Source organism: Varanus komodoensis, unplaced genomic scaffold (genome assembly GCF_004798865.1).
Source record: "Varanus komodoensis strain SLA01 unplaced genomic scaffold, ASM479886v1 scaffold3, whole genome shotgun sequence".
NCBI lineage: Eukaryota > Metazoa > Chordata > Lepidosauria > Squamata > Varanidae > Varanus > Varanus komodoensis.
The window spans coordinates 37,082,400-37,368,969 of NW_025335761.1; the positions used below are offsets into that span (position 1 = coordinate 37,082,400).

Here is a 286,570-nt window from a genome sequence, read left to right on the forward strand (position 1 = left end):
GCAACAGCAGCACAACACCCCATACTACTCATTTCTCACAATTGCACCAGTGATGTCCTTTCCACTGAAGCTGAAATGGCACTTCGGCAGGACTGTCACTTTGTTCCTGGCTTTACATAAATAAATAAATCTCAAGAATGCACAATTAGGTTTGTATTCCTTTTTTGGGGGGGCAGCTGGGGGGGGACCTCTTTTGCAGGTGCACTGGTGCAGCTGTCTGAGCTAGTCTTGCCTACTCAATTTTCTTGTCTGTTTCAGCTGTCAAGGGGAAGAGATAACAGGAACAGGTAATGTGCAAACTGAACAGGTAACATGCAAAGTAAGTTGCAGGACAAGGCTATTCATCTGCTAATTGACACTCAGTTGTGAAGGACCTTGGAGAGATAATAGTAAGAGAAAGGAAGAACCCAACAGAGGAATTCAGAAACACTGAAAAGGGGTAGGGCAGAGGGGAGCCAAAGAAATAAAAGGAGAATGCATAAAAGGAGAGGGCAATATCCCCCTCTTGGCAATCCTGCTTTTAAGTATTGAGTAGCACTTTTCTGCCTTCTACCTTTTCAACACTTCCCCAGTCCTGCAGCTACCCCAGAAGAGGAGGAACTCCCCCCACACTCTTTTTCACAGCTCCTTTTCACAGCTCCTTATTGCTGTGGTTCTCTGACAGTTTAAACAAAAATTAGGAGGAGGCTGCATGAGACACAGGACCTCATGGGGTGGGGAGTTGATGTAAATAGCACTGGTTTTGGCATCCCATTTGTTCCATCCCATTCTGACAGCCCGTAAGGATGTTTTGGGGTTTTTTAACTGTCAGAAATATTTGCACATATTTTGGACTGTGAAATATTGGCAACTTCAATGGCTGGGAAGTACATTTGCACAAATTAAAGCACTGGGAAGTAAACGACGGAGAAATTTTCACACTTGCAGTAATGGAGCAGCAGCTTAGTGTGATGCATTCAGCCCTTCTACAGCATCAGATTTTGGCTTCCTCTGAAGTCAGACCATTTTCAGTCCTGAGAACAGAGGCAATCGATTGTTGTTTATTCTTTCTAAAGCAGGACTGGACAACATCTAACCCACTGACCCAAGAGTGGTCTCTTGTCACTGATACTGAAATTCATGGCAGTAGTGGCAAAAACCCAAGAGTGAATATGGCCCACTGGAATTGCCACCCCAATTGAATCCAGTTGGCAGTAAAGCCAATTCCTTCACAGAATGGTGAAGTCTCCCTTGCAGAAACTAGAGAGCATCTATCAGGGACGCTGTCGTAGCTCTGGGCTTCCTTGTTTGGAAAGCACCGTGTACGAGCCTCCTCCAACAATATGATTCTGCAACCCACGTCCAACGACGAGAGAGTACCCTGAACATTCTTAACAGAATGTACCTTGGAAGAGACTGGAGGGCGGGCAGCGTTGTAACTAACCATTTCTGTGCCTGGGGCTGGCTGCAGTTCCCCCACTTGATGAATTAGCATGGAGACATGGCAGCAGGAGTCGTAGGTACTTAGGGGTGCTGCTGCTAGAAATCCAAGGTCTCCCTGCTCTGACAGACTGACCTTGCTTGAAGCTGCACAAACCATCTGGACAACTGCTTCTCTTCCACCAGCATTATTTATTGGCTTGGTGTGTTTTACTGTGTTAGGTTGCAGACACAGAGCCAATGAGAAGCTACAAAGCTAAAAGCAAGCAGCTATCTGGCTCTTCTCTTCCACCTTGAAAATGGGATGAATTTATTTCATAGTTTGGCTTGAAGGTTGGGGGATAGAAGTTTATTTTAAAATCTGCCAATGTATCACCTGATCTCTGATGACCATTCTGTGTCCTTGTTCTGGTAGTGTTCAGGAGAAGATAGTGCATAGTCCTACTCAGGTTGGGGAGATCATTCTTTTGTACCATTTCAAGCAGCATCCAACCCTTATGTCCTACAGTGGGCCCTACACAAGCTAGGAGGTGCAGTACAGGCTCGCCATTTTCCTAGACAGAAAATTCACCTCCAGAAGTCCAGGGGCAGAGAAAACTTGGGAAAGAGGAGGAATGCCAACATTTTCAGCCTCAAAATAAAACTGATTTCATAATGCCCTTACCTTGTAGCCCCTGGCCAGTAACAAATATATATAAGCACCTGAGCCACCCAGATCAGATTACTTTAGTCTGTAATTACAAATTACTGGAGCATTAAATTAAAATTCCTCATGCAGAACAGCAGCTTTTCAAATCTAATCAAGCTTATTTTTTAAACTTATCAAGGGTTTCATCTTCTTTCTCTCTTTCTGTTTTTTATTCATTTCTTTTATTGCTATTGCCAAATGCAATATTAAGGCAGCTTAGCTTGCAGATATAAAACCTGCATGTATATGTGTCATGTGAGCAAGTATGTGTGCAGACACACGCACCTTTCACTTGAACTACATATCTTGGACCAGTCACTGATGGTTGCTCCACCAGGGCAGCTGCAGGAATGAAGATTCTGGCCTGTTTTCTCATCCTGACAAAGAACATGTCTGCCCACTCCTACTTTAGAAGCTGCACCTTACCTTCTGCAGGTGCCAAACAAAGTGTTCCAGCCAAGTGAAAGGGCTTCAGGCAGGCAGGTGCCTCCTCTAGGTGGAAGGTGTGGGTAAGAACCGCAATCTAGCAGGGCAGAGACCAGATGCAACTGCCAAGGTCACCAACTGGCCCTGATCCCTTTGGGGCTTAGGTCCTATGAAAATTAGTTGTAATTGGAAGATGGATGGATGGATACCAGTCAGCTTTGCTTGAAGTATATATTTTCAACCTTTGCAACTGAGTCACTGAGACTGTCTGCCATTCATCCAGATTTTGCAATTGGCTGCTTTGTGTATATAGTCAGGCTTGTTCCTGAAACTATAGTAAAGTTAGAAAGCTGATTCCCACCTCCTGCTCCCTACTCATCATCTGACTTGCATGCTGCACTCATCTGGCTTGAATTTTTTAAAACAAAATTAGTATCATATCTCATGTTTCTCCCTCCACACAACAAATTACTTTGAAAAAGCCATATGACCACTTTGAACAATTCTGATCTGTTATAGTCACTTCATTATGAAAGAACTTGATAAAGCCAAATAAATACTTCTTCCTGCTTCCAGCTAAAGTTAGTCACATTTCAGTCCCACTGAAATCACTGCAGCTTAAGTTGTCACCATTCACTCACTTGTTCCACCGATTTCAAAAGAGTGACAGCACCACTAACTTTAACTGGTCAGAGCCAAACATTAAAAAAATATAAGCACCAATACCTTTTGTTTTTCAAAGCCTTTGCCAAGCAGTCATGGCACCCTCCTAAACATACTGTCAACTTGTGAACCCACTTCAGCCTGCAGGTTGATCCACTATTTAACCTGGAAATCAGGAGTTATAAACCAGGACAAAATCTGGGGCCTCCAGCTTGTCTCTTTTTCATTCTCAAATATCATGTAAACAATGAGCCTGTAAATAACAGCGAGGTTGTCTGTGCTGAAGAGAAACACAGAAACCAAGGGAAATCAGGAAGGGAGCGAGGGGAAACAGTGGGATTCTTTGTGCTGCCTACATCAGTACTTAAGGTCCTGTTTGGTTTGGTTTGGTTTGGTTTGGTTTGGTTTGGTTTGGTTTGGTTTGGTTTGGTTTGGTTTGGTTTCCTCCCTACCTGTATAGTGCTTAATTTAGGAATGCATCCAGGACTCAGGGGAGTGTTGAAGGCCCAAGACAGTCAGTCAGACACACCTCATGATTCCATAAATTTAAATCAGAGAACTAGGTTGTGTAAGTGTAATCCTGACAGGTACAAACATGTACAGGTACAAGTCCCATAAGAAGAGGTCTTGGAGTGGCTAGTACCGAGAACTAGAGGGAGAATGATGTGGAGCACCTCTTGGTGGCTCACAGAGGTGTTCCTTCAGGAAGCACCAATCCAATGAGGCTTAAAATTGCCTCTACCATGGAGCTTCTGGAGGAAGTGCTGTAGGAGCCCCACTCCAGCTGCCGTTCTGAACTACATCCTACATCCCTTGGGCTGAATTAGATGGTTACAATGCCCTGTAAGATCTGAAAAGTGGCCAAGATATACTTGAATGTACGTACACGCATACACGCATGAAAAGCCCTCACGTCTGATCCTATGTGCATTGAGAAAGAGGGGAGGGAATATTCCACCAAGGTGCAAAACGGTTCTAAACTAGGACAAATGCATGAGGCAGAATTAGGTACTACAAGAAATACAGAGATGCCACAAGCCCTTTCCATTTGCTCTTCTCCTCAGTAGGGTGTGACATGACACAGAACGTTTCCCTACCCTGACAACCAGAGGCACAGAAATGCACAATTCAGCTATCTTAATCACACAGTGTGAAACTGCATGTCGCCAAGTTCCATGTCTTTTAATGTCCACTTCCATCCCTGATGACATACTGTAAGCTAGGGCCCTGAAACAGGTGGCATTGATGGGGATCCTCAGTGGTGACCAAAAAGTTCTACATTCTCCGTGCCCTTCAAAAACATTTCAATTTTTTAAAACTTGGAAAATGTTAAATAGACATTTAGTGTCTGTCTGCCTAGCATCTAGCTTCTTCCCTTGACCTTAGTTCCCCCTCCCACCCAGCCTCTAGCCTCACCATGTTGCTCCCCACAACCTCTTTTGCTCACTAGCCAGACCTCATGGCAAGCATCATGTGAGCAGCCATATACATTTTATCCTGGTCCAACAAACACACCCATGAATCACCACAGTGGTTACTAGCCTTGCTGGCTAGGTGCTGCTTCCGTCCTCAAAGGCTGCATGCCCACATGCAGTAGCGGAGGAGTTTGGGCAGTAGAAGTCTTGCCCCTATCCTGCTTGAGGGATCCTGTGAGCAGCTGGTTTGCCACCATGTGAAGAGAAAGCTGGAGTGGGTATCCTTTGGTCTGATCCAGCATGGTTCTTGTTATGTTCTTATGGTCTTGCCCCCACCCAAAAGGGATTCTGAGCACAATTGTCATGCTTTATCTTTGGAGAGTGGAGCCTAGACTCCAGAGTTGTCACTTAAAAGCACCTTGCAGTAGGCATGAGGATCATTTCCATTTCATATTCAGGGAGGGAGGGAGGGAGAGAAATACCATTTTTGTTTATAAACAAGACTGCCAAACTCCAGTTAAAAAAAAAGCCAGAGACAAACTGTCACAGCAGGAGGGTCAAGGCTGAGAGCCGATTAGATCTTCAGGGCAACGAGTAGCATAACCGAGGAAATGACAGATGAGAGTGTTGCCAAGTGCGAGAGCTCCGGAGGAGGTTGACAGCCCCTGCATCGCTCTCTCCTGCATATAGAGCAGCCTGGCTCACTGCTGAGGCTGGTGTCAGAGGGGTTCCTGCGGCTGCCACGCTACTGACAGGATGGGGATGACCTCAAGGGGACTGTCATAAGCAAAACAAACCTTTCTCTTGTCCCACTTCTCCAGCAAGCAATATGATTTGGACCAAAGTATTACAAAAACAGTCTGCAAGCACCTCAAAGAAAATGCAGTGATTAATAAAAGGCGACGTGGACAAATAAAAGGCAAAAATAAATATTGTCAGACTAATCTCATTTTTGACCTGGTAACCTCCCAAATGGGCAGAACACTGTGGACATAATTTACCTCAAGTTGAGCAAAGCTTTCAACATGGTGCCCCACGATACCTTGATAAACAAATTAGCAAAAACTATTTTGGATAGGAAAACTATTCGGCGGATCCAAAATTGGTTGCTAAATTGACACAAAGAGTGCTCATCAACAGCACCTTCTCATAGCAGAGGGAGTTAACTAGTGGGGTACCGCAAGGTTCAGTCCTAGGCCAAGTCCTCTTCAACATCTTTAGTAATGATTTAGATGAGGAAGTACAAGAAACAATAATCAAATTTGCAGATGACACAAAACTGGGGGGAATAGTGAACACCCTAGAAGAGAGAATGAAGATCCAGGGCGATTTGATAGACTTGAATGTTGGGCTGTAAGCAACAGAATGGGATTCAATAGGGGCAAATGCCACATCCTCCACTTAGGAAAAAGAAATCAAATGCATTAATACAAGATGGGGAATATGTCTGACTGAAAAGACCTTGGCGTTATTGTGGATAACAGGCTAAATATTAGACAGAAATGTGATGCAATTGCAAAAAGGGGCAAAAGTTATTTCAGGATGCATTAATAGAAGTATTACTTCCAAGTCACAAGAAGTAGTAGCTCCCTTATACCCCTAGTCAGACCAAATCTGGAATACTGTGTCCAGTTCTGGGCACCAAGAGTTGGGAAAAATGCAGAAAAATTAGAGAAGGGCAACAAAAAATGATCCAAGGTTTGGAAACACTGCCCTATGAGGAAAGACTGAGATAACTGGGGATGTTCAGCCTTGAGAAGAGAAGGCTGAGGGGGCAACACAATTTCACTCTATAAGTACCTCAAAGGCTGTCACAAAGAGGAAGGTCAAGATCTCTTCTTGCTGATACCAGAGTGCAGGACATGGAATAATCAGTTCAAGTTGCAACAACCCAGATTCAGATTAGATATCAGGAAAAGTTTCCTCACTGTCAGAGCAATATGACAGTGGAACCGGTTGCCCAGAGAGGTGGTGGGCTCTCCCAGGTTAGAGACAGTCAAAAAGAAACTGTAAAGTCACCTGAGTGGGATGATGTAAACTGGTGACCTGCAACAGCAGGGGATTCCGCCCAATGGCCTTCATGGCCCCTTCTGACTCTGTTATTCTATGATTCAAAGGCTTTGTGAAAGGGGTAAGAAGAATATATAGCACACTGCAAAACCTTCCACTGCCTTAGGACCTACATGATCACCCCAGATTGGTTGCTTCATGCATATAAGCCATAGCAGCATCGCATTCCCATCAGCCCCAGCCAGCATGACCGAATCAGGAATGCTGGGAGTTAGTGTCCAAACCATCTAGCAGGCTGGGGAAGACTGAGCTAAGTTGTGGCTTTCTGCTTCACAGCCTCACTCCTTCTCCAAAGCTCTGGTTCCTCCTGACCTCACTGTACCATGACAATTTCTGGTTTTCATCTTGTCATTGCACTTTGAGTAATTAAAACAAATCCTCTCCAGACTATTTTCCATTTCAAAAAAACCAACTGCTGAATGCCTTTATGAATAATGCAGTTTTAAGTGCGCTCCCCTAGGCTTTTGCTTACCTCCAAGCTCATTTCACAGGTTGGGTTCATCCCCTCTCTGCAGCCCTACATTGCCAAGTAACTGTCTCTGGGGGAGGACCAGGCACCATGACAGCCCTGCCACACACACACACACACACACACACACACACACACACACCTGCTTGCCCTCCACATCGCAGTTCCAGGCTGAAAAAGCAGATCAGGAAACCTCTTTCCTGCACATCCCCTGAAGGCCATGATCATAGCAAAGCTGCTTTCAACTACAGTTATATAATGAGCAGCAGAAAAGCTTGCGCAGGTTAACCATCTTGTCCATAAGCAATCAGGGTAACAGCTGGACCATTTTCCTCTTGCTGTTGGGAGAAAGGGGGAAGCAGTGGAGCAGTGAGAATGATCTTGAAGGGCTTGAGCCATGCAGGAAAGATTTTGCAATCAAGCATGAAAACATACTAGATTTTCCTTTGTGGTTAAGCAATCAAAGGCTGAACCCTGATGTCTCATAATACACTGACAACTGGGGACTCCTGCAGAAATGGACGGACACAGACAGACAGGCAGACAGACAGGGCAACAGTGCATGGCCACAACTCAGCCAAAGAAGCCAAGAACCACCCAATGCAGTACTCTGGCTTTTCTGCCAGACATCAGTTGAACAGCATTGTGTGTTTAAACTGTTCCTTTACTTGCACCCTGGCTCAGTTTTTGTAAAGCATCTTATTCATCAACTGTAAGAATATTTTGTCCAAAAGAACATCAATAGCAAAGGTCCCATGATATACACTTGTGGCATTTCAAAGAACATGCCTCCAACTTGCACTCTTTTTGGGTTGCCTGTGCTTCTAGACCCCACTGGTGACATGGCATCTTCTCAAACCCTACTGCAGAGTTGTTGTTTGTTTGTTGCAAACATGGAACCCCTCAATCACCTGAGTGAAAAACTCATCTTCATCAAAGGATAAAACTGTTTTTAAAAGTTGGCATTCTGCTCAATGGTCAAGCAAAACCTCTTTCTCAGCTTTCTACCAGGCTTAACTATGCTTACTACTAAAAGAAGCTGCCTTACCTCCAAAATGTCTTTTGCTGGCAGCTTCCACTACTGGCAATACTTCAAAGTTGCTTTTCAGATAATCCACCTCTAAAAGAAATGCTCATTCAGTCCTAGTATTACACAAGCAATTACAGGGTATCTTATACCGATTTTACATGCACAGTATTGGGCAACTCTGGCCATTGTTGTGCACACTGAAGTTCCCCTGATTTCCATGAGGGGATGAAGCATACTAATCTCTACCCTTTCAGGGAGGAGAAATTAAACTGTCTTTTAAAGACAGTATTAGGAGGCACAAGAAATGGAGAGGGTACTCCTTGCCCCTGAGTGTCAGGTTAGTATAGATTCTTTTGACTTAAAAGCTCAACTCTGTCTGTCTTTGGTCAAGAATTATCAGGATGCCTTTGTTAATGATCCCTGAAGTCCCTCTCAACTTGGACTCGGCCGTTATGGTTTCATTTCATCAGTTTTGGCTAGCTATTTTATCCAGGAAAGCAAGGAATATATAGGCTATGCCACTAATTTCTGGCATACCTTAGAGTTGGAAATTATCTCAAAAGTCACACAATGCAATCCTTTACTGAGGTAGGAAATTCATTACTACAGCAGCTCCGATATGCGACCATCCAAGAAAGCTTGTAGAAGTGATGAACTGTGATCTGGATTTGATAAAGGGCTGGATGAGTACCAGTAATCTGACAATGAATGCTGATCAGAAGGTGCTATGAAATGGTCTCATGTTTGTGAAGATGGTGCTCAATCTATTCCATGTGGGGGTAACTCTCCCCGAGAGTGAAGCTCACACTTTGTGGTACTTCTAGATCAAGCACCATAGATAGATTCTAAGTCTTAAATGACTTCGGCTTCAACCCAACTATTTGAAGAATCACACGCTCCCATATCAACCTGCCCAGTTCACCAGCTGAGCCTCTTCTTCATGGAAATCTTTCCAAGGTATAAGGATCATCTACAAGGGAGCAGGTTTTCTTGATAGTGGCATCTTACAGAACATTCTCCCCAAAGGGGTTTGTCCAGTACCAACATTTAACACCCAAGCAAAAACATTTTATTTACCCAGGCATTTTGACAAATCTTACTGAGCTGAAATGAGAAAGTCTTCATTTGTTTTGGATTTTTATCTACCACTTTCATGTATACCCTGCTCTGAAATCTAGTATGATGACAGGAAATATAAAAATGTTGAAGTAAAGCAAGCTCTGAGATTGATGGTACAACTTACCTTCTATTAGCTATCACTAGACATTTCTGTGCCTTCGGCTTCCTCTACCTCATCCCTGAAGCTTAATGAGCTTCTTTTTATTTTCTTCACCATCTCAGTTCAGTTCTTTTCACCAACTCAAGAAGCAACAGGCAGAAGCAAGAGAATAAGCATTCAGCACCTTGCTAAATGATGCTCTTGGCATCTTTGTGGGAAATGTCAAACAAAGGGGCTGATTGCTGCCAATCTCCAGTGATGCTTATTCAGAATCTGGATGAGAATTAATTTATTTCATGCACACCATTAAAAAGTCTTTCAGCTTTAGAACGCAACTTCTTGTCATACTAGCCACCTAGCACATTTGCACCATTTCTGATCTGTTAGCCAACCCCATTCCATAATCAGCATATATTCAATGCCACTGGAAGCAGATTTTTCTCTGCAATCTTGCCCATGGCATTACCATTAAGAAACTAAAAGGGCAGGCAAGTGTGGGAGGAACAAAGAATCACTACCACTGAGTTTGTTAATATACGATGTGTTTACAAAAATTGATCATATTGGTTACCCTCTGCAGTGACTATTTAAATAATCTGCAATGAAGTCTTCTCAGTATAAGCACTCTTTAGCACTCTCACATATGGAACATTCATGCCACCAGCTCTTCCAAGCTCTCAGCTTGGTCCCTCGGCTGGATACACAGAAAAGTGCACACACGGACACGCACACAGCTGATTTAATTACATCAGCTATTCTTATTTTGAACATGCTGTTCTACAAAAAGACTTCTGATTTGTATGTAACTGCATCTTATAATATGGGCAATATCCTTTTCCATTTGATTCTGTACTATGGACCTGATAGGAACAAAGCCAGATCAATAAGCACATTTATTGTCCTTTCAGAAGAATCGGCTATAAAGTTACAGCTCTCAATGGCAACTTGGGAGTTTAGTGCTAACTGGGGATAATGAGCACCCCATTATAGATCAAAAGCTGCTGTTACCTTCAGTATTAAATGCTGAGTAGTGAAAACAAGTATAGAGCCTAGCAGGGGTTCAAGAGGGTCCTATGATATACAGATAAGCCATTGCCACAGCTTGTGTACACACACACACACCCCTCCCTATTTTCCTCAACACTACTCCCAACCACCCCTTAGAGTAAATACTGCTGGTGGCATTCTGCAAAAGCAAGGGTCGCCATAAGACCATCATCACGATCCCCAGCACTAATCAAGCCATTATTTTGGTGGTGGTACTACAGAGGAAGAAGGAAACATTCAGAAATCAACAAGACATTTGAAAGAAAGAAAGCTTATTTATTACAAAAAAGCAAATATTTGCACATTTTACCTCATTTTCAATTAGTTCCTTAACAAAAAGCAGCGCCAATCCAAAGGCAATTTGTTTTCATTTAGTAACATGTACACAGCAGGGCAATGAAATATGCTCACATAAATACAAGGCGGTGGTCATGTACAAAAAGCAAATGCACAGTTGCTTCAGTATTAACAACTTTAGTAAACACACAAGGCAGAAAGTTGTCTAGGGTCAGTAGACAACTGCCATACTATCTGTAAAACACACTATGATTGCGTAAGGAAGAGCCTAAATCACTCCCTTGAAGCAATCAAGTTAGAGTTGAACTACGCTACAGATTCAGAAATAATGTACGGTACAGCCCACCCTTTGGAGCAGGGAGAGAGTGCATGAATGCTCCTCAACGTCACAAACTGAAATTCCCGGCCTGTGGAAAATTACCCTGTGAGAGAGAAGGGCGCTAGCCAAGCCTTCCTGATGTGCCAGTTGCCTAAGTGCAAGTTTGCTGTTGCTAGTTTTAATGTGAAGAAACAGTTGCACCTGCGATCCTCCACATGCACCTGAAGTGAGGCGGGGAGAGACATAGTTCAAGAAGGGCTGTGCCAAGTGCTGTTTCTGAATGAGTAGTTCAGTTCTGCCGATCTGCCAGTCAGGACACGATGTAAATAAAAGCACAAAGGTTTCTGACAATCATCTGCCTTGCTCTGGACATGAAATTCTTGACTATAACATACAGAATGAGAAGCCTATTTAGAATAAAGCACTATCAAGGGAAAAAGCTGACACAGTGCCGTCACACAGGGGTTTTTTTATTGCTAATTTCTCCTTCCTATCTCCTAGAAGGAGTTTTGTAGAATCGTATTTGTTAGTCCCACACTAATACTTAAAGGAAAACCTGTGTGATTCTCTAAAGTCCTCAAGACAAAGGTTTTATTCTGGCAGACATTCCAGCATGAATGGATTCTCTACGCTCCAACAAGACTGGCTGTGGGGTGTGGGGGGGGGGGGAGGAAGGCATTTTTAGAATAGTCTGAAGCATTCTTTTACCATTCTGGTTCTATGTTCCAGTTCATCTCCTCAGCTGCAAAGCAGTCCTAACAGACCAACTTGAAAAGGAAGCAAGTGCTCTAAACAGCAGCACATTTTAGCTAGCCAGAGCCCTGGTGGTGTGCAAGGCTGGGCAAGTGAGACCTCTGAAAATGCAGGGCAAGGTTGTGCTGAACAGTCATCCATTGGACTACTGCAGAATCCAAGGGAGAAACAGACAGTTGGCCTTGCTGATTTTTGTAATATTAAAATTTTATCTTGGTCAATCTTTCCTTCCTAAAGGAGGAAAGAAATGGGTTTCCTCCTTCAAGGGGCAACCATGGCTCCAACAGTACATGTATTCAACTGGTAAAATTACAAATACAAAGAAAGATATAGAATTGAGGAATAAAGATAAAATTGAATAGTTCACTGGTTACCTGATCAGACCCTGCTTCAGCAAAATTTAGTCAAGAAGAGTAACATTTGAATACTTATTGGAAATACAAGGTGGCCAAAACCTCTTAGTAATTCAACCTTATTCTTCCAATGATGATCAACTGCATTGCTACTGCTTATGATCTATTATATTTGCAGACTGATGTCTCTACCAGCAGCAGAGATGAAGTATAATGGGGAGAATTTCTGACTTCCCTTCTTTTCTGTACATGATATCTGAAGTCCCAGGGCAGCCACAGGAAAATGTTTCCTGCCATAGGAAATTCTACGTCTATTTTTACATTGATTCCCATTAAGCATCAACAAAGGAAGTAAAAATTGAAGGCTGAAACTCTTTATCATTTCTGCTAATATACTATGTAAAGAATGAAAATTCAAACTACTGCCACTGACTAAAAGGTTAGTCTTACTGTTCCTACTCTAGTCCAGCCAGACTAACTACAGTTTTGCATTTCTTCTTTTAATGGATCAGGCAGCACTAGCCTCAAATAGTCACACACATTACAACCACCCAGCCTCTCCTGAGGATATTGGCATTTAGTCACCATGCCAACAGAGACAGACCTTTGATGGTGGATGGTAGAGGGGGAGAGGAAGTGGCAGGCTTCTAGCTTTAATACAGATGCTAAAACAAATTGTTAGAGAGCCCCAATTTGGCCATAACACACATGCAAAGGAGGCTTCAAGTTAGCCACGTAAAAGGAACTGAAGTCAAATTTGCTCAGGAAAATTCTGGTGTACAACAGCTAGAACCAAATTAACATTTTGCAGGATGATGCCTCATTCTGACTTTTTCAGGGCTTTTCTCTCACATACTTTCAGAAACGGATTACAAAAAGCATTCTCCACTCACCAGCTGAAGAATTTAGTTTCCCCCCCAAAAAAACTATAATTGGTTTTTTCTACATGGTTTATAATAGCAAAGAGGTTAATTCTTCCACAAAAGTAATATAGCATTTCAATCCACTGATGTTAGCAGCATATTCTGCACACTCTACATTCATCAAAGAGGTACCAGCTTCCCACTGTAAGAAGTGTAAGCAGGCAGTGAGATTAATAGGATGGGTGACAGCTCTCAGCAGCAGCTCTAACCTATTATGTAACTTTTGCATCCTCCTCAAAGGCACCACTCCTCACTGTCAGAGGAATTTAGGGCAGGAAAATGAAAACTCTCTCTTCTCTCTTTGGAGCTTTTTGAAAAAAAAAGTCCAGTTTGATGACTGGAATGCTGCAGTTGCATCCCCACACGAGTCCTTTCAGGCAGCTGTGAGGTTCTTTCAATATCTTTTCTCAGAGAACAAAAACATTATGCAAAGATATGCCTTTTTGTGGGAGGGGGCAAGCAAGGCACAGAATCTCGGAAGGCTTCAAGCTACTGTGACGTTTAAGTCCAAGCTCCTGAAGCTCAGAGCAGCAGTCACATGATTCTCCCAGAAACACACACATGGGCAGGCACACACACACCTACCTTTAAAAACATCACAATGAAGAGTTACTGGATGTGAACTCTCCGGATTGCTGTTGCTTTAATAATACACTTGATCATTCTTGTGCTCTGTTTAACCACACATGAGCAGAGACAGGCAGACGTTAAGTGACACCACTGCAAAACGCATGCATCCTCAAGCTCATACAAAATGACGCTGCCATGGAGGCAGCTCACCGTTGTTTGAATGTTAACATATTGCTTGGATGGGTCAAACTTTAAAGAATCAAGTAACTGGGTCAAGTCACTGGGACCCTGGGCCCCATGGCAGAGGTTCTCCCTCATAGTTGCCTCTTGCTTTTCTCAGAGTTCAAGGTGAACAATTCACTGCATCAGCTTGAAAGTGATGCTTGGGAACAGATTCTTTACACCTCTCGTGGAGTGAGCAGAAAGGTTTCACCACTTCTGTTCTTCTGTTTTATTCCTTTCTTTTTCCAGGCTGGATTTAGAACTCCCATGTTTCCAGCCACTTGAGTCCTGCCATTGGGCTGCTGGGATCAGAAGCCAGAGGTCCTATCATCCCATAAGAGAGAGGATGGAAGAGGTAGAAGCTGTGGAAAAGATCTAAACATGAATACAGTACCCAGAGACCAAGCGCCACAACGGCAGAGCACATCACAGCATCATCTCCTACAGTGACCTACAGGCACTGTTTAGCAGTGCTGGGGACTCACATTGAACAACTCACTCCCAAGTCCAACTCAAGTTGTGTCAGCAACGCAACTCAGATGTGACTCAGAAGCAATGAACAAGTTCTGTATTAGGGCCAATGTTTTTCAACCTATTCATAAATGATCTGGAATTGAGAGTAAGCAGTGAAGTTGCTGAGTTTTCTGATGACACCAAACTATTTAGGATGAATAAAACCTAAAGGGATTGTAAGTAGCTTCAAAATGATCTCCCCATACTGGAAGAATGGGCATCTAAATGGCAAATGCAGTTATATGTAAGCAAGTCTGAAGTTGTTGGGGCAAAAATATCCTAACTTCAAGTATAGGTAGATGGGATCTGCACTGGCAGTGGGTGAGCAAAAAGGGGATCTCAGGGTAGTGACAGACAGCTTGATGAAAATGTTGGCCCACTGCTCAGCTGCCATGAAGAAGGCAAACTGTGCTAGGCATAATTAGGAATGAAACAGAAAAGAGAACTACTAAGATTTTACTCCCCTTACACAAAAGTACAACCACACTTAGAATACTGTGTTCAGTTCTGGTATTCTTACCTGGAAAAGGATGTTATTGAATTGGAAAATGTCCAGTGAACGGCAACAAAAATGATCGGGGGGGCTGAAGCAGCTCCCCTATGAAGAGTGGCTTCACAAATAGCACTGTTTAGCTTAGAAAAAGGCAAGTAAGGGGAGATAATAAAATAATGCATGATGTGGAGAGAATGGAGACCTTTTCCTCCCTCTCCCATAACACTGGAATCCAGGGTCATCCCATGAAACGGACTGGTGGAAGATTTAGGACAGACAAAAGAAAAGACTGTCACACAGTGTATAGTTAACTTATGGAATTCACTGCCATGGGAAGTGGTGATGGCCACCAATTTGGATGGCTTTGAACAGATTCATAGAGGAGGAGGCTATCAATGGCTACTAGCCTTGCTGGCTAGGTGCTGATTCCTTTACCAGAGGTGACATGCCTGCATACACCGCCTGCTGAGAAGCATGGGCAGGTATAGGTCTTACACTCCTCCTGTTTGAATAACCCTGTGGGAAGCTGGTTTGACACCATGTGTTTGGAGTACTGGACAAGATAAACCTTTGGTCTGACCAGCATGGCTTTTCTTCAAATAAAGAAAATGAACATTCAAATGTTCCAAAATAGTCTTCAGGTGTAAGTTAACAGTTCTGGAGCCAACTCTCACCTGTATATACTGAGCAGGATCAACATTGCTATCCCATAGTTATGAACATATCTAGTCTGGATGCTTGTTGACAGAGGCCCAGCACAAAACTTGAGCAATACATCCCATGTAATCCCTGGAAGATAAAGAGGAAGAAGAAGGTCATTAGGCGCACTGGAAGTTGGAAAAGATCCAGTAATCATATCAATACAGGCAGCCACATGGCATCCATACACGCATTCACACTGATGTGGGTACTTATCAGAAGGACCAGCACAAATTCCCAGGATAAATGGCAAAGTCAATTTTATTTCACAGTCTGAAGGAGTTTTCCATGGGAGGTTCTATAATAAGCAATCTAAGGGCATGAAGCTTAAATTCTGTACTTTAGCAGAAATGAATGTTAGTGCTAGCAGCAAAAGGCATTCAATATTAAAAATCACAGCTCTTGAATTCTCATTATTAATATTGCTACTACTGTTCTCTCCTGAAATTATCTCTCATTCAAAAAGGAATCTGCAAGCTAATATCAGAGACATATTTCATTATTCTGAAGAGTGGTTAGCAAGATGCAAAAATTGCAATATAAAAAACCCCATGCAACTGTACCTTTGGCATAGGGGCTATTCTAAAGATATTTCTGCCTTTAAGAACGAGCCAACAATATCCTTAACATAAGCAAAGAAATATATCCTTAAATGCAGACTATCAATGGACATTTCTATAGCAATTTTTAAGGTTTAGAATTTTTTAATCACACGCATCCTCATAAGCCTGAATAAGTTCATTACAATATCCATTTTACAGGTAGGGGAAATTATGAGGGTGGGGCAGTATGTTGCCCAGGGCAAGCCGCTGATTGGGCTCACAGGCCACAGTGGTCCTTTAACCATGATGGGCTGTTGTGTCATGTCATCCTATACCAATCCCCACAGGGCAGCTTTTGTGTGGGAAACAAGCCATTCTGACAATATATGGGTTGCTCTAGGGATTGCTGAACCCAGGATGGACTGCCATGTCATTCAAGCCCAAAACCAACCTGAACATAGGTACCAGGGATGGGCTGTGGACCAGCCTGGCAAAAATTCTTGTTGCTCTTGCATAGCAGTTCCAGCCACCCCAAAAGTGATCAAGCAGCACTTGTAGGCAGCTGGCACTGGCTTCCCCTCAATCCCTGACATAATCCTGAGCTATTTTAGGCTTGCTATAACATTGTTCTCTTTACATGTTTCTCAAGATTGCAGAGGCTGTTTATCAAGCCAGCTTTCATGATCACTGTTTGACCAGCTATGAAATGTCCCTTCAAAGTGCCCCAGTGGCTCCTTGGAAGGGTTGCCCATAGTTGCTAAACGTTTTCTATTTTTTTATAACCCCAATTTTCACAAACATTTGCAAAAACCATGATATTTTTTAATTGCACACATGTGTGCAGCTGTGGACAGTCGCAGTTGCACTGGTTTACGAATGGGGAGCTTCAGGTGGGCAATGTGCAGACAGGTGCCTGCTGGCAGGTGTTGACCCTCAGCACTGCACTACAAAGCCGGCAGGTGCATTTATTTTCTTTTACTACCTCTGACAGTTGTCAAAAGGCAAGCTATCAAATGTAAATAATGGTGTACGTAAATAAACTTAGGTCATGGAAAGGGCCATCAGGTTCATTTCAAAGCAGGCTTTTGGGCTCAAGAGTGCCCTCATTTTTGTGCTTGTTTCCAGAAGGCTGTCACTTAGAGAACATGCAACATGTGAGCCAACTTATTTACCCAAATAGTTACCTTTGACAGCTCTTAGAGCTACATTTTCAAGTGGAATTTAGGGAACATTAAGCACATTTTGGGGGGTAGACACTATCCAGTTATATAGGTACTATAGAGGTATTTGCAGCCTCTATGGGGCATCATCCAGAGTGGGTACCTGCTGCACCTTGTCAGGAGACACACTCATTGCTCACCTGAGATTCCACATTCCATGTCCAGAGTTGTACCAGTGAGGACTATTTTAAAAAAATGTGTATGTTTGCTAAAATTAGTGGGGACAAAAAAGTTTGGCAATTGCATGCAGCATCTACAAGGTATTGCTGAGGCTCTTTCAAGAGACTGTCTATAGCTGTCAAAATGAGGATTGCCAAAGCCAATTTGTCAGCCTACTTTCACAGTCTCAAGAAAAAAGTCTATACACAAAAAGGCCACAACAAGCCTGAAACAGTTCACTGTCCCAACAGGGGGAAGAAAGACAATTCCTGCCGCCCACAGCATGCCCATGGGAGGGTGGAAGAAGGGGAGGGAGGGGGCAAACAAATGAAAGAAAGCCCAAGTGTCTGTCAGATGCACCGTGGCTTGTTTTGCCATCAACCAACCATGTTGTCATGGTGGGTTGGTGCAACATGCAACCGTACCAAGTATATGCCCTTATTCTAAACCCAGTTCTTCTAGATCCAAGTCTAAACCAAGCTGGTCTTGCTGATGGCAAAGATATTGTTTATTGACTTTTTTCCCAAAGCATTAGCCCTGTGGTCCCATTACATCCATTTTACAATCAACTATGATTCCATAAAAATGCAACCACTCCTTACACTCATACCTTTCCAAAGATCTCTGTAATCTAATCTACCATCCATTGTAGTTCCCACTGTGTGATGATTAATGAACCATACCTGTCAACATGGTGGAGAAAAGCATGGCAGGAAAGTAATGATGGAAATAGAGCACCCGGCCCATCATGAAAAAAGGAAGATAATGGAGAAGCCATCCCAGCATGATCCTTCCTCCGCCATGCAACAGAACTTGAGAAAGCTCTGGAACACAACACACATGGACATGCCTGAGATTTTGTTCATTGAGCAGATTTCTTGATTTTTTTTCTCATCACAGGAGAGAGCAAACTTCTGTTTATGTCAAACTTCCTGCAGTTATCTAGTTTCATGGAGTGTACATATCAGTGAAATATTTTATTGTTACCACTTTGCCACTTAAAGGCTTGGGGGACAAGGTTATTGCTGATACAAGTCAAGAATACTGTGTTCACAAAAGGCCAAACTACACTGTAGATAACTGGATCTGCTTACAGTACAGATGCTAACAGTTCCAAGTCAGCATTAAGGAAACCACTGGCACCCCACAGACCATCATGAAAAACTACGTAAGAGAGCTATTTCTTCAGCTGATGATACAATTCTATGCAGGAACAACATGAGCCCTATCAAACATTATCTGAGTATAAACTTTATTGCAAAACTCTACAAATGAGGAGACTAATTGGACATGAGAGTGTTAGCTCTTCCCCTGCCTGCCCCCTGCCTTGTCCAAATCGGAGATCCTTCCCTACTAATGCAGATTCTCTCAGAAACCTGGAACCCTGATTTTTACGGGGTTTAAAATCTTTATGACAACTTCCATGGACAGAGGAGGATGTCCCCTGTACACTCTCCATATCTGGGCAATGATGGAGAGGGCAGAACAAACACGGCATGCTCATCTCCATTCCTCCTACTCATGTGTAGAACGTACATATAATTACAATGTCTGAAAGCAGCTACGGTCTTATAGGTGTGTGAACTAGCTCCCAACAGTGTTTAAAAGGAACCTTTCATTAATTCCCTGTGACAACTAGACAATGCAACGTTAGTGCTACCATTGTGTGCAACTGTAAAGAAACTAAAGTGCATGATAAATGGAATACACAGCAGTTATGGTCCAATAGAAGATAATTCTTCAGGTGGTGATTAGAAAGGAAGCAATGCCCCAAAGGAGTGGCCCAATCAGGAATTCTCAAACACCACAGTTAAACATTCTGAAAAAAAACTGTCCCCTTGGGCTATTTTTCTTGTCACAGGAATGCTTGAGCAGTAGTAGCAGTAGAAGTAAGAGAAGTAGAAGTATAATAAAGGCAAATAACCTTTCTTAAATTCTTAGGCTGAAATCCAAGGCACCTAGGGAATACACATAAGCAAATATTTCCACTTATGAATCCAGGTTCCCTTACCTGCTCTTGTTTCCTCATGCTGCAAGGAAGACTATTTCAGAGGGTTCCTGAACAAGCCCAGAGAATGCAGGAAAATTCCATTTGTGATCCTAAGACTCCATTCATCATTATCACGATTCTTTCAATACTTCGTTCAAAGTTATGCTTCCCTTGCCCAACCCTACATATGGTGACTGCTCCTGCAGCAGGAAGCCTAGACACAGCAGGTGGAAATTTTTACCTTACCTTTGTGCTCAGCTGTCAGCTGAACTCCCCTCTTCATGGCCACAGATAGACATATTGCCATTATGAGATACAATCCAATAGTGATTAGGTTCATCCACCAGATCACCTGTGAGGGAAAGCCTTGCAAGTAGGCAAAGATGCACAAAAGGCACCATAAAGCCATAGGAAAACTACTGGGAAGGGTGAGAAGAAATATCTGAGAGAAGGTTGGAAGGGAAAAAGAAACCTGAATCCCCACCACCCACCTTGACAAGGAGAAGTAAAACCACATTGTGCTTACCGGGTTTCCCAGCAAATATACCCTATAATCTGTTTCATTGACTCCAGAAAAACGTAGCCCCTGTGAAGAAAATGATGGTCTTGTCAGAAGTGTTCTTCGGTCTGACTTTTTACCTTAAGCCAAAAGTTTCTATAAGGATCCCCTGCTATAAGAAAAAGCAGTACTCCCTATACCTCAGAAAAGTTCAGCATCTCTAAGTGAGTATTTTCAGGGAAACATGTTTATATGAACCTATATTTATTATGGGAGCCATTTCAGCTACTTGCAGTTTTTGCTGTTTGACAGCAATGCATCAGCTGCCCAATAATCCTGGGGTACCCATTCACATAGTGGCCAAGGAATGCTTAACATGATGTTACCAAGTAACAAGAGCTACAAAAGGAAAAACATGATACAAGGCTGGGCTTTGTGCAGAAATCACTTAAACATGCATCTGGTGACTATTCAGACACAAGTGAGGAACAGTTTATCATACTGTTCTCTTAAAAACGGAGATACGAAATCAAAAAAGTTGGACACACACTTGCGCGCCCCCCCCACCTTGCCCTTTTCCCTGCCCTGACTCAGTTTTGCCTACATACCTGATAATTGATGGGCCAGTGCCAAGGTTTGGATGTGAGTTCATTCTCTTTTGGTTTGAGGCCACTGTTTCCCTACCAGAAAAATAAACATTATAATTATGTTGCAAGATTCAGCTTTCCAAATCAGACCAAAAGCCAAGCACAGCATGCTGCCTCACTCAGTGGCCAGATGCCTCTGGGAAGCCCAGACACAGGACAAGAATAGCCCTTTGCCACTGTTTTATGTAGCGCCTGATACCCAGCCAAGTACAAACTGCCTCTTACACAGAAAACAGCATACAGCCATCACAGACTGTCCTACCTACATGTGTTTGTCTGCAACCTACAGGCCTCTCTTACTGCAAATGCTATCTCACTTCTAGACTACATTAATGGCAATTAATTTCCTAAGGACAGTTTGAAATATCATTGTTTAAATCCCAGACTTTCCCAGGCAACAATAAAAAAAACTATATTCAGGTACTATATTAAGACTGCCATCTCTCTCAGAGACCTAACTTCTTAGGAAAATGCACATGTGTCAACAGCAGAAGACCCATTCAGAATTCTGAAAGGACAACACTGTTTAAATCTAAGACTTTTCAAGCAAAATCAGAGAAACTCAAACATTTAGTTCTATGTTCCCATGGCAGAAAAGGGGCTGGACAACTCCAGAACAACCAAAGCTTTATATTTCACAAGACACCAAACTTGACTTCATTCACTGTGAAGAAACAGCTCTGACATAGAAACAGGATATATACCATTTATGTAATCATGGTTCATAACACTGACCTTATACATTCTATTCATAATCACATGATAGGAACATCAGACAGTGTGCGTAACCTTAAGAACTAAGGCCTTTCAAACTGGCTAAAACCATTAGTAGAGTTGGACACTGCAGCACAGAGCCCCAGACAAAAATGGAGTTCATAAGAAGAACACTACTTTTCCCAAAATATTTTCTTCAAATGCATGTTCCCTTTAGGAAGAAAGCAATGGTTATTTCCATTGTAACCTTGCTTGTGAACTACCCAGAGGTATCCATCAGACCAGCACTCTAGAAAAAATGTAGCAGCTGATATATGCTTTGATCCAGGAAAGTAGCTCTATGACATAATCCAACCAACCTTTGCACAAAAGCTAGTATGGACACACACATACAATCATTTCCTGTGTCTTGCCAATATAACTAGATTGCCCTCCAGTGGAGGAAGGCTTTAACAAACAAACAAAATAGTGGATATCTAATGGATATGCTTTGGAAGCTTTCCCAAAGTGAAAATGTACAGTCCTTTCCCCAACAGTTTGTTATTGTCAATTGTATATGTTAAGATTTCTCACCAAATACAGATTCATCAGGGTTGCTTTCCCTCTAGAAAGGAAATACCTTTCATTTAAAGAAATCCAAAATCACATGTGAGGGTTCACATGTAACATTAAACCATGGTTTACAACAATGTGCACACACAAAAATTAACTGAAGTGAAGCCTCAGGGTGGTGCCTTCACTCCTCCTCTCCTTCTACATGATTGGAAGGGGAGATAAATCAAAATTTAGTTTGTCCTTAGCAGATTCCTGTCTTGTCATTCCATACAAACCAAGAGTTGTATTTTAAAATAAACCACAGTCAACTGAACAGCTGTTTGATCCTTGTATAACCCATAATGCCCAGATTTCCAAGCAGGCTCAATAACATGTTTTGGGAACTCACTGGGAACTGAGTACCAGCCTCCTGAATGCCACAACACTTCTCTTATTTGAAAGATAACCCAAACTGGTATAATCACCACAGACTTTTTTTAAGTGTTTCATTTTAGCCACAGAGGAATAAAGTTAAAATATAAACAAATATGGAACCCAAGCCACTCTACCTACTCGAATCATAACCATGTGTGACTCCACCAGAATCTCTGGAAAGGAAGGCTTCAGAACATCCAAACTGATATTGGGCACTACAGAAAAAAATACAGTTGAAAATGAAATCTCAGAGGTTAAACAGAACCATTCCCTTCGCATTAAGTTAGAGTCAATGTGAGAGATGTTGTAAGGAAGGCACAGACACAAAAACCCATGCAACATGGTATCTTGACTAGTCATGTCTCCACCACTTGCCATTATGCACTGCAATATCAGACGTGGAGGATCACAGATAGTTTCCCGGTAGATATGACCACACTAAGCAACATTACTGCAAGCACCAACACTAAGTCCAATTCAGCTTTTGTACAAATTATCCAGGAATTCCAAATCTGACTCTTTCCCCCTAACCTACTCCACAGATACTGTCATGACAAAGAAGTAAATACAATCACATACGTCTGGGATTGATGTGATCTTCAACATTCCAGAGGGTGTTAGGCGTTTCCTTCTGATATGGAGTGCAAGTGACTTCTACCTGCTCCCAGCCCCTGTGAAAGATGAACACTGTCAACCATCAACAAAATTTCTGGTCTGCTTCTTCCCAACTGTCCATATGCATATGCTCTATAACACACACCTCTATCTGGCCCTTCAAGATTCAGATAAAGCGAGCTTCAGTGTAAAGAAACAAGAGATACACGTGTGAAGTATGTAAGCACACATTTGACTCTGTTCTAATAATTTAAAAACAGCTACATCCATCTAACGACGACTTGGAGGCATCTAGTTGTGTTGTACTCCCATAATCTTCAGACAACATGACCTATGACCTATTGACTGAGAATGAGGGAAGTTATAGCCCATGCGTCCTCAAACTACGGTCCACAGGCCACATCTGGCCCACCATGCTGATTTATACAGCCTGCCTCAAAGCTTTTGGACTTGCTTGGAGAAAACGATCTCCAAGCGAGTCCAAAACCTCTGAGCCAGCACAGGCGTACTCAGTGGAAAGGCGGGCACAATCGCAGGTGCGCTCGTACAGGGAAGACGGGTGCAATCGCAGTCATGCTTGGGGGAGAGATGGCCACGATCGTGGTCATGCTCGGGGGGGGGGGGAGATGGCCGTGATCCCACCCACCTTCCCTGTACGAGCGCACCCGCCTTCCCTGCATGAGTGCACCCACGCCCGCCAGCCCACCCCCACCACCGCCACCTTTCAACTGGCCCCCTGTTGAAAACATTTGAGGGCCCCTCTTATAGCCCAACACATCTGAATGGCACCACCGTGGGGAAGATACATGATGGTAATTGTCAATATATATGTGGCTCAAATGAACCCCAAAAAGGCCACAAAATAGAAATTGGTATGTTACATATTTGGAAAGGAACCAACCTTTGTGTATTTAAAAAGGAGAATTTTAAAATCCAATGCTACGATACAGCATTTACCAACACAAATGAATTTAAAGGACTATTGCTGCTATTTTAGCATTGCTTTTATATCAATGTATTATTTATCTTTTACTTTAATGTATATATTTTATTTGTGCATTTTAATTATGTAAACACCTAGACAGTCATCTTGACTAACGGGTGGTATAGAAATTAAACAAAAGAAGGCCCACCCACTCATTCAAAGACACAGGTATAATTTCACATCTGTACACCGTGACAAGGAGCACTCTAAGATATGTGATCCATTTAATAGAGCAATTTTCCCTAAGTGGAAAATGGCTAATCCAACATCCAGTCACCATCACAAATGAACGGCTCTTTATGCAGTATGTCCTGGAAACATATCAGTCCTACCACTACCACCTTTTTATATCTTTAAGGCAATAGATCAACTCATCTTTAGGTTTATACATCTGTCAAAGTATTCTAAGATACATTAATTTCTAAGTGCAATGTTCTTGTATTAGCTTTGGCTCCTGCAGTGAAATGAAATGAAGTGAGAATTCGTTTTCTAATAAATTGTATTACAATGGTTTTAGCTTAACTGGCTTTCTGGCTGAAAGATATTCAGGATCATATTATGAATTCAGCCTTCGAAAGCAGATCGTTTTACAAAAGGACCGGGACACACTCCATTGTGCAGGCAGAGGGGAGCTAATGTGCTTGGAAGAGCCTTTTGTTTCACACACCTGCTCTTCACTAGCAACTTGCATTCCCAACTTGCATTTCATTATAAGATCCCTTTTCATTAGAAAAAGAAAACCTACAGATATTCATGGTTCAAAACTTTATGAGAACCAATAAAAATATAGCCAGCATTTTCAGAGAAGAACTGTATGCTGCTACAAGGCTTATAATATGGAGAATTATGCAGACATTTTTCTAAAGGTAAGGGACACTATATATAGCAAGAAGTGTTCTTGCTATAAACCCAACTGCAGAGAGTCTTTCTTGCACAGAGTCAAAAACAATGTCTTGGGTGCTTAGGTCAAATTAAGAAAGCTCCTAGAAGGAAAGTTTTTATCTTCTCCACCTCTTTGCAACTCCCACACCTTGTCACCCATTACATAAGGTATCGTCACCACAACACTCTAGAAAAGTTTTAAAAGAATAGTGAACATAAAACTTTACTGCTGTGAAGTTTCTTAATTTAAATCATAGGTCTGAAGCCTATACCAAGGAGGTTTATAATAAATCAACACTGCACAAGCTCTCAGTACTATGGATCTAAAAATCAATGTCTATAAATTGGAATTAGCTAGTTTCAGTTGGAAACTGGAAGATAAGATGAAACAACTAAGAGTACTACGATAATCTCCTAGAACAGCTTATGACAGAGTTCTTTACTAGATTTGAAAAAGGGGTGGCCATATTTATGAAGGATATATCTTTTATTTTTGGGATAACTGGTTCAGTAGAATCAAAAGTTTCTTCCACCTCCTGATGTTGTTTTTTCTCTTCCACTTCCTATGGTGCATCAGAATGTGATACAATCAGAGAAAGAACATTGGATATCATGGGAGTGTATTAACATTAAATGTAGTGTGGGTGGACTTCCTGGGTGATTTCTGCTCATGCTCAGAAACTCACAGATAGCAACATTTGACACTAGGAAAGAACTCATCAACAGTAACATTGGACTAAGAGTGAGCCAATGGAACATGTGTCTTTCTCCCTTTCCCTGCAGTTCACTCAATTCTATGCAACACTGTTGTCATGAGCCAGTAATTCTTCATAGGCCATTCAAAAATAATAGGCGTGCCAAGAGGTGAATACAAGATATATTCAAGAGATGCAAATAAACAGAATATTTGAAGCAAAAGAAGCAATGCAGGATAAAGCATACATTCCTTCTGCCAAAGGAAATCCTGTATCTTACCTGCTCAACAAGGGGACACGAGGTGGCATTGCAGGTTAAACCTCTGAGCTGCTGAATTTGCCATTCAGAAAGCCAGCAGCTCGAATCCACCTGGTGGGGTGAGTTCCCATTGCCTTGTCCCAGCTCCTACCTACTCAGCAGCTCGAAAGTGTGTTAAAGTGCGAGTACATAAATGGTTCCCACCTTGGTGGGGAGCTAGTGACCTGTGTGGAAGTGTGAAGACCAGCTCTGCATTGGACATGAAGTGCCAAACCTGCAACGCCAAACCTGGAGCAGCAGTGGCAGCGCCGGCGGTGGAGGGAGGCCACCAGCACTCTTGCAGACTAGCACTAGCTGCTTTATGTGCAAAGCTGGCTCGTCCTCTGTGGTGCACCAGAGATAGTGTGTGAGCATGAACAAAAGAGCTAGCAATCTTAGGCAGCCAAACTACTCTGCAAATATTAGCACTGTAGACTTCCTGGCTAATTGTACCAACGCCATATGAAATAAACATTCAAATCTGTTCAGTTCAGTGGCAAACAGGACCCCAAAAGTGGCTTTGATGTACAATTCTACCTAGATTAGTTGGTGCCAAGCCTCTATCTTGAGAGGGGCTTAAGAAAGCATATATGATCCACTTGATCCCTCCTATGCTGGACATAGTCCAATGACTTCAAAAGTGTTTCATACATTCCTACAAACTAGAAAAGCACTAGCTCAAACAGCTGGCAGCTGCAGGTCCAAATCAGCTAACTTTCATCCCAGCTGTTCTGAAAAAAAATGCCTTTAGAACTTTTTCAGAGGCTGCCACTATGACTTTTGAGCTGTACTGCATCAATAGACATAAACTTGGGAATTTGATCAGCTACCCAGTTTTATAAACAGGCCCAAACAGAACTATATAGATAGGCAAAGGAATTTGATGTACTGCTAACTTTTTGATATAACAGTGGTCTTTTGTATTTCTACTATATCGTCCCAATACAATGAGAATTGTAAGGGCCTTTCAGCAGTGCATCTGCCCTCTGCTCTGACACAATGTGGCCCAAAATGCATAGAATCACACATGACTATGTGTACATATGTGTGACCAGGAATAAAGAGGGATATGGGTCCTTCCTGGGGTTGGAGGTTGGTTTTTATGGCTTTTCAGTTCCAATAAGCTCTAGAATTCCATGAAAAGATATATCTAAGACTTACCATTTGGGTAGAGTCTTTCCAGTTGAACCCAAGATGCAGCCTGTAGCCAAGTGAATCAGTCGGATTTGACTACGTAGGACTTTAATACGTTTCCCAGCCTTTCTTCCCACAACCTCAATTCGCCAAAAGTCATTGGAGTCTCCAGTTCCATTCTAGGAAACAAAAATACCACTGGTGGGGAGGGGAGAGAGAACCACCAAAAGCCACTATTATGAAGTGAAGAGATACCGGCTGTTGAAGATTCATGGAGCTAGTAGGACAGCTGAAGAATTAATAAGGCACCTCAGCATTACCCCAACTAAAAAGAAGTGGTGTCCAGACAACACCAATATGCATCACTCCTTGAAGGGGGACACATTTCTACAATTGAGGACACAATCCTATCCATAATTAGATAGAAAAACAGCTTGCAACTCCCATCATTCCCCTGCCAGCTATGCAAGTTGAAGATTGGTCTCTAAGAAGTTTATGTTACACAGAGTATCACCCATAATGACACTGGGCTTCCGCCCCAACCCCACTGAAAAGCACTTTCAGTAGCAACTAGGAATGCCAATGGAAAAGAACCACATGCATGAGGAGGCAGCAGGAAAGAGGACTACAGCCATGAAAAGAACAGGGATTGTTATGAGCCTCCACCCTTAACACTGAAAAACATCATCACGGTGCCCTCAACACACATGAGTTTAATGCAGATGTGCATCTGCTCTCCAGCAAAAGTTACTATTAGAGTAACATTTCACTGAAGGCATACATATTACACATATAATATATTCCTTTAAAGCCAGGTAGGAAACCTCAGGACCGATAGTCAAATCTGGCTCAAAATGCAATACCCTCTTTTTCTGCAATGGTCTGGTGATTTCAGGACTTCTGTGCAGTTTTCCCCATTCTAAAAAAAGTTAAATGCCTTTCTTAAATGTTAGTTACTGGCAGTAAGAGTTTTAGGGGAAACAATGCTAGTATTATTTTACTGGTGTATTAGCTAGCTGGCAATTCAGACCTTGTCCAGATTTTCTTATTTATCTGGGAATACTCATCCCTGGAGACAGATCTCAAATGTTTAAGCTAAATTTGAATTGGCTGCTAAAGAGATCTTACTAGAAATTGCTAGAGGGGTATCTTTAAAGTTGAGGTTATGGGGTAGAGGGAACACATAATGAATATATTTCAGATTATGTTTTGAATGGGATTCCTATATTTACACCTGGCAAGTATTTCCAAAAGAAAACTATAACATTTATTTTGTTATGGTTCTTTTTTACTTTATGAAAACTCTAAAAGATTGTAATACTTCTTCTAAAGTTTAGGTACCAGCATTATATACAGTGGTACCTTGGCTCACAAACTTAATCCATTCCAGGACTCTGGTTGTGACCCAAACTGGTTGTGACCCAAGTCAAATTTCCCTATAAGGTTCAAAGTAAATAAGGTTAGTCCATTCTACAACTATTTTTTTACTCACAAAAATTTGAAGCAAAGTGACATAGAACAACAAAGATCACAGTCATCTCCCCCGCACAGCATGACCACGATCGCGCCGTGCAGGGAAGGCAGGCGCGCTCACGATCATCACCTGATGCAGAGTTCACGACCTGCGGCAAAATGTTTATGAAATTTCTGTTCGTGACCAGATTTGGTCATGAACTGAGTAATGAAAATCAGTAAGAGAGCAATCCTATGACCTCCTGAAAGCATTATCCCTAACCAACACCACTAGGTATAAGCCAATTGTTTTTTGATGACCTGAGTTTTGGCACTGTGATTTATTAGATGTGTTGCTCTAAGTATTTTCTTTTAATCTTAAGATTTTGTTGTTGTTGTTTTCATTATGACCTACCAAAGCCTCTGTTCTCCTGAATGAAATATTACAGATTTTGAACAGCTTAAGAGAAAGAAAATTAAAAGAGAAGAAACAGCCCTTCACTTTAGATCCAGAATGGTGTAGCAGGAGAACCAGTGTGGTATAGTGGTTAGAGGTTGAGCTAGAACTTGGGAGACCCTGGTTCTAGTCATAAGAACTTAAGAAAACATAGAACATAAGAAAAGCCATGTTTGCTCAGACCAAAGGTCCACCTAGTCCAGCACTCCATATACCAGCTGCCCACAGGATTTGGCGTAAGACTTCTCCCTTGTCCTGCCTAGCCACAAAGCTCATTGGATGATTTTGGGCCAGTGACCCACAGCCTAATCCAACTTACTGGGTTGTTGTAAGGATAAAATGGAGAGGAAGAAAAGGTTCATGTAAGTCATCTTGGATTGCTTGTAGGAAGAAAGGCAGGATATAAATATAATACATAAACAAAATATATTTCCAGTGGGAAACAAAATTAAGAAGTCTCTCTGTTCACTTACTATTCCATACCCAGTGACTTGAAGATGCTTTCTTGTCAAGGGGGCTTCATGCTGATGACTGTGCAAGTTTCTAGAAGTCCTAAAGTTAAAATAAAACTAAACTGGTTGATTTTATATTTGGAAGTATTTTAAGGAGTGAAACTGACATAGCTGAATATGCTGGCCTTTTACCAATTACTAGTTAAGCGTGCCTCCACTGACATGCAAATATGAAGATTGTTATTTAGAATGAGGTGCACATTCTCTCCCATTGCTTCCAGATGAGTGGCTATTTTAGTCTGTCCCAGCAAAGACAATGAGACTTGCAGCGTTTAATGAGACTTAAAAGCTAACAGGAAATCCAATCATAGATCCCCATAGTCTCACCTACTTTGGCCTCTTGAGTTCAAATATGTGGATATATAAATAGGAAGCATGTGAAACTCAGAGAAGAAAATAATAACAGAGGCTTGTTTCAAGCCCTGTTCCAACCATGGTATAGTCATTAGCAGATTAGGACTCCTACTACCTTACTCAGTTAGAATTACTAGTTCAGGTCAAATGCAGAGTCTTTAAGATTTCTTCCATTTCCTACTTACTCTTTGTGTTCCAGACGGATAACATCTCCATGTCTCACAAACTCCACAGGGAAGGAAGGGTCTGAAAGATCTATTGAAATAAAAGAGGTCACAGCATGAAATCTGAGAATAGAAAAGACATAAGAATACTGATGTAAAATAAACTAGGAAAGCATAAATAAACATGTTTGCCCTAGACCTATGCTTTACTTCAACCACTGAATGCTAAACTGTTCTGATGACTTTGTGATATCATTATAAAAATGGCTGAACAAAATGGCCAGCTAGAAAAGTGCTAAACCATGCAAGTATTAAGAGAAATACTCATACATCTGTTTCAAAAGTTTTTGGCAACTCATTCTACATTTATGCTAAATGTAATCTATTTTTTCATTTATTTATTTAAGGGTTTAAATACCTCAATTGTCTGGTAAACTGGTAAAGCTGCAGTTGGCAAAGATTAATCTGGACATATTCTAAGGGAGTATAAAGCTGTGATTGCATCACAGGAATAGAGATCATGTTTTGTTTCACGATATAGACCAGGATGGCCTTGAAATTGTCTGAAGATACCACCCACATGCTTATCCAACTCTCATGCATTGTCACCACCTGCACAACAAAAAGGGGCAAACACTCCCAAACCTGCCTCTCACCACTAACAAACCCTTCAAAAACCCTCCCTGAGCCTCTGCTGTGAAAGTAGACAGAACTGAGGGTGGGCAAGCATTCAGGAGCTGTGCCTTGGCCCCAGACAAAGAAGTGGGTTTACTGTCGTAACATTCAAACACATCCTGGAGGTAATTGAGCTGAACCCTCCAGTTCAGTGCAGGATCTGCAATGCAGGATGCACCTATAATCATCACTGACATGGCTGTCTAACTTTCACCATTTCCTGAGGCAGTGCATTCCCCATCACACAGATCTTCCTGTTTGGAGATTTCTCCTAATGTTTAACTCAAATCTGCTTCCCTGCAATTTCTACCCACTGGTTCTAGTCTTGCCCTAAGGAGCAATAGAGAACAAGTCCACTCCAGCCTTTCAGAAATTTGAAGATCACTTTCACATCTTTCTCCAATCTTCTCTTCTCCAGGTGAAATATACTCAGCTCCTTCAGCTGTTGCTCATCAAACTTGATTTCCATACTCCTTATGTTCCAGTTCAATATTCTTAAAATGTACCCCCAAAACCAGATGCCCTTGCAGAGGTGCAGATATACCCCACTTTATTAAATGAGGAAAGAAAAGCCATCCATGCCACAAACTCTGGGAAAAGAGACATTTTTTTCTTGAAGATGGAACAAATGAGTTACATCATACACTTGGCTTATTCTTAGTTTACCTGTGATCAAGTTGTGTTTCTTAATAATCCACAGGTTATTCAAATCCTTATGTAAGTATGCGGTGACCTAGAAACACACAAGAGTCATGGCATTTCACCCCTTTACACTTGTATAGTAATCAACAATAAACCACACTTCGTTTATCCACTACAGTCAAATATCATATTCTATACTTCTGAAAGACCCAGGCTTGTAGCTCATATTTATATAAAAATACCAGTTAATTTTGTCACTATCATAGCTCTTTTTTGAGTTATTGCATTTTAAACTAAGTTTTTCTTATGTGTCAAGAACTATTTTCCAAAGAAGTAAAAAATAATCCATTTCCCAATACATGTTTTTATTAACATGCATCACTGGCCTTGAGGATTTTATTTTCAGCCCACAACTGACAATTCAGTAATATTTTTTACAAGGTAGAAGTGTTCTATGATTAATATTGTTGTTTTCTGCCTTGGAAGGTTTTCCCTTAAGAGGTGGATGATAAATCTTCTAAATACACAAACAATCACAGGTAAACACACAGTTTTAACTATTCTTGAACATTTGTCTTTTTTTTTTTAAAGACACCCACAAAAGTGGACATAATTGGACCCAGCATCACACCTCCTTTTCTCCCTCTTTGATTTGTCTTATAAGGCCAGAACTGTGGCCTGGGATGGGGAAAATCCATGTTACTCCCTAATCAATATTTTTCTTATAAGCACAGAGGTGGCAGTCTGCATTTTCCTAAGTGGCTTATTACAGGGTCACAGGATCGCCCTAACACAGCATAGTAGCAGTTCACCGACCTGCTGCTGCCGGGCTCCCACTCCCTCAGGATACAGATGCCAATGCGAATGAAGGTATCCACCAGCCATACGAAGGTTCTTCATTGTTATCACTGAACCAAATGCTAAATCTAAGAAAGAGAACAAGGGCTTGAAGCAGCTCACTTTACAATGTTGTGCTATAGCTATAGTTTCACTACAGTGTAACCTCAAGGGAAATTTTCATATTGGAACCTGTATTATACAAGCACTTCATATAAAGCCAGCTCCACATGACTAAGATTCCAGCATGATACGAAATTGCTGTACCAAGGGATCAACATGCGGTTGCCAGTGCAGTTGGGTGCAGCAATCCTACCCTACTCCACACTGCCTTGAATTAAATAATTCAATAGTAATGTCAGTTACAATTATTCACAAAATGCACTGGGAAATTGAGAAAACCAATAGGACCAATGCTGATTCTACTTCTAAGCCAGGGGTACAGAACTGTTTTAGGTGGACTGCCCCCTACCCTGTGGGTTGGATGACATTAGGTGGTGTGGCCCCACCAGTCACCTTTTTTTTCTTTGTTGGCACTGGTATTTGGGACTTGTAATAAGTGGTTGCTTTTCCCTCCATGTGGGCGAGTCCCAAACCGCCCCACCTTTCATGCCCACTGCTATGCCAAAGATCAGGGATACCTCCACCACTTGGCATCCTCACTGCTATCTGTGTTTTGAAATCAGAGGTAACATCATGTGTTCCACTGCTACTGCACATCAGCAGAAAGGGTGCCCAGGTTAGGCTGGAAGGGCAGAAGTTCTGCACTTTTGTTCTAAGCTACTAAATCCAAACTTTAAAAATTAGGTGGAGATTCAAAGAGGTGAAGAACTCAAGAACCACTGACTGAGTTTATAATAATAAAAGAGGATGTATGAGTGTCATCTCATCAACAGTGTGAAATCTGGACACCAAATATTTGACATACATACTAAAGGGATCCAAGGAATGTGCATCTGGGGGTTATATGGTTTTTAAAACATGGATTTTTAGGTTGCAGGCTTTACTAGTCCATGCATAGCTCTTCAGCTGATACAATTTTAGGCAGGAATAAATTAGTCCAAGGGATAAAGTTATACTGCTGCCCTCTCCTCACTGCTATGGGACAGTCTGCCTAACCCAGAGGCATGGAGTGGACAGCCCACTCCCTCAGGGGATTATGGGGTGCACCACACTATGGGCCATGCTGAAAGGTGCCAGCGGGCATGGCTTCACGCAGAAAGAGACAGTACACCATGTTCAACTCTGACAGCTATGTAAGTTTACTTGAAAGCTTCACTGTGTCAAACTAAGGGTATTCCAACCTGTGCAAAGCTGGGTTCATCTACCCAGTCCTTTAGGGTTCAAGTAGTAACAGCATTTTAAAATGTATGCCTCTCCATTCATTAGAAACAATGCTATGTGTTTTAAGAGTTACAGCCAAAAACCCACACATTGCCCCTACCCCCGATTGTTCCTATTGGTTTCTGCAGATTTCAAAGCACATGTTCCCCATTCATTTAGGATGCTTTGCTTTTTCTTCCTGCTGTAAGAAAGAATGAAATGGCTACAGAAGAAACATTCTGACTGTGCATCCTCATTTCATAGATTAAAGTGGAAGAGGTGAAGCGCTTATGCATCACTACTTCTCTGCACTCCCATCTCCACCACCTGGATACAGAAGGCATCCCCATTCTGGTAGCACTGTGCTAACTGTGCTGCAAGATGAGAACTCCAAGTTGCACCAAGTTAAACAGCCACGTATCTTTCCTGTGACCAGATCTTGAAAAGAAGGTTCAGAAAGCATAATACTGTTAGTAACAACCTCCTGAAAAGAGACCCTCAATCAGTCTCTCTTCCTACAATTTATGTTGTAAGCCGCCCCGAGGGGCATAGAAATTGTTTAAATAAATAAATAAATAAATAAATAAATAAATAAATACTGCATAGCAGCACAAGTTGGGAGGCTACTAGTTTGATACTAGTGAATCATGGTCACACATGGTTTCAAACCAAGCCTGCTGGTATAGTAGTTTTACTTCAGGATGGTCCTTAGGATGGAACCAATTTTCAAGCAATATTAGAAATGTATAATTAAAATGTATTATTTTAATGTAAAATGATACATTTTAAACCCTCAGAATCCTTCTCCCATTCCCACTCACTTTTCTATTTGGTATCAGATCATATCTACAACTATTATATATGCCTCCATTACACTTATGCTCAGTTCTGCACTCCTCAGCAACAATCCAACAGTAACAAAGATCAACATTAAAAAATAATTTTAAACATGTTGAAGGGCCAGAAGATGTATGGTGAAACTTTTAGTTTTCATTCTCTGAGATATTCTTTAATATTGTTTTGGTTGCTTGGATGCAAGGTTCTAGTGCTTACCAAAGCACCTGTTCTCCCAAACATCTAGATACTCACACTCTGGAACAGATACATTATGAAGGTTGTTCCCAATCAGCCGGGACTGAAATCCAGAGCTGAAAAAGCCATCACCAGGCCCACTGAGAAAGAACAAAATGCATGCAAATTATGTCTGTATTAAGACAAATAGAGAGGTTTATTTCCAAATAGGAAGGAAAACACATAGAAGGCAACACACAGGAACACAGTGGTAGAATGTTCTCAATTAACTTATATGCCTAGAAGGAGCTGGATTGTTTGGCTGTCACCTGGGCAACCTTCAGCAGCCTTTGAATTTACATCAACCAACTGGTCAATTGTGCCCATCTACAATACAAGCAAATAGTCCTGGCAAAAGCCATTTTCAGTAAGATGTACTCAAACCTTTGCTCGATTTTTTCCTACAAAATACCTCAAGCTTGTATTCTGACATTTGAAAAATTAGAATCTTACGATAAAATTAAGGAAGTCGCTTTATTTCATTAACAAGCAGAAGGCGCAATCCTATTACAAAGATCGTAAGAACCTGAACATGAGCCCATATGCTCATCATGTGCAGGGCAGAAGGAGTGATGGAGGGAAACTGTACCTCCCCATACCTTCATCCTGTTTTTTGCTAGACAAACTTTGTTGTCCATCTAGCAAGAGTGTTTCAAAGTGGGAAAGGAGGAGGCTGGAAAGACCTTTCCAGTCTTCTCCCCACCTCACCCACCAAGACACCCCTTTTTACCCCTCTCCAAGTTTGCATTCCCCACCTTATAAAGGCAGCTGGTACAGTCCTTTCCATGCCAGCTGCAAGGCAGAAGGGGAGGGAGACTGGAGGTCCAGTTCCAAAGCTAGGCTAGGAATGCTGAGTCACTTCAGAGCAGGGAATCTGAACTAGCCAAAGACCCCTCACATGCCGTCTAGGGGACTGTAGGAGTGCTCCCTTAAGGGGCTACTTTTGGCATGATGAGCAGGTCTAGGCAATAAACGAGAATGCTGTATAATTCCGGCAGTTCTTAACATGTTTGGATATCAGCCATATGTAACAGAAAACTGACCAATAAATTTCTAGAGCCTTGACCAATAACACTACTTGAAACTTATTTTTAAAGTGTGGTACCTAATTTTATAAGCTAACCAAATTTTATTCTTGTTTGAATTATTTATTAGGAAAGGGCAATTTACCTCAGCAGGTGGGCAATTGTTCAAAACAAAGTCATGACAGAATCCTGTCTGACATTTAAGGTAAATGTCAAGGCTAATCAAATGCCTTTAATTGATGAAAAATTTCATGTCTGAAGGTAAGAAATTAATGGGGACTGTCACTAACTCATTTACTGGAACCTAACTATACTGAGCTGGGAACAACATCTTGAAATAGATGTCCCTAAACCAGCTGCAACAATGCTTTGCCTTTAAAACGGTAACTATTGGAACTATGGTGCCATTCAGACATAGCAAACCTTAGCATGGTTTAGAGCTGCTGTCTGTTTTCATCTTGCAGAGCTGTACTGTACCCAGCCATAATTAGCAGTAAGCACAAGTTGCATCTACTTCAAATACTCGCTGGCTATCTATCTATCTATCTATCTATCTATCTATCTATCTATCTATTAGAAGCTATCCCACCCCTTAGTTGGAATGGCTGTCTGGGCAGAATATAATAATATAGTAATAACAACATAAATAAGAAAACATCAATGTATTACAAGAATAAATTCTGGTTCCCTGGCCAATTGCCAATCAAGTTACTCATTTCAAACATTACACTTTAAAGTTTCCTGAATCACAGTTTGGTATGATGTTTGAATTAAGACAGTGTTGTAAGCGTTGGCCTTATTGGATTGTTTAACTGTGCTGCGGTTTATAACCTGATATGGTGATGGTGAACTTGCTGTTTATTGGTTGTTTCAGTGATGTCATTGACTTGCTTTTGTTGTAGTGTGTTTGTCTTATGTTCTTGGATCTTGCTAACTACCCAGAGAGTCTTTGGGCTACTGGACAGAATAAAAGTGTAATAAATAAATAATCTTAACAAATAAGATGCAAGAGTTTCCCAAATCAAATATCCTTTCTGAGCAGAATAAGGGAAGAAATACCTTTTATTTAACACTGCAAAATGAACAGCAAACATGGCTGTGTAGAGGGCAAGTGGCAGCAGAATGAGGCAGAGTACACGAGCCAGGAAGTGCTTCCCTATGGTAACCTGCAGCAAACAATTCAGAACAGGTGCAGCAACTTTTAAGGAAGAGTGTTATCAAGGCAAATTCTGCACGAGCACATACAACACAGAAATGCAATAATTTCTATAATGTATTTTTTAATGTAATCAATGAAGGTTGGTAATTAGTTAGTTATTCCAACAATTTCTCTTCGGGAGTTAGTGTATTTCCTTGCATATTATAAAAGTCAAGAAGCTTTGCTGGCAATAGTACAACTGAAATTACTTTGCAGCCATCTGCAGACAGGAGATTTAAGGAAGATGGATTTATTCTAGTTCGAATGCAATTAACTGACTTTGACATTAGAAGCAGCTCTTTTCGGAAGCTGTGACTCCACATCTTTGCACTACATTTACTTTAATCAGGAAAAACAAATCTCACGACAGAGTGAAGAAAGCCATGTTTATCAAATATAAAAGGAACAGAAATAATATGTGGAATAAATTGGATTTTGAAACTTCAAACAGTCTGAAAAGTCAACCACAGAAGAGTGATAGCACCTCTAAGACAGGCTTGAATAAACAGCATTGTGGCAGACTACAAAGCCCTTTTCCTTGTGTTAATGAGGTACAGATTTAATAACATTTATTGACAAGGTCAGTATGCATCATATTTGATGTCTCCTGAATACTGGCTAAAATAATTTTAGCCCCTTCTTAAATCCACAGCTACCTCAACAAGTTACTTGATATTTGAAGCAGAGAGGGGAATCTTCTTTGTGAAACAAACAAATTGTGATATTCCTCATCTTCAGAAAAGTAGCTCAGCCTGCAGATGCTGCAAAACCCATCAGACACAGTTCTAAAACAGTACCCACAATGAAGCATTGTATGACAAAATCCAATTTGTAGCCTATGAACTGTATCACTGTACTGAAGGTCAAAACCACTGCAACTGCAGGTTTGAATATATCATATCAAAGGCCACTTAGCAGAGGTATTTGCTCATACAAAATTCATTTTCAGAACTCTACAGTATATGCTTAATTTCTAGGTGCTCAATTTTCTGGCTGCTCAGTATATGCTTAATTTCTAGATGCATTATATAAAGGTACAGAGTCTAAAGCAAAATGAAAATGATGCGGCCCATTTTTCTGCAGGAGGGACAGAAAAAATGGTACAGAGGAAGTCTTCATTTATGTTTTCAGTGATAAGTGCATCTGATGATTTAGGTACTTTTCTGAAGATAAAAAAAGCAATTCATTTTTTTCACAAAGATTTGTGGGGGAAAAATTAAAAAGGAAAAAATTAAAAACAAGTTAAGGAAAAAAAACAAGGTTTTTCCCTTATATATCTGGGGAGGAAACTACCAGAAAAAAAAAATGGAGGGAACATTTTTCTTCCTAATTTTCTGGGGGGGGGGGGGGGGTTGTGCCTTTCTCATCACTACTCATGGGGCAACCACCACCTTGCATTAGCTTTAGCACCACTTTACAACGGAAAGCAGATGAAAGCTTATCACTTTAGAGACAGCTTTTAAGTACTTGTCAAGACTATATGGCCATAATCACCGTTTAAAAACCATTAATAGATAGAAGATAGAATACTTTCATTGTTTTTCTTCCAACAAACACAAATAGCTTATCAAAGTTATAGAAACTCACCAGTGAGAGACTGAGATCTCCCAGCAGTTCCCAAAGATCACAGAGAGTGTTCACTCCAACTAGGAGGACCACAAAAAGACCAACAAATTTGACCCCAATTGCGCCAGCAAGGTTTATCCCTGTCAGACACAGCCAAAACCACCAGGGGGCAGAAAAGGACCTGCAACACATTGAAACCATAAACTTTTGAAAGGGACTCTAATAGATTCAACCTAAAGCAGAATGCATTATACCTGGAGATTCCCATGTGGTGCCTGAGGGCAAGCATGTGCTCTTGGTGCCCCCTCTAATTTGTATTTTGTTTTTTAAAATTCTTAAAATTAATCCCTTTTAATTGAGAGGCTACCATGTTGCAAAACAAAGCTGTGCCTTCATGTACCACCTTTATTTGGGTTCAAAAGAGTGGTTTGTGCTTCAGAGCTCAGCCTCATCTGTGCCTTGTACTTAGGCACCTGGACAAGTTACTTCATTTTCTAGTTTGACTTCTAAGTAATGAATGTCCCACATGGCAGCCAGCTTATGAATGGGCAAGTCCCACCCAATCATAATGATTTAAAGAGAGCACCAACAACATTATCAAAACTCCAAAAGTGCCCACCAACTCAAAACAGTTGCTCCTGCTACACACCTAATGTATCTCTGACAAAAAAAAATACCCTGGGTAATGGGTCATGTATTAGTGATCCTTCAGGAAATATGGAGGAACAACTGCTATCACTTTAAAACAAACGATGGCAAGAACAACTTTCTGGAACCCAGAATCCCTACAAATCTTTCAGTTTCCATTTCCATCATTCCCAGCCAGCAAGGCCTATTGTCAGGGATGATAAGATGGTAGTTGTACTCCAAAAAAACTAAAAGAAACCGTTTCAAGGAGAGCTAATCTAGACAGTGGACTTCTTCTTTGAGGAAGATGTGCCCTCTTAAGGATTTCAAAAGCAAATTGATTTGGTAAAAATATCTGAGCCTTATCACACTATGTTGAGACTTGAGTAACCCCTAAGAAAGTAGCAAAGAATATGCTGGCCAAGGAAGCAGAAATTTCTCTCCAAATGTAAGGAAGCCAAATGAATCTAAAATACTTTCAGGCTTATTCATCTACTGTCAAGTTGCTAATCTCTGCACTTTAGAATGGAAAGATGCTGTTGCACTTATGTTCTGCTTACGGGCTTCCAATGGTCACTGTGAGAACAGAAATGTGGTTAGATAAGTGTAAGGTCTTATACAGCATGAGTTTTCTTCTAATCAAGTACTGTGCCATTCAACAGTTCTTCTTAGGAATCCTTATGTATTCTATCATTTGACATGTTTGCCTTTTAACTGTTGGTTTACATGTGAGATATTATGCACTTTGGGTTTTTCAGTTTTAATGATGGATTTTATTTCTATGCACAATAGTACTGTAAACTGTCCTGAAGGCTCCGTAAAGCTATGTTGGCTATTTTTTTTAAATACCAGTTTAACCTTCCAGCACAGGAATGAAGAGACACATGTTCCAATCATGATACAATCAACTACTGCCATCTTACCTGCTCGCACAGGAATTATACTTGACCATACTGAGTACAGCTCCCATGAGAAAAAACATCAGAATAGGGTCCAGTAGAATGTACTGAGAGAGAGTAATGCAGCCAGTGTCTGAAAAATAAGAGGCCATATCAGAATGCATTCCAAAATAAACCCAGTCAAGCAGTTGTTTCAACATTTAGTCAAGCATCATCATATTAAATCCAGGAAATAAGAGGACATCAGAATGAGTCAACCTACAAGGATAAAAACATTAATGACCTTCTTAAAGACTGGTCTTAATGGCTAAATTCTTTGAGCACATGGAAAGGCAAGGGAGACCACTCCAGATGTTTTGACTTACAGTTCTCATCAGCTCTAGCCAACAGAGTCAGTGGAGAGAGATGGTGGGAGGTGTAAGCCAAAGCAACTGGAGGGCAACAAGTTGCCCAGCCCTGGTTTAGAAGTCTCCTGTGACTCTAAAGCAAAAAGCTTGAATCACCACATTAACTGAAATGACTTGGACAAATCACACTTCAAACTTGACTCCCACACAGAAGCTTCAATTGTGCCCAGAATCAGTACCCATCAATGACTTATTGGGGGTGATGATTACATATATTGTTATATAATGCGCTGCAATTGCTGCTTGCATGCCAGTACTAACTGAACTCACTTGCACACACACCTAATGCAATTTCAAACTGCCTTTCAAATATACTGCATTTCTACAAAGGTATGTATTTCCTCATGGATTCCCTCTCGAAATTTAAAGCTAAGTTTAAACATAGGATGCAACAAGTATGGTAACCATACTATTTCTCTTGCATACTTTTCTGGCTTAACACCCAGATATGCAATCTTGCATCATTTGCTCCTCTCCTCAAATATAGGTCCTTGCCATTTCTTATGGCTACTTTAATTTATCCACGTTCTGCCCCTTCCTTTGTACATCTAAAACTTCATTTCTGAGAGATGCTCCTTGTTCATTTTTTTCCTGCCATCTCTTCTTTCCAGACAATTCAGGACACCTCAGACAATTCAATCTAAAAGATAAAGACTGTTTTCTTAAAAGATGCTTTGTTTCTTTGCAAATAAGACACTGACAGTGCAGGACAATATTGTGTGTGTGTGTGTGTGTGTGTGTAGAGAGAGAGAGAGAGACTCTTACCAAAAATCAGAATGGCAGCTGTGAGCATTGCTGCAGGCAGTGATTTGGACAGTTCCAGCACTGTGAGGTAAGAGAAGGGGACCAGACACGAACCAAGGAATGCACAGAACTAAATAGAGAGGGGAGAAACACTCTTTACAAGTTGATGGCAATCCATATGTCCTTTGCAATTTTCTTGCATTCTCTGTTACACACTCATACAAAGCAGAAAAAAGTAACTATGTAATGCACAAGCCAGTCTACAAAATATTCTTAAGCGAAGGGTGAAAAAGTGAAAGCACCTTCATAAGTTATATAACTGGGATGGCCAGACTTGCTCTGTGAAAGTCATAAAGAGTCAATGTCAGCTGTTTGAGAGCTGCAAGCGGGCAGCAGCAGCAAGTAGCAAGCAGGTGTCTGTAGGCGGCAACATCAGGCAGTGGCAAGTGAGTGGCAAGACGAAAGTGGCACCCCAACTATAGAACTAGTTCCCCAGAGAGGCTCACCTGGTGCCATCTTTGCATTCTTTTTGGCCAGGTAAAACTTTTATTCTGCCAGTATTCTAATTGTTAAGCTGGCTTTTAATGTTATTTTAACAGAAGAGGATATGCCTTTTATGCAATTTGGAGTTTTGGTGGGTGCATTTTTATTGTTGTTTTACTGTCATTTTAATGTTTGAGGTGTTTTTATTGCACTGTTTTATACTGTCTGGTATGGTTTTACAATGAGAGGTTTTGAGGCCCCATCGGTGCGGGTGTTCAAAGATAGGCTGGACATGCACATGGTCGGCATGTCGTGCGCGGAGCCAGCTAGAGCCGGGGGCCAGACGAGACGGCCCGAGAGACCCCTTCTGACTCGCTCTGTTTCTATGTTTCTATGTACGGTTGCAACCTACCCAGGGAGCAATGTGGCTAGTGGGGTGGGTTGGAAATTTAATTAATTAATGGGTGCCCACAGGCAGTGAGTGGCAAGCAGGCACCTGTAGGCGACAAGCAGTGGACTGTGAAATAAAACGCAAAGAGTCACATGTGCCTCCTGAGCCTCAGTTTGACCACTCCTGTCAAATAAATTCCTTTCCAATCTGATATTATGCTGACTACAACTTCCAGCATGCACCAACCAGCCAGGCTGACTTGGGATGCTAGGAGTTATACTTCCACACATCTGAAAGGCTGCTATTTAGCCATATCCAAAACTGATGCACAAATCTGATTTATCCTCCCCACAGCCATCTTCACTCCTACTCTCTCTGCTAACCTAATGAAGAGATGATATAGCCCCACAGCCCAATTCACATCATCCTATACACTAGAAACAATTAGATTCCCACCTGTATCCTTTCCTCTTATTCTCAACACCCTCACCAAGGGCAATTTGATTTCAAACTCCACACAACCCAGCTTTCATCATACTTCATCACATACTACTTCTTAATCCTTTTTCTCCTTTGTTTACCTCACGCATGCCCACCACTTCACCAGCCATAGCAATGCTCACACACAAAAGTCTCCCCCAACTGTCCAACTGCTTACAGGTCAGAACAGCTGGTGGCGAGACCACTGAAAGCACAGAGCAGAAATCACAGTGTACAGCTAAGCACTGAAAAAGCAGGTGTGATACAGGAAGCTTTGTCAAAAGGGGACCGATTCCCTCAGCAATGCAAGGTTAACTAAACTATTGCATTCATTAGACAGCTGCATTCCAAATGGTCTTTTCATGCCCCTCCCCACTCATTCATACCAATTTTATGTATTTTAAATTTTGGCTAAAATTTTAACTCCTCCCCCATTTTGCCAGCAAGATCAGAAGCCTTCCACCTATGGAAGGATCTGTATATTCTCAAGTTATGGATGCAACCCAGTATGTATTAGAAGCAAAGAGGAGAGGAAAGCCCTACATCTTCTTTAAAAAGGGGCTTTCATTGTTTAGGAAGGTCCATATATTCTTACCCCTCTCATTCCTATGTAGTTATGTTGCTCATATTTGTCCCCCGGCTTCTGGAAAGGAAACGTACCATTGTAGCCACTCAGGTATCCAGCAAGACCTATTAACATCTAGGAAAGGAAGAAGAAGAAGAATCTTAAGCAAGCAGAAACAAATGCATAAGTTTTTCAGATCAAATCAGCCTCAAGAAAAAGACATCATTTATCTTCAGACTTGACAATTTGTCATTTGAACAGGTGCATGCATGTGTGTGCACACACCAATCATCTGGGCATTTTAAAAAGTTGAACATATTTGTAAGATTGTTGCTTTCAGCTCTATGTGACCCAGGAAAGCATCCCCCACCCACACACACACATGAAAATACTTGTGAGGACAAATCGCAAGCCTAATTTGAGTTCAGACAAGCTCAAAGGGAGGCTGCACTCACCTCAAATGGGAGCTGCTACTATTCAAGCAAAGCTGCTTATATCTTTTAGTACCTGCACTTTGAATAAATGCTTCATGACTAACAGTACACAAATACAAATTCCATCATTCAAACAAACAATCCAGTAGAACTAAGTAAATAAAAAGGTTTCCACTTGGTGCTAAAAAGAAAATAGTCTTGGCACCAGCCCAGTCTCTCTGGAGACAAAGATCCAAAGATAAAAAGGTTCCCTGATGCTAGGGGGGAGCCAGAGAAGGGTCTTTGTGGAATGTTAATGTAGGTTCATCCAGAAAAAGCTCATTCTTTAGATCCAAGTAATAAAGCTTTAAAGCACTTTGAATCATGCATAGAACTGGAAAAGGAGTCAGTATAGCTGATGATTCCTTCCTCCAGTACTAGGCAGGGATGGCATATTTGGAACCAAATGCAATATCTAAGACTTCAAAGGCAGCCTCAAGTATAATGCACTGCAGTATTGGGATGGATTATGAGACACAAATAACTGCAGACAGATGATCTTTGTCAAGAGGCACTGCAACAAGGACATACATAGAAGCCATTCATTTACTGCTTACACTAGTAAGTTTTTCCTGCCTAAAGAATAATCTTTAGTTTATGTATTAATTCAAAAATGAACTTTAGTAACTATAGTAATATATCACTTTATAACAACATCTGTCATATTATTGGAGTTCAAATCAAACAGTTGCTATTGGCCATGACTGCCAAAAATGAAACCTCCATGTTTAGAAGCAATACAGCCTTCATTATCAGATGCTAGGAATAAGTAATAGGGACACCTCTCATGATGATGCTCTCCTTGTAGTTTCTCAAGGATATCTGGCTAGACACAGTGCAAAAAATACTTGGTTTGATGGATCTTTGGTTCTTAGGCTCAAGATAAGACAGGCACAAAAGCAAATGTATTGAATTATTCCACATACCATATCAAACACAAATACTATAAACACAAATTAGAAACAAAAATTATATACATACAGAAAACTAGCATAAAATTTTAAAATACATATTAAACTTTATAAATCCTACAAAACTTCACAGAATTTGCAACGATCATGTAGCTCATTTAATCAAATAATTTCCCTTCTTTTCCTTATAAACAGAATGCTTTGTGTGCAAGGAGCACAACCCTCTAAGGCACTAGAAAAAAAACCAGCTTAGCCTTAGGCACCCAATTTCTCATGCACCCAAGAAATGGAAAAATTATGTTTCCTGCAACTAGAATATACCTGACATTCCAATACAGTGTTTGCCAGGTCTTCAACTACAAGTGCGCCACACGTGCACAACATATCTTGCACTGGAGCCTGGCTCTTCCCTGTTGCACCATTCAGTTCACTTGCTCGTATGAGAAATGAGTAAAGGCCATATTATTACCTCTTTTCACTACAAAGAAAAAATATTTTTCTTCTAATAACTTTTGTCCTAGCTAACCATTTCACAGACCATTTATCCACCTTGGAAGATAGGTCCATTTGTGCCATAATAGCTAGAATGCTCTGCTCAAATATTTCTTATATTAAAACTAAGATCACTTAAAGCCTCTATCGTAAAATCACAATTTAATGGCAATCTTTTTGAAAAATTAGATCACCAATATTTTTCCATATGTACACATTTCTTAGCTTAAGATGCATTAATGTAAGCTAACTTGTAGCAATAGTTACAAAACCTAAAATGAATTTGCTCACGATAAGGCTGCAATAGGACTGACTTAGATGGTCTGAATTTGCATTCAAAAAGATAATTAACTATCGACAGCAGCTACAAAGCTGTGACCATGGGAGTGTTAATACTGCTTACAAAAGATGGAATTGTACAAGGATGAAAGTGTTTTGCAGCCAAGCAATTTTATTGAATTCCAAATGTATAAGTATTGATAATTTTTTACCTTTCCCAGAGGTGGATGGACATCAAAGAAAAAGGTTCGGTTAATGTAATAGCTTCCCATCTTTCCAAAATGTGTTTCATCCCAACTATGAAATAGGAAAAAAGAGACAAATAACTATCCTTTAGGTTAGGTCTCAGCCCCTTCCAGTTGCTCAGTGTGATAAACCCTAAGCAGATGTACAAATAATTCAAGAATGTAATACAGAAGGCTTCTTTTTTGATTGAGGTCTCTCTTCATAAATATAACACCCATGCCTACTGGATTGAGAGTGGTTAAAAACTTCTCATTTCCCCTGCTTGCTGGGAAATGCAGGGAATCATAAGACATTTTTATGTCTAAATATATTATAGGATTACACCCTTAGACAACAATAAAGCAGTATATCTGTAAAGTTCTCTAATGTCCAAATCCTCAGTTTTAAACAGATTTGCATACTCATAACCCATAGATTTCAGATATATTTCCTTGAAAATGGACTGCAAACATAAGCTTATTTAAACTATATAAACTCATCTTGGATATATTTATGAAGTTGACACCACTGTTAGGAGGAAGAGGAGTGGTGCCTGAAATGTAGCTTACTTCACAGCTTAATGAACTTCTTGAGACTATAAAACTATCCATCATTTCTAAATTCAAATACAAAAAATATTCTGTATAGACCCATAAGAGGCTGCTAAAGAATAACATTTATAGGTATGGGGCAGGTTTGTCCCATACAAAGTCATGGTGAAATCTTACTGGTGTGGATTTGTTGTGTCATCCAGACCCAGTTCTGGAGTTCCTGTCTGGTGGGTTTCTGAAGCAACAAAGAGTATCAGTGGCCTGTTCTAAGGTTTCTACACTTCACTGTGGCTTTTCCAGTTCAGTGGACCTGGGATCACCATTTTACCATTGTTTGTATGGAAACACCATAGAAACACAGAAACAGAGTAAGTCAGAAGGGCCCTCCCAAGCCATTTAGTCTGACCCCTGGCTCCAGCCGGCTCCACTCATGACATGTCTACCATGTGCATGTCCAGCCTATTCTTGAACACGCTCACTGATGGAGCTTCAACCTTCTTCTGTGGAAGCCCATTCCATACCCTAGGGGTCCTAACTGTCAGGAAGTACTTCCTGGCATCCAAATTGAACCTTGCTTCCTTGGTTCCCTGAGCTTTGCACAGAGTCTACTGGCAACAGCAGCTGCAAATATAGCCACTTCTGGCCTTTCTACTGCCTTCACCTATGTAGCAACAGACATGTCATTGCGCACCTTATTCTTACTGGCCAAGCAATGTGTTTGTCTACCTGTTTACTTTGGGAAACAAGGTGACTGTGCAAAAATACATAGAGGGAGAAGAGGAGAATCATGGTGAAGCTGTTTATTTTCATTTAATAAACATCTCTGCAGGGATGGAGAGGCTGGCAAGTGCCACAGATATGCAGATACATTCAGGAAAATCACAGCGGACCAACTGGGAGAAGGCTGCTGCAGTCCATGTGCAAAATAGGGAAAGGGCAGGGATTTCGCTCACAGGGGCTGCCAGGATGCATGACAAGGTTGACAGGACAGAGTGAGAAGCAAAAAAACTGTGCTGCATAGGTAGTCATGTGATCATCTGAATGGTAAGTTTGGGTAAAAATCAAAGCACCATGAAATTAGCAGGGGGTGGTCTGCTGTGTTGTATGAACCTAGCCATGGTTTGCAGTCTATTCTTATCAAGGTACACACAAGCATGAGAGGATGAAAACTGATTAGCACTGCATCTATTACAAGAGATTCATCTCCACTTTGCCCAATCTCAGATAAAGCTAAGAACACCTATGCCCATGCTTAGACAAGCATATCTCTACATAAAAAAATGTTTCTTACAGTGAAACATTTCTGAGCAAACATGGTTTGGATCAGGCTAGAAGTGATAAGTGATGAAATAGGTTGCAGAAAGTGGCCACATCAGTTAACATGCTATGATGGCAAGAAAAGGGTCTCAACCTGCCTCAGAGGACGTGTTTACTTAAAATACAAAACTACCTTCCACTCGTAGTTTCCTAAGTTGAACTTGTACATGCATACCCCACAACATACTGTATAGCTATATCTCCTCAAAAAACACACCCAATTATCAAACTTCACTTCACTTTCTGGCAGCTCACAACCCATCCAATCACTGGGAAGCAGAATAGAGAACAAGATGGTAACACATGGATATGGATTAGACACATCCATGCAGATCGGATGCCTAAGTAAACAGATGTTCATTTCGTCTATCTTTTACATTTTTGTGTGATCTCCTAAAAATTCTAATGAAATAGGCTTGACTGGGAAAATGAGGAAGTTTTCCAACATACCAAATAATCCCAACAATTTGAGACTTGCATTCAAGTTACAATTGTTGTTATGCTATACTGGCTCCAATTCATCCTATCTATCTATTTATAATGATGTTGCCAGTTTAACCAGGAGCACATGAGCAAAGTTAGGCAGATAGTGTTCTCTTGTTATCTGGCTATATTATTGGCTAGATGAGAAAAAATGGGGAAAGGATCTTGCAGAATATCCTTGTAGCAGAAATATTACTATGAATTCACAAACTGAACGTTGCTCAGAAAGAACAGATTCATGGAGTTCAGGCCCTTTAACTACATTGTGTATTTAGGTACTACAGACCTATGCACATGTGTATTTGCACGGATAGGTATACATATACTCTACCAACGTGTGCATTAAGTAATATATTAATACTAGGGAGACATAAGTTCAAAACTGTCCTCAGTCATAAAATTCACTGGATGATTTTGGGGCAGTCACTCTCAGCTTAACTTACCTCACAGTGCTGTTGTGATGATAAAAGACTAATGTATGTGAAGGAAAGGTGGGATAAAAATGGAATATTCCCTTCTACACGTCTAAAGGGCAAAACGAAAACCCTCCCGAGACAGCTTTAAAAATTAGCATATACCTGAGAAGTCTTAATGCATCAGGTGACACGGGCTCTAAGTCCATACCGACATTGACCGACATGCCCCGCCCCCAAGCTAAGTCCCGCCCCCTCCACCACAGCCCCCCTACCAGATGTGCGGCGGCTCTCGCAGGCGATAGAAGCGGGTTGCAAAGCTTAGGAAAGAAACGAGGCCGAGTGGGCTCCAGAACCAGCCAGGACTGTGGTGAGCGGAGCGGGGCAACACGGGACCGCTCGCCAGCCTGAGAGTTCTTCGCTGCCGCAGGCCCAGCACGGCCTGGCCGTTCTTGTTCGCCGCCAGTGGCATTCGCGCCCTGACGGTAGGCGCCTCCTGCCGGCAACCCTAGCCTGTGCGCAATGCACCGCGGGAAGCCGAGTCCGTGCTCTCAAGGCTCGATGGGCAAGGGAGTTCGGTGTTCCATAATACGTCAGAGGGTGCCTGCGTGTTGGGGAGGGGGAAACGAGGAGGCATCCTCGGCATAGTGGGAAATGTAGTCTTTCAGATCAGTTATGCGCGCCTGAAAGGAGCGATGCAATACAATTTCCCAGGAATGTTTATTAGCTCGAAATAAGTCCCAGGCTTGTTCCTTCTTAACTGTGCTTAGGGTTTCATTCTTGGGAACAACCCAGTGCATGTCTAGACCGAAAAAAAAAATCATACAGTTCCCAACATGCTCTGGGCAGCATACATGGCTGGGGGGTGCTGGGAATCTTAGTGTTTTCCTTCTAAACACGCATATGTGCGTGCAGAGTGCTTTTGTTTCTGTCATGGCACATTCACAAAAGCCCATCACCTCCAAAATTCCCTGTGTTCATTTACTTACCCAAAGCACAAATGGTGCAAGCACCTTTTCCCTTGCTGCTTCAGTACAGGTTCTCTGCATCTGTAAGCGCTTTGAGATCAAAAAGTGGGCCAGCAACATTTTTGTATGTTTTTTTGAGAGAGGTTAAAAGCACAGGATTGGGACTCAGGAAATAGGTTTCTAGTCCTCACTCAGCCATGAAGCTGGGTGACTTTGAGCCAGTCATTGACTCTCAGCCCAACCTACTTCAAAGGGTTGTTGTGGGGATAAGATTGAGAGCATGAAGAAAAAATGATGTAAGCCACTTTGCGTTCGTTATAAGATAAAAATAGGATATACATCTAATAATAAATAATAAAATATTCCATAAGTTATATGGAAGATGTCAATAGCCCTGCTAAGATCTTGTGTACTAGCATATGGGTAATAGCCATTGGGCTACTGGGCATTATAAAAATGCAATAAATACAACAATGAATAAAATAAGGACTCATTTGGGTTAAATATATTTAATAGGAAACCACTCCATTATCCATCACCTAAAACTCCCTCAAGATACCCAGAATGCACAAAGCACAATAGTTGTCATTATATGGAAATTTCTTACCCAGAAATGTTCTCTCTCTCTCTCAACATTGTACCTTAGTAAAAATTCTTTCAAACCACTTACTAGAGCATATACAAAGGCTGCATAAATGATTCCCTTTTCTTTTGGTGTAGTCTTTTGAATCTTCTGTTTGCTTTCCTATTCTCCATGGGTGGCTTTTGTGTTGTTGCTGATCCAGATAGAAAAGCCTTCTCAGTACCAACTGGTTTCTGACAGACAGACAGACAGACAGACATTGTTGAAACATTGTATCCTTGAGCTACCCCTTCAAGAACAGTTAGAATTGACTAAAGGATCACCCCTGCATCTTTCAGACTTTCTAACATTTATACATAAATATTTCAGAAGAATATCACTCTATGCTTTATAGGCTACAGCAAGGCCTTTGATTCTGTGGATCACAAGAAGCTATGAATGGTTCTGAAAGAAACAGGAATGGCTCAGCACTTGATTGTCTGATGCATATCCTGTATCATAGACAAGAAGCTACACTTCGGACAGAATGTGGAGAAACAGGAAAGTTTCCTATAGGCAAAGGCATTGGGGCAAGGAGTATATGATCTCCCCATCTGTTCAATCTGTATGTAGAACATATCATAAAGAAAGCTGGATTAGGATCAGAGGATGGAGTAAACATTGGCAGGAGACACGTCAATAATTTAGGATTTGCAGATGATGCCATATTACTAGTAGAAAGCAGCAATGAAGTGCAATGATTCTTGGTTAAAGTGAAAGAAGACAGGGCGAAAGTAGGACTACAGCTGAACAGTAAGAAACCAAAAATCACAGCTACAGAAGAATTGCAAGACTGTACTGTCACCAATGGAGAAACTGAAATTGTGAAAGATTTTACATACTTTGACTCAGTCATCTATTCAAAGAGATAAAGGAGCCAAGAGATTCAAAGAAAACTGAGTCTTGGAAGGGCAGCAATGAAGGAACTAGAAAAGATCATCAAGTGTAAGGATGTTTCATTCAAGACTAAGGCCATGATCATCCATACTACTGTATTTCTGATCACAATATATGGATATGAAAGCTGGACAGTGAAGAAAGCTGACAGGAAGAAAATACATGAGTTCAAAACATGGTGCTGGAGGAGCACTGTGCGAATATCCTGGACCAACAAAAAGACGAACAAGTGGGTTCTAGATCGAACTTTCCTTAGAAACAGAAATGACAAGACTGAGACTGTCGTACTTTGGGCACATCATGAGAAGGCAATAGTTTATGAAGAAGCCAGGCATGCTAGGTAAAGTCAAGGGCAAAAAAGAAGAGGAAGACTAAATACTGTATGTGACGGATTGACTACATTAAGGAAACTTCAGCCTTGACATTACAAGAGAGGAGCAGGGCTGTGAAGGTCAGCACATTTGAGAGGGCTCCCATTCATATAGTTGTCATAAGTTAAAGATTATCTGACAGCAAATAACAACAGTTGACAATACCTAAAACTAGAGTTAGCAACCCTGTCTGAAGAAATATAATTTGGGTCACAATCCTATGGACTGTGCCTTCATTTATTCAAATTTATTCAAATTCCTCTCATTCACAGAGCTCCTGCTCTCAGTCTTTCACAGCAAAACACTTTTGGAGCCTGACCTGGCTGAGAAGCATTACAGAAAGATAAGAAATCAGAAATAAATGAATAAAGTCAGGTAGTTACAACTCTTCTTGACATATGGATGGCTTCCTCTTTCCCTACCTGCCTCCTGGAATAGTTAAATGTGATGTGACTTTTTTACTGAACAAACTCTTGCAATATAAACTAACCAGTTACAACCTAGACAAGCTAGAATGTTGGACTGAAGGCAACAGAATGAAATTCAACAGGGAAAAATACCAAGTTCTCCATCTAGGGGGGAAAACCATATGCATCGATACAAAGATGGGAAATACTTGGCTCAGCAACACTGGAAAAGAAAAACACCTTGGATTTGTTGTAGACAAAAAGCTAAGTATGAGTCAACAATGTGATGCAGCTGCAAAAAAGGGCAAACACTATTTTGGGAAGCCTAAATAGAAGCATCACTTCCAGAACAAGAGAGGTACTAGTTCCCTTTATCTCAGCACTTGTCAGACCTCATTGAAATACTGTGTTCAGTTCTGGGAACCCAGGTTTTTAAAAGATGCAAGAAAACTAGAAAGGGTTCCCAGAAAGGGTTCAGAGGTGGGTAATGAAGCTGATCCAGGGTCTGGAAACTAAGCCCTGTGATGAGAGGCCAAGAGAGCTGGGTATGTTTAGCCCCAAGAAGAGAAGACTACCAGGGGTATGATAGCACTCTGCAAAGGCAGTCACAAAGAAGAAAAGGCCTCTTCTCATTCAGCCCTGGGGATAGGACATGGAACCACAAACTTAAGTTGCAGCATAACAGATTCAGGCTAGACCCGAGGAAAAACTTCCCGTCAGAGCAATATGATAGTGGAACCAGTTGCCAAGAGAGGTCGTGGGCTCTGCCACACTAGAGACATTCAAGGTAAAACTGGACAGTCATCTGAATGGGATGGTGTGACTTGGCATCCTGCACCAGCAGAGGTTGGACCCAATGGCCTTCTTGGCCCCTTCTGGCTCTACTATTCTATGAATCTATGCAAAAAGATCTGAATTACTTAGCAAAGCTGGACACAGCTACCACTGCCAAATTTGCATTGCAGTTATAGATCTGCTTTGAGCAAGTTTTCCATTTTAATTCTTGCTTGTCACCTTGATCCTAAGGAATGGAATAGATTAAGTGATAGATTCATGAAAATGATACTGTCACCTACTTGATATTTCCCATGACAACTTATAAGCAAAGGTTTAAGGATGAAATAAAGGGCTGAAACTACAGTTCCCAGAACCCCCAAAATGCACGGAAAAGAGTTCCCTCTCAAGCGAAGTCTTGTGACTAGTCAGATCCGATCTAGACGAAGTGTTAAAATATGGCCCATGTTTACCAGTAAAAGGAGTGCAGTTCTGCACTTCAGAGAGGGAGACGCGTAACAAAGAGGAAGCGTGCAAGATGTGTGCCTCATTAGCGAAGGTATTTGCTATGATAACAATGCAAAGAAGAAAAAGCTTTCTCTGTAGCTCTACGTACAAAAGAACACGCCATTTCTTTTGCTTTTTCGTATTGTTTTTGTGAGTACTTCCCTTCCCCTTGCCCTTTACGTCCCGGCTCCGGTTTGCGGCTTAAGTGGTAGCTACAGCCGCTGTTCAGACGGGAGGTAAGTTTAATGCCTATTTTTAAGTCCTTTCGGTCATGACAACTTTCCCCTGCAACCGAGTAACTGGAGATTAGAGGTAAAGGCTGCAATCTCGCCATCTGGACAATCAGTGAAGCACTGGAAGAAACAAACCTTCCGAATTCAGCTTTATTAAACCGAGTGCACGCAGCGTACCCTCCCCACACCCCAACCTTACTCAACTCCCCAGTATCCTCAGCTGCCTGGAGGTGGGGAAGATTGGCCTAGCTATGGCCGTGCAGGGTTAGGGAGCAGGGTTTTGAGAACATGTTACATTTTTCCAGTAGCATTGTGCCCCTGCTCCACCATCTCTTTTTAGAAGGAGGTTTCACACCCCTGATCTAAAGCCTCCTCGTTCTCTTTGGGAGGAAAGCAAATATTTCACGCAGCACTGCATGGTTAAGCGATGGAATCAGCTACCTTGAGGTGGACTGACAAGGTTATCAATGCCTAATTGTGTCAGTTGCATTCAGCCTTCAGGGTCAGAAGCTGTCTCTGAACACTGTCTGCAGGTGAACTACTGCAGGAGAGGGCTTCTGCCCCATGTCCTGCTTTTGGACTTCCTGTAAATGTATGTTTGCATGATCCCTGCTGGAAACAGGATTCAGGACTAGCTAGACCTTTGGTATGATGCAACTGGTTTCATATTTATTTATTTATTTATTTATTTAAAACATTTGTATGCTGCCCACCAATCCAGGTGGATTCTTTAGGTGGCTTACAGCAAAATGCTAAAAACAACAATAAAAGCAATAAAAATCACAATAAAAATTTTAAAAAGAAATATTACAGTTATACCAAGTAAGCAGAACAACAGCTGTCAAAAATAAATAACAATTTAAGACTGTCCTGGGAAGTATTCAGAGAAAATATTCAGGTACCTGTTTAGGACAGAGACCACCTCACCTGGAACCTCCTGAAACATAGAAACAGAGCGAGTCAGAAGGGGCCTCCCGGGCCATCTAGTCTGACTCCTGGCTCCAGCTGGCTGTGCTCACGACATGCCTAGCATGTGCATGTCTAGCCTATACTTGAACATCCTCACCAATGGGGCCTCAACCACCTCCTGTGGAAGCCCATTCCATACCCTCAGGGTCCTAACTGTCAGTAAGTACTTCCTGGCATCCAAATTGAACTTGGTGACCTCTTCCAGCAGTTTCATGTAAATGTTGAACAGCATGGGAGATAGAATAGAGCCCCGCGGAACGGTCATGGAGCAACTATCCCCCAGTACCACCTTCTGGACATGCTCAGCCAGGTAGGATTGAAACCACTGCAAAGCAGTGCCCCTGGCTCCCATCCCAGCCAACCTGTCCAGAAAGACACCATGGTCGATGGTGTTGAAAGCCACTGAGAGGTCCAGGAGAATCAACAGGTTTGCACTCCCCCTGTATCTCTTGGCACAGGTCATCATACAGGGCAACCAAGGCAGTCTCCATCCCAAGCCCTGGTCTGAAACCTGATTTGAATGGATATAGAAAATCTGCTCCATCCAAGCATGTTTGGAACTGCCCAGCCACCACGCACTCCAACACCTTTCCCAGTTCACTACTGGATGGTAGTTGCTGACCAACCCTGGGTCCAGGTTTGGCTTTTTTAGGAGTGGTCTAATCACAACTGCTTTCATCCTATTTATTTTCCAGCCCTTGCCAAAATATTCTGAACCCTGGATCAAGTTGAATGTAGTAAAGTTCTGAATATCAATACTGAATTACATCCAGATTAAGCCACATGCAACTAGGCTAGTGGAGGCAGACTTCCCTGCCCTGCCTCTACACAGCAGCCTTCCAGCCCCCTGGAAATGCTACACAGGGGAGAGGGTTCACCCTGAACATCTGGTAGTGGCACCTTCCATGATTGGAGCCTTCCGACAGAAGACAACTCCAACTCACTGTTTTCATAACTGGCATTTCTTTTATGGAGAATTCTTTTGTGGAATGATTCTAGTTTCTTCTCCCTTTTGGAGATTCAGAATGCTAAGGAATAAGAACTTGTCTGTTCTCTTGCTCTGCTCTGCCATCTGACGACAAAAGGGTGGGATTATGGCATTTCATTGATTGGCTGCAAGGGAAGTTCGTCCCCCATCAGTGCAGTATGAGCTGGCGTTCATTCCGAGGATAGATTGTGCACGCACAGCATGGAGACTACCAAAAAGGTGAGAGAAACACAGATTTTCAATGGTTGAGGCGTTGCCTTGGTAGTAATGCATTACTGGCTGGCTGTTCTGTATGCATTCCATGCTGCACTCCTTTGCTGTACTAGCTGCAGTTCTTGGAACAGGCCTTTGCATGAGTCTTTCTTTCTGACTGTTGCTGAAACTTTCAAAAGTGAACTTCCCACTGATATCTGTGCAGGATTTGATCCAAACAGTAGCAATGGTGGAAAATGCTAGTGTTTCAAAGCAACCTATAGGCTTGTCTGAAATCATGCCTCAAATGTGCCTTTGTAAAGCCCATCAATTCCATTTTAAATTAAATTCCATTTCAATTCCATGAAATGCTGTAATGCCATCTTAACCTAAAACAAAAAAGTATGTTGGCTTCATTGTATATAGTATTTCTGCTTCAATGTTATAAGTCTGCTCCAGTTAAAAACTTTGATTTTTTTTCCATATGTGTTTTTTCCCTCTCCCTACAGCCAGTTCTCTATACTTATTTCAGAAGTTCCTGCTCCTGGAGAGTTCGAATTGGTAAGGAAAGTTACTGAATCCTCTTCCATAGAATGCTTCTGTTTCAAAATCTTTCAGTGCAGACGAGGTTGAAAGGGCAATATCCTTGGCACATGCTTTCACCCAAACCCAGTTAATCAGTGATCAATTAAGTGACAAAGTAGAAAAATGTGTAACTAAAAAGATCCACCATTTCTGGGGATTGGCAATCCTATGCAGAGGTAAATCCTGATAAATTCAGTGGGACTTATTCCCAGGTAACTGTGTACACATCATTGCAGCCTCAGATGGCTCTTCTTTACCTTAGGGAATAAAAAATAAATATCACAGGTTGGGATGGGAGGAAGAAAGCTGCTGGGTTTACAGAAGACAGCAAGGAGCAATTCATGCATTAAAAATGGAAATGATGTGCAACCTGTGTGCAGATTGTAATGTGCAAATATAACCATTTTACTGACAGTACAAGCAGTAAAAGGCTGCAGTTGGTGACAGCCTGTACGTACATCTTGTGTAACCATCTCACCTGATAATTTACACACAAAGTGCAAGTTAATTACTTTGCAGATGTTCCATGTAGTTTCTTATTTTTATTTTTACTGTGTGACATGACCCTCTAGAGTGGCAGAAAATGTATGCAATACAGACCACATTTACTCTTGTTATGTAATAGAAGTTCCAAATCTTTTGATGGTCTTAACCATTTTTTGCGTGCATGTTTCTCTGTTTGCCTAGTCCTCTTTTTGTGCCAAGTCTGAGAGTAATTCTAGGCATGTTGTCTACATTAAAAGTTAGTGGAATCCAGATGTTTGTAGTTGCTGCATTTTTTTACATTTGCACTGAAATGGAAAGGATCTTAATGGAAAGGATCTTGGGAAGCTTTGGTTTTAACAGTTGTGTCAGAAGAAGTGGTAACCTCATAAAATCTAGTACAGAGTGGCCCTTGCACTGGGGAAAAGCGGGACCTCATTATCAGGAAGAGGCCATAACTTAGCCATTGAGTACATATTTGTAATCAGGGTTTCCAAGGACAGGCACTGGCATCACCAGCTAGAGCTGGAACCCCAGAGAGGCACTGCCAGTCATCATATTCAATATGGGCAACACTGATCATTGCTTGATTTAGTATGAGACAGTCTCCTATGTTCCTCCTTCTGGGATTTATTCTGTGTGCAACCATCCCCATGCAGAACAGCCTTGTCGTGTTCCACTCCAGCCCTCTCGCAGCATATGTGCTTTCAGTTCATATTTCCTTGTCCTACGACTCTAGCCATTTTGCTTTTCTCCATGGATAATATTCATTTGGTTGCTATATTTATCTTACTCCCTTTTCCTGTAAGGAACCCAAGGAAGCTTCCATAATTTTCTTCTTCCTTCCCACTTCATCCTTACAGCAACCCTGTGAGGAAACAGTCTGAGAATCTGTGACTGGCCCAAAGTCACCCAGTTGCATGGCTGGGTGGAGACTAGAAGTGAAATATGTACATTCAGCATTTTCTTTGGGTTTTTAAAAAGGAAAGCAAATGGCTCAGATACTGAAAAAGGAATGTAAAAAAATGTGGTTTGTCCAGATGTGCTATGAGTGGAGATGGAGAACATGTGGCCCTCCAAATGGGTTACAGTTGCTATCCTCTCTCACCCCTGACTATGCCAGCAAGGGCTGTGAGGGTCCAGCAACATGTGGAGGTTCTGTTTCTTTAATTAGGTCCAAGCTTTTCCTTGCTGAGCAGGAATAAAGGAAGACAGTAGCAGATTCTGCTAGAGAAATTCCCATATGGCTGCATCTGGCTTCTGCACAGAAATTATTGCTCAAATACTGTACCCACATGGATCAACTGCAAGCTGAGATGCACTGTGCAGCAGCCATGTTGCCTAACCCTTCAGAGTTAGAGAGAGAACAGAGAGGAGAGAAATTATACGCTTTTGGGAAATGCTGAAACTGAGTGCACAGTTCTGTGTGTGTTAAGATGGGAAAAAGCCCTGCAACTTCCAGTGTTCTCTAGTTGCTTCAATCAGCTCTTCTGTGCACTGTACCCTATACTGCTGTTGCTTTAAATATCAGTGAGCTCATTTTCCCCCAAATAAAGTCTTGCTTTTCATTACCGTTTGCTCTTTATGCATTTATTTTTGCACTTGTATGCTGCCAGCTATCCCAACAAAGAAGTTTTGAAAATTCTTAAAGCCAAACAGTCTTGTGAAATTATTCTATGAATTTTTATCATCTTGCTGTGCTGTTCTAACTTATTATATAGAAAAGGCTTAAAAGTAGAAATGATAAAAGTTGCTGGAGGTAAGTGTTTCACCTTCTTCTTGGCAGCGCTGGCTCTGAAAGGCATTGTGTATGATCAAGTACCAGTGAATCTTATAAAAGATGGAGGGCAGCAGGTAAGGAGACAACAGCATTCCATTTTGTACAGCAGGAAGATGGGACCCATGTAAAGTCTGGGTTGCTAGGATCAAAAGCCATTGCACAGAATTTTGCTTCACTTCCCTCAGATGACTTTACAGGGAAAGGGACTCTTCTTATCTGTAAAGCTGAAGGCATTTGAAACAGATTTCCCCCACTTTGGAAGCAATCCTGTGGCCCTAGTGGTAGTAAATGGGTCATTTTGCTGGGCAAGGAGTGGAGGAGAATCGAAAGGTCAGGATACGAGCTATCCTGCATCCTCTTCAGTGTCCTTCCCTCCTTCTCTGAAACACCCCAGCCAGACAAGCAAAAAAGGCTGTCTAGCAAAGAATACAGAACGGGAGATGAGATTGTTACCTCCATTCCTACTGCCCTGCACAGGACGACTGTAAACCTCAAAATTCAATGGTTTACAATAGTCATAATAGGTCTGCATCTTTAAGGGGTGTAACTATTGGTTGGCAGATTCTTAAAAGAATAAGAACAATTTGGAAGCATTTCAAAGTGTGCCTCTGAATTCCAGTTGCTGAGATTCCACTGCCAGGGTGGCCAGGTAGCCCTCATATCCTGTTTGTGGGCTTCTTCTCGTGGGCGTCTGGTTGGCAACAGTGGGAAACCAGATGCTGGAATGGAGGGATGGATGGGCCTAGTAGAACTCTCCCCTATGTGCTTAATGAATGCCAAACAAGTGTCCCAAGGAAGGTCTGCTTTACAGGTCGAGGAAGAACAAGTACAGGTCCCCCTTGATATTTTTCACTGTGTGTTTTCATTGGGTCAGGTGGTAATGCTGTTCCTACTCTTCATGGATTGTCAATGCTGGATATGAGAGGGCCTTCTCTAGCTAGTACCTTGACACATTGTGAAGATCCATGCAGGGCAAGGCTGCATCTTTTCTTTTACTCAATCTATATCCCTTTATCCCCAGAAGGCCAACTGCTAATGCTAAAGGCTCAATTCTATATGTGCTAAGACAGAAAAAAGTCCTACAACTCCTGGCTGGGGAATTCTGCAAATAGTGGGGCATTTTTTCTGGCTAAATAGGCACAGCATTTGCACTCTTAACGTCAAATAATCTGTGCAAGAACCCAAATAGAAGCTGGAGGTGGGGTTTGAGCTGCAAATGCCAAATCAAATGGTAGTCCAACAGTCCAGAAAAGCTGGAGAGCCTGGTGCGTGTGCATGCATGCATGTGCCTGAGAGATGATTGTGTAAGTGTGATTTTACTGAGCCAAAGGAATCAAGTTACTATACATTGTTCAGAAAGTGAAAGCATGTGGTGCTTGTTAGTGTGCAGTGCACTGGAAGAGGAACTGTTTTAGGTTTCTCAGTTTTGGGCTACATGGGGAAGACAGCAGAACATTCTTGTCAGTGAAATCCAAAGTGAAGGTTGTGGTGCTCTTTGTGATGTAGGGGAGACATCCCACTATCTGAATGGGGTAGCAAGAGTTTGTTGTGCTGTCAAGTTGTCTCTGACTTATGGCAACCCATAAGTCCCCTTTCTACTTTCCCACTATTTTAATGTTTAATAGGTTTTAAATGTGGGTTTTATTATACTGAAGTGTTGGATGCTGTGCTCCATTTTATTTGTGTTGCTTTTATGGTAAAACCATCCCGAGATGCTAGTAGTTGGACAGAATGTAAAAGCCTTAAATAAACCAACAAACCCCATGAATGAAAGCCCTGCAGAATGTCCTGTCCATGACAGCTCCATTCTGCTCTTCCAAGTTCAAAGCTGTGCCTTCCTTTGTGGATTCAGTCCATCTCCTTTTTTGGTCTCGTCTTTCCTCTTCTGTCTTTGACAAAAGTATCAGCCAACATTATCTTGAGTCAAAGACTTGGAAGGCCTTTTCTTCATGGGGAAAGTTTTGCCATTTTGCATTTCAAGTGCCTTAGGCGTTATCTCATCTTCACAGCTGTCTTCTGAGTTCCAAACGGTGAATCCAATGCAGCAAGTCCCAGCTCTCAAAATTGATGGCATCACCCTCTCGCAGTCGGTGAGTAAGCAGTTTGTATTAACGATTTATCCAGTTCTGCTGTCCAGACTTTGCACTCTAAATTGGGAGCCAATTCTCAAGATCAGGCTTGGGATCTGCTGGCATGAAAGCCGTGGCCAGTTTGTTAGGAACAAATAACCCCACTCCATAAGGTACTTTTTCTTCATGCAGTGAACTTTATTCTTGAGGTGGGATTCACTGCATCTCTGCTGAAGTAAAAGGAGTGGCTTGCTAAAATCCTACCAAGGGATTCCCACGCATAGGACTGCTTGCACGGTATACACTACCACCTCTGGAAACATCTGCTCAGTTACTTTAAGCTAAGCATATCTGGCTTTATTTACATGCATCAGGGAACTGCCTTCCTTTTTGGTCAGCTTCCCAAGATTATTTCAGCTTAAATGTAATGTATCTCTGCTTCTTGCAGCTGGCTATAATAGAATATCTGGAAGAGACACGGCCAAACCCTAGGATCTTGCCTCAGGATCCAAAGAAGAGAGCCCAAGTCCGGATGATCTCTGATCACATTACTTCTGGAATTCAGCCCTTACAAGTAAATAACCTTCTGCCCTCTGGGCTGTATGCCCATCCTTAACAAGTATCCTATACTGCTGCTGCATTTCTGCTAGCTCTTTTGCACCAAGTGAATGGACTGCTTGAACACCAGTCCCCAAAATGGATGGGAACATTCATTTCTAGAACAGGACAGGGATGGAGCTCCCTTCCATGAGCTGCTCCATTCCAGAAATATGCATTTTCACTTGCTCCCAGTTATTTCAGGACCTGCCAGTGGTCCATATCACTAGTGTGGAAGCAGTATAAGATACTGCCCACTAAATCCAGGAAGATGGAATCAGTTCTTTAACAGAACACATGGTGCTGCTGACAATCCCTGCTCTCCATGCTGCTATTACTTGGTATCCTTGGTTCCAGAGGTTCAGAGCCTTGAGAAACAAGGTGGTCAGGACCTTGGGGAACCTGTGAAAGTAAGGACTTCATTTCCAGAAAGGTTTTGCTGACTCGCCCTAGACAACACCATCCTGTTCTCCTGCAGTCCAGGTGTTGCGGATTTGTCTGGTTGCCGAATGACAATTATTTGCCACAGGTGATCCAGCATACTTCCAGACAAGAGGGCTCCTTGTATTGACATTATGCAATTACTCCTTATTGTCCTTATTTTTTCTGTGATAAGATTAATTAAAGTTGTGCTATGTACAAAATGGCATGTTTGTAACAAAACTGTTGAAGAATAGGTTAGAGTTAAAGAGCTCTCTGCTGTACATCTTGCTGCTGCTTCAGCCCACATTCATTCCCACATTTGGCTTCCATTTGAAAAAAGCAGTTGCCAACAAGGGACTTAGTGGGACAAAAGAAATTGGTGCATCCACCTCAGTATATTAGGTTGAATTCCATGTTAGCCATACTTAAAATAGACCCATCAAAATGAATGGGACTTAAGTCTGTTGTTTGCAAGGATGAAGCAAAGGGTAAGGAAATGCTCCCCCAGTATTTCCCTCTCTCCCAGCTTTAGGGCATGACAAATTAAGGCCTTTATTGCAGAAGGAAATCTGTGACCCTCCAGATGCTCATGGATCACAAGTCCCATAATCTCTGACCATTGGCCATGATGGTCCAGCAACATCTGAAGGACCACAGCTCCCTCACCCATGCAGTATAGCATGGACAAAATATCCTTTACTAATAGCCTTTGTGCTCCTTTCCCCAGCATTTTCCCTAGTGGCCTCTCTTACGTACGCATAGTCATGGTTAAGTTCTGCAGGGAGAGAGAATCTAACCAGCTACAACTATGCTATTTCTCAGAATCTAACAGTCCTGAACAAAATGGGAGAAAAGAAGCTGGACTGGGCACAGCACTTTATTTCTCGTGGCTTCAAAGGTAAGTCCCAGGGTGAAATTTTCAGCCAAAAGTCATTTGCTAATAGGGTGGGATGTTTAAGGAAAGACAAGGCTCCTAACCCCTCTTCTATTGCATTGGGAGTTTTTGGAGGAAGAATTAAGCAGCATGAAATCCTTCAAGAATGTTTGGAGAAGAAAAATATGGGGATTCCCCTTCCCTGAGGCAAACAGCCACTAGAAATGAATCTTCAAGATGTCTTACTATATTAAGGCCTGATCGACATAGGAAAGCAGACTGGCTTGGTAAAATAGGAAGGTGGAACAGTTAATTGTACTATTTTACATTGTAAACAGAGTTGCATCAATTTGGAATACCCCCTGCGAACAACTCCTGTTAGTTTAAAAAAAGAAAAGGCTGTTTTGTTTTTACATGGCAAAACGGTAAGAGTACTTAACCCTTTGCCCTGCTGCTGCTTTTCCCCTACAAGCACTTCTTCCTGCTAAAATTTTATGCTTGACTGAAAGACAATACAGCAAGTAGAGAAAGGCTTATGCGTGTTTTTTTCACCCAGTTTACACTCTACAGGCAAAGATGGAAATAGAAGTTATACTGACCACTAAGCATCAGGAACTGCCTTGTTCCTTCCTCTTAAAATACTAGAACAGGGGTCCTCAAACCTTTTCAGTAGGGGGCCAGTTGAAAAGTGGCGGTGACTGGCACGGGCCGGTGAGGCAGGGGTGCCTGGGCGTCGGGCACGCTTGAGGCGGCGTCATGCATGCACAAGGTGGTGTCAGGCGCATGTGGCCGGCTCGCTCGCTTGCTCGAAGTTCTCCCAGTGAGTCCAAAACCATCTGCACGTGGCAAGGTGGCGGTGAGCATGCCTGCGGGCAGCAGCACAGCCGGATAAATGGGCATGGGGGGCCGGATCCATCCGGCAGGCCGTAGTTTGAGGGCCCATGTACTAGATCCTGGGGTCATCCCATTAAGCTGATGGGCAAAAGTATTTCAGTGGGTCTACTCTAAGGAGGACTAACACTGAATATAACTCCTTGTCTTTATACCATGTCTCTGGAAAACTTGTCTGTAAGGATAATTTCCAGGAGGAATAGGCACTTCCACAAATTTTCTCGTCTCCCAGTATGAAAGACAGCTGCCCTATCTATCCATAAAAACCCTATGATGAAAAAAAATCCCAATTGCCAGTAATGTTACCTTTTTGTTTTCCTGCAGCTCTGGAGCAGATCCTGCAGGAAACAGCTGGCCGTTACTGCGTAGGGAATGAGGTAAGACAAGCTCAAGCATCTGATCACCAAGAGAACCAGATGCCCAGAATGAATAAGGTTCGAGTGCACGCAGAGAGATTCACAGGGTCCATGAAAATCTGAGAAGGAAAGCAGTTTCTTTCTGTGCACTGGAATCCACATGAAGTCCCAATATGCTATGATCCTTATTTCCAACCAAATATACTCAGATGGTACATTGATAGTAGACTTATTTACTCCAACTGATCTTGGTGGTTCCTGTTGATACACTAACTGAAAGATGTACAGATGTACCTCTTTAGATGTACCTAAAGCACATGTATTTGATAAGCTTTAAGTTGTATGATTCAGTCACCCTCTTGTAAAATTAATACAATGAGTAATAATACTTAAATACACCCCTTCTTTGCCTCCCTCTACCCCAACAAACCACCAAGCTTTGGCTATGGAGTGGTATAGAAATGAAATAACTTCTCAGCCATTTTTGGAACTACCAACAGGGTTTACAATTAATTTATACTGCACTAGCACCACCTGCTGGCAGAGGTGGTTTGATGGCCACTTCTGGAAGCTGCTGAGTGATGTATTTGATCTTGTAATGGCTCTGGAGAAGGGTGCAAGGCCTTGTTAAAAGGGCCTTACAAGCTGCTGACAATGTGAAGAACAGCCTTCACAGAAAACATAGAACATTTCCATGCACAAATGCATAAAATGATCAAGTTTCTCCCAAAACATACTGTAATATGCAAGGATCAGGTTGCCACTGATAAGCTAGACTCCATCTTAAAATTGGATATACACAGCACAATCCTGTGAACTATTCAGGAGTTCCAATAAATTCAGTGGGATTTTTGCCTGCCCAGGTAACTGTATTTACATTTAGCAAGCCTAAAAGACCCTCTTCTCCCATATTATCCTACCAGTTCATGGCAGTCACCTGATGCAGATGAAGGCAGCCCCCAGGTCTTGATGAGTGTCTGGGTAGATCGTGTTCGGTCAGATGGGGCAAGAGTTAAAATGACTCGTCAATTGCTCGGCAGAAATTTCATCCATATCAAAGCTCATCACTACCAATTGCCTCCATTGTATGATTCTTACAGGGCTGAAATATCTTAAATCTTCAACAGAAGGGTTCTTGCATTGCTTTGAGACCATGCTTTGCTTCTCTGCAGGTGACCATGGCTGATCTGTGCTTGGTTCCCCAGGTGTATAATGCTGAGAGGTAAGCTGGTTTGTGGTATAATCACAACAGGCAGTTTGGCAGTCAGACATGTTCCTCTGTGTGTGCAAGCTGCAACTGACTGAAGGAGCAGATAATCTGGAGACTGTAGCAACTCTTAAATTGGGTTTTGACTTCCAGAACCTTGGTTTTGGGAGGTCTTCTAAACTTGGAGACGAGCACTGAATTATCTTAACCTCAAACCCATACTATAATCCATCTGGCCTGTAAAGCTGAATGGTGAAAGTTTCAGATTGAAGGGAATATGATCAACTTGTAATAGTACCCTCTAGTCCTGGAAGCAGTATGCATCTTTCCACTAGTGACTAGTGCTTTATTTGTTGTTACCCAGATGTAAAAGAAAAGTTTTATAAACTATCTCTTCATTCTTCTCTTACTGTGGCCTCATGTTCCTCCTCAGACCACAATCTCTTCTTTTTCTATTCTCTCCCCACCGACTGTCAAATTTGTCCCAACACAGTGCCCACAAGCATCAGGGCATCTGCAGGGTACTCAAACAGCATCCATTGAATTCTCCACTCCTGCCCCCTTCAAAGATTTTTTATAAAAACCTTGGAAAATATTGTCACGTTTTCTTCTCTCTCTTTTAAGCCTCTAGCCTTACTAGTTCTCTCCCCTCTACTCCTTTACTTTCTAACTCCTCCCTCATACCCTCTAGTGTCCTACAAATGCACACACCCCATACCACTTTAGCTCACTTTTACATAGCTGGGAACCATTTTGGGCTAGTGAGCCCCTAGCCTATCATCTGTGTTCAATGTACTCTTTCTGTTGAGTGTCTCTGAATCAAGATCAAGCTTGGTCTTAAAGGAATGCATATGCAGCTTGAAAAATGGTGCAATATTTTAAGGAATGCATTAGTACTATGGCTATTAGTAATGATGGCTGTATTCTACCTCCTGGATCAGAACCAGTGTGCCCCTGACCACCAGGTGCTGGGTAAAGCAGTGAGAAAGGGCTGTTGTCCTGCTCTTGGCCTCCTAGGCATCTGGGAAAACATGATGCTGGACTAGATACACCTCTGGTTTGAAGGAGCCAGTTCTTCGGTCTTTGGCCAGCAGCTGAGTACAGTAGATCCAAGCAGGCCTTGTGGATGGAGCATTTATTCACAAAAACACAGAAGCTGATGAAGCTGCCTTACACCGAGTTAGGCCATTGGTCCATCTAACACTTACCAGCAGCAGCTGTCCAGCATGTTGGGCAGAGTTCCTTCCTAGCCCTATCTGGAGATGTTGGCAATTGAACCTGGACACTTCTGCATACAAGGCATGGGTTCTGCCACAGAGCTGCAGCCCCACCCATGCTGCCACTTTAGCTACTAGTGACTCCAAGTCTAACTGTTAACTTCTCTTAACAGGTTTAAAGTGGATCTTACACCATACCCCACAATAAGCAAAATCAACAAAGCTCTTTTAGAATTAGAAGCATTCCAAACAAGTCACCCATCTCGGCAGTCAGATACACCTTCAGACCTAAGAGCCTAAAGCTGCCGTTTCTTCTACTGAGTAAAGTTTGCCCAGAAAAGGACTCTACCCTGCAGAACATGCTAGGAAGGAACCAAGCCTCACCACCTTCTGAAGAGAAAAGACAAGAGGAAGACATGTTGCAGTAGCGTAACATCCAGCTACAGGATCAGGAGCTTGCTGCCTTGATCATGTTTGACAAATGTAAATGCTATCATGAAGCAGATTAAAAGGAAGAAAGCTTGTTGAGGATTCTGTGTGAGAATGTGATATCATCTGGCTTCCCATACAGTAGAGGGCAAAGAGATCAGCCTATAGCCAGGCTGTTTTGAAAGGGTGGCTGTGGATGAATAATGCTTCAGACATTGTGCAACTGTTCTGTCTTTCCCTCTTTAATGGATTTTCTGTGGTAAGAAGAAATAGTAGGAAGGCATGGGAAAGTTACAAATGGAAGTCAACCGAGTCTGGACTTTCCTCCAACCCCTTAATAAAAGCCTAATCTAGAAGTGCTAAATGAAAAGTGCCATCATAAATGTGTATGGAATCAGGTATGGATTTTGACAGGTAATTCTTGGGGCCAATTTCACCCCCCACCAAAGCCACACATATACCACTGAATTTTAGCAGCCATGAACAAAGCAATCAGCTTTGTTTCAAACTAAAATTGGTTGTTTTCAACCAAACAATTTAGGAGAAATTGGTTATTTTACTATTGCACCAACAAAATGGGATGTGGTAGGGGCTGTGCTTAGGGCCAGGATAGCTGGTCCCATAAATAATACTGTGCTGGCTTCACAGTTATCATTCTCTGGGACCAATACAAGAGCAGCTGTTCCCAGTCTTATTGCTATACAGGGTCCATCCTCAAATCAACCAACACACCAGTAGCACAGAACTATTGATGCTAAGGGGCCTTATATTTCCTACAATAGGTCAGGCTGCAAAAGGGTTGTGTTTGTTTTTTCCAAGGGCCAAACAAGATGTTATTTGTGCAAACACCTAATCCCAGCCTCCCATTTGTCAAGGTAACAGAGAATGAAAGTGGATAGTTGCACATGAGAAAAAGTGTAGGAGGTTGTGATATTATTATATCATTATATTAATATCCTGTCTTTATTTTATGTATATCCTACCCTTTTGCCCTTCAAGGTGGCTTCCATAATTCTCTTACTCCTCTCAGTCTTATCCTCACAACAACAGCCCTGTAAGTTAGGTTGGGCTGAGAGCTCCATGGCTGAGGACCAGAACCAAGTCCTGCACTCCTAAGCACTACACCATACTAGCCCTTCAGTGCCAGATCTCTGGCAAACTTTAACCCCTCATCCCCCCTACAGCTGAACTTTTTTCAGACCATGCTCAAAGGAAGGAAGGAAATTACAAACCATGGGAGACTACACTTTTGGAAAAGAATTGGTAGACAAGGGAGGGCATTCAAAACCCTCCCATCTTTGCTCAATAAATACTTCTACATTACATTTATGCTCTCCCTTTCTTCCTCTCGCAAGGAAACCAAGGCAGCTTATTAGGATCTCCTCCATTTTATCCTCCCAACAACAATCCTGTGAGGTAGGTTAGGTTGAGAGTCCATGACTGGCCCAAGTCATCCAGTAAGCTTCTTGACTAACCTCATGGAACATGGATTTCCCTAGTCCCAGTTCAATACTCAAAACCACTTTGCCACACTGGCTCCCTAATTTGGCATCTATTTTGGTGCTTAAAAAAAGCCGTCATCTGGATGCTCAAATCCTCCCATTTGTCTCTGTCTCACGATGTCTGTGAAGAACTGCAACTCTTTGCACTGCAGTAAAAGAATCAGTCATTTGTGTGGAAGCAAGTTGCTGAAGAAATCTATGGCATCAAAACTGCTAGATGAGGAACTAAAGTAGTCCCTCCTAGCCAGATGCACCCCTCAGCCTTGAGCTGCCTATACCTTACATATTCTCTTGCTACATGAAGTGGTAACAGCAGAGGGAGTTGATGCAATAAGTCACCAGGAAATAGAAAGCTTTTGAACCCCATGGGGGTTGCCACTTTTTCTGTAAGAGGAAAGTACACACATTTCTCTGAAGTGTTAATTAGAGCTGAATATGTTCAGTCCATAACAATCATTCTGCAGCAGAAAAAGGATGACTCTTCTGACCTGTATAAGGCATACAAATATACGTAGTTTCTCTGGTCTGGGGACACAATTGTTTATCATCATGCAAGATTCATATATTCAGTGAACAAATCGGGAATGACTAAGCCAAACTCTGGTAGTCAGGATTTCTGTGCATGCTTCATTAGAGAATTTAGGTGCAGGTTGCTCAAAACATGGACAGCATTAGCCAGACCAGTAGGATGGGGAGTTCAGAAGAGCAATGCAATATATTGGAGAAAAAACAAACTGGAGTAAAAAGATACAGATTCTAGGGGAATGTAAATCTGACCTAAGTATTTCACAGCTATAGCAAGTATCTGTAGCCCCACCTTGAAAACTTCTAGAATTTGCAAACTTTCTGTAGTATTTATTCATTCACTTGTAGGGAGCATCCAGTGTGTCCCCTCCACTAATAATACAAGCTATAAATGGAACACAGAGATCCTCAGGACTGGATATTGGGGCATGTCACAGTAGCAGCCCTATGGCTTCTTAATCCCAGAATTAGGGTATGTCACAGATTGAAGAACAGTAGGGGATTTAAGGGCAGCAATAATCAAGAACGCTGCCCAAAAAAACATGAAAGTGAAAGCCAACTGCAATCTGTGCTCTACCTCTTGGTAACCAAGGGATGTAAATAATAAGGCCTTCATAAAAAAAAAGAAAAAGTACTACCTTGACATCCCATCCTCATTAACACAGTTGTAAACCATAATTTTTCTCCAAGTCCACAGTTTTTCTGCTGCTCCTTATCTATGGCCATAGCACAAAACTTCCAGTGGCTCAGACTGGATCCTGAGAAGCTGCTGTCACCACCTCAAGGTCCAGCTGGAGTTTGCTTGTGGTGCTGTAGAATTTACCAGCACGGTCTGTGCCGCCGAAGACCAGCACTGTACACAGGTTGTGCTTGCCCTGGCTTTTCTTATCCACATCAGTCAGGTGAGCGTAAGTCAAGTTCAACAGTGTGTGGCCGGCCCGGGGCACAGAACAAAGGTCCCTGTGCTTGACTGTGCTCCAAGTCGCAGTATCTGCAATGCAAAGATAAAAATAGTAGGTACAAGATGCTAGCCGTCCTCGTCCATAACTTGAAAGAGCTTTGCTGGAGACAGGACTGCACAGACCTACCCAGATGGAATGTGAATGCATCCTGAAAGGCTCCTTTGGCATTGCACCCTCCACTTATCAGCAGTTTCTGATCTGAGACTGGGACAGCAGCATGGAAACTAGAAACAGAAGAGAGCACCTTAAGAGTCAACTCAAGACTGACAAGACAGCAGGTGGACCTCACTGATCAGTGTACAGGTTTGCATGATTAGCAGGCAGTTAACAAGCCACAGGGGGCTGTGGGGATTTGCAGTCACCTGTCATGGCATAGCTCATTATGCTGTGTTGAATACAACCAGGGTGGCTTGCTGCTCTGGGTAACAAGCCACCCAGAAACCCGTGGGCTATTGCAGGGCTTAACTGCCTACCGTGGTGACTCCTGAACTGCCCCTTCACCAGGCAAACTGCACAGACTCATTCATGCACCAGCCCCACCTTCTGTCCTCCCCTGTGGGATCATCACCTCTTCTGTTCAGCAGTAAAGCCCCAGTCTCACCAGCCCCTTTGTGTTCTTAAAAGGAATACTGAGTGCCTTTCAACAAGTTCTGCAGACTTGTCAGGGATCCATCACATTTCATCACTGTAAGAAAATGCTTTGACCAGGATTTGAGCCATTGTGAAGCGGCACAGAAAAACATGGAGGCAATGGCAGTGGACAGTGAAGAGGAGTTGGCTCAGTGGGCCTTGTGTAGTTCATAAACTATGTGCAAGAGCACACTTTAAAGTACAGGGGCACAAATCAAGTCAGGAAGCCAAATCCAGCTCACATGGGGTCCCAGTGAAGCCCTTGAGAGGATTCTAATATTGCTATAAGCCCTTCTCTGGTCTTAACCCCCTTCCCCAATTTCCAGTGTCCTGGCTTTTGAGAATTGCCCCCTGCCCCATTCTAAAGGATGAAATGCCTCTTGTTAGGCTTAGTTACTAACAGTAGGAGCTGTAAAGTAAAATATGCTGGCATTTTGGCCCCCAGCATTTGCCTCTGGGTCTTTTGCATTTTCAGCCCCAGCCCCCCTTCCAAAATCAGTCCTGAGTTGAAGGTGGTTCTGCCCCTGTTATTTAGGAAAGGCCCACCTCTCCCATTCCCACTTTACTCAGATTTGCATCTCATTTTATCATCTCCATAGGATCTTAGGCAGGTCAATCAACATCTACAAGCTTTCTCCAATTACAGGGGTACTGCCACCTCAGGCTGTGGTAACAGAGAAATCTGACCTCTGGGGTTCCCCACACAGGCACATCCACTTATGGGGGGGGGGATTGTTCAAGTCTGTGCAGTTTCAACAGTCACCACCTCTTTCCCCACAACTATTATTGTTGTCATTCCTTGCGAGGAACCCAATGCAACTTATGTAAGTCTTCTTCCTCTCCATCTTTGTGCCGCAACCTCCCTGTGAAGTAGGTGAGGCTGAGGAGCAGTGAGTAGCCCAATATCACGCAGTGAGCTTTATAGCCAAGTGGAGACTAAACCCAGATCTCCTGAGTCACGGTCCAGCACTGTAGCCACTACATGACACTACCAATTGTTTGACAGGTTCCCAGTTTGTATACAGTTTCTTCCCCGCTGTAAAATGCCTTTCCTAAGACTTAGCAGCAGTAAGGGCTCTGAACTATGCTGCTGCATTTAGCATTCCCTTTTGCCTTGGCTTGCCACCGAAATGTGACATGAGAGAGCTTCTCCAAAATGGAATTTGCCTTTGGGCTGAAAGATGTTCCACACCTCTGCCCTAGCAGTCACTTGCACTAGTCAAGCAGGAGAGCACATGTAACCTCACAACCTACTTTACCAATCTTACCTGCGAGCAGAAGGTTGTCCAGAGAGAAAACGAACTGATTTGTACTCCATGAAACCTTAAGGTTGAGAAAACAATAAGACATTTCAGATGCCAGAAACTTAACATAAACAAAAGTTTTATACCACCTTAGAGATGAAAGTATTTTATGCCATAAGCATCCAAAGACAAGAGTCTACCACATCAGATGCGTGAAATGTTGTCCTTAGTCAAGTCAGCAGATATATCTGCACGTGTGTAAAAGAAAAAATGTACAGTGGGGTCAAATGGCAATGAAATGAGCAGGGAACATGCATCCCCCCCACCCCAAGAGGATACATCTCACAAAGATTATAGTTCACAAAAATGTATGCCAGAATAAACATTTTAAACAATGCTACAGCAGGATCCCTATATATGCAGGGATATGTTCCAAGTCTCCCAGCAGATGCCTGAAATGGTGGATAATAGCAAACATCATATACTATACATACACATTTCTTTTTTCACAATTTCTCACATAGAAGATTAGTTCTTACTATCCTAGCAACCTCACCATATGATTTTTCCCTTCCCTATTAAATTGAGAATTTTCACTTAAAAGAAGTACTTCACCACTTCTCTTTCAGACTGAGGTCAACTGTGCTTAAGTGAAAACACAGCAGAAATGGGGGATACTGCTACACTTATAGTTTACCCTCCAGCTTCTTTATTTCAACTTAGACAGAATACAATAAAATACTGTGCATCTAGCAATACATATTGCAATACCCCTGTAATTGTACAAGGGCCACTGTTAGAGTATTTTGATTCCCTTCTCCAAAATGTTTTGAAACACAGTTGTCGCCCACTTCCTTCATTCAGAGTTTTCTACCAATATGCAATTTCCTATCTTCAGGCAACTCCCACCAATCTTCAGTGCCCACCAAACGCATCAGCATACAGGTTCCTAAAAGCTATAGTCCATTTAAAGAGACAGGCAATGCCTCAATTCTTACCTAAATCCAGGATGTGCATGTCATTCAAATATGTAGAGGTCCTCTGGCCCCCAAATATGACCAACTTGTTCCTCAACAGAGTAGCTGAATGGCTGCGGAACAGGAAGAACAGCAAACAAGCAACATACCACTAAATGACATATTAGCTCTAATCTCAATAACTAAAATCTTGCTCACATCATGCATTCTGTTAGAATCCAAGTGACGTCACATCAAGCTAGCATGACATGCCCAATACTTGGTCAACTTTAACTATGCTTTAAAAATGTTGCGGTTCCTCTGAAGGCTTTATGGAAATGAGAATAATAATTTTGAAAACCCAAAATGCTAATATAAGGGGATTTCATCTTCAGGATGCAGACAATAAACCACATAACGTAATCGCTTTTACCAGGAGAAATACATCAAGTAACTGAAAGTATTATACCATTGCCTGAGTAGATTTTCCAATATTAGGTGAAAGGCAAAGGACAGAACTCATCTAAACTCAATAACATTAATGATGTGTCATTTAAACAACATATTCAGAAGCCTGTAATTTGGTCCAATGAGCTATAGATGCACCTTCTAGCTCCAAATGCAACATCCAGTAATTTAAACATAGAAGCAGCCATATCTTTTCGTCCATTCTCTAAAGCAGCATTTTGTTACCAGAACAGAAAGGAATTTAAAAAAGCTTCAGCCAGAACCTTCTTACCTTTTCTTACAAAGGTAAGAAAAACCTTCACTAGCCTTATCAATATTAGCTTGGATTCTTAAACCTATAAGTGACATGTGATCCTTGATCCTACCACAGCTGCAGCATCCCTTCATGCCAAAGCTACCCTGAAAGTTGGGGGATGTGCACAGGGGACTACAGATGCAGGAGGAAGTTGAGGAAATTAACTCCCAACATGTGTAGAAGTGCTTGTATTAGATATCACTGGCTCTAAAGCACAGTATGTATACCCATCTTCTACTGAATAGAGAAGGGACACTGCTGTATTCCATAGCTATAACAAGCTCTGAATGGGGAGCGGGGCAGAAAAACAGAGATACTTCTAATAATAAGGGAAGGGAGAAGAAATGTGAAGGCTCAGAAAAATCTGGGGAAGTTCAGGTGAAAACGCTTTCCTCTCAAATTTTCCAAGAATGAGGAAGAGAGGTTCCTTTTCTTCTCATTTTTGTGCCCTCGTCCCATGACTGTAGAAAGGAGCGCGTCATGAGTAAGATTAAATAGCAGGAGCTTTTTGAAAAGCAGCTCTGCTTAAGGGCCTGAGTATACACAGAGCTGTCTCCAGAGGGTCCCACAGCATCAATGAAGGAAGATGCACAAGGGTTCCTAAAGGGATCACTCATTATTTACTTCCAACAGCTTAAAATTATGCTAACAGACATTATGCTGTCAGCCTTTATACAAATCATGTGTGTGCGTGCATGCGTGCATTTAAAAGGAAAGAGGAGACCAGTATGACATTTGACTTCCAGTTGAGGAAAGAACCAACAGAATAGCTTCCAAACCAACATTCCCTTCTCCATAGCCCTCTGAGATCTGAAAGCAAAGGTGCCTCACCCAAGCCTAGGCAGAGGCTTCTCCCCCTCAATAATGGGTTGGTACCAGATCTCATATTCTGGGTTGAAAATGAAAAGAACATTGCTGCAGGCTCCTGTCTCCAAGGAAGACATTTTAGGGAAAGCTCCTCCAAAGACAAATAGCTCCTTGCGGTAGACGATTGCACTGTGGTAGGCCAGCATGGGCACTTTCCCCTTAGCCTGAGGAAGAGATCTCCAGTCACAACAGTGTCTTGGCACATTAGACTGAGTTAACAGCAGCCCTCAAGGCCCTCCCGCTGATGACATCTCAGTGGGATTCCTCCAATTTCTGATACAATTCAGAACTCAGCTGCTCCCCACTTCGTCTATGATGTGGATGAGGTGTTATGCCACATCTCTGCATTACATGTAACCATTCTCACAAGAGGAAATGGGCAGAATGCAGGGAAAGAAAGAAATGGATGCACATACGCACACATATTTTCTTTGGTACTCAGTGGTTTGTTTCTCTTGAAACTCACAGACACATGAAGCCACTTCCAAGAGGCCGTGTCCAGAATATAGATGCTGCCACACTGCTTCCCCTCCTTTACACCCCCAAAGATGTAGATGCGCTTGGTGTCTGGGTCATAGGTAGCACTATGACCCCAGGAACACTGTGGCATAGAAACATTTGTTGGGAAATCCATGGGGAACCAGAAGTCATTGTCTGTGAAATCAGTAGCAAAAGACACAAGATTAGCAAGAGAAAAAAACCTAAAAATGGTCATTAATATGGTACAAGCCTAAATTGGTGTGCAGAACATTAGATACAAAGTCCAAACTTTAATTAGTGAGGTCCCCAAAAATTATTCCCTTAATTCCTGTTAATTTGATGGCTTCCTGGGTTTTGTGCATGTTTTCCTCTTTCTAAAAAGAATGAAATGCCTCTCCAAAATCTTATTTCTTGTTAGTAAGAAGTTTCAAGCTACAATAAGCTGAAATTTGTTTCTGTCCTTTTGCCTATGACTCTACTCACTACTGGAATATGACTCCTGAAGGCTTCTCCAAAATACTATTTGGCCATGAGGCTGAAACAGGTTCTGCACTCTTAGCGTAAAAGCTAGTCACCTTACGCATTGCCAGGATTCAAATATTGCACAGCTAAAATAACCACCACTCATTTTCAGATTCAAATTGAGGGACATGACAGATTCTTCCTTAAAAAGTACCTCTCTGGCTATACTTACTGATTTTCACTAAGCTTCCCTCCCATCACTTCCAGAAAAAGATGCAACAGCCACCATGAGCACTGAAGCAAACTCACCTATTTCCAGTTTCCAGAGAGCATCCTTGGAAAATTGTTGATTAGCTCCTTCACCACCAATCAGAACTGCAGTTTCAGGGTCACTCAGGCACATGGCATGACACCACCGAGGGCTTGGACATGCTATAGAGGGCAAACAGCAGACAGTCACAACCAGAGTACACAATCCATGCTATTGTGAGGGTAAGAATTCAGGAGACCTTTACCTTCATACCTAGAATGCTAAGGATCCCTGTGATTCCCCCGCTAGATGCTTAATTACTAGTTTGTTCTCTCACTTTTTAGGGCACCTAAAGAGTGTAATCATTAAATCTTCCTTGCCTTGGGTTTATCCAGTATTTCTACTACCTTTCCTCATAACTGCAACATTTTAAAAAATCTGAATTTTTATTTTTAAGTGGTGTAATCTGTGTAAAGGTAGATTTGTCTAGCACAGGGATGGGTACAAGGTAGATCATGATCTACTTGTAGTAGTTCTGGGTGATTTGAAGTAGGTCAGAGATGACCCTCAAATTATACTGTTAAACAGAAGAGAATCTGGACTAACAAGAAGTTGACTTTTGTGTCAAAGAATTATAAGCTCCATTCATTTCTGTTACTGAAAACAAACACAAGAGCTTAGTATTCTTTCAGTCTTACCGTGTGTGTGTGTTGTTGTTGTTGTTGTTTTGCACTGGGCCAGGCTTTAGCTGGTGGACCTCAGGGTTTTAACAAAATCCAAAGTAAATTCCACAAACCTGAAGCCTTCCCGCCCCATCTTAGAGCTTAGTTTCCATGTTTGCTAGAGGTACAGTTTAGATATCTGTAATGATGTATCAGGCAAATTAAACTTTCACACCTTCACTGGTACTATTCCAGACAGGACCATTCTATAAACCCCTTTTGAAAATCAATCTTTTATTTAAGACTAATGCTGTTTCAGCTACATTTTTAAGAATACAATATTGATACAAGTGTGTTTCAATGAAAAAGTATCACAGCCTGAACTTTTTTTTAATCCCATCTCTTCCATGCCCACCTTTTCAGCATCACCATAAAACATTTGCATTCAAAATCGGTAATGCTGCAATTCTATATAACTGCTCAAATGTACTTGGAAAGATACAGGCATCTAACTGAACATGGGAGGAACACTGAAGCAAAAATATTTAGACTGCTGCTGTCTAAATATTTCTCTCTCTTTGCAAAGAGGAAGCGCTGAGGCACTGCCTGGATTTGGCTGAAGCTGAGGGTACCTCACCCCTCCCTGTCCTCCCAGAACATACTCCAAGCACTTTTCCCAAAGATGGCTCTTCTTTCATCTGGACCTCAACCAACATAGAAAGAACTGCATCAGATGAGAGAAAGTGGGGCCTTCAAAAGCAGAGTTTCTGCTGCAACTCGAGAAGGCTTTTCTGAAGTTGCAATGGGAAGGCCACCTTTTCCTATAGCTGGCCAGAAAGTGACCCTATGCCATAGGATTATGCCCTAAGTGTGCTGTACCTTCCCTACCCACAAGTTTATGTCACACCTGCTAGATGAACAGAACAGAATTTCATGTTCATATACATGCACAATCAGTGTCCCTTCCTGCTATTCCCAAAGCATGGGGAATCAATTGCAGTCCCATAGGTAACTTACAGTGGAAGAGCAGTGACTGGGTGGAATTAGGAGCTGCCAGTCTGGAAGCAGACTGTAAAACTCAACAAAGAGTCCAAGTAACACTTATTTACCTTGCAGTTCTTTAATCTCTAAGTCTGCAGAAAAAAAACAGATAGAAATGTAATGAATAATAATTTCTAAACCACCTGTAGCTGATGCTTTCTGGGCAATGCAGAACATTAGGTCACCCATCCAGATTTCAACCAGGCCCAACCCTGCTTAACTTCCAAGTTTAGGCAGGATCAGGCACTTTAGGGCTATACACTAGTACAGATGCATATTTATGCTAATATTCAGTGGTGGGCCATGCATTTATACCAGAAAAATATTTTTTATAAATAAATGCATTATTCCAGATTAGACCCATTTATTTTAGAATGCCCAGTCAAAGGTAAATTAATGCAAACAGGCTAGATATGTATACACAATTCTGAGTGACATTACATTAAAAACATAGCTTAGCATCACAGCATTTTTCTTCAGCTGTTGGGAGGCACAATCAGGATTGCAGCATGCAAGGCAGGGGAAGCTAATCCTTTTGTTCCACACTGTACTTCCTGAAATAATCCAAACCACCCAATAATCCCACCACCCAAAACTGGGACTAGGCACTGGGGGGAAGCAGATGTTAGCACAAGTTTTTTTGACTGCATAAAATGAGAACCAGGAAGCTAAAAGTTAAAACATCAGATTTACTTTTGTCTTCATAAAGTGCATGTACAAATCTTGATTTAGCAAGCCTATAATTTCCTGCTAGGTATTTCCCCCAATTCCTATGTAGTGGAGTGAACCATAACTTAGCATTCAACTAGAGCACAAACACACCACCCTATGTCCTATGGGCTGAATCCATGAAGGAAACCACAACCTTGAACTTAGAAGGGCTGAGCAGGACTGTGAAGGACAGGACATCCTGGAGGGTTTTCACTCATGGGGTCAGCATAGGACAGAAATGACTTAATGGCACGTAACAACAGGTGACAACCTCTAACCGTATGGACTCATTTACCTTCAGATTCCTGCTGCCTATCAACTGCTGAAAGGTCAAAGAGAACCCTCCTGGTTTTATTTAGTTGAACAGGGTTAAGTAGACACATTTTCTTCCTGGCCTCCTCACATTTTCCTTGTGTACCACCTAGTTCTGGAGCAGGAAACATCAGCAGTGTTTCCATTGATGGAGAGAACTTTTTTTCAGGCACAACCTCTTTAACAGGCGTTGCTGAAGTCTGAAAAAAATAGAATTCAGGAGGGAAACAAAGCAGAATTGCATTGGGAATGATTTAACACAAACAGGCCCAGTTCTCTAAAGGCATACATTACGGACCATTCCAGCTTTGCCTGCACTTCCTTGAAGCTTTGCTCCTTATGGCCAGTCTGGGACGCAGGACACCAGACTGGATTGCCCTCTGTTCTGATACAGTAGCACTCTTCATATATAGAAAATGCATCTAGGGCTGGTGTGATACTGTGACCTGCACACATCTACTTGAAACAACTCCAAGACATAAAGCCTACCTCAAAGAATTCATCCAATCCCTGGACTGCATCTCCTACACTAACAGGTGACTGAATGCATTACAAAGCCTGAAACAGGTGAGTGGGATGTTGAGTAGCTAAGAAGATGCAAAGATGGGTCATGTTGAAACTGGTGTTCTCAAGAGGTCATGTACAAAGCAGGAGGCTGCTGTCAGGGTCAACATCAAGGGTAGGAATGGCTGGGCATCTGCTGAGAACCCAAATCCCAAGCATCATCAACTAAATACAGGCTCCCTGTTACCATAAAATCACTAAATAAGGAAAACTGTGTCACAACTAAAACAGACCAGAAACCAAAGGGGGAGATTTTGCTTTTTTAGCAGGAACTCCCTTTCCAGAGTACCAGTCTGGAATGGCTGTATTTGGTGTTGCAAGCTCAAGACAAGTTAGCAATTTTGTTGTGCTCTGCCCACCTTGCTGCCCAACAATCTCCCTGTTTGGGCTGATAAAGGTGTACTCAGTGAGAACTCCAAGGCTCATCTCAACATCCACACTGGGCTATTGCATCACAGCAGAGGCTCAGGATCTTCTGCTTGGTGCTCCTGCCAAAGTCCCAATTACTTTATGGAATGCTGAGATGACCTTGGCAGCTGACACCATCGCTTTGTGGTATCCTCTCCTGCTGAATGTAACTCACATGGATCCTTCATACATGACTGAGCTGAGGGCAATGAAACAGGTTAGTTGCCCAGTTCTGGGCACTAAACTTCAAGAAAGATGCAAATCCAATTGGAAAAAGTTAAGAGGAGGGCAACAAAGATGATCAGGGGACTGGAAACAATGTCTTGTGAGGAGAGACTGGATGGCCTTGAGAAGAGAAGACTGAGAGGAAATATGATAGCATTTTTCAAATACCTGAAAGGTGTCACACAGAGGAGGGCCAGGATCTCTTTTCAATCACCACAGAGTGCAGGACAAGGAATAATGGCTTAAGTTACAGGAAGCCAGATTCTGGCAGGACATCAGGAAAACCTTCTGTTACAGCAGTATGGCAATGGAACCAATTACCTAGGGAGGTGGTGGGTTCCCCACACTGGAGGCATTAAAGAGGCAATTGGACAGCCATCTACTAGGAATGCATTAACTTGGAGCCCTGCACTGAGCAGGGAGTTAGACAGTGGCCCTGTAGGCCACTTCCAATGCTACTATTCTATGACATCTAGAACACAAGTGGAGGAAAACTCAGAACAAGTCCAAATGAACACAAGCAAAAGCTCATTATTGAGCCGTGGTGGTGGTGGTGGTTGTGGTGGTGGTGGTGGTGGTGGTGAAGAATTATTCATTTCTCCACCATCACTGCACCCTCCCAATCTTATTTGCAGCTGTTCTGAGCTCTTGGGGGTCTCTTGCAAGCTACCTCAGTGGAAGAGAATAGAACCCTAGACATAATGTTTTCACCTGCTATCAAGGGTTCTATTATATCTGACAGATATAACAGAGCTGACTAAAGATATAATATATAGATCAAGCAATTCAAGCATGTTGATGGCCAGCCTCATTATCTAGATGTCACCAGTAATGCAGATCAATCAGTAGGTAACTTGGATGTTGTTGGATGACATTGTTGGATGACATTGAGTTTTTTTAGGGCATCAGATTATGAACAAAATATCTGGCAAATCTACCCAAAGACTTATGTGCTCTCCTCTTTTCCCTCTAGCTTTATTACATGTAGCAGGGAGGAAATAATTGGCTGGGTCCAGGAGGTGATTGAGAAATGAGGTTGCCCTGGCCTCTTTAACAGAGGCAGTAATATGACATCACCTGAAGAAACATTTCCTTGACCCTGGACTTGAACAACCATAGGCCAGTGACCAGTACCCTTTTCTCAGACAAAATGCTCGAACAAGTAGTTGCCAGCCTCCAGGCATCCTTGAATTAAACTGATTTTCTAGGTCCATTTCAACTGGAGTTTAGGCACAGAAACAGCCTTAGTTGCCATGCCAAATGACTTTTGCTAAGAGAGGAAATCACAGAGAACAAACAGGCCCGAATCTCCCCTTCCATCTCCGAATTGTTTTCAACACCACTGACATAGTGTCTTCTTTATCTGGAGACAATATCTGGAGCAGGCATGGGTGACAGCACTCTTCAGTGGTTTTACTGATATCCTGATACTGAGAAAGAGACACCCTCTTTCTCCAGAAAGTAGTGTCAGGACATTTCTGTTTTACTCTATGACATTTACACTTTGACAACCCCAACAGAAACCACAATACTTGCCAAGAACCATCAAAGCCAGTTCCAGAAAAGACACAGGCTTTGTTGTTTTTGTTAGTTGCAAAGTCGTGTCCAACCCATCGTGACCCCATGGACAACACTCCTCCAGGCCTTCCTGTCCTACACCATCCCCTGGAGTCCACTTAAGCTCACGCCGACTGCCTCAGTGACTCCATCCAGCCACCTCATCCTCTGCCATCCCTTTCTTCTTTTGCCGTCAAATGTTCCCAGCATCAGGCTCTTCTCCAGTGAGTCCTTCCTTCTCATTAGGTGGCCAAAGTATAGTGCATCCAAAATAACCAAAACAGCACCAGACCAAGATTTTTGATAGAGAATTGTCGGTGAATTGTTTCCACCACTAATGAAAATGAGACTGCAGGGATGGATGTTGCTATGAGAGCATTTATTTTCAAATCTGAATATGCACATGGTGCAACCTTAAAATAAATTAGACACAACATGCTGTTGGAGAGCTGAAAAATGATAGGTAAGGATCAGAAGTTTCCTTACCTGTTCCTTGACAGTTAAGAGAAGCTTAATGGGATTACCACTCTCTGTCTGCTTAAAGGAAGCCAGCAGAAGATCCACCCTCCAGTCACCTTCCCACACCAAGCACCTGATCAAGTAAGCACAGACACAACTCACTATTTCTTGCCCCCAGGACCTAAGAAAAGTCTCAAGACAGTAGCACAGGAGGTGGAGAACCTCTTTCAGTCAACAACTGAATTCAATTTCAGATAAGCTCTGGGGATTTACGTTCCAATGATGAGTGGGGCCAGAGACAATGGGCAAGGTCAAAGTACCAGCATATTGTATTTTAAACTCTCCATGCCAGTAATTAAACCTTAACACATGTATTTCAACTGTTCAAAAAGGGGGAAAACTGCACAGTTGCTAGAAAATGACCAATTAACTGCTGTTTGGGGGAGTGGGCATGGCCAGGGAAGGTGGAATCATCATCATCTGGGAAAGTCCAGAGGGATTGATTGGAACTCAGATTTGGCCTCTAAGCCTGAGTCCTCATGCTTGCAGTAACAAATAACAAGTTGAACCCTGAAGACTCAAGTTTAGTTTTAACTCTGTTATTAACAAAGTGGCTTTATTATTTATTACATTTCGATACCATCCATAGAAGTAGTACTGTGGATGGTTCACATGAATCACACAGTTGGAAAGACCATAGGGCCCAATCCTCTGCTCAAAGCCGGATTCAGGTCTCCCAAATTCTAACCAGGCCTGATCCTGCTTAGCTTCCAAGATTAGGCAAGGGTCTAATCAGACACTTCAGACTATATGGAAGCCCTGCTTGATTTGCACAAAACAACAACCCATCGTCTGTAACCAGCCATGGTGGGTTGCCATGTCATCTATTTTCTGCAGAGAGGCTTGGTTTTCATAAACAACTCTTATTAATATATGGCTTATTTTAGGAATTGTTCTTGCCCACAATGAATTATATCATCCAATCCCATCATGGTGATTTCATTGTAACTTGTGGAGAACAGCTATGAAGCACTCAGCATGGCAAACCTCTTGCCATTCAATTTTACCATCATGCCAATAACTGTCTTTCCACCAATACTATAGAAGCACTTTGGAAGGACTGACACCCATTCCTCAGATTTTTTGTGTGTGTGTGTGTGGGGGGGGTGGTTATCTCAAAAATACAGCTGGGGTCTTTGGGGTTGGTTCCCAAAATTACTCAATCAAATATATATAAAAATCTTTCCAATATGGTTTGCTGTACCTGACCAATTTCCTTGTCTGATTCAGCCAACAAAGTGGGTGAAGGAATAGGCAATGCAAGACTAAATATAGGCTAATTTGCACACAGCTGCCAGAGTGGCTGCCCAGTTATAGATGAAGCACCTATAACAGGCAAATGAATGGGAAAAGGAGGAAAGGGAGGAACAATACCTACTCCTTGGCAATGTGATCCTGTCACAAGTATAATCCAGTTACACAGCTTGATATCCCTCAGTGTCCCATTAAATGCTCCAAAAAGTTGTGGGGAGGGACACAGGAAGCGTTAATATCTTCCCTTTCAGGAGTAGCTGGAGAGTGAGGGATGTGTTAAGAAGGTGATGACACCAAGAGCTGTCATTTCAGGACTTAAAACAGAGAGGAAGACATTGCTAAGTGGGAGATGTGTGTATTATCCCCCCTCTGCCATTTGGTGGGTCCACGTTCAGCATTTTTTCCCCTTTACCAGTGTTTTTTAATGGAGATCTGGGCAACACGGTGCAAATTATCCTTTATGCCAGTCTTGCCTTGCCTACAGCACTTGGCTGCTCTCTTGCAACAGACAACCCTTGGCTGCTCCCTTCCTTGCAACAGACAAGGAAATTGACCAAGGAAGACTAGTCAGATAAGTGCACACTTATGAAGGACCATCAATACTTTTTCTGATATGCAATTTTCAGACAATTAAAAAACCTGACCCCAACTACACTTTTATTTTTTTTCAGAGACTTTAAAGGACACTGGGATACATGCCAGAGCCAGTGGAATGCCAAGATTGGGCCCACTTCTACAATACAGCTTTTAAAGGTTGTTGCCTCAGATTCTGAATTAAAATTTCAAGAAGAGAAGGAATCTGAATGCTTAGCTGAAATACCAAGGCCAACCCAGTGATAAAACAAGCATCCATGAAGAACAAAGCAGTTTCTAAGGGAAACTTGCTTAAGCATACAGAGGTGGGTGAGGGCAGACGAAATATTATCAGTCCAATTGTACAGTATCAGTTAAAAAGGGCAAACCAACTGAGAAGCTGGTGGCACAACTCAGATGTTCTCAGTGATTGGCCCATTAACAGCAATAACCTGCCTGAAGATGGAAAGTTCTTTTGGTTTGGAAGAGAGGAGAGTTATTCAGTTTGAAATCAAGGTCATTATCATTAAACTGTATTTCCCCAATAGCCAATATTCTAACTTTGCTAGGGGCTTTGGTTATTGATCTCTGCAATACTCTTATTCTGTATCATAAACCTTACTTAGCTGGCCAGCTTTAAGATAAAAACTATAAACAGAAAGTTTTTTGCTCTAATTTACTTGGAAAGAGGGGCCGGAGAAGACAAGCACACAACCGCCCCGAGGTTGTAAGCCGCCCCGAGGCTTCGGCGAATGGGGCGGCATAAAAATGTTTTAATAAATAAATAAAAACAACACAGGAGGACTGAGGGGGAAAGCAAGGGAGAACAATCTACAGTAAACCCAATCATCTGTTGGGTACACTGCGGATTGTTCAGTTACCAACCCACCCACTGTAGCTTTATTTACAGGGTAGCTTAGTGTGACATGAGAACCCATCCATTGGCTAGCCCTGATAACATTCCTTGTCTTTAAAATGGAATTCCTAAAAACCCTCACAACATGATTGAGAAGCACTTATTATACAAAGAGCACCCTAATACTAGTAGCAAACGACATGAAATCTCCAGATTATAGACTTAACCTTGCTTCAGGCCCCAGTATGCCAATTTGTTGCGGCTTAACACCTGGATTCACTTGTATCTCTACAGCGATGGTTATCTTCTGAGAATAAGACCTCCAGTCACCCAAACCGAAGATCACAAACTGTTTTGGCAGAGGAAGTGGCAAGCGAGTCTGGAAACATTTCCGACCACATTTGCTTAAAGAGAACAAAAAATACAGCCATCTCAATCAGTGCAGTGGGGTAGTAAAAGGGGCACAGTGCAGAAAAATACTTATATGTGTGATTTATTGATTGTTTATTTTCTATGTTGGAAGCTGTCCCGAGGCTTATGCAACTGGGACGGCATATAAAAACCCCAAATAAATAAAATAAAATAAAAAAATAAATAGAAAGACTGAGTTTCTTCTTCCAAAGCCCCCACCAAGAAAGTAGACAAAAGGAACGGACAATGGTCTTTCTGAAAAGCCAGAAATAAAACAGAACAAGCATAATTGCTGTTGATTCCATTCTTGTCTAAGGGTCACTACAGAAGTTGTTCCCCACTACTCAATCCATATATTCTGTATAAGTTTGCTACTGTAATTTGCAAGAAACAGTTGGCTTGATAAAGGGGGTGACCCAACTACATGGGAGACAGATTTTCTTTTAGCACAGTTTTCCCTTTCCCAATCTGCTTTGTAAGTCTGGCATCAGAAATATTACATATATTAAAAATTATTAATTTCTGCAGTACATACATAAACTAATACCTATTCATCAGGAACAGTATATGTTCTCAAATATGCTTCCATTTTGCATTTAAGATGATTTTATGGATGCTACTTACTTATGCATTGATTTATTTATTTTGAGTAGGCACATTTGTACTAAAATGTACTATCTTTCCTTCCATCCTTACATCCATAAATGTCTAGCTTGGTAATAAACTTTGTTGAGCATGCTTAAACTGTGGCTGTCTTGTGAAAAGGGCAATCAGATCCACAGTGAAATTAGGTTTTCTGTTGAACATTTAGAAGTTAAAACAACCCAAAAGCATGATATAAGTTTTTAATTATCCCTTCTCCGTCTGGTTTTTTAACACATGAATTCATAACATAGTACAAAATACATTTTTCCAGAATACAACATGTGAAGATAAGCATTCAAATTTGTAGGATGTGGGGAAGGAATGCCATAGGTTTTTCATTAGCAGGAATCTGGGGTAGGCAAGTGCATCCATCCTTTAAAACAAAACAACAAAACATTGAAACAAAACATTGAAAACTAGACATTTTTAAAGGCTAACTTAAAGGGTTTTTTACCTTTTCTAAACACCAAGAGAGGGAGCTGGCAATTATAACTCTTGAGGGAGGGCATTCATAGTTTAAAGGGACACAAATCAAAGAGTCTGTATGGCAGGATTGTGTCTATACAAATCAAATAAGTATGGACACAATCCTGCACATGCTTAGACAGAAAAAAAAAAGTCCTACAACTCTCAGCATTCCTCAGCCAGGGTGGATGGTTGAGACATACTAGGACACGAAGGACTTTTTTCTGTCTAAACATACATACGATTGCGCTCTAAGTAGATACCGTAACCCTTTGCAAACGTCAAGCGGCTGCTGAAGGCGCAGCTTCAAGCACCAAACAACGCGGAGGAACTCTCTGCCTTACGTGGAAACGGAGCAGTGGCGCTGCTTTGCAAGCACGCTCGATCATGTTTCCCGCCCAAGTTCAACCCGCTTTTCTGCTGTTCACCTTCCCTTCACATTCCCACGCCGATAATGAAGCCCCTGTCTGAGCGAAGCCGGCGCAGAGGCAGAGGACAGAAAGGCCTCACCTGCTAACCAGCTGCCGGGGCGGCTCGTTGAGAGACCAAACAACGTAGAAGCCGAGCTTGTCCGCCTGCGGGGTGCAAAGAGCGCCTTGGGCCTGCTGGGCCGCGACATCCTCCTCTTGCCACAGGCCTCCGGGAGTCCAGCTCCACCGACGGCGGGGAATTCTCAGTCCCGCTGCAGTCGGGAAAGTGGAAGGTGCTGAGAGCATGGCCAGAAAATCAAGGCCTTAAGGCCCAGAATCGCTCTGGGTTTGTAGATACAGTGGTCGGCCTCAGTAGCTAAGGAAGAAAATCTAGGCACTCCCCGGAGGCACTCTCAATAATCTCGCATATTCCAGAGCTGAGCTCCAGCAGCAAAAAAGCTTCCACTCCCCTTCTGAGGATGCCCTTTATCAATGTCAGCTGTGCCGATATTGGCTCCTGGCTCATTTACTTCAGGGTAGAGCTGCCTGGTTTAACAACAATTCAGAGTGCCTAAACTCTGCCCTAGGTAGCAAAGGGGGGGGGGAGGCTTTGCCCGCACTTTTTCACAGTTGGCTTGCAGAGCAAGGCATGTGAAAGCTCTCCACACAGGCATCGGCGTCAGGGGGGTCATGTTATAAGAAGATTTATATTTTACTTCTCAAATATGTTGCTATAAATAAATGCATCTGAGTTTAAATTGTACACCCTTCTGAGGTTCCAATACTCCATCCACTTACCTGTGGGTAAGCCTCATTGAATTCCATGGGACTTCTGACTTTTAGTTGGATAAAGTTCCGCTGCTGTGAAGCTCACAGCTAAAAGTGGTTTATACATTGACCAACAGTGTAATTTTTTACTTAACTGAGAAGCAAGCTCCATTCAGTGGGCCTTTGTCTCAACAGAACAAGGTGCCTTCTGGCACATTAAGGATTACTACAAATCTTTTTAAAGTTTTTCTGGACACTGTCCACTTCTTCAGATGCAGATAAGTGTATATAAGATTGCACCATAAGTAAAGAGCACTCCTGTATTCAAGAAACATTTAAGCAGTTATCTGATTGGGATGGTGTAACTGGCAACCTGCAGTAGCAGGTGTTGGACTTGATGGCCTTCGTGGCCCCTTCTGAAACAGCTGTTCTGTGAATCTACTTCTCTGGCCAGAGTATGAGCAAGGTTAGGACAATCACTGGGGAAAAAGAATACAGAGGTTCTTTTCTCCACTCCTCGCATGGAGATCATGCACTGCATGAGTTCCCCAATTATCCTTGCAGAGTGTAACTTCACATATCACCCAAACCCAGCAAGGTCCATGGTGGAGGATGTCTTTAAAAACACCCTAGAGCCTTACAGCAAGCCCTGAACTAGGTTCCACTGTAAAGCCATCCTCCAGCCAGCTTTGTGTAGTCTTTTTGATACATTTTCTTTTTGGGAAATTCAATATGGTTCTTGCAAGAAAGTGAAATGTTTACATTTCAGGATATAGACACACCACCAAGATTCAAACTTAACAATATGCTTTGAACTGAACCATCTTTTCCAAGATAATGGGCTATGTTGTAGGGATACCACTAATATTTACCTACATAGAAACTAGTTTTTAGACTTCAGTGATCTGGAAGAACAACATAAGGTTGCTTACGTGTAACCAATCTTCTTTGGGGTACCCTTCCCCAACACAGTGCCCTCTACATGAGTTCTATTGCTTCCTTGGAGATTCTGGGTGCTGTGTTCAATCACATCTGAAGGGCACCAGGTTAGGGAAGGCTGAGGTCAGGAATCAGAAGAAACTAATCCTATTTCACTTACAGATTTATAATAGACTGAAGCTGAAACTACAAGGGGAGTGTTTTTGGCTCTACTTTTGAGGCTGCAATTTTAGTATATACTGTTTCATGGGAGTAAACACCTTTGGATCATAGGGGCTTACTTCTGAGTAGAGATAAGATTGCATTGTTGATGTGGGAGAGGATGGATAAGTCACAACAGTTACTAGCCAGTCGCTATTTAATAATGGCCCATTTGATGTTTAAACTTTTCTTTAATAAGATCAAACAGATGGACAGCTTTTTTTAAAGTGGGAGTCTTATTGTCAGTTATCATAATACATGAAGAGCCCTGCTGAATCAGACCAAGGTCCATCTAGTCTAGCATTCTGTTCACAGTTGCCAACAGCTGCTCATGAGAAACCAGGAAACGGGGAAGTGTAACAGAACCCTCCTACTCATGTTCCCCAGCAACTAGTGTGTATAGGCATACTGTCCCTGATACTGGAGATAACATATAGGCATCAAGTCTAGTAGGCAATGACAGAAAGCCTTCTCCACCATGAATTTGTCCAATTCATTTTTAAAGCTATCCACATGGATAACCTTCAGTACATCTTTTGGTAGTGAATTCTATGATCTTACCTATGCTCTTTGTGAAGAAATATCTCTTTTTATCCAGAATATCTCACTAAGCAGTTTAATGGGATGACCCTGCTGGGTTCTAGTATAATGAGAGAGTAAGAAAAATATCTCTTTACATTTTTCTATGCTAAATGTTCCAGATGTTGTAACTTTTCCTTGTAGGGGATCTGTCCCAGCTTCTTGATCATTTTTCTACATTTCTATATCTCTATAATATCAATTTTTGGTGATAACAATTATGCACAATATTCCAAGTGTCATACTATAGCTTTGTATACTGGCAGTATGATATGGACAGTTTTATTTTCAATTCTTTTTCTAACTATACCTGACATGGAATTTGACTTTTTTCACAGCACTAAGTCAACAGTTTCATCAAGCTGTCCACCACAGCCCCAGGATCTCTTTCTGTCATCCACTGCAAGCTCAAATCCCGTGTGTGTGTGTGTGTGTGTGTGTGTGTGTGAAGTTGGATTTTTTTTGTCCCAACATGCATCCCTGTATATTTGGTTACATTCAACTGCAATTGTATACTGTTGAGAGTGACATCTTCTCAGCATCAGCTCAGCAGGACTGGCGGGGGATAAAACTAATTCATATAATTTAGACATTTCTGAATAAGTCCTATTGTATAACCTACTTTTCAGAAATCATATTTTTAAAGATTTTAAAGAAGAGATTGTTGGGTTTTTAAAATCTTAGGTGTAGGACTCCTGAATCTGATTTCACTATACATCTAACAATTTAGCAGAGACAACAGGGATCAGTTTGGACCATTTATAATCTACTCAGTGGACTTCTTCCAATAATATGGCTGAACTGTGAAGAGAACTGTGGAGTAATTTCTGTATAGTAAGAAGGATGATAAAAATGCACTAAAACAGATGCTAAGTGAATCTCAGTCAACCTGGTCAATGATATATCCTTAAGTTTTAAAAAGATTGTCATTTCAGAAGTCCGCTACAAAATCACCAAGGAAGGATGACATTACTTCTCAGCTTCAAGTCCAGAAAAATACTTCTTTTATTTTCAGTAATTACTTTAAATGCAAGCTGAAGGAAGAATTAGACTTCCCAAGAATTTGCATACTAATTTTTTTCAACTGGGCCTTTGTGTTGTCCCCTTATTTTTCTTCTTCTATTGCTATAGCCCTTTATCAGTGAGTATATGATAGTAAATTTATATGACAGTAAATTTTAGCACAGCTTTGTAGAGCTGATAATTCCCATTCCATTGTTCCATCACTATCTAAAAAATGAAATTTATGTTTGTTTTAGAATTAACATCCATGTGCTAGCAGTGACTGCTGTCAGGAAAATGGAAACCTTCATGGTTCCATTCAATTTTTATAGTCTTGTTTTGTTTATAATGTTATTATGGATGTTATGTAATTATATTGATTTTTGTTTTTTGTATTTTATGGATTCTAATCTGCTATTATATGTATATCCATATATTTGTTTTATATGATTTCTAAGGGTCACAACATGATAGAAAAGTAGCATAGAAATGCTGTAAAAATAATGCTAGAGCAAAATCCACAAAGCCAAGAGTTACATTATCCATTTAGACCACCTTCATTGGACTAAGTGGGACTTAATATCTGAGGCCTAAATCAGATAGTTCAACCATAAAACAGGAGTGGGGGAATGACTATTATTATGGTATCAAATATATTCTCTGTCTTGCTTCCTCTTGCAAAGAACCCCAGGCAGATCACAAGGTTCTCTTCCTTTCCATTTTCACAACAACAACTCTGTGCATGAGTGGTCCAAAGTCACCCAGTGAGTTTCATGACTGACAGGGAACAGGATCTCCTGAGTTCCAGTCCAGCACTCTAAACACCACACTACATTGGCAGTCCCTCTGCACTACTTTCATAACCCAATCACCTCAATCTATTGGATTACAATCCCCATCATCCCCAGCCAGTGACATTCCCCCATGGGGTGATGGATTATAGTTGGACATATCTGGCAGGGGAGCAGGTTAGGGCAGGCTACCTTATACTAAAAAGAATTTGCAGAAGAGGTGAATGACATCCACATCTGTTGATTTACCTTGCTGTGCTCCACTGCTTCAAGCTACCAGAAGTGAGCTGGCAGAGGAATAGTAGAGTAGTGGGGGTAGAGCAGGGGAACGGGTCTCCTATTTTATAGCCAAACAGGCAAGCACTTGTTTAACAAGCATGGATATGTCTGTTTGGTTCTAAGATGGTACAAAGGACCAGACTGCTAATGCTGCACTAGTCATGTTGCTTTAAATTAATTAGCAAGTCACTATTAATTCACTAAACAATTCATGATATGAGCTGCTCTTCTCAGCCAAAGAAGCATGCCTCCTTGCATCACTGTTGGAATATCCAAGGGGAATGTGTTTACATCTTTCATATTTGTTCAGATAGAGGACCCATTAGTTAAGTCAGGCTTGAAAAAAAGCATCTTTAAACATCTCATTTCCAGCCCTGTGACTTAGATTCTCCATTTCAGAGCATCTGTTCTGTCACCTCTCAAGCTGAATTTACTAGGTTTTGTCTACCTGGAGTAAAGAGATCCTTTCCATATCACACTTCTTGTTTTTACCTATATGGGGTTTTGAAAATGATGATAAGCCTTCCCCCCACCCTTTATCTAGGTACTGTGATGCACTGAATTCTTTTGTCAACTCTCTCCCCTCCATGAGTTTACACAGGAATAAAATGAGGCTTCCCTCCCAGTGGAATATCCACCACCTTTCCTCTATTGTTATTCTTCACTTGGCAAGTAAATTTTCAAACATGCCTTTAAGATTGTCAAGTGTAAGCTATTTAGGGGAGGGGGGAGTTATATATTTATTTTTATGTTGTTTAACTTTTCTTAATCTTAACAATGCTTATTAAATTTGAGGCAGGTTGTCTGTTTATTTTTGACAGCACAAAGATATATACCTTGCCTGCCAGTTCACTACCCCATGCTCCACACTTTGGTCAAATGGAGATGATGTAGGGGCAAACAGATAGAACTTACTCAGTGGTGACTACAAAGATCAACTACTAGTAGTTGTTTCAAAGACTCTTGGTTCAGCTCCCTTCATTCAAGGTCTAGATTTGAATAAATGAGTAGCACTGCAAGCTGCCTCTCTTCACAAAGGATCTAGGCATGTTTTCTATCCCATTATGTTCACTGAAGTTTGTACCCATATATATGTTCATAGGAATGCATCTTTGATTTCTAATGGGCCACTGCTATGCACTTTAAAACTAAAATTATAAGAAAACTGAAATAAATTCTGTCCTCAAAAATGACTTTGAAGGTACGGTCACCGTTCCCTTATGGTGCACATTTCATTGCATTTATATTGTATTTATTCATTGGATACATGTAGCCTTGTGTGCTTATATGTAGTTCTTTAATAGCTATTCATTTGGCCCAATTCTATCATGTTCATGCAAAGGGAATAGGATACAAGATAATTTATTTGCACTTACACACCACCCCATAGCACAAAGAACTATCTGGGCAGTTTAAAAAGAGAAGAAAATAACAGAACATTAGCTCTGTCTGAAACCAGAGGCAGTCACTAGAAAATTGTCAAATGTTACTATATTTTATAGGGCAGAGTCACGCACCCATTTGCAGACCTTCACACATCCAAGGCTGTGTCATTTGCACTCTTCATGTGGATGTTATTTTCCAGCAACCTGCCCTGGAACTTTGAAGGTGGGAAGAAGAATCCTAAAAGAAAAGCACTTGCAAAGCTTTCGCCCTCCATGCCCTCAATTATCACAGGAATACTCCTGGGCTAAAAGGAATAAAGCTGTGTTGGAACCAGGAATATGTCCCATGTTATACAGCTAAACACCAATACGAGTAAAGAGAAACAGTATGTTACTTTCCAATGATGTCGGCACAGCAGTATATCACACTTTCTTAGTATTGGTTTATAAATTTCATTGTGATAGGCTCATTATTGTGATTCCATGGACCATGGTAACTGGCCACTTGGGAGGTGAGGCTTGCTTAGTCACCAGCCCTTTTGGAAAGGTGTGAAGAATACTTAAGCGGAGCATAATTTCAGAAGAGAACATCTGAGTCAGTCTGATACAACTCCAGGCTACCAAATGCTGCAGGTTTATTCAGCTGGGCATATGAGTGGCATAAGAAAACATGCACTTCAAGTCAAGGTTGAGAAGAAATTCAGGCAGGCTAGATGCAATATATTTTACAGTAAGGGTAATTAATATTTCATATATACATACCCACACATGCCTACCAATACGTTAAGATAATCAGCAGAAGCCTTCTGTGCACCCTTTCAATCTGAAGTCCCGCAGGCAGCCATGAAAGAGAGAGCTTTTAGGTGGTACCTAACCTGGTTTTGAAATGTTATCAGGGAAGCCTGGCTGACTCTTATGTTGTCTTCTTGTTCCCTCTTGTCTTTTAACACCTGTAATTTTAATCCCATGGTGTGTTTTAGCCTGTGCTGGTGGTTATCTTAGATTTGTAATCCACATTGTATTGTATTGATTTATGTCAATGCAATTTACCTGGATTCTTATTGTTGGCTGTTTGAATGATTTGTAATTTTACTGAATTATTTTGTTTTACTTTTTGTACACCATTTATGAATACTCAACTTCATAATCCAAATGAAAAGGGAGAGCAGCGTAAAGTCAGGATTTAATTATTCAGTAATTCATTTAGCAGCACATAGGTATACACTGAAGGCTATAGGTTCTGTCCCACATCTAACCCCACCCAACCTTCTGTTAGTGAGAACACTGAATACAAATGAAACAGTGAAGAACAGATTTTGCTTCACTGAAATGCGTGATCACTATTATTCTGTACCCTTCCACATTCTTATGAGCCATAGAATTACCTCAGTTGACATGTTCTCAGTAAGTCCAAAAGGGAGAGGAATTTACAGCCTTGCCTGTTCAGCCCAGTGCCTCCAGAGGAACATTTGTTTGGTAGTTTTCAGATTTGTATTATACCAGATTGTTAGTTTGTTGTGATAGAGTGTCAAAGTGCACTTGACAGGCCAACATCTGCCATGTCTTTCTGGCCACCTGAATGGAATGTGGAGTAGGACTCTCTGTTTAACTATGTGGAGCCCAGTGGCATCCATTGGGTATTGGTATCAGATACACAGATTTTAGTTTTATCCAGAGGAGTTGTGGCAAAGGGGTGACATGGCAGATGAGAGAAGTGATACATGTTCAGATCAGGGAAGCTAAAACAACCTTTGTCCATGGGCTGTTGTAATTTTTTAAGAGATAGGTGTGGCGGAAAGTCTCTCCTAATAAATTTTCTGAATAGTGCACTGAATCTTTGAAAATATGATTTGAATATACACCACAGTATGTCTCAGAGAAGCACATCCTATTTGAGGCAGAACATTCATTTTTAGTGTTGATTTTACCCAAATCAGCCACCTGAGGCTTCGACGAATGGGGCGGCATAGAAGTCACCTAAATAAATAAATAAAGTGGGGCCCATTTATCAAGACCCAGAGCAATTTGTGCTAGCGGGGGTGTTAGATTGATCAGTTGGGAAATGTCTTTGGGAACTTTTATTCCCAGATAGGCTATGGCATTGGAGCATTTTTTAAACTGCCATCTGGAAAACAGGTCAGAGAGGGGGTCTGCCACCAGGAGTGTAAGTTCTGCCTTGTTATCCTGACATTGCTCCAAATGTGTCTGTCAAGCTGATGAGCTCTCATATAGTTTTTGGGGTCATCAATAAACATAAAGCATAAAGGACGGCCTTATATTCTGTGCTGCAATGGGTGAGACCTTGTATTTTTCAATTTTGTCAGATCGTGGATGCCAGTGGTTCCAAACAGATGTTGAATATAAGAGGAGAGAGTGGCACCCCTGGTGAGTGCCATTGGGAAAGGCAGGGAAAGGGTTTCATTGGTCTGCATTTGTGGCCTTGGATTTGCATATAGGATCTTCACCCATACCAGAAATTCTTGAGGAAAGCCAAATTGTGGAAGTGTGGCAGTGATAAACAGCCAATATATTTTATCAAAGGCTTTTTCAGCATCTAGCAACAAGATGGCAGCGGGGGGGAGGGGTGCTGTTGGTGGAATTGTGTGTGTTTAAACCTACCAGCAGCCTTACTTTCCTGCTTTCCACCTGATGTGCATAAACCCTACTTGGGAGGGATGAGTTATTTTTTGCTATTATTTCTTGATCTCTATTGTCTAGCACAGCAACAAATATTTTGGCATCTACACTGATAAGGAAGATTGGTTTATAATTCACACAGAAACTGATTTTTTCAGGGTTTCGGGGTGACTGAAATATTAGCCTTTTACCTAATGGGCAGTAGTGCCTGATTCAAAGATAACCTTGGTAGAGTTCTGAGAGTCTGGGTGTAAGAACTTATAAGTGAGTTTTATACCACTCAGTGGGGAAACCATCAGGATCAGAAGCCTTTCTTGCTTTCATGTTTTAATAACTTTCCCAATTTCTTCCTTTTGTAGGTATTTTGCTAGGAGTTCCCTGTGCTGCATATCCTTTTGCTAGGAATCCTCTGTGCTGTGAGGGATAATCAATGAAGGCCTTAATTGCGTCTCCATCAAGGGTACTGTAAGATTTGTAGAGTCCAGAAAAGAATTTGTGAAAAATGAGCATTAATTTGCTGTGGGTTGGTGAATGTGTTGCTTGCATTGTCCTTAATTAATGGTATGTACTGTCTAGTTCACTCTTGTTTCAAGCTATATGCTAGAATTTTACCTGACTTCTCCCCTCACACCCAGTAATACTGGTGCATATATTTTATTTATTTAAAACATTTCTATCCTATCTATAACTGAGATGGATGTCAAAACAGCTTACATCATATTCTTAAGAAGCCTCCAAAATTCTGCAATGTAAGGTATAGATTAAGCAAAGCAAAATATTTGCAAATATTTCTTTGCCTTGCATAATTATATTCTGCTTCTGCTAGTCAGAAAGAAGGGTAAAGGGCACTGAAGCTTTGCATCCTCACCTCCTGTCATATATATATACAAGAAATCCAAGTCAGCCCACTTCTGGCTTCTAAGTGCTAAGGCACTGCTTGCAGCCTGTGGCTTGTATTAAAACACTGGTCCATTATAGAACAGTTCAATCTAATCCAACTGGGCAGTAGCTCTCCAACATTTCAAGCAGGTATCCCTTTCATCTACAACTCGTTTAACTAGAGACAAAAAGGATTGTACTTTTGTCACCTTTCCCTGTAGAAAAGAGCATAAATTATTATCCTATTTATATCTGAATAAAGCTCAAAAGGTTTGGCATGGAGAACGTTACCCACAGGGTGCTCTTTTTACAGCAGCGAAGTAAAGACAAAGGGGTCTCAGCCGTATGATGAAAAAATTTAATGAAATTATCTGTTAAAAGTTAAACACATGGTCACAAAACAACTACTTCACACTATGTAACAGACATTAACCAAGTCTTGAATGGAACAGTAGACATGCTAGCCCGTACTAGAATGTATGATTCAGTAACAGAGCAAATAAAAGTACCCTCAGTTTAAGGGAGAAATGCTTGGAAGGATATTAGCAGCATATTTGTGCACAAAAGTACTGATTAAGAAATCATATTACATAGATCATAGCAGACAAAAACTCTGCAAGCTACAAAACAACAGCACCAAGCTAGCATTCTGACTGGATGGTATGTTGCAACTAAAAGCTGATCACTGCAGGTAACAAATCTATTCATTTTGTTGTCATCAATTTGCTACTGCTAAAATCCTTTTAACTCAGTCTTATGTATGAGTAGTCAAAATTAAGGTCCACTATGTTCAATAAAACCTAGCAACCCTATGTCTGGGTTTAGCTTGCCATCCTATATCTTCCCTTTAACAGTGACCCATTTGGCATGACATGCTGGACTCAAAGTGTATGTATGTTTAACTCCCAATGAGCCATGGCATGCACCAGACTGTTCTGAATATATAACCCAGATGGGTTTTGCCATGCTATGTGAACCCAGCCACCAAAGATTTGAGAGTTAAACACCCAGTGCATAATCCTTGATCTGTGCAAGTTTATGCAAGAGTTGTTCAATCCTCAATACTTGGTGGTCAGGGTTGCACAGAGTAGTAACCTTGTTCAGGGCTACACATTCAAGAGGGTGCCCAGCACACGCCATGACTCACTGGCCAGCTGTACTGTGCAATCTAGAGAGCAAGCAAGGCAGTTCATAGCTGATAATGCCAAAACATGTTTAAAATGCTGGAAGCAAACTAGTGGATTATAAAGAAGTTTTATTCAGACATAAATATTCAAGGAAAACCTATGTTTTCCAATGAATGTTGTTTTAAAATATTTTATTACAAACATGTCCTGGTTAACAGCCATATTAATGGAATTGAATCCAATTAAATCCTCCCACTGATGCAAAAAAACCACTGTACACTGCGAGGAGAGTTCCATGTAATTCAAAAGCTCCCTTTCAGCATTTTTAATGTGAATTGATCCAATACATCATTCATTATCATGTAACTTGCACTGTCATGTTCCTTTTGTAGGGCTTCTACAAGCCTCTGACTTATGCTGAGATCTGGGAAGCTCAGATGCCTCTTTTCATTTTGCCACAATTCTAAATTTCTGTGGATGTATTCTAGTGGTATCATAGGAAGATATTCCACAGGTGGCATATCAGCCAAATTCCAAAGCATACTGGTAAAATGTATATTAGGCATTAGGCTTGTGTTTTCTTGAACTGCAGTCCCTTATTCTTCATGGTAAACCACTACTGAAATTTTAGTGGATTCTTAGATAGTTGGAAGTTCAGTGTTAATGAACACTAGTCGCTGCTATCACCAGTTAAAGGATATCAGGAAGAGAGCTACTGCCATTCAGAAGAAAGTGTACTGGGTTAGCTGTACCCATGGTTCAAGTCCAAATAAGGCAACTTCATATAACCTTTTGATATGGCACTCACTATATTGTCCAATAATTTTCACTGGCCTAGCACAGACCGTTCAAATCCTAGCCAGTATGTTTTGTACCACTGTTCTAATGCACTGTTTTTGCACCCTTGTATGGCCCTTCTCAGAAACAAGTACCACAGAGATCAATGGAACGTTCTCTGAAATCACAACAACAGATCCGATAATACAATAAGCTAGCAAAAGAAAGGTTGTATGAGTCTCCACTAATACCATCCACTTTATTATCTGTCTATTCCTTTGATCAAAACCAAGGGTTGTAATGCTTTATTTTTAAAGGGGTTCAGTATTTCTGTATTTTAAAAAACTATGTTTTGTCTGACAGTACTTTCCACAAGCAGAAACAAGGAAGCCAATAATAAAAGTGGTCTTAAGGTCACAACATGCTTTAAGATGAGATAGAACTGCAGTTCCACCAGTTTCCAAAAGACAGCCATGTTTTTGATGGATAGTGGTGAAGCACTATAGATTGACCCTGTCTCCTTGTCCAAATACTATATACAGGAAGAAGTAATTTTTTTCCCTGTGAGCTACCCTCAACTACTTTGGTAGCAAGGCTCTCCTCATACTATAGCACAGGGCCTGCTGTAAAGGAAACAAGCATATGCTTTGAGGGTTCAAGTTCCTGGGATACTAGGAGGCTTACAATACAATTCTGTACACACTTCTCAGGAGAATGTCCTATTACGTTCAATGGGAATTAGTCTAATATAAATTTGTACAGGATTGTAGCTTTAGATTTATATCACACATCTCTTAGTGAGTCAGTTTCCTAGCAATTGCATTGTGGATAAGAAGATAAACAAGGAAGCTCTAATTTCCCTCAACTAGTACCATAGGATCAATAAAAATTATTAGCCCCAAATAATCAACTGTCTTGCATGCTTCTTTGTAGTACAAAGGACAAAGAGTACAAAAATACCAAACTGTGCTTGATTAAAATAATATATGGATTGTATATCTTCCTAATTATTGTATGCCATTTTGTAAGAGACAGAGCCAAAATAAGGGGGATATTGGATGTGAAGTGGTAAAACACACTAAAAAAAACCCCCTTTTTTGAGAATGTGACAAATCTCCGTCCCTGAGATCACAAACTAGGTCTTGGGCATGGCAGAGGTCCCCACCTTTAACTGCTACATATTTTCCACTCCAATTCAGACATGTTAATTCTGTACACTGCCTTATGTAAATGACTGAGGTAACCAGTTGCTTCACATACAGCATATATATTGAGCAAGACAGATGCCAAAATATATCAGTTATGAGGTCCTTTTATAATTATTTAATTTAGAAAAAAAATGCCATCTTTCAACCTTCTATCTGAAATTATAGTTTAATCTCTCCTGTTATCTCTGAAATTGTATTTCTACTCAATTCTAGAAAAATGCATAAGTTGGAAAAGTAACTTGAGTCTAGGCAAGTATGTGTGTATGTTCTAGATGTTGCCCACATAATTCATTAGTGTTAAAATGATAAGTCTGCATGGGTTTTCGATCTGATCCAAGGAGCACACACAGATTTTTAGTGCTTTCACTTCTTCACGGTGTGAAAAGAGACAGACTACTAACACATTATGATCTGGTACTATCTCTGAGGCTGAGGAATATGAATAAACCCTGCCCAGTATTTCAATAGATCAAAAAACCTCTCTCACACACATATTATGCATACATGCACATACAAAAAAACACACACTGTTCTGCAATCTAATTGAGTAGTAGATGCAGCTCATGAGCTATGCTCTACCAAAAGATCCAAATTGAGCACAACCCATCGTCTTATTTATTTAATCTTTTATATACCACTTGCTTAGCCAGGGGGTCTCTGAAAGGTTTACAACCTCTTATTATGCCTTGATATTCATCTTCAAATGTTATTTCAGAAATTTATATTAACTTTGTGAAGTGTTTATAGAAGAGTCAGTTTAAAAATTAACAAGAACAGAGTTGAAACCAATTTGTTATTAAACAAATTGTGGAGAGGAAAATATACTTATTTGAAAGCTATTGCAAATTTTAACTTTCTCTACTTTTGTCCTTCCAAAATGAAATATTTCTAGACAGGAAGGAGGACCAACTTTCTAAATCTGTAGACAGCTCTTGTAGTATGATTTCAGAAATAATTCAACATACCTCTAGTAGACTTTGTGGGCTAAAGAACAAATGCAAGAGACACAAAAGAACCTGTCTCACATGTAACTATGTAATTAAGAACAAACTAACTTCAAACTTCCATGCATGATATATCCAACATCTTTTTCCTTGGTTCTTCTTCAAGCAGAACCTTACATAAGGCAAATAGCCATCTTAATGAGCCTCAAATAAAGCAATGCCTTTCTTTTGAAAAGGGCACATATAGAGTGGGCTCTGTGCATTCCGTACAGTGTAAGATTACACTTTAAATGATTAAGCTTTAAAGAGGAAATTCACAAATAAAAATAAATAACAATCCTATAAATAACATTCAGGGCAGGAGAGCCTTTGAAAGGCTGAGCAAAGGCTATGCAACCAGGACATACACAGCCCTCTTTTTTGGCTTATCAACTCCACCTTCAAGAAGCAGCTACTGTCCAGATCATTCATGGAGAAACTACCATTACAGAGCCATTTATGTTCCTGTTGGAATGGCTGCTATTCCCTGTCCCCAGCCAACAACTGTTGCTTCTGGTAAGCCCTGTGCTTTTCATGCTATTGGTCTGGAATGGGTTAAATGTTTCTGCATTCCTTCAATCTCACCTTGAATAAAAATAAAATGACCGGGAGGTAGGTACACCTGACTCACTCTTAAGTTAACAGAAGCATTTATTTGCCAGTTCTCTATCCCATTTTTAAAGACATAGGTTTTTACTCCCTGAGCCTTTTCTTTGTTAAAAGAACAATGGGAAAGATTAGTGTGGCTCTACTTTATTTGCTTTTCTAGCAACATAATTTACCTTGTTTGTCCAAGCACACACTCAATATGGCATAGTTAGAGAATCATTCTGCCTGTTAGAAGTTGGGTTCTTTGGCTTTATACCTTTCATCACTTAAACCTGCATGAAAAGGGCATCCCACTGGGAAGGTTTCCAAAAAAATCTACTACATATCATTAACATTTACTGCAATCATGCAAAGAGCCAAGCAAACACATTAAATGAATATCATAGCAGCTGTTTTAAAAGACACACTCACATTTGGATCTGAAAAATCAATACCTACATTTATAAGACCTCTGTTGCAGAGAAATGGGTTGTACATGTTTACCTGAGCTGTGAATGACAGATGATACAACTATCAGCCTCTAAGCTGTACTGCTTACACTGTATTCAAAATTGGCAATGACCTCTGAAATCCAAATAATAATATAGGTATACATGAAAATAAACTCTTACTGTTTAAAGACCTGAGATCTTAAACTAGAGATGCCAAAAGTAAAGCCCTGGGATCTTATCAGGCCCTTTGTGGGCATCACACCATACCATACTTCACATGTAGTACTGAATAATCATCAGGGCTTGGATGATTAATGCCTATGATACAGCAAAGGGGCTGACTTGTTAATGACTGCTACTGCACACCTCAGTGATGCATTTCTGTACTATCTTGCATGTAGGTGTAGGTAGCTCTGGAAGCTGGGCTCCTATGTCGGTATATAAACAATCTACTTGTGGCTGGAAATGCTTGCCCCTGGAGGTGCTATGCATAACACAGCAAACAAGCATAACAAGTATATTACCATAGTCAGACCAAACATATAAGAAAAGTGCTGCAGAGAACTGATATTTCAGTGTCTTGCTGGGGTAACATTTATAATAATTTATTTCTGCTGAAAGTGACTTTTTGTTAAAAAAAATATAGTCTCTGGGCATTCACTTGATGAGGAATTGAGCACTCCAGCCAATTTGAGTTCAGTATTCCTTTCTTCAGTTACAGTGAATTCATGCAAAGTTACAAAATAACATGACAGAAAAGAGCGGTGTAGGAGGTGGTCTTTGCTGGCAATGGCTTTGTTAAGCATTCTCCATAACCAGAATGATTTGGTTCATGCTTCCTGCCTCCACAGTGGCGTCACTTCCTTACTGAGACAGAATGCATGCAGCTTGGTTTTTTTTTCAGCCAAGATGTAACATCCAAATATGTATTATCAGCAACTGAACAACTGTGCCTTGCACTGAGCATGCTACAGTTGCTGGAGCCAGAAGAGACATGCAGTCAGTGAACTGGATGGCATATGTACATTCCATTTCACAGGATTCACAGAGACTAAGCTAATGGCAGTGCACCACATCACAGTAACAATGCAGTTCTAGACAAAGTTCTACAGGCTGCTTTGGCAGTTGATCCTAGTGATTATCTGCAGCCAGCAGGGTAGAAGGTTATAATATATTTACACAAAAGGAAAGGCATATTTCAACTTTAATTTGTAGAAGTGCAAGAGAAAGGAAAACATACTTGAACCTTGTGTCCAGTGACTTGCTTGCTGCAGCTAAAATCCCTGCTTGGCATAAAACAAAGCAGAGCAGTCAGTGATCACTTGCACCACCTTAACAGCAGGACAGAGGAGAAAGAGGTCATCTGCACATAAGCAGTGAGATGGGTACAACAGCCATCAGTTGCTACCTATTATACTAGTCCTGACAGGCAGCTTTCTTCAGTGCTTTATGTCCTACCCATTCCAGAATTCATTTACTTCTTTAGCTGGTATAATAGACATGGAAGTAGAGTATCTTGTTGCGGAGAAGGGAGTATGAATTGTCAAATTTGAGCAAATAGATGCCTTCGCCTGGATAATCGTGGCTGCCTACTTGCACTTCCTGGTGGCTGTCCCTTCGGTAGACGGGCATGATCTCTCCATAGCGGTTTCGCAAATAGCTTTTGGAGCCCCTTTCCACATCACCAACAGGAATAGGTCCTGAAAGGAAAAATGTGCAAAATATCTATCAGCTAAATAAACAACAGAAGGAGCACATAAAATGTCAGTCAAGGCAAGACTGACTAAAGAAGCTGACAAGAAGAAAATCATGCACTGGACAGTAACTGTCAAAGTATTTGCTGGTGACAATGTATTTGAAGCACCACATGTCAATAAAGTATCTATTTGATACCCAACATCCCAATCCTTACAGGATGACAATTAGTGTCACTAAAAGAAAAAAAATCACCCTTATTGCTATCTTATTTATAAATGATGCATTTAGTATATTGCATCTATAATGATTTTATTATACATTTTATTCAAATTTCTATGATTGCATAACCCTTTGCAGACTGGATTAGAAACACTGGCTGAAAAGGTTGCCCTCATTGACATACAGCCTAGTTATATATCATTTCCAAAACAAATGACATAAGAACAGCATGCATAACCTGGGAGTTAAAACAGCATACTCATAGCTATTGCAGTATTAGAACTAGTTCAAGCAAAGGAACAAGAACTGAGTGAGGCCATTTCTGCAGTGATCCCAAGTCTATGGAATTCTTAGGTGAACAAAAATCCTTACTGGTTTGTAGGAGGAAATGCAAAGCCTGTTTGTTCCAGCAAGACTGTCCAGGGTTGTTAACTAAATTGTTGAAATTGTAACACCAGAACTGTTTTTAAATTTTCCTGTCAATGATCCAAAGAATGGTCAGAAGATACATGACACAGGTCTGTCACTAAGACTAAAGCAATTGTGAGTGCTTAGGAGACTATGTAGGAATCAAAAGGAAATGATTTAAAACTTGCTTTTTCCTCAAGGGTTTAGAACATGGATCCTCAAACTATGGCCCATGGGCCAGATCCACCCATTTATCCGGCCTGCCTCAGAGGTTTTGGACTCACTCGGAGAAAACGATCTCCGAGTGAGCAAGCTGCCGCCTCGCTGCTGCCTTGCTGTGCACGCGGCCGCAAGCACACCCGCGATCGCGCCCATCTCCCCCTGCAAGCACGTCCGTGATCACGCCCATCTCCCCCCACCTGAGTACGCCCGCAACCACCTGCTGCCTTTCAACTGGCCCCCTGTTGAAAAAGTTTGAGGACCCCTGCTTTAGAAAAATGCCCTAGAAAGACATCAAGTGACATTGTTACCGATCTAGCAGGTTTTGTTTAATTCTGAACAAAATAACACGAACATTTTAACTTTGTAAACCTTCTCGGCTATAATAAATATGACAAGATACACATGTTTAAATAAATAGAACTTGCTCAAGCATGTGCTGGGCAAAGTAAAAGCAAGACAAAATGAAAGAACTAAGTGATCTCAGTGATTCATCTGGGACTTTACAACTGTAGAAACTTAATTAATAGGAACTATGCTGAGATACCAGAGTACCAGACATCTAACACACTAATACCAAAGCAACTACTGTGCTCCTTCTCTAGTAGTACACTGACCTTCAAACTCTTCCTCTTCATCTTCTTCATCACTTGATTCACTGACCTGTACAGTAATGGCAGTGCTAGTAATGGGAGTCCAATCAAAATAGACCCCAAAACCAATGTCATAATCTTCTGTGGCAAACTCCCAGCAGACACGCTTTCCATCAGGATGGGTTGGCACCCGAACTGTTAACACCTCACCCCTTTTCACTACCATTCGGGTATTCTTCTCTTTTGCCATCTTTGCCTTGAACTCCCTTATCTTAGAGCTTGTCCAAGTAGTTGCTGGAATCAGAGAAGGTGGCCGAGCTGAAAGGAACAAGGTTATTATCAGCAGGAGTAGAGGTTATTCCTTAACATGATGGGGCTTTTTAATCATAAGTATACTGCCTTTCAGAAGGAGGAATAATGGTTTCTTTCTCTCCTCATACAGCAGAGTTCTTAAAATTAGGCATGGCTATTTTTCCTCCTTTCTGCACCCATTGCAACTCCACTTTGGACTGATTGACATTACTCCTTTGATACAGTTTATGAGATACATTGCAGTCTATCCCACAGTTAAACTGTTGTGTAATTGCTTATCATACCCAGACTACAGCTTACTACATATTTAAATTGTCACAACAAATCTTCTGAAAATGAATTGATGACTATGCATTAAATGGTCATCATAATGTGGACTGAGTTGATTTGCCATGCTGAAATTTAAATTATCATATGTTGTGAAAAAAAATCCCTGGAGACAGTTTTGGAAAACCTGGTCCCCAGGATTAAAAAGAAAGAAGCTAATATGATGGCTTCTGTTTGTGTCTTGTCTCAATTTTATTGCTTCCTTGTGGATTTCCACCTCTATCATAGTGCTACATTCATATATCATTTTATGCTGCTTAAAAAGTGCAATAGGAGAATAGGAAAAGGAGGAAAAAGTCCCAAAGTCCCAAAGGGCAGGAATTTGAGACGAGAGAAAAAATAAATGACCTAACAGATTATAGGAAGTACTGTACACTAAGATTCACAGATCACTGGTTACATTTTAAATAGATTGAGTACAAGAATCATAGCTCCCACTTTCCTATTCTATTCTATTCTCCTGTGTGTTGTCTATAAGACTTGCCATATCATATGAACAAAGAACACCATTGTTACAAATATGTCCAGATCTCTGAATACTGATCCATACCTAGAGACAGCAATGCTATCTTAGTCCTCACCTTTCTTCTGCTCGCCCAGTAGATCTGTAGTTTCCAGCTCTGCTGAAAGGATATCCACTGCACCTGTGTATTCAGACTGTATCATGACTATATCACCAGGTCCTTGTGGGGTAGGATACTTTGTCATCTGCTCTATGGCCTCCTACACAGAAGATATATATTTTCTGAGTATCATTCCATAGCAGCATCCAACTTTTCTTTCAAAATTCCTTTGATCACTTTAACCCTAATATAACTGCCTTAAATCCCCTTTAAAAAGCACAGAAGAACATTTTTGAAAGAAAATTTATTTTCAACATTGTTTTCACATTTATGGAGAATCAAAAGCAAACCAAGTTACTGTAAATATTGCATTCAATATGCAGGTGCAGACTCGACAACTGATAAAAAGGTCTTCAGCAGCATTCTCTTATTTTACAGTATATATAGGCAAGGTACTGCTTTATATAATACAAAGCAAAATATGTTAGGCACAATAGTTATATTAACATTAATTTTTATTGCTTTTGCATATGCCAGCCATGTTAAAAGCATCCAGAAAGAGCTTGAATCTTGAGGTGTACACATTTAATGAAATTAAGAAAGCCAACACATTCAACAACCATAGATAATTATTAAATTATCCTAAAAGGAATCATACATGTTCTACAAACAGTATCCCAAGCATATGTCACAAAGCATGTTGTTCAAGTGCAGCAAAACTGAATAATGTATTTGAAACAAATTATTACAGCAATACTGTGACATGTAGACACAGCTTAAGAAGCAAATCATCTACCTCTTTTGTGTCCTGGAGTTGATCAGTTGGTATTTCTTCCTTTCCTGCTACATCTTGCTCTTCCAAATTACCACAAACAACTCCAGAATCCTTTGTAGCATCTGCATTTACAGGTGATCCATTCTGCAGTCTCTCAGAGAAAGACAGAATATCAGTTTAGAATGTGTTAAGAGTATTAATGCAATAATAAAAAAGCACAAAAATCATCCCAATTAAAAATAAAGGTTTATAAAGCAGCTCCTGATATTGAGGAAATATGATTTCTCTACTACATATTTTTCTCTTGCAACATCCAGGTGAATCTGTTGCAACTAAGCCAAATCCAGAGTTAATAATTCCACTGTGTTGTAGAATCCCTTAGGGAGCAGAAACTCAGCACAGCTGAGCCCAGCTGACCATCTCTTCATAGTTGGACTACCTTGTAAACATTTGTTTTAGTTAATCATATCCAGCACTTAAGCAGAATAAGCTACCATGGGCTAATTTATCCAAAAAACAGTGACCCGAAATAATTTGACAGCTTTGTTCAAACACCTCCATGTCTGTAAATGCAGTTTTCACAAAGAACAGTTTTAAAAAGAGAGTACATATGCCTTATCTAAATACATGTTACAGGAAACAGCATTGGACTTAGCAACAACAAACTTGCTAAAGAACTTGCTGTAGCAGTAAGTTCATGGTTGCTGCCAGCTATCAACAAAAGTTCACCTGAACAAATTAAGCTGGATTACAGAGTTAGTGCATCTAGACAATTAACTGACAATTTCTTTGAAGACTGCAGGCAGATGTTTTTCTCAGGCCTGTTATACAAAAAGCCTTAAAACTGGAATGCCAGAGATTCAACCCTCTAAAATAATCCTAAAGAATAATAATTGTCTGTGCTCTTGAGAAAGAAAGAAAAAAAACAATTTCCATCAAGCAACAGGATTTACTGGACAACAGGAACAACTTCTTTGGCACTGGATAGCTGAATGCTATGTATTTGGCAGCAGTGATGACAATGGATCACAAGGCAACCCAAGGCCAAGCCAATACCATGCAAATATTTAATTGCACAGTGTAGGTTATTTCTATATGACAAAGAAAGCCTTTTCATGTAATTCCTCTTGCAAAGAAAACCCAAAGGCCTTAAACTAATCAGTGAAACTAGCTAGACTACCCCCAGGTCCTAGACTAGTTTTTTATAGCACTATCATCCTGCTTCATAGGATTTTATGGAGAGTCGAGAAGTTGCAATCCACTAATGTTTTCATACAACTTCTTCCTCTTCATTGCTTGATTTAGAAAAAAAAAACATTTTAAAAAGAAAAGAACTGATGCACAATATCTTTTAATTTGCAGGGTGAATTTGATTTAAATCAAATCAATTTAAATCACTAGTCAGTAAGACTTGATTAAATCATGGTTTTACACACATTTTACACACATACCCTTAAATAGAGGAACTTTATTAAAATATTTCCAAGCTGGGTCTCTTTTATGACCTGCTGCCATTATAAGCTTTCTCCTCCAGGGATAGAATAATATGATAAACATCAGGTTATACAAAATATCCAAAGATTTGAGGAATATTCTGCTCAAAAGGTTTCACTTAAATTTTTACTGCTTGCTCCTTCTTCCAAACACTTAGTTTCTTGTGTTTGGAAGGAGGAGCAGATCTAGTCCACTCCCAACAATCTTCTTCTATTTATTGAATTTTTTGAAACTTAGCACTTAAGAGGTAATGCATTGATTCTGTGTACATAGATTTGCAAAGGAACAATGGGATTAAGGTCTTTTTCCCCATTCCATATGTTTATTTTTGCTGTGAAAAAGAGGCATCTGATCTCTATAGAAGTAAATTCACAGTTTTAAGAACTCTAAAACCAAGCATCTGTGATAGTATCTTCTAGGCAGAAAAATTTCCCAATAATCTTACAGAAAACTCTGGCAAAGCATGACATTGTGAATTCATTTACCAAAAAATTTAAACATTGCATGAAATGCTAAAAATGAAAAACTAATCCATATCTCATGATGAATAACCTTTGGACTATAATGTATCTTAAATGGAAATTTTTCTTTCGATAAAGTTTCTCTCAAAAAAGCATTTTATTTTAAAAACATCCAATTTAGATGGAAAAATCCAATCTAAATTTAAAATCTGATTTTTTAAAAAAATCCTTTGTTAGCATTTAAAAAATCATTGATTTTTATCCACCCTGACTAGTAACCCTCCGTCTAGAGGCACCCTCTGAGTTCTGGTATGCATATGCACTAATCAGTGGTCCAGTGAATCCTTACTTCTAATATTCCACTCACTTCTTATATTGTGACTGCTTTAAATCAGATATCTATTAAAGAGAACTTCATCATAAGAGCCAGGTGGTACAGCTGTGAAGAGTGATGGACAGGAACTCAGGAAATCTGAGTTCTAGTCCTCACACAATCATGCAGCTCACTGGATGTCTTTGGGATAGTCATGGATGCTTATCCTAACCTACCTCATAGGGTTGTTGTTGTGAGGATAAAATAGAAAGGAGGCATGCCATGTAAGCTGCGTTGGGTTCCTCACAAGAGGAAGAAAGGCAGGATACAAATGCAATGCAATAATTATCATCATAATTCATTGTGTACCTTATTCTTTTGTGGAATGGAGTATCCAGTTTTTAGAAGAACTTTGCTGAACTGTTTTAATATTAGTCAACACTGTGCTCTCTAAAGTTTCATTTTTCTCAAGCAGCCAAGACCTCCTCAGTTACATATAATTCAAGCAACTATTAAGCCTGAAACATTAAAACAAAGCTGGCAATTTGTGGCCTTCCATATGTCTCAGCCTACATTTCCCATCATCCCTCACCATTGGCTATGTTGACTAGAACTGATAGGAGTACCACAAATTGTCTGCCCTGTATTAACTAAATTATGCACAAAAAGATGGAAACACTGCAATCATACACGGAAGTTACAAAGAAGTCTTTCGAAAACGATTATCAGTGAGAGTAAACAGCAAGCAAGCTTGATGAGCCTCCCTAGAAAGTAAGTTGAGTAAAATTATGAGGAAGGTTTGCTCCTACAACATCTATTTAAACTCCAATGGCTACGGCATTTAACGATTTTCTTTTTTTGCTGGGGGGGGGTGCTTATAACCCACTATATCCTTGAGGGTCCAGCTGGAAAAAGATTATCTGCACTGAAGTTAAGAAGCAATATATATTGGTCTGTACCCAGAAGCTACCTGGCAATTAATAATGAAACCAAAGCCAAAAACAAACAAATATTATATAAGAAGAATCACAATATTTTACTACTTAAACCTGTACTAGTCAGTAAATATAGCTCTGTTGCAGAAAATTAGCAGGAGCTCATGCTAGCCCAGGGATTACATGAAAAGCTTGTTTGGCATCAACTGGATTGCTACCATGCATCCCTGGATAGAACTATAATTTCTGTCTCCTCTGTGCTGTAGATTTCATATACCAGGATTACCTCAAATTGTTTTAAAATATAACACTGTGCTCCCAGAAGAAAAAGGAGAACAAATTTGACCTATTTAATTCTCATTTTTAAATAAATTGCACTATAAGACATTATCATCTATAAAGGACTGGGGTGTCACTTACAGATTATTTCCATGCAAGGGTGGATTTAAACTCAGTGTCCCTAATACAAAATTCAAAGTTTGCATTTATAATCAAATTTGCTTTTGAATTCAGATGAACTGTCTCCTCTTCCCCCAACACATACACACACTGTTCGTATGATATCCAGCAAAACTCTACAATAAAGCATTTGACAAAAATTAAATTTTCCATGTTATCTAGATGAGGCAAACCTGATTACCACATCCATTACCAAAAGGTATGATAAAAAGTCTCTTTCACTTCCTTCCCCTTAAATCTTTAGCACGCATCCTTGTTTCCTACCTGTACTGCAAGGCAGTATCTTCTGAAATGGTAGCTGTCTGAGATGTATGCTCTGACCTTTCAACAGAATCTTCATTCTCTAGAAGAAAGACATAATTCATTGTTGGTCTTTTAGTACATATAGGTTAGGTACAAAAATCTTGTAGGAACCTATTTTTCATACTATATGCTGATTTTTTGCTTCAGAGGGATTCAAAGATATCAGTTTATCTCCAATTGCTTCTAAGAATGGTAAGAGAAAGAGACATTGTCTGATACACATGAATACAACAGGCTTTTGTTGCGAGTTTTTGTTAATATATTTTAAATCTGATCTTTAGCAATGTATGTGACCCACTTGGAGATTTTGTTATTTATGCAATATATTAGTATCACCGCTAATTATTTAATAAATTCATTAAAAAGTGGGGTCACAAAGTCTTGGAGAAATGAGTGGAAAAGGAGAGATTTGGCTATTTCTTAGATGGTGTAGAGCTGAAATAAGTGAAATAAAAATCACACTGATTTAGCATGTCAGCCTTATATTTAGTAAAGAAAAAATATATGTACATACCATGTTAATTTTCCTTGCTATATAAATATTTAAAATTTTGTTTTAATAGTTCAAAGTAGCTGAATTGGAATATTTGATAAGGAAAAACAGAAAAATAAAACACACAATATGGTTTGCATTTTATATGCAAAGGATTCAGAGCTTTATTCAGAAATTGGAATACTTATAAATATTTAAGGATGTGACAACTCAGTAGCACACATTTTCTTTGCATTGTTTGGATTTTAAAAATACAATAATGTACTGGAAGCTGTTAACAGTTTTTAACTGTTTTTAAATAGTTAAAGCTTTTAAATAGTTTTAACATTGTCATAAGCTGCAATTCTATATCCACTTAACCAGATGCAGGTCCCATGGAAATCAACAGGATTTATGTCTGAGTAGAGATGCATAGGATTGCATTGTTAAAGTTTTAGCATGATTTATTGCCGATTTTTATGTTTTTATGGTATTATTGTTTTTATTTTGTGTTACTGTATACCACCTTGGTGACTTCTATGGAAAGGTCATATGCAATACTGAAAATATTAAATCAAATATTAATTTTTGTATGCACTGATTTTATTATTATTGATTTACATCCCACCCTTTTTTCCTCTTGAAAAGAATCCAAGATATCTGGATTCCTCCTGTTCTCCATTTTATCCTCACAACAGCCCTGTGAGATAAGTTGTGTTGGATCAGTAACTGACCCAAAATCACCCAGTGAGCTTCAGTGGGAACAAGAATCTGAGTCACAAGATGTTCAAGGCAAGAACATCTCTAAATCAAGAACACTTGAGAAGCATACACAGTCATGTTTTATGTTACTGGCTAATCTTATTTAGAGAGAAGTAAAAAGAGCCCTGAAATAATAATACTTAGCACTTCAATAATGGTTTCAGGACAAAGAATGTACATGCATTATCTCATAATCCATACAACAGGCCTGTAAAGTAGTATCTCAGGATGTGTAAGATAGTAACATCTTACCTAAGATCACTTACTAAGCTCATGGGTGAGTTAACTAGAAAGATCAAATTTCTGGTTCACAACTCTTAGCCATTACTAGCTCTCAGTCCTTCAGAACTAATAATGCTTTTCAATCCTCTGTGGTTTCCCATTTTTCTGAGACTGCCTTTATGAATAACACAAATGTTAGGTACTTGCTTTAAAAATATGAAGAATCTTGTTCTACTAATTTACGTGACATGTACGCAAGTTGTTGCAGCATATAATGGTGCACAGTACATGCAGCTCTCAAGTGAAGAAAAATGGGTATGAAATTATACCAGGTGTAGTCTTCTCGTAAACAGGTCAACAGATAGGATTGATTTCTGAAGTACCATAAGCCTCCCGAAGCCCAACTTCTGCTAGGGAGGAATCATGGAATACTTGTTTCCAAACAGTGCTCTAGTGCTTTTTCTTCCTGATACTGCAGACCATTTCAAAAAACATTTTACAGCTGACATAGGAAACCTTGTTGAACTGCCCAGTTATACTGCTCAGTCTTATAGCCTTCTCAGCGAGCTCCTCAAAGAAATAAAAAAGTGTCTTTAAAGTTTCATCCAAGTTTTAGTAACAAATTTAATTATTTCTTCCCTACCCTTGGTTTATATAAATATTTCTTTTTATGTAAGTAGTGATCTGATCAAGCAAATAAAGAGAGATCTGTGAACGGAAACATTAACTCTTCCATAAAACATATGGAACATACAGACAAGGCTGTATTACACAATCCCAGCAAATAAGTGGAAATTTTACCAAAAGTACAGAATTCAACATCCTGTGAAAGTCAAGCTGTTTGCTTTTTTAAAAAAATGAAAATACATTTATTGCTGTTGTAACAGTGAAGATGAACTGATCTGTCAGTGGACAACAAACAACAGGGCACAGCCACTAATGTAAATTACATTGCACTAAAACTAATTTAACACAATGCCCATAGCACTAGTGAATGCACCAATATTCCTGAAAAACCAGCACACCAGATATTGCTTTAGGTGTTACACTAAAGTATCTAATGGTGATATAATAGCAGTTACAGTAGCAGTTACACTGCTAAGTGTCTTGATGGAAACTGCTGAGCAGGAACTACAGTCGACCAGTCAGGGGGCTACAATACTGCCCAGAGAGTTTTGGCTGTTGGGCAGTATAATAAATATATACTACACCTAAGAGTCACAGAATTTGGGATGCAGGATTTCCATAAATAAATTATTCACACCCTGGTACAGATGAAAGACTTAGGAACCAGGGCCGTTAGTAATATAAATATTTTGAGGATCAATCATGGCAATACACTAAATTAAAAAGAAGAAAGATGGTAAGTGTAGAAAGGAATACTTCTTTTCACAAGTATACATGCTAACCAATCATATGGAACTAGAATAGAAGCAAATATTTACTTTAGAGATGTGATAGCTCTGTTAAGTGTATTTTTTGGAAGGAAAATGCATATTAGATTTACAAACATACAAGGAGAAAGACCACTAGAATAGAATAGAAGTCCATCAGATTCTAGGATATGTACTAGTTTGTCTCTCAACCAGCAATCTAGAGCAACAGATGTGCCTGGCTGGAATGGCACCTATTCAGCACTTTTGTATATGGACAGTAGTATGAAATTAACCACAAATTATTCACAACAATAACAGTAGTAATTTATACCACACTTCAAGAATTGGCAATATTTTATATATTAATATTATTTTATTGAAAACAAATCTCTACAAACAATCATATAAGACAGATCAATAATTATCCTGAAACTGCAGGTGAGACAATAAAACTGAGACTGTGGCTTCTCAATATCTACCTAGTAAGACCATGGCATTGAGTGAGACAACTACAGGCAGCTGATTTTGAGTGTATTGGGAAAGCAGAAAATTATTTGTTGTTGTTGTTATTGTTTTTACAGTTTTACTCCCAGGTAGAATAACTTGTAGGTTTTTCTGCCTCAGGCACCAAAATAACTTGACCATCTTTGTGTACTATGCATTTTGACTTGCAGGAGAGTGAGGCACAGCCTAGATTTGAACTGGAGACATCTTCATTCATCCCTCAGTCCTTTAACCATTCAGTGTCCCACCCTGAGTCCTTTAACCACAATGCCCAGCTGCCCCCCCATCTCCCCCAAAATAGCCATGTATTGCAAGTAGGCAGACTTAAGAAATGAAAAAAGCTTTGGCTATACGTCATCTAAAATGCCAGTAGTAAGTATGTAAGGCAAACAAAACCTCCCTATTCCTACAGTTCTCAGGTTCAATGATTAATCAACACAGTCTCTAAATTCACTTAAATCTTTTTATTCTGTGTCATTAAATTTGAGGCCACTCCATAAAAGAACAAAGAACTCAACAGCAATGCGACTATTATCTGTTACATGATGCAACAGTTACACCAAGGTGCATTAGCTTAATTATAAAACAGCGGGTATGCTACAGAAAAATTAAACAATGTAGTACCCCAAGGGAACAAAAGCTATTAGAAGCCAGCTCTCACAAACAAGTTTATCAAATGATATTAAAACATAAGGCAGCTGAACATAGAAGTCAGCCCCATTATTCTCAAGTGATCAGTGCAAAACTGAGATGTCGCACAAACTTCTTTTGATTCTGTCCCCAAACCTGCTCGCTATTTGTCTTACTTTTCTACAATAGACTAATGATTTAGTTTTTGACAATTGGTTTCATGCTCTTTGGTTCCACCAGTGGCTACTGGGACGCAATAATTTCCAAATAGATGAGGGACAGTTCTGGGGTTACATATTAAGCATCAGTGTCTACAGCAATACGGAGAACACTTTTGCTGGATACTCTTCAAGGATTCTTTTATGCTGCTGTTCTACCCATATGCACATCCCAGAAAGCATCTCTAAGAATCAGCTCCCAAGCTTCATCATTTACATGCATCTTCCCTCTACAAAACAGAATACAGAGGCAATATGAGGATTAAACTAGCCTTGCAATAAACCACCTGCCCAGCTAACAAATGCTTCCTGGAAAACATTGGATCTCTCACCACTAAAGACATATTCTGTTGTGGAGATACATCTACAGGTGGGTAGGCTAGTGCAGATGTGCTGGTAAGTTTAATTCATGACTATCTGCAACTACAACATTATCTTGCTCAGGGAAGGGGGGCATGCAAAGTGACTAATCCAAGGAGGATACAGGGAAAAGCTATTCACTGCACTTTGGAATTGATATCCCTGATGAGGGACACAGTAATATATAGAGATGACACAGTTTTCTTACAAATGGCTGTAGGAAGATACTGACAGCCCAACTGTATGCATGTTTACTTGGATGAAAACCCATCTTGTTCAGTGGAGCTCATTGACCAAGATGGGACTTCATTCCTTTGTAAGAGTGTAACTTTGTAAGAGTCTTAACTGCATGAGCTCCCATGACCAAGTCATATATTAAGCCAAGGGTGACTGCTTACTTAAATAGTGGTTTTGAGGGGCCATCTCAAAAAAAAAAAAAAAAAAAAAGTGTTCTCCTTTCAACTGGCTGCTGAAATGCCTAGAAATGAGCGAAGACACTGACTGAAGATCATTTTAGCACCTACCCGCCCAAGAAATGTTAGAAAGCCCTTTCACAGGTTTCCAGTAACGCTTGCCTGAATACCGACGGTGTCAATTCCCCACGCACTACCCTTCGAGTCAACCCAGCAGGCACGCGGCTTCCCTCCTTGGCTCGACCCAGGAGAGCAGCGCGCCCACACCATCTCCCAAATACACACTCCCGCAACGCGACCTCCCCGGCTCAAGCACTCAATCCTAAAACGAAAGTCACCCCCCCACCCCGTTCTTTGTGTTTGTTTGTTTGTTTGTTTGTTTGTTTTCCCTATGACAGCTCAGCAGCTCCGTGAAAGCCAGGAATTCAACAGGTGGAGCACATCCTGTCAAAGCGTGCCTGTTGCCGGGATGGGTTCACCTGTTGGATTTCGGCGTGCCTCGCTCCTCAAAGGCACAGGGAACTTGCCAGGAAACAGGACGGTGACAAGCCGGCCTCCCAAACCAACTCACGGTCGCCAACCCCGCCCTGTGTTCCCTCGGTTCCGTGGCCAAGAAAGGCCCTGACAGGAAGGCGGGCTTCCCCACCCCCACCCGTGAGGGGCTACCAGAACCAGCACCACACACGTACCTGAGGAAGGAGGCGGCGAGAGGCGCTTCGCCTTGTCGTGTTCAGCCCCGTCGGGACAACTGACACACCTGCCGTCCCCGCTGCCCAAAACCCCGGCCGCGGGGGATTTGAACCGGGTGCCAACGGCAGCGGACAGTACGTCCGACATGGGCAGGCGGAGAACGGAGCCAACCGAAAAAAGCCGGGGACAGCCGAGCAGAGCCGAGACGAAAACAGCCGGAAAAAGCCGAGCGGCGAATGTGGCAACAGCCGCTTTAAACCCTTCGACCACAGCCGCCTCCTCGTAGGCCTCCGCCCTACACAGTTCCCGCCTAACGCCGGCCGCAAACGAAGCGAGATCTTTGCCAAGCTGCAGCAGAGCCTTTCCTGGCTAGCCGAATGGGGAAAGGAAAGAAGGTGACACTTCCCGGAAGTGCTAGTAACCATGGAGACCGCTCCAGGAAGGACGCGTTGCCATAGCACCGTCGCCGACTCTGACTCGGAGGTCCTTTTAGTGTCCCACCCCGAGCAAAACTGGATGATAACGAGAGGCAGCCGGAGATTGTCATGGACGACGAAGACGACTATGATGACGACGACGACGACGACGACGAGGAACGAGACGAGGAAGAGGAGGAGGGGAGTTGGGTTCGCTGGTCCCAGCGCCGTTTAGAGTGCCCTGAGTCTCAGTTAGGAGACAAAGCAGATTCCAGAACATCACGTGAATCCGTTGCGATACCCGAATCCGACAAGGGCTCCGAAGCACAGCTCCGAATCGAACTCGGGTCTCGCGCTCTCATTGGACCCTCCTTTTTATCCTGGACCCCCGAGGAGGTGGCTGAATGGATCGAAGTTCTGGGCTTTCCCCAGTACAAGGTAAAGGGGCAAAGGCGTCCAGCTGCCCTTTCAGGGAAGGGAAATGGGGAGGTGGACTGGGGACAGGATGGGCGACTCGCGACTCGTGAGGGAGGAGAGTTTCAGAAGGGAAGGAGGCGGAGCTTCATTTGGGCCAAGAGAGTGCGTTTGAGAGGAGGAAGGAAAAGCCTTCTAAATCTGTCATTTACCACTGATAATAAGAGAGAAGGGTGATCTGCATGTGCATAACGCTCTTTAGTTACACAGAACAGTATTAACCATATGGTTTAAGGGATTATAGTTTGTGCTTCTCAAGAGGAATCTTCCAAGCTAGTATAAATTCAGGCATTTAAAAATCGTATTATTTAAAGTATTTTTATTCTACTCCCAGAGAAGCTTGCAAGAATCAGTAATTAGTCAGACCCAGAACTTTAAAAGACATGTATTCAAAGCAAAGGGATTGAGTGGGAGAAGAAACAAAAAAATTATGGTGAAGTGCAATTCAGTTGTTCAGATCAATGAGAATACATTTTAGAATTAATCGCGTTCTTGTTTGGACTGCATGCCTTTCTGGGCTGCTAGGTTCTTTCTTGGCCTGTTCCTCTTTTCTTTCTTCAGTGCTGCTGTTTCTCTTCTCCATTTCAGTTCAAGCTGATCTATTTCTTTTCTCATCTCTCAAGAGAAAGATGTTTCCTCAGAAGGCAGGGGAGAAGGGCCATCACTGAGAGCTAGACAGTAGTAACTAACAGATATTTCTTTAAACAATTCTATGGCCCATCACTGAGAGCTAGACAGTAGTAACTAACAGATATTTCTTTAAACAATTCTATGGCCCCTAAACAATATGTGAGGAGCCATAGGATAATTTGAATTTCTGATCCATGGTACAAGAAATGGCTCACAGCATATGGCTCCCACTCCTCCTCACAACCTCATATAGAAAGAACTATGTTTGCTGCCCACTAAGGTCACTTTTATGAATTTGGAGAAGGAAAGGAGAAAGGGGGTATTTCAATAGGCTGGCAGCAGAGGAGACTGGAGAGGCAAGATACCAGCTATCCTGAAGCATTTTCAGCTTTCTTCCATCTTCCTTCCAAATACCCCAGAAAGTGCTGGAAAGGAGGACAGGGAGCAAAACATTCCCTCTACCACTCCTTCCAGCATGCATAGGAAGTTTATAAGCCTCCACGTTTGGGCTCTTACAATCATTGTGGGCAAAACCCCATAACATTTAACCCTAAATACAGCTAATGTCATGGGATCAATGATGGAAGAAGATGGAAGAATACATGGCATGGGAATGAGAATGAGATGGTAAGTGTAATAAAATAATAATAAAAGGGTATCAGTGTGGCTTGCAGTTAATCAGGATTATTTTGTGTTGGTAAGGGAGACAAGTAACAGCCTTCATTATCATAGCTGCTACTCTAAGAGAAATTGTCACAATGGGATGGCACGCTTACCCAAAGAAACTTTCAACTGCAAACTGTGAATCTCGGCTAGTATGTCCTGATAGAAACACAGAGGTTGCATCATGGAGCTTCATACTATAACACATCTTAGAGCCAGCTGGCAGATAGATGAGTATATTGGTGGAAGTCTTGAGACATGCTGAAGGTAGGAACTGAAGGTACTCATTTGCTAAGGATGTGAGACCAATCACTAAACAAATTCTTTCACTGATTGATGCAGAGTCTACTGAATACATTATAATTTCAGCCAAGAGTGAACATTTGGCAGGCTGGAGTCAAGATCTAGATCTCCAAACTATCAACACTGTCCTTAAATATATGGGAAGATACTCAGGGGCTCTATAGAATTTATGGAGTATCTTTCACTTTCTTTGATGATATTTTTCTATTTCTCATACACATGCTATGTAATATTTTCTGTTTTGTTTTAAGTAGGAGTGCTTTACTACAAATTTTATCTCTGGCCGCAAACTCATCCATGTAAATTGTTCTAATCTACCACAGATTGGGATAACTGACTTTGAACATATGAAGGTAGGAGCATAAATCTTCACTGCATCTTTTCTGTATCACAAGTAATACAGAAATATGCACTACACTATAGAACAGACTTTTAAAAACTTTTTTTATTTAATTTTATTCAACACTGGTGCTTCCATAGTAGCTTTTGTTTGAAATGTGTACCATACTCTTCTTCAGGTTTTCTGGAGAAAACAATACTGTTTTATTTAAATGTGGTGATTTTTTTCTGATTCAGACAGAATTGCAACACAAATCCTGCAGAAATAGACTGTGGGCAGGGCCATTGTTTAGCCATTGTTGAAGAAGTGTCCCTTGATACATCTGGGGTCATGCCTTTTTCCATACTTTTCTACTTTCCTAGTGTATCACCTGCCTATACCATCACCATTACGTTCCCTGGGCATCTATAATATGCTAGATATACTTACTGGTATCACCCATTGCTGCAATTGGAATGGGGATGCTAATTTTGAGATCTTAGCAGATCAAAGAGCATGTTGTATAAATTTAGAGAAATAATTCAGCCTTCAGGTGATTATAGATTATAATTGCATGTGTTATGCTCTCTTATCAAATCAACAGTTAACTCATTTTAATCCCTGTTTTGTTCAATCTGGCACCTGGAGGGTGCAGTCCTATTGCCCTCATGGCAGATGCTTATAAGCCTTCAGACTCAGAGGATTACATGCATTCAATGCAAGGGACAGCAGCAGCCATCCCCACATATCATGCCCTGCATGTTATCTAGATGGCCAGCACTGTGAAGGAAGCTGGGATGCTGGCTAGAATTAGCAGTACTCTGCTGCCCTCTCTGCCTTTCCAAGACCCAGTTGTGACCTTGAGTGGTGGGACACCTGGCTGCAAGATGGCAGGGTGTGGTCCTTTAGAGACCCTGATGCTGAGAACAATTGATGGCAAAAGGAGAAGGGGATGACCAGGTGGCTAGATGGAGTCACTGGAGCAGTGGGTGTGAGCTTGGGTGGACTCTGAGGGATGGTGGAGGCCAGGAAGGCCTGGAGGAATGTTGTTCATGGGGTCATGATGGGTCGGACACAACTCTGTGACTAACAACAACAAGATTAGGCTTAGTGTTTAGACTCCAAAAAATCCTATGGCCATCTATAATATGATGATGTCAAGGCACTTTCACATGGTTCCCTACGTGTGTTTTTGTGTACCTATTTAAAGCAAAGGTAACTGTAAAAATTTAAGGTGATACAGAACTTTCGCATGTACCTCTGTTGAGGATACATTCCGGGGGCTTGGCCATGCTGATCTCTTACAGCAAAATGCCTTAAAGACTAAGGGTCAAATTATAGGTGAAGCTGGTAGATTTGTGCAAATTTGTATGCAGGTCTTTTGTAAGTCTGCATGCAAAGCACCACGAACCCTTCCCTCCTCTGCTGTTTTCTTGTGAAATATTATGATGAAAGTGGTGTGGAATCAAAGTAAAAGAATCTGTACTAACTCTGCATTTGCCATTCCTAATACAAACTTTTTTCTTTACTTCCTTTTGCTTTGCAGGAAGTTTCTCAGCATGTGCGAGACTTGCTGGAAATAGAGGAGGCTCCCTTTGTCCGAAGCATTTCTCTCCCCCACAGAGATAACACAGGATTGTTTCTAGAGCAAAAATCTAAAACCGGACCACGAAGTGATGCGCTTACCTATTCTCAGTTTGTCCAGGAGAAAGGACTGCAAGAATTTGAGCCACAGCCTCCAAGTCCACCACATGAAGAACCCCAGCATGAAGATTCACAGTATGAAAGTCCACAAGAAGCTAATTCAGTTTAGTCAAATAAATAAATTGGCATTGTTTTCACAGATGTTTGGATGTAACAATGTAAGTGTTCTGTTGCTCCTATCCACCGACCAACCTGTTGAACAACTTGATCTTAAGAAGCTACTTTAGTGGGAGCGGAACAAGCAGAGGTATGCATTGCTGCAATTTAAGTAACATCCCAATTCAAAACATGGCAAATAGGACAATCCTATAGTTGCTTTTGTGCGAGCACAAAATAAGACCATGCCTAATCATAGGAATTTGTTCTTACAGGAGTTTATCCTATGGTCTTCATGTTTCACTTTGTGACAGCTAAGAACTTATGCCAGTGGCTAAGATGTGCTGCATAAGCTAAGGGTCCAAACTTCACCTCATGCATGGACCTACTACTAAGAAGCCATAACCAAACTACCCTCTTATCCTCAACACCTCCAAAATAATACAAATGAAACTCATCTGTTCATACAGGCTTTCTCTGAAGTATGACCTGAACAGTTACAGTTTTTGCATACAGTGGAATATGCTGTTTCACTGCTGATTAATCTGTTTTATTATATGTATTGTTGTTTTGATGCCACTGTATTTTATGTTTAATACTTTGAATCTCCATTGAAAGTTGGCATATACATTTAACAATAATGTGTACTCAGAAGTAAGTCCCTGTGTGTTCAGGGGTACTTAATCTTAGGTAAATGTGCATAGGATTGCAGCATCAGAGGCCCAGACAAAGTTTGTATGTCATGCCATGCTGCATATCTTATCCACACCCATAAACAGAGCTAAATACATAGAATATGGACCTTCCCTCCTGTACTGACTCCCACCCACTGTCTCAGGCACTTGCAGCAGGAGAAAAGAGGAACTGCTGGTGGGGGGAGGAGAAGAGAGGCTGGCAGACCCAGAATCCTACAGCCTCTCCAGTCCTTTCCGCACCCACAGAAAGTCTATCTGGCTCCTTTTTTCGTGATTTGAACAGAAGATTTGAACAGAACAGAAAATACCCAACAAAAAGTATTTTCAGGGAAATGTGCTTACTACTGTAACCCAAATGAATAAGAAGGTGGTTTGAATGCTGGGGTGCAGGGACAGAGACATCACCGCAATCCCTGTTTGCTTTCATTCTTATACTATGTACTGTTTCAGATCAGTCCCACTATGTGTTGATCCCAATGTTAATTTGAGCTCATATAAAAATATCATACCTGGAGAAAATATTTACTGGAGAATGCACAATGGATACACAATGCAGGGGCTTCTCATTTGTTTCTGTGACAGGAATAATGAGCAGGTTTAGCTCACCCTGGCGATAAGTCACAGTGGACTGATTGTGGTGTGAACAACCCATGGTGTGCCCAGCAGACAACTCACTCCACTGTGGGTTTTTCTCCACTTGGTCCTCCAGCAGAAATCACAGGGAACATGGTAGATAAAGACATCTTGTCTTCTCACCCCACCATGAATACAAGTCCTTTTTTCTTCACTGTAATTTTCCACCACCACTACCCAAAGACTGCAAATGGTGATCTCCAAATTGACAACCTGAAGAGCCTAAGTACCATATTGGAGGGCATGTCACTGCTTAGTCACCTCTTTTTAAAAATATGTCTTAAATATGCAAATTTTGTATTTTTAATTTATACTTTATGTATCCTTCCCTGTCTAGCCCTACCTAAATCTATTTTCAAAGAAATGCCCGCCTTTCACAACTGCCAGAAGCAAATGCTAGCAAACAGAGGAGTGCAATTTTACACCTTCCTGAACACCTGGAGTCTCAGGAATGGGTGGAAAAGATGGGGGAACCAAGTGGGGTCATTTAAGATCCTGACAAGCTCACTGCAATGAATGAAGGAATGGTGCTTACCCCTTTTTGCAGCTTTTCATTGACATGACAGCTCACCTTTCATCTGCTGTTGGGAAAGTTGAAAAACCCCTATGTGAAGCCTCACTGGGTCAATGTCCAGAGTGTGTAGCTACAGGATTTTGAGAGCAGGTATCTCCAGGACATTTTCCAGGCAAGGTTTCCCATTTTCAGACCTGTGCAACTGTTGCATATATCTAAAGAAAATTTAAGAATTGCAAAAGTATTTGCCCCCATTTGGCACACAATTTTTTAAAAAAGATATCCTACTAATGGAAACCCCTCCAAGGCACTGCTCAGGAGCTTTGGAGGGACAGTCACTTGTGGTGGCAAAGGCTTTTTGTTTTTTATTCCTGCTGAGCATCACTGCTTCTTGCAGCCTCTTGAGGGATCAGTCATGTGTTCGAACATCACGATATCCTATCATGGGTTGAACTTCTAGAACAGCCCAAGGATAGCTTCTGGGAGAAAAAAGTCATCTTGTGAAAAGCAGTTTGGGTTCAGACAGCCTAACAACCTACCTTGGCTAAGTTTCCACAATTGATTGGTATGTCATTCGAACCAGGTTGTTCCTTACCCAGCAATACCCCACTGCATATCTTGTTTTCTTCTGTGAGTAAAGTAACACCCTGAATGTAACATATGTAGAGGCAGAACTCAGCTTGCAGAGAGGGCTCGTGGGCCCTGTGTGCACAACCCAGCCTCATCAGCTCACATGAACACCCACATGAATGCTCAGTATGAGACAGATCTAAGGCAGACCGAAAGTGGGCTGGAGTCCAGGGAGCCAAGCAAAGGAAATTTCATTGATTCCCATCCCCAAACCCTATTTCTCACATACCACTATCTCCGACCCTCAATCATTTAGTTGCCTGGGTTTTGTGCAATTTTAATTCCATTCTAAAAGACTGAAGTGCCTCTCCTAAGCACTAGTGGCAGTAGGAGAGTTAAACTAAAACCTGCTGGGGTGTTACTGGGGATTTGTTAGGTATATTTGGCCTTAGGATCCACTCACAGCAAGGATGCAGCCCCTGACCCTCCTCAGACTTGAATATGGCTCTCTGGTTGAAAAAGGTTCCCTGCCCTGGTTATAAAGGAAGAAGTAGAGTTCCTATTTTTCTCTTATCAAGAACTGTGGCAGCAGATTATTACCATAGCGCAGTAACACAACATACATAAATTAGTTTATCTAGATGAAAGGCCCAAGAAGCAAAACTCTTTAACAATTCTGTTAGTGTTGCTATTCACTTTATTTTGTGATACCATGCAGATTATAAGATTATCTCCATTTTTTTTTTAATGCTGGTCATGTAATTCAGTCTGTAGGATTTCCTTTCTTGTTTGTATCTTTCACTGATTTTTCATCTGTCTAAATTGCCATGTGCATTTGGTCAGAAAGGGTTACTAACAACTAGCAAAATTCTTTTAGTACATGTATCAAGGCAAAACACATTTCTAATTCTGAGGTTTGGATTCACAGAGTAGTTATGCCTCCTCAGAATCAGTACTCAGTGCTTCTTCTTTGCTTATACAAGGCTCATCCAAGCTATGATTCAAAGACTTGTGGGGATTCAGTAGAACAGCTGAAAGAGGTATCCCTTTAGAATTATCTGTCATGGATTCGTTGTTGTTTGTGGATGCTGTAGCAATCAGGTTATAGTAAAATAAAGCGAAGCTGTTCTGTAAAGATGTATTTGTTGCTAGAAGTTGGCTAAGCGGTGAATCTTTTAGCTGTACTGTTGTCAGGTCAAAGCAGGGGAAGGAACTAGAACAGAAAATGTTAAATATGGGGGTGGGGGAATAATAATCTACACTGCCTGATCACTGAGGTCATTGGACAATAACCTTCTGAACCTTTGGACCAACTGGAGTCCACCAAAAGAGGACTCTGCATTGCAGTAGTGCCATTTCAGTAGAATTCCCTGTCTATGGAGGCCAGGCAGGCTTCAGCACTGTTGTCTTGGCTCCTGCTGAAGACATCTCATCCCACCATTGCCCACCCCCTTCCTGCAGTGGTTCCAAGGAAAAAGGTGTGCCAAGAACTGTGAGGTCAAAGTACCCACTCAGATTTCAGAGTGCTTTTTTTGAGGTCACAATGGGGCTCTGCCCTATCCCATACCCCCCATCAAACAATGTTGGGACGCCAAGGATTTGCACCATAGGTATCATACTTCTAAATGCCATAAATGTTAAATTGTCAGCTTTTAAAAATATTCAGTAGGGCAAAATTAAGCTCCATTATTTCCTATTTGATTTTACTTACTCATCAGTTTTCAGAGATGAAGCAAAGGCTCGGTTAATAAAGTTTTCACAAACTAGAAATGGTGGTGGTGGTGATTTATCATCTGCTGGAGTGATGACTTTATCCTCAGAAAAGCACAGCTGATTGAGTAAAACCAAGGCCCTCACATAGGACAGCCGCTGCCAGGTGTAGCTATTGAGTGCTGCATACAACACAGCTGCCAGCCATTTTGTATTGACAAAAATTTCCCCTGTAAAATGGGAGACCTCTATTTTAGATTTAAAATATTTAAATATTTAGTTTAAATATTTAGTTCGCTATATCCTGAGAGCAAAAGCCTATACAACAAATTGCAGCATTCTTCCTGTCAATTAGTGGCTTTCCCCTAGGGAAGTGCCAAATACCCATTGTCTGAGGTCCTTTTCCACATTTTTGTGGATGCTGACCTGCCTAATCCCATCATATGTGAGAACAGGACAGGGAAGGTGCGCTTTTGCTGGATGCAGATTCCATCTCTACTTGCAGCAAAATGAGACAAAATGAAGCACTTGAGTTCTGAAGCAACTACCATATTGTGGTCACATTTTTAATGCTCCTCTACAAAAGCAGTTCCATGTCTAGAAAGATAGCACAGCAAACATGCTAGTTTTTTCTTTCTTTTAGTGTTTTATATACGTGCGGAACCATTACAAAATGGCATCTCTCAGCACCATCCCTGACATCTCAATCTGTTGTCAATGTGCACTGGGCTTCAATGGCATGGTCTGTCTGGGCTAAGTTTTCCAAGCTGTTGCAGCCAATCCTAATCCATTGTGCACCAGCATCTAGTGCCCCCACCCCACTTTCTGGGCTGCAGAAAGATGGGTGAATGTAGAAATGGAGAAAGGGGTGACGATAAATGGCCAATGAAAGGGCAGATCCGTGGTAAATATATTCTCTACATGGGCTACAGACTTAAAAGAATTTGCCTACCTTTTGGGCTACAGGGACATGTAGCCTGAATAACGTCTGGGTCTTTCAGGGCTTCCACAACCGTCCTGTTAGCCTCCCATATAGAAAAAGAGCCACTTTCCATGAACTTGTACTGTGGCCTCAAGATGAAATTGCAGGAAAGTAATTGTTTCAATCTGAAAGTAAGAGCATAAAAATTGAGGTAGACCATGATCCAGCAGGTACACTTGCAGAAGAAGGATGTACACATGTAGAATTATACAAAATAAGGATCTATTGCATATAATTAACTCCCCGTTCTGTCTGCAAGCTGCCAAAAAGATACTGAATCAAAAATGTGCATTTTATTTATTACATTTTATTACCACCCAATAACCAAAGCTCTCTAGTGGGATTCACAACAGTTAAAACATGAAATACAACCACCTAATAAAATATGAAACTACAGTATAAAACCAGTGGAACTACCTGCATTGGAACATCTAAAAATACAGTAAGAGACTGAAAACAAAGCTGAAGAACTAAAAGGGCTAGAAGAATAAAAAGGTCTTCACTAAAAATTCCAAAACACAGGTACCAGGCAAGGCTCTCTGTGGAGAGTATTCAATAATCAGGATGTTAGCACCGAAAAGTCCTCTTCTTAGTTAGTAGCACCTGCATCATTTCAATTAATAAAGTACTCAAAAGAGGGCCTCCAAGGGCAGTCTTGGGATCTGAACAAGTACATATGGAGGGAGACAATCCAGTGGTTGAGGACTTCCAAAACAGCAGCACTGGAACTGACTGCGGAAATGGGCAGAAGTCACTGCAGATCACAAAATTCTGACCTCATATATTCATATCTATCTGCCCTTATTAACGATCTCATTGCCCTCTTTCAGACCAGTTGAAGTTACTAGAACATTTTCAAAAGCAGCCCTATGTATAACACATTACATGGACCTAGATAACTAGTTATACAGCATGGATAACTCTAGCTAGGGTATTTTTATTCAAATATGTCGTTGGTATATTAGCCTGAGCTGCTAAAAAGGTGCTCTGTGCCACAAAGGCCTCCTATACCTCAGTAACAATGCTGAATTCAGGACCCCCACCCACCCTCAATCTACAAATCTCAACTTTTGGGAGCAGTAAACACCCTTCCAAAAAAGCCTTCTTCACACCCTCAGAAATGCATTCTCCAAATAAGTGGATTGCCTCAGCTTCCACACATTAAATGAAGGCAGGGGTGGAGCCTCATGCTTTCTGAATACATTTTTAGATCTCATCATTTGTATGCTAAATGAAAGGAATAAAAGGCCAAAACAATCTTTCAGTCTTTAACTGAGAAAAATATTCATTTTTTTTTCTTTACATTGAGTGAAAATGTTCATATTGTATACAGGGCAAATGCAACTTTTCTTGAGGTATGATGATGTGTCCTGCCAAAGTTGTTTGGATCAAATATTTGCAAACACACCTTTCCTTAGAACCCAGAAAGTAGTTGGCTCGCACATATCTATATAAGAACAATTTTTATCACACATACTAGGAATGCAAACGAATACATCAAACTTTTGCCCCCTGCCTGAATGTGAGGGGTGGGGTTGGCTGGTTGGAATCCAAGTGGGTTTAGCCTGAGCCAGTATCTATTTCACAGATTTCCCTGCTGCTCATTTGTGTGTGTGTGTGTGTGTTTATATACATTCAGGCATGCATACAGAGTTTGGTGAATATAGAGTAAATTGAGTAAGGTGATCTAAAAAGAGGAAATGAATTATCAAACAAGACAGAAAGGAGTGGAATGTATATGTGCCAGTACCAATCAACATAATGACATAAGGGGAGGGACTGTTACTTTGTGGTAGAGCATTTGTTTTGCCTACGGAAGGTCCCAGGTTCAACCACCTGCAGCTGGAGGGATGGGAGGAAATAGTCTGAAATCCTGAAGAGCTGCTGCTAGTCCATGTTGACAATAAAGCAGCTTCTGATATTGCTACTCATATGCATCTCCTTTTCGGAATCTTTGGAGGACTACTGCCAGTCAGTGTAGACAAGGGACAGGGAACCAAGGCTGTCCAGGCGTCATTTGGCTGCAATTCCCACCATCCCTCATCATTCAACCAACAATTGGAGTGTCATACATTCCCTACCCCTACTAGAACTACGCGGAGCAGAACAGTGAACTGGGAGCAAGGAGAAAACTGGGAAAATAGAAGTGGAACGATCGAGAACAAAGGCAATGGTCAAAGCGAAAGTCAAAAGTGGCACGAGGTACAGTGAATGGCGGTCGCAAAGACTGAACAAAATGGTGGACGCTCTGCTCTTTACAGGCCACGGGGGGGAGGGGGAGTGGAGCTTCCCACCAAAAACCGTTAGCTGGCAATCTTCCAGCCGCAGGCGCAGTACCCATATGTGTGTGCACAGAGGCCACGACGAAGAAAGCAGCTTCTGATATTGCTACTCATATGCATCTCCTTTTTGGAATCTTTGGAGGACTACTGCCAGTCAGTGTAGACAAGGGATAGGGAACCAAGGCTGTCCAGGCGTCATTCGGCTGCAATTCCCACCATCCCTCATCATTCAACCAACAATTGGACATTCCCTACCCCTGGTGTAGGCAATATTGGGCTATATGGACCAGTGGCATCACTCAGCATAAGGCAGCTTCCAGAAGTCCTATTATGTAAATAGGAGTAAAATACTTCTAATCTTTAAATCAATCCTGGACTGGATAAGGGGCACCTTCAGCGGACTGCCATCCATGATGTAGGACACATGGCCACCTTGGGGTGAACAGGAGCTGGATGGAGGGTGCTGTGAGTTGTAGTCCAATAAATCTGGAATGTACTTGGTTGGAAAAGGCTGCACTGTGCTGAAAAGGAGCTTGCTCCCCTGCGAATGTACACTGGATGGCAGTCCATGCCCAGAACCTTGAACTGCCCAGAGAGCTTTGACTATTGGGCAGTATAAAAATTATAGTGATGATCCCAGTGATTGCTTTGGAATTCCATACAAGTAACATTATTAGAACCAATTCCACACACAATAATACTGCACCACCAAAAACAGTGACATCCCGCAGGTGAGATCTACTAATATTTACATAGGAGTAATGGCTCAAATTCTGAGGAAATTGGTGTTTAAAAGCTTTTAAGTAGGTACAACTGGGTGATATGCTAAACCTGAACAGAAATGTGCTGGTTTCATTGTGGACTTTCCTCAAAGAAACCATGTGGAAAGGTATGTGGATTTTTTTTCAAATCCAGATAGCCTTGATGTCACTGTGCACAGTACCTGGGCAGAGGAATTGCTGTGAGCAGACTATATATAATGCTGCAATTTCTGAGTGCATCTTGAACTTCTGAGCAGATGTGCAAGAGGTGAGATGGAAGACAGCAGAGGAATACAACATCTGCCCAGCCCACCAGCTGCCTGTTGTTGTAGTAACAGTCAATTCCCAACATCTGGAATTCTACTAGAACAGATTAAATAAAAAAAGGAAGAATCAACTCTTGGTAACCGTGACTGGCCACTATGTGTCTTGAGGCTGCAATCCTATGCCAATTTACTTAGAGGTAGATCTCATTTAAACGTAGACTTCATTCAGAGTAAACATATTCAAGATTACTGTTAGGCTATAATACTTCAGGTCTTTATTTGAATGGATTGTGAAGACTATGCCAAGCACCTAAAATCAGCAAACGTGTGTTGATTATTTTAACCCAACCCTCTTGATTTATTGTGCCCAGATCATGTGGAATGATGAGAAAGCAGAGACACTCAATCCAACGGAACTCACTGTACCAGTTCAAATGTGGGGTGACATTTTTGAGTACTCTCCAACAAACAGTATTTCCTACAAGTAAAAAGCAGGAGGGTAAAGGGCAAACATTCAGTAACTTACTTGTTTTGCTAGGTGCCCACCTGTGGGTACATCTTTGTCCAAATGAACAGAGTAAATCTTCACACAGATCCCTCATCTGTGCTCTCAAGTGATGAACCCTATCATGCTACCCTGGATCCACCTGTCTGCATGGGAATATGGATGAATGATTCATGGTTGTAGACAGATAGGCATATACCTTGGTAGGTGGAGAATTCTAAATATGGGGCAACCACTGAGAATATTTCTTTGCAGGATTTTGTGATCCTGACTCCATGCATAATGAACTTCAGAGGACATTTTCCATTTGTAATAGCAGTGGAAGTGCTGTGTCAGTTAAGCTGGGTCCAGGTGTTGCCTGCATGGATAGCTGCCTCAGAAATACATCCATGTGAAATAAAGTGGCACACAGTAATAACTAGATGGTCTCATTACATACTGTCCCTCTCATTCAATGAGAGAAGCTTGGATTAACAACCATAGTGGTACCAAATGTAGGTTATTGAGGTTATGGAGCAGCTTTTTCCAAACTGACACCCTCCAGATGCTTTGGACTTCAACTACCAGTATTCTGGACCATTGGCCATGTTAGCAGGGACTGATGGGAGATACAGTCCAAAACACCTGCAGAGCACCAGGTTGGAAAAGGCTACAATGGAGAAATAAAACTACTAGCACTATTTCAAAAACTCTGATTTAAAGCTTATCATTTACTGCAGCCAAGCCCTAGGAACTGGCTAGTATTCAAAAGCTATTAAAAGCTTTTTAATAATCCTCCCCCTCTCTATCCTCAGAGATGATTACTGAAAAGAAATCCATTCTATACATCCATCTTCTGTCCAATTATTTCCTTTGTGTGTGCATCTTATCTGGGATAAAGGCCTTGCATCCAGATATTTTGAATAGAATTACCATACAAGGCAACATGTAGTGTGGTATCTCCAGCATAAACGTCTGTGTTTTTTGGGGAGACAATCAATCTTGTCTTGATTGATAGTATACATTCTAGACACTCATTATTAACTGTTACTGAGCAACTCGGGCCTGATGGCTGTTGTACACACAAATTTTATTAGTGTCACCCTAGTACCTTGTCCAATATGCTTTATTCTTCAGAAACGCTGCTCAGGGCAGGTGGGACCAAAACAACCCTATGGTAGATGCAAGCTGAAAGGGCCTGTCCTAATTAGAATTACATGGTAGCATGCTAGCTCCCTGTATGTACTGGATTCCCTACCATTGAGACTGCAGGTCAGGGCTTGTCCAGATGCTTTGCATGCAAAAGTTCCCAGCTTTGATGCCCTGCATCTTCAGGCACAACTAGAAATATTCCTGCCCAAAACCCTGCTAGTCACTGATGACAATGTTGGGCTAGATGGACCAAGGGTCTCACTCAGTGTAAGGCAACTTATGTTACCTGAATTGCTAAGACTTGTCCTCATGTGAGTAGAAAAACAATAGGAATTCTGGGCAAGGCAAATGCCTTCCTTATCTCCCATATTCAAGAATTCCACACGTGTAATTTGAATGGGTCAGTCTAATACTCTGTTGGGAAATATCCTCCAGTCCTAAAACCCCTAGACAAATAAGGTTTTACCTCTAGAGGTTAATCACTTGGCTACCCTCACAGCCCTTTCTGTTCTGAAAACCTGCTCCAAACCAAACTCTTGAAAGTGAGGCTTTAGGGAGGCCACACAATGGCAGCAACCCAATAACCAAGCAGAACTCAATCCAAGATGCCGTTCCGGATGTCTCTGGAGGGCTGCAATTCATTCATAGAGCCAAGCCATTTATTTCCTTTGCTCTCATGCCTAACATCATTACCCTTCTCTCTCTGCTTATGCCTTTTAACCCCTTTGAGTCCAAGCTCTCAATGTGATCATCGTACTTGGCCCATACAGACTACTCCAGTTTGTTAGTCTCCAATTCTCCCTAAATTTACTTGTCACACTGTATGCACCCAAAACAGGTAAATATACCTATGCTGGTTTCATTTCTTCCTTTCACTCCTAGAGGATTGCTCTAAAGCAGGGGTGCAGAATCTCATGTTCACAGGCAAAATTTGGCTCTCCGGGGAACCTGATCTAGCCAATCTGAGAGCCAGTGTGGCGTCGGGGTTAAGAGCATGGGACTGGGACTCAGACGATCTGGGTTCTAGTCCCGGCTCAGCCATGGAGCCAACTGGGTGACTTTGGGCCAGTCACAGACTCTCAGCCCAACCTACCTCACAGGGTTGTTGTTGTGGGGATAAGATGGAGGAGGAGAATGATGTAAGCTGCCTTGAGCCCTTTGTAGGAAAAAGGCAGGATATAAATTGGAAAATAAATGAATGAATGAATAAATAAATCTGGTGTCCCTCACCTCACCATGCCTCCTTTCCCTGGCTCCATTCCCCTCTACCCAGCCACCCAATAGTTGGTGGCTTCCCAGCTCCTGTGAAGGCTTTTCCCTGTGATAAAACACTGAGACGTCTCTTCTAGGACTCAGTTGCAGGGAGTGAGTTTTAAGCTAAAATATGCAGGGAGATTGTTCTTGCCCCTTTAGCGCAAGACATAGTCCACTGCATAAACATCACATTGCTGAAAGATTCCATTAATTCAGTGCCCTGTACATACATGTGAATTTGAATGCAGGTGTGAATGAAGGCAAGCAGGAGCTATACTAGCAATGTTACCTAAAGACTTCATTGGTAAGATTAATAGACGAGAGAAAACAGAAGCCTGTAGCCTGGTTGGCAGGTGGGTGAATGAAATAATCTATTACATTTGCATGATTACATTTTAATCTGGATTTTATAGATCCCTCCTTTCCTTTGCAATCCCAAGAACTTAATCTAGATAACAACTGTGAGGGTGTATTCAATGCTTCAATTGAGTTCAATGAAGCTGCTGTACTTGGGAGACGTCATGAGAAGGAAAGGCGCACTGGAGCAGAAAATTGTGCTGGAAAAAGTCGAAGGCGGGAGGAGGCGGCAATCAACTATGAGATGGATTGTTTCCATAAAGGAAGCCACAGCCTGGAGTTTACAAGAGCTGAGCAGGACTGTGAAGGACAGCAAAGTTCAGAGGGCATTCATTCATAGGGTTGCCATAAGTCAGAAATGACTGGATAGCGCATAACAACAAAACTCAGTGCTTTGCTGCGGCAGAAAACACTACTGTTCAGGTGAGTCCCCATTCCTCAAAAGCAGTTTTTTTGGCAGAGGTGAGGACCTAAGTGAGTTGGGGAATAGGCAAAAATCATCTGCCAGTGCAAGCTGAAGCACTTAAGGTGCAGAACTTCAGTCAAATCAGGCTTTGAACTCACTTTGCTAGTCCAGACCAACATTTAATCTAGTGGACCATAGCAGCTCTTGCTTTTAACTTTTGCGGGGAACTTGTAGTGGCTTTTTTTTTAGCTGTTTGCAACTGCTAATTAGAAGTCTGAAAGGAGAACAAATCAAAATGTCATAATCAGGGGACATATCCCTGTGCCGAAAGCAAATAGCTTTTAGAGACATTTTTAAGGGACAGATTTGGACCTTTACAACAGAGGGAATGGCAGGTTTAGCAAGCAACCAGAATCTGTAGGAAAGAGCAGATTCTGATATCTATTACGTTTACCTGACTCTTACATAGAGTTTCTGGCTGCCTTGTGGAGATCTGGATATTTTTTCCTGGAATATCGCTCAGCTGTAGCAGCACCCTAGCCAGCTGTTTCCCAATATGGCCTCCACCAATAATCCCGATCTTCAGCTGTTCCTCTTCCTGCCTGAAAAGGGACACAAAAAAGCTGTTGTCATTCTCCTAACTGGTCCAGCAACTTCTTCTTGTGACTCCACTCGTTCTGCCAGGAAGGTGAAAGTTTTCCTTCCCTCCTTTGCACTAAAGAAGGCCCCCTTTTACATTGTTTAGTGGAAGAGATGGAGAGGGGGGAGAGGTGGGGGTGTAGAATAACTGTCCAGTGCATTCTGATTTATAGTGCTAGGAGGCCTCTATCTGGAACCTGGAGCCACAGCCCTAAAAGACCAGTTTGTCATGTACCGGAAAGGTACTTTAATTAACAGGAGGGATAGATATTGTTTGCCTTACCTGGTGGCCTGGAGCACTTTGCAGAAGAAGAGGGCATGAGCACAGGCAGTCACTGCCAGTCCTTTGGCACGGCATCTCAGATACAGCAGGCGCTCATTCGTCCCTGCCCCATACTCTGGCTGGAAGGTCTTCAGGTTTGCCATAATATCAGCCATCCTGAGCTTAAAGAAAAGCCTTCCACAGCAAGCAGCCGCTTAGCCCCTGGTATTGTTCAGGGTGCCCACACTTTCTGCAAGCATACCACACATGGTGCAAGATAGTTCAACTGTAGTGTAGACAATAAGACATAACCAGCTTTGGAATGGTTTATTTCTTTATGGCATTTTTATACCACCTGATAGCCATATGGCTCTCTTCCGGCCTATATTTATTATACCTCTTAGTGCCTATTAAGCTAAAGTGCTTCCAGGTGAGGCACCTTCTCTCTGCTTCTTTGTGGAATTTTACAGAAGATTCAGATAGTGTCATCTTCTACTCACAACCCTCCCATGTTTATCCATTGCTGCTTCTGTCTCCTTTCTTACTGTAGAAGATCCATGAAGGAAAAAAAAAAAGACACGGTGCCATCAGATAGCATTAGTTGCTCCTCCATCTAGAAACACCTTGTTTCCTAGGCCTAGGTAAGCAGATCTACTGGTAGATCTCTTGGTCATTTGCAGGACATTAGCAAGGACTTCTGACTTCCAACAGTTTAACAATAGCAACAACAAAATGACCACTCACTCTGAATTCTGGTGCTGAAATGGAGAAAGCCAGGAGTAACCAGGAGTATAGTTTTGTGTGGAACCACCAAGGGCTCTGTTCATTTCTGGCACACCAAACTCCTGGGCTCAGAATTCCTTTGTTCTACCTTTATGGTCTTTTGTGCAAAGTTCTGGCTGGTTGATCTCAGGGTTCTAGTAAAAATCTCTGACGAGATTTTGCAAGCTTGAAGTTTGTCCACTCTGTCCCCGGTGCTGTATACCAATTTAGCCAACAGAAATCCAAACACAAATCAAATAATACAAAATCGGTAATCAAATCACAGGCATTTCAGCAGCTTCCTAGCACATGTCCCCGATGCTTTCTTTTTTGCATCTGCCCAGGAGTACTACAATCCCCTGCTGCCTCCTCTCCAACAGTGCCTCTACTGCTATTTGTGCCAGGGATGATAGAGGGGGACAGTTCTTGGGAACGAATCAATAGGTAGAATTTACATTACTCGCCCCTTGCTCAATTTAAAACGGAGCTTGCAAAAACCAGGGCCTTAGAGATCCCAACAGGAGGACAATTTATTTGAATTGTAAGGACCAGTCTGACCCTAAAACGTATTGGCCAAGAGGAGCACAGGAACGAAGCGTGTAGCAATCTCACCCGGCTTTCCGGTCTCACATCTACCGAAAAGGACACGCAACACCAAGTTCCCTTTTTTACGATAAGCTTCTGGCACCTCCCCATCAACGGCTAGTCTGAACAGAAGCCAAGAACCCAATCTAAACAAAATGCTGTTGCCATGGCAAATGCTTAGCTACGGAGCCTTGTTTCTAGAATGCTTTTTTGCATTTCATGACTTCATTGTGACCACCTTTAAAAGAGACAGCAAACTATTTCCAGTTTCCTATAAAATCCAAACAAGATGATGATTTGAATGTTCCTTAAGGGTAGAAATTAGATGAAGGCTGCAGTCCTACACCCACATACCTGGAAGTGAACCTTCACTGAATGCAATAGCACTTGCCTCCAAGTAGCCATGTATGGGATTGTTAAACTGCTCACTGCTTTAGATTTCTACACTAGTTTTGAAATCTTTTGTTATGTTTGTACACAACTCGGGTACCTAAAAAGGGTGAAAACAATGGCTTTGTCCACTCTTTGAGCACACGGTCTATACATGAAGTGAGAATTCTAGAATTATAATTGTAACATAATAAGTTACACTCATAGAACTTAAAAGAGCTATACTTCAGCAATCCAGTCTTAATTGGCCTTACATCTTTTGGAGTTCACTCTCCCTTCAAAACAGAAACACATGTATACCTTAATGCATTTAACGAATGATTTGTGTACATTTAAGAAGAAAAACAATCCCATTTCTTGGCCAGGGAATACCGAGAGCGGTAGGACTTTTTTCTTAAGTAAATATGCATAGGATTGCACCCTTAATTTATGAACACACACCTCACTATTCAACATAGTATTTCCAGGGCACCTTATAAAAAAGTGACACTTTGTGTATATGAATGAAGCTATGTGTTGGGAAAATTTGGGTAAATCCTGTCTGAAAAGCATTACTCCTATGTGCCTTTGCATTGTGGGATCAAATCCTGTCTTCCTTCTCAAAACCAAGCTGTCACTGTTTAAAATGGCATTCCCTCGCTCCTTTCTCTCACCTTTAGCTGTAGGCTACAGTAGGCCATTTTAGCCCAAATATACATTATAAATAGTAATTGTTGGAATTCAGTTTACAATAATCTTTTGATAGCCCAGAGGGCTTCATGTGCCCTGATCAAGCAGAATGTTTAGAATTGAGATAAGGGTCTGAGCATCATGAAGTTTCTAGTAGCTTGAATTTGCATGTCTAAGCAAACCTGGAGATGGGTTCAAGTTACTCAAAGTGTCCATACTAATCTCATTGTTACAGTGTGATTGACTGACATTTATCTGTTCTATATGTGATGACCTCAGAATCTTATTGTAATCTCTGCATTCTGTCATCAATTGCCCTGTACCTGTGTACCTATAAATGCCCTGTAATGCTATTGAAGCTTTGCAGCGAGTTCATCTCTGCTAGCCCGGTAATGCATTATCGTGAGTCAACCGCGGGAACCTGGGATAGACCATAAAGACGCGGAGGTTCATAACGATTGATCTTTCCTATGACCCCGAGTTTTATTTCCTCTTCTCAAATTGAGATTCTGGGATTCTGACATATGTAAAAATAGAATTCTCAAACTAGTTGCACCAGAAGTTTAATTTACATATATGTTATTAGTCCACTGCAATCCTCACAGTAAGGTTGTTTTCTTAAAATAAGTTAAAGTAGGAATATAGGCACACAAGCCCACCCTTCTCCAAGGTTCTCCAGATGGCCATGCTCGCTCTGCTATCCAATGCTTTGGTGGCTTCCCAGCTTTTGTGTACCATTCCACATTAGAAAAGGCCGAAGTGCCTTGCAAGTGTTTCCGAGATGCGGTCCACCAAAATATTTCAAAATGGAATTTGGCCCTTGGCCTATAAGAGGATAAGCACTCCAGCTGTAAAAGAATGTCCCACATAAGACCCCCAGAGGTGGACCATTTTAATAGGGTCCACACCCTTACAGAGAGAGAAACTGGCCCCAAGTTCACACTTCATGAGTGATTGGACCATGACAAAGGAGTTAAGAGTCAAATTCCTCATTTCCAGACCACCATCTTCCTGTCCCATTGAGAAAACAGGTCTAGAGTGTGGCCTCTCTCATGCGTTGGGCCAGTGACATGTTGAGATAGCCACATGGCTGTCACGGCAGCCATGAAGTTCTGAGCAGCCCTGGTCAGAACAGTCTTGGTGTGGAAAATGAAGTCCCCCAGGACCAACATCATGGGGGTCCTCAACACCAGGTCCAAGACTATCTCCATCAGCTCAGGCAGGGAGTCTGATGGGCAGAAGGGTGCATGGTACATCTCATCTGTCTGGATCACCAAGCACCAGGTGCATACAATCCAGGTCTGGTCTTGAAGGGACAGGAAGCCCTGCAAGGGGATTGAATTTCAACAAATTAGGGCCAAACCTCCTCCTTTCCCTCAAGGCAGGGTTGGTGCCACACCAGATACCCGAATGGGCACAACTGGGTGAGGGACATGGCCCCCTTCTCCCGCCCAGGTTTCTGCAATGCTTGCCAGGTCAGCCCCCTCATCCACAATTAAATCATGGATGAGCGATGTTTTGTTTTGGACCGACTTGATATTCAACAGCGGCACCACCAAGCCTGAGGGCCAGTTGATATTACAGCCAGGAACCTTCCGGTTGGAGGAGAAACCAGAAGAGAGGACAGATATTAGCCATCTGTCCCTCCTTCTTCTGTAATGACATGTTAGACCCCCAGTCATATCTTCCCTTGCCCATAACCACCCCAAATGGGGGCACCCACCCACTCCCCAGGAACTCCCATAACAATTTAAAACCAACAAGTAAAAACTAATAAAACTCGGATGTTGTGTAATAAAAATAGAGCCCACTTGCAAAAGCCTCTGCCTCTAAAAACATATAATAACCAGCCAAACCTGACCACACCTCTTACAATAAACCGACAGAACCCCTGGCCCAGTCCAACCCCAGCATGAACCAGTAAGTACAGGATGCCCTGTGAGATAGTCTTCTCAAAGACCCACAGAAAGTCAGTTTCTTTAATCCTCCCCTCATCTTAGAAAGCTATTCCTCATCATTCTTATAGTCCTTGGAGGATATGACCCTGATTCTGCTCTTGAAAAAACTTATAAGGCAAATGTACAGAGGAACAAGGAAACAATTGAGCCACACAGAGGGAGGCACATAGCTTTATTTACAGGGAAGGAAAATGAAAGATAAGGAGAGCAGAGGAGTCCCATTAACAAAAGCAAAGCCTAGAGAGATCTGGCTTGCTGCACACCTTGAAGCACACAAGTGCTAAGGGACAATATAGCTTTATTAGCCCTTGTTGAGGGAACATGTGATTTCAGTTGTCCAATAAGCACAGGAGCAGTCTTGAGAGCCTCCACCTGGGGTTGTTTTCCAGTTCTGACTGGAGTGTGTTTATCTCTTAAAACAGCCTTCTTCAGCCTAGTACCCTCCAGATGTATTGGATCACCACAATCCCTCAACCATTTCTGCTGTCTGAGGGATTAAGGGGATTGTAGTTCAACACACCTGGATGAACCAGGTCAGGGAAGTCTGTCCCACAGGCATCTTTTCACAACTTAGCCCAGTTTAAATAAGCATTACAGTTCTCTTGTTTAATTTGCACTGGAGGTAAAAATGCTGTCCAGGCCAGAGTTCTAATCCTATTGAGACAGCCACTGTCCCAGCATTTAGGCCTAGATGAGACACGTGGACGGATTGGAAGCAAATCCTATACAGGCAGATTCTTCATTGTACGCAGTTCTCTTGATCCTTTCAAATGAGTAGGTAAATAGTCTCCAAGAAGCAGCAGCACTGGCTGCTCATCTGCTCTCACCCATACAATGATGTCCTCTTCATCATATGGTCAAGCTGAGAAGAGAGAGCAGAGACGTCAGCTTGTCAGCACTGTGTTCCATTGGCTGGACATCTCTTTTGGCTCACGTCAGTGCCCAGACGTCTGTTCCTGTCGCAGGATCCAGAGGCAGTGCCAGCTGACAACAGACTAACAAGGCAGTGGCTGAAAGCTGATGCAGAGCCGAGCTTGGCAGTTTTCTTCTCTGCCTTCACTGTGCCAATGGCAAACTCAGGCTGCTTCTGAGATGAGTGACAAGCCCTCAATTTTTCCACCGTATTTGCTAAAAGAAAGCAGAATGGGATATGGCTGCTATCAAATACAATCATATCTTCAGGCTATCTTGGAGAACAACATTGAAACAGATGAGGACAGAAACCTTCAAACACCTCAAGAGAGCATAACTAAGATTTTTAAAAATAAACTATTAACTAGAATAGATGATTAGATTTTTCATTCAGTAAAACTAAGTGGCAATCCATTGAAAGTGGACAACCCTAAACCAAGTCAGTGAACTTGAGTGAATGTCTACACCAGATTAATTAAAAGGATGTTACATATCCTGTTTTGGTCCCACAACCTGGCTGAGATATAGGGTAGATAATTGTAAGCAATGAACTTACATGAAGCATTGCCTATAAGTAGGCAGTCAGTTCCACTTCCATCTGTATGATGGGGATCAGTATTTAAGCTGCTGGTAGAAAGGTTTATGGTAACCTTCCCCAACCTGGCAGCAACTCCAATTACCTGCAACCAGCTTGGTCAGGCTGGATGGAGATGGTGGGAGCAGTGGTCTAGCCCATCAGGATAGTGCCAGAGTAGGGAAGGCTGATTTTGAAAGAAAGTTTGTGCATGTGGTAGGCCAGAAAACCTAGTCTTGCACAGTTTCAGCTTTGTTTCATATTGTTGTTGTGAACTATTATCACACTGAAAGCTGGAAATGAAATTGAATCTTGAGAGGTAGAATTTGAATTTCAAAGGCAGAAGGAAAAGAGACAAAAGCCAGTTCCTCTCAACTGACTCAAAAGCAAATGCCTAGTAAGATGAAGGCATCAGCAAATCCTTGTTCTTTCATGTCAGCCCCTTCTAAAATGTTGACCAGGTTTGCACAACACATTGATTCACAGAAACATAGAACAGTAGAGTTGGAGGGACTAGAGGACCATCAGGTCCAACCCCCTGATCAGTGGAGGACTCCAAATTAAATCATCCCTCCCAAATGGCTGTCCAGCTGCCTCTTGAATGCCTCCAGTGTAGAAGAACCCACAACCTCCCTAGGTAATTGGTTCCATTGTTGTATTGCTCTACAGTCACGAAGTTCATCCAGATGTTCAAATGGAACCTGGCTTCCTGTAATTTGAGTCTATTCTATATCAACCTGGGTGGTTTATAAAGCAACCTAGGTAGCTTTGGCTTGTAGGTAGGATTTAATAAACCCACCATGGTTTACTGTGTTGTCCAAAGCCAGACCAGAAAATAAGCTGTGGTCATGTAAAAAAACAAAGAGCCCTTTGGAATGCCCTGACGTGGCCACCACTAAACCACGAAATGACTTGCTGCAGCTCGGTGGACATCCTGGTACTCCTGCAGTGTCCCCTGGGATCACCATATTGGGGGAAGGGTGCAAAAGCAGTTTGATGAACCCCCCCTTGAGTGGGAAAGTGAATGGAGAAAGTGATGACAAGGGCTACAGAAAGACAGTTAACTGTTCCTTTCACTAGCAGTTCTGCTCATCTGTAAGCCTTCAAACTTTCATTCTGCAACCAGATGTCATCTGGCACCTGACAGAACATATTGCTGGAAGGAAGGAAGAGTAGACAGCACGACATGGATGTAACGGTGCAGTACCTGACCCTCAGCAGCAGTTAAGGGTTTCAACAGACTGGCCAACAGAAAATGAAATGGAAGGCATTGAAATAGGAGTAGGTAGATCACTGGGTGATTTGCAGCAGATCAGCAAATAGTCTCTGATTTCCATTCATTTAGCAATAGAAGCAACAACAAAGTAATTTCCTTCTTATCTCCTGCTCAAATGAAGAAGGGTTGGGAGTGGATTATTGTGTAGAAAGACTGAATTCTGTTTATTTTTGATAGTTGGGAAAAAAATCTGGGCTTACAACTTTAACAAAAATCTAAGTGTTTTCTACAAAAGGATCTCTGGGTTGTAGTAAACAAACGAAGCCTAACAGGTGGCAAACTTTGCCAGCTCCTGCACTAAGACTTTTAGTGGGTGCCACAATAACCTCTCCTTGGAAAAAGAGGAACCCTTTTTACCATTGGTTGTTGCTTAACTGGATATGCAGACCTCTGAAAGACAGAATTGTTCAACACTCCAGAGACAATATTTTTCAAAAGCTCTGTACCTCCAATTCCCCCCTCTGTCTTGACAAATTGTATACACATTGTTTTTTCTTACTGGGTTGTTGATGATGCTATCAATCTTCTCCTCTGGTGAAGAACCCCGCTCAACCTTACATCTATATGCCATCAGCTGGAGACGGTCCTTCATGTCTCTGTATGTCTAAACAAAAAAAAAGGAGGCACCAACTAAATTATATCAACCAACTTTATCATAGACCTGAATCTCACAATTTCAGCTCTCTAATGCAACCATGCCTGTATCTGCATTGCCACCTAACAAGGTTTTGTGAATGACTGCTATCATTGGACCTGTCTACATGACATGATATTTAATGGTGAGACTGTGACATGGGTGCAGGAACTATTTTGAACAGCAACTACCACTCGGGTGGGTGGGAGTTATGTCATGCAAATCCAGCAAGCATGGGTGCTGTAAGTATTAACAAGCCTCACATAACCCATGGACTGCTTTAGATAGTTCTTTTACCCTTGCATAACCCATGTTTGCCAAGTTCTCATGCCATGACAATCCCCACACAAGAGTAGGATGGATGACATGGCTTCCATGTCAGATGAACCCAGTTACTGTCTGTACTTCCTCCATTTCATTTCCTTCAAACTACCCTGTTCATAGCTCTAGCAGCACTATGTGTATATAAATCTGCCAATCAGAGGTTAATACTTCATGCATCCGAAGAAATGGACAGCAAAAGCTTATGCACAGCATTCACATCTCTTTTCTGTTTGGTTGATCTTTGATACCCAGAAGTTAAGGTCTAAATTCTGGCTATCAAGGTCTAATTTCAACCAACTATTCTGATGTTGTATAGTTGATTTCTGGGCTTTTCAGGCCAGCCTCCCCCAAACTGCCACCCTCCAGATGTGTTGTACCATAGCTCCCATCATCCTCATACATGCTGTCTAGGTGATGTTGGGAGCTGTAGTCTAACACATCTGCTGTAATCCAACATGTCTGAAGGTGCCAGGCTGGAGATGGCTGCTTTAGACAAAGAGTGGCCAAAGTGTAAAAAGTAGCAGAAAACATTAGAAGATGCCAAGTCCTACAACACTGTGGCCTGCACCTCTACCCTGGGGCTTCCACTGACTTATTTTAATTCTAGCACAGTATCCAGCACCTCTGACAAATTTCCAAGAACTCTATCTTTGATTTTTAAGCACATTTTAATGCCAGTGTCGAAAGATTTAATCAAAAGACATGGTTAATACCTGGTAAGTAAGGGATGCAAGACTAAAATTGAGTCCTGCAGAGGTCAGTGACTAAGGCAAAATGCATTTTTGTTTTTTACAGATCTCGTGAAGGAACTCCCAAGATTTTAACTAGACACCAGTATCCCACAATTCACCTTCTTCCTTCCCCTCTACTTGGTAACTGACCTTGCATGATGAGATTGCCTGAAATAAAATGCCTCCTGATTTCATTTGTGTCTTATATCTATTGAATTCACTGAATATTTTCACCAAGTTGTATAGTCTTTTTTTCTTCTGGGTGTTTGAGGGTTTTTTAGTTACAGAAGTTCAACAACACAGACTCATTCAGCCCTCAAGAACTTAAGAGAAATGAGGGGAAACAGAAGGCTGAAATTCTTAGGAATGAGCAAGCATGATTTTGCAGTGGCAGCCATGGCTGTCTTCCAGCTGAAAGAAGCACCAGCCGTGGCTGGAAGTGACCTGCTGAGGAAGCAATCAAGTTCTTTCAGCAGCCTGCTCTGGGATCCCTCAGCACACAATTGCCCCAAGAAACTATTTAAGTGGTGATCAGGAATACAGGGCAGCAGGAGACTCCTGTCCGCACATGCTGTTACTTTTTAGAAGAGCACTTAGCTGGGCACTCTTGGGTTAATAACCCACCATTCACCTCTCTGCCATCTTGGCTCAAAGTGACTCAAGACCCATTGAAAGGACTCCGATCATCAGGGGAACTGAAAATCCAGGTGACTGGAGTAAGAGACTGATGGGTTTAGATACAGGATCTCTGGCCACCATTTACTGTTCCAATGACAGAGCAGCTAAGACAAACCAAGAGAAAGAGCACCCCCATCTTCATCAAATGGAAGGGACTCACTTCTATAACCACATCATGGCACTTGTACTTCATGGCAAGATTCAACCGGGTTTCAACATCTTCCACTAGACGCAGGTACTCCTGTAGAACCTGTATGAGGAAGACAGGGTGGAATAACAGATCAGAGCTCTCCATGGCCTATGAACTCTTTGCCCTCTCCCTTAGTTTTTCTGTAAAGCACATTTCTCTGCATCTGCTGCCCTCCACCAAAACTGACCTCCTTTTGCTCAAGTGTTTTGTCTGTAGGTGCATTTATTTATATAATAGTCCAAAAGAAATGGTAAATCCAGCAATCCAAAATCCCATGTGTTAAGTAAAGTTAGTTAACCAAAGAGTGTCAGATCAAGAATTCCATCTTGGACCTCGAAGGCCAAATACAACCAGAACAAATTGTTCCCTCTAGCTTCCCACATGCCCTAAAACCCCATTCATGTACACAAAACATGAAAAAAGGGGGGAAGTGCTAGCTGTGCCCCCCATCACCATTTCTATCACCTTCTGCACAAGGTGGATGACTTTCTGAAGGGGAGAGCCAGCTGTTTCCTTGGAAACCCTTCCCCATGCAATTTGGCGCTGTAGTAGAAAATAGTCTGCTTATTTATAACTAAGGTTCTTCTTCAGGGTCTCTGTGCATCATGCAGATAGGCTCTGTGCCTGCACAAACAGACTGAGTTTTGGTGGGAATTCATCCCCCACATCCCAAAGCATATGCCCAGCAAGCACATTTCCACCTATTTTCTCAGTTCTTTCAGTGGGCCCTGTAGCAGCCTCACTGGGAATTTGTTCTTTCATTTTTGCTGAAGATATTCTTCTACATTTGTCTTCATGTTTATCCTTCTTGACATTTCTTCCTCCACCTGCACTCTTATTTCCTTTCACATTCTCCAAGACCCCTGAGGGCTTATGGGCTTCTAAGACCAAAAGTTGCCTAAAAACACTAAGCGTTGGTGCTGAAGAGGAAAAAAATGACTTGTGTGCTGGAACCTGCCATTCCAGTATTGCTACCAAGTCTCACAGTGAATCCCATACTCTTAGGATCAACACTGATGCTGCCACACATGCCTGACATCCCAGTTTTGGAGTCTTTCCCTGATGATCTGCAGGAAGGTGATACAAGGCAGGGTGTTTGATGATTCTCTCAAAAAGAAACCAGACAGCCATATAGGTATAAATTGGTGACCTGCAACAGCAGGGGGTTGGACCCGATAGTCTTCATGGCCCCTTCCAACTCCAATATTGTGGTTCACATGATCTATTTCCTCATATCCCTCCTCATCTTGGGGTTTGGCCAAGCAGGTCTTTACTCTCCTGAAAGTCCTGGAGACTTACAGAGATTCCCTAGCCTCTTTTTATTTGGAATTAAGAGCACTGCATGTGAATTTTCCTTATGTCACCCTTCATAACTGTAGCCCTTTCCCACCATGGGTCATGTCAGGGTTTCCTCTTAATCAGGAAAAAGCACTGAAGGCTTTCTTTCCTTCCCCAGCAATGCCAGTCAAGCCAACTCCGCACTTGCTTTCTATGAATCGTGATCAGCAGTGCTTCACTGGGCTTGTATGCTGCTCTCGTTATAAGAGCCCACAAAGGACTGCCAGTCTCATCACAAAGGTTCTCTTCCTGGACCCGGCACCCTTCAGTTGTTGGATCCGATCTGAGACAGCTCCACCAGGGCTCTGTCCACTTCCAAGTCACATGGACATCCCACACGGACAGAGGAGGCTCTCCCCTCCAGGAAGTTACCCTCTACACGCACAGGGTATTGGAGGGGGGCATGGTTAGTGCACTTCCTCTCCTCATGGGTGTACAATAAACAGTTCAGCCACACAGTTCTTGGGAGGGGTGAAGACACTAACACTATGAAGTTAAATAATTGCTGTCTAGTAGAACAATTCAGCAGACGGTCTGCTAGCATTTATAACAGCGCAGCTTGCTTACTCACCTGCACTGGGGCATTGTTCCGCTGCAAAATCTCCACCACCCGATGGAAACCAATGGGGGCTTTCTTTTTGGTGTAGCCTAGCCAGTTCTGAAAGAACAGGACCAAAACAAATTACCATCAGACCTTGTGATAGGGTCATCCCAGAGAAGAAAGAGAGGGGAAACTGTGCTGTAAAAAACATACAAATAAAGCAAAGGATGTCTTCTACCTATGGTGCCAAAAGACAGAAATGGCCTTCCTTTGGCTGAAGATGCTGCCCTTCCTTGAAAGAGCTTGTCTGGGTAACTTCCCAGCAGATCCCCATGTCTGTATTCAGAGTGTGCTGGGTCCTCAAAGGGAAAGAATGAAACAGACTTCTTCCTTCCTACAAAGAAGTTAACCTCCAATGTGTTGCATAAGGGCAGGTAAATTGTGAAGGAAGCTGAACACCAGCACAGATAAGCTTTAGGCCAAATAGGATTCATGAATGCTGTTGAGCTGATGAAGGCCCAAGGTTTTGTCCAAGCTCTGAGCAAGCCACCTTGACTCACCTTGGTGGTAAACAGAGCATCCACATCATGCCAAGCTCGGAGCTTGGCACGAGCAGCCAAAGCTGTCAGCGCATACTGTTTGTCTGAAATCTGCAAGGCAGAGAAATAGAAATGCTGGAAAAGGGACTGGAAGAGGAATATTTGTGATCTATGAACAGAAAATGACCTGATGCCAATGACCCTGCTGGTTGCTAGGATTCTTGTAAGGAAATTTCATTGTGGTAAAGAAATCTGACCTTGGTGTGTTCCCGCAAGGCTTTCCTTGTTTTCTTAAGCATGTGCACATAGTCTGGATCTCTTAACCCAGATTATCAGTGCCTCAAGAGCTTTTAAGTATATAGCAGGGATGGGCAACTTTGGGCTGTCCACCCATCCGATTTCCCAGGGGCTGAACTCTTGCTACTGCACCACTAAAATCAGGTGTCAGAGCAGCAAAAAAATCTGCATTTGACTGACAAATTCTGGTAGCAAACCACTGTGCATACCCAGAAGTATAGCTTGAAAACAGTGTGGCCCCTTTGGGTCTCCATAATGCTCTGCTGCTGTAATTTGGCAACAAGCCACCATTTTTTTGGTCAATGTGCCATCAGATTTGTGGCATGGGTGTCACTCTCAAGTTTGTGGTTGCTGCATAAATATATATCTGAAATACACCCCTGCTTTAAATTTAAAATATTACTGGGTTATAGCTTGTAGTACTAAAAAATAGTAATGAGAGTTAGCAAAACTGAAGCCAGCCCACCTTTGAATTACCACGTGCACATAAATGTCTGACATCAACCCATTCAGCCAGCCTAAAAGGGTCAGCTGGAGAGACTAGGAGCCATGCTGAAATGTAAGATCAGGTTCATTACCTTAAAAGTTTTCTTCAAGTTTGCTGGACTGCTGAATGTGCCCTAGAAAGGAGAAACAGGACAAGCTTAGTGTGAAGAAGAGGCAGGGTGAAAGGAAGAGAAAAAGACAGTGGGCCAAACAAGATCACACCTCAACTGATAATGGTTATAACAAGAAATGGACATTTCTCTGACCACCTTAAGCTCTGCTTTGGTCCTCATGGTCACGTTCCACATGTGCATTCTATGCTCTCAAAATATTGTTTCCTCACAGATTTGCCAAGTATTCAAAAATTGCCTCAACTTCTCTTGGTTTACAAGCTTATATAGTTATGTTTAACATAATACACACACATATAACTCACATCAAAATTATACAATTAAGCATATCTGACAAACCACAACAACTAGATAATGAAATATTGCATGAGTTATACAACATTTTTAAAATGACCCTCACAACCGGATATGGTTGGCTGAAGCCTGTAATTTTAGTTCCTAATACATTATTTTTTAAAAAATCCAATTTTTAATACCTAGGCAGTTGAGAGTCAGGATAGCATGGTGATAAGATTGTTGGGCTCAGCCAGAAAGGTCATTAGGTGACTCTGGGTCAGTCACTGACTCTCAGCCTAACCTATTTCACAAGGTTGTTGCTGTGAAGACAAAACGGAGAGGAGGAAGATGTTGTAAGCAGGAGGAAGAAGGTGAGATATAAATTTATTTATATCCTGCCCTTTTTCCTTCCAAGAAACTCAAGGTGGTTTAAATAATTCTCCTTCTCTTTTCAATTCTATGTAATAAAAATTTTCCATTATGTAATGTAAAATGTAATGCAATAATAATAATAGTACTGTGCAAGTGGGTTGAATAGAACACATCAATCAAAAAGGCAAATGGGCCCAGTGTTACCTTTTTTCAGTAATCCTACAGTATTTGAGGAACAAGTTACCTGTCTGGAGATCACCAGCTACTTCAGTGTTCACCCCAACCCTTTCTCCTCCCTTTGTTTGACACTGGAGCAGGTATGAGTGACTAATTCCAAGGGCCCCCCTTCCTGCTGTTACCCTCACCTCAGACTCCGTGTAATGGTAGAAGCAGGAGTAGAAGAGTGTGGTGACCAGTGGCATGTTGAGGATGGAGGCCTTGCGAGGGTATTTCCGAAATAACTCAGTCTGTCCAGCTGACTCTAAATGCTTGTCATTTGCCTGTTGGGGAAGAGGGAAACCAGAGCAAAGAACTTGCTGAATTAAAACGAAGATGGATTAATTTGTAAAATTATGTATTAATGCATCAAGGAAAAGCATGATTAAATTCCAAGTCAACTCATGAAGCAGACCAAGCCCTCAAACCTATGTGTGTTTGGCTGTTGGGTGGTACAGAAATATAATGGGGAGGAAGGAAGGTTGGTTTTCTTAGAAGTTCACTGTGGCTTTCTTTGAGGTAAGTGTGGAGAGGGTTTCAGCTTGAAGGGCCTTGATGCAGTCATTATCTCTCAGCCAAAACTACCTCACTGGGTTTTTGTGAAGGGTGAAAATAATTAACAACCCTCTGTATTCCACCTTGAGGTACTGGAAGAAAAGGTAGGATACAAATGTAATAATATTTGCTACTTAAATTGTATCCTGCCTTTCTACCAAATGTGCTCTAGGCAACCAAAACCAACAAAACACTGAGTAAATATAAACTATCCAAAACATTAAACAAGGCAGGTAAGATAACACAAGTTAAAACAATTTGAGCAAACATGCATTGGTCATAACCAGTCAGTTCATCAGGAAAAAGGCTGCCTATCAGCTGAAGATAATCAGTGGTGGAACCAAATGAGTCTCCCTTGGCATATCAACAGCAACTTCAGGTTGTAGCCCTGCCATATTTCGTTAGAAGATCCATAAGCTGCTGTACACAAACAGTCTTCTAACTGGATGCAGGGCTGCAAAGCATCAGCAGGACTTGAAGGATAAGCAGTCGCTCCAAATCTATCGTGGTGGATTTGAATGGCAGAAAGCCTCCCACACCTGATGCCATCCAGATGTTCTGAACTACAGCTTCTATCTGCCACAGAAGCCAGACCAGAGGTCAGAATTCCAAACCATTGGCCATGCTGGCTGGGGCAGATGGGAGCTGGAGTTCAAAACCACTGGAAACTATCGGGGAACAGTTAAGAAGGGACAATACAAGGTTTATTTGCTCAAGCCAATCCAGCTTAGGTATTACAATGAGTCCAGAGGATTAGGAGAACTCTTAAGTCACCAGTAGCCAAAGACCTCTTACCTCAATTATGATCTGCCTCTCTAGAAGTGTATAATGATCTTGAACATGAGCAGCATCCTCCGATGAAAAGGATAACCTAGATTGGAGAACAGTCTTTCTTCACTCTTAGATTCCTCTCTAGGCAGATTTACACAGAAGTGTGCCCAATGGAGAGATTTCCTACTACGTGTGTCTCACCCTCTGTGATCCCTTTCTAGTTCCCTCAGTTAGTAAAGGTGAAGGAGCCACTTCCCACATTCATCTTTACTTCTAGGAATAATACATCCCTTTTGCCACCTGAATGGTCTAAAACTAAAACCATTGCCACTTCTCCCCACCCACAAAGAGGTTCACTTGGCATCAGGTTTTCAGCACTAGAATATATAGCAAAGAGGTTGTTCGATAGCTCCTTCAATTTTTATTACTGCTTTCCTCTTTTATTTGTTTTGTTTTATGACTTTTTTTGACTCTTTCCTATGCTGCTTTCTTTTTTATTTGTTTTATGACTTTTTATAAGTAGACTTGCTATTTTAATATATATAACTGAAAGGTGAGAAATTCATATTCTAAATAAAACCTAAAATAAAATTCCCTGTGCAGGTCACTTCCCATTTTTCTATATTTTGTGGAAGGGTCTCATGCCTCAGAAACAGAATAGCCTACATTTATTGAAAGCAGCACTTCATGACCCAGCTGGAGCTGGGGGGTCAGACTAGATGGCCTGGGAGGACCCTTCTGACTCACTGTTTCTATGTTTCATTTGGCAAAGATGCCCACACCAATTCCCATGCATTATTGTGGTAATGACTTCCATAGTTCAGGAATGCTCTGTGTTACGTACTTCTTTTTATCTGTCCTTCACAAGATGACCATGGGTTCTAGCCTTATGAGAACAAGAGGAAAACTCTCCCTCTACTTTCTTCATACCATGCATATTTTTATCCCCCTCAAGTGTTCTTCCCCTGCTAAAGTGAAAGCCCCTTCTTTGTTGTCCTCCCTTTCCCAATTTATGTGAGGGAATCTCTTCTGCCTCCCATAAAAGGCTGAGCTCAATTCACACTATAGATTGCAGTGGACAACTTGTGGGACTCCAAGGCTGCAATCCAGTATGGCTGCCAGTAACTATCCAAACTTGGAGGATTAGAGGCGACCTATGGCAGGTAGAAGCAGCACAGAGGGAAAGGTCACCCCCGCACTTCTCCTGGCCTGCAAAGGACTTCGCCAATTTCTGGAGCACAAGGAAGGAAGGCCGAGGCACCGCCAGGATGGCAGGTATGCCGGTGGAGCTGCCTCCACTCCTCCAAGCCCACCCCTGACCTCGAAGCCTCCGCTGTCATCGTTTTCCAACACCAATTGTGAGGCTGGAGGGAGGGTGCTCCAGCTCGGAGCAGGGATGTGCAAGGGATCCATTTTGGGGGTGGGAATCCATCTGGTGCCCTGGTCTCGGTCTCCTGGACTCTGGCACGCTTTCTTGTCGCCGTGAGTTCAGTTTCCTGGCAAGCACGCTGAGGCTTTGCATGGGTGCCCACCAGTAGCTGAACCTGCATGGGCGCTGTGCAAGCAGTGTCCCTCTTCCATGCACGTGACTTGCAGCCTTTGTCTGTGCTGTGTGTGTTGCACAAGAAGGGTACTAGTTGTGCAGGTAGACTTCTATGAGCCTTTGCAGACTTCCTCACAGATGGCTGGCTTCCTAAGTGAGAGGTGACCACAAGACAAAATTCAATAGATAGAAGAGGGCCAGATTCCAGGGAGAATAATCACACCCCATTTGAGAATCCTAGGTCCAATCTTGGAGTGAGTTACCAAGGATGGAGCTGAGAATCGGAAGTCTCTCACAGCTGTTAAGATAGCATTTAGTGGCCATACGATGGCATCCCAAATGTTTCAGCCTCCAACTCCGTCAGCTCTACCCACCACAGCCAATGGTGAAAGACAGTGGGAGTTGTAGGTTGAAATATCGGGAGGGTCACATGTTACTTACTCCTGCTGTTGAGAGAAATATAGACCTGCATTCCTACACTTACCCAATGCAACCTTTGAGGAACTCTTTTCGTTTCTCAGCATCCTGGATAGTCAGGTGTTGACGGTACTGTGTTAGCTGGAGAGGGAAGAAACAGACATCAAGAATGGGCTTATCGTGGATAGAAACAAAATATTATGTCAGTCCAGGCTAGCTCAATTTAGTAATTTAGTTCACTGAGCAGAGGGAAAATATCGAGTGGGTTGCATGCAGATTCTCAGAATCCCCTTGTCACTCCCAAGAGAACAGTGAGGCACACGTGATACTCACTGCAACCTCCTCTGTCCTGTCCAGGAACCTGCAAAGGAAGAACAAGCATTAGACCCACTCAGCACTTCTGGTTCAGCATTTGATATGGAAGATATTATCTGTGAGCTCTTACTTCAACAGGTCCAGAAGGAGCTTTTGGTCCCCAGTCTCCTTAAGAAAATGGATCAAATGGCACAAAGCCACTTGCCGCAGCTCCAGCTCTCTGAAAAGGATCTCTGGGTGAAAAAACAAAACACAAGGCCTGACATGACATGCTTCACTGGCCAGGTCAGGCATGAATAATTCCTGCACAGAGCAGATACTAGGCAATTTGTGCTCCTCCAGCCACATCACATTGTTGCTCATATTCAGCTTGTGATCCACAACAACTTCAAGGTATTGTTGAACCTGTCTCCCATCTTGCAACTACGCATTTGCTTTCTTCTTCCTAAGCACAAGACTTGGCCATTGTCCCTACTGAATTCAATTGTGTTAGTGACGGGTGACAGCTTCACTTTCATATCTATTCCAAATCCCATGGTTAAACAAAAGCAGCTATTGCCATTTGCTACACCAAAGTGGTTTTCCTTTCCACCCCAAGCAAAGCTCCACCATCCAGCCCATAGGGACAGGAGATATTTCATTGCTCCCACTAAAAGCAGGATTAGCAAAACGTTGCTACTCAGAAGGAAAAGTGAACCGTTTAATAGGCTTGAAAGGTTGTCAAGCTGTCTATTCTGACCCCATGGAAGTTACAGAGGTTCTGCCTTAGCTTGACCTATGTGAAGAAGAGAGGAATAAGAAAAGAAATAGAATGTTGTACAGATGCTTGTGGATTTTGTAATTTCTAAGCTGTGCATACCTTTTTTCAAGGTCCTCTTCAGAAATATTAGAATCTGCAATAAAACAAACAAGATCTTCAGCTGAGCTGCGCATTCTTTGACAAGTTCTTGTGACAACATCAGAAAAAAATATTAAGGGAGCACAAGGATTCCAGAAGCATCTGGAAACCACTCCAGCATCACTTGTATTTTATACCAATCATTCTGCTGTCCTATTTAGTAGTGGGCTAGTTCTGTTTGGAGAAATAGAGCATGGGAGTACATACGCTCTTGAACAGGCAATAGTCTGGGAAGACAATTTGCAACTTAACAAAAAGGAGGTGGCTGGGCTCATGAGAAAGATGGAGAGTTCTTTGGAAATGCTACACGATCCAAGCCAGACTTTGGGAGAGTGCAGGGAAGTTGAGGAAGGGTTAGATCATCCCCATGCTTGTGTCGTGGTAGTCCAAAGCCACATTATCCAAACACAAGAGGTATCAGTAGATTCCAACTACCCCAAAGTTTTGCAGATGTTCTTCATCTCCCGCCCTTCCAGAATACCTTTAGAAATACCAGGGGGGAACAGTGACTTCAAAACAGCCTCCTAAGAACTCAGCAGCATGGCACATTGAGTGACTAAGAACACAATCCTATGCATGTTTAGACAGAGAAAAGGCCTACAACTTCCAGTCACACTGGCTGTAGCTTGTTGGGAGTTGCAGGATTATTTTCTGTCTAAACTTGTACAGGATTGTACCCTTAGAGGTGAAAAAGCAACCAGATAGAAGAAAAAATGCATTAGAGAGGCTGGAAAAGATGACAGACACAGCAGAATAAAAGAAGAATAGAAAGAACCATCTTGTTGTCAACAGGAAACCACTCTGCCCTGGAGCAAGCCTTGAGTGGTCGCCCCTACTGTTGAGCAACAAAGGGATTGGGGATGCAGCTGGTGTATCATCCAGCCTGCTTCCCAGCATCTTCCTTGACCAAGCTAGCAGAGATGTTTTCAAGTGAAGTGTTTGAGGAGCTCTTGGCAGTGGTTCTGAGTGATTTAAATTTCCATGTTGAGGCTGTTTTTGGAGCTCTAGTTCTGGATTTCATGGCTTCCATATATCCATAGGGCTTTCTCAGTTCATCATCACCCAACACATGAAGCAGGGCATACCTTTGATTTGGTCTTCGGACCAAATCACAAGATGAGTGGTCTGAATACTGGGAGGGTGGAATCCAAGTAATCCCATTGGCATGTCAGGTTTGAATTCATAATATTATGTTTTTCCCGCATGGGTGGAGGTCCCATTCAGATTGTTCACCCCACAAGACTGATGAAATCCAATCAATTTCGGAAAACTCTTCGGGGTTTCCCCGTGGAAAGAGATGGTGACACAGCCATGGCCCTAATCTCACTATGAAGCAGTGAGATGTGGAGGGCCATAGACTCAATCATACCCGAGTCCCCTCTCCAGCTGTAGAGGCCGTTCTGTTCACTGGGGAGCTACAGTCATCAAAACAGGCTAGACCTTGGTTAGAGCCCAAATGGCATAATACTTGAAGTGAATGCCTAATTCTGCCTATTGTGTAACGGTCAAGGCAGAAAAGAAGCTCTTCCAAGTGGTATGGGGGCCCTTCACACATTCCACAGTGAATAGGGCCCTGGCTCCCTGGTTTGATCTTTGCACATCCCATTCAAAGGACAAAGATCACTGGTCTCTGCAGTGAATGCCATAGTTAATGCAGAACCAAAGTATCCAGTGCCACCACCTGTCCATTTAAATAATAATTTTATTATATATTTAAACTATACAAAATACCAAAACCAATATAAAATATGCCATATAAAAATACACATATAACACTAGTGCAACCCTCCACTGGAATCATGGCTGTATAATATTTATTCCTTCATTTCTTTCTTCTTCCTTACTTCTTCTAAATTTCTGCTCTTTCAGGAATACCCCCTTCCATCCAAAACTGCATTGAATCAAAGGTTTAATACCCTTCCCTTTTATTAATACATGTTCAATAAACAAACCCTATATATCAATAAAGTCATTCTTATATAGCAACTCTTTTTTCACCTTAATCCCACATGTCAGCTTATCATTAACAGGTATATTCCAAATTTCTGTGAATTAAAATGCGCTCTGACACTTGCAGGGCTCAGTGAGACTGGCATCAAAAAGTCAAATCCTCCTTCCAGAAGCCTTCCATTCCATAGACCACAAAACCCATGGAAAATGGAATATTAAGGGAGCCACATTCCAGTACAACTGGTCACAGAATCAGAGGTTAATGACAGCAGATGGAGTTGCAGCCACCCTCTCTGCCCTTAACTATGATCGCAACAGGACTCACAGCTGTAATAACATTCCCATCATGCGCTGCAACAGCTTCATCCAGCAGCAATAATTTGTCCTGCAAAGAGCGAAACCTCTCCAGTGAGCAGACCTAGAATGGAATAACATTCATGAAAGGATTCAGTGTACCAGGTTACCCAATTTTATGGCAGCAGTGGGCACATTTGGAATGTTAAAGTGTTGTGAGCACTCTCACCAAATGGATGCCATGTTTTAACTGAGTCAAACAATGAGTCAAAAAATACTCATTTCCCAGAAGGCAGCTGATGAGACTAAAGAAAAGGTAACTTGCCCAAGAGCCTAGCTAAGTACAGGGCAGAATGTTTAAGTGCCAAAACACAAAGCCATAAACTCAAATAAGAATGGTGCTGGAAGACAGTGCTTTGCAGCTGGCTGGCATCCTGATTTAAAATATTTTTCAAATTTTAGGACCTAAAATAAAAATCAGGCAAGATGGGGGGCTTGGCAAACACAAAGACCAATGCTCATGGGACCGTACTGGAGATTCCAGGTAGACTTAGAGATTTCAGGTAGAATGCTTAAAAAGAGGTCTGCTTGATTCATGTACCCACAGAACGCATTCACAGATGGTTAGCCATCTATAAAAGCACCTCCCTCTCAATGCAATTCAAGTGCTAAGCCTTTGTTATCAGGGTGATAGCAGGCTCTGTTCTTCTACTTCCCAAATGCCGCATTTCAAGGTTACCTCAGGAATGAATCACAACTTGAAGAAGAGGTGGGCTCAGAATTCTGGGCTGAAATGCCAAGGCCAGCAGGTTCAGAGATAAGCCAAGAAGTTGGTAAGAACCGGACCATCTTGGGATGGGTGAGGAGATAGTGCTAAACAGGCAGAGCCAGAAGGGGATGGATGTTATATGACCTGCCCTGTCATCTATTAGCAGATCAAATGAACAGACCAATTGAGTAGCATACATTGTATGCCTCCTGGCCAGCTTTGATATACCATATAGTGGGAAGCCTCTGGTCTTGGTCTGCTTGGAAGAAGAGCAGAGCTGTGTGTGAGTATGTGCAGAACTGCCCTAATACAGTTGTTGGGAATAAAAGAGGCAGTTATTCGTGGTACATTTTCCAGGGCCAGGGTAGCACTAAAACAAGGTCTATGGACACAGAGATGGTAGTGGAAGGAGAGTTTCTCTCTCCTTCCCTAGGCATTCAGGCAGACCTTGGGAACTCGCAGGGTTTGGATGTTCTGGGAGGGGGCATGGTAGGGGAACAAGAGAAGCCTGGTCTGATCTCTGACCCCATGATGAGGCACTGGGAGAGAAAGGTTAGCCAGCAGAAGGGCTTGCACAGATCTAGGAGGCTGGCCCTTCTTCAGAGGGGCATCCTAGAAGGGTGGAACCCAGGGTTAGTTAAAAGGAGGCTTCTTGGAAAGTTTCTAGTTTGCGTTCAACAAACTACTCTGTGCAAGCCCAGAGACTCTTCCTTTGTTGACTATTAGTTTGCTGGCTATATGTCAGAACTAAAGAGTTTTTTGCCAATGAACTGTCTGTTGCTCAAAAGGAAGGAGGAGGGAATGCAGCTCCTGACGCTAGCTTTGTCACAATTAAAGAACAGGAGCCACTGAGATATTGTGCCATGTGATGCCATGCTCATGAGTTTGCTCATTGTGAATTCTGCATTCTGAATCCTCTTTCCAGGAGCTTTCAGGAAAAGTCTCCAAGTCATTCTGACCCAACTGCAACATTCCAATAGCAAAGCAGAGCTTAATATCCAGAGCAACTGCTGGTATGGTTCTATTTTTTTATGTAGCTGATCAACTAAGTAATAACTGATGTGCTAATGGTTGGTATATGTTCATAGAGTTGACCTTCCCTCTAAAGTGGAGTAACACCCTGCATCTAGCAAGGATCACATTTTAAAAAGCCTCCTGAGAGCAAATGAAGTGTATGCATGTGTATTACCAGCAAGGATATTTCCCATCTGCTCAAACCTGTTTTAAAGCAGCTGAGATCAGATTGTGTATCACCTCTATGTTCATCCAAAAATAATTCATTCTCCTCTTCATCTACCCATGGAGAGTATCAAGAGCCTGAAACTAGAACTATGGACCCATTATCAAGCTCCTGGCTCTAACCCTAACAGTATAACAATGTATTACCCCATCACTCGAGGCAAGTTGCAGTTGTGGATCAGAATCTGGTATCTGTTATAATTACCCACAACACATGACATGTCTAGGACCTCACTCCCAGTTTCAAGGCAAGGAAATCACAACCTCCTTTGAAGCAGAGAAAGCAATCAGCAACTGTATCACCACTATGGCTGTACGGGGGCAGTAAGTGGTACACCCACATATACAAATGTTAACTGTTTCAGAAGATTCCTACCTTTCCTCTTCGCAGCCGTCTCACTGTATCTTTTGGGCTCCATTCATTACTGTAGTCCTGGAATGTTTAAAAAAAGTGAAGAGATGCTGTTAACACTTGAAGGGTTTTAAAAGGTCTAGTCCATGGCACATGCCCCATCCCCTTCAAATGATGGCTGAGGTAACTGGGAGCCCAGTGAAAAGGAGAACAGATATGGCTTGTGCCACACTGGATGACTTCTGGGTCAGTGCAACTAGTAATATATGGGGATACACACAAGACTGCCCTGCCAAGGAACATAGCAGCCACAGCCTGAGAAAGGGAAGGAGACATATGTTTACCTGGATGAAGGATGCTTAGCAAATGAACAGCCACAAACTTACAGGAGGTGCACAGCACATACTTGCATAGGCCTTAAAAGCTAGAGGGAAATTACACAAGGCCATGGGCCAAATCTGGTGTGCAAATCTCCTGGCTGCTCTGGGCAGTACCAAATTTCCAGAATTCTGGCTTACTACTGTATGTGAATGCATCCATTTGGTCAAAAGCGATACAGTGTTTACAGAAAAAGTGACCATTCAGGAGCACATTTCTCCTCCTTTCTCTTCCATCCACTTATGTGCAGAAACAGTCTCTTTGAAAAGAGCAGTACTTATTTACAGTAAACATGTACAGGATGCTACTGTCAGCCTCTTGGTGTATTCTTGAAACTAACGGCCTGATCCTACACATGCTTAGTTGGAAGTAAGTCCCACTATAGTGAGTAAAGGATTGCAGCCTTGCTCTCATTGCCAATGATTAATGAATGCAGCCACTTCAGTATATTTTGCAATACACATCCAGCAAATAGTCTTTGGAGAAGATGTGTTGGATTTTCCAATGAACATCCACAGTCAGAACAGACTTTGATTGTCCAACTCCAAATTCCTTCATCCCATAACTTTAACCTTAATCTGAGTTTCCCAAAATATATCTACCTTATATTCTGCTTTTGGTCTGCGTAGTTCTGGGGCATAGTTTTTAAATCCAGTGTCTGTAAGAGCTGAAGAAAAAAGACAACATATCTATTTATTAGAGATGTTTCTATCTTACTTTCTGGGGATATTTTGATCCACCAGATAGCTCATAATCAGTGGAACTAGCACCAGAATTAAAAAATTGCAGTAAAAGAACACTAATCACCAGTCAGAACCATACATTAGATCATCCTCTTGAAGAAGCAGCACAGAAGCAGCAGTGACCTGGCAGAACAAACAAGCAAACATGTACAATGTACCACCTCCTTTCTGGAGACCAAAAGGATTCTAGCACTGCCAGTTTCAAGGAGTAAATAAAGAATGCTGACCTAAGACATTTTGCTGCCTGAAAGGATGCTCAAATATATACCCAATTGGCTTATTGCTGAGTAGACATGTAACAGACTGCAGACTACCAAGGTGAGGTTGGTATCCATTTCCACAATCCTTTACAAGAAACAGTCCCACCCTTAAAGTGATGTTCTTACCATCTGAAAGTGACTGAAAACTCCCATGTTTGTTTCTTCCTGAAAGAAAAGAGCAAGTAAGAGAAGTTGAGAGAAAGATGTTTTTTTCTCCTGGAAGCCCCTAAAAGCCAAAAAGCCCAAGCAGCATTCAGATTATCTGAATATCCATTTGATGATGCCAGGCAGTCTTCCCCAGCATAGTGCTGTCTAGATGTTTTGGTCTCCAACTCTGAGAATTCCTGATGATTGACTATGCTAGTAGGGCTGATGGGAGCTGAAATCCAAAATTTCTAAAGGTCCAGGTTGGGGCAGGCAGATGTAAGTCATTAGCCCATGTGAAACTCTTGCCCTTTTTAAGAGAATCAACTCCCTTTTACCTTTAAAAGGGTTTCAAAAAAAAAAAAAAAAACCCTGTCAGTACCTATGCTGTACCTGCTCTCTTGTCAACAGTCTCCCATTTAAATGAACCTCCAAAATAAAATGAACTCAAGATCTCAGCTTTTGGGGAGTACCTCTGTCAAGAAAGTTCTTGCACTTCAGCAGTATCTAGAAAAAAGCTATGAAGGAACAAAGGGGGAGGGATTGTATGCCCCGGGTGTTTCCAGCTTCAGGTGACCTGTAGTTCTTTCAATCAGGTTGCTGCAATGCACTCTTAAATAGGGCTGCCCTTGAAGACTTTCCAGAAGCTGAAGTTTATGCAAAATGCAATAGCTAGCCTACCAGCTGAGCACAGATGGTCTGGCCTGCTTGCTTTGGCTGCCAATATGCTTCCAGACCCAATCCAGGGTGCTGGTTTTAACCTATAAATCCTTACACAGCTTGGGACCACAATACTTGATGGAGTGCCTCTCCTAAACCCAATCTATATAGGCATTATAGTGAACATCCAGGGCCTTCCTCCAAATGCAAGCTCCAAGGGAGGCCTGTAAGTAGCAACAATGTGGAAGGCCTTTTCCTAGTAGTCCCCAAACTGTGGAATCATCTTCCTACTGAAGATCCTGAGTTTTCCTTGTCATCCTTTTGGTGCCAGATTGAGATGGCCCTCCATGCCAAGGCATTTAAAGGTATCCAAGGATATATTTAATGGCTTGAAAGGAACACTTGTCTCAGGTGTTTTACATGTCTACTCTATAACTTATGTTCCTTTAGCTGTTTCAAATGTTTTTTCTATTTAGGAATTTTTGTGGTTTTACTGAATTCTGTTTTAGGAATGGTTGTAAACTGCCCAGAAAGCTTCAGTTATTGGGTGGTATAAAAATTAAACAAACAAACAAACACACACACACCATACCATCCACTTGCCACATGTAGGCAACAGAGTAGCTTGTACAGAGTTGCTGTGTGCGGCTTGTGAGGATCAGATGCACTGAAGGAATGCATCTGAAACTTTTCCAGATCACTGCATAGATAGTACTTACAATTTGCCATGCCCACCATTTAATCCCGGAGGGCAGTTTACCAACCTAGGAAATGTGGAATTTGAGTTCCTGCAGGTACTTCCTCTCTTTCAACAAGCTGCAGGTGATGTTGCAACAGGACTAGGAAGCAACTAGAACAAACTTGGAGAGTTTTCTCCTCAAATGTCTACAAGAAGTTTTGCAAACTATACACTGCCTTCAAAGGCTGAATGTTAACTTTATTGTCTTGGTGACAACAGAGTGTTGCAATTTGTTTACAGGTGCATGATCATTCTATGTGACACTACCATCAGGTTGTAAAATTAGTGGTGAAAACAAATTTGAACTAAGTTTACTCTATTGTACTCTTAGTGCCTAAAAAGAGTCATTATAGTTTAAAATCAAGGTAGTGCATGTGTGCACAGATGCATGCATGGACATACATACAGATTCCATTCACAACAAAAATTATTAAAAACATATCATCCAACCAGGCAAAATAAACAGGAGTCATGCAAAGATTCTGAAAGGTGCTCAAGCTCAGAAGGTTCTCTAGACAAACAGAAGTCTCTACACATATTAGCTGATGTAAGTAGTATATAGACCAGGAAATGCTGTTTCAGTAAATCAGCAAAGGTTTGATGAGCCAAATTGTTAAGCAAATAAGAGATTTGTCTGCAAAGGCTGGTCTTGCGCTAATAGCTTATCAGTCTCAGTATTCCTTCTTTCCCTATGGAACGTGAATATTAATTGTTTTTGCCCAGGTCTTTGTGCATTTTTGCCAGTCAGTTTTAGTTAAAATGTTGTATTCAAATCCTTGATAACATAGTAACTCTGATGCAGATTTGTAATCCTATATGCAGGCTACACCAATGTATGGTTTACAGCAGGGTGGGTAACTTGTGGCTCTCCGGCTGTTTTGGTCTAAAACTCCCACCAACCCTAGCCAATGGTGAAGGATAATGGAAGCTTTATGCTAAATCATCTGGAGGTTTACCAATTGCCTACCCCAGTTTATGGAATGCAATAGGTCATTAGCTCCATCCCCAAACCACCATTTTGCCCTTTGTTGGTAGATGGGATTTGGAGTTCCAGTAAAACAAAAGTAGATCCCACAAGCATAATGTCTGCTCACCTCTGAGCTTTTGTCAGACACAAAGGTGGTAGGAAGCTATGGAGAAGAGTGAATCCTTTTAGTAAACTGAGATCCCTGTACCTTTAAAAAAGCTGCTTAGTGAGTAAGATGAGGCTTGCTTTGGAAATGCTGCATAGGAAGAAGTGCTCTTTGGCTGACCCAAGTCTCTTCCCTCAAAGGAACTGCTGCTGATAGAGGCGGTTTCTTTAATTGACCAGGAAATGCCTATGGAGAGAGAAAAAGCTATCTGGGTACAATATCTTTGCAAGTGTAAAATCTGATACATTCTAGAGCAGGGAGACATGTTGTTGGTTGTGCAATATCATTGGAAACACTTTGGATAAACATATTTCTTTATTTAAAACATTTACATCCCATCCTATATACAAACAGGATCTCTAGACAGCTTACATAAGGAGTAAAATGACAGTAGGAAAGCCAGCAAAATCCACAACAGCACTTGAATAAAATAACAACCAACAATATATGAACAGGTAATAAAATTATTCTAATCATTAAAATCCTGGGCCAATGCAAAGGTTTTGGCCTGGCCCAAAAAAGGATAAAGAGTCAGTCCCAAGCACACGTCCCTTCCCCTAGTAGGCACTCTTGTAGCCTCTTTCAACAAGGGCTCCTGGAGAAGGCCTCCAACAGATGTTTTGAAGGTGCTAGCAGGTGTATATGGAAGCTGACATTCCTTCAGATATCCTGAACTGGTCCTAAACCGTTTAGGGCTTTATACAACTTAACATCTTAAATCATGTCAGGACTTCAATCAGTAAGCCGTGAAAATGATAAAGATCTTGCCTGCCAGTCCTAGTTAGCAGCCTAGCTGTTCTATTCTGTACCAATTAAAGTATCTATACAATTTGTTACATTTTTGCTTGTCTAAATAACCCCTTCACTTACTGCCCACAGGCTCCCCACTCCAGCTGAACTTCTCCAGTTCATCATCATCATCCACGATATCCCGGAGGCTGTTCACTGTTCGTTTAGACTCCTTCAGCTATGAACAAAACTGAAGTTAGAATAAAGGCAAGCTCCGTTCTGTTCAGAGTGTACATTCTGTTTCTTATCTAAGTGTCATGCACTCCAGGAACAGATGCATTCTGAACTCATGTGCAAACTGAAATACTTCAAAGACACATCTTTTGTTAGCCAGAGGTACAGAAGAAAACTATACAAAAGTAAAAGGCAGAGAAATCCCAGCAGCTAGATGCAAATTAGAGAAGAAAGCTACTGACCAAATTCATGGCACATTTGAAATAAAATATACCCTGCAATCCTGTTCCATGATCTTCTTTGTTCATAATCTTTGAAATCCTGTTTGGTAAAGATAGGCCATATTTGCAGGGTATTAATAAAATTGTTGGAATCACCCAACAAAAAGGATTTAGCAGGTGGGACAATGTTTACAAGGCTGAGCAAACTTTCTCTAGTTATCTCTTGACTTACTTGAAGCTAAGGAACACAATTTATGGAAATACAGTTTCAGACTGTGTCTCTTGCTTGTCTGGATGGGAAGTACTGAAGTGTTCCCATATGTGGAGCTCCACAGTATGTACTGTATGCCAGTCCCAGGAAAAGATTTCTTATACCTTTGCTTAGAGAAATGTCTTTGTAGATATAGAGTCTTATGCAGTAATCAAATAGACTTATTTGCAGTTCAGTGCAAAGAACCTAAAAACTGTTATCATAGATTGCAGACATGATGGACAGATCTGAGTGCCTTGTTCAACTCTTTTCTTTCTAAGACTCTTTTGTTGCTGTTGTGACAAATTGGAGAAGAAGCCCTATTGTTATATGTAATAAAATCAACTGGCAAAGAGCAGTTAAATAAATGGCATTAAAGAAGGCAAAAGAGATCTTTAGATTAGTAGAATCTAAAAGGGACAAGTACTTTTGCACAGCACAGAAGTTCTGACTCCCACAAAGTAAACCTACTTCCAACTATCTCTTTACAACCAAAAGGGCTAGAAACATGTTCTGGTAACAATGAAAGAATGAAAAGATTAAGGATTCCAATTCTATAATAGATACCATGTGAAGAACATACATTTAACCCAGTGTGTTTAAGCTCTAGGAATAATACTACAACAATTTCCCAATTCAAGTTTTAATTGCCATACATTCAAAAGGACTGTGCCATGTGCAGATATCTCCTTTCCTGAATATTTCAGACAAAGGAATATTGTACAGTCCTTCATCAGCTGGCTCAGACAAGGAAATGTACCTGAGAGAGCTCATCATCTTCATCATCAAAAGTAAAGGCTTTACATTTAGAACTATGCCAATATTCTTCCTCATCAATCTTCATTCTGTTCATCTAAAAAGAAGATATTTTCTTATTGCAAGCATATTTTCTTTGGTCAGTTCAGAAACCATCTCTGAGCACCTCAATGAGCACTGAGCAAGTATACATACATTTAGTTTCCACTCTGCATAAATTGTGGTCTATGTCTTATAACTAAGTCTCATGATATATCCACCTTTGTTCCATGTAGTTCCTCAGACTGGCACTCATACCTGAAGGACTCATTTCCCAAACAATAAAATCTGACATGTAAAAACACATGACAATGTTGGACTATTACTTGGGAATAATCTACCACAGAATAGGTTCAAGAAAGTGACAAAAATGCACACCTGATCTCCCAGATCCCAGGTAATGTTTCATCCATTCTACAACACATCCTGGATAGTCATATCCATTGGGACAACATTATTACAGGATTTAACAACATTAGCAATACGATCAGAGGCCCCATTCACTGGATCATCCCACAACATGATACATGTTAAAACCTGCCAATAGTGTCCATGCATCACAATCAAGTCAGTCTTTATGTCAAGAGAGGGGAATTGAAATTTGGTGGCTGGGGTTATCCAACAGAGATTCATCTCCCCGCTATCCCTTGAATGACTCTGCTTCAGTTGGGGCCTTGAAGGCTAGATAAGCCAGCCTAGAAGGCCACATTGGCTCATTCACCAAAGATTCTCCAGAGCTTATGCAAATTAAACAAACAAATAATGTTGATAGAAATATAACTTTAAAAATGACATCAGAAACAAATGAGAGAATATTTCAACTTCCCAAGATATTTTGCTGCTATCATCCTTCAATAAGGGAACTGAAGATTCCAATGAGAAATTCCTTCATCCATAAATTTGCTTCTGAACCAAGACGCTACCTTTTCCTTCCACTGCAGGTTTTAAAATAATAGAGCAGAGCTAGGATAAGTGTATTTAACCTAACTGCTACTATGATGAACCTCTCTACACTGAGTTGTTAAGAAACTTCACAGACTTTGCATCTTGTATTTATTTCATGGCCATTTGGCCCCATGGCTCACATCTCCCCGCCGATATCCCTATATGGATAGGCATTGTATATCCACTGAGGATAAAACTTCATGCATTTGATCAAATATGCCGTAGCACAGGGAAGTGTATGCCGCAACATATATAGAGTCTTTTTAGATGCTACAAATCTCACCTCTAGTTATTCTTCCAAACAGTTCATTACTACCAAAAAAAAAAAAAAATCTGCGATGAATTGAGAAGGAGCTTCGCAAACAGACAGAAAACAGGAAAAATGGAAGATATGTTGTGCCGGTAAACTTAATTCTAAACATTTTTATCAAAGATGTTGACATATTGCACAGTAAGTGTCCTGAGGACTGCTGGCCTATCTTTTGCTGATATTTCCAGTACACAAAGTCTTGTAGGCTTACCAACACTTACAAATGTTGAAAGAACTAACATCAAAGAGAGCATCAGAGATGATACACTAATTGCTTGTTGCTATATTTTAGCACCTCTGAAACTAAATTATAGCACATAGCATCATACAGCAAGGACAACTAGAAGCTAGCATGTTAACATCAGGGTACCCCGACACCCTTGTAATTGTTTGCTCTAATGTTTACTGTTTGCACTCATATACACATGCCACTTAACCATTCTCCTGACCAATTTGACCAATACAGCAAACGGAAGAACACATCACTGCAAAAGGTTCTGGAGACAGGCTAATGTTCTGCACCCATTACCAAAACAAAGTTCAAATCAGGTGATATTCCCGATATTTAGATCAGCAATTTCTCGCATTAGAGAATCCACATTCTCATCGGTAACGAATGTGCGATCGCATTTACCGAACTCTTCCCTCCTTTTCATTGTTCTTCTTCCCCTCTGCTGGTCGCCGCATTGTCTGTCCTGCATCGCCCTCTCCTGGGTGGGGAGCGGGGAAGGCCTATCAATTTTGCTTACATCGCCGGTGACTTCGAATCAGCAACAACCACAGGCATACAGGCTCACCGGAACTGATTGTGTTAAATCCCCCCAGACTAGAAGAGTGGGAAGCGGTCTCCTCGTGAAACCAGTGCTCCGGTTCGTACAGTTGCTGCCGTCACGCGTCCCCACGCTCAAATGTGTCTCTGCGTGAAACCTCCATCAACGAAAACATGAAGGAGAGTTGGTGACCTCACTCCTCTCCCCTGTCCCAGAGAGGAAACATACCTTGACAAAAGCAGGACCGCCAGAACTAGGGAGCGGCCAACTGGCTCAGTTACTTCATCACGCAGGCGCCCAGCTCTTATGCTCTTCATCGGACTAGCGCTTCTCCAGACCGAGAGGCGCGGCTCGATCGTTTCGCTTCTCAAACTCCCACCACGACCAGCGAGAGAAAGACGGTTGTCTTCGAAAAGCATCAAGGGAAAAGTAGTTTTCAAGCCGCCCGGCGGACGTTGCAATAACGAGGGGCACTGCTGCCCGAGAAACTACAAATCCCGGCATACCCACGACTCCAAGGCGGAATTGAACTACAACTTCCAACAGGCTCTTAAGAAAGTAAGGGGTTTTTTTTCCCTCACTCAGCCATACATATTCATATTTCATATTAGGGGTCCTCAAAGGAGTCAGAATGCTTCAGTTATGCGGAGCTAGTTTGAAAAGCTATGAGAATTGCTGGGAAATGTAGTTAAATGTTCAATACTCAGTATGGGGGGGGGGAGAGTCCTATAATTCCCAGCATGCTCTAACAAGAATAATTTTTGGAAGGTTGCCGGGAGTTGTAGTACCCCTTTTGTCCTAATATGCATAGGATTACGCGTGATAAGTGATTAAAATGACGGAGTCCCGATAGGATATTAGGCGCAGAATTAAAGCGGCTGGGACCATAGATAAAGATAAAAAATCTGTACAGCAATTATTATTGTGCAAACCTATACACATTTGGACAAAGAAAAGACATACAGCATTAAGTATTTATGGCTGGGGAATTCTGAAATTGTAGGACTTTCTTCTGCATAGGACCGAATCCTAAATTTATGCGTACAGGCTTCGGCAAAAATAAGGCAAGGCCACCCTTATTTCAAGCTTATTTATTTAGAAGCCACCTTTCAAGACTGCTCCTTTCAGTATTTTAGCTGTAATATTCTCCGTTTATGTCATTCTAATGCTTGGTATCTCTAGCATAAAAATCTTAACTGGCTATTAAGGTGGACGTAAAATTCAATTTTAGAGCGGAGGGATCAACAACAACAGAGACGGTGTGTCTGTATTCCTTTTCTAGAAAGTTGTCCGTGACAGAATGGCTAGCTTGTGGTGTTCACAGAGGATTATTTTTAACTTCGCACGCACTTTATTGGCACATCTGCTGTAACTGAAGTGGTTGTCTCTTTTAACTTCCAATCCAAGCAGTTTCCTCCTTATAGAAGGTCATGACGCCACTCTGCGGTAGAAGTAAATATAGAATCTGTGCCTATTTTTTAGCATAATTATTTTTCTGACAGGGGACTTCCGGGTTCTCATTACACGCCGTGCCAGTATTTTTGTGCCTGAAATAGTCCCCTCTCAGACCAAATTCAGAACTCATTTGCATCAAACTCTTGCATAAAATGCATACAGATATGTTGCGATTTAAAATCTTGAACGATTAATCAATACATCACATTATTCGCCAAAATAATAAAAAACCCTTTAAGTCTTTACTCCGCTTTTTTTTCTGAATGAACAAAAGTTGATTAATGACAATTTCCCGAAAATTCTAAATTGCTCTATTATTTTCTACGGAGAAAAGAACAGTCTATCGGATTCGAGAGTTGGGCAAACTATGTAAGTATATAGATCACGTCTATGTCTCTGCACTCATTCTTTCTATGGTGTCTTATCATTTTACCAGCCTCGAGCGCAGGCGCCCTGTCACTCTAAGGTCTCTCTGCGCCGTTGGTCTCTCTATTATGTTTCCGGGGGGAGGGGGGAGGAACGGAAGGAAGGAAGCCCGCTTTGCCGGTGACGGAAGCCGAGAGGCGGCGCGGCTGCCGGCGCTTCTAGTAGCTTCTAGGCGCGAGGAGACGTTCGCTCGGCATCGTCGGGGCAGACGCGGTTGCGGCGAGTGCATCGGAGGCGCCGATGGCCAAGTGGGGAGAAGGAGACCCTCGCTGGATTGTGGAGCAGCGCGCGGACGCTACCAACGTCAATAACTGGCACTGGTGGGTGAGGGCAGGAGTGAGGAGCGCGCGAGGCTGAGCGCGGGAGGCAGCCGCCGCCGCCGCCGCCGCCGCCGCCGCTCCTCCCGCTCCTCTTCCCAAGCGGCCTTCCTCGCGGGGCTGGGGTAGGAGCTGGAAAAGAGAGTCCAGTCCATGCCTCGCGCTAGGGAACGGGCGTGCGTGTGTGCAAATGCTTCTCTCTCTGTCCGCCTTGACACCGGCGCAGGGGATACCCGGCGCCTCCCCGGCACCACCTCTTTCGTCGCCCTGTTTGCCATCTCCTGCATATTCCTTCGCCTCTTGTTTGTGTTTTCTGGTGAGGAAACTCCTTTAGGGTTCAGTTGGACAAGCGTGCAATACGCGGGAGTTGACAGATGACCGTAAAAAGAAGAGGGTGGGTGAAGAAAACCCTTCCTAGCCTCTTCTTTTCCTATGCTCTCTAATTAGTTAATTTATTTTTAATTTGTCAGGCTGTCCTGAAGGGTAAAAAAAGCAGAGCCAAAGCCTAGCTTGATTTTCTTTCAGCCTGCTAGCAAGGGATTTTCGTAGCTGCTAGTGAAGAGGATACATGTTTCAGGGCATGGAAATAAACCTGGTCCCTAGTTATATCAAACTGCTTTTTAATGCATGGCAGCAAGGGTCCTAAGAGGAAGTAAGTTGGCAACCCAAATGTGAAGAGGATTGCAATTGCATGCTTCCTCCATTGTTTGCCATCTCTAGGGCCCAAATGCAGCATGAGAAGCTCTGTGCCTGTGGGACAAAGTCAGGTCGTGACAAAGAGACTGAAATTTGAGTCATTCTGGTGCAGTACCAGCTCTCTTCAGAGCACAAGCTACCTTGCCACCTTTTGGGATGAGGGGACAGGGGTGCTTTTGCATTTCTGACCTGCACACCCATTAGTTGTGCATTAATTGCATCAAATAGTAGACCTTGAGGAGTGTAAAATATCTGTTTTCTGTCGTACTATTTGAACTTTGCATAATCTAACAAAATGGATTGACAGAAAATTGAGTTCAGGCAAGGGGAAGTAATATCACATCCTGCATCATTAATATAACATTAATTACAGTAAGATGTTGATCAGTTTTTAATTGGAAAAATGGTGACACAGGTCATTAAATAAGCCAGTAATTATGTTGCAGATAGAATTCATTGAGAATGTTACAGTGTTTTAAGTTAATGGTACAACTTTGTAGAGAAGCAGTATATGTCTGAGTGCAAGAGGCTGAGTCCTGGTTCAATCTTGGGATGGCATTCTTTTAATAGAAAGAAATGCCCTTCAAAATTGTGCATTTGAAGGATGCATGCCCATGGCTAGCTGATCTTATGCATCCATTGCTATATATAGGGACAGGTTTGGACATATCATCAACCTTTTCTTGCAATTGTCCACATGTTTCAAAAGTTGAATCCTGAATTATGAAATATGCAAAGGTGGCAGTGTATGCACAAGATTTTTAGGCAGCCACTATTCCTTTTTGTGCCTCTAAAAAGACCAAGCAGCTTATAGCCTGATTTATTTTGGTATTAATGTCTGTGCATAACAATCCACCCCATTCAAGAATTCACACTAAGAAGACTGGTTCCACACAGTTGCGGCTACATCTATAAATGTCATCTTTCCTCAATCAGCTTTGCTCTACATGAAATCGAGAATGTTCACTGTTGGACAACTAGAAGCATGAACACTGCTTCTGACTCTGATGTAGGATTTTTTGAGCTGCAGAAAACTTTAATGGAGGAAGGGACAGGATGAGTGTTTCCTGTATTGGGAAACTGCCACTTCATTATACTGCAGGACATCACCAAAGATAGAGTCCTATCTTGGACTTGGTCTCGTCCAGTTGATGCTACATGGCAGAAGCTCTCTGGGGTTCAGACAGAATTTTTCTATAACACTTACCTGGAGAAGCCAGTTGAACCTGGGACTGCCTACATGCAAAGTCTATACTGTAACAGGGAGCTCTGATTTTCAGTGTGAGCAGGTATGTTCTTGTGACATGGCACTTTTGAAATGTGCTGTTCTAAAAGCTCATTCTTTGACTAGGAAAAAGGAACAATCCTATCTATCTCCTACTGCCTTAGGCTGCAATTCTATACATTTTTCTTGGCCCATTGAACATTGTGGGACTTGCTTCTGACTAGACGTATATATGATTGCATGCATGGTAAATCTTTCTCGGTTATGTTTTAAGTAGCCAATCTTTCTTGGGTATACAGTGGTACCTTGGCTCATGAACTTAATCCATTCCAGGACTCTGGTCGTGACCCAAATTGGTCGTGAGCCAAGTTAAATTTTAGCATAAGGTTCAATGTAAATAGGTTAATCTGTGCTATAACCATGTTTTAAATCAGAAAAATGTGAAACAAAGTGACAAAAACAAAGATCACAGCCATCTCCCCCCCCAACACAAGGGCGGCCATCTCCCCGCCCCCCCCCCCCAGCACAACTGAGATCGCACCTATCGTCTCTGCACGCACCCGTCATCCCGGCATGCTGGGGGGGGAGATGTTGTGATTGCGGGTTCACTGGGGGAGGGACAGATGGATGCGATCTCAGCCATCTTCCCCCCCCCCCACCCTGATCACAGTCATCTCCCCACTCAGGGGTGGGGTGGGGAAATGGCCATGATCGTGCTGGTTGTGCGGGGGGAGGTGGAATGGCCAAGATTGCGCCCATTTTTCCTGCAGGAGTGTACCTGTGATCACACACACCTTCCCTGCACGAAAGCAACTGTGATCGTGGCCATCTCCCCCTCCCCCCCCCAAAGTGGAGAGATAGCCACGATCGATCGCAGTTGCTTTCGTGCAGGGAAGGCGTGCGTGAACAGAGGCATGCTGCTGCAGGAAAGACGGGCGCAATCTCGGCCATCTCCCCTGTGGCTGTGCTGTGCTGCGCCCATCTTTCCTGCAGCAGCATGCCTCTGTTCACGCACACCTTCCCTGCACGAAAGCAACTGCGATGGCTGCCATCTCCCCCTTGGGGTGGGGTGGGGGAGATGGCTGCGATCTTGGTCGCCACCCAATGCGAAGTTTGCGACCCACGTCAAAATTTTAATGAAATTTTTGTTCGTGACCCGATTTGTTCATGAACCAAGGCGTTTGTGAGCCGAGGTACCACTGTACTAAGATCTCTGCTATCAGTTCTTCTGAGTTTATGGTGCCTTTTGACATCTTGGTGCAAAAGAATTCACTAGTTTGACTAGAACTACAGACTCTATGTCCAGGGTGGCCAGACTTGCTCTACAGAAGAGCTACATACTACAAATGTCAGATTTTTGAGAGCTGCAAGTGGGAGCCCATGAATAGCAGTGTGATACAACCATGGGGTTTTACAGGCAATCCCATAACTGATGTGGGAGAGAGAAAAGAGAGCATCTCCACAGATAGGTGTCAGCCTATGCATGAAAACCTCCAGCAAGGGAGAGCTAATCTCTCCCTTAAATAACGGGCAACAATTCTCCAACTTTTCTTACCTTTAGGAAGAGTCTCCTAATCTTCAACTGAAATATACTCTCTTGTAACTTAAGCCCACTAGATCTAATCTTCCCCTTTTGGACAGCAGAAAATTTGCACTCTTCTGTTTGACAGCACTCTTCACATGCATGAACATTTATGTCTCTGCTCGATTTTTTCATTCTTATACTGATCATACTCATTCCTTCCATTCTTTTCATATTACTTGTTTTCTATACTGGTGACCACCTTCATTGTCAGCATTGTACACTGGATCAGTTTGGAAAATGGGAGTAATAGACCATGTAATATTTTCAGCACATAACTTCAATATCTTTTTCTACCTCCCCTGCAATCTTAAATTATCTTCTGGATTGCATACATAAAAGAATTTTTTTTAAACTGGCATTTGGCTTAGCCTACTTTTAGTTGCCCAGCTAGGTCTATCCTATTATTGAAATAAAGACCACAGACCAAGGATAGATCTCAGGTTATTGGTACACCAAGGACTCATTCACACATAATCCATGGGCTGTTAGGGTCAAATGTGAGTGATTACACTTGCTTCCATGTACTTGCTGCTTCACTAAACAATGAGATGTTTTTTCCAAACCCAGCACTCTAGGTTGTTGAGGGTTAAACAATCCAGAGTTTGAACACACTGTTTAGTTGCTTGGGTTAAAACTCTGCATTGTTTAACCTTCAACAATTTAGAAAGCCATGTTTAGATGTTTAAATAGAGGCAAATTTAGCATGGCTTATGAATACAGCTTGAGTTTGCTGGGTAAAGTGTGGATAGTTAAAACCCCTGGCTACTCTTTTCCTGATCTGTACTTCTCAAGTAAAAATGTAAAATTTTTGAAACTGAAATATATGTAATGCTTATCAAACCTAAAAGTTATTTGACTACTGTAAGGAAAAAGAATCACTTATAACTTAATTAACATACACACTTGTATTGTTTAGCTTATTTGCAAAACTTGTAAAACTATCAATGTTTGCTCAGAATTCTGTTTACTAGAGCTTATCTCTCCCCAGTTAATCATGCATGAAGGAATTGTAATTTTAAAAAGTTAAATGTTGTAATTGCATGCATGCAAAGCTGCAAATATTAGAGAGAACTGCAAACTGCTGCACTCTATTCCTCGTAATCACATCAGTTTTAGTTTTTGTTCTGTAAGAAGTAGGAAAACAGGCAAATTGAAAAAAGAAATCATGTTTTGTTGTAAACAAAAGGTAAAGCACTATTTGGAAAGAAATTTGACACTATTTGGTCTGTATCTCATACAGGCTCTGTATTCTCCTTGCATGAAGATAGTATTCTGTGTACGTATAAGCATGTCTAGAGTCTGTATATCAATTATTTTATACTGCCATAGGTTGTGTTGCACAACATGTTAATGCTGCATTTTTGAGTGACTAAAATAAAAGCATTTTGCTTACTCTACAAGGGAAAATATTTCATATTTCAGCTGCTAAGTTTCTATCCAAATGTATATATTTTTATATTTTAAAAAATGAAGCCAACTCCTAGAGGTAGGGAGTGTGCTTCCCTGCATTTTCTTGCAGGTTGGGGTTTTTGGGGTTTTTTGTTTAGTTCCTCACATTTCTACGATGTCATTTCCAAAAAAAGAGTCTGGTTTGAAAGTGTGACTTTTCAAGTCATGTTTAGGAAAATACCAGTTCAGGTGGGGTGGAGCTGAAAGGCATATGCAAAGCATTGGGCATTAGCTTTTTACAGCAGGGAGGAGAGAAAAAACATTAGCTCTTACTGCATGTTTAATCCCCCCTCTCTCCACTTAGGACTGAAAGAGATGCATCTAACTGGTCATCAGAGAAGCTGAAAACTCTGTTTTTGGCTATTAGAGCAGAGAATGCAGAGGGAACTTGTGAAGTGACAGAAGTGACCAAATTGGATGGAGAAGCCTCCATCAATAACCGCAAAGGAAAGCTAATTTTTTTCTATGAGTGGAATATCAAGTTGGCTTGGACAGGTGAGTTGCCTGCTTTGTATCATCTATGTAAAGATGCTTTTGCTGGGTGCTGTATTCACAAAGTTCATCTACCATTTTTACAAAGGCGTGGAAAGGGGGTTGAGAGAATAGCCACTGTTGGAGTTTATAGTATGCCAAGATCTGCCAGAGCTTGCTGTTAGGAAAGTTAAATTGGACTTTAATTTATTATTTTGCATTTATAGGCACCTCAAATACTGGTGTGAAATATAAAGGACATGTGGAGATTCCCAATCTGTCGGATGAAAATGATGTTGATGAAATTGAGGTAAGCACAATTTTATGTTAAGTTCTTGACTGCTATATCATGGGTAATTGGGAAGGAAACACAAATCTCAGTAGTTCCATGTTCTGCAGTAAGACTTGTGCTTCTTTTAAAACAGTAATGTCATCTCTACTTTCAGAGCTTCTGAAAAGTTGCTTTCAGCTTTTCCTCATTTTTAAACCCTGTAAGTTCCTTTTTGCTTTCTAATATTCAAAGCTACAAACAACTTCTAATATTTTCTAGAAATATTTCTTATGGATGCAGTGCAAGATGAGGTAAGTACACTGAAAATGTATTCTGTTGGGGCCATATTCATGTATTCCCTTTTATTTTTAGATCAGTGTTGCTCTTGCCAAAGATGAGCCAGACACCAGCCTTCTAGCACTGATGAAGCAAGAAGGCGTAGAAAAGATCAGCAAAGCTTTGGAAACTTACATCAGCACCCTCAAAACAGGTACATACAATAGTTAAAAGAAATTGTGGGAGGTCTCCTGCTGAAGCTCTCCTCATTAGCTTTTCAGTGAAGGACAGCAATCTTGAAATGTGTTTGCTGATCTTCTACAAAATACTTTTGAGAGCACTCAAAAATTTCGAAGAGCAAGAAAAAGAGAAATACTCAACAACATCGGTTATGGTTTTGAATGGCCTAGTTCTGGGTGGGCAACTTCCTTTGGTTGGAGGGTCTTGTGGTTTTTGGTTTGTGGCTGGCAGTTGTGTATGAACACATGCATATATGCAAACTGCACGCACATCCAGATAGCTGGGCACGGGAGGGGAGGCTTCAACTTGAGTCAGTGCTGCTCATGATTCCTGTGAGGAGAGAGAGACCCTTGCCCTCTTCCCAGGGACCGTGCCGGGCAGGAAGGTGCATGGGCACGGTTCTTCTGGCACACCCCCTTACCCTGCACTTTTGGTTCTGCTAGGAAAAGAGTGTTTGAAGAAAGTCATCCCTGCACTTCAGTTTTCCCGCAGAATCAGCCAATTTTGGACATAAACAGAGTGCACAGGGATGCAATCGCTTTACTTGCTCTCCTCTCCTACTAACCTGATGCTTGGTGGGCTGCTGGGGTCCTGTTTCCCAGTAGAATTTGATGCTTCCAGTGGTGGCATTTTATGTGTGGTTTGGAAGCAAGACAGAATAACTCTTGGGAGGCCAGCATGTTGTCCAGCACTGGTCTTGGCAGAAAGACTGATTGCCACCAAGCTGAGCCTTATCTGTCTTAGCTTTGAGCAATCTCTTTGTTGTTAGAAGTTCTTGAACATTTAAGACATGGGTGATGGTTGTAGGGACTGGAAAGCTACATTTGCTAGTGGTACGGGAGGGAGGCTTTAAAGAATTTGACGTGGTTGTGATTGATGGTAGTTGAATATCTATATAATCATTTGAAATTGCCTGAGAAACTTTAATTAAATAATAAACTGTATCTGATATATTAGTGTTAGCATGTATTTCTTGCTTTCTCTAATGAATGTTCTATATCTTCCACTACATCTAGACTGAAGACATATTCTAGTTCTGCAACTATTTTAAACTAGCTTTGTGGACCCCAAGCACAAAAAGGATGCACATGCATCCTAGTTCTCACAACTTTTCAAAGTGTGTAATAACTTTCCACCTGCCATTTTTTGTGGTTTGTGATACTCTACATTTTATGAAAATGTTTTATGAAATATGGAGTTGTCTGATGCTTTGCATGGAATGATGAGATTGTAATATCTTCCAGAGTTTACCCAAGGCATGATCTTGCCTACAGTGAATGGGGAACAGTCAGAAGCACCAACTCATCCTGTGCGTAAAGCAGAGCAGCACAAGGTAAATGAACAAGTTTTGGCGCACCTTACTTGGAAAAAAACTGAGTTGGAAAGGCTGGGCAAACACATTTGACAGGGTAATCTTTCCTTATGTGGTATGACATACAAGACAGAAAGCTGCTTTACACCCTTAATGATGTTAATGGAAGAGGAGTTTCCTGGGTAGCATGTGATACATTCCTGAGCAGTAAGCACTGTTTCCAGCAATATGTCTTTTCTGTGATATATGTTTTGACCTAAGTCTTCCAGGAGTAGAAGTAACACAGAAGGTAGACTGTTAAATTTGCTACCATAAAAGGCTTGGGATCAGGAACTGATGCAACCAGTGAGGAGGAAGGCTGCCTGCAAGTTGCTGCCTTGCTCTGACAGAGAAAGCTGTAACTTATCTGGGAGGGTTTTAAATCATTGTTCTAGCACTTAAGATACTTTTTAGTTTTGAACTATGTGATATTCCCTTAGGCCCCCGAACATGTTGCTGGCAACGTGGTTAAATCCAAACTGGTAGGGGTCAAGATTCCTACCTGCAAGATAAATTTGAAGGATACTTTCCTGACATCTCCAGATGAGCTGTACAGAGTGTTTGTTACACAGGAGGTAAGTTAGCACATAGTTTTCTGGAGGTATTTCTATACTTTTCCTGTCCAGGACTTTTATGTGAACATTTTGGAACACATTTGACAAAAGTGTGTCTGCTGACCAGTGGGACAAACATCTTCACATGTTTCTTTGTAGTATCCCTGTTACTGGCTCTCACACAGAAGGAACAGTAATCCGTTCTTTACTGCAGAAGCAGCCACCTTGTCTCTTGTGATTCTGGAAGGGTTATATCTTCCGACAGCAGCCCTAAAAGGCCCTAAGCTGTTGAAACTGGTCCTAAGTACTTAAATGGTTGAAGACCAGTCTACTGAAGGAGTGCCTTATCTCAGAGGTTTCTACCTAATTTTCCAGCATGTCTTTGGAAGCTCTTTTTTGTCTACTGTTACTCACAGTGGTGCCCGTTGTGGAGTGCCCTTCCCAAGCAGATCCACCCTTAACAAACACTTGTGCTCAGTTACCCATAAGATTCCATAAGCAGGACATGAGTGCCGGCAGCATCCTCCTGCCTAGATTCTCCAGCCTGTGCCCTCAGACTCACACCCAGCAATTAGTGATACAGAGTGTTCAGCTAGCTGTTCTGAGTCACATTTTTCTCAGCTTGAAACAGAACCAATTAGTAGTTCAGAGAGTGAGTGAAGCTGAGAGTACTACAGCCACTTTAAAAAAGAGATTACTTTGTGAATATAGCTTATTAGCTCTTTTGGGGTAACTATCCTAAAACAATGTGTTCTTTCAGGTATAGTCACTTTTTGTAAAAATAAACATCATAAAGAATTATATGCAATTGTCTTTACATTTTTACTACTAATTCAATAAAATAGTCTGCACATAAAGTTTAGGAGGTGTTTGACTAAATCATTTAAACAGTACCATGTGGTTAATTTAATTTTCCCCTTAGATAATTTTCCCACTTGCTTGTTTCTTCCAAGTTCCTGGGGCACAGTAGAGGAATAAGTTTCAGAATGCTGGAATTGGAACAACTTTTCTTGTCACTCAGTGAATCAGATGGCAGTTATGGTTAACTTACTGCAAGAAGTCAGCTTGTTCTTAGACTGCTGTGTCATTTTGTTCCTGCAGATGGTCCAGGCTTTTACTCACTCACCTGCTGTTATTGAGGCTGACAAAGGAGGAAAATTCCAGCTGCTGGATGGCAATATTACCGGCGAGTTCACTGAGCTAGTGAGTACAAATGATGGTTCATTTGTGTGTTGTGTGGTAGTAGAGAAGTGCCTTTGGTTGACTCATGATCTGTTTGCTTTATAGTGCCTGTGTTATATATCACTGACTTCATCAGTTGTGTAGTCCTTTTTTGTGGCTAATGAAATAGCCGGAAATATGATTTCTGTATAATACTTTTGGACAATATTGGCACAGTTCCGGCAGCCTAATTAGACTGAAGGCAAGCATTTTACCTGCATATTTCGTTCTCTCCTTCATTTGCATGTTGGTGGCACAAAATGTTTCTTGTTAAATAATTGAACTGGAAAACTCTGGTTTAATTTGTGATGACAAACTAGAATATGGAACGGGAGCCTGATTCCATTTTCACATTCTGGTTTATATTCAGAAATGTAAAGGGTACAGAATCATTGCTTACAAAGGATATAGTTACAATACTGGTTTTGAGTCTTCTAAATCATGCTCATGTCTGAATCAAGCCACTGTCTTTTTGTAGTTTTAAAGGGAACAAAATAATTCTGTGAAAAAGCACTCTCAAGGAAACTCTGGGGGATTGTACCTAGATCTAGATAAATCTAATTTCAATAAAACCGTGATGATGATGATGATGATGATGATGATGATGCATTTATAATTTTATTTTTTGAATACACTCTCTTTTTACTTCTGGTAGATAAATTTCCTTTTCTTTCCAGGTTTCTGAGAAGCAGATTGCAATGAAGTGGAGATTTAAATCATGGCCAGAGGGTAAGTAATTGCGGTGTATATAATTGCAAGTAGAATGCATCTTAGAAAGGCTGCACTCTAGCTATGTTCCATGAGTAGAGGCACCCTCTCCTGAATAATAAGATATCAGCAAAGGAGTGTGTTGCCCACCTGCCAGCTGGCTGCCTAGGATTATTGCTCTCCTGTTCATCTCTTAATTAAACAATCAAAGAAGCAGTTTGGAAGTTGCCCCACTTACTGTGTGTTCTGCCAAGCTTAGGTAATGAAATGAGGTTTTGATAAATATTTTACACCTTACATTGTAGTTTTTTGCAAGAAAAGTGTTGGAATTTCTAAGCTCCCCAGTTGAACCCTGAAGCTGTCAAAATGGCAGTGAGTGCTCCTAAAGCTTCCAGAGGCGCCAGAACAAAATATGACAATTAGGTTGAAGAGAAACAAGCCAAGAAAAACAACCCTAACCCTACAACCATTTGGGAAAGAGCTGCAGGAAGACTGGGCTTCTGATACAGACTCTGCCACTGATACAAAGAAAACAGCAGAGAATTTAATCCTTAAGAGCAAAAGATAAAAGTCCGGACAGCAATAGAACAAGCAAACCAAGACTGGTGATCTGGGAAATAAGATAGCGGAAAGTACAAACATCTCTGAATGATTTGTTTTAAAATAATTTCTGCTTGTGTGTGTTTTAACTGTTGTTAACTGCCCAGAGAAACTCAGCTATTGCATGGTATAAAATAGAAACAAATAAATGATAATTCTTGATATTGGCAAGGCCATGTGGTACCTTGGGTTGAAGGTTGCTGGTACTATCTATACTTATTACTGGTGATTTTCCCCATTGCACTAGATATGAAATATTTAGGGGCTGAGTGTTTTCTGGCTTTACTGCTGTATTTTTATGAAGAAAGATCAGCTTTCTCCAACCACATGAGATAAGAAGCCGGTATTTTGTTTGGCTGTGTATACTCCTGCAGGTTTTGATGAGCTTTCCTTGGGTACTTTTTCAGGTCACTTTGCAACCATCACCTTGACCTTCATTGACAAAGCTGGTGAAACAGAAGTCTGTCTGGAAGGAAGGGGCATCCCAGCCAATGAAGAAGAGAGAACAAGGGAGGGCTGGCAACGTTACTACTTTGAGGGCATTAAACAAACATTTGGTTACGGAGCCCGGTTATTTTAATGTTGATTGCTGTGGAGAGTCTCTACGCAAGGATTCTGCCGTGTGGACTGATTTGCTTCTTGTCTGTCCCTTTCTTATCCTCTGCTTCACTGTTGTGACATGCAGGATGGCAGGGTGGTCTTGAAGGCTACTGAACAGTGCAGATTTCAGCCCATCACTGCTTGTACCTGTCTCCTGATGCAGGGGATTCAAAGTTGGATTCTCAAAAATGTACATACACCCATATTGCTAAATAAACATAACTTAAAGAAGTTGTACCAGTTCTTTTATTTGAGTGGGGAGATCACAAGGCTTGTGAGCAGAGGCTAAGAGGGTCTGTTTTCTTCAGGAAGTTAGTAGAGAATTCTTACTTCAGAAGTGTCTACTGTAGAAACCTGAACCTTTGATGAAGAGTTAATTAAGTGAAATAACAGTATTGTGCTTAGCATGTGAATTTCAGGTGTATCAGGCCAACTTTTAATGCTTTATGTCATGAAATTCTCTTCTTTGTTCAGTGACTAAGGCTTGCCAGTCAAAGAGTAAATGACCTGGGAAAAGTCATTCCAAATTTTTATGCCGTTAAAAAGAGGAAAGCTAAAGCCTATCGGCTGATGTGCTTTCACAGCTGTATTGACTTTCTACTGGCCTCTCCCTGCGAACAGGCATTAGTGATAGAAAACTATACTGCCCAGAAAGATCAGGATATTGGCTCTTTCTAAACCATACCTTTTGCAAACCATTTTAAAACAGGTAGAATCAGTGCAATGATGGGATGTAGGCAGCAGCACCTCAAACACAGACAAGCCAAGAACTAAAGACTGAGCAAATGAAAGAGTACAATTATGTTGGATGTTGGTTTGGCAAGCATGCAGGAGTGAAGCTTAATATCTGTGGATCTTTGCTAGTAAAACTATTCTGAGGAGAGCTTTTCCTGTAGTACCAAATGATTTATTTTTGCTGCATAAAGTATATTTGAATATTCAAGGGTGTTAAGCTGGAGGAAGCTAGGGGATAAGGTAAACTCATACACACAGCTGTGGTTCTCAAGTCTCAAGTTTGTGCCTTAATAGGCCTTTTGGAGATGCGTAGCTTCTGCCACTCTTACGGACTGTGCACTGTGACCTGGATAAGTTTGGTGGGACAGTGATCGTGACTGCACAACTTGATTTTCTTGTAAGGTCTTGGAGAAACTGCTACAAACAGGCCTAATTTGCATGCTTTATTCGGTTTCCATTGCACGTTGAAGCGTTTTATATTGCATTTGTAATGATGTGTTCAGGTTCTGATGGGATTTGGTTTGGTTTTGGTGAGGCATTGAAAAAAAGGAGGGAAAGGCTGAAAGGGAGGAAAACAAGTCCATAAGGCTAAGAAGAGTGCAACATACTAATTGAGTATGTTCTACTGCTATAATGCATGATTATGGGAACGGGGCTGGGCCAAGATCTGGCTCATTTCTGAATGTTGTCTTGTTCTGTGACAGTCAATGTTGATCTGGTCTGAACACTCTGGTAAGCCACCTTGGTAGTTTATTGAGCCATCACAGTAGTTTATTGAGATGGCTCTGGAGTGCCATGTTGAACAGACAGACTGTGGAGAGGGTGCACCGCAGCTTGTTGTAGGCTGCAAACTCTGGCATTGTGTGTGGTTTGAGATTTAAACAATCCTCAAATAACCCATGATACCTGAGTTCACACAACAAGCTTCGGCATACCCTGACTGTGGCTTATATATAAAAAATGGCACCTGGCATGCATCTTAGAGTCCCATGGGTGAATTAACGTATGGTGACTTATTGAAACTTGCAAACTGGTTCATTGTCTTCCAATCAAATTCAGCTTTAGCATTTCCAAATACAAACCACTACTACTATAACTTGTTTCTCTTACTGTGTAGAGCACATCTGTCACAGAATTTAAGGGGAAAATAGACACTGAGGAGTGCTTAGGAAACTGTTTTTGGAAAAATTGTGTCTTTTAGAAGTAATCTGTGGCTTATGATAGCTCATGCAACAACTCTTGTTCCTGAAAAATAATATGCAGTATTCTCTGTTCTTTCCATCTTGAAAACTGCCTTTGACACTGATGATGTTATTCTTGCCCACAAGGTGGCAGTTGTTGGGTTTGGAAATTGGGCTTGTAACAAGGTGCATTTAATTCCTTCTTGGTTTCATAAGCAGCTGAAGTAAGTCTACAATATGCTCCTGCAGTTTATATTCTGACAGAACAAATTAATAGCCTAAAGATTTTGGGGGGGGGCAAATATTTAAAGCTTAAGATCAATGGCTTATTTGTGGGTATCTCAATAAGCTACCCCTGGTTCTACCATTTGAAAACACTTCTATGCATGTGGACAGTATGACAGATGTCTGTATGAAATTTATTATTATCATGATCATTTCTATATTTTCCAGTCGCTGAAGCTAGTTCTGGGTGGTTCACAACAATTCAATAATAAAATGCAAATAAATAGTGCAATAATTTGCAAATAAAATGCAAATATAAGATCCAGAGTAAAATTCCACTATACAAATTTAAAACAGCTTAAACAACTAAAACAATTTCAATAAAATTAGACCTGTTAAAACAGCTGACACATCACATCATGCATCATTAAATGTAAGGGAGTAGAGAAAATGGTTCGCTAAAATTGCAAAGCTACCAGAATAGGTTTCTATTAACAATCTTGTGCTTAGAATCACAGAACGGAGTGAGTGTAAACCCAGAGTGCTGAAGCACATTTAAGAAGCCGAGTGATCTAGGCCAAAGGTCCCCAATTTTTTTTGAACCCATGGGCATACTTGAGAAATGACCTAGAGCAGGAGTGTCTTTTGTGAGCAGAACAATGACCAGCTAGAAGCGCTGCCAAAGAAATCATAACTTTGATGGAACTGATGGGTCATTGAACTCAATCCTGTAGCCCTTCTGTATGAAGGAAAGTATCCATAAATCCAATGTTATGTGTTCCCATGCCAGGAGAAATGAGATATGAGTTCTGAAGGTAGGGTGTAAGGCAGAGGAACTGAATAGTCAGATGGGTGTACAGTCTAAAACAGTGATGGTGAACCTATGTCATGCGTGCCCAAAGGGGCATGCAGAGCCCTCTCTGTGGGCACACGATCGCCCCAGCAGCCATGTGCATATTTGGAAAGATTAAGATATTGAGATATTTGGAACAACATCACTCATTAGCAGTGACTTGCCGAGCTTTCACATGGCCCATCAGTGAGCTGCCGGGGATTTGCTTGGACTGTGATTTTAGCAGAAGGTAAGAAAGGTAGGAAATACACTCAGATGCCTTTTTCAGGGCTGGCCAAAAGCTAGTGGTCAGTGGAACGTTGCCCCCTTGTGCCGGTGATCAGCAAATTCAGGTTTTATTGCAGTGTTGGCACTTTGTGATAAGTAAGTGGGTTCTGAGTTGCGGTTTGGGCACTTGGTCTCTAAAAGGTTTGCCATCACTGGTCTAAAACAATGTTAAATATGGCTGTCCTTTCTACTGGTGTACCTGAACTTCGAAAGTATTGGTGCTTTGGTCTGGTGGTTGCAAAAAAGATCCCCTCCCCTGCAGAGTGGGCTTGTTTATGAGCAGATTGATTTTTTAAACATAAGGCAACCCACTCCCTCAGGCCATACAGCCTGCAGTATTCTTTGCCTTCTGTACGGAGCCATATTTATTTTCAGATTAAGCAGACCATCCCCACTGAAAGGCAAGTCTTTGCATCATCACCTAGTTTTTTGGGCTATGTCTGCCAACCTGAAGCTGTGCCTGTCACCAAAGGGTAACTGTGCCAGTCATCACCTTTGCATGACAGGCTACCTGATACAAGCAGATGTTTATTTGTTGGTGAAAAGGACACATCACCTCACCTTTAAAGAACTGATCAAGTCTTTTTAATTTTCTGGGAGATGATAAAAAATGTTCTCATTTTTCCTCATGGATACAGCTGGTACTGCGACATCACTGCTGATAGTTTGATACTCTCATTCCCAGGGCCATGAGATAGATTTTGTGTCCTTTTAAGTCCAAATATCAACGCTTTTTTAAGAGGGAGGAATTGACTATTTGGGAATTTGCTGAGAAGCGTCCACAATTGAATTAGGACTCAAGTAAATTAAAGGAAACCTGTGGCCTTCTCCTGTTCCTTGTACATATTCTCCAGGTGGAGGTTGAGATACAGTGACCAATGACAGATGTTGTTGCTAATTACGCAGATTTCCAACAAAGGTTGTGGCGAGGAGAAAGGGATCTTTGACTCCCCAAGGGTGGGTATCCTTTGATACCTGGGTAGGTGATGTCCTGCTTGCTATTGGCTCAACCACTTTGAAGGCCTGTTGCCACAGAACAACTTGACCAAACAGTGCATCCTTCTGTACCAGAGCAACCACCCTTGTGCCGCTGAGATCCTGTACTTGCTAGCACAGAAAGGCAAGCGATCTTTATTGTCTGCAGTGAAAGAAAAACATTTGACTTTTGAAGTATCTCAGCTGCACACTCTCATTCCCCTCTTTGCCCGTTCTTGTCTCGAGCACGACGAGCTGATCGTGTGCGCCTTCGAGAGCTGCTCTGCCATGTGACGCCTGCCGTAACCCTGGCAGAAGTGACCGTAGCAGCACTGCTTTTGCTTAAAAAATGACTCTGAGCTAGTAATTTCCCCCTTTATCAGTGGAAAAGCTGTTGAGTTTTTTCCTTTTGTGCACAAAAATAAAATAAGAGATGCTGCTATTGGAATGGAATTAGTAAGAGAGGAGATGCTATGCAGTTCTGCAGCTTTCCAAGGCAAAGTGGCAGGAAATGAGCAGCATGTAAAAGGTCCCATTGCTGCCTTTCTGCAAAGAATTTCAGCTGGATCATGTAAATCAACTGTGCTCGCTCGCTCCATCCCCTCCCCGCCAAGGGCAGCTGCTTGAGAAGTGCCTGCTTTGCGGACAGAAGGTTTTGGTTTCTTTCTGGGCTTGTCATCAAACTCTTCAGCAGCACCCTGTTGCTTAAATACACACCCACTCCCAGGCAGCTGGATCTTGCTTTGTAGCTTTATGGAGAACTTTGAAATCTGATGCTGGCTACATTTAGCTGCTGGCTCACACCCATCTCTTGGTCCCACAGGAAAGTGCTCTGCATATTTAGCGGGAGGGGGCCATGAGGTTGCGTACCCTCATCGACAGGCTAGGCTTGGCTTCAAGTCCTTGTTCATCCTCAGCTGTGTGAGAATGCTTGAACCAGTTTGAAGATGAACCCAATGCCATCCTGGAGCCGGAGGCCAGCTGGCACAGCTCTGGCATTCTACAGCAGAACAAATTAATGCCCCCTCCTTAAACTCTTTTAACATGGGTATGCTGATGCTAGCTTTAGCATCAAGAGGAAGGAGTTGTAATGTCTTTAGCACGCATGTTATTGCTACCATTTAGGATATGGCAGTCCACACAATGTGCAGGCAGCAGGGGCTGCGTGTATTATGGACTGCAAATGTTCTGTCAAGATAGAGGTGAGGATCTCATCTTCTTCCTTAAAGGTGGCTTTGGGAAACATATGAATTTGTCTAAATGCATGAGAAAGTCATTTCTGCTTTTTGGTTAGGATTTATCTGGTTTGCACCTTCTAACCTGAACAAGGAATCAGATGCAATCCGTGGTCAACATCTGTACATCTCTAACCTTGCAATGTGATTCACAGATCAAAAAAAATGAACTCAGCACCCAAACATTTCAAAATACTCTGATCAATGGGAAAAGAATGCATATATTTCAAGATCCATGCAAATAGAATCACCAAAAACCAATGTCTGCAAAATGAGGTATAGACTCACATTAGAACAAGCTTTGAAACAGAACTCTGACAGCCTTGGTGGGCTTATGTTTGCTAATTCACACATTCCCAAGAATTTGACAGAGGTATTTCAGCTGTGGTACTGCTTAGTCACAGCCATGAATTACATAGCTCTGTTATAATACTGAACTATTACAAAACTTCATTTACAAATACACTGAGCAAATCTAGATAAGCCCTTGTAGAACACTTCTAGTAGTGCAATTCTGCAAAGAATTTGTGCATGTCATAGTGGAATATGAGGAAACTCAAATCTGGCCTTGGAGTAAGAGTAAACAACGCACTGTGCAAAAACCTGGTACTCAAAGATCCCAGTATGCTGACTCAGATTTACTGGTAGTGCTGCTCTGGGAATGGAAACTACTAATAGAATTTGTTTTCCTTTCCCCTACAGCCCCCATCTGTTCAGAAGTTTGGGGGGAACTTATGGAGCAGATTTAGGGCACATGCTGGAGCTACAGGAGAGAAGACATGGAAGGACTGTGGTGCCAGCTGAGTCCTGGAAGTGCAGTGCTGAATCTATTTCTCCTGCCATTAGTGGGATGATACTGCACAATGGGGAAAGGACTTAAAGGTGCTTGTGCTATCTATAGTTTTGTTTATATTTATATAGGACAGACTCGGGCTTTCCAACCCACACATTATTATATGCAAAGCAGCTCTGTCCCAAGGCAAACCATAGGTCATCTTGCCCCATTAAACATTTTGACTGACTGGAGGTGGTCCTATAAGGCAAAGGTATTTTCTACTCTAGTTGTGAAAGAGCCTTCTTGGAGATGCCAAGAACTGCACTTGGAACCTTCTGCAGGCGAGCCACGTCCTCTGCCCTGAACAGAGGGCCCCAGAGGCAGGTCTGTGTTTCTTCAGCACATGTTAACCATGCAATTCAGGCCCTCATTTTTCATCAAAGTAGGTAAAAAGGAGTATTTTTATCCTTTTCCTCAGCATGTAAGGCTCCCAGAAGAGTTAATAAATAATCAGCAAAAAAGAAGAAATCTGAAAAGGCAAGACACACCAGGAAAATGTCTTTCAGCACAGCTGATGGAAAGTCCCCGTGCTCCTCTCCTTCAGCACCGTCTGCGGTCAGTGGCGGTGAAGGGCCTGCTTGCTCATTCACGGATTAGAACCGAACAGGGCTGGTCGGCTGAAATGAATATGTGCTCAAGAAGGGGAATTCGAGGTTTGATTCTGGGAGTGGGAAAGCCGTGTTAGATGATGCAATCGAGATGAGTAGTGTCCACAAATGCTGCAAGGAATGTAGCTGCCTTCATGGGCCAGGCTTCACTCAAGGAAATGTATGAATGTGCCCATTCCCTGCTCGAGAACAGGGGTTGGACCCCGAGTGATACAGAACCAGCTCTGACAGCACCCACGCTCCCGTTTATCCTGCCTCTACCATTATCCAAGGCAGTAACTTGTGGCACTCACAAGGGCAGTGTCAACTCAACCAGACCAGCTTCTCCCTGATGTGGGGCTCAGTCTGGCTACATACCCCATCTGTAGTGTTACGTGTTCATCCTGGAAAGACTGCAGAGAGCCTTGGAGGCAAACATTTTTCTTGGTGAAGCTGCTCCTCTTCAGAACCTAGCGCTTCAATCGGAGCGCACTGGTGCAGTGCCTAAGAAACTGAACCATAAACCAGGAAGTCCTCCATTGAACTGAACATCCATCCACTTGGTGGGGTGTGTGTGCCCGTGCCCCCATCAGCGATACAAGGGGTACTAATACTGCCTTAAATCACCAACTAATGCAGTTTTTGCCATCCTGGCATCCTCCTGATGAGTTGGACTGCGACACCCATCATTCCTGTTGAGCCTGGCAGCCCAATGCATCTGGGAGACATGAGGTTGGGGAGGCTGCTGCAAGGTAAAGATTTGATAGTAAAAATCATTGCAACAATGGTGACTATTAACACATGGCAGATTTAAAGCTCTTGCAACAGCGGATGTGTCCACCTCAGCTATGGCTGCGATTCATACAGGCAAAATGAAGGTAAACAGGGTGTAATTGTGCTTGCATTCTTGACAGCTTTATCCACCATTCTCCTTCTGTATCTTTGCCAAGTGATGGGCAGTCTTTCCTCATTTCCAAGGAGCACTATCTATCCAATTCATTCTTGAAGGAGACTTCTGAAGAATATGCTATTTGGAAAACGTGTGTAGTTTGGGGGCCAGGCTACCATAGCCATCTGCAACCTAGTGTGCTGCAGATGTGTTCAGCTTCCATGCCCCACTCCAGCAAGGCCAAGTGGCGTTTATTAATTTATTATATTTATATCTCATCTCTTTTCCTTTCAAAGAACTCAAGGTGGCCTACAGAATTCCTCTTGTCTCTGATCCTCTTATCTCTTACAACAGCCTTGTGAGTTGGTTGGACTGAGAATCTGCGACTGGCCCAAATTTAGCACCATGGCTGAGTGGGGACTAGAAGCCAGATCTCATTCCCAGTCCTGCACTCTTAGCCATTATACCACACCAGCTCTCAGCGTGGTTGTAATTTGACTCACCTGGAGGTCACCAGGGTGGGGAAGGTGGAGCCAGAGTTTAGCATGCTGGTTCAATAGATCCTGCAAGATCTGGAGGGACAGCCATCACACCGAACAAAAGACGGTTATTTGCTTCCCATTCCTGAATAACCAAGGCATGGGCTGGCATTGTGTTAATAATAGAATTTATTCATGAGAGAATAATCTGTATTCTTGCTTCCCTTTTGGCACTTCACACAAACATCCTCATTCATCCCCACTAGCATCTCCGTTCCTTAAGCTATCATAACAATTACAAGCAATAAATACTGTACAAGGGAAATACTGATAACAGTGGAACATTTGGCAACAGAGAGAAACCTGGCCCAAGACTTCATCCCACAGAACCGGGGGCGGGGGGGGGGATTATGTGGCCTTCTGGGTGGGAATTGCAATCCAGCCACATCCACTTCAGCCAGCACAACCATGGATGAGGCTTGCAGGCTACAGCATCTTGGGCAGGGTGAGCAAAGAATCAAACAAAACAAATTCACTCCTCTTTGGAAAGCAGCAACAGCCCTTTTTCTGAGGAATGTTCACAGACTGCTTCCCACCAAGCTAGGACCAGCAATTCCTCTGCAGTAGCTGGAGCCAACCTGCTACCACAGGTGTTGGCAGCAACTCCCATCAGTCCCAGCCATAAGGGCCAAAGAACATGGCAGTGAAATGCATCCAGAGAACACCAGGTTGAGCCAAGCTCGTCTGGGTTTCCTCTCCAGAAGTCTTTATCTGGGAAAGCTGTTCCTGGATGCCCCTTTGCATCCAGGGTCAACCTTCATAATCGAAACGCAAACAGCACAGAAGGTGGCTAAATGCTCTGGGTCCTTGCCAATCAAAGTAATGACAGGCCTCTAACCTGCACCGCATTTGGCACTATGCAGTCCCTTCCAGGAGAAACTAACCCACCCAGCGAGAGCATAACTGAAACGTATTGGTCACAAACACACATCCGCTGAAATAAAGTGCTTTCATCCAAATTCAGACAAAGGCAAACTTCTAATCAATGCTGTTTTGTAGCGCGCACGCACACTCTCTTACAAATTTTTATACAACAGTGTACTGATATAGCAATAACATTTTGTGGCAGGGACAATATACAATACTCATATATAGTTTAAATAGTAACTGCTGCACAGAATCTTAGTTACATGATATAAAAATAAACCCCCACTCGCTCCTCAGTATTTGCGCACCCATAAGAGGCCGCAAAACTGTCTGGGAGTATAAGGTGCTTGGGAAAGCAGTCGCATTTGATATGCTAGAAGCAAGAAGACTCAAACTCTGATGGGCAGCTATGAACCTCCCATCCACCCACAGCAGCGGGTTGAAGATTTTTGCCATGATGGCACAGAGCAGCCTCCTCCATCTGGATGGAGGTATGTTGGACTACATCCCCCACACTAAGCATGGGCCAGGCTGGTTAAGAGTGATGGGGGTTGTAATGCAACATATTTGAGGGGCACCAAATTGGCAAGGCCAGCATACAAAATCCCTGTGCCTTCCTGCCAACAGGCTTCACATCAGCAAGGTGTTATGTCCCAATGGACTTAAATGGCACCAACTTCCACTGGGATGAATGGCATATACTTCCATGGCATATGTTTGGAGCCAGAGGTAAGACGATCCTCAGGGAAAACATAAAAAGAAAAGCAAGGGCAGTTTTGACAAAAAAACCCAAACCCAGAACCCCTCTGAGGTGAAGTTCCTAAAGGGAACTGAAGGTCATTGCAGTAGAAGAGAGATCAGCCATGAAGTATACACTATTTCTTGCTGCTGATACATGGTTTTGAACAGGATTGCATGGGAAGGTGCTCAAGCAGCTTCTAAGGGTATGTGTGGATGCATGGCTGTGGTCTCTGGGGCCAGCGGGACAAAGAGGAAGGGTTGGCCAGCAATTCTCAGGCTAAAGCTTCAGCCTCTGTCCCAAAACTGGCTCTACATAGTTAAGATCTGGATCCAGGGCTGCACAAAGACCCTGTGGGCGGAACTGGCCTCTGGATGCAGTGCTGCAGAACCTGGGGTCAGTATGGCCAAAAAAAAAAAAAGCTGTAAGCCATCTGGCAAGTATTTTGGGTCAACACACACTGCTGTTCTATTGAAGAGCTCTAAGATGTTTTAAATACTCCAGATTCTGCAACCACTATATTATTAAATGCTCATATTAGACAGCTAGCTACAAACAAGACTGCACTACGTAAGCTCAGTATTTTGTGAGGGGTGGCAGCAGCTTCATTACAGCCAGACATTGGGAACATGGGGAGCCATCGGGATGCAGCAAGCCAAGGCCTCTGCCAGCATCACTCCACCCTTGTGCTGTGTCCCGGGCACCCAGTGCACCTCGATTTGTACCTGTGGGACAGCTGTTGCTGCATCAGGAGCTGCTGTTTCCTGAAGCAGGCCCAGAAATGAGTACAAGCGCTGCATTCTGGAATGGGAAGCTGAGCAGAGCTCCCTTGTGCAAGCTTTGCTGACTAACCCTGTTCTGGAAATAGTTGTTGCTACACTTTTGCAATCACTTGGGAACCATGAACATACCCTGGTCCTAGTGACAGATCCCACTGGGGCACAGGCATGGCTGGAAACTGCCCTCAGCCTGCAACTAGCCCATTTGCACTTGCAGTACCCACAAGGATGAAATATGATTTATTTGGCTCATCTTCTTCTTGCCAAACCTGTATCTCCTCTTCTGGAACACTGGCTGGCTTTATTAGGCAGCCCTCTGTAACACAACAGCCTGGCCCAAGGAAAAGACTGGGCAGAGAGAGCAAGTGGTGGTACCAGTCTGCAAAACTGGCTGGAAATAGGACAACAACAAAAGATGAGCATCTGCAAGGAAGGGTGCAGGGCAAGTAACACAGCTGCGTATGCCAATCCATCACCAGGCAGCCAGTAACTGACTCAGAGACACCCTCACCACCTTATACAGCAGCTTAAGCTCCAATTCCAAGCAATGCTGTGTTTTAAAGAATTATATACTCTAGTCCAATGAACACAAATGAAATTGTATAAGATTCTGTTCAGAGGCTGAAGCAGGAGCATATCTAAGCAACTGCTAGGAAGTGTCTCCCTTTCAGGATTCTAGGTTCAATTTTTCACCCAGGGAGCCCATATTAATGATCTACTTACTGGTTCCCCATTTGGCCACTAGAGGTCACAAGAAAACTATCCCTATGCTTCAGACTGGTCCATTAGTACCAGACAAGACACAAGAATTTCAGAGGAAATGACTGTGTTTTGTTTTGATTTGATCTGTTTTGTGGAACAATTCAGGTTGCTGCAATAAAAAGGTGAAAACAAAATTAGGGTTGGCTTGTGATGTTCCCAGAATCTGCTGGGATGTGGTGTGATGTTGCTTTAACACATATAGGAAACATGTTGGAATGTCTATAAGGCTAATCACCACATAGAGAGAGGAAGGTGGGGAGAGATCGCAAAAGAGAAAATATCATAGGATCTACAAAGGACGTTAAAATGGTCCTATGGGGAAATCCTTAACTGCAAGACAAAGCCTGTGTTGCCCTTCAAAAGGGTATGGGGGGGGCGTGTTGAAGTCACTGAACTTGGAAGGATTATACTTGTCCCAGAAATTGCAGAGAGATGTATAAGTGGATGCAGAGTTAATGTTAAGTACCTAGTCCTCATGTAGCAGAGGTTTCTAACTAGGGTTTCTGGTTGTCAGAGAGCAATGGAAAGACTACCAGGATTTCATGATTGCACACAAGTGTGAAAATTGCTACTAGGTAGAATGTTTAGCAACTACCACAAAAGGAATCTAAAATAGCTCTAAATATCAGAAAGAGAGATATTTGGAGTAGTCATAAAAGATACAGCCTTAAACTACCATCTGGAAATGTTAGAAGAAACCAAGAATTTGCCTTGATAAAAAGTTCTCATTTTGAGGGAAAAAAATATATTAGCGTCACCATTTACAGTATTTGGCATCCTGAAATGTTAATGCATTTGTACTTTTCCAACCAGTGCATGAAGAAATCTCAGAATTTAGGGGAAAGAAAAGATGAAAATGAGGATTTCCTGTGGTCAGGAAGAGAACTGTCTGATTGCTTTGCATAATTGTCATAATTACTTTGCCCTTCCCTGTAACTAGCAAAATCAAAACTGGGCAAAACAAATATGCAAGCTTGCTCAATTTGCCTAAATTACTTGCATGGAATTTGGAAGCTTCTTTTATGTAAAGCTCCAAAGAGCCAACAGCTCTCATGTTAATTATTCAGCAACAAATTAGTTCTCATGTATAATGTGGCAAAACATCTCAACTTCAAGTATAAGCTAATGGGGTCTGAGCTAGGAACAACTGACCAAAAAAGAGATCTTGGGCTTGTGGCAGACAACCTCATCAAACCATCAACCCAGTGAGTAGCTAGGTTGTGTGAATGGTGGAAAAGGCAAATTCCATGTTAGGTATAATTAGAAAAAGAATTGAAAATAAAATTGCCAATATCATACTGACATTCTAGATATCTACAGTACAACCAGTGCTGGAATACAATGCATAGCTCTGGTCACTGTGCCTAAACTGAAAAAGGGGGAAGAAGGCAATTAAAATAATCAGGGGAATCAAAGTCTTCTCTGACAAGAAAAGATTACAATATCTGGGACTGTTTACCTTAGAAAAAGGGCAGAAACATGTATGTATGGTGTGGAGACATACACATGCTATTGCTGTTAATAATAATAACAATAGCAACAACCATTATTAGCTGGGAAGCTGAGTAAATCATAAAGAAATAAATGCAAATTGGACAAATTGCAAATTTATCTCCCTTTTTCATAATACTAGAACCCAAAGAAAGTATTTCTTCATATGTAGCACATAGCTAAACTATAGCTAAATTCCCTTCCACAAGATGTGATGGCCAACAATTTGGATGAGTTTAAAAGGGGACTGGACAAATTCACAGGGAAGTTGGTTATCAGTGTCCGATGGCCACGTACTACTTCCAGTATCAGAAGTACTATACTTAAGTATGTAAGAAGAGCCTTACTGGATCAGACCAAGGGGGCCATCTGGTACAGCATCTTGTTCAAAAGGAAAGATCCAACTATGCAAAGGTCATTCTATCATTTGGTTTTACATTCTTGTCTCCAGGATAGAAATAGTTTTCCTCATTCTTTTATCAAAGGTAGTCCAACAGTGGACTCTTGATACATTGGATGACATATTAACTCCCTCTCTAATTATTCCTAACATGGACCTTGTCTTATTCACAGCAGCCACATAACTGGGGTAGAAAATTTTATTGAGCAGCCAACCACAATCACAAGATCTCTTTCACACTCAATTAACAATTGCTCAGCTTCTATCAGCTTATACCAGAAGCTGGGTTGTTTTTTTTTTTTTGTCCTAAATATGCATCGCTTTCCACTTGCTTGTATTGATCAGCATTGGCTATTTTGATGCCCATTCTCTCAGTTTGGAGAGATCCCTTTGGAGCTCTTCCTCACAATTCCTATTGTCTTAAACAATTTAGTGTCATCAGCAAATTTGATCACTTCTCTGCTAGCTCCTAATTCTGGATAAGGTATGAATATGCAGAAACGCCTCAGTCCCACTCCAGATTCTGCTCACAAATTAAAAACCCAAACAGCTTTTCAATAAATCCACATCTGGGTTATTTTCCTCACACTGTCCAAAAATTGGGACCTGGACTCAGCGTGAGCTTCCAAATAGCCTTTGCCAAGAACCATCTGTCCCCAGCGGGACCCCACTGTTTACCTCCCTCTGTTAGGAGGATGTATCAGTCCCTGCTCCTCTCAGCTTTCTGTTCTTTAACCAGTTACTAATCCGTAACAGGCTCTTCCCTCTTATTCCGTGACTGCTAAATGTGCTCTGGAGTCTGGTGAGGGGCTCTGCCGACACTTTTGGAGCACTAAAGTTTTGAGGTTTTTAAATACTAAAAGGCTTTCAGGTACCAGAAGACTAAATCATCTCATGAAGCTGATTGGGAGGAGATGCAGGACAGAGAAAAGGAAGCACCTCTTCACATGGTGTGTACTTTAACTATAGAATTCACTTCCACAAGATGAAATGATGGCCGTAATTTGTATGACTTTAAAAGGAGATGGGGCAGATTTATGGAGGAGAATGTTACCAGTGCCATCATCAGAGTCCTGATGGCTATATGCTGCGTCTAGTAACAGAAGTGGCATGCTGTGTTGTAGGGGGGGATGTGAGCAGGAGGGTGTGAGTGCACGCATCCTGCTTCTGGGTACAGAATGCCTGACCCTCGGGGTGGGCCAGCAGGCTCTTCCTGTGTTCTTGCCAGGGCAGACAGCAAAGCTGTCTCTTGGTCTGCCTGGGCCCCGTCTGCCTTCCCGAGAACTTTATTAATGCTGAGAAACTTCTTTTGCTTGGTGTAGGACAATCCTCCCTAACTAGCGCCCCAGGCAGCATGTGGAACTCTCATTGCTCCCAGCTAGTTGGGAATGATGGGGTTTGTAGTCTAATACTTCTAGAGGCCATAAGGGCTGCAGGAAAGTGGAAAGGCTCGCTCGGAGCATCTGGACGTCCCTCTTTCCCCTTACTGATGGATGTTACACAGCTCTGTCGTCTTCCAAGGACAGCTGGGCTCTTACAGAACTCAGACATACTCCTATGTCTTCTGCCATGCCTCTGAGGTACAGAGGAAGGCTGGGATCAAACCACGTGGTTGCTTCTTTAGCTGATTCTCTGGACAGAAAATAAATCAACTTTGGAAGCAAGTTGGCCTCAGCCATAAAGCACGTTTTAATAGATGTGTTTTCACACACATCCCAGAATCTGCATTCTTATCTCCCAGCACCCTGAGCCTATGGTCCCCCCCGCAGCCCGGACTGTATGGAATGTAACACACATAGATCTCTCTGGGACCTTAACAAGACTGCAGAGCCTTGCATTTGGACTCTGGATAAAGCTAACACAAGTTCCCTTTTATCTAAAATCATAGCATTGAAGTATTAAGCCACCCATCTTTAGACCACTTCAGATACTCTGCAAAACCAATCAAGCATTCAGTAGATTCCATGGCGCAAGAACTCCCAGTCTGCCTTGGGAGACTCTGGGAATGCAGCATAAAAGGAGTTGGGAAGCATACCTTGAAATGCACCATTCATCTACTATGCACACCACTTTCACAGGCCCGTCCTGTACCCAGAAGCCCTCAGAAAGATTTGTTGGCCAGCTTGAGGGTTACAAAGCACCCACCTGGGCCACCTGGACTGTGGTGATGGCTGGGCACTGAGGAAGTCAAGAAAGACAGTGGAGGCCCCTGGAGAAGGCAAGGGCCAGAGGCATCCCAGTTTTTCAGGGAGGTTTCCCTTCCCTGCTACCAAGGGGATGGAGGACAAAATGCACACTCCGTAGCCATTCTAAAGCAGAGGTCTGTGTTGACATAAAAGTGGGTCTGGGGAAATCCTGCTATGTTTTCTACCGTGTCCCGTGGGGGACTGGGGCGCCTCCTCCTCGCGCCCTCTCTTTGGCTGCACTAGTACTCCCGGGCTTCCTGCAGCTGAGAGAGGAATTCGTCCTCCGGGGGGTTGTCAGCACACCGCTGCCCATTATTGGGAGGCCGCACGGCATGGTACCTGCTCCAGTCCCCCTTGCAGAGGATCCACGGCAGCATGTCCACCTTATAGTGCAACTCGGGGGAGAACTCCGTGCTGATGAGGTTGGGCGCTCCAGCCCCCTTGCCCCGGGTAATGAGCCTGGTGTTCTCGTCGTAGCAGCAGTGCTGTGCAGCCAGCGTGGTGCTGTCCAGGGAAAGCATCGAACGCAGGCAGAAGCGGGCCGTGGGTTTGTAGATGTCCAGCCGCTCTTTGGGTCCGCTGGCATCCCGCCAGCGGAAGTTCTTGCCTTGCTGCTCATCTCGCAGGTTGACGGCACTATAAACAGCTTCGAGGGGGTAGGAACAAGGACAGCTGGGCAGGTCTGATAAGACTTTGCTCAGGTATTTGTTGAGGAAGTCACTCTTGCAGTTTAGCCATTTCTCACAGCTGTCCATATCTATGAAAAGAGAGAGACGCACACAAACACGCGTACCACAAAATCAGCAATAAGTCACTGGCAGTTTATTTTGGCCAGGGCAGCAAACATTCTAAGGCTGTGAGTGATCCTTTTTCCCAGTCCTCAAGCCAGAGGTTCTTTCAATCACCTTTGCTCAACCAGGTGACCTTCAGATGCCTTAGACTACTGCTTTGATCATCCCCAGTCAGCAAAATGGGAGCTGTAGCCCAAAAAGGGTGAGCAAATGGGAAAGGCAATAAGAACGCAGAAAAGGGGTCACAAGAGGGAAAGCAGAGACTGTCTAAAGACTATTCAGGATTGTATAGTCAATACCAAAAGATGTATTTGCTTGCCATAACAGAATGCATTTATATTCCCATTGCTTGGGTGCCAAGTAAATCCATGGCATAGCAAATTGCGATGGACGAATCTACCAGTTATGCTTTTTCTCCTCTTCTCCTATTTCCTTCCTATTTTTGCATCAGTTCGTAATATTTTTAGTGAAATGTCCTTGCAAAAATCTGTACACATTTCTGTGTTTCTCCTGATATGCACAATGTCTGTACGACATTTTGCCTAATATACGCACTTTTGCAAGCAACTTCCCTAATGTATTTCATGCTACTTTTAAAAATATATGCATTAGCATACACACTTTCGCCAAATCTATGCATTTTTTCACACATCTTTTTCTTCAGAGAACTGCACGGCAAAATGTGGAGAAGAGAGAATACTGACGGTTAACAGTGCTTTGGTTTGTGCATTGGTTCAGGAACTGCAAATTAGGTAAATTTCTCGCCATCCCTAATGCAATGATCAGTCCGTTTGCCCTAAGAATGAGGACTTTACTAACCTGCGTTCAGGATCCCTGTGGCATTCTCAGCTTCAAATGGTGTCTCCTCAGTGGCAAAGGCCAACTCGCCATCTGTTCCTTAAGAAAACCACAGAAGCATAAGGGTCAGAGTGAACCTCCTAAAACACAACACATTCCATTTGAAATACGTTAGAGGAAGAGAAAATGTATTTCGGTACATGGAGGCCCAAAAACTTGCTTTTGACCCACAAAGTTGCTTTCCCTTGATGAACTTGATACATTAAATGTACCAAACAGCTGAGAAAAGAAACAATAGCTGAGATTTCCAGGATTAAAAGGTCTGTGGATTTAATTAAGGCTTTCAACAAAACCATCACAGTGAACTTGCTGCTTCATGGAAATGTACGCTGACTTTCAAAAATGCCCCAATTTGCTTCTGATAGACAAATAGTGTTTGCCCTCTTCCAGACGATTGCCAAATAAGGGACGTGAAGAGTGAGTGGTTGTTCTCAGCATCTGGGATGAAGGGGCAGAGGTGGTTTTTGGCCAAACATTATTTTTTCCCCCTAAAAGCATCTTATTCTAGTTCTCTTGGCATGATTGGAAAGCAATCTCTAAAATCTAGAGATGGCACACTTTCCAACTGAGAGAGCAACTCAGGTCACACCTAAGGACAAAGCATGCTGGAAGCCGCACAGGCATGGTTTGTCGTAACGCGTCAACCCAGCATCCACGATGAAGCATGGCACAATTGGAGGCATTACACTTGTAAGGTTTCCATGCTTCTCCATTGCTTGCTGTCATGCGTGACTCCAGTTTCCACAGGGTCTGCACATTTCTGCCAGCGATCAGCAGTCTTTAAGCTCCCGTTCTTCCCTGCTTGTGCACAGCCTTCTGATGCCTAGCCCCGGCCATGTGACCCCGCTGGCAGTGGCCATCACGACACCCCCCTGCAGCAGCAGCAACTGGGAAAAGGGCTGTGCTTGGCGCTCCTACCTGGTCACTGCCCTGTACTGGAGCGGAGCCTGTTCGAGCCACTCCGGGAGCTAACCGTCCCCGCATGTGGAGGCTGCCCTGCATGTGAGGCACACGTGGGAGCAGCCGGGACTACAACCACAGGGTGAGCGCCCCAAGGAGCCCACGGCTGCCTCCCATTCTGCCTCCCGCCCTCTGCCCCTTCTCATCTTGTCTGTGCAAGTCTCCAAACTCCCCGCTAAGCCCCACTGTGCAACCCCACAGCTGAAGGACTAGCACTTCCCAACAGCCTGTTGGCAAACCTGACCCAGAGAGATGCCCATGCGGGAGGCCGCGGGAAAGCGAGTCCAGCAGGATGGCCCTCCTAGGCGTTCCTGGACAGGCGCCCACGCTGATGCCCGCTGAGTGCGAGGGGGAAAGGCCCTGGCAGCATGTGCAAGACCTGTGCCCAGGGCACCATGGACACTTCTGCAGGGAGGGAGGTGGGTGTGCTTGCGCACTAGCACAGCTTGTGGCAGCAGCGGGCAGCGCAACTCTAGTGCAAAAGCACTTCTCCAGCAAGGAGGCAGTTACTTTGCTGAGCAGCCAATGAACCCAACCAAACCCAAACGCAGGAGGGCAGGTGGGCTGATGAAGGAGAGGCCGGAGCTGCAGGCAGGAGCGGTGCACCCTGGGATTGATTTTTAGCTGCAGGGGCTGATGGGATATATGCTGCCCTTTGGAAGGAAAATGGACAAGCAAGGAAACCACGCATGCGTAGAAACCATGTGACTGTGCGAGCCCAAGGCACAAGGTGAGATGTCATGCTGTGTGGTTACTGGCAGCATCTCTTAGCTTTGTGCAGGCAGAAACTAGTGCACAATCTGACACTGAACTGATAGCTTTGAACTGTTAAAGCAGCATCCCCCAGTCTGGACCACTCCAGATGCTCCAGATGACAACTTGCACCAGCCCAAAACCAATGGTCAGGAATGCTGGGAGCCATCACCCAACCCACCTGGAGGGTACTAGTTGGGGATGCACAGCATTTTAGCCTACAGAAAAGTTGTGGACCAGAAAACAGGATGGGAAGAAGAGAAGGTGCAGGTACCAGGACAGCGCTGCAGGTCACAGGTTCTTGACTCCGTGGCAGCACATGCATAACCACAAGACCTGGTTCTCTTCTGGTTGCCACTGCCACACGTTACACTGCAGGGAGACCAAGAGCTCCACTCTTCCTCATCTTCATAGTCTGAAGAGGGCGAGAAAATGGAAAGACACACAAGGGTCTTCAAAGCCTAAATGAGACCAAGTTGAAGTCTTTCTGTGCTTTTCTCTTTCCATCTTCCAGAAGTCTAATGCATGTTCCAGAAGTCTAAACACTGTAAGGAGAAAGTAGAGAGAGAGACCTTTTCTCTGTCTCCCATTACATGTGAACCTGGGTTGAACTCTTGAAGCTGATTGGTGTGAGCTTTCAGGCAGATAAAAGGAAGTACTACTTCACACAGCATATAGGTAAACTGTGGAATTCACTGCCACTGGAAGTGATGATGAATGGTGATGGCCACCAATCTGGGTGGCTTTGAAAGGGGATTGGATAGATACATGTGGAACGAGCCTATCAGTGCTGGCTATGTACTGCTGCCTGTTCTAGACCCCTCTCCTTCAAACCTATAGAGAAGATTAGTGGGGGGCATCTCATATTGTATTCTGTCTGTTTCTGTGCATCCACGGCAGAAAAACAGAAATGCTCCCCTCATAGGGAGAATATCAAATGAGGCAGTTGTCATCTATCAGTTACACCAGTGGCCTTAAACCTAGTGAGGTTTCTTGACGATGTGTTCGAGAAAAAAAGAACCAATACTGAAGGACGCAAATGGGGTTGGCTGGGATTGCCATAACTATGGGATTTGTTATGGAAACATCAGGATATACGTCAAAGTTTCCTTTGATGGATTATTTATGTTGACTGCTTCTGGGACTCTCAGTTTCACCGAAGAGGGGCAAAAACAGAAGACCAGGGAATCTTGAATGGAAAAGACACTCTTGGTCCACGAAAAGGAGTTAATATTCTTCCTTGTCCCATAGTGGGCAACTCACCTACAAAGGGCAAGAAAATGACTCACCATAATTATACTTCTCTTTGAAGACCCAGTTCTTCTGATTGGGCCACCTCTGATCCCAGTCTCCTCCCACTCCACTCAGCACAGTTTCCTCCTCATCATACTCAGAAGTATAGTCTTCTTCCTCCTCCTCTTCACCTCTGCTCCTTATGTCCAAGCTGTCATCTTCATCTCCCTCTTCTACCGGGTCTGTGTACTCCCAGAACAGTGGCCAAAAGAGGTCTTTATGGGACAACCACTCAGAAGATGTCAAAGACCAGTCATTGCTGGTCTCCTTCAGCAGGTCCATCTCCATCTCAGCCTGAGGATCATCCACTACCTCAATGGTAACCTGGGAGTCAAGGCATGAGATAAAATGGTTTCAGGAGCTCTAGTGCTAAAGCGCAACCCCCTTTAAGAGCAACGACATGGATTCCCCTCAAGTATCTTGTTCATACCTTCATACCTTCTCTCTGACCAAGACATTCACTCTGACACTTCTCCTTACAATGCTTTCTTCATTTCTAACTCTTCTCCACAGCTGCCCATGTGATTTTCCATTGTGTCAGCTTCCAAACCTGACATTCTACTTCAGTGCAAATATTATACCATCAAAATGATGAATGAAATCTGTTCTCAAGTCAGGTACTCTGCAGTCATGATGTAACCAATCATTGGTTACCATTTGCCAAGGTAGATTCAGGTGCAAATATCTCCCCAAGGATAAGATGCACTAACAACCAGATCATACGCACGCATGTTTGCACAACTGGCAGTCGGTTAACAAGACTCTCTGGTTTGTTAACTACAGTATACTTGCTGGATGCCTGCTGGGGAGTATTTGCCTAATACAGTGGTACCTTGGCTCACAAACTTAATCCGTTCCAGGACTCTGGTTGTGACCCAAATTGGTTGTGACCCAAGTCAAATTTCCCCATAAGAGTCAATGTAAATAAGGTTAATCCATTCTGGCCCCTCCAAATGTGGTTGTGAGCCAATTTTTGGTTGTGAGCCAAGTCAAATTTCCCTATAAGGTTCAATGTAAATAAGGTTAATCTGTTCTGTAACTATTTTTTTATCAGAAAAATTTGAAACAAAGTGACAAAGTACTGTACAGCACAGTGGAGAACACTAACCTAGGTGAGGGGGGAGGTTATCGTTTTGAGAGAGAGCCCCCCTCTATAAGGACATTGGGGAGATCTCTTTCAGGGGTTTCCTCTCTTCTTTGTCTCTTAGCTGCAGGGTCAATTTTGGTGAAAAATCTGTCTATAGTCACTTGTTTTTTCCTGCATCGCATAACCCTCTGGAAATGAGAGACCACGTTATTGTTCATCAGATTCAACACTCTGTTCGTTACAATTATGTTGAGGTGGTGCTTCTCAAAGAAATCCTGGCACTCATTCCATTTTTTCTTAATGGATTGTATCACATCACTGCTAACCTCCTCCCCGTCTTCCTCTTCCTCAGTGGAATCCTCCTCAGAAAGCGCCTTCTGCTGCTCACTTCGCAGTTCAGCAAGTTCTTCCGTCGTCGGCTCCTCTATGCCTTCCCTGCACGAACGCAACTGCGATCGTGGCCATCTCCACACTCAGGCGGGGTGGAGGGTGGGGAGATGGCCGCGATTGTGCTGGTTGGGGAGGGGGAGATGGCCGAGATTGCACCCGTCTTTCCTGCGGGAGCACGCCCGTGATCACGCACGCCTTCCCTGCACGAAAGCAACTGGATTGTGGCCATCTTCCCACTAAGGGCGGGGGGAGATGGCCATGATCTTGGTTGCCACCCAATGCGAAGTTCATGACACAAGTCAAAATTTTCATGAAATTTTTGTTCATGACCCGATTTGGTCGTGAACCAAGGCGTTCGTGAGCCGAGGCACCACTGTAACATACAACGGCATGGGCTTGTTGTTCTGCAACCTAACTTCCTAGCAGTTGCTGACTTCCTACTGATCCTGTGAACCCAGTCAAGAAGTATCATTGGGCTCTACAAACACACTCCAAAGTACATGTGCATTCAGATGCAACAGGAGGCAGCAAACAAGTTATGTCAGCACAGGCTCCTACAGCCATTGTGTGAGACATTCAACAATACACAGAAGCCATCCTTATTGCAAAGGTGGAAGATGGATGCAGACTACCAGCTTTCCAAGAAGGGATCTTTAGGGGCTGAGTTCCTACAATAAAAATCACAGGCACCACTGCCAACCCTGAGGAGCTAATTTATAAGAAGAAAATCTAGTGCAGACCTCCCCAGTCTAACCTGCTCCAGATTTATTGGAGGATGTCACTCCCAGGACAATGGAGCTGCTGGCCTGAAGAGAGGGAGTCAAGCTGGGGAAGGGTGATGTGGTTGCTGCAGAGATCACAAGACCTCTGCTTCATACTATCCAGTTTCATATGGCTCTCCTGAGTGGCCAGTTAAGAAGTCTACCTTAGCACATGCTGAGAAAATGGGTCAGCTGAATCCTCAACATATGTTCTCATTATTTGTTGTAAAAGACAACAACAGCTGAACAGCATAAACAAGGGAGGGACACATAAAGCAGCATGAAGGCAACATTGTTTGGTATTGGAAACAAAGCTGAGTGCACACTTTAGCTACTAAACCAGCATCAGACAGAGGTGTCCCTTCCTAAAGTTGGGCACCAGAAGATTCCTATCTTAGGAACCAGAGTTGCTACCTTGGTTCTTTAAATCCACCTTTCAGGGGGGCCAAAGGCAAAAACAGCAAACAAACAAAAAGGGAAACAACACACCCCAAATACCAGTATTTTCAGCTGAATGTTCTTACTGTTGGTAGCCAAGCCTTAGAAGGAGCAATTCAACATTTTGGAATGGGGATAAAACTGCATGAAAGCCAGGAGACCTCCAAATGATTGACAGTCAGGGGAAAGAGGGTGGGGAAGGAAGGGGAAGGGGCCCTGTTACTGGAAAGGGGACTTCCATGAGCTAGACTTGGCCCATGACCCAGAGGTTCTTCTCCCCAGCTCTGGAGAGGGAAGAGGGCTGTTGCTTTGCACATTGAAGGACACAGAGCCCAGCAAGCAAGAATTCTCAGATACAGCAAACTCCTCCACAGAATCACTATAGGAACCGATGTTGTTGTTATCCAGGGGGACATATTATTGCTCCCTAAGCAAAATGCTCAGGTTGATCATATGTCAGCGAATGAAATCAGGGCAGAATCAAAAAGAAATACTTATCAAGAAAGGTGACTTCCAGAATATCATGTAGACTGGGAAAAGGTATGTTCCCATCACAGCTAAGATTTGTCCATGCCTATACCTTGGAACAGCTGATCATGCAGTTACAGAGCGGATGCAACCCTGGACTTAATCTTGAGGGACATTCAGTGTGTGGTGTGATACTTAAGTGTTGTTGAACCAACTGGAAACTGTGATCACAGTGCTATCAAATTCAGCAAATGTACAAGTGGACAGATGCCACAGAAGTCTAAATCAGTGGACTTCAAAAGAGAAAACTTTTCAAAAGGGGTTCATAAATGAAATTGGAAGGGAAACTCAAGGGTCACATTTGAACAGAGAGCTTGGGGATTATTCAACACCACAATCACTGAAAATAGCCCACACATCAGGAAGGGAACCACCAAATCCAAGAGAAAAACAGTGGTTAATAGGCAGAATCAAGAACACTATTAGAAGGCAAAAGACTTCCTTCAAAAATTGAAACCCTTCCCAAATGAAAAGAAAAATGAACACAAACTGGAACCAAAAGCAGCAGCAACAGACTGTAAGGGATGTAAAAAATCATAGCTCACATTTTTAACTAAATTGTTAGGACACTGAATACATAGGAGCAGAGACCTGGCTATGAGAGCAGTTGGACTATTAAAAGACAAGGGAGATAAATCTGTGCTAAAGGTGGAAGCGATTGCAGGAATATTGAAATAATTATTTGAATCTGCCTTCACCTTGGAAGATGTACAGTTACACGTGGACTGATGAGTAACTGAGGCAAATAGTGTTGACAAAAGATGATGTTCTAGACCCTACAGGCAAATTACTCATTAAAACATAACTAGATCTGGGTGGTATCTGGGAATTCTTAAAGAACTCAAATGTGAAATTTCTGATCTCCTAACAAAATTATGTCACTGGAAAGCACGCAACACAATACCAATTTTTTAAAGGGATCTTGAGAAAGGATACAGTCCTAGAAATTATAGGCCAGTTACCTTAACAGCTGTCCCAGCTAAATTGTGGAAAGAATGATTAAAGATAACTATTTGTACAACTGAAAATCTTAAGAAGTGGAATCCTCAAAGGTTTTGTATTGGAACCCGTCCATTTTAACGGGTTCACAAATGCCTGAGGGTAAGCTGTGATATGGCTACACTTGCTGATGACATCACCAAACTAAGAGATTGAAAGGAGCGCCAAGAAGATTTCTCCAAAGCAGGTGTATCACAAACACAGTTCAAAGTAAGTGCCAGGTAATGCGCCCTGAGGCAAAAAATCCTAATGTCACATATACACTGATGGGGTCTGAGCAGGTACAACATAGCCAGGAAAAAGAACTTGGACTCAAAGTGGACAGCAATGTTCACCCAGCGTGTAGCATCCATGTAATAAAAAGAATTCTGCCCTTGGCATAATTAGGACAGAGCTCAAAAATAAGATAACAAACATGATGATATTTTCATGCCATTCTATGATGTATTCACATTTGAAATATTGTGTACAGCTCTTGCCACTGTATGATGCAGGAAAGGGCAACCAAGCTGATCAAGAGCTTGGAGCAACTTTTCTGTAAGAAAAACTTACAAGGTTTGAGACTTTTGGTTTAGAAAACAAGAGCAAATGAGGGGAGACGTATTAGAAGTTTATGGAATTATGCATGGGGTAGCAAAAGTAGATTCTTTTTGCTCCTTGCTCATAAATTGGATCACCCCCTTGGCTGAATGGTGGGAGGTCAGGGCAGTACTTCTTCACTTGTGCACAGTTAAACCATGGAATCTGCAACCACAAGGTGAAGTGATGGCCATCCACAAGCTAACTTTAAAAGTGGATTAGACCAATTCAGGGAGGGGGATGTCACTGGTTACTAGTCCTGATGCCTAGACAGCACCTTCACTATTGGAGGCAGTTTGACTTTAAGTACATGTTTCTGAAGAACAGTATCAGGACAAAATTCTCTTGTGAATTTGCTTGTGAATTTCCAGATTCATAAAATTCTCTTGTGAATCTGGTTGCCAACTGTGGGGAACCCAATATTGGATTAGATAATGTTTTGGTCTGGTGTAGTGTGGCTTTTGTTTCTAATACCTGCTAATGACAGGAAGCATTTATTGCTGTCTCCATTTACTGAGAAGTGCTTTTTTAATTTTAAAAAGAGAGCTGCCAGAATTCAAGTCTGTCTAGAAGCAGGAAAGCACAGGACAGAGAATATAAGACCTCCCGGGGCCGAACTTGCCTGGGTGCCAAGGTCCCCTCCCATTTTCTATCCTCATATGAGCAGGCTAAACACCCGCCTAGCCTGTATCTCATCAGAAGGCAGCGAAGTGACAAGGCACAATACTTTGCATGCTAAAACAGACAAAAGGACTGCGATGCCCAGCGTGCCTCAGCCAACACGGCTGGAGATGCTGGAAGTTGCCGGTCTTTTTTTCTGTCTCGACATGTGCAAGTGATGTATGTTCTGAAAGATCTAGTCCACATGTGGCAAAGAACCCACAGTTTGTTAATCATGTCTTATTGATAATGAAATGGGAGCGACTCCGGACTCCCATTCTGTTCTCACTGTGTTAAACAATGCAGGGATGCTTCATCTCTGGGTTGTTTATTATGCTGTCTGAATCCAGAACTGGAGGATGTTGGAGTGGGTTACAACTCAAACATGTAGCTCACTCCAGCAACCTCGAGTTCCAGGTTTGGACATCCCAATAAATAAGCCAAGGCAAGAGAGTCCCTTGTTTGTTTAACTTAGAGGGCTCATTCAGTTGAAAGCCAGCATGCGTGCTCCCAGTTGTTCACAGCTACCCAGGGTTTGTTTAAACAGGTTTGTTTACGTAATCCAATCCAGCTCTTTTTTTTCTTTTTTTTTAGGTAAGCTCTGGCACATATGTAAGAACCCCTTTCCCTGCTTTTTTCTGGCACAGTTGTGGCATTCACACTTCTTTCTATCACTGCAAAGGAGCTGGGAGATGATCTCCACATTCTGGAATTAAATACGCTAAGTAATCAAACATCGGAAGTTTTAGCCTCCACAGAATTAGCAGTGAGGGGATGGTTATAACTTTTCTTTTCTTGATCATAATTCGAAAGACAGGCTAAAACAAAGCATTTTAAAGGCCAAGCAAACCTCCCATTAGGCTATCCATAATAGGCATCTCTTCAATGAGTGAAAAGTTTCTTCATATAAAGATTTATAGCAAGTTAACAGACTTTTACTATAAGTATGGAAATTGCTCAAAACTAACAAAGTCATTTCGTCTTGCTTTTGTGGTATCAACCAATATGAGACCTTAATCAAATGGAAAAGTTGACTCATCAGATACACTTATTCAGAGGTTTGGCCAAACCGGACATTTTTGCATAAAAACTGGCATCCTCTTATTTCTTTTGTAAATGGAGAACCTTCTGTTAGATGTTTTCTGTTGCAACACAAACCATTCTGGATTAACCTTATCGCAGTGTGAACTGACTGACGTTTTGAGAAAATGTTCTATATAACAGGATGTTCCAAAGCTTATCCACTTGATAACCTTTGTAGGTTTTTGTTTTTCAAAGCTGTACAACTTCTCCTCTTTCTTGTTATTCTTGTACTTAAAAAAGCATTAAGACGGTCACCAGCTGCCCAAGTAGGGGCACCTCTTACCGATGGCTAGCATCCACAAATGGCAGATTGGAATAAATACAGGAGGCTGCCTTTTATTGGGTCAGTTCCGCTGGCCCACTTTGTCAACATTGACTGGAAGCAGCTTTCAGGGTTTCAGGCAGGAATTTCTCCAGCTGTATGTGAAGATGCCAGGAACTGAAGCTGAGGCCTTCTGCACACAAAGCATCTGCTCTGCCACTGAGCTGTTGGCCTTCTCTCACATGCAGTGCTTTTACTAGCCTGAGCTAGTAATTCAAATGGATCTATTTGGCAGGTAGGGTCCACCCAGAGGGCGACACCCAGCACAGAACGCAACAGCCTGCCTGCCACGTGAAAACTGAACATGGCTCAGACATTGTGCTAACGTTCCCTTTAGCCTTCTGAGTGCAATTCAGTTTGTGGCTCTGTTGCATAAAGCCCTAAACGGCTGGGCCCCTCATGATGAAGAAACTGCTCCTTCCTCCTTATCTTTGCCCAATACCATAGCTGCATCATATCCAATCTAGGCCCAGGCCAGGGAATATCCTCCAGTGAAGATTCTGAGATCGATGAGGATGGGGTTCATAGGGCCACCTCCAGCATTCCTGTGGATACCCCATCTTCCCCTGAACAATCCACATCAGGCTGCCCAGCAACAGGCCCTGAAGATGTCCATGGACAGGGCTGCCCATAAACTTATCTTACCCAAGGAGTCAGAGGCAAAGAAGGCGGCTGAATGACCACAGAAGCAAGAAGCTGGGGGAATCGGGTTAAATACTTTCCATTCCAGTGTACCCGCTGTTGGAACAATACAGGTTCTATGCTCTGTGAAATCCAGCTGAATGTCTCATAGTTCATTTCTACTGAGACCATGCTTGTCCCTTGGCTTTCTCCTTTGCATCTGAATATGGTTTGCCACAGGCCAGCATCAGGAGAAGAAGCTATGATCGACCAAAAGTGCCCTTCTGACTGGATCTTCGTGCAGCAAGCCCAAGTGCAGCAAGCTCCTGGCGGCTGCTGGCTTCTCCTTGCACCTTCCCACATTCTTGCTCCAGCAGCTCAGGTCAAGACCAGCTGCCCAGTAACTCAGGGATGCTTTAAAGTTAACAATGGATTCCACCACTTTTGATTCATGTGTTCCAAGCCTTAAGACTAACCCTAAACAACCCAAGGACTTACTTGTATGTTTGGATTGTGAGCGCTTAGGTCCACGTTGGCTAATCCCGGCAAGTTCTGCAAGTCCAGCACAAAGGGCGTGCTCTCTTCCTGGCCGGCACCTCCAGGTTGGAGCGCTGCTGGCTGGCTCCTGGCAGGGTGCTGCAACGGCCAACGGCGTTTCTGCCGGCGTGGCACGGCCCGTCCATTTTGCCTCAGGTTCCGCACCTTGTTAGACTGCAACATCTCCTCTTCCTTCACTGTGGCGGTGTCAGATGAGGGGGAGATCTGACAATAAAAAGCGACAATGGAAGCATCAGCATGGCTCTTAATTCTCATCTCAGGGCTGAGATCATGCTGTTTCTCTTGCATCCTCGCCTAACGGATGTCAACAGCTCGCCCCATCACATTGGAAAGATGTGCCCAGGCCACCAGACTAACTGATCCAGCCTTCCCCAGCTTGGTGCTCCCCAGAAGCAACTCCCATCACTTCCAGTCAACACAGCCATGGTGGGAATAGCAGTCCAACACATCCAGAGAACACCAGAGGAAGGGAAGTTGACCTAACATAGCATGAGAGCCAGTATAGTATAGTGGTTGGATTACTGGGCTGGGACACAGGAGATCTGGGTTCTAGTCTCCCCTCAGCCAGAAACTTCACCACTGACTTTCAGCCAGCCATTGACTGTCTGCCTAACCTACCTCACATGGTTGCTTTGAGGATAAAAAGGAAGAGGAGAAAGACCACGTAATAAATCGCATGGCATGGCACGCACACACATTCCTGTACTTTGAGCTTGCCAGCTCATTATACATGCCTGCAGATTGCAGCAATGCAGTGGCGGAGTTAGGAAATTTTGCACTCTGCCCTTTATAGTCTTAACAGACACTCCTGCATCCTTTGAAGATGTTAAATGTGTATCAATTCACTTCAAAGGATGGTCGGCCCCTCCACTGCAACGCTGGTCCACAAGCAGTGTTATGAAACACGAACAGGTTAATCATCATTCAATCTCTGCACCTTAAGATAAAGTTCCACCACGTAGACCTTATTCACAGATCAAAAAAAAAAAAGTCCAAGTGCATTTAACTTTCATTAGCATTCATCCCTTGATACTTTTGCCTTATCTTGCTTCCTGTCTAAAAATGCAGATCACAGAATACTCAGAATAAGAACCTGCCTTCTCCTCAGATATTTATTTATTTATTTATTTATTTATAAGCACAATTTGCCATCCTTCTGTTGAAAATGATCTGCAAAACTGGGTAGCAACATTGTACAAGCAAACCATAACCAAATACCATCACAGCAACAGCACTCAATCAGCAAGAACTAACCAAAGGCATTAAGACAACTTACCTGTCTGCTATTTAAAATGAAATTTGAAACAACTCTTTAACTTCCTAGGAGGGAATTAAAGAACTAGATAACACCACCAGAAAGGCCCTGCCCTAGATAGCAGTTATCCTCTGCATGCCACACAGTGCAGAAATAAAGAACAAGTCTCCCAGAGATTATCTGAACAATTGCATCAGTTAATGTCGATCATTATAACCAGTGGCCCTATCAACTAGGAAATACCACTCATTCATTTGACTGCCAGGTTCCCAATTTCTACATCCTTCATTAAAATAGTGTAGGCCAAAATGGCTATAAATTTTAGTGTGTCAAAGAAATAAAGGCCAATTAAGTGCTTTTATGAATACACTATTGGAGCAAGCCAACGCACTCCTTTTTATGTATTCAGGCCAAACACATTCTGAAAAGTGGAAATTGAATGCAGGTGGGGAGGGGTTTTTTTTTCCGATCCGGATCTCATGTATGAAAAAAATCAGAATAGAAATGAGTAGGAGAAACTTTGTCAATTAAAAAACCACCCTAGTGAGAGGTATAATCCCTGGAAAAGATTTCCTTATACTCCAGTATTTAACACTTTCCACTGAGGATAATCTAAGTGTTCCTGGGAGGACCTGTTCCCAGGCACATTACGTCTTGCAGTTGGGAGCCATTTCCCACCATGCAGCCAAGTTCTCCAGGCTGTTTCCCAGCGTGCTACTACCTCTTGCTGCAGGAGCCCGGAATATGGCTGCAGGGCTGGGGGGAAAAGGGATGAACCCCTCCCCATATGAGACACTGAGAAGCACTATTACCTGCAATTAGGGCTTGATGGCTTGGGAAGGACTTTTCCCCCTCCACCCCACTTTCATCCTGATCGCTGGAGCACTTCAAAGGGAGTCGGAGCCAGTCCAGACTCACATGAGTGCACACACAGGGCATCTTCAGTGGTTTACATGGGCTGCACATCAAAGAACTTAAGCCCGTCTTCCCCTCCCACAGGGAAAGGAAGAGAAAGCAGCAGGAGGATCGCTGGGCCCTTTGCTGTTTTATTAAGGACTGGGCTAGCCCTGGCCAAAGAGCTGCAAGAAAATTCTGTCCCCCACACCTGCCCAGCACATCCCAACACCAGGGCAGCCATCAAATGCAAGGCCGAGGGAACTCTGATTGGTCTAGTAGTCTGTTGGGAACTGGCATCATCTCTCATACCAGTTCCCAGCCCATATCTCACCTGATAATGAGGGTAACTTTGGCCAATGGGATATTCCAGTTCCCATTTAGGGGTTCAGATGCCAAAATGAGAATCTGCCATTGCCATCCACACAGAAGCCGTTGTCCAGGGCCAGTCCGACTATTAGACAGAGTGAAGCAGCTACTGCAGACTACTGATTTCAAGTTTCATGGAAGGGCAACAATGGTTGTTATTCAATTTTTTATTGCTGCAGTTTTACTAACAGGGAGAGGAGGGGCACTGGGAGGATTTTCTTGTTCAGGTGCCAAAATAGCTTGACTTTGCAAGGGAAGGCTAGTATTTACTGCTTGCCTCAGGCAGTAAAATGTTTGGGCTGGACCAGCCATTGTCCCAGTATGTTACATCCTCAGGTTTGAGCAAGCTCAATAGCTCTGAAACTAAACTGGTATATAAAAATTGTTATTAATACAAATGAAATTCTAAGCAAAAGTTTTACATAGGTTGCTCATCCAAAAATATTATTACTGCGACAATGGCAGTGGACTAACATGAGCCATTTTGTGACACACCAACAGCCTGAAAAGTGATAAAACAAAACATAAACACACTTAATGATGAAACAATCCAAAATGAAAGAAAAGATAGTGGCAGAAGGTAAGAGTCCCAGATCAGAAAGCACTCAAGCTTTGGTGAAGAGCAAAGGGCATTCAAATAGCACTGTGCTAATGACACAACTAGATCGAAGAAGTCAAATGGCTGGTGTCCACAGTGGTGGAAGGAAAGTCCAGTGCTACATGGCACATACAAATTAACCTGGACCATGGTAAGTATGACTCAAGGCAAACTGGAAGCTGTAAAGCAAGGCATGGGGCAGTTAAGCATCACAGTACTTGGTGTGAGTGAATGAAAATGGATTGGAATGGGACACTTTCAGTCAGACGAATACAATGTGTTTTATTCTGGAAATGACAAACTTGGAAGAAAAGGAGTGACTCTAATACTGATGCAGGATAGGCAGTAAGAGGCTATAATGCAAAGTCTGACTGATTCACATCCATCAGAATTCTTGGAAAATCTACCAACATAACCATCATTTAAGTTGGTGCTCCAACAAAGGACGCTGAAGAAGAAATCAAAAATTCTATGCAAGCATCTAAAAGGAAACTGATAGCACACCAAAACAAGACAGGAGAAATGAGAGACCTCTTTCAGAAGATTCAAGAAATCAAAAGGAAATTCAAAGCTAGATTAGAAATGCTGAAAGACAGACAGGGGGACATCGTATTTGATCAGGATAAAGTGGAAACAATATACAAAAGAACTTTACAGAAGAGATGAAAGGATGATAGACTCCTTCAAAGAGGAATCCTATGAAGAAGAGTCTGTAATATTAGAAAGCAACATGGAAGCTGCTCTGAAAGCACTTTGAAGGAACAAAGCACCTGAACTAGATAGGGTACCAATAGAACTATTCCAAACTGCAGAAAACAAATCGGTCCAAAACCTAGCAACAATATGCCAACAAATATGGAAAACAGAGCAATGGCCCTCAGACTGGAAATGTTCAATAGACTTTCCAATCTCAAAGAAAGGATTTGCAAAGGAGTGTGACAACTACAGGAGTGTGACAACATTGCACTATTTCCCATGCAAGCAAAGTGATGCTCAAAGTGTTGCAACAAAGAATTTTTCCCTTTATGGTATGAGAAAACAATCCAGCTAGATTTCCAAAAGGGGTACTCAAGAACATATTTCAAATATACATTGGCTTCTGGAGTACACCAAAGCGTTTCAGAAGATCACTCTATGCTTTATGGACTATCTCAAGGTCTGTGTAGATCATTGGAAGCTATGGATGGTCCCAAAAGGAATGGATGTGTCTCACCACTTGCTTGTCCAGATAAGTAAATTGTATTATACACAAGAAACTACTAATAGGACAGAATATGGAGAAACAGATTGGTTCCCTGTAGGCAAAGGTGTCAGACATGGGTGTATTTAATCTCCCTATCTGTTCAATCTGTAAGGAGAACATATCATAAGGAAAGCTAGATTAGGATCAAACAAAGGAGGAATGAAAACTGGCAGAAGATAAATCTATAATTTAAATTCTACAGATTATCCCATATTACTGGCAGAACATTGCAATTAATTGAAAAAACTCCTGATGAAAGTGAAAGAAGTATGTGCAAAGCAGGACTGCATCTGACTATTAAGAAAAAAATCATTACTACAGAAGAATTATGCAACTTTAAAGTCCATGATGAAGAAGCTGAAATTGTGAAAGATTGCACATACTTCAGCTCAGTCATCAATTCAAATGGGGCCAAGAAATTTGAAGAAGACTGAGACTTTGAAGGACAGCAGTGAAGGAACTAGAAAAGATCATCAAATGTAAGGACATTTTGCTGGAGACCAAGGCCAAGATCATCCAAAATAAAGAGATTTATTCTCTATCACTATGCATGGGTATTAAAACTGACAGAAAGAAAATTGATGCATTCAAAACATGGTGCTGGAGGAATGCTTTGGGAATACCCTGGACTGACAAAAAGATGAAGAGGTAGCTCCTAGATCAAATCAAGCAAGAAGCAAAGCTGACAAAACTGAAACTGTTGTAGTTTGGGCATATCATGAGAAGGCAATCATGAGAAGACAATCATGATAGGGAAGGTTGAAGGCAGAAGAAGACTAAAGATGAGATGGACTTACCTTATAAAGGAAGCCTCAGCCTTGAGCTTGCAAGAGCTGAGCAGGGCTGTGAAGGGCAGGTCATTCTGGAGGGCATTCAAAGAGTTGGCATAAGTCAGAGCTGACTTGCCAGTATATAACAAGCACATGTGTGCACATACAAGTGCATGCTAGCTGAGGTAGGTGGAGCACCAGGTTGGGGGAGTTTGGCCTATAAACATGCAGAGTTGTTTCTCCCAGTTCTGGATGCAGACTGATCACCAGTGGATGATCAGTCTTGAGATGCACTCTTGTGCTGCCACTAAGGATGGTATTTTCTGGTATACTCAGACTTAGTGGTAATGAAGCTGTGCAAGAAACAGGTAGGTTTTGGTTAGCCTCCATTCCTTCTCAGCAAAAGAGGCTCTTTTATCATTGGCTTCCTTGTCAGTTTGAATAGCTCAGCACCAAAGGACAAGCTGCTAGCCAGGATAGTCTTGAAAGTCAAGAATGCTGGGAGTCCCAAACATCCGGAAGGGTTGGGGAAGGATGCTACGGTCCATCTGTGAAGGTTTTATACCTTCTTTGCAGTGGGCCACTCTTTTGTTTGGCCTTGAACCACCGATGCCTTACAAATACTCAGAGTAGAGCAGGGAAAGGCAAATTGGTGTCCACCAGATGTTTGGAAGTAAAATTCCCAGAAGCTTAGCTTCAGCATGGCTAATTGTAAGGGATTATTTTGGGGGCGGGGGGGGGGTTCAGTCCAAAATGTCTGTAGGACTCCAAGTTGTCTATGCACAGCCTGGAGTGCTCAGCCTATGATTAGCCCATGATGCAACTTACTGTAATTCTTTGGGCAGGGGGTGGGATAGGCAAAGAGAGAGAGAGAGAGAGAGAGAGAGAGAGAGAGAGAGAGAGAGAGAGAGAGAGAGAGAGAGAGAGAGAGAGAGAGAGAGATCTCATACACAGTAAACAGAAAAGCAAAGAAGTTAAAAGTGGGTCCTATGTAGCAAACTAGAGTTAAAAGTGGGTCTCAAGTCTGAAAGTTTTTCAACATACTAGCTGAGTTCTAAACTATGCAAGCCAAAGAAATACGATTGTTAATGATAATGTAAAATTTTGCTTGATAATTAAGTCTGTCTCTTGCTTCTCTACCAAATGGGGTACAGGACTGCCAAAAACAACTGAGCAAATGCAAATAAAATATAATGAAAGACAAAGTATGATAACATAAAATCAAAGCACTGAAAACACCAATAAAATCATTAAAATCTACCTGAAATGAATAACAACATGTTTATAAGACAGTTTAAAGCCAACTGTCTTTTTCTGATTGTCTTTTACCTTTCACTGACAGACAGGGTTAGCCAGGCCTCCACTGGCAAGATGCCTCACAGGGTGAGAGAACTGACCAAAAACTCTCCCTTCTGAGCACATTCAGATGCTGGCAGGACAGAAAGCTGGGCCTCTGCAGAGAATTTTAAAAGCCAGGCAGTGGCTTTCCTGTGGGAGAATGCTGTCTTTCCGATAACTTGGTCCTAAGACATGTAGGTTTTGAAGTACAAAGCCAGCATTTTGAAACTGGTAGCTTGTGAAGCTGTTGTAACCTGACAGTTGCATGCTCCCTATAAGCCATCCTTATCGGTTTGATTGCGGCAGTCTGAACAAGCGGACATTTCCCAACATTCTTCAAAGGCAGTTCCCTGTAGTCCAAATGAGATGCAACCAAGGTACGTGACACCATGGCCAGTCTTGACATTTCCAGGAATGGGCACAGTTGGTTAACCAGGCATCTTTGCAGATGGCTGCTATCCACACCTGGATAGCCTTGTGCAAGGCTGAATCCTGGATTACAGCCAGGCAATGAACCTGAGTTTTACAACTTGCTCTCATCTAATCTATTACAAACATTTGTTTCCTTGGATTGCAATGGAAAGGAGAGGTAGAGTTTGATAAAAAAAATCCACAAAGCAAACCAAACCAAGCAGGAAACCATAGAACAACACAACAATCAAGAGTAGTAAAGGAACTGGGGTGAACAAACTTGTGCCTAAACTTGTACAGAAAAATATTGCTTTATTAGAATGTTGGAAAATTATTATTGTTGTCATTGCTATGATAATAATAATTTGTTTTCTCACTTCTCAAGGTGAGGTGGAGTGTCATCAGCATATTAGTGTCACTCACACCCAAATCCCTCAATGATTTTATGCTGCCTGCTCAAATTCTCTTTGATGGTGCAGAATATCTGGCCTTTTTCACATCTGGTTGCCCTAATCTCCCATCTGTACAGGATGGCTCTGGAGAGCAGCAGAAATGGTATTGCTCTAACAGAGACCATAGTATCTCTGTATAAGATAAGAATTTCCTCCAGCCTTGAAGACTTGGAGCCGGATCAGCTCCTCCGTGAGCCATGCTAAGCTGGCTCTGTGACTTTCACTGGATGAATACTGTTCTGACCAGCCACTCAGAACAGACCTTTTGGTTACTAGCCCTCAAAAGGCCTCCATATTACTTGTTCTGATCGCAGAAGCTGCTCCATACTTACTGCTCTTTGGAGTGGAAATGCTTCTACCCATTAGCTGTGTCATGCTCTCCAGACGCCTGATCTGCATCAAGCAAAAAAAAGGGGGGGGGGAAATATGCTAACATTTACCTTCTTTTAAAAAATGTAATGGATGCTTGATCTGTTAAGACACTCTGGAGATGGTGGTCATGATCATGGTCTTAAGCCTACAGCCAAAATCAACTATTGGGCAACCGTGGAGTGGCAGCAAGAGTGAAAGCTTGAGTGCCCAACAGGAGCCAAACCTGTGAAAGACAGTCTCTTCACAGCAGTTTGACTAGCTTAAAAGGATTCCTAAGCCAGGTACTCAAATAATAAACCTCCTTTAACCTCCATAGCAAACATCTTCCAAGTCCACAACAAGAAAACTCAAATTCTGAAAATTGAAGTGCAGTGGACTTTACCCAAGGGTAGAGATTTATGTAAAACAAGAGTGGGCAACATACAGCCTGTGAGCCCTACGCTGCCTCCCTCCTTTCTTGAAATGGCCACAGCACCACCAAATTGCTGCTGGTTTCCCCCTTCACACAAAGCATACAGGGAGAGAGCTCTGTTTTCATGCAAAATCACACATCTCTGGGGCTTCCCCCAGTGGGTTCTGAAGAGTGGCACATCCCTCCAGACTTCTCAGAAGTTTGTCCATCCTTTATTTAAGTTACATAATAAGTAATATGGAGGCCTTTTGAGGGCTAGTAACCAAAAGGTCTGTTCTGAGTGGCTGGTCAGAACAGTATTCATCCAGTGAAAGTCACAGAGCCAGCTTAGCATGGCTCACGGAGGAGCTGATCCGGCTCCAAGTCTTCAAGGCTGGAGGAAATTCTGATCTTATACAGAGGTACTATGGTCTCTGTTAGAGCAATACCATTTCTGCTGCTCTCCAGAGCCATCCTGTACAGATGGGAGATAAGGGCAACCAGATCTTTCTTTCCCATTAAAGATACTAAAGGCAGCTTATAACATCACACAATTATAGAAAATATAATTCATTTTCTATTCATTGCAGAAACACATTTTCAGCAATTGCAGGGTAATATCAGCAGATAAGCACAAACCAGTGGAACCAAAAATCAACAGGGCTAGCAGATCACACTTCTCTCAGAAAGGAAATGGCTTTCTTTTTGTGGCATCAGAAGGCCATTAAAGTGGATGTGAAGATTTCCTAAGGAAGTTCTAAAACCTGGGTGCAGGCACCAAGAAGGTCTTGCATATCAACCAAATACAGCTTAGGTTGGATAGATGGATCACTGGGAGGATAGTGGGACCACTTGCAGTGAGGTCACAATGGATACCAGCCATGTTGATGGCAAACTAACTTCAGATGCAAAGGAACAGAAGCCTGTGGAAAGCCACCACAATCTGGTTGCCCATTGCGGCAGCAGGAGCTGCCAAACTAGATGGGCCCTTGATCTTCTCCAGCAGAACTCTTATGTTCAGGTTGTACTCAGCACCTAATTTCTGCCAACCTCCCCACATCCACTGCAATCCCTCATACCCCCTGAAAAACTGCTTCTGGGAATTAGGTGAACCCCTGGGACAATATGAGATACGGCATAAAGGCTGAAGGGTGCGTGTGAGGATTTATTATTATTGTGAATTACATTTTGATACTGTCCAATAGCCAACAGTTTCTGGCTACAATCAAAGACATAAAAACTCAATATGAAGCACAAAAACTGTGTACAAAACCATTTAAAGCACTTAACAATAAAAATCCCAGAACTAGTTAAAAAGTTACTGTATGCTGACATACACCTGGAAGTAGAGAAAAGTCTTAACTTGGTACTGAAATAATGACAAAGCTCACAAAACTAAATGGCTATCAGATGTTCCACCCTGCAGGAGTGGAAGCACTTTGCACTAGTACAAAACCACCACTGGCTAAAATGAGATAGATTTTTCTTAAAATAGCAAAGTTAACTTAGGGAAGTTACAAAGGAAAGTATTACAAAATTCACCAACTCAGGGAAAGGAGGATGTTCAGTGGAAAAAAAACAGTTTACTCCTTCCCCCTCACCATTCTGGCTTCAAAAGTTTTGGAATTTTCTACATCCCTTTGCTTAGCAGCATTTTCCAGGATGTTGCATGAAAGGTTTCACATGAGGTTAAGAGTGATACCCCAGCAAAGGAAGCACTTACTGGGGCAACATCATCAAGCTGGTTCCACCATGGCCCTCTTTCTGGTGCAGCAAGCCCAGCTGGAAAAATCCTTTTATGACTGTAAAGGTCAGGAACTGCAGATCCAGCCTTCCCAATTCCCTGTGCATGCGCACCCCAGGAACTGAAGAACGCAGGCTTCGCCACCTGCACACAGCTGCTTGACTGAAAACCAGAAGAGGTACGTCATGCAGGCAGTGTTGAAACGCAGCTTCAGAACACAAACGACATGCCCTCCTCACAGCCTTTCAGCAGCAGGGCAGATCCGAGTGTTGAGTTCCAGGCAAGAAACCTCTTGGGAATACCCTGATTTACGCATCCTGGGAATGCAAAGTCCAAGCTGTCTCTTTTGACAAGAGTACAGATTTAAGGAGCAGCTGGCTTATCCAAGTAATGCAGCCACAACTCTTGTCAAATGAGGAGGGGGGAGGGAGAAGCAGATGTGAGCTTAAGACATCTGTGCAACCTCTTATCTTGGGAAAGACTTTACAGAGGCTTGCACCTGCTGCCCTCTGGGTTACGACACTGAATGTGCCTATTGCCTTGAGAACATCCAAGGAGCAGCTTGCTCCCTTCCTCCCCACCAGTTGGTCAAGATGGATGCTTGCCTAGGGCATTGGTCTATAAGGGGTAGCGGGAGCAGCTGTGGATACTTAGCTAAACATAAGCTATGTAGAGGGTTCTTTTATCCATACTGTCATGGTGCTTTAGACATACCAGCAGTGAGCAAGCGAGCACAAGGGAGCCTGAAGGTGGTTTGCCAGATTCCTAAGAGGCGATGGTTCCCATAGCCCTCCTCTTTGAACAGACGTGGACAGGTGTACGTGCCCAGAACCAGCCCCATTTCCTCCGCAGAGCTATGTTGGTCTCCTCTTGCTTTGCCATCCTCTCTGTCCCGCTCACTCCTGCCTGCAGCTTCTGTGGCTTTGGTAAGACAGAAATTTAATGGAGTGCACGGTGTCACTGCTGCATAGCAAGGATGTTAAAAAAGCGACATGGGGAACCACCCTTGCATTTTTGGGCTCAAGGAGAGCAACGGCCAAACACATGACCCAAAAGCAACAGTTGGTTTAAGGCCCATACATTCCAAATAGACTTTGGGGTTGAGATGTTGCAGCTCAACCAACATCAAGAGCGGGACATGCTTATCTGACCAATCAAATGCGGTGATATCATGAAAGCTTCACCTATCGGGGGTCCCTAGAAAGAGAAGGTGGATTTACTTTGGGCGTTCTCTTTTTCTCTAGTTGCTGTGTCTTGACAGGGGGTGGAGATGCTGCAAACTGGCAAGGAGCTCGCTTTTGTTGCTGAAGATCACCCCTTTGCTTCAATCTGATACCTTATTCTGTACTCCTACTGTATTCCATGCCCTAAAAATATTGCTATAAAGGGGCAAAGCACCTCTATAAGCGGTGATAAATCCCTGGCGCTTTAGTCCAGCCTCATCTAAGGACAAAGGAGGGGACAACAGCACTCGATTGCTGAAGAAAATCAGAAGGTAAAAAAAAAACATCTTCAGGCAAAGTGACTCCACCAGCAAGGCAGTGGCCAAAACTGCCCACAGAGGGGCGTGCATTCCACACACACACACACACGTATGGCTCTTCCTCCTCCCTTGTATTCAGTGGAGGCACAAGAGCAGCTGCCCCCCTCCCTTGACCTCTGCAGCCCCCACCTGGAGCCATCATTTACCCACTGTCTGTGACAGGACAATTATCTGTTGCCAAGACAAGGACAGACGTCAAGAAGGGAGAGAATGACGCCTGCAGGTCAGGAATAAGCAGCAGGAGACAGATGGGCTCCCAGGAAGGGACTAGGCTGCCTTCATCACCGCCACAAAATTGAAGAGAAAATAAACCTTACGGGGCAACCAGGGCAGAGATGACGCTAAACGGAATTTGTCCCAGCAGCAGCGCTGGTGGAAAGCCCTGTAAACTATCTGCTTGGCTCTACCTTTCGGCAGTTACTCTGCCTCAGACTTCCCCAACCTAGTGCCCTCCGGGTGCATTGGACTACATCTCGCAGCATGGAGTACATTTGGAGGGCCCCAGGTTGGAGAAGGATGCTCTATTCAGTCCTTCCAGAAACTAGGATGGAGCAATGCAGAGAAATCCTCAGGAAGCCTCAGTTCTATGCACATAAAATCTTGCAACTCCATTTGCCTCAAATTGTGTGTAGAGGGCTGCACTGGCACCCCAGTTTCCTACAGCAGGAGTGCTGTGTTCAGTTTGGGGTTCCACAACTGGAAAAGGCTAACAACAAACCGGAAGAGGCTGTGTGGAGGAAAGCAACAGATGATGAAAGCTCTGGAGGAAAGGTTTGAAGGAGCTGGGCTGTTTAGCCTGGAAGGGAAAGGATTAAGAGCCATGTTGAGTGTCACCCACAAGTTATCTGTAGGACTGTTGCACAGATTATGAAGCAAGTTTTTTTTGTTGCTCCAGTCTAGGGAGGTACCTGAACCAAGCGGTTCAAATGGCAAGAGAAAGGATTTATCTGAAATACCAGGAAGAACATCCTGATCCACACAGCTGATTTTAAGCAGAGGTTGAATGGTCATCAGAGTTACAGGAGTAGTGAGCTATCTGCAACAGCAGAGAATTGGACTATATTGCCTCTGAGGTAATCTTGCAAAGCGATGATTCAGTGTTACCAACATTTGTGTTCATACATTAGTTGAATACTATGACAGGTGCTCAAGCCCAGAGGTCTTTCTGAATTATCCTATATAGCTTTTTTCCCCTCACCCATGTATTGTTTGGTGGTTTCGCAGCGTTGGGGCAGGTTTTTCCCACCCTTTATAAAAAGTTGAAATGCTTATCCTAAGGCTTAGTAGCTGGATGAAAGATCTTTTAAGCAAAAAAAATTCTGGTATTTTGTCCTCCCCACTTTACCTGTGCTCTGCACAACACAGGAACATGGTCCTGAGAGCTTCTCTGAAATGGGATTTGGCCCTCAGGCTGAGTAAAAGACATCACCACACACCTAACAAAACAGTGCATGACTCTGTGTATACCAAGGAGCAAGAAACTTCTTAGTCAAAGTGGATGTTACAGGGGGAGGCCATGAGCTTTCCCTCACCATTTTGAAGGCCAGAAGGATTCTCAGCAGTTTGCCAGTGAAGAAATGGCAGGCTGGGAGAAGCAGGTTAACCTATCATCCTCCTGCCATGTTCTAACTCGAAGTCTCACTCAGTCAGCTGATTTTTCACCTCAGGGAAGAGGTACCTGAACCTTTTCTCTCCTCATGGGGCACAAGAGTAGAAAACAGAAGGTAAGTGTTTTTGGAACAAGGACAGACCTCAGGTCAAACTTCCTGGTGCATTTGGCGCTCACGCCTATTCTGTCCTTCTCCCATGATATGCGCCACAGTTCTCTTGCCTGAATCATTTGAGTCTCTTTTCCAGTAACTGTTTTAGAGGCAGGAAGGTATGGCATATATGACTCTCAATCCCTACTTGTGGCATAGTATAAAGGGCAGTTATGCATGTGGCAATTCCACAGCAGCACAGGTAAAATGTAGAATGTGGTTTGAGCTACATTTAGTTCCCCAAGAATCTCTTTTAAAGAAAAATGAAGCAAAACACCACCTTAAGTTTCTCTGGTGTAATCTGGGAAGAGTTGCTACATAAGCCTTAAACTAGCATGAAATAGGAAATGTGTGACCAGATTTCCCAATCCTTTTTGTGTCTATGCACCCCACCACCACCATCCATAGTTGCATCAATGAGAGATAAAGATTTGATGTGGAAGAACTGCATGGGAGGAAATGCATCTTCCTCCCCTGCAGCTTGAGCAAATTAGTAGCGTCTCCAGTTGTATTTAAGGGTTACAGTAAAAACTGCATAATAAATTATGCAATATAGTAAAAATCAAGCAGATTTACATTGTTTGCATGTTGTACAAGTCTGACCTATATCATCTGAATGAATCAGCTAGGAATAATCAGAGCTTCACACAGGAGACTGGACTGGATATATCTAGATCCTGTGTAGGCTGGGGACAGGCTGCAAGGTGCAGGACTTCTGCTTAAACAGGCAGAGGACTGCACCCAAAAGGGGGCTCCTCAGACAATAATGCAATCTGCTATCAGTTTCTAGCTTTTACGCCCATTAATACAGAGTTAGTTCATTTCTTTCTCCCACAAACATTTGAACCAGTATTAAAAGAAAAAAGCAATCACCTTTCCTTCTCTCCATCAAGATTTTGGGAAGACAGTCTCCTGGGGTAAGGGAGCCAGAACTGTTATGGCAGGGAAAAGATGAACAAATGTCTGTTCTTTCACGGGACTGAGGATATCTGGGAACAAAGCCATAATTCCGGTTCCCCGGCTGAAGTGCTGGTTTGAGCTCTTCCACCCTGTTCCGTGGCTGGGAAGCCAGCATCCCTGTGTGCAGGCTGTGCCTAGCCAAGAAATATGAGTATGCAGCAGTGCTGCCTGGCCCAAGGCGGTTGCTCAGGTGGCTTTGCCTGCCCTGCGCCTTCCCCACTGCAGAAGATGCAAACCCACCCAAACACTTTGCATGCCTCTCCTCCTCCCAAACGGGGCTCTAAGCAACAGAGACGGAGCAGGCTGGATGGGCAGGCCAGGCAGGTGAGACTGGACTGGCGGGCAGGTGCTCCGTCTCACTGGTTTGGGGACCCCAGCCCCCAAGCTGCCCTAGACAACTCAGAAATTGTAGCCAAAACAGCCGCCTACAAAGCTCCATCAGGGAATCAAGAGGAAAGGTAATTCCACCAGCACTGCTAAGAGCTACATGGGGCTCCTGCCCCTGGACTCTTTTTAGCCTGTCATTCTCTCAACTACGACTCAGATTTTAAGAATTGGTGATGCAGCTTCCTTTATTCCTCTTCCTCTTGTGTGTTGTGTCTGTTCAGTGGAAAACCTGCATGCAGGGATTGCTTGTCTTCTTTTGATGGGCTGCTGGCTACTCTGGAAGGCTTCTCTGGCTGAAGAGTGGGGTAAACATGTTTTGAATAAATAACCAATAAATTTAAGACAAGTTTCACATGCTCGTAAGGTACCACAAGGGGTGAGGGAAATTTGAGAAGAAGAACTTCACACCTGCAGTGCAAAAGGAGGGGGGAGCTAAGGATGACACTCCCTCCAAAATTAAGGGAGCAATTTCACTGCCTGGTCCTTCCTGTGATTATGCTCAGAGACTGATACAGGTGCATTCGCTCTGCCTGCTTTTAGGAGGCTCAAATAAGATCAGGAAATCTTTCATTTTCCTTCTGAAGAGCTGAATTTTAAATTGTTCATCCATTCAAAATTCAATGTGACTCTATTTTTCTATACCAAAAGTAACATTCTATGTAATTTATAGGGAAGACAATGTTAGGCTCCACTTTAGTTGACTTAAGGACACTCCCAATGGGGTGCCAATGAGAAGATGAGACAAATTAAAACAGCAGCCGACCAAAGTAGAAGGCATGGGGCTCAAGATCAACATCAGGCCCCTGGTGCAGCGAGGAGAGGAAGTTTTAACTCTTTGCCCCTTCCTGTCCCTGAACCTATTTCCTTTGGAAGAAAGGATCCATTTGTGCCCATGGATCTGGATCACCACCACCCTTGCTAGCAATTTTTGGAAAGCCAAGCACATGATTGCTAGTTGCATTAATAACACCTCGTCTAGTTTGGCCTTTACACATACATACGAAAGGGAGAGTCACATTAGCTGACTGCAGCAAAAAAGAGGTTCTTATTACATCAAAGGTTATGGCTATAATTTTATTTAGATGCAGGTATATACTAACACAAAATAGATATAGAATCATAGACTGAAAGTTAGAAAGGACCATGGAGGTCATCTGGCCCAACTCCCCACTCAAATGAAGGATTTACAAAGCTGGATTCAACTAGAGAGCCTTCCTGAACCCTTCCAGATGTTGTGGACTACAATTCACAGCTTTCCTACCCATTGGCTGTGACTGCTGATGGGAGTTGTAGTAGAATATATCTGGATGGCAGCAGCTGGGCAAATCCAGTTCTGCTTAAATACTGCCAGCAAAAATGAGTCCGACATCTCCTGAGGCAGTGGAGTCCACTGTCAAACAGCTCCTGCCCTTTGGAAGTGTGTCAACTGTGGGGTTGAAAGGCTTTGACACGCAAAGAGCAGCAGCAGGTCTGTGGAGAACGGTCGCTTTCCTTCATCCCCTGCATTTCATGAGGATGAATTCATGCTCTGAGCATCTGCTCAAGTGGGAAAGGGAAAGATGTGACTCACCCAGTGCGCCAGACTGTAACTCCCACCAGTTCTAGCCACATAGCCATGGTGAGGGAGGATGGAAACTGTAATCCAACCACTCAGAGGGCCACACAGCCACGATCCTAGAAACAGCCTCATGCCACATGGGATGTGTAGATCGGAAAATGGTGCTACGGGGATGTTATTGTAAGTGTGCAGCACTTCAGCCACTGTGCTGTACGCCACAACTGCATTCCGGCTCTGCACGCAGCAAAGTTATCGGCCTTTGCTCGGGCATATTCCTACTTGCTGCCCTTCACATTTGCACACGCCTCACTTCTGAATGGGCACAGCAGAAGGACACACTTGCACACCCTGTTGAAAAAGCTACACAAGCACATGAGGACTCAGGCATCTGGCAGCAGCCACAGGAAGGGGCCTGTGAGGCACCAGCAGCTGTGAGCTGCACAGCTGGCACAGTCCACTCTTCCATGGGATGCTTCGGAGACCGTTCTTCTTGCCTGATGAACTTTGCTGACGGGCAAAGCTGTTTTGTAAATATATTGGATTGGCTTCAAACATTTTAGTTGGTTTATTGCCATGTTTTTCCTGGCTTGTTTTATTTAATGTGTGTTTTATTTTATTGTTGTTTTCATAAAATACCATCATTGTATTTGTATTTTATTGCTGTTAGCAGTCTGAAACACCTTTTAATGTAAAGATGTGATACCAATCTAGCTAAGTGAAATAATCATTAATATAGATTCTAATAATCCATACACATGCTTGTGCTCTCCCTCTCACTGTCTTACACCCTGACAATATGAATTATGGTAAAAGTAGCTAACAATCCAAGCTACATCCAGAAAGTGATGTGTTCTAAACTGAATACAACTCATAAAAAGATTTTCAGTCAAAAGAAATTTCTCTTTTTTATGGAACTACTGTCACAGGATATTGGAATACCTGGCAGATTAGCTTTTAAAAATCAGCAAGAAAATATACAGATGTGAAGAATGAATGTGTGTTCTATTTGTGGTCTTGTCTAGGGCTTGTGGTTGTTTGCTGTCAGGACAGAAAATGTGAGGTGGGTAACTGGCCTTGCCTATCATGACAATTTTTGTAAGAGTTCAACAATCCACAAGGAAAGAGTTCCAAGCAGGAATCACACAACACAGAATGGTTGGGCAGAGACCAAATCACTACCTGATGCTCCAGCTTTTAAAAGCTTACTATACCCTTGACTACATTTAAAACTCACAAGAGGGCAAGGCATTAATATCAGAAGATCCCTGCTGGATCTGAGCAGAAGGACTATCTACTTCAGCATCCTGTAATCAACCAACTACCTAGAGGAAGCAGGACCTGAGTACCTCATTACCCTCCTGTCCATGTTTGCCAGCAACTGACACACTAACACATATTGCCTCCAATTCTGGATGTAATATATAGCCCACACAAGTAGTAGTCATTGATTGCTTAGCCTTCATTACCGGGACAGATGGATCTATACTTTTTCAGGTTCATCAATATTGGAGAACTGCCCATGAAAGTAAGCCCTGGTGGTTTCATGCAGTGATGAAAACCTTAGAACACCATTTATGAAAAGCCCCTACAATATGTTCACTATACACCTAAGGGTATGGAGCACCCGGAGAGCACTTAAAATATAAGTGCTGTCAGTATAATGGAACAGACATGTGTCTGCAGATCTGTTTGTCAGTGCCTAGGTCTGGAAAGGCTCTAGTTCTCTGCTGAGAGGATTCTCTGACACTCCTCAAACTGCCCCTAGAAATGTGAGATTTGACCCATCTGTAATCATAAAAAGAACAACTCACAGAACAACAGAAAACAACTGAGCGTGGTGTAGTGGTTAAGAGCAAAGGACTGGGACTCAGGCAATCTCGGTTCTAGTCCCTGCTCAGCCATGGAGCTTGCTGGGTGACCTTGGGTCAGTCACAGACTCTCAGATCAACCTACTTCACAGGGTTGTTGTTGTGGGGATAAGATTGAAAGCAGCAGGAGAATGATGTAAGCGGCTTTGAGTTCTTTGAAAAAAGAAAAAAGGTTGATATAAATCTAATAAAACAAACAAACAGGAAGAATAGAATACTTGGTCCAGCTATTCTTTGCTGGGTGCAGTGCAGCTCATGCCATCTATTTTGTAAGTGTTAAAAGCAGTAACTAACCTCACCCTCCATTGCTTCATCAAGAGTTCCTTATTTCAGAAGGGCGCTGAGGCTGAAAGCGAGGACATCTGACAACAGAGATTAAGACTGACCAAAAGCCTTAACTTAGTACTATTTACACATTCAAGAGAGCTATAGAAACATCTTGTCTAGAACTTGTTCATTTATATGGTATCTACTGTCTTTTGGGAACACCGCTAGAATGTACATTTACTCTATCAGCCTTCTCTAGCCTGGTACCCTCTGGCTACTTTAGATTACAGCTCCTAGCATTCCTGACCACTGGCTGAGACCAATGGGAGATGAAGTCCAAAACATCTGGAGAGCACAAGGTTGGCGAAGAGTGTTCTAGATAGTGTCACATCACTATCAAACAATGTATTTGCTGTTGTGCTTTCACTTTCAGCTGCTTGCAGTGCAGGAGACCAAGCCAGTGTGGTAATCCAAATGGACGTGAGTGTTGAGAGAGATGGGCTACCACACAAAGTTAAAGCGGAGTTGTCTTATTGGTCTCAGCTGTCATGCACCATCACATCCTTCAGTACAGGTTGAAAGTGGGTTGTTGCTGAATTGTAGGTTATTGATGTAACATGGGTCATTGTGTTGCCTAAGCCCAACTACAATAACAAGCCATAGCTTTTTAACCACAAACATCCCATCAAGAGAATCTATGGTTTGCTGTTGGATAATGAGTTGTGGGTTGCGTACCATGGTTTGTTCTCTTGGTTGGTTTTGGGCTACACAGTTTAACAGCCACCCACACTCAACCTGTACGCAACCTTTGAGTGTGCATTGTCTGAACCTAGCAATGTCATTGTCAATTTGAAAACGTTTACCCCAAAGGGTGCACAGAAAAGGCTGGGAAAAATCCACCCTTTTCGGTAGGTTTTTGTCACCATAACTGTGTGCCCAGGTGGTTAAAAATATTAAGGGAGAATTAATCTGTGTAATGTTAAGCACACGCACAAAAGATCAGACTCATTGTGCAAACATTTGTCTGTGGACTGGTCAAAAAGGGCATCATTTTGAAGACTAACTGCCCAAAGGCCACATAAGTTAACACTCAGGTATGTGCAAGCACCCTCAAAGTCCCACAGGCATGCACAAGCACCAACAGCAGACACCCCCAGAGAAAGAATGAAAGATGAGCACCTAATCAAGGCCTTTAACCCAAATGCAATATGTCGCTTCCACTCACCTCCACCAACTTATAGCTCCTTTCCTTTGGACTGTGGTTGCGCTGTTTCCTCAAGGGCAGCCCTTTCACCGTAGCAAGGAAAGTGGTCAGAAACACAAAGCTAAGAATAAGCACAACTTTCCCTCTGATCTTAGGCATCGCTTCCTCCCACTGCACCGCTCCGCTCCTTGCACGCACACACACAAGAGGCAGGCAGGGAAGCAGCCGGGCAACGCACGCTAATCCAACAGCGCGAGTATTACAAAAACGAGACCCTTGAAGAAGGTTGTGTGTGTGTGTGTGTCTCGTGGGAAGTACGGATGAAAACCGCAATCCTCTTTTTTGCTCCAATGCAGTGTCTTTGGAAGAAACCAGAGGAAAGCAGATCGGGTGTGCGCGAGTGAGCGAAAGGGAAGATTAGGCGAGGCAATGACTCTTTCCACCACCGCCTCTCCACACCGCCCCCCCCCCGCTTGCCCGCAGGCCTCCGCCCCGGCTCGCGTTTCCACTGTCCCTCTGATCTCTCTTGCAGTTTGTTGATCACGTTTTGATTGACCAGCCCTTGCTGGCGCTCGGGCCTCTGATGCTGCGGGAAGATAACTCTGGGGAATGAGGGAGGGGTGGGGGTAAAATTCGCAGGGAGGGGGGAAGGGGGAAAAAAGCCCGCTCCCCCTCGCAGTTGCCTTTTCGGTAATCCTTTTTGCAATCAGATTTCTCCTCCTCCCGTCCGGGCTGCACGGGAATAAATTGCGCCGGCGAGCTGCTGGAAAGAACCCTCGGCCAAGACGCGCGGTCGCTTCCCCAAAGCGGCTTCTCTGCCTTGGAGCGGAGAGAAGAAGCGGCTTTTTCACCGCGACAAAGACTCCCCCCAGCCCCTTTGCAGACCTCCCTGCCGCAGGATCCGACGACTCCATGCACTCAGTAATGTTGTTACTGCAGCCGCTGTCGCCTCCTCAACCCGACACGGGAGGCGGCTTTGGACAAGCCCAAACGCTCCCCACCTCTGGGATTCCGCCAGTCGCGTCTCGGTCCCCAGCAGCCTGCCGCCTGTCCTAGCCCCAGGTTACCTCGGCTGTGGCTGCCGTTGCTGCAACAAGACGCCGGCTGCCGGTCCCCCGCCGGGCTCCCGCTTGACTCGCATTTTGCGAAGCGCGCTCGCGCCGGTAGTTCTGAGGTTTGCGCGCTGGTCTTCCGCCTTCCGGGCGAAGCGCCCTCTTTGTTCCGCGCTCCCTTTGCAAAGTTTTCCCCCCTTGGATTCCGCTCCGATGCTGCGGCTCCGGCTGCACGAGGCGCTGGCACCCTCCCGGCCCGCTGCTGAGCTCGCTGCTCCGAGACAACAAGCGCCTTTTGCTCACACGCCTTGCTGCTCCTGCTGCGGCGGCTGCCGGCGGCGACCGACGGTCCTTTCCAGGCGGCTCTGCTCGCGTAGACACGTGCCGCGGGTCCCCGGCTCAGCTCGCTTTCATCTCGCCCGCCCCCCTGCTTCCCCAGCGGCCGCTCTCCCGTCTGACGGTTTCGGAGCACAGATCTACCCCTGCTCGGATTTTCTGAGCGCTTGCCCTCGCCGCCGCCGCAACCTTCTCCTCCTGCCGCTCTCCGGAAAGCCGGGCTACCTCTGCGGCGCTTGGCCCCCTCCAGTGGATCGTCTTCACGCCCGGCGCAGCTTTCTCTGACGTTGCCGCAGGAATATCCCAGCCCACAGGCCCAATGAATGGACGAGCGCACGACTGAAGGGCGAACCCCACGTGAATGAATCAAAATAAATCGGCGAGTCAGAAACTCGCGGCGACATCTAGGAGAGGGGGAAGGGGACGGGCGCTGGGAAAGGCCAAGCCGCGAAACTGGTAGGGTCCGCTTTCAACACGTTTACAGTTAAGGGGATATGCTAAAGCGAGAACCTGAGCTGCTGCCGGTAAATCGACGTGCGTGCATCGGAAACTGTTTCTTTCACGACATGAATGAATCTGAAATGACTGTTTCTCAGCGACAGGGAAAGGCTGCTGCTTGGGAGGCCAGGAGTACCCAGTTTGCGTGACGTCGGCATCAGAGGCTTCAGGTTAACCAGCCCTCTCCCCCGAAATTTTTCATAGGAATTGGGAGGGGACATGAGCCACTGCAGGCAAGGGATATTGATTTTTGCTGCAGTAGCCTAAATTACGTATTGCCAGAATGTCAGAGTGAAAGCCCCACCAGGCGCAGGCCTTGCACAACTAATAGGCAGAGTTCATTTGTAAATGGAATTGTCAAGCTTGGGTTAAATGCTACAGTTTATAACCTAATTTAACATTGCTGGAATACCTATACTGGAAATTACAGGTTACAAGCAACCTCTTAAACCTTGTTTCCAGTTCAATATGAACTGTGTACACCATCAACTCTTCTACAGAAAGTTACTTGATGTTCTTGTTCCATCCGTGGTTGGTCTGGGGTTGTAATTTGCTACTTACAAGACAGAAAGTGCATCTGTTACCTTTACCGCTTTGACCTAAATGATTCTATTCCTTTGGGAGAGGAGTGTAGAAGTCACAGTACAGCTGTTTAGATATTACATCTATGCCCCACCTTTCTTGTTCTTGCAAGGAACCAAAGGTGGTTTGCAAGACTCTGCTTTTTTCTATTTTATCCTCACAACAACAGCCTGTGCGATAAGTTAGGCTGAGAGTCCCTGATTGCCCTGAAATCACCTACTGTGCTTTATGGCCAAGTGGGAACCAGAATCCAGATCTCCTGAGTTCCAGCCCAGCACTCCAATCACTATGCTATGCTGGCTCCTCTGCATCTCTCTCTCCATATATACACACCTCCAAAAGGGAAACCTGATAATTTCTCCTCACACCCAGTGGAGCAGGGTAACATCCAGTTGCCCGAGTCTTCAGATAGTCCTTCAGGATCTGCTTGTGTGCCTTCACTGCCTGAGCTTCACAGCCAGACCACACCTCAGCATGTCAGCCCATGGTTGTAGGGTCGGATGGCTGCAGTTTGCTATGAACACCCATCCTAGATGCCTGTAAGTAACATAAATGGGGGAATCTTTCTATCCATTATCCCCCAGTGGTGGGCTTCAAATTTTCTTTGCTTTATACATGTGTCTTACACATTTCCTATATGCCCTTCAATAGATAGTGTTTGGCCACCTGGCCTTCTTTCATTAGCTTTGCATAAGTTCAGCTTCACTCATTCCCACCTCTTAACAATGGAGCCAGTATTTGCTTTTATTGCCTCACTGAAGCTATCCATGTGACAAACAGATAATTTGCAATAGTAATAATTACTATGGAATGCGCTCCCCAGAGAGGTCCGCCTGGCGCCATCATTATATGTTTTTTGGAGCCAGGTTAAGACCTCTTTATTTAATCAATATTTTAATAAGTTTAAATATTGAATTTTATCATATTTTAATTGCGGCCAGAGTGAGTTGTTAATTTATTTATGTTATGTTAGATATTTGTATTTTATTTATGTAAGCCGTCCTGAGACTTTTGCAAAGGACAGCGTACAACTATCCTAAATAAAATAAAATAAATAAAAATTACTGAAGCTGTAGCAAGGTATCAGATTCTTATCACTTCTTTTCTAGTAAAGTATCCTAAATGAATAGAACTCAGTTACAGCTTCCCAGAATGTAACAAAACCAAAATAAAATCTCAATGTTACTGGGAAGAGGGAGAGTAATAGCCAAGCAAAAGAAAGGCTAAACATGAGAAGAGACAGCTATGGACACCCCCACTCCCACCCAGCTAAAAGGGGACTCCTGGAAGAGTTTGATCTTCCCTCATTTCTTTAGTGGGATCATCTCCATGCTTCAAGAACCATGTCCAGAGATAAAACAGGACAAAACAACCTCACTGAACCACCAACACACTATGGCTTGGATCTAAGGTGCTTTGCACAAGTGGAAATGTGTTTCTGCTTGCATAAGACAGCCCAGGTGAATTACTGATTTACCTATTCCTTGCTGTGCTCCCTTCCCATTGCAGAGCACCCTTCAACTCTGAGGAGCAGCTTTTGCTGGGGTTGGCCCAAGAGACTGTAGGGAGAAGACCCACAAAAGCCCTATTATGCGCACAGAAGCCCCCACACCCTTTTCTTAGTATGACTCAATGTTTGGGGGAAGGTAAAGTAATACAGGTTTAGGAGACACTGTCCTGCACAAGAGGGATGGCCAACTTCCATATTCTCAAAGGCCAGAAGCTTATAAATGTTCTAGAATAAGCAGGTTGCTTACCTATAACTGATGTTCTTTGAGTGGCCATCTGTGCAGTCACACATATGGGTACTGCGCCTGTGCAGTGCCTTTGGCCGGAAGATTGACAGCTAATGGTTTTTGGCGGGAAGCTCCGCTCCCCTCCCCCATGGCCTATAAAGAGCGGAGCGTCCGCCATTTGTTCAGTCTTTGACGACCGAACGTGTGCCCCCTTGTGGAAAAATTCTCAGTATGAGATAGGAAAAAAGGGATCAGTACCAAGAAAAAATGGGAAACTTTCGGTACCGATGAATGAGTCCACTCACCGACACCGAGCGGGGCCGGCGGGTGGGTTGTGTGACTGCACACATGGCCACTCGAAGAACATCAGTTACAGGTAAGCAACCTGCTTTTCTTCGTCGTGGCCTCTGTGCATCACACATATGGGTAGATTAACAAGCTTACCATCAAAGGAGGAGGGAAGGTGTCCTCATTGTAGGATGGAGGAGAGTACAGCTCTACCGAAGGAGCAGTCCCGTCGAGCCCGAACATTGAGACGGTAGTGCCTGGCGGAGGTGCAAGGGTTCGCCCAAGTAGCGGCTTGGCAGACGTCATCGATTGGAACTCCGGATGCGAATGCAGAAGACGTAGCGACAGCTCTAGTGGAATGGCCTCGGGGAACTGTAGGCAATTCGAGCTTAGCTAACTTATAGCACAAGATAATAGTGTGGACTATCCATTTAGAGAGCCTTTGAGGAGTGACTGGGTCGCCCTGATCTCTAGCCGAATATTTAATGAACAGTTTATTGGATCACCGAATAGACTCCATTCGTGATCGATAAAAGGCTAAACAATGCCGAACGTCGAGGGAGTGCAAAGATCTCTCCAAGGGATTCGACGGCGATTGAAAAAAGGCAGGCAGTACAATGTCTTGTCCTGTATGGAAAGGTGTAGAGACTTTGGGCAAGAAAGATGGGTCGAGACGTAAAATGACCTTTTCTCTGTGGAAATTTAGATAAGGAGGGTCAACACGGAGGGCACAAAGTTCACTGGCCCTCTGGGCTGACGTGACAGCTACAAGGAACGCCGTCTTCCAAGAAATTAATCAGAGATCCACAGTTGCCAAAGGTTCAAAGGGGGCCTTCATAAGGGCCTGTAGAACTACAGAAAGGCTCCATGTGGGCATAACCGGTCTAATCGATGGATTAAGATTATACAGTCCTTTCAAAAATCTCTTGAGAATAGGATGAGAAAATAGGGGTGATCCGTCAACTAAGCCACGGTAGTAGGCCATTGCGGCCGTATACACTTTAATAGAAGACGGCTTCAGTCCGGAGTGATGCAACTCCAGAAGGAACTGAAGAATTTGTTCAATTGATGAGACAAGTGGGGAGAACGAATGAGACTCGGCGAAGGTGGAAAACCGTTTCCATTTAGCCGTATATGACTTTCTTGTGGACGGCTTTAGAGCAGCGTCGATAATATGCTGAATCTCAGGTTGGATTCGAGTTCGACGGGGTCTGTCTCGAACCGGATGGTACGGAGAGACTGTGGCAGTGAGAGGCACCCGCATGGTTGGATTCGAGAATCGGAACCGAAGCAGTCGAAGTGATCGTCGATACCGATGAATTAATAGAAGCTGTAGGATTCGAGGCTCTCAAATCAGTCGTCGGCCCCAATGGAAGGTCAATCATCGAATCCGCCATGCTGTCAGGTTCAATGAGAGCAAGTCCGGGTGACGAAGTGTGCCATCCATTTGTGTTATAAGATATGGAAGTGTCGGAAGATGAAGAAACTCCCCGCGGGAGATGTCGAGCAGTTTTGCAAACCACGCTTGGCGTGGCCACCAAGGGGCAACTAGTATCCCCGATGCACGGTCGCTCACTATCTTTGCTATGACCCTCATCAGAAGAGGGATCGGAGGGAAAGCATAGAAGTTGATGTTGTCCCAAGGGATCATGAATGCGTCCCCTAGGGATGCTTGTCCGATTCCCACTCTCGAACAGTAAGTCTCGCATACCCTGTTCTGTTGGGTAGCGAATAGGTCCACATCGGGAAAGCCCCAGCACCTGAACAGGTGGTTGCGCGTGCGAGGATCCAGTTCCCACTCGTGAGAAGTGAAGATGTGTCTGCTGAGAAGATCTGCATGCACGTTGTCTGTGCCGGCCAGATGAACGGCCATCAGAGTAATGTGTCTTGGAATGCACCAGTCCCAAATTCTCATAGAAAGCCTGGCTAAGGTCGGTGACTTCGTCCCTCCTTGCTTGTTCAGATAAAAAACGGTCGCTATATTGTCCAAAGTTATCTGAACGATCCGATGATGAAGGCGGTCTTCGAAAGAACGAAGGGCTTTGAAGACTGCCAGCAGCTCTAGGAAGTTGATATGATTCTTGGACTCTAGACGAGTCCACGTTCCCTGGGTAGACAGGCCAGAGCATATCGCCCCCCATCCTAGGAGAGACGTGTCGGTACAGAGAGTTATCGAAGGAGGTTGCGCCCTGAAGGGACTCCCATCACGAGATTGGTCGGCTTCAGCCACCAGCACAGGGAGTGGAGCACGGAAGATGGGATCCGAATCCATTTCGACTGTGGGTCTCTTTGTGGATGATACACCTTGTTGAAGAATAATTGTAGTGGGCGAAGCCGAAGTCTGGCATGTGGAACTACGGCAACTGTGGAGGCCATATGCCCCAGGACCCTCTGGATGGATCTCGCCGTAACCGTTGCCTCTCGTCGAATTCAATGGATATGGCGAGCTAGAGTCTGCTGTCTTTCCTGAGGGAGGAAGGCTTTTTCCAACGTCGAATCCAAGCGGGCTCCAATGAAGGTGAGCATCTGTGTCGGAAGAAGAGAAGATTTCTCTGTATTAATACGTAGACCCAGACTATCTAGTAAGGTACGGGTTGTATGGATGGTGTCTAGTAGTCCTTCTCTGGATTGCGAGACCAACAGCCAATCATCGAGGTACGGGTAAATTTGTATGCCCTGAAGGCGTAGGAAGGCACAGACAGGAGCCACACATTTGGTAAAAACTCTCAGAGCTGAAGCCAGTCCGAAGGGTAAAACTTTGAACTCATAAAGTTGGTTTGCAACAGCAAAACGAAGGAAATGCCTGTAATTTGGATGAATTGAAATATGAAAGTAGGCGTCCTTCAGGTCCAGTGAGGTGAACCAATCCCCTCTCCTTAACAACGGCAAAATGTTTTGAAGGGTGGTCATACGAAACTTTCTCGGTATAATAAACTTATTCAAGTCCAGTAAATCCCAAATCGGGCGTAGACCACCGTCCCGCTTGGGGACCGTAAAGTATCTGGAATAGAATCCGTGGAGTCCGTCAGATGGGAATACTTGACGAATCGCTCCTTTAAGGAGAAGTTGATGCATTTCGTCGAGAAGTACCGGCGAACATGAAGTAGACCAGATCGGACTCGATGGAGGAACGATGTCGGATTCTATTCGATAGCCATGTTGAACGATGGATAATACCCACCGGTCAGATGTGATGGACTCCCAAATGGGGAGTCGGCTTCGGAGCCGATCCCCAGCTGAGAGGGGGGTGGGTATTAGAGGAGCGTGAGGAGTGGTTCGCCAGTCCCGTCAGCGCTGTCTCCGATCGTCGAAACGACGGCGGCCCTGTTGGAAGCGCTGTTGGGGCTGAGGGCGGCGGCGCTGCTGCTGCTGTTGCTGGCGGTGTTGCGGCAGCTGTCTCTGTTGGTATGTCTGCCTGTAGGATGGCCGATTCCAGGACCACTTACGTCTGCTATGTGACTGGATCTCCATCCTGCATGCCGTCATTCTTGACTTGTGCAGTTTCTTGAGTCTGTGGTCTGTACGCGAATGGAAGAGTCCGGAACCATCAAAAGGCATCTCTTCTATTCGCCGCTTGGTTTCCTCCGGGAAATTACAATTCCGAAGCCATGCGTGTCTCCGGAGGGAAACGGCACCGACCAAGGCCTGGGAGTCAGTGTCCATGTGGTGACGTGCCATGGACAACTGCTGCACCGCGACCTGCATGGCTTCTTTGATCAGGACCTTCGCAAGGTCACCCTGGTGGTCTGGGAGGGTGGAGGCGATGTTGTGGAGGCGCTGCATAATAAAATATTGATATTGCGCCAACGTCGCCTCGTAGTTAGAAATGCGAAGTCCTAAGCCCAAGGCAGCATAAACCCGCCTGGCCAGGGAATCTATTTTCCGGCTCTCCTTATCCCTCGGTGCCGGTGCCGTATGTCCCCTTGCCTCCCTGCCTTGCGAGGATTCGACGACCGCCGAGTTTGGTTTCGGGTGCTTTAGCAGGAAAGGGATGTCTTCTTCCCTGACCCTGTACATAGATTCATATCTCCTGGACGTCGGCTGAGGATGTGAAGGTAAGTCCCAGGGCTGCGTCATCGCCTGCCGCAGGGTAGTTATAAGTGGCAGAACGATAGAGGTTGATTGCTCTCTGCGGACGACGTCGTAAAACTTGTCCGTCAACGGTCCCGGGCGCTGGGCAGCGTCGATGTCCAGGGACTGGACAAGCCTCGACATCAGCTCCGCGAAGGAGACGTGTGACTCATCGGGAGACGCAGGATCCTGGGATGTCACCACGACGTCCGGGGAGGTTGAGTCTACACCAGAGTCATCCGAATCAGCACCATAGTATGGCGGGGCAGAAGATGATGACTCCGCCGGTGATAAGGAGCGGCTGCTTCCGCTCTGCGGGGATCGAGGCGGCACCCTCCTCGAATCCACAGACCGCCATTGGTCACGGGGCAGAGGTGAGGATCGCGCTCTGGGAGCAGGGTAGTACCCCACAGAGAGCGGGTCTCCCCAAGGTTGGTAGTAGGGACGACGCCAACTCTCCGGGCGTTGCTCTACCGAGCAGCTCCTCCGATTCCCTGGTGGGGACAGGCCAGCTTCTGTCTCCAATGTCACCGTGGGCATCGGTGTCAGTGACCTCGCTCTAGGAGGGGAGTCCTGGATTTCCCTATCCGAGATAGACCCCCGTAGAGTTGGAAGCGGTGCTGGCGGGAGGTCGACCGCACGTCAGGGAGACCCCTGAGGGGTGACTCGCATGGCCTCTTGAAGGATCGGTTTGGGCGGGGTCGGTATCGTAACCGCCACCGGTACCGAAGGGCCCGTCGGCTCCGAGTCCCGATTTCGGGGACAGTCCGTAGACTTAGCCTTCTTTGGAGGCTTAGAGGCCTTTTCCTTTCTGGCCTTCTTATGTCCTGCCGGCTTCTCTTCGGCGCTTCTCATGCCTCTTTTTTGGTGAGGCAGAGGGGGCCAGCGAAGAGGATGCACCTTCATCCGAAGGGCGTGAGGGTGGAGCCACAGAAGCGGAGCCCGGTTTTGGGATAGAGATGAGCGGGTCTGATTGCATCAGGGCCCTATCCCAAAGGAGCCTCCAAAGCCGGTTCTCGTGGTTCTTCCTAGCCTGCTTAGAGAAGGCTAGGCAATGAACGCACTTATCCATCCTATGCCCCTCCCCAAGGTGGGGAGGTGCCATTAGGTGCCATTTTTGACCCGCAGTCCGCACATTTGCAGAAAGCCGCCCGCTGTGCCATCGCAGAAGAAAGAAGAAAAAGAGAGATAGTGCAGAGGGTAAGTATATATTTTTGTTTTTTTTTTAGATTGAAGAAGAAATGAGAGAAAACTACACAGAACGGGAAACGAAGTAAGGGGAAAGTAGTTTAAGGGCAATATATAAGGAGAGAACCAAGAATAGCCAAAGCGAAAGTTGAAAGCGGCACAAGGCACAGCGAACGGCGGTCGCAAAGACTGAACAAATGGCGGACGCACCGCTCTTTATAGGCCATGGGGGAGGGGAGCGGAGCTTCCCGCCAAAAACCGTTAGCTGTCAATCTTCCGGCCAAAGGCACTGCACAGGCACAGTACCCATATGTGTGATGCACAGAGGCCACGACGAAGAACTGCATTTAACCCAACCCAGTGCTCCCAAACATATCAGATTTCAGTTTCCAGCATCCCCAGCTAGCCATACTGTAAATTGCAGTCCAACACATCTGAAGTGCACTAGGTTGGGGAAGGCTTGTGGAAAAGACTTAACAGCTGCACAGCACAGCCATTTAGGCATGAGTTTTAGATCTTTTGAGGACTGAAGGAGCAGATTCTTCTATACTTTTGAAAGCAATGTTCATCTATATATAGGTAAACATACAACACTTTAGTTGCTTAAGAGATGTGTCATGGGCCAAATGAGGCACATGGACTATGAACATGCCATTTCTGCTATACTTGTGTAAATGAGTGACTATATTGTTCAAAATCTGAATATTGGCACTGGGGCTAAGACCTGGTTCAAATTCAAGCACAGCTCCAATCCTCCTCATTGGCTAGGTTTGCACATGGTGAATTAAATGCCACAGTAGTACTCATATATTGTATAGTCAGAATCTAGCACTCTTCCCACAGTATGGCTTATAAGTCAACTCAACTAGCCATGGCTTGTTGTATGGTTTAATAACCTCACTTTGGTCTATTACGTTGTCCAAACCCAACAACAAATTAAACCAAGGTTGAAAAAAAAAAAAAAAAACACAGAAACCCTTGCAAGAGTGGCGGAAAGGATTGCTGCTCTAGCCAAAGGGCCAGTGGGTGACCACTTTTCCCAGGTACCTGAGGTTCCAGAGCAGCACTTGGGGACAGCTGGTAAAGTCTTCCTCCCTCTTGTAGGCAGGGTGAGTTATTTAGAGTTGGCCACAGCTTGCTATGCTATGCTAGTTGCGAAGTCGCATCCAAACCATTGCAACCCCATGGACAACATTCCTCCAGGGTCTCCTATCCTCCACCATCCCCCGGACTCCACCTAAGCTCACACTGACTGTTTCAGTGACTCCATCAAACCACCTCATTCTCTGTCGTCCCCTTCTTCATTTGCCATCTATTGTTCTCAGCATTAGGGTCTTCTCCAGTGAGTCCATTCATCTAGCCCCCCTTACTCATGATGTGCTCTGCATATAAGTTAAATAGGCAGGGTGACAGTATGCAGCCTTGCTGTACTTCTTTCCCAAGTTTGAACCGATCAGTAGTTCCATGTCCAGTTCTCACTGTTGCTTCGTGACCCGCATACAGGTTTCTTAAGAGACCAGTAAGATGAAGACTGAAAAAATGTGAAGTTAGCCTCCCTGTTCCTGTACTGGGATCCAGATGAACCCCTAAGGATGTCCAGTTATAACTTGGTAGGGGGTATCCACCCTCTAGTTTTAAATTAAGGTATTCTTGTCCTCCCCTTTGCATAGTGCTGACCTGGCAAAATATGACTGGGGAATTCACAGAAAGGGGCTGTTGTCCTCCTCTGGCCATGAGATTCCTTGGCTTCTTTGGGAGAGGTCTGCTCCACCAAATGTTGACTGTGCATCCCTTCTGCTAAGTAGTGAGGACACTTGAAATCTTGGGGTAACCACTATGTGAGGAGGCAGTTTTGTCCCTTTAAATCACAAGAGCTCCCCACCACCAAGGTTTTCCTCAGGTTTTGCTCCTTCACAAAGAGCTATCCACTCAATGGCAAATTGCAAAGCTGAAGGGGCGGTTGGGCCTTCCTGATACCCCACAAACTGTTGGAATCCTACTTGGAAGGGGATAGAATAGAGGTATCCTCAGACTAGTATGGTTTACAGGTTCTGGGAAGTTCCTCTTTTTGGGGAGGGGGCTTGTGTCTCTGTGTTATCCACACTTGAAAGTGAGGGCAGCCCGGAGCACATGAGCTCCACCCAAAAATCCTTGAGGATTCTGCTGCCAAGTGTGTTATGACCCACTTTAAAAAAATACTCTGAAAAAATAGCAATGGGCTACAAAGTTGCATGGACAAAGTGCCCATCATACCAAATTGCAAATTTTTCAAGCATATCAACTTAAAAAAATGCCAAGACATGCTTTTTGTGAAGTCTTTATTAAGCAGAACATAACTAGATTATGTCAAGTAGGTTCTTTCCACTTAACATGCATTGTTACTTTCTTAAAAGCCAATGTAGGATTTGCTTCTCTTCCTCCTCCCTACCCACATGGTACCCAACTTTGTGGTGTTTGCTCAAGGTATAAAAAAGTAGCATTTCATTTGGGAGATGGAATTAAAAATTTTATTTAAAATGTTAAATATTTATAAAAATCTAGGATATATTTACAGTATTACCAGGCAGGCACAGGAGCACAGTGTGATGTAGAAATTACAAGTCAGAGGGGCATGCCTGCCCAAGGGCTTTAAAAATATGGGCCACCATTGGCTTTGGGGCTGATAAGCCAAAGCCTCCAGCTCCATACATTGATTTCCCCTGCAGTTTTCCTCCTAAATTTGCCCTTCTTTACAGTAGCACATCAATACAGGACACAGTTTTAGTGCAGGAGTTACTGAAATACTGGCCAAAAAAGGTGCATTTGGAAAATAACACAGAGAAAGTTTGCATATTTCAGTGCACTTTGTTTTCAGACAGTGTTTTTGGAATCATGTCACCTTCTTTTGTATCTCACCTTTTCTAGAGATACACCTGTGTTCACAGATGAGCAAGCAACTTGCCAGCTGCTACCAATAGCTACCTACATGAGTAAGTTATTTTCTATCCAATCAGTAGTCTTCTAGGAGCCCCTAAATAATGTCCAGCACAATATATAGGGGCAAAAATCACTTTTAAATCTGCTTGGACACCTTTCAAACTTTTTTACAGGCAAATAAAGCTCAAAGCAACAAATTTATATTCATCATACCATAAAAAAGTCAGACTTCATTAAATGCTTCATATAATAAACTGTAAAGTAGCCAGCCAGGATGTAGGCAATTCCCCCTATTTACTCTGACATGCCAAAGAACGTCTACCTTGTAAGATTAACGTGGTGACTATTAGCATTCCAGCCAATATTTACCAGATTAGAGAGAAAATGCAAACTTCTTGTTGAAATGAACTTTTACCATCAGGGCACAATTTTCTAATATACTTTGTGATAACAGTAGAGACCATGTGCATGATAAAACTTTGTGGGTGAACCTACAAGTCCGGATGCCTTGACTAAGAATTAGCAGTCATCCTTTAAGCTTGATAGAATGACCTACTAAGCACATGAACGGACCTCAAGTCATGTTAGATTACTAAAAGGCAGAGTGCATTCGGCAATAAACTGATCCTTTAGCACAGAAATCAAGTTGTTTAATTTTAAGGCCTTTCATAAAGTAGTCTCACATACTTTAAGGAGTCAAATAGCATTAAAGTTGGTTAAAGAAACAATTGCCCCCAATTTCCAGAACATAGTCATATTTCTCCCAGTGTCACTGCACAGACTGTTTCGGATTTTCACTTCACTATTTGGTATGCATGCCTGAATACAAATGTGTGTCTTTAAAATATATGTCAGCAGGAACCTGAGCTTTACCCAACTGTATGCATTTTGAAAGGGCAAGCATATTTTCATACATGTATTTGCAAAACACACTATACTACATACAGTCTAGAATTCATTCCCAGGAGTATCTGTTTGAAATGTACCCCTTAGACAGTACACTTAAATTGCTTGAACCCCCTCCCCAAGCCAAAACACAAATGGAAAAAGAACCCATTCCTCATTTAGATGATGGTCCTATAGATTTTGTAGTCCAGTCCCGAGGCAGCCAACACATTATTGGATACAGACCTAATACAGCAGGTAGCATCCAAATACTTAGCACTGTTTAAAGCAGAGGACAGTGGTGGATATTGCTAACAGATGTACTTGATGAAGACCATTCATTGCCAAGCTTCCTAAGCTGAGATGCAGCACTTCATGCTATAATGAGATTTGTGGGGCATAAAGGAAGAAAGTTGCTACCAGGTATATCAACTTATACATCAGGAGATCCATTTGATCCCCCCAAGTTAGTGCTTTTCTTCCCATTGTGCTTGCTCTGGGGGTGGGAACCCACATCAACAGGTAAAGAGGTAACTGTCACACAGCAAGTGCTTTTTCCTAGCTTTTCCATCTGAGCATGAAATTCAACATGCAAGAGCATTTTTTTTGATATAACCATTTAGGTGATTTAAGTCAGGCAAATGGAAGCTAAGTGCTTAATTACTGCAATGCAAGCAAATTGGCTTGTGGTACAGCAAGAACTATGATGGTAACAATAAGTCTGCAACCCTCACTGTCCATTTCTGGATCAGGTAGCCAAACCCATTGAGTTGATACATTTCAGTGTAGTGCTGGCCTTCTGGAATATTCCAGTAGGGAGGAAAATAGTCTATCTGCTCTTTCAACAAGAGACCACCTGTTATCCTAACTACCGATAACAACTGCAACTACTTTTCCCAGAGGTAGATCATACAGGCAGTAAAAAGCCCTCTCAAAACCTGGGGAAGTTGCTTTTTTCACTCCCTTAATGATATCATATTGTGCACCATACTGATTGTGAGAACAGTGGGGTTCCAAGAATGATGCTATCAATTATCCTGGAAGAAGAAGTTGGTATAGAAGAGACAATCCTGATGTTGTGACAGACAGTTGCATCCTATGGTAAATATTAAATACTGGTCTTTTTATATGCCATCCCTACCTCAAATATACTAGTGGTCAGTCTACAAAAGAATGCAAAGAAAAACAGTAGACAAGGCTGTAGGATTTGTCTCCTGCAGTCTTCTCCCCTTCACTTAGAACATAACCAAACCAAAACCCTTCTGAGGAACATCAGTCCATAATTCACTGTACTGTCCCTGCACAGAAACAGAAATCTTCTGTTTCTGAAGGCAGACATGAAGAGTTCAGTTTGGAGGTAGCTTGAACACCACCTTAAATAATCTATCCAGGTAAGCTGTCCTGCATTCTTTTCAAGTATTATTGAAATACTTTGGCAAATGCAGCTGCGGACACTGCAATCAATAAAACCATGCTCAAGCACAACCTGCATTTACTGTTAAATTTTATACAAACTCTTTCCACCCAAACAATTTTGTAGTATATTGAGACTGCTTCTGTGCACATGTATTTCTATTTACAAGGAGAGAAACAAAAAAAAACTAATGAAGATTTTTCAGCCACTAAACAAGTAGTCTTATTCTGAACCAGTGGTAGCAGGTTTCTTTGCTGAATTCTTAGGGAATGGTTCTAAAATTATTTAGTTATTTTATTTGGTCCCAAGGTCTGCTCTGTAAGTTAGAGCAGCAGTGCATTTACAACTGCTGCAGGAAGCACTGATCTCTGCACACCTTACCTTCATACCTTACATGTTTGCTGCATAAGACACTGTTTATAACACCAAAGTTTCCAAAAACAGTTGTAATATATTGTGCTACCCTTTAACAACTTGACAATATAAAAATGTGGAATGTCACTCCCAATACTTCTCAGTAATTCTGGACAGAAGAAACCTTGGAATGGTGGGTATATATAACTTAACGCCATCATTGAGCATTAATACAAACTGGGGGTGGTAACAGATTTTTCAGAAGAGGTACTGTTAAAAGCAAGTGAAAAACCACAATTTCCAGCAAAACCAGTTTTTAGTGAATATTTTTCAAGCTATTTCAAGATACCAAGAATATGGATGAAATGAAAATTTTCAGTTACTATTTTGACTCTCTCTTCCTGCGTATTGGTAAGCCCGCATGGGTAAGAAGATAAAGCATGACTTTTTTTGTACTGCTAAATTTCAAAATTTCTTAACATGTTCAATATACACAATCAGATGCTCAGTGCCAGCTAATGCCTTGTACAGCACAATGCTTCACTCTGCCTTTGCTTCAAGCCTTGGTAAATTGTATTGCAAGTATTAGCAATTACAATCTGTCCTTTGGTCAAATACTATTTCTTAATTCTGATCATACTTTGGGGGTCTTACTCTTGATATAAAGTTCTTGACACACTGAAGGGGAAAACAAAGGCTAACAATTTTGAGGCAGAAGCTCTTCAGGTGAACTAGCAAACCTTCAGAATATCTCAATGTTAGGAATAATCATTTGCAAAAATCAAGGGCGGGGGGGAAATGAAAAAATCTTCTAATTGAAAAATGTTACACTTCTGTGGTTAAAGAATACAGCAGTAATTCATGGATATTGAGACTTCATGATGTGTGTATGCTCATGAGAGAGAGAAAAAAATATGAATGGGTTTAGACAACATGATAACCCACACATGTGGGTTGAGGTGTGGTCATCAACGTCTTACACTCAGCCTATATTCAATCCTTCAGCATGAGTTATGTAGTCTGAGCCCAATAGGGTAGCCTTTTAAAACACTTCCAATTGTCAGGTATTCCTGTATCAATCAATTAATTAATGTTTCAGCATAACTTGCTTCTGGGAATGACATTTTCCAATGCGATTTTTCTAAAAAGCAATTCATTGTCTTTTTGCTTCAAAGGCTTATTGTAAACATTTTGGGAAAAATCAATAGGATTAAGATATTTAAACTGGGAAAAGTAGGAAAGGCTAAACTAAGAGATCTTTCCTCTGATAGGAAGAAATGATTCAAATATGATTCCTCAGAAAAGCAAAAGCCACAGGAGGCAAGAATAGGCCTGGTTTGCATGTAAGAAGAAGCCACTGTGAGTGAATTTTCCCATGGGCCTTTTTATTGAGGCAGCTGTTGCCATTCTGAATATCTGGGGCACAGCAGTGCAAACTGTAACTTCTTTTTTATGTGTGAACTCAGAAAGAAGGGTTGATGGGATAGTTGACAAGCCACCCAGTACTTGCTAGCTGTTTTAGGGTTGTGGGTGGCTTGTCAACCGCCCCAATAGCCCACTCATCCTGGCTTTGTACATAACAAGAAGCTATGCCTTTGCCCAATATTCAAAATATCAGCTGCTCTAACAGGAAGACCTGAGGAAAAAAATCATCCCACCATGACTTCTCATGTGTGAGCCAGGCTGCTCAATAATCCAAAAAGCAACACTTAGAACTCCTCGTGAAAAATGGAAGCATGGCTACACTCTGAACTGGAATAATTCTATACAAGAAAAGGAAATGCTCCCCAAAAGATCTATCCTACTTTGCTACTTACCCTAATGAAGGAACACTTGCTACCCTGAGGAATAACCAAGGTGGCTAAGTCCCTGGAAGATTTCCTGTTTTGTGCCTTGAACTGAATATTGTTCCTCAAGTGACATATCAGCCAGCATTTTAACAATGAAGATGATCAAAAAAAGCACAAACTAAATAGTAAAGAAAATACTTTGGTTGATTATTTCTTGTTAAATATATTTAAGTTAGCTGTCAATGATTTCCCCAGAAGCCTTGCCCGCACGAACTGGCTGGTTTTGCACTCTCAAGAATATTAGACTTTACGAAAAAGGAAATGTGTGACAGAAGCACTGCAGCATCCTAAGACATATTAACAATGCCCACGGGACAGTGTAATGTACCCACTGCCAACAACGGACACTGTGGCCTCACTGTAATAAAGCAGCAGCATTTTAAAAATATAAGCCATGCTCCTCCCAAGGGCACGAGCTTGAAGCAATAGTAGTAAAAGCCAAGTTTTGTTTTGCTGTTTACAACACACCATTTAGGGCTGCCATGGCCACTTCAGTTTGTGAGTACAAAGTCATTGTGTTTTTGCTAAGCAGTCATTAAGTGTTTCGTTCAAGAACCAAGGCCTCTGAGCCACAGAGTTCGGAGATGTGTGCCCATCTACAAAATGACATGGAAAGCATTCAGTCTTCGGTCTCTTCATATGTAGTCTCATCAAAAGGTCGGTCAAGAAGAGGTACTGATCGATGACGGGAATATTTCAACAGCAACAAGTCTCCAACTTCACCTATTTCCTTTAAAGCCTGGGGGAAAAGGGAAATACCAAGTAAAAGAGGAAAGGATGAGAACCACTTGTCTAACAGAATTGCAGTTTAAGCTCAATTTCTGTGCCTCATTTCATGAGGAAATTATACAAAATGATTTACAAACATCTATTCAACATGGAGAACAAATGTACTCAATTGTACTGAATAAACTCAGTCTGTCAAAAACATATTCTGTACTGCCATGCAAGAGCAAGATTTGTTATTGGGATATGAAATTTAGCATCCTCAACGAAACTTCCATTTTCATTTCAAGATGACAAAGTTCCAGCTCCTTAAGAGATGCGAAGACAGCTTTAAAATTATATGGGCCATATCCCCTCAGATCTCTGAAGCTAATAGTCAGAGAAGCATTAGGTCATCTAATGTTTGCTGGTATGAAGTTTCACTGCCTTACATAGCTCCATTCATGTCCCATGATTAACAGACAAGGAATATAACTAAGGAAAGGAAGGGAAATTATCACTTAATTCTTTGTGCGAAATTTGAGTTATTACCTGGGGACAGAATTTTTATTTTACAAAGCATGTATAATTCTTGCTCCCTATTTACACTTTTCACCGGTTCAGTGGACAGAAGTTAAATTTGCTCTAGTGATTCACAAAGCATCTTTTCCAGTCTGGAGTGTCTGCACCTTGTGTTTGGCCAGTGGGACAGACTGGGGATTCTGCAGATTGCAGCCATCCTGCATCCCATCAGTTTTCCTACCTGAGCTGGCAGAGGTGGTCTTGGATGTGATGTTGGAGTCCCCAGGCTATTGGTTCTGGGAAACTTTAACATTCATGCTTACAGCACCTTATTAGTAGCAGCTCAAGATTTCATGGCAGCCATGAAAACCATGGGATTGTCCCAACATGTCATTGGCTCAATGACTGTAGCAGAGCATACTCTAGAGTAGGTTTTCTCAGCTGCATATGAAGATGGTACTCTGGGTGTGGGAGAGTTCAATTTAGCCGCTTTGCCATGGTCAAACATCACCTGCTAAGATTTAGCATTGCCTCTGGAGGCTGTAGTTCCAAGAGTTCTGCCAGCTCCTTTATTATTCTGGGATGAAGTTCATCAGGCCCTGGAGAGATGAACTAATTCAACCTAATTAGATTATCCTTGATCATTTGCATGTCAATCTAGAGATGCCACCTTGTTCCTTCAGTCTGGACCTCCCCTTCATCAGGAAGGTCTTTTTTTTTTTTTTTGACACAACTGAACCAGAATTGGAATTCAGCACTTCTACCTTTTCTTTGTCATATGTTATCATTTTGTCTATCAGCTTTGGCTGGTGGCCCAGCTATGCCCCTACCTGGACAGGGATAGCCTGGCTTTGGTTATCTACACTTTAGTAATCTCTAAATTGGATTGCTACAATGCACTCTACATGAGGCTGCCCTTGAAGATGGTCCAGAACCTGTAGCTGCAGAATACTGCAGTCAGATTAATAACCAGAATCTGCAGCCTGATCATGGAAGAGCAGTTCTGGCCTGCTTGCATTGGCTGTCTATAGGCTTTGGGGCCCAAATCAAGTTTTCACCTATAAAGCCTTAACAGCTTAGGACTGCAATACCTGTCAGAGCACATCTGCCAACAGGGATTTACTTGGACACTATGCTCAATTTCACAGCTTTCCTCCGAGTGCTAACCATGAGGGAAATCTGGAGGGTGACAACAAGGGGCTTTTTCTGTGATGGCTCCCCATCTACAGAATGACTTCTCGACCATGGCTCAGCTGGCACCAGATTTGCCACTTTTTGCCACTAGGTTAAGATGGCCCTCTTTTTTGAGGCCTTGAAAGACTTCCTTGGCCACCCAGGAGCTTGAGGGGTTAGTGTTCTGTTTTGCAGAGTAATTTTTGCTATTGTCTGCTTTATGTATTTAAAACCTTTTAATGTTTTTTCCCCTCAATTTTATGACATTTTATTGTATTTTTATAGTCTGTGCTTACTGACTGTTGTAATCTGCCTAGAACGCTTCAGGAGTGGGGCAGTACAGAAATGAAATAAAGTAATAATAATTTATACTGAGCTACTTCTTTAAAGTGCTTGTTCTTGCCCTCCTCATTCTAAGGACTCCTTTACACATTTCATCAGGCTTACCCAACCTGGTGTACTCCAGCTGTGTGGAGCTACAAATCCCACTGGCCCTGCAATCCAGCAGCTCTTATTTGCTCACAACCTATGTGGCCTTAATAACTGACAGTGTAAAGTGAACAAATGACCCCCACATACCATGAAACCTTTAGGTAGGGACATCATTTTGGAAGAGACCCTACTCATTAAACAAAGGCCCCATGTACTCTGAACTGGAGGGGGGCGCAGGGGAAAAGAGGGACAAGGGTAGGCATTGACAAATACGTTCTAACAAGGAGTACTTTTTAAGTGGAACTTTGGCAAAAAGAAACATATGGAAATAATTTGAGGTTAAATTTCTGTTGAAAGAGTCTATTAACTGTTATTCTTGAACTCAGATTTAGGATTTTATTAATTTAAAACAAAAAGAAGCATGTGACTTGCAAGGACTACAAAGGAAATGGCACTGGTGAACTCTGACTTCAGGAAAGTGTAATATATTTTTCATCACTGAAAAGAAAGCACCAGCCCACAGAGATGCAGATTAGGAGGGACTGTGCTCTGATTGAGGGCCAAAGTATTTTCAGGCAAGGAAGTTCTATTTACATAAAGCAGTTATATATTGTACCCATCATATGGGCTGATTTAATAAGAAAGCATTACAAATCTCAGGTGTTGCATGCATTTCTAACAGGATCTGGGGAAGGGAAGGGAAGGGAAAGGAGGTGAAAAGCAGAAGCAGGGAGATGTTCCCTTTCAAAAGCATCAGATATGTGTGGACAACCTCCACATGGTGTGTTCAGTTTAGACTCTGGAAACCTTCTCCACTGTTCCATTTGTCATTTAGTAAAGGTCTTCAGATACGATGACCAGTGCTCCAACCACACCAGGCATGTGTGGCTTTATTCAGAAAGAATGTTCACAACTCTATGAGGCTCACAATTCTTACCTACAGGGTTGTACAAATATTCTGTTTGCATTCAAGAGGAGAGCTTGCTCCAAATGTGAGATATTTTAAGGCAAACTTGCATATTCCTGGGTTTTATTTCCACATTCCTGAGCAAAATGCATTTGTTAGGAACTGTGCATTTCAGGAAAAAATACACATTTTCATTCTTTAGCTAATGCAGGAAGGTCTTCCTTTGGGTGTGTACTTTAAAAACTGGGCATTTTTCCTGCCTGGGAGATAAAATAGCTCACAATTAGGTACAAAGTAGACCAAGATTCTAAGTGGGCTCTGTTAAGCCATCTTTTCGGGATGTATCTATGTTTAGAGAGTGGATGTACCTAGCAGTACATCCAGTTCCTGCAACCCAAATCCTGAATTAGTCCTGTGGTCATCTGGCAGACCACATAAATTCAGGCTGAACCTTTCTGTGGTCCCAGATGACATGCTAAAGCAGGGGTCCTCAAACTTTTTCACCAGGGGGGCAGTTGAAAGCTGCTGGGTGTGGGCCGGAAAGGTGGTGCTGGCGGTGTGCATGCGCTGAAGCGGTGGTGGGCGCATGCAGCGAGGGGAGGCGAGGTGCGGGCGGGGGCGGGCACACACCGCAAGGCGTGTGCATGAGGCAGCGGGTTGCTTGCTTGGAGATTGTTTTCTTTGAGTGAGCAAACCGCTGCCTCCCCGTGCGCAGGGCGAGGTGGGTGGCGGCAGGCGCGTGTGTGCACAGCAGGTCCAAATGGGCATGGCGGGCCGGAATTTGAAGACCCATGTGCTAAAGTATTTCTTTGCAGCATGTTTTTCTTTTCCATATTGCTGTTCCCCATATTTCTAGTTTGGCACTATATTGACAGTCTAGAAACAAGACAAAATCCTGCACAGTGGTGCTCTGCTAAATATTTCCACTTTTTAAGACATCAGACTAATGTATGATGGAAATCCTGTGCCACCAGTGAAAAAGCTGTGCATTTACTTAACTGGATTTGCCATTTTTCAGGTCCATGGAAGACATCTGAAAATCTGAATAAATTGAATTATTTGTCCTTCATCAAAAATCTACTTCTTCCATTAAAAGTGTCTTCAACTGTCATTTCGTACTGTATAACTAAGTATATACTCAGTTGTATTTGTCTGCACTCTCTTCAGCATTCTGATTCTTTCAACTGTGTATGTACATGTGCACACATATGCATTACCTCTACTCTTGCACAGATACAGCGTTCTTTGTATAAATACAAACAAAGATGATTCAAAGAGCAGTACATTCAAATTAAGAATTTTAACTCAAATAAATAGATGGCAGGTTTTAAAAAACAGATTAGAGCTTCTGGAGAAGTCAAAAGCCAAAGCTATAGAATTCTCAGCAGTTGCTCAGGTCTGTAGGAAGCTTTGACAATATGATAGAAACTTTGCTATTGTTCAACTAATAGTGTGTAAAAACACAGCTCTCCCATCTGCAAACTGAAACATGCCATTGACTGCAAATCACTTCAGCTCTTTCCAAATGCAGCTATTCAACCCCTGTTCATCTACATCAGGGCAAGTCTTCCAATTGCTTCACTTCTTTCAGCCAACTCTTTAAAGAGGCTAACTATTAACTGAAGAGCACTAGTTGCATAACACCATCAGTACAGAATCTCTAGCACCAAGCCAAGCAACTGACTGGCTCAGATTAGGAAATGCTCTTTCGCAATTCCAAGAGAATGAAAAAAGAATGAGGAAAGCAGAATTATGAAAGCACTGTTGTGATCTAAACACAACACAACACTCATGCAATGTGACTCTGCTCAGAAGGTTGTCGCTCATGTCCAGTTGCTATGACTGGATACCTTTCAGGCCCAAGTTGACTTTCTTTTGTTTTTAGGGTAGAAGAAACAGAAACAAACTCAGATACTTACAATATCAAGCATCTCTCTGGTATGAGATGCAGACACACAAAATCTGGCTCTGGATTCAATGATTGGAGTGGCAGGAAAACCCACAACCACAACACCTATATGCCGTTTCAACAGCTCTCGTCCAAATGCACTGCAGAGGAAGTAAGACAAGATTAATGAAGCTGCAACTTAAGGCCTATATTGCTTGGTGCAAGGGGGCCTTTGGTGAAGAATGCCTGGGAGGCCACTGTTCTGTCTGCCTTGCCTTGGAAGGAGAATGCCTGCATACAAAGGCCTCTTTTGTTCAGTCCTGAGGTGGTCTTTCTAGAAAGGTTTCACTGTATTAAGTTCTTGAAAAGTTGAAAGATTGTATTTGGCAGAGGCTGGTCTTTTAGCAGGCTACTTTTTAAATGAATTTGTAACTTAAACGTAAAAGTCTTTTTGATAGAACACAGCAACCCCAGCTTGGAAGCTCAATTTCCAAGAATTCCACTGCCCAACCCCCCAATGCAGACTGCTATCTGAATGGAAGGCCTGCACTGTTAAAAATATTCAGGATCCCGTGTCCTGCAATTCCACAAAGTTGCAAACAAACAAAGTAGAATGTGATCCTGAATAAAGATTCAGCTTCCTGTGAAGTAGAGTCTAATCTTCAATATGAGAAGTTGAGTACTTTCATGCCCTTGCCCTTATTCCACATGCACAAAAAGTCTCCTTGTCTCTCATCTCTATGACTGGCAATTTTGCAGGGTCTAAACTGGCAAGGGAACAGATTCCAATTGTTACTGTTTTTGCTGTTGCTAAATAGTTACAGTCTTCCCATACAACTTACCCAATTTTTGCTGGCATATACAGCATCAAAGGTACAACAGGGGAATCTTCATTTCCATAGATGATAAAGCCCATTTGCTTAAGTCGCCTTCGGAAATACCTTACATTCTCAGCCAACTGCTGTACACGCAGCTTTCCTGAAAGAGAAAATTAAACAACTGTTTAATTTTTATTAAGTCTTTATCAAATTATTCAAAACATTATGATACCAACTTAGGTAGGAATAGCTTAAAAAATGGACACTTAATAGCTAATAGCTTGAGTAAAGAGCAAAGCTGAATTACAAGAAGTCAGCATCTCCTTCAAAGTGGCCAAGACTACACTGAATTGAGGATCTAATGATGCATGTTCAAATTCTTTTTCTCATAATAACTAGGCTAGCATTAAAATTTGGCTGTGAATCATAGGCAAATAGTAAAGATATTCTACATTGTTAATAGCCAGTCCTCAAATATGCATGAAAGGAAAGAGCTAATTCAAGATGCAAAAGAAATTTCCTGTTTGGGGGTATCAACTTTTCCTTAGATATAAACACACTGACAGGATAAGATTAAAATGGTAGACAAGGCGGAAAAAAGCTTCAGGTAAAGTTAAACGCTTAGGCTTCTGAGCAAATCGGAAGTTTTCTTTCTAGGTTGGAATGAGCCAGGAGTGATTTAAGATGATACCAGAACTGTAGAATAATAAATTCACAAGGGTGCTAATTATAACTAGTATGTTCACAATTGCTCAAGATTTATCACGAGCTGGATTCCACAGTTGATAGGGTTCCATTACGGGAAGCATCCAGAGCCCTGTCTAATCCATCATTGTTGCATGAGTTCCAGTTGATGCGGCCTGATGATGCGGACAAGGTGCTTGGACTGATACACCCTACCACCTGCTTGCTTGACCCTTGCCCTTCTTGGCTACTTACCAAAGCCAAACACGGAATTGGTTCCTGGGTCCAGAAGGTTATTAATGCTTCTGTGAGGGAGGGTCGGGTCCCTGCTCCTCTGAAGGAGGCTTTGATCAGACCCATCCTGAAGGAGGTGTCCTTGGACCCCAGAGGTGTCTGCCAATTATAGACCAACGGCCAACATCCCGTTTCTGGGCAAGGTGTTGGAGTGGGTGGTGGCGGGACAACTCCAGGCACTCTTGGATGATACTGATTATCTGGACCCATTTCAGTCCGGATTCAGACCTGCTTATGGTACTGAATCTGCCTTGGTTGCCCTGCATGATGACTTGTGCAGGGAGAGGGACAAGGGGAATGTGTCCCTGTTGGTTCTCCTGTACCTCTCAACGGCTTTTGATACCATCGACCATGGTATCCTGGATAGGCTGGCCTCTTTGGGAGCAGGAGGCACCCAAAGCTCATTCCAGAAGGTGATGCTGGGGGACTATGGCTCTGTGCAATGGCAACTTTGCCATAGAATACAATAGGATTCCATTTTGTCCCCTTTGCTATTTAATATCTACATGAAACCACTGGGAGAGGTCATCTGGAGGTTTGGGCTGAGGAGTCACCAGTATGCTGATGACACCCAGCTCTACCTCTCTTTGATAACTAATCCAAGTGAAGCAGTGGCTGTCCTGAACAGGTGACTGGCCGAGGTAATGGGCTGGATGAGGGCCAATAAACTGAAACTCAATCCAGATTAGATGGAGGTCCTTTTGGTAGGTGGTTCAGGTTTTCAGGTAAGTGATTTTTGCCCTGTCCTGGATGGGGTTGCACTCCCTCTAAAGGACAGGGTCCACAGCTGGGAATGCTCCTTGACCTGGAGCTGTCCCTGGAGGCCCAGGTGGCAGCAATGGCGAGGAGCGCTTTCCTTCAGCTGATCCATCAGCTGAGTCCTTGCCTGGATGAGCACTGCCTAGCAGTGGTGACACATGCTCTGTTAACTTCCTGGCTGGATTACTGTTAACGTGCTCTACATGGGGCTGTCCTTAAAGATGGTCCAGATACTTCAGTTGGTTTAAAACAGAGCTGCCAGATCGCTGTCTGGGGCCGGTCAGTATTCTCATATAATACTAGTCCTCTATCAACTTCACTGGCTTCCAATTGAAGCCCAGGCCCAATTTAAGGTGCTGGTATTGACCTATAAAGCCCTAAATGGCTTGGGACCAGGATACCTAAAGGAACATCTTTTTCCCTATATGCCCACCCGCCCCTTAAGATCTGCAGCAGAGGCCCTGCTCCAGGAACCCTCCTTGAAGGAGGTTAGGCAAGAACATACTTGGAGGAGGGCCTTCTCTGCAGTGGCGCCCTGGCTATGGAATACACTCCCCAGAGAGGTCCACCTGGCACCAACATTATATGCTTTTCGGCACCAGGTCAAGACCTTTTTATTTTTCTGTACTTTTAATGTTTAATTTTAACTATGATTTTATGCTCAGTTCACAGATTATTTGTATTATTTGGGTACATATGTATGTATTGGATTTGAATTTTAAGTTGTTCAGAGGCCTGCTGGGTATTGGACAGGGTAAAAATACCCAAATAAATATATATTTTTACAATTGCACAGCTTATATACGATTCAACAAAGTAACCATGTGGTGAACAATAAAAGATGATCATACTATTAACAAGTATAAGCTTTAAGCAGTACTCTGCTCAAATACTCATGATGGCAACCCATAGGAGCATTTGTTTTTAAGTGGGTTGTGAGGCATGAGCCACTGCATTCATCAAAGCAAAACACATACCAAATTCTATCTCACAAACAAGCAAGGGAGGAGGCCTGCAAAAACACTGTTAGTCCTTTGATGAGAAACTAGTTTCACTGCAGGCTACTTAAGTTTGAAACCAAAGTAATCACCTGCAGAAGACAATAGTAGAGGGAAGAAAATTCTTAGAAACAGGCATCTCAACCAAACATCTGTTTTATAATTATAGGACACCTTGACTTCCTGTTTGTAGGGCTTGCAATTATATTGCATGCATTGCATTATATTCTGTGTATATTTCTATCATCAACTGTGTATGACAATATTAAAGGTCTACTTAACAAATCAGCAAGTTCGTTTACTACACTACTTAACAAATCAATAGGTGTTTTCAGGGTGACTACAGCAATTGCTCTGAAGTTACAAGCAACTGTTTCTTTATATAACAATGTACTCATGAATGAGTTGACCTTGCTGATAAAATCAATCTTTAATCATACAGCATAAAGTTCACAATACTTCAGAACTTGAGATGCTACGTAACATATGAAAAAAAGGCTAGGAGAAAAAACTTCTGCCTTGAGTCACAGCATGGATTTCAGAGATTCTGCAGAAGCAGGTAGCAGTTGAATGTAAAGGAATGCTGGCTTGATAAGCTGAATGTATAGAAATGGCAAATAGGAAGGCGTTTGTGTACTTGAAACAAGATTTGCAAGTCCTGGATGAGGCATTTAAAATACAGTGGTACCTTGGCTCATGAACTTAATCCGTTCCAGGACTCTGGTTGTGATCCAAATTGGTCATGAGCCAAGTTAAATGGTCCCATAAGGTTCGATGTAAATAAGGTTAATCTGTTCTGTAACTATTTTTTTTTAAATCAGAAAAATGTGAAGCAAAGTGACAAAGAACAACAAAGATCACTGCCATTTCCTCCTGCTGAGCACGAGTGCGGCCATCTCCCCCCCACCTCACCCAGCACAACCGTGATCGCGCCCATCATCCTGGTGCGCTGGGGGGGGGGGAGAGACGGGCGCAATCGTGGGTGCGCTGTGGGGTGGGGAGATGGGGCGCAAATGTGGATGCGCTCGAGAAGGAGACGGACGTGATCGTGCTGGGGGAGGAGATGGCCAAGATCGCAGTTGCTCTCATGCAAGAAAGACAGGCGCAATCATGGGTGTGCTCATGCAGGAAAGATCTCGGCCATCTCCCCCCCGCCCCCAGCATGATTGTGGCCATCTCCCCACTTTGGGAGGTGGGGAGATGGCCACGATCGCGGTCACCACCCAATGCGGAGTTTGCAACCTGAGTCAAAATCTTTATGAAATTTTTGTTCGCAACCTGATTTGGTCATGAACTGAGGCACCACTGTTTGTGAGCCAAGGTACCACTGTATTGTTTATTGCCACAATGAAAGATTTTGTGACACTTTTAAGCACTTAAGTGGCAGTTTTCCTGTCAAAAGTCCCAAAGCCAAGCATTGTCCCCATGATAGGACTATCAAATATCAATCAAAGCTGGTTCTTACCAGTTTTACCATTTTTTTTCCTCAGATCAGTTTGGATATGCATCACAAACATTTAATTGTATTGTATTTTTTCCTCTCAGTGGTTATGGTAGATTGGAAATACCATAATGGTTCAGCAAGATTGCAAGAATTTTTCAACTCATTAGCTTAAGCCAGTTTTGCAATATAATAAACCAAGCATTTCACTGTTTCAGTTATAAAACTACATTGCTACTGTTAATAATTTACATTGGTACACCATTTTTATTGATGAAAAGCAGTGTGCTAATTACAAAATAGCAAAACTATCTTCCTCACCATCACCAGCTCTATAGTCTAGACCAGAGGTCTTCAAACTTAAGATTCCCGAGAAACTCTTCTCAATGTGAAAAATTAATATGAAACCAACTAATAAATCCATTTCCTGTAATACATTTTCTCTGAACAAATAACTGTAACATTTCTTGTAATGTAAACAGAAGCTGTTTATAAATGCACGAAAGAACCCATTTACTACTTAGTAACTAAATAATACTAAGGTTTATTCAATACATATTAAATGTTGGTATAACATCACTAACAAAATTATACTTCATTTCAATAACTTGGACGTGCCTTTTTTGCTACAGAAAGCCAAAATTTGGTGTTATTGATGACAATTGTAGGTACATTTCTGGTTCTGCAGCCACTTTATTCCTGTATGATCATTATTCCTTGCAATATGAATCTATTTGAATGAAACCACTTTTGCTTTAAAACAAGTAAATATGCTTTTAAAGGTGTGTATGTAAAGGCCCCGAATTAAAATGAAGACCTTATCTTGTCAGAGATGTCTCTTTTAAATGAAGCAAAGGAATGAAGATCTTACAAATTCACATAAAAGTAATCCCTGGATTATTTTTATGGAACCCGGGGGTTCCAGGAACACAGTTTGAATAATAATATCTCTAGGTCTAGATTTCAAATATCCTTTAAGCTACATTTGGTTAGAACTGTCTCAAGTCTCCTGACACTTGTGCTCAAGCTACTTCTCACAAGAGTGTCAACTCCAGCGCCTTCCCAGAAATAAAAGGGAAGGAGCAATATGCATTCTAAAGTCAACATTTAGACCTCATCTTCCAGGGTCTTTCTCTGGAAACCCCCTCTGACAGAAGAAGAGTGCAACCAGAAGAAGGACCCTTTCATTTGTGGCATCCCACCTATGGAATCAGCTCCCCAAGGGGGAGTGCCTGGAGCCTACCCTTTTCTCTTTCCAGAGCCAGATGAAAATCCGTTTTATTCTCCAGATATTTTAATGGTTAAGACTTTAGTTTTAATATTGTATTTTATATCATTACGGTGCCCGTGTTTTTAACTTGAATATGGCAGCAGTGGCCTTGTTGGATTGTTTTATTGTGCTGGTGGTTTTAATAGTGACACTGGTCTTGTTTGTTATTGGGTGCTCAGTGATTTAATTGGTTTTACTGTTTTGGTGTATTATGTCTTATGTATTTCATTGTGTTAACCCCCGGACGAGCCTTCAGGCTATTGGGCAGGATACAAATGTATTTAATAAATAACATTTAGAAATTTGTGTTAATTTTATATACAACAGGTACTTTCTCATACAAGTATCCCTCACTATGAGCTCTCACACACAAAACACTGTCTAAACAAACCATACAGATGGCAGTAATTCATATGGTCCTAGGATCAGGGGAAAATGCCAGCATTTAAAAGTTATTTTATTTCAGAACTATATACTGCAGGGGTCTCAAACTCGTGGCCCACGGGCCAATTGCAGGGCCGGGCAAGCACGGGGGAAGGGCCCTGCAGCCTTCAAAGTGCCGGCGGTGCCCGGGCCGGCCGTGGGATGAGCGGCCCACCACCACCGCTTGATGCGGCCCAGCCTCACCCAGATTCTACTTCCAGCGGCCCCCAGGTAAGTTGAGTTTGAGACCCCTGATATACTGTATAATGGTACACCCACAATACTGTACACAGCATAAATCATTCATTGTCAGAACCAAAGACACTTCTAATTAGGAGAACAATGAAAGGGAAACATCTTAAGAAATTTACTTTCATATCTTCAATTTCTTTCTACCAGGGAATAACAATATTATACAAAATACAGAAATAGACACTGCAAAACAACATCTGGTTGCAAATAGTCACTAGGATCATTACAAGGGCCATGAAAAATAAAAGTGAGTCTTTCATTTATAGTGCAGCCTCAAAGAAAAATATTGAGACTAACCTAACGTTTGCATTTTGGAAGATTTCTATTCTTGGCAATATTACGAAGATCTGCATTAATGTAAAGCTAAATCTGTTAAACATGTAAAAATTTAAGTAGTGAACAGTGAGATTCCACTTTAAGGAACATTTGCTTTAAGTATTCCAAGTATTATGCCATAAGTATTAAACACCACCAGCACCATTCCCTTTACAAGGACCAGAATAGGCAAGGAAGTATTTCCTTTATTAAATGGAATACAAATCAATCCAGCAGCTTGAATTTGCCAGAAAAGCTGACAATTCAACTAAGTGAAAGATGATTTTCAATAATTCTGCACCCTGTAGCCTTCTGGGCCTCTACCTACAATGTTCTGTAAGGTACTTGAACTCTCTGGAATTGATTATCAGGGTCAACAGAACGCAAAAGAAATCAGCAAAATGTACCTTTCCCCAATCTTTCTGTGATCCACATACTGAACTGTTCTTACAGGATCCAATTTAATACGTTTGTTTGCATAGTAGCAATTTCAAGAGGATTATTATTTTACTGTATTTAAGGCCCAATAATAGGAATAGCAAGCAATGTTAACACAGAAAAACATACACTGGTGCAGGAAGAATAAAACGAAGCAAAACAAAGTTCTGCTTTGAATCAACAAGCCAGATTACAAAAGGTTTGTTTTCTTAGTACCTATAATGACAGTTATACAACTTTACTAAATCCACTTAAGTTTCACTATCAAACCATTATCTAAGTTGAACAATGGAAAAAAGAGTTCTGTTTTTTCATCTCTTTCCAGCTTTTTGTTTTTTTCCTTTTCTTTTTAAAGTTATGCAATCCACTGGAGCTCACCAAAAATACTGGCTGTTAACAAAGAACATTAAGATGCAGGAGAAGCAAGATAGTTAATGTCATGGTGTGAACCTGAAATCCAGCATTTAGTTTTTATTATGTGTGGTGTCTGTCAAGGCCAGGAAGGCTCATAAAGCACTAATTTCCTGCAAATTCACCTTAACACAACTTCTAAATTTATCATTTTTAAAGTGAGAGTGTGCAGTCTTCAGTTTTACAAGCTGCCTGCATTTTTTCCCTGAATGGATCTGGACTACAATTTAATTGGAAATTCATAGTGGAATCTGGATGTAGAACTAACATGTATTCATGTAAAGATTAATATTACAAGAGAAAGCACTTCTTGCATATTACCAAAAGACCAAAAATAGTTGCAGTTATTAAAAACACTTTCCTATTTCCACTGTAATTACTGCCACATTAAAAAAATCAAAACAAATCTAAGAATGCTTAGGCTGGATGGCAGATATATGTATTTGGTTAGATGTATATATTTCCTGATTCAAGAAAGACTATGGGGGAAAACATTCAGAAACTTCTCTTTGGAGGATGGCAGTCTCAGCCGGTAGCATGAAGCTGCTGTGTCACATGACATTACTCCCTTCACTTTCCAGAAGAAATTAGGAAAGTTTAGATTTGTGGGCCCAAAACTCGTCTCCAAGTGGAGCTTCAGGCCCACAAGTATGTATTAATTGGCACCAACTTAATTGCCCCACTCCTGCCCCTGATGTACACTTTTCAATTGCCACCACACAGCTAAGTCTATTAGTAATGTTGGACCTTGGCATTTATTTATTTAAAACATTTGTATGCTGCCCAATCATGCCACAGCACCTCTGGGCAGCTCACAATTACAAGATAAAAATACAATAAAACAGAATAAAAACCAGTAACATATTCAAAATAACAATAAAATATAAGCAGAAACACATAACAAAGGTCTTGTGACATAAATTATTAATTTTTTTTTTTTTTTTTAAGGAAGGTCTTCACCTGGCGCCAAAAAGAAAGTAAGGAAGGTGCCAGGCAAATCTCCTTGGGGAGAACATTCCAAATATGGGAAGCAGCTGCAGGAAAGGCCCTTCTCCTAATGGCCATCCCTCTTACCTCCTTAAGGGATGGCTCACACAGGAGGGCCCTCTGTGTAGATCTCAAAGGCCACTGAGGCACATTTATACACATTTATGCACACACATTTACCTCAAAATGCTAAGTGCTGGTGTGAAGCCTGACTGGAAGTCTAAAGCTAGGAGATCTGTATTCTTCACAGCCAGTACTGCTCTCCATCATTTCACAGATAAAAATAGAAACATCCCTTCCCCATTGGCTAGCATGTGATTACATCTCAAAAGAAAATGGTTATTTGTCAAAGGTGAGTACAGCAGGACATCTGTATCCGCTGCCTCAGTTACTGCAGTTTCACCAAGAGGTTGACTGTCGGCCCTCCACATTTGTGGGGATTAGGAGTACAGGACGCCACAAAAATGAAAAAACTATAAATATCTCTACAGAAAACCTGCAGATATCTCTAGGGAACTATGCACTCTTGTTTGGGGACACCATACTCTTTGTCTCAGTTACTAGCTAGCCTCAGTCAAGTGGTTTGTGTCTCAATGAGCAAGAAGTCTAGAGATATTTACAATTTTTCCCTAGAGATATTTGTGGTTTGTCCACTTTGTGGAGGTCTTGCATCCTTAAGCACTACAAATGTAGTGTCCACTACTTTCCATGGTTTCAGGCATCCACTGGGGGGCTTCGAACCTATTTCTATGGTAGGAGGGTCCTACTGTATTGCATTACAATACTGTAGTATTCTACCAGCATGCTTCAAGATAAATGTAAATGAAACTAGTGACTTGCCAAAAAGAAAAGGTTATTTAGGTAACCTCCGATAAGCCGTTTTTATAATTTGGGGAGAAATTAACACTTTTCAACAGGATACAATTTTGTCACAGTCACATGTACGATAACATTCAGTAGACCCATCAAAATTAATAAGATTTATATTACTTGTGACTTAATCCTTTCAATGGGTCTACCTTACATAGGACTAACATTGGATACTATCCATAGTAGTGCTACAGAAATGTAAAAATACATATTTGTAAAGTTGAACATTTTATTACTGTCTGTTCTAAGGAAGAAACTGAACATACAGGTCCATGAACATTTGGTCCATTAGGAAACCAAATATAAAATTCTAAATTCAAGATGCATAATGTTAAATCTCAAATAAATCAGTCTAATAAATGTGGTACAACAAATCAGTTCACTGATTTTTAATGCCCTCATTATTCAAATACTATTAAGCAAGTGCTTTAAAAGTTTTCTTCTCCTGAGCATGGAGCTCCCCATGTATGAGTCATTTAACAATGGTACTCAAGGAAATTGGCCAGAAACATGGCCATGAATGCACTGCCTTATTGTGGCGAAGGGGCTTGTGTAGCGCAATGAAGCCATGCTGTGCAGGGACACCCAAGATGGACAGGTCATAACAGAGAACTCTGACAAAAGGTGGTTCACTGGAGAAGGAAATGGCAACCAACTCCAGTATCCTTGCCATGAAAACCTCATGGATAGTATCAAAAGGCTAAAAGATAGGATGCCAGAAGATGAGGTCTGAAGGTGTCCAGTGTGCTACTGGGGAAGAGCAGAGGGCTAGTACAAGTAGTGCCAGAAAGAATGAAGCAACTGGGTCAAAGTCAAAAGGACACTCAGTTGTGGATGTATCTGGTGGTGAAAGGAAAATCCAATGCTATAAAGAACAATACTGCATAGGAATCTGGAATATAAGATCTATGAATGAAGGTAAGCTGCACGTGGTCAAACATGAGATGACAAGACTGAACAGTGACATCTTAGGAATCAATGAACTAAAATGGACAGAAATGGGTGAATTTAATTCAGATGACCATCCTATATACTACCGCGGGCAAGAATCCCTCAGAAGAAATGGAATAGCCTTCATAGTCAACGAAAGAGTAGGAAAAGCAGTACTGGGATACAATCTCCAAAATGACAGAATGATCTCAGTTCAAATCCAAGGCAAACCATTCAACATCACAGTAGTCCAAGTCTATGCTTCCTATGCTGAAGAGGCTGAGGTTAACCAGTTCTATGAAGGCATACAACACTTTCTAGAAATAGCACCAAAAAATGATGTCCTTATCATCATGGGGGATTGGAATGCTAAAGTAGGAAGTCAAAAGATAACCGGAACAGCAGACAAGTTTGGCCTTGGAGTACAAAATGAAGCAGGACAAAGGCTACTTGACAAAGAATTTTGTCAAGAGAATACGATGGTCATAGCATACACTCTTTTCCAACAACCCAAGAGACGACTCTACACATGGACATCACCAGACGGTGTACACAGAAATCAGATTGACTATGTGCTCTGCAGCCAAAGATGGAGAAGCTCTATACAGTCAGTAAAAAATAGACCAGGAGCTGACTGTGGCTCAGATCATGAGCTTCTTGTTGCAAAATCCAGGCTTAAATTGAAGAAAGTAGGGAAAAGCCTGATAGACAGAGTGCCTGTCTGGGTGAAGAACTATGGGCGGAGGTTCACAACATCGTACAGGAGGTAGCAACTAAAATCAACTCAAAGAAAAGGAAATGCAAGAAAGCAAAATGGCTGTCTGAGGAAACTTTACAAATAGCTGAGGAAAAAAGAGAAGTGAAAGGCAAGGGAGAAAGGGAAAGATACACCCAACTGAATGCATAATTCCGGAGAATAGATAGAAGAGATAAGAAGGACATCTTAAATGAACAGTGCAAAGAAATAGAGGATAACAATAAAATAGGAAATATTAGCGATTTCTTCAAGAAAATTGGAGCTATCAAGGGAACATTACATGCAAAGTTGGGCATGATAAAGGACCAAAATAGCAGGGACCTAACAGAGGCAGAAGTGATTAAGAAGAGGTGGCAAGATTACACAGAAGAAACATACAAGAAAGAACTTAATGTCCCTGATAACTACAATGGTGTAGTCACTGACCTCAAAGTCAAATGTGAAGTCAAAAGGGCCTTAGAAAGTCTTAGCAACAACAAAGCTAGTGGAGGTATTCCAGCTGAGCTATTCAAAATCCAAAAAGATAATGCAGTTAAAACGTTACATTCAATATGCCAGCAAATTTGAAAACAGTGGCCACAGGCCTGGAAAAGGTTCAGTTTACATTCCAATCTCAAAGAAGGCCAATGTCAAAGAATGTTCAAACTACTGAACAATTGTGCTCATTTCACATGCTAGCAAAATTATGTTCAAAATCCTACAAGCTAGGCTTCAGTAGTATGTGGACTGAGAACTACCAAAAGTTCAGGTAGGGGTTCAAAGAGCCAGAGGAACTAGAAATCAAATTGCCAACATATGCTGGATCATTGAGAAAGCTAGGGAGTTCTAGAAAACATCTATTTCTGCTTCATTAACTATGCCTAAAGGCTTTGATTATGTGGATCGCAACTAATTGTGGTAAGTTCTTAAAAAGATGGGAGTACCAGACCATCTTATTTGTCTTTTGAGAAACCGCTATGTAGGTCAAGAAGCAACAGTAAGAACTGGACACAGAACCACTGATTGGTTCAAAATTGAGAAAGCAGTACAGCAAGGCTGTATATTGTTCCTCTGTCTATTTAACTTATATGCAGAGTACATCATGGGAAAGACTGGGCTAAATGAATCACAAGTTGGAATTGAGACTGCCGGAAGAAATATCAACAACCTCAGATATGCAGATGATACCACTCTAATGGAAGAAAGTGAAGAGGAACTGAAGAGCCTCTTGATGTGGGTAAAAGAGGAGATCGCTTAAGTTGGCTTGAAACTCAACATTAAGAAAACAAAGATCATGGCATCTAGTCCTATCACTTCCTGGCAAACAGATGGGTAAGAAATTGGAGGTAGTGACAGATTTTATTTTCTTGGACTCCAAGACGGTGACTGCAGCCAAGAAATTAAAAGATGCTTGCTCCTTGGGAGGAAAGCTATGGTAAATCTAGACAGCATACTAAAAAGCAGAAACATCAATCTGCCGACAAAAGTTCGTATAGTCAAAGCTATGGTTTTCCCAGTTTTAATGTACGGCTGTGTGAGTTGGACCATAAAGAAAGCTGAGCACCAAAGAATTGAATTGTGGTGCTAGAGAAGACTCCTGAGAGTTCCTTGGACTGCAGAGAGATCAAATAATTCAATCTTAAAGGAAATCAACCTTGACTGTTCTTTAGAAGGTCAGATACTGACAATGAAACCCAAATACTCTGACCACCTAATGAGAAGGAAGAACTGGCAGGAGAAAACCCTGATGCAGGGAACAACTGACAGCAAAAGGAGAAGGGGACAGCAGAGGTTGAGGTGGCTAGATGGAGTCACTGGGGTGGTGAGTGTGGGCTTGGATGGACTCCGGGGGATGGTGAAGGACAGGAGAGTCTAGAGGAATGTTGTCCATGGGGTTATGATGGGTCGGGCATGACTTTGTGACTAAGCAGCAGCAGTGGCCATGGAAGGTCTCCACAAACCTTACTGAAAGGATGAGTATAGAACAAGCAACATCAACAAACGATAGCCAGTAAAAAGGCAAAAAGGTATTGGCTAAATACATGAAAACAGATTTAAGGTATATAATATATAGGCCTCTATTTCTATGGAAACAACATGGCTGAGGGAGGTCTGAACCTCTAGAATGCAATCTGAAAAACCCACACTTTGGAACCCACATGCTTGCCTGGAGAAATATATCTTGGCAACTTTGCTAGCACTTCCTTTTCAAGCAGCGGCTTTGTTTCCCCTCAGGTACAATCCAAGAAACTGCTAAGTTAGCTCAAAATAGAAACAGTTAAGCACCAAAGTATTACAGTGCCTGTGGTATACTAATGCTTTATGGTGGTTACAATTTACATGCTTTTCATATAATTGGGTCTTAATTCAGCAGGCATGATGCACAGTATCAGTAACACTGCACTTCATAGTCAAGATTATGCTATTAATCTTGGTTATCAATGCTGTTCTCCAGATGTTGAAAGTACTGGATTTTCTAAGTTAGATCTCAGAGTTGGCCTCCATTTCCTGTGCAAAGTCTTCTTACTATTTATCAAATTTTATATCAATAAGCTAAACTTTTCACAAATTTAGTGCTGAGCTATTTCAGAAAGACAACAGGATGGCATTCAATGTGAGTATGTGCAAGGTCTTGCACTTGGGGCATAGGAATGGGTCTCATTAGTACAGATTAGGGGACAAGTGACTGGAGAGCAGCACTTGTGAAAGGGATTTTGGGGTACTGGTTGACTGCAGGCTAAATATGAGTCAGCCGTGTGATGCAGCGGTCGAGAGAGCAAATACCACCCTTGGTTGCATAGCCAGAAGTGTGGCTTCTAGATTGAGAGAGGCATTACTACCACTATATTTATTTTTATTTATTTTAGTTAGGAAGCTTCTATGCCGCCCCATGCGCCGAAGCCTTGGGGCGGCTCACATCAATAAATAAATAACCACAATATAAAAACAATATAATCTGAGTTGACCTGACCAAGGATATAAAATAAATAAATATTAACAATTACAATGACGTTTAAATAAAAAGGTCTTTGCCAGGCGCCGAAAAACGAATAACGACGGCGCCAGGCAGACCTCTCTGGGGAGCACATTCCATATATGACTCTGATGCACCCATAACTGGAGTATTGTGTTCAGTTCTGGGTTCCACATTACAGGAAGAATATAGCCAGGTTAGAGTCAATGCAGTGTAGGGCCACAAGGATGGTGGGCGGATTGTAGGGAAAGCTGTATGAGGCGAGACTGAGCGAATGGAGTCTTTTCAGCATGGAGAAGAGGAGACTCCAGGGGGATCTGTTGGCGACATACAGGTAGATGAGGAAGTGTCATACAGAAGTGGGCAGAGACCTGTAAGCTCAGGGAAACAAGGTGCAATTTGGATGCCAAGAAGTACTTCCTGACACTTAGGACCCCAAGGGTACAGAACGGGCTTCCATGGGAGGTGGTTGAAGCCCCATTGGTGAGGTTGTTCAAGGATAGGATGGACATGCACATGGCAGCCATGTCATGAGCAGAACTAGCTGTAGCCGGGGGTCAGGCTAGATGGCCCAGGAGGCCCCTTCTGACTCGCTCTGCTTCTATGTATTCAACTTCAGAAAGCCATGCTCTAGAAACAGTTCAGCTCAGATATTTGAGGTAGAGTAGTAAACTTCCTAAAGGAATCTAATAAACATAGTTGGATGCTTGAAGCATTTATTTAAAGGTGATTATCTCTAGAGTTGTAAATGACATGGCATCAGGTTATTTGAAGGTATGAACCTGCCTGAGTCCAAAAGGCTATCCAGGGAGGCCTGCTCACATGGGCCATTGGTAAGATCTAATAAGTTGACACGAAAAAGACAAGGCCTTTTCACTGTTGGGTACACATCCTTGTGGAATGTACTTTCAGAGGATATATGACTGACTCTCTCCCTATCAAAACATCTAGTCCACCCCATTATCAGGTGAAGCCAGTTTTTCAGATATGATGCTAGGCTTTTCAATGAATGAATGTGCTAGGGTTTTAAGGAACTATACCTTATGAATCAGAGAATAGTAGGGTTGGAAAGGGCCAGAGGACCATTGAGTCCAATCCTCTGCTCAGTGCAGGACTCCAAGTTAAACATCCCTCTTAAATGGCTGCCTATAGTGTGGGAAAGCCCTAACTGGTTACATTGTTGTACTGCTCTAACAGTCAGGAAATTTGACTTGATATCTTTCTGTAACTTGAGCTTGTTCTGTGTCCTGCACTCTGCAATGATTAAGAAAAGATCATGTCCTTCCTCTTTGTGACAGCTCTTCAAGTACTTGTAGAGTGCTATCCTATCTCCCCTCAGTTGTCTCTTCTCAAGGCTAAACATGCCCAGTTCATTCAACCTATCCTCAATATGGCTTTGTTTTCAGTCCTTGGATCATCCTTATTGCCCTCCTCTGAACCCTTTCCAGCTTGTCTGCAGCTTTCAACTGTGGTGTCCAGAACTGGACTCAGTACTCCAGATGAGGCCTAACCAGTGCTGAGTAAAGGGGTAGTACTTTATAGGAAAAACTCAACAACAGTTTTAAAAAACCCAGGAAAATACCTGCCAGCATCCAGTTTGAGCTCTCACAGCCAACAGAAGTCAAGCTTGCCTATCTTCACTGTACCTAAATGTGATCTCTGAATTGTACCCATAGCTTTAAATCTTATTTTAACCTGTGGCCAACTCACATGTACGCCAAAAATCTATAGCCACAAAAACTAGCAAAATATAGGTTAAAAGACACTACATTTTTGAAACCTATAATGACATACACTATTTGTATCCCAAATTTTATATGCATGGAACAACTAGGTCTGCAAATGAAAGAAAGTAAAATTTATAATCAGTCACTGACTGGGGAATAGTTTCTCATTTCTGCTCTGATGACACATTTTATACTATAAGAAAGTTCTCTTTGAAATTAAAAGCTGTTGGCACTGTAAAGCAAAAGCTGTTATGGGAAAATTAAATTCACTCTGTAGAAAAAGACAGGCCATCTTCTAGCTAGTGATGTGGGTTTTCCGGCAATATTTACATTAGGAAATATTTTTGGAAATATTCCCTATGAAAATTAAGTTTATTTGTAAAGGAAAAATGTCAGCTTGTGCCAGAAAATTTACAAATGCAAATTAGATTAACATAGTCATTTGCAACTTATTGAAAAATGTTGCTACACTAATTTTAGCGACCAAAAGATAGGTGTATGATATGCTGACAACCTTTCAGCTATTGCACTGTACTGAAGTTCATGAGCAGCTTCACTTTCACTGTCATTATTCATTAGCCTCATTCCACTCTGAGACATGTATTTCAATGACATGTACATATTTACTCATATACTTGGTAATGAAAGTCACCTGTAAAACAGTCATTGCAACTTTGAAATTGGTAAGCTTGCCTGATACTATATTTGCAATTGGTGGATAATCATTTTTATTAACAAACTAAGGAACTGAATCAACTGTTTTGTGATGTACACAATGCAGTACTGAGCATTATGCATTATAAAAAGCAAGCAAAATGACAATAGTACATCCAGTTTAAAATTTGATTAAAAATGATTTTAAAAAAAGATTCCATAGAGACAAGAAACAGAACTAGCTACAAGATAACCACTCTATCACTGTTCCTAGCTTTTGTATGACAGAAGTGAAATTTCCTAGGTGTTTCAGGTTATCCCTCTGATCTAAAAAAAAAAAAAAGGAACTTCTCTATGACACTGTTCAGTCATCACTTCCTATCTTAACAAGGCAGGATATGCATGAGCTTCATAGATCAACCTTTGCCACCAGTTCACTTCGTACTTTGTATGAGCAGCAAACAAACCAGGAAACCACAGTTTACTAATTTCTTGTTGCCTGTGAACTGTGGACAATGGTTAACAGATTCCAAATCTGGCTTGCCTGAAAGCAAATGTTAAGCTAAATTTTAACACTGACCTAGTTCACACAACTGCCACCATCCATCATAGCTTATTTAACTCATCCAGTGGTAGTGCCAGTCACCACTGACTGAGTTCTTACAACATCAAGCCACAATAGTCTATAAGCTACAGTGAGTTAGTATGTTGTCTGAATCCAGCATTCTTCCTTCATGATTTATAAATCAACCTGGGATGGCTCGTAGTCTAGCTTAACTAACTATAGCTTGTAGTAGGATTTAATAGACACACCATGGCTTATTGTGTTGTTCAAACCCTGACAACGAAATATGCCATGGTCAAGCCAAAAACCCCAGAGAACCCTTTGTCAAGTCTAGCAGAAAGACTGGCTGCTCGTGCCAAGAGGCTGGTAGAAGACTGCCTTACCCAAGCACCACAAAGCTTGGAAAACCCCAATGTAAAGAGACAAGGTTATCCCCTTAAATTACAACCCTCATGCCCCTTCCACTGGGGTCTCCCATAGTTTTGGCACTTCCTAAGGTGGTATCCACTTGTGGTAAAATGCAAAAGTGAGAGACATTTTGTACTTCTCAGCATCTCCCCTAAAACCTTGTGGATCCTGCTTGAGATTGGGAAGAATGGATTAGCTGTCCCACAAAACACTCTTTTTAAGGTTCAGGGAGGGAGGTTAAGGGGTTTGTGCCTTTGTGTTACCCATACTTGGGAAGTTAAGTCACACTCCAGGGCCACATGCACACCCCCCCCAAAAAACTCAGGATTCTACTGCAAACGGTGATTTCTACACATGCTCATATTTTAAAAAATACTCAGCAGTGCTGCAAAGATGGAATTCGACGTGTATGCTCTGTCCATACAAACAAGTGTCAACCCCAGATTGCAATTTTGTGGTTCACTTTAACTATTCATTTTAAACATGTGGAAAACACTCTTTGCAGGCAAATTCTTGGGGTTTTTGGAGGGTGTTCATGTGGTCTTGGGCTACTCTCATTCTCCCAAGTGTGGTCAACACAGAGATGCTTAAAAAAAAAAGTTAAGCAGCAGCCAGAGCTAAATAGCTTGCTAGAGCTATTAGGGTAAGCTAGACCCTGCTAGAGCAATTAAGAGTAGGAAGGAGGAGGAGGAGGCACAGAACCCCCACTGTGCTTAATCATCTGCCATGCATGGAAGAATTTCAACCACTATGCATGATTAAAATTCCCAAGGAGTTTAATGTGATGTGTGAATCCAGCCAGTGTCAATATTCAGGCAGCTGCTATTGGTTATCATGATGTACAAACCCAGAACAGGTGGTTTGTTGCTGTGGGTAACAATCCAACTAGAAGCCACTGGGTCCAATAGGTTTTGGGATAGTTTGTTAACCATGGCAACAGGCCACTGAGCCCAATCCTGCATGTCACAGTAAGCCATGGTGGGCACCAGCAATCATGAAAAACATTTCATTGGCTCCAAAATCCTGGCTTGCTTGGAAACCATTAACTGCGGTCCCTGATCTGCAAGTAACAGGAAGCTAAAATTAATAAACCAGGAGCTGCAGTGTTGTGGCTCACAAAAAGAGAGGTGTGAAACAGCAGTAAAGGGATTTGTAGGTGTATGGAGCTCATGCATATCCAAGCTTGTGAAGCTTTGATCAGCTAATTCAGCCTACAGCTTGTTCATTCCATACTAAACACTGAGTCTGAAACTAATGAACGTACAAACAAGATGAAGTGCTGCACAGTATTTCAAAATGAATATGGTGTGGAGCTGTCTGACAATGGCTAACCAGTACAGTGAACCACTACAGTGATCAACTGTGTCTTTAGGAGTATTAAGATTAAGAATGTGGACATAATCTAAGCAATTATTGCTTTACTAAAAATACATTAGATAGTTCAAGCATATCAAAAGAGATAACAATCTTAAGGTGGTCTGTATCTGAAATGTATAGGAATCTGTATAGTGTTTTCTACTAAAGAGAGCAGACTGTAATAAGGAAAAAGCTAACAGTATTGATTACTACTTCATTTTCTGCTATTTTTATCCCCTCCTTCTGGGAATGCTTTATCTGAAGCTGCCCACTGTGCTGTAAGATTAATTTCATTTTGTGCATGCCGCCATATTGATGACCTTAAAGAAAAGGCTGTCCATTCTGGAAAAGAGTTCATCTACTAGCCATCACCTGTATGTGAGTAATGCCAGCTAGCCAAAGTTGTTTATCACAGCCAGATAGTATGTAGGTGAGTGCGGTGTTGGTGTCATTTCATACAGAATAGCACATCTTCCTCCAATCTCATTCCACCCCAAATCAGGAATAATGTTGCAATAAAACTGAGAGCTGAGAAATCTGTTCCTGTATGTAAAGCTCCAGCTACACCAACACAAGCTGCTGAATCTCAAAAGGCATTTAACAAAGGAACAGAGCAACACATTTGTTATGGGCAAGGTTTTTAGAAATCAAGATGGAAGCAGCAGCCGTGTCAACCCTAATCTACCAAATATTTTCTACTGTTTAGGAATGCAAACGTCTTTTTTTAATGTGGTAAAAACACTGAATAATCTGAAGTGGCTTCTGCTTTAAAGAACTGTTAACAGACCTGTTATGTCTTTTAAACATACTAAAAATAGAACCAAAAGTCCAGAGTACTAAAAAGGGCATTTTAATTAATACATTAGGTTTCTGCCAACACACTGAAAGAGAAAATTCTTAAGGCTATAATTCTATGCACACTCTGGAGTAAGTCCATTGAATTCAGTGATATATACTTATGTACCTGCACTTTTAAGTCTACGTTTAAATATCTGTAGTTCAGATGCATAAGAGCAAGGCTGTAGATCTTCCCTGTGTCAGGTATTCAAGAAGTGGACAAGTATTCTATTATGAGGCAAAGAGGCAACCAAATGCAGTAAGCTACCCAAAACAGCCCAACTGTCATACATGAACAGGAGGTGGCATCTGATATACAATTTGGTATTCAACATACTTCAGATGTGAATGGTGAAGAAAATGGAAAAAAACTGTACCCTTTCCAACTTTTTACAGTGATCAAAGGTCATACACCATTTGAAAGCCTGGTAGCTGAAGCAGAATTCTACAAAACCAAGATAGAGTATGACTTTTTACCCTAATCCTGACCCTAACCCTACTGCTAGGACAGACTATGGAGAAATAGATTGGTCAGAAGCATCAGACAAGGGTACATTTTATCTCCCTATATGTTCATTCTATATCTAGAACATATAAGGAAAGCTGGATTAGGCTCAGAGGACTAAGGAGTGAAAATTGCCAGAAGATACATCCATGATTTAAGATATACAGAGGATAACTAATACTGCTGGCAGAAAGTAACCATGAATTGAAAACTCCTGATCAAAGTGAAAAAGAAAGTACAAAAGTAGGACCGTAGCTGAACATTATGAAAACAAAAATCATGACTACAGAAGCAGCACACAACGTTAATGTCAACAATGAAGAAACTGAAATTGTGAAAGATCTTGCATACAAGCGCAGTGCAGCTGATAATCAGGACTGGCCCACAATAACATGCCAGTCCTGTACCAGCTATACTGGCTGCCTATTGAAGTCCATCCCAGTTCAAAGTGCTGACACTAACATGTAAAGTCCTAAACAGCTTGGGGACAGGGTATCTGAATGCTTATCTCTGTATGTTCCTACTCAGTCATTAAGATCTTCTACAGAGAACCTTCTCTGAGAACCACCCCCTAAGGAAGGAGGGTGACAGTCAGGAGAAGGGCCTTCTCTGTGGATGCACCTCATCTTTGAAACATTTTTATTCACCAGATGTTTTAATAGATTTTAATACTGCTTTTATATTGTACGGTTTTATGTCATGTATCAATTTAGTCACTAGGAGTTGTCAAGCTGCTGTATCTGGTTCTAATTCATTGCATTGTTTGTAGTGCTTTTACTCGTTTTATTACACACACACAAGTATTTTTATATATATTAATATAATATATATATATATAAGTGTCTGTGTGTGTCTGTGTCTGTGTATTAAAATCTGAAAACCACCCAGGGAACCCTGTTAGTGTAGGGAGCCCTTTTGCTATACCGTAATTAGCTTCTACAGGATTAACACTTTAAAAATATAATGTAAATGCAAAACAATAGAACCAGCAAGGGCCAAAACAGATGTGATATAATGCAAAATGCTTGTTGAATAGCTGACAGATCATGGCGTATGTGAAGGACTGGCTAATCCTTCTTCATGGTCCTGACAAAAATCACCACTCATATTTTGTTTTCATTTAAATGTACTGATGGTTCATGGAACCAAGGACTGAATCAAATTCTAGCAGAAACTGTGCCAGACTTTGTACCTCTTCCCATATAGTGCCCTTCAGATAACAAAATGTACTGATCTACAAATGTATTAATTTATTTAAAATATTTCTAACCTGCTTTCAAGAACATAAGCTCATCAAAGGCAGCTTGCACTATAAAAGTATGATATAAAAACAGTTTAATATTGAAAAAGTTGCTAAATCAAGAGGTGGCACTGAGTTTCATACACAGACTGATGAAACTTGTGCTCAAACCTCCTGATCACTCTCCCCTGTGGTTTCATATAGACCTATCTGGGCCATAATGGAAATTTGTAGCATCCCATCAATGAATAGCCATGAAGTAAAACAGAAGTTCTCTAGCACCACCTTCTGAGATTACTCCTCCAGAAAAAAGGAACCACTCTAATACCATGCCTCCTAAGCCCAAGCTACATAAGCAATCTGGAATGATATTATGGTTGATGTTATCAAAGTCACTGAGAGGCCCAGAGTTGCACTTCTCCTGTCTACTTCCCAGCATAAGTCTTCAACTAGGAAGCTCAAAGCAGTTGCTGTTGCATAACTAGGTCTGAAATCAGATGGGATGTATTTAAATAGTCATTATCATCTAACACTGCCTGGAGTTAAAAGGCCACTATGCGCTCAAAGCAACCTGTCCAGGAATGACAATTTTGACACTTGGTAATTATCTGAAACCATAGGCTCTAATTTGGTTCCTTCAAAGCTGTAGGGACATTGGCTACCTCTGAGACCCAATGACCCAGCCTAACTCTGGTGGATTCATAAGAGAACTTCAATCATTGGGTAATATAGAAATATGATAAATGAATAAATAAGTCAGGGCAGGCAATGATCTAAAAAGCACATGATATGTCTCATTACAGAACCAGTCTTTAGAACAACAAATTGTAGTAGCCATTGTCCTAACATTCAGAAGCTTAATATAAAAGAGTTGAACCCTGGGAACCTTTCATTTAGCTTTCCTTCTAATTTACAGCTTTACAGACACCTGCTTTTGTTCAGTTTCTTACATAATGGAAAACATATTTGTTTATATGGCGCTTAAAACAAATAAACATAAAGTCTGCAGTATGCAATAGAGAACAAAGCAAATACTACCATAAGTGTGGCATTTTAATCCCTGCAGGTTTTTTCCCCCTGAAGTCCTGCTTATACTAGGAGAGTAACATGTTAACTTTCTAACGCAGAAGATGTAGGGGCTGTTTATTATTACTGCAGAGAAAAAGCTTGACAGTCAGCAATACCTTGTTGCTTTTTGTAGATAAGCTAAGTTTTACAGCTTGACATGCAATTCACATGAACAGTGTACTTTTTTTTAAAGTGCAGAAAGATAGTCTATACCTTTTCAATAATACTGCAATATTCACACATTTGCTGGCATCCATTATTACAACAGTATAATAGCCCCTTGCTTTGCAATAATTTCTTTAGATTTAAATGTTGAAATCTTGAAATTATCCCTTTCCATACAGTGCCTTTTTAATCAACGTGTGCTTGGCTACTGAAATAACATGTCACATAAAGCATATCAGAATCTGTAAACATCCATACTACTACTTTACTAGTAATTTATGTAGTAAAGAGTGACAATAGCTGAATGGCTATTTTCAAGTAATCATGGACCCAATGATGAACCCATGCCAATGATGGATGAAATATATCAGAACTGCAGTTTCAAAAGTAATTTAAATAGGCTTAGAAAGTCAGGAGTGAGCCAGTAAATACAGATCCCTCTGTTGAACTGACATGAATACTTTGATTTGTTTTATCTTTAATGCACTTTTTCTTTACAGCACAAAACACAATTGGTGTTGTCTCACACATTCAAAGGACAACCAAAGACAAAATGGGAGGAGGTAAAAACTGGTGGCAGTAAGCATGCACATTCCATAACCTTTTGTCTAAGTATACTTTCAGGGTATCTGTGCATTTCTGACCAGGACGTGACAAAAAGCAGGAACATGAGGAACATGTACAAGCATCACTTTCTTTATAAGCCATGGAATTTGTAGACCTCAAAGGAGTGTTCCATGAGGGATGTTTACAAAGCATTCCATAAAAACAGTTTAATTGCTTTATATAACAATGAGTGTAGACTGTATTTACCATCTGTTTAGCTTTTCCTAGAAATGCTAACAGTAAATCTAATTATATATTTGAATTTAAATCTGTAATATATTGAAACCAAACATCCTGATCTTTGTTTTTATGACTACTACAGCATTACAGAGATCCTCTTCCCTTTTAATTTAAAGTTTAGAAGCAACTTGCCCATTTCCCATTTTTCTCTAGAATCCACCACTTAAGGGATAAGCATTGCTTATAATTGTTTCATTTGAGCCCAATGGATATTCCAAACAGTTTTGAACTGGTCATTGAAAATAGACCGCTTCAAGTTTTTCTCAGGTTCTGGAAATGTATGCAAAATAGTTGCATATGCTGAGAACCAAGATCTTTATATTTTTAGTGCTGTGTTGTGGATACATAACATATATGTATTCACATAAAAGCTTTCACACTTTTAATCACATTTGCAATTTCCCTTGCTAGATATCCTTGTCAGTTTCATCCTCTCACTACTTCCTCAGCTGGCCATATTCCCTCCTTCACAAAATACCTGACATTGTCTATTTCATGTAGTTATTTTTTCTTAAAAACTAAGAAAATATGCACAAATTTTCACCCCCACACTACTAATATTTTCAAATCCCCATCCATGGCTAATATTGCACAAAACCTTTATCGTACCATACAGTACAGCCTCATTTTACAAGAATGCACAGGTCACATTAAAGTGCATTATCCTTGAATATAAGAAATTTAGATAGATAGTTTAAAATAAATGAAGTTCCATTAAAATTTAAATATGAAATCAGTCACGATACTTATGTGACAGTATTCACATATACTGGATATGGCCACAATCTATTGTACACACAAGGCCATGCAATGGATAAGGAAGTCATTCTGTTTAGTACTATAATGTCCAATTCACACATCTGATCATACTGTCAAGTTTCTTTGTCTTTAAGGAAGACTTTTAGTGAGCCTAATGGTTTATGTGATAACTGGAACTATCTGTGAACCAAGAAAGTAAAATGTATATATTCTTTCTACACTAAATAAAACAAATAAAAGTGGATATGCAAATATCACATCAGTAATTCAACAAACCAAACCTTGCATCATGTTAATCTCAATTAGAATTAGTAAGAGCACTGCCAGGGCCATTCTGCTAACACAAACCAACAAAAATATGATAGCATCTGAAATAAAGAACTACCTTAGGACCTTAATACAGCATCGCAGAGATAAATTTTAGTCTGACTGAAATTTTCAACACAATGGCCAGAGGTGGATAAAGCTGGGGTTTTCCACTATCTTTATATTTCTGGCATAGGAAGATCCTCACACTGCAGCAAAGTTCTTAGTATGTAGAACAGATTAGTAGAGATATTTTAGATCAGTTGAAAAACACTTTCAAAAAAGCACACACTAACTGCACAGGTCTCGAGGAAACACGTTCTGTTACATAAAATGAATATGCTTTCCCCACACTCGTTGGACTATAGCTTCTGTCATCCCAGTCAGCATGGCCACCAGTGGGGAAAGGCTGCAGCAGAACATTCTGTTCCGTTCTTTCATAAAGATACTTTTTACATGTAAAGTAATATGATTGAAAAAGGCAGATGGATTTAGTAGATACACATTGTTATTTTTCATCAGCATCATAAACATCACCATTTTTACTTGATGTACAGCCTGAGACTAGAAATTCTCTAGGAGGCTTGAATTTTTAATTAAAGTGCAAAATATTAAATATCTTTATGCATGTGAAAGAAGAGCAAGTGAATTTCTAATACCTTCCTTGCTATTAAGATCCTGAAGCATTTGGAACACTGGAGAACTGAACTGCAATGTCAGTTTGGCGGTCAATATGCATTCAGACGCTATTTCTCTCACCTATGACAGCATAGGAAAACTTATTCCAATAACTTACTTCACTCAACAGCAAGGTGCAACAATTTAAAAAAGATTTTTAGCAATTGGAAAGAGTGAAAAAGGGAAAAAAAGAGAAGGGAATTATTCAAGACTACAAATACATTTAAGGTATTGTTCTAGTAAATATCACAGTGAATAGTGCAAATATACTATTTCTGTGAACATTCTTCTAAAAGGTTCTACTGAGAACAGACTAACAGAACTTTCCTGGAAGCTACTCTTATGCCTGTTGGACTGCAAAGCAAGTAGCAGTTTGTTAGATTTAAAAGACCCCCTGCCAGAAGCATAACCCCAGTAAGTGATGTTTAAAGCTGTCAGTCCCCTGAGGAGAAGCAGGAAACTCTTTATGACCCCCAAAGTATTTGTTTTCCCAACAGCTCCTTGGCACAGCTTGGGATTCTTGAGGTCAGCAACAACAAAAAAAGTTTTGCTCTGTCCAAATTAGTTTTGACTGGTCCCTGGGTTCCCAAGGTGATAATTTAACACCTCATTAACAAGTCACTTATTGGAGAAAATTCAAATGTGAGATGCTTATGCTACAACAGAACATTTTCAGCCTCAATTTAAAGAAGAGGGATTTTTAATTGCATGTAAATCAGAGGTCATTCTTGTCCTCATCTCATGAGTGGTCTAATCTCCAAGTGCCAGAAAGAACAAAAGAACAAGCTTCGGTTAACAATAAGAGACATCATGTTCTGCACTAAATACTGCTTTATGGAATACTGAATACATTTTACTGAGATCTCGTCTAGCTGGAAAGTGTTTATTAATCTTAAGTTTCTAGATTATCAATTGAAATATCGGACATTTGCAACCTCATTAATATGCTTGCATGTATTTTAAAAACTATCATGCAATTTTCTTATTACAGCAATTACACTGAAAAGATCTCGATCAGCCACAGATCAGATCCAAATTAAGCTTCCTAAGAGCAATCCTTTTCCATGAACCTAGCATAGTATCCTGCATACTGTTAAAGTTTACCCTTATGGGTAGCAGAATGGGATGAAGTAAATGGGTGACAGCACCTTTGACACTCACCTCCTCATGGGACCTCATTCAATCCATCCAACTACTTTCTCATCCAACTACTTTCTCTATTGCACCAAGAAGCACTCAAAAAAGGGGCTACAAACCTGGGTGGATTTCCCCTTTCTGAACTAGCCGGATACTACTGGGAAGCGTTGAAATGGTACGGGACACAGAGAAATATCAAAAAGTCAATGTGCTGTAGTGGTTAAGAGCATGGAGTGGTTAAGTCCTGGGTTCCAGTCCCCACTCATCCATAGAATCAGCTGGGTGACCTTGGGCCAGTCCAGCTCACAGTCCAACCTACCTCACAGGGTTGTTGTGGGGATAAGATTGAAGCAGCAGGAGGAGAATGATGTAAGTAACTTTGAGTTCATAAGTGGGATACAAAACTAATAAAGAAAAAAGGAGGATAAAAAGCAAATGAATGAATGTCAGTTCAACATTGCTAAGTTGGAGATACTGTTCTTCCACCACTCTGTTGGCACACCGGCTGCTGTCCTCTGCTTTATTTTTGTATTGACAGCTTGGTGACTGGACCCTGGCAACTGTGTCCAAATTAGCAAGGTGAATATCACTTTGTCAATTTCCATGTTACCTAGTCCACTTCCTTTGACAGTTGAGATGTATGGGAAAATTAACCAGGGAAGACTACACATACAGTACTGACCTATAGCAGTAGTTGTACATTTGTAAAATGCTGATAAAAATGAATTTTTAAAAACTTACACATTTGTGCAATTTTATTGGGGTGTTTTTCTTTTTCTTTTGAAAAGGGTGGAGAATCAGTGGGAGCCATTCCGAGGTGCCACTTGGGCATCAGTGGATAAGCTTCACTGGTGGTGGCAACAACGGCAAGACTGGAAAAAGTGGCAGGCATTTTTGCAGCTTTTACAAAGTGGCTTGGTGGCAAATCCCCACAATCCACAACAAAATTGGTCTCCTGCATTTAAACGACACAATGCATTCTGGACTGAACAACCTCTGCATTGTCAGAGTGGGCTGTTGCCAAAAAAAACGAGCTACCCTGTGAGAAGTGATTTGTCTTCACACATGACAACACATCATGGTTAGTTAGCAACAACCAGTTGTTGCCCAGTTGTTGGGTGACTTTGAATAACATGGCAACACACATTCTGAATGAGCTATGCTGTGTGAGTTGTTATGGAACAATTCATAGTTTCCAAGTGATAATCAGGATCACCATGGGTTGTTCCCCAGTCCTTCCCCTTCAGTCCTCCCACCAGTATCCCATGCATAGGTGGATGAACCTGTCTTACCTCTTCTCCCTGTTCTGCTTGTGGTCCCTTTTTTGGTCAGTACTGTCACTGTCCTCCATTTTTTTCTTTTTGCGATTTCTCTCAGTAACTGCCAGTTCACAACCCCTTCAAAGTGCCCAAATGGCACACTGGAATTCTTTTTTAATCTTACCTGGGTATAGAGATGTACCCAAATATTTTCTTTTTTTAAAAAAGGTTAGTCAGCAGCTAAGAGCTGCACAAGTGTACTCCTCTGATTAGCCAAAATGTGAAATCTTGCATCTAGAACCACTGATGAACCAATGCTTCCAATAGGTTATTTTGTTACTTTGCTTTTCACTTGAGAACTGCCAAATGGCAAGCTGTCAACTGAAAAGCAAAGCAGTGGAATCTCTGCTTGAAAATCGGGTGGTGACTACATTTCCCCATTATGGGTATGACCTATAGTTTTGCAGTGTGGCCCTGACCATTCTCAATGCCCTCCACCTTTTCTGTACTACCTCAACTTTCTATTAAGTTATGATCTACATACATACACCTTTTTGTTATAGTTTTGTTTTGACACTTGTCAAAGCAAAGCATTTTGTTTAAGCAGGGCTTTTGACAGGGCTAAACAGGGATGTTTTGAGTTTTCATGGCCGCCTCAGAAAAGGTGGCCCTACTTCACATTTCAAGATTGTGATTAGAATCTCTTTTCCAAATAAATGACTATCCTCACATTTTTAAAAGCGTAAATTGGGTTTTGGCTCTTTTAGATATTTACATAAATAGCCGACTAGAAGACTTAATATGGTGATAAAATTTCAACACTTAAAGTCATATGCTAAACAATGCAAAATATCCATATGCTAATAAAACGCCTAAACATTTGAAAGGACTTACAATTACAACAGGTACTGGACAGGAGTGGCTACCCTATCAGAAAGATGCTTAAGAACCCTCTTTATACCTAGTTCTGCTGAACCAGGCTGGCTTTTTAAATCCCAGTCTGATTCAATTGCAAAACACCAATACAAATACTGCCACATGTTGTATTTTTAAATTAACATGGACCACTTCAGACAGCACCCTGTGGTTGACCATTATGAATGCCAGATGGAAACAATACAAGACACTGAAAGATTTGTTTGAATAGACAATAGGACAAAAAAAGAAGGGAAGCTGCTGTTCCCTTCCACATTGCATGTTCACGTGCTGTCACCTAATTAAGTCTATTCAGTCTTCATCAGCCTCTTGTCATGTTTCGGAAATAACCACGCTGTTTTTTGTGGATATGTATTCTATCCAAAGTGCCTGCTGTTAACATCCTGTTTGACCAAAGGCGGTTCTCTGGAATGATGGCAAATATGTAACAATAGCCAATGTATTACAGAAGCTGTAAATAAATGTTGATTCTGAAGACAGAGAGCTACTGAGTGCTCATACAACTTATGGGGACAATGCTAAAGTTGTTTACCATACACATTCTCATTAAGAAGATCAAAGCAAAAGCCAGTGTAGTCCAGTATTCTTTTTCCACAGTGGCCAGTCTAAAGGAAGGCTATAATTAGGACAAGAATGCAAGAGCACTCTCCTGCCTATGTTCCCCAGCAATTGGTACTGAGAGGCACACTACTTCTGAAAATGGAGGTAATATAGAGCTAGCATGATTAGTAGCTGCTGCTAGCTGTACCTTCTATAAATATCTAATCCCTCTTTAAAACCTTGAAGTTGGAAGCCATCACTGTAACCTCCATAGTTTAATTATATGCTGTGTAAAAAAGTTTTTCTGTTTGTCTCTCCTGAATACTATTTAACTCCATTAGCAGACCTCTGAATTGTAGTATTATCAGGGGAGGGGAACACTTCTCCCTTTTATTCATACCATACACAATTGTGTATACGTCTATCATGTCCTCTTTTACTTACTCTCCCCCAAAACCCCAAAGTAAAGCACCTCAAATGTTCTGACATCAGGGAACAGCAAATGAATAAAGATCTTTCCTATGTAAAGCCATTTCTTTTCAGGTTTCTTTCCCCCATTTTATGAGGTAGTGCTTTGTATGTATCTTTATTTGCACTGATTTACACCTCTGCATCACATCTTGTGCGATTAATCTGAGGGACGCGCACAAGATTTCAGTAAGTAATCTTAAGTAATTTCAGCCTCCTTAACTACACACTGATAACTTCATTCAACAGCAGCATGTTACTGTTAATTCAAGCAGGGGCTCCAGGCACCATCTCCAAGGCTCCTTGGGGCCCTGTGCAGTACACCACAGCAGCTAGCCAGTCGTGTTGCTCTTTGCTTTTGGGGCTTCTTCCCCACTACAACTAATTGGCTGATCATTCCTGTGTTCTGGCTTTCTCCCAAGCTAACTTACAGCTAAGCAGCAGCCAGTATCCTGAACTGCTACCCCTAAAGCCTCCTCCTGTAGCCCAAGTCATGGTAGCCTGGCCACATTAAAGCAAAAACCCAAGGCAAAGCTGGAGACACCCTGCTGAGCTGCTGAGAAAACAGAGGGAGGGAGGGAAGGAGGGGGAGAGAGAGTTGTTTATGAATCAAAATGTAAAAGACACAGAACCACACCTGAGGTGACTGAAAGCCAGCAGTAGCCCTTGGGCCTTGCAATAAAGAAAGCTGGTATTTGGACATTACAAACTCATTCTGCCCTAGAATGAAAATAGGCTGAAAATATAGGCTGTTCACATCCCTGATCCGTATTAACTGAAAATCATCCAATAATACTGGACTAGACAGTGCTCTGGAAATCTTTGATAAAACAGGGAAGACCTGATGGATGCAAGCAATTTTATCTTCAAAATGTCAAGCAAACAGATCAGTGGGCTGTTACAGGTTCAACCACTTCCTTTGAGTCAGTGCATAAGATGCCTCTACAGGAGGTTCAATACCCAGGGATGGGGCCAGAAAAGCTATGGAATTTTGCAGATACCAGCCTCTTCTCTCCTTTCCATCCAGTAAGACATCTTTTTTAAAATCTCTATGAGATTAGCTGAAGTTGCTTTTGCAAGCTTGGGAAACATATGCTCTGGTACATTCTGCAGAGGCTATGAAGGGAAAGGGAAACAAGGAAAAGACTAGAATTTGTGAGTACCCCTCCTGAAGTTGAAGCAGTGACTATGGCTTCAGGATGTGGCTATGGATATGGAAGTCTAAGTCTTCTGAAATCCCTAGGATGCTTTCCAAGGGATCACAGGATTGTACTTTTAAGCTTCCTTTTAGCATGCTTATGATGAAAATTATAACACAGTTACAATTAAATTAGAAAAAAAGTATTTTATTTATGACTTTGATATAGTTTCAAACAGATTTAATTTTTAAAAATCCAACAGCTTTTATTGTAAAATTAATGATTACACAGAATTTTTTCAATGCATACTGCCACCTTGTGACCAAGAGAAGCATCTACAAGGAGTCTAAATCTATTTTCAGCACTGAGATGGTTTATCGTAGGAGAACCTAATATCTCATAAGAATTTTTTTAAAAAATCTTTTACAAGACTCCATACAAAATCAGATTGTTATGCTAAATGAAGCAGTATAAAGTATAATACTGAGTCCAGAATTACTTTCAAACAATGTATCTACTTTCAAGTGATATATTTATATATATATATAGAGAGAGAGAGAGACAGACAGACAGACAGACATGTACACTGGTGCCTCATAGTTCAAATGGCTCTAATGTCAAATGACCTAGAGTTTGAACATTAGAGTTGAGAGAAAATTACTGTGAAGTCTGAACAATGATTCTACATTCAAACTGCAAGTGAAGTGAAAAAATGCGGTTGCAGCATAAACGTCATCTGTTGTGCACCCAAGTCGTCTCTCGCATTTTCAGTGCTTTTTTTGCTTTATTGTTTGGTTATATATGAGGTGTGATCAAAAAATACGGTGAATGTTTAAATTAAAAAAATTAATACAGTAAAAAACACATTGGCATTAATCCCTCTCAAAATACCTTTAGTTGTGCTCTCGTGGCTGTCTCAATGTCCTGAATCGATTCAAAACATTTATCTTTCATGGTCATGTTGACTTTGGGGACGAGCTGGAAGTTGCACAGTGTCAGATCCGGTGAATAAGGTGGATAAGAGCACACCATAATTTTTTTATTTGACAAAAATTGCCATACCAGAAACGATGTGCATTTTGAATCGATTCAGGTCATCGAGGTAGCCAGGACAGTGCACTAAAGACATTCACTAAAGTACAGTAAATGCACTAACATAACATTACTACTTCAAACTTAGTTTGTTTCAGGAGGCTGTATTTGCTGCTTAAGTTTATCAAAATGGGTATTGTTTAGGGTCTGGGAATGGACTGATTTATTTTCCATTATTTCTAATGGGGAAAACTGATTCAGACTTCAAATGATTCAGAGTTCAAACAGCCTCCTGAAATGAATTAATTTTGAAGTACGTGGCACCACTGTATGTTCAGATATAATCCAAGAAAGCAAACAAAATGCTGCTTTCTGGTTTGCATTGGTGAATTAAGAGGGAAATTGTGTGCATTTATCCCATTCACTGGTACAATTTTCTCCTCAGATGCGAGGGATAATGGTCAAGTTCACATGGCGTGACAGCTCATCTTGTGAATAAGCTATACAGTGTGGCCTGTTTGAGGAACAACCTACAGTGCATCTGACAGACAAATGGACTCACTGTGGGTTGTTTTCCCAACTCTGACCTCCAGTCCTATCCCAGTATGCTGCACAACATAACTTGTCTTGTCTCCCTAATCCCTACTCTGACTGTGACCCCTTTTTATTTGTTACAGGGTCTGGGGGTTTTGTTTGTTGTTTTTAACACCAAAAAGCACATTTGGGACCATATGGTTTTGTTTTTGTTTTGCTCCAGAAATATACACCAGTGTCTTTTGAGGGGAGGGGTTGTTTGTTTTTGTCTCTATTTCACAGTTAATCAAGTGCGCTGTTAAAGGCTTTCCAATATATGTGAGCTTGCTAGGTCAATGTCTTTGTCACTTTCAGCTGTCAGATACTAACAAGAATACATAGAAACAGAGCGAGTCAGAAGGGTCTCCCGGGCCATCTAGTCTGACCTCCGGCACAAGCTGGCTCCGCTCAAGACATGCCCACCATGTGCATGTCCAGCCTATCCTTGAACACCCGCACCGATGGGGCCTCAACGACCTCTCGTGGAAGCCCATTCCACACCCTCGGGGTCCTGACTGTCAGGAAGTGCTTCCTGGCATCCAAATGGAACCTTGGCTCCCTGAGCTTTGCTCCGTTGGAGTGCATCCTGCCTTCCTCTGCAGGGGAGAACAGGTCTCTACCCATCTCCATGTGACATCCCCTCACATACCTGTATGTTGCCAACATATCCCCTCTGAGTCTGCTCTCCTCCAGACTGAAGAGACCCAGTTTCCTCAGTCTCGCCTCATACCCCATCCCCTGCAAACCGGCCACCAACCTTGTGGCCCTACGCTGCACTGACTCTAACATTTAATACGTTTAGTTGAAATGGCAAACAGTTGATAGATGTCAGTTGTCTGGCTGTCAACTGGGAAGCAATAGCAAAAGATTTTAAAAAAGCAGAATGGGTATGCCAAAAGCAGTGGGTTCAAGATCTTCCCCTTAGCAATGTAATCCCCTTGATTTCTCCTGCTGAACTGACACTTCTCAGGATGCTCCATCTTTTCAACACTTAAATAAATCTATGGTTGGTGTGGAAAATCTTAAGACCACTCCCATTTGAAGGCTTTTTGGAGCCATTGCTGGGATTCCATGACAAGAGTCAAAAGCCCTGAGAAAGTAGCTCAATGGATGGAGTGAGTGGGGCCACATTGTGGGGGGCACCCTACTTTCTCTGTGCTGTTCTGCCATCTCTATGTGGGGAGGGTTGAATTCGCTGGGGAATCTGCACTTTTTTGACAGAACTATATGTAGATTTCAAGGCTGGAAAGTACCAGACAGAAATATAGAACTTTCCCTCACCTCCACTCCATTTACTTCCCAGCCATGAAATGTGGGTATGTTTTCCAGTCAAATAAAAACCACAAATCTGACAAATGGCCAAAGACCACTGCCATTCTTTTCCTGGAAGAACTTTTGATAAATTGTCATACATGCTTCACTGTTAGACACCCTGAGAGATAGGGCTGCTGTGGACCTATTGACACCACTTACCTTCCCTTAGAGTTGATCGGGGCAAAATGAACTTTTTGTTTGTTCTTTGACTAGGATACTATAGAGTTCAGAATGATACATTTATTGAGGAATGAGCAATCTTCTTCCTGAATTCCACAGATTTTCTATTTTCCTGGATATGATCTGCAGAATGATGGATTTCCACCCACAACTGAAGGTGCTGTATTTTCTTCAGGCTCAGTAAAAGTGGCTGAATGGGCATTTGAGGGGAAATTCTATCCTACTAGAGGGTGGCTGGATCAGAACTTTAACAAGGTCAGATCTCATCTGATGAGCTATCTTTTCCTCTTTGGATCCTAGGGGTTGGCAGACTATTTATTTTTATTTTTTTTAGGGCAGGGGGGTGGTTTTACCTGCTTTGAATCAACCACAGGCACTAAAGAGCCAGTCTTGAGGGAGATGGCTGTCACTGTCGTACTAGACAAGCTATTGCTCCTAATATTGGGGACTGCTGCCTTGAAGAGCTTTCCATAATAATACATGTTAGAAGAAGCTGAGAAGAGCTGTGGGTGGCTTTGTGCAGATGAGGACCAAGGCAGTATGTAAGGGCTGGTTCAGTATGGCCATATCTGCTGCCTTGTGGGTGAGTGACCATGGGTTGATGGTATCTTCCCACCATAGTGGGTGCACTTTTTGAAGAAGGGCTGGAGGCCATGGGTCCATTAGAGGCAGAGAGCAAAGAGAAAATAGAGAGGACAGAAAAAAAGAGGAAGGAAGGACAGAAGGAAAGCTCTGTTCAGTATCACAGAGGGAGACAGAAATTTTCTTTTACTTTAAGGTTTCAGCAATGAGAGCGAACATTTCCAAATGCTGCTAGTCACACTGAGGCAGAAGACAAAAGGAACTGAGAGGTGAGCAAGACCTATAACTGGAACATACACAGACAAGGTTGGCAAGGCTCCTACCCAAAATGCTGTTTAGCCTGCGGCACATAACCTACACATATGAGTCACAGAGACTATGAAGAACTGCAAGTTCAGAATCCAGCCCCCTGTCCCCACCTTAAAAACTGCAGAGATTCAAGTATCATTCCATGCATTCCTATTTGAGTTAATGCTGCACCTTTACCAACTTGTAAAAAAAATACACTGCAGAGTGGCAGCAATTACTTAAATCCTATGGCCACTATTGTTTGTGTGAAAACATGTTATTGGGTAAAACATATACGGCCTTAACCAGATACATCTCTTATCCTGGACAGATGCCTTTTAGAAAGGATGTAAGTGCTGCAGGTGAGCTGTTCCACTAACTAGTGACTTAATAAATCTAATTACTACACAGCAAATGACTGAAGAAGGGGATGCTATCAGTGCCTAATGAATCGCCTCCAGAATGCTCCTAGAGGAGGGCATTCACAGGAAAAAATTGTAATACACAAGACTCACCGAGCGTTGTGCCATCTTCACCCATAATGCACTTCATTGATGCGAATATTTGCTCAAGAACAGGAGGAGGGCATGAGGTAGCATATACTGCACTGTGTGAGTGGACACGAAGGTAATCAATCAGCTCCTGGCAAAATGATAAAGCAGCCTATCAGATTGTGGGCCTTGAGAAAACAGATCAGCAGTAGAAACTGGTTAAGACAAAGAACTTTCTTCAACACTCAAGGGCCAGAATAAGCAGAGGACATCCACTTTCAACATCTTGGAAGTTACAAGAAACATTCACTACTAACACCAATAAAATGCATATTATTAATATGACCCTAGCACTTCTGGTGCAAGAGGCATTCTTTCATTTTTATCTCATGTTAAAGTGAAAAAGGATTGGGGATTTTTCAAAATTAATTGCCTCCTGATCGTGTTCCAGACCCAGGTTTCAGAAGTAGTCCTTTGGAGTTATAGCAAAGTAGTGCTTTGGAGTTTTAAAAGTTGAGTATTTCAAAAACCATTATTCTGAGATAGTTAGGAACAGAACAAATGGTTCTCTAATCACACAATGACAGAGACAGATCTCTAACTGCAAAGTTCTATAGATAAATTATAAAACAGATAATCTTGCACCTTAATACTTTAAGATGGAAGCTGGAATGTACAACGTATTATAATATTTTTCATTTCACTATTCAATATTTTTAATAGGTTCCCAGAGGGCAACAAAAAGCAATTCATAACCATAGGGGTGTGGTACACTTAAATTACTCTTGACTGTAATTTATTTACTTACTTAAAGGTAAAGGTTTCCCCTTGACGTTATGTCCAGTCATGCCTGACTCTAGGGGGCGGTGCTCATCTCCGTTTCCTAGCCGAGGGAGCCAGCGTTTGTCCGCAGACAGTCTCCGTGGTCATGTGGCCAGCATGACTAAACACCGAAGTGCACGGAACGCTGTTACCTTACTTAATAACTAAATACTCAATAGTGCCCACACTTGCTACAACTAATTAAAATACATTCTTGATTAAAAATTCTGGAAGAATAAAAAGGGTTGGGCCTGGCACCGAAAGGGATGAAGCATTGGTACCAGGCACTCCTCTCTAGGGAGTGAGTTCCTATAAGCAGGGCATTATTACAGAGAAGGCCTTGCTCCTCATTTCTCTCAATGAGGGCTCTCAGAGAAGGATATCCTTGCCATAGATCTTAGGGTCTGGGCAGGCTTGTTAGAAAGGAGATGTTCCCTTAGATAACCAGACCCTAAACTGTTTAGGGCTTTCTATGCTATTGCAGATATCTTAAATCAGGCCCAGACTTAAACTGGTAGCAGTGTAGCTTATAAAGGACCAGTGTGATGTGTTCTCGTCCACCAGTTCCTGTCAGTTGTCTGACAGCTCTATTCTGAACCAACTGCAATGTCTGGATTGTCTCCCCCCTCAACCAACCAGCACAATCATGGCCATCTCTCCTCCCCCCGCCCCGAGTGGGGAGATGGCTGCGATCTTAGTCACCACCCAAAGCGGAGTTCGTGACCCAAGTCAAAATTTTCATGAAATTTTTGTTCGTGACCCAAGGCGTTCGTGACTCAAGGTACCACTGTACTGGCTGTCATCCAACCCATTACCTCAGCCAGGCACTGGTTAAGGATGACCACTGCCTCACCTGGACTAGATGTAAAAGAGAGGTAGAGCTGGGTAACATAAGCGTACTGATGACTCCTTAGCCCAAACTTCCAGATGACCTCTCCCAGCGGTTTCATATAGATATTGAACAGCATAGGGAATAAAATGGAACCATGCAGAACCCCACAGCATAGCTGCCATGCCACAGAGTCACAATCCCCCAGTGGAATTGGCTAGAGAGGTGGGAGCAGAACCACTGCCGAGAAGTGCCTCCTACCCCCAATCCAGCCAGCCTATCCTGAAGGATACCATGGTTGATGGTATCAAAAGCCACTGAGAGGGTCAGGAGAACTAACAGGGATGCACTCCCCCTCCCTCCGTTGCTCTCTTGGCAAAGGTCATCCCATAGGGCAAACAAGGCAGTTTCTGTCCCATAACTGGGCCTAAAACCAGATTGAAATGGGTCTAGATGGTCAGTTTCCTCCAAGAGCACCTGAAGTTGCCCAGCCACCACCCTCTCAAGCACCTTGCCCAAAAAAAGAATGTTAGCCAGTGGTCTATAGTTGGTGACATCCTCTGGATCCAGGGTTGCCTACTTCAGCAGTGGCCTGATCACTACCTCCTGGCCCTCCCTCAGAGAAGCAGTGATGACCTCCTGGATCCATGGTCACATCACTTCCCTGGCTTTGGTAATCAACCAGGAAGAGCAAAAATCGAGTACACAGGTGGGAGGACGAACTTGTCCAAGCACCTTGTCCACATTCTTAGGCTGCAATAATTGAAACTCATCCAAGAACACTACATAATATGGCACAATGGACATCTTCCATATAGGACTAACTCCAACTGTGGAGTCCAATTTGTGGTGAATCGGAACAATTTTATCTTCAAAGCATTATGCAAATTCATCACTGTGGGCTACTGAGGGATCAACAGGGTCTACCCTTGAGCCAGATCACACAAGGCTGTTAACCACTTGAAACAGCTACACCAGATGATTCAGTGCTGGTGGAAAACATCTCTTCCTTGCCTCCTTCACTGCCACAATGTAGGCTCAATAATGAGCTCTTGTGTTGGATCAGATTCAGCACGGGTTTTCCTCCACCTGTGCTCTAGCTATCTTCTAGCTTGTTTTGTCGCTCTCAGCTCAGGAATACACCAAGGCACTGCATGAGCTCTGCAAGTGCGGAGAGGGTGTTTAGGTGCAATCATGTTGATTGCCTGGGTCACTTCCTTATAGAGCAACCTGGGTTTCAACAAGAGCACCAGGCATGTTAGCTGAAAATTCCCCCACAGACCTCAGGAATCCATCAGGATCAATCTGGCTCTAAAGGCATGCCATTTTAACAGGTCCCCCACCCTTGCAGAGCAGGAAAAAAGCCAAAAGTCTAAATCTGATGAGGAAGTGATCTGACCATGACAAAAGGATAGCTCTCACTGAGTTAATTCTCTCACTTCAGTTCTTCTGAAATGGGTGACTGCATGGATGGGAACTGAGGTTCTGGCAGGAAAGGTAAAAACAGAGGCACAGGTACAAAAAGAGTTCCATATTGGACAACATGGGAAACAATACATGATCTGCTAGAAAATCTTTCATGACAGCTGTTTGGAGAGGGGAAATACCATTTGTAAAGGGACGGACGTCATTGGTGCATGTAGCATGAAGTGCTTGTGAGAGGCAATATGGATGTAGACAAAATTGGCTGTGGCAGAAGTCACATTCCCATGATACTCCTTCCTCCATAGTTCTTACAGCAATTTCAAGAGCAATCTAAATGCTCTTTAGCACAGTATGATATAATCATTGCAATTTCCAGCAGCTGCTACTTGATGGTTGAAAAAATCTGATTTCCCAGCAATGAATGCATTAGCTGTTGGAAAAGTTGGTTTCCACCATGTACATGGTACACATCTATTCTGCACTCCTAGCGTAAGTGAGGAGTGAAGTGGAAAGAATAAAGTACCAGCATAAAAACAAATCTGGAATGTATATGCAATGCTGCTAACACTGCCACACTATTATTTCTATCTACATATCAACATATTAGAGCAACTTTAATTAGAAAAGAAATATCAGCCGATATTACTTTGGAGATAAATGTAGCCATTAGAAAGAACAAATATTACAATAACCTGATCCTGAATGAAATGTCTTGCCATAAAGGTAGCAACAGGCAAGAGAAATCCTAGTAATGTAG

The 286,570-nt window shown here is 42.3% G+C and overlaps 10 protein-coding genes across 26 annotated transcripts in view; 3 read left to right on the forward strand and 7 right to left on the reverse strand.

The window, feature by feature from the left end:
* Nucleotides 1–10,701: 10,701 nt before the first annotated feature.
* POMT2 (protein O-mannosyltransferase 2) lies at nt 10,702–48,464 on the reverse strand. 9 transcript variants are annotated; one of them, XM_044436462.1, is made up of 21 exons: nt 48,229–48,463; nt 45,177–45,261; nt 42,840–42,944; nt 40,912–41,020; nt 39,764–39,872; nt 38,235–38,394; nt 36,509–36,615; nt 34,443–34,525; nt 32,010–32,119; nt 31,218–31,284; nt 29,898–29,967; nt 29,320–29,398; nt 26,965–27,116; nt 22,908–22,999; nt 22,467–22,543; nt 20,607–20,678; nt 20,026–20,085; nt 19,746–19,851; nt 18,193–18,333; nt 15,564–15,678; nt 10,702–14,207 (listed from the first exon to the last, which is right to left on the reverse strand). In XM_044436462.1, the coding sequence occupies exons 1-21, from the start codon at nt 48,423–48,425 to the stop codon at nt 14,192–14,194; spliced, it is 2,112 nt and encodes a 703-aa protein (XP_044292397.1). In that variant the 5' UTR covers nt 48,426–48,463; the 3' UTR covers nt 10,702–14,191. The 9 variants fall into 9 exon arrangements, 7 of the variants coding, with proteins under 7 accessions (XP_044292397.1, XP_044292396.1, XP_044292399.1 ...); XM_044436461.1 differs by having other exon boundaries at nt 10,702–14,245; XM_044436464.1 differs by lacking the exon at nt 48,229–48,463 and adding an exon at nt 48,119–48,164 and having other exon boundaries at nt 10,702–14,245.
* A 3,951-nt stretch (nt 48,465–52,415) lies between these two features.
* On the forward strand, nt 52,416–65,894 carry GSTZ1 (glutathione S-transferase zeta 1). Of its 3 annotated transcripts, XM_044436903.1 has the most exons (10): nt 52,443–52,551; nt 54,787–54,908; nt 55,391–55,442; nt 57,736–57,803; nt 59,739–59,819; nt 60,247–60,372; nt 61,641–61,716; nt 62,908–62,960; nt 64,112–64,161; nt 65,537–65,894. In XM_044436903.1, exons 2-10 carry the CDS (start codon nt 54,891–54,893, stop codon nt 65,661–65,663), a joined length of 651 nt encoding a protein of 216 aa, XP_044292838.1. In that variant the 5' UTR covers nt 52,443–52,551; nt 54,787–54,890; the 3' UTR covers nt 65,664–65,894. The 3 variants fall into 3 exon arrangements, with proteins under 3 accessions (XP_044292836.1, XP_044292838.1, XP_044292839.1); XM_044436901.1 differs by lacking the exon at nt 54,787–54,908 and having other exon boundaries at nt 52,416–52,551; XM_044436904.1 differs by lacking the exons at nt 52,443–52,551; nt 54,787–54,908 and adding an exon at nt 52,578–52,735.
* Nucleotides 65,895–67,640: 1,746 nt separating this feature from the next.
* LOC123026550 (acyl-CoA-binding domain-containing protein 4-like) lies at nt 67,641–101,013 on the reverse strand. Of its 2 annotated transcripts, none has more exons than XM_044436293.1 (10): nt 100,882–101,013; nt 77,143–77,359; nt 76,205–76,228; nt 74,493–74,615; nt 73,708–73,895; nt 73,206–73,405; nt 71,654–71,745; nt 70,680–70,734; nt 68,908–69,005; nt 67,641–68,810 (listed from the first exon to the last, which is right to left on the reverse strand). In XM_044436293.1, exons 1-10 carry the CDS (start codon nt 100,933–100,935, stop codon nt 68,566–68,568), a joined length of 1,296 nt encoding a protein of 431 aa, XP_044292228.1. In that variant the 5' UTR covers nt 100,936–101,013; the 3' UTR covers nt 67,641–68,565. The 2 variants fall into 2 exon arrangements, with proteins under 2 accessions (XP_044292228.1, XP_044292230.1); XM_044436295.1 differs by having other exon boundaries at nt 68,596–68,810; nt 68,904–69,005.
* Nucleotides 94,851–114,526, reverse strand: TMED8 (transmembrane p24 trafficking protein family member 8). The gene is made up of 6 exons (XM_044436296.1): nt 114,367–114,526; nt 108,682–108,760; nt 104,777–104,906; nt 103,999–104,140; nt 102,803–103,096; nt 94,851–101,341 (listed from the first exon to the last, which is right to left on the reverse strand). Exons 1-6 carry the CDS (start codon nt 114,512–114,514, stop codon nt 101,124–101,126), a joined length of 1,011 nt encoding a protein of 336 aa, XP_044292231.1. The 5' UTR covers nt 114,515–114,526; the 3' UTR covers nt 94,851–101,123.
* Nucleotides 114,527–114,875: 349 nt separating this feature from the next.
* SAMD15 (sterile alpha motif domain containing 15) lies at nt 114,876–119,015 on the forward strand. Of its 2 annotated transcripts, XM_044436297.1 has the most exons (3): nt 114,876–115,221; nt 117,108–117,206; nt 118,719–119,015. In XM_044436297.1, exons 1-3 carry the CDS (start codon nt 114,913–114,915, stop codon nt 118,983–118,985), a joined length of 675 nt encoding a protein of 224 aa, XP_044292232.1. In that variant the 5' UTR covers nt 114,876–114,912; the 3' UTR covers nt 118,986–119,015. The 2 variants fall into 2 exon arrangements, with proteins under 2 accessions (XP_044292232.1, XP_044292233.1); XM_044436298.1 differs by lacking the exon at nt 117,108–117,206.
* Nucleotides 119,016–122,265: 3,250 nt separating this feature from the next.
* NOXRED1 (NADP dependent oxidoreductase domain containing 1) lies at nt 122,266–132,115 on the reverse strand. The gene is made up of 6 exons (XM_044435804.1): nt 131,961–132,115; nt 131,504–131,640; nt 127,302–127,482; nt 124,047–124,201; nt 123,096–123,324; nt 122,266–122,597 (listed from the first exon to the last, which is right to left on the reverse strand). Exons 1-6 carry the CDS (start codon nt 132,113–132,115, stop codon nt 122,318–122,320), a joined length of 1,137 nt encoding a protein of 378 aa, XP_044291739.1. The 3' UTR covers nt 122,266–122,317.
* A 4,343-nt stretch (nt 132,116–136,458) lies between these two features.
* On the reverse strand, nt 136,459–163,626 carry VIPAS39 (VPS33B interacting protein, apical-basolateral polarity regulator, spe-39 homolog). The gene is made up of 20 exons (XM_044436145.1): nt 163,461–163,626; nt 161,173–161,265; nt 159,849–159,945; nt 159,021–159,164; nt 156,429–156,467; nt 155,902–155,966; nt 154,946–155,002; nt 152,593–152,685; nt 150,279–150,312; nt 149,550–149,652; nt 149,438–149,465; nt 149,172–149,245; nt 147,169–147,244; nt 145,968–146,102; nt 144,916–144,957; nt 144,062–144,151; nt 143,532–143,618; nt 141,593–141,682; nt 139,565–139,669; nt 136,459–137,431 (listed from the first exon to the last, which is right to left on the reverse strand). The coding sequence occupies exons 2-20, from the start codon at nt 161,263–161,265 to the stop codon at nt 137,411–137,413; spliced, it is 1,473 nt and encodes a 490-aa protein (XP_044292080.1). The 5' UTR covers nt 163,461–163,626; the 3' UTR covers nt 136,459–137,410.
* A 1,612-nt stretch (nt 163,627–165,238) lies between these two features.
* Nucleotides 165,239–176,908, forward strand: AHSA1 (activator of HSP90 ATPase activity 1). Its single transcript, XM_044436146.1, has 9 exons — nt 165,239–165,433; nt 170,690–170,880; nt 171,084–171,166; nt 171,500–171,617; nt 172,888–172,976; nt 173,435–173,569; nt 174,650–174,751; nt 175,447–175,498; nt 176,485–176,908. Exons 1-9 carry the CDS (start codon nt 165,354–165,356, stop codon nt 176,655–176,657), a joined length of 1,023 nt encoding a protein of 340 aa, XP_044292081.1. The 5' UTR covers nt 165,239–165,353; the 3' UTR covers nt 176,658–176,908.
* A 15,427-nt stretch (nt 176,909–192,335) lies between these two features.
* ISM2 (isthmin 2) lies at nt 192,336–225,612 on the reverse strand. Of its 3 annotated transcripts, XM_044436803.1 has the most exons (7): nt 225,355–225,612; nt 212,566–212,626; nt 204,844–205,107; nt 196,874–197,201; nt 195,859–195,999; nt 193,833–193,910; nt 192,336–192,979 (listed from the first exon to the last, which is right to left on the reverse strand). In XM_044436803.1, the coding sequence occupies exons 3-7, from the start codon at nt 205,063–205,065 to the stop codon at nt 192,462–192,464; spliced, it is 1,287 nt and encodes a 428-aa protein (XP_044292738.1). In that variant the 5' UTR covers nt 205,066–205,107; nt 212,566–212,626; nt 225,355–225,612; the 3' UTR covers nt 192,336–192,461. The 3 variants fall into 3 exon arrangements, with proteins under 3 accessions (XP_044292738.1, XP_044292737.1, XP_044292736.1); XM_044436802.1 differs by lacking the exon at nt 212,566–212,626; XM_044436801.1 differs by lacking the exons at nt 212,566–212,626; nt 225,355–225,612 and adding an exon at nt 224,309–224,660.
* Nucleotides 225,613–236,339: 10,727 nt separating this feature from the next.
* The window catches only part of SPTLC2 (serine palmitoyltransferase long chain base subunit 2), a 71,009-nt gene continuing 20,778 nt past the window's right edge, over nt 236,340–286,570 (reverse strand). The window contains exons 9-12 of one of the 3 annotated variants that reach the window (XM_044436048.1): nt 282,762–282,888; nt 247,927–248,062; nt 247,116–247,245; nt 236,340–242,196 (exon numbers count right to left, since the gene is read on the reverse strand). In XM_044436048.1, the coding sequence (XP_044291983.1) occupies nt 242,077–242,196; nt 247,116–247,245; nt 247,927–248,062; nt 282,762–282,888 (513 nt within the window). In that variant the 3' untranslated portion in view covers nt 236,340–242,076. Of the gene's footprint in view, nt 242,197–247,115; nt 247,246–247,926; nt 248,063–278,014; nt 278,255–280,639; nt 282,021–282,761; nt 282,889–286,570 lie in introns of those variants that run through there. The other 2 variants (XM_044436050.1, XM_044436049.1) reach the window with 2 other exon arrangements.

Excerpts from the sequence above, each read along its gene's own strand:
- POMT2 (XM_044436461.1), bottom strand. The coding sequence starts at position 48,425 with ATGCCACTGGCGGCGAACAAGAACGGCCAGGCCGTGCTGGGCCTGCGG. Across the intron at positions 34,526-36,508 it reads TTTGCAGTGTTAAATAAAAG|TGGGCCTGGTGATGGCTTTT; the intron begins GTATTTCTTCCC and ends GTTCTTTCTCAG. Across the intron at positions 20,679-22,466 it reads CACACATGGTTATGATTCGA|GGAAACAGTGGCCTCAAACC; the intron begins GTAGGTAGAGTG and ends TTTTTCTGGTAG.
- GSTZ1 (XM_044436901.1), top strand. The coding sequence starts at position 52,531 with ATGTGTGCCTCATTAGCGAAG. Across the intron at positions 59,820-60,246 it reads GCATCACCCTCTCGCAGTCG|CTGGCTATAATAGAATATCT; the intron begins GTGAGTAAGCAG and ends TGCTTCTTGCAG. Across the intron at positions 64,162-65,536 it reads CAGGTGTATAATGCTGAGAG|GTTTAAAGTGGATCTTACAC; the intron begins GTAAGCTGGTTT and ends TTCTCTTAACAG.
- LOC123026550 (XM_044436293.1), bottom strand. The coding sequence starts at position 100,935 with ATGCCAAGCAGGGATTTTAGCTGCAGCAAGCAAGTCACTGGACACAAG. Across the intron at positions 73,896-74,492 it reads TCTCTGGAAACTGGAAATAG|ACAATGACTTCTGGTTCCCC; the intron begins GTGAGTTTGCTT and ends CTGATTTCACAG. Across the intron at positions 70,735-71,653 it reads CATGCACATCCTGGATTTAG|GTTTCATGGAGTACAAATCA; the intron begins GTAAGAATTGAG and ends CTCAACCTTAAG.
- TMED8 (XM_044436296.1), bottom strand. The coding sequence starts at position 114,514 with ATGTCGGACGTACTGTCCGCTGCCGTTGGCACCCGGTTCAAATCCCCC. Across the intron at positions 104,907-108,681 it reads GATACTGCCTTGCAGTACAG|ACTGCAGAATGGATCACCTG; the intron begins GTAGGAAACAAG and ends TTTCTCTGAGAG. Across the intron at positions 103,097-103,998 it reads ACTGGGCGAGCAGAAGAAAG|CTCGGCCACCTTCTCTGATT; the intron begins GTGAGGACTAAG and ends TGTTCCTTTCAG.
- SAMD15 (XM_044436297.1), top strand. The coding sequence starts at position 114,913 with ATGGACGACGAAGACGACTATGATGACGACGACGACGACGACGACGAG. Across the intron at positions 115,222-117,107 it reads TGGGCTTTCCCCAGTACAAG|GAGTGCTTTACTACAAATTT; the intron begins GTAAAGGGGCAA and ends TGTTTTAAGTAG. Across the intron at positions 117,207-118,718 it reads CTGACTTTGAACATATGAAG|GAAGTTTCTCAGCATGTGCG; the intron begins GTAGGAGCATAA and ends TTTGCTTTGCAG.
- NOXRED1 (XM_044435804.1), bottom strand. The coding sequence starts at position 132,115 with ATGGCTGATATTATGGCAAACCTGAAGACCTTCCAGCCAGAGTATGGG. Across the intron at positions 127,483-131,503 it reads AAGGCAGCCAGAAACTCTAT|TAGAATTCCAGATGTTGGGA; the intron begins GTAAGAGTCAGG and ends AATCTGTTCTAG. Across the intron at positions 124,202-127,301 it reads ACAGCAATTCCTCTGCCCAG|ATTGAAACAATTACTTTCCT; the intron begins GTACTGTGCACA and ends TCTTACTTTCAG.
- VIPAS39 (XM_044436145.1), bottom strand. The coding sequence starts at position 161,265 with ATGAACAGAATGAAGATTGATGAGGAAGAATATTGGCATAGTTCTAAA. Across the intron at positions 155,967-156,428 it reads TTTTCAGTCACTTTCAGATG|CTCTTACAGACACTGGATTT; the intron begins GTAAGAACATCA and ends TTTTTTCTTCAG. Across the intron at positions 147,245-149,171 it reads TTCCTCAAAGGTTGCATTGG|GTTATCCTTTTCATCGGAGG; the intron begins GTAAGTGTAGGA and ends TCTCCAATCTAG.
- AHSA1 (XM_044436146.1), top strand. The coding sequence starts at position 165,354 with ATGGCCAAGTGGGGAGAAGGAGACCCTCGCTGGATTGTGGAGCAGCGC. Across the intron at positions 172,977-173,434 it reads GTAAAGCAGAGCAGCACAAG|GCCCCCGAACATGTTGCTGG; the intron begins GTAAATGAACAA and ends ATATTCCCTTAG. Across the intron at positions 175,499-176,484 it reads ATTTAAATCATGGCCAGAGG|GTCACTTTGCAACCATCACC; the intron begins GTAAGTAATTGC and ends GTACTTTTTCAG.
- ISM2 (XM_044436801.1), bottom strand. The coding sequence starts at position 224,446 with ATGCCTAAGATCAGAGGGAAAGTTGTGCTTATTCTTAGCTTTGTGTTT. Across the intron at positions 197,202-204,843 it reads CTCACAATCCAAACATACAA|GTTACCATTGAGGTAGTGGA; the intron begins GTAAGTCCTTGG and ends CTTGACTCCCAG. Across the intron at positions 193,911-195,858 it reads TGACCTGCAGCGCTGTCCTG|GAACAGATGGCGAGTTGGCC; the intron begins GTACCTGCACCT and ends GGTTTTCTTAAG.